Source organism: Chlorocebus sabaeus, chromosome 14, assembly GCF_047675955.1.
Source record: "Chlorocebus sabaeus isolate Y175 chromosome 14, mChlSab1.0.hap1, whole genome shotgun sequence".
In the NCBI taxonomy this organism is placed as follows: domain Eukaryota; kingdom Metazoa; phylum Chordata; class Mammalia; order Primates; family Cercopithecidae; genus Chlorocebus; species Chlorocebus sabaeus.
The window spans coordinates 20,302,460-20,590,817 of NC_132917.1; the positions used below are offsets into that span (position 1 = coordinate 20,302,460).

Below are 288,358 nucleotides of genomic sequence, written 5' to 3' on the forward strand. Positions count from 1 at the left end.
CAGTCCCCACCGCTCCTCCACCGGCCCCTGGGTCAGCTTCCCCAACTGCAAGGCCTTAGGGTGCTGAGCAAGGAATGGTTTGGAGCGATCAGAGTCAGCAGTGAGTGGGACCATGCACAGCTTGATGCCGGGAGTTCGGCTGCTTGAGGAGGCTCTGAGCATTGACCATGTTTGCTCTGGGCAGCTGTGAACCCACATGAAGCCAATAGCAGCAGGCAGGGCCACTATGTAGGGACATGCTGGTAGCTCTGTTGCCCTCTCTCTTTCCCAGGATTGGCTCAGTTGGGCAGCTGGTGAGCTAGAGAAATGGGAATGAGCCTCCACATCAGCCTGACACCAGGTATTAAATCACTGCACCGAGTACGTCAACACAACGCCAAGGTGGCTGCTGGACAGTAAGGTCACAAGGCCCCAGAGAGTGGCAGAGTGGCTGGACTTTGCTATCTGGTCTGTATCTTGTGTGAGAGCTTGAGACTCAGAGGAGTCCGTGGGGCACACGGAGGTGAACTTAGTCCCAGATACATTGTATGGACGCTGTCATGGGACACCAGTACCCAACAGGTAGGTGCTCTCCAGGGGAGCCCATGACACCGGCCTGGCCAGGGCAGGCCTGAGGGCCTTTCCAGAACTGGCCTGAGTTCCCGGCTTCCTAAGGAACAATGCTGGGAGGAAGGCAGCAGTGGGACCCCAGCCATAGACAGTACATCCTGTCCACAGGCTCACAACGGGCTTTGAAATAAACAAGTGTCGCTGTCCCGAATTAAACTTCTATTTTCCTTCCACAGGGAGCTCTCAGCTGCAGCCTCCTGGCCTGAGCAGACCTTCTCAGAATGGCCAAACTGCCTGTCCTCAGGAGCCAGGACGCCAGCTCAACCTTAGGTACAAGATTCCAACGAAAATCTTGTGGGGAATAGAGGCCACATTCTGTCCCTGCAGGAGGCCTCTGGGGTTCCCTGAGAACCTGTTTCTAGTTCTCTAGTGGATTTCAGTTTACAGAACTCTCTACTTCAGCATCCCTGGGTCCCAGGGCTGAAGTTGCATCTCAGAACCTGAGGCCTGAAGGCCAGGGCAGGTTTGACAGAGGGGCAGGGCCATCTGATGCCATCTGAAGGGCCCAGGGCCAGTCCGAGCCTAGACCAGCTCCACTGTGGGAGAATGGGGTGTAGGTCTGGAGACAGAAAGGGGTCGACCCTCTTTCTCTCTACATGGGTCTTGGCTGCACAGTTACTGGCTGGATGACACACACTGGGCCTGGGCCTGGGCCTCTAGCCCTCCTCTGCCTCAGTTGCATAGTGAGGAGTGACCAGAATCCTCTCCTTCCCCTACTCTAAGCAGCAGCCTGGGTGGCTGGGGCAGGGCAGCTTCCCTGGCTGAGTCCATTGTTTTAAAGGACAATCCTCTCCCCCTCTCCCCTCGTTGGTGGTCTGCCGTCAGCCTAGGCACAGAAAAGAACATCACAAACACAGGCTGGAATGGGTCACAGGCACAGGCTTTATCAGGCGACAAGGATCATCGATTGGCCATGAACCACAGTCCTGCGGGAGAAGAACAAGCCACAGCTGGAGCATCAATACCTGGGGATCTTTGTGATGGTGTCCAGAGAGTCCAGACCACTGAGGAGGTGGGGCCCACAGTGGATGAGTACTAATGGGCAGGCCAGGTTCTGCCAGTGACCCCAAGCAGAGCACCAGCCCCTGTGGCCACCCACCCCGTTGTATCCTCTGCTCCTATGTCACTCGACTCAAAGCAGGTGGGAAGCAGGAGGCAGGGAGCCGGCATCAGGGTGCAGAAAGGGCAGGGAGGGGACAAAGCCCAAGGGAGAGCTGGGGCCACCTCTCTGAGGAAGACCTGGCCCCATCCCCTCCCCACTCCTACTGAGACCGTCCTCTGCAGTCAGCAAGGGACACAGGGCCTGGGGCTGAGTGCTGGGAAGGAGGGACGGGTGTGAAGGGGGAAGGTAAATGGGTGGAGCCCGGGCTGGAGCTGTCCCAGAGCCTGCTCAGAGCCCTGGGGAGGGAGCTGACCCTCTGAGTCTGCGTTAAGACAGAAGAGGAAGTCAGCTCTCGACCCCAAAACCACCAGTTTCCTCTCACTCTCGCACTGGTGGAGTGGAAGCTGCTCAGGACAGGGCAGCACAGCTGGAGAGGGACGTGATCAGATGCAGGACACAGCAGACAGGTCCTAGCATGGGCCAGGAGCTGGAGACACTCCACACTGATGGCTGCAAACCACCCGCACCATCCGCTGGGGGATCCCTCAGGGCTGGCTTTGGTGTCTATCAGAAAAGGGTCTGGGGTCCTAGTTCCACCCGCCCAATGCTTCTGCCAGGCAGGACAGGGCCAAGGAACAATAGTGGTTGCATTTCATTTAAAACTACTGTTTCATTAAAAAGCAAAACAAAACAAAAGAAAAAACTAGTTCTGAACATGAAGAATTATAACCAAGAAAGACAGCTTGACATTTTTTGCTTTATTAAACATCATTCACTGAGAATTTCCAAAGCACTGTGTGGTGCCCAGACCTGTGTGCCAGGGCTCTGGGGGTCGGGAGAAGTCTAAGGCACGGGCCCTGCCCTGGCGCACGGCTTCTTCTCCCTGGGAAGGCAGCTCCACTGGTGAAAGGCCACTGACCAAGTCCAGACCCTGAGGATGGCGAAGGCCTCGGGACAGAAGCCTGAGAGCATCACGCCCCGCTGGCAGTGGGAGGCAGTGCAGGCTGGGAGCCCTGCCCAGGCTCCAGGCTGAGCTGTGGGGAATGCTATGACCCAGTTTGTGAGAGCTGCAATGACGAACGTTGGCTCTGTGCCCAGAGGCCCAAGAAGGCCATGGACTGGGCTGCCCTTTCCTGGGAAAGGAGGAGGGAGGAAGAACTGGGGCCTGGCAGGGCCGTTTGCACCCTGGAGAGGCAGGGCTGGGCCTGACTTCTCCCTTTAGAGCTCGTATCAAGAGGAGGCTCAGGAGAGACTTGCATCAGAACACTCCAGACAGCTGATCTCCCCCTCAGCATCCCTCTCCTGGGAGACCCACCCAGACCCTGCAGGCCCCTGGCAGCCACGAGGAGCAGAGACCCTGGAGTAATTTGGCTTGGGGACCCCCCCCCACCAGGCCCAAGACAGTGAGTCACCCAGGCTGCTGCTTAGGGTAGGGGAAGGGGAGGATGCTGATCACTCCTTCTTACTATGCAAACAGAGGCAGAGACGGGCTAGAGGCCCAGTCCCAGTTTGTGTCTGTGCTGGGACTGGCAGAACCCAAGGGCATGAAGCTCCCCTGCCCCACGTGACACCTCGCTGGGGCCCCACATGTCTTGCTTCATCCTTGGGGCTGGGCTCCTGGTTGGCAAGGCACACCCTCCCTCCCCTCCATGTCCACGGGGAGTAAGACAAGTTGGGCTCCGGTTCCTAGGGTGAGAGCCACTCCCACAGCCTGCAGGGTTCTACTTTGGTCCCACAGCCCAGGAGAAAATGGAACCATGCAGTTCTGGGTGCTGTGACTCAGGCTTCCACCCGGCCTCCCTCGGGGGTGCGGAGGTTCTGACCCTGCAGGGCACAGTCCCCTCCCTTCACACAGATGTCCCCACAGACAGGCCTGCTGGGCCAGGGGCCAGCACGGAAGCGTCAGAAGAGGCTGGGTGCTGCCTGGGCCGGCGTATCGTGGTCCCGGATGTACTGCAAGATGTCCATCTCGTCCATGGCTTGGATCTGCTCCTGCGGCTTCTGCTGCCCAGCCACAGCTTCAGCCAGGCCCGCTTTGTGGGGAACAGCTGGTTTTCTGGGTATCGCCGGCTTAGCTGCCACTGGTGGCTTGGGCTTAGGCTGGGGCTTGGGTTTGGGCTTAGCCCCCAGGTTCAGAATCTGGTCCAAGTCCTCTTCAACTCTAGGGAACCACAGGGAGGAACCCTGAGCATAACACTGCTACCCCGTGACAGGAACAAGACCCCAGGCAATGCCACTGCCCTCAGGGGGCTGGGCAGCTGCAGGGAGCCCAGCCTGGGCCAGGTCAAGGCCCCGCCCCGCCCCATTCCGCTCTGGCCCCTCCACCCATCCTGCCCAGAGGAGACACGAAGGCCAGGGCTCTCCTTCCCTCCCACCCACAGCAAAGCAGGCACAGGGCAGGCCCCACGCAGCCTCCTGGGAGCTGGTCTTCAGGTGATCCCACCTGACACATGCTGGCTTCTGTAGGGGGCTTTCCCGCCAATCCCTTCAGAAATAGCCACCAGCTACCATGTACAGAGTTCTCGCTCTGCTGAGCACTTCAGACATGTTATCATATTTCATCCTCAAAACACCACTCTGGGGAGGCACGACTGTGTTTCCATCCTGCAGATGAGGACGCTGGAGTCCCAGGAGGCCGAGTGGCCCTGAGGGGATGGTATGTGACAGTGCCTTTGTTGGGAGGAACAGGACATCGGCCCTCAGAAGCTGAGCCCTCATCCAAAACAAGTTCAACCAGAGAAAGAATAACCAGGGGCGCTGAGCCCCGGTGACGCAGGGTTGGCCCGCCCACAGTGGGCCTCTGTGGGCCACATGGGTGCTAGACAGAGCCCAGCGAGAGCTGAGGATGGCCTTGGCCAGGGCCCACCAAGACTCTGTCATGACCCCAGACCTCTGATCTCCCACTGGTGGGTGGGAAAAAAGCCCCAGCAGTGTTACAGTCACTCAGGACCATCCCTGGGTACTGAGGGCAAGAAATAGGCCAGGCCCCTGATTCTCCAGAACTTGATTTCTGGAGATGGATGCACAGTGGAAGACTCGTTCAACCCATTCCATCCACTCAGCCCTGTGCGGAACACCCGTGATGGCCAGACATTCCCACGTTCATCAACCCATTTAATAATCTCCACACGCTGTGTGTGCACAGAGATTAGCCCTGTTCTACAGATGAGAAAACTGAGGTGTAGAGAGGCAAAGGGCCTTGCCCTGAGACCCACAGCTAGTGTGAGGATGAACAGGACTTGGCCTGCCTGTGGCTGGTTCTCTGGGGTGTGTTCCCCTGCCGGGGGCACCTGGACTCCAGTGTCAGGGCGAGGTTTCCCCTTGTGCTAACAGGCATCTCTACATCTATCACTCAGTCATGCTGGAGTCCGGTGAGGGAAGGCACAGGTACTGAAGGCAGCAGACCTGGAGCACCCACTTGGTCTCTACAAGCTTCAGCTTCCTCATCTACAAGCAGGAGTAACAGTGTCACTGACACTGCTGCACAGAACTGCGCACAGAAGCACAGCACTGCGCGTGGAGAACTGGCTTCCGTTCCTCACCCTGCAACTCCTCCATCAAGTGGCCTCAGGCCACTCCTTCTCCCTGGTCCTCAGTCTCTTCTATAAAGTGGGATTGTACTTGCTCTACCACCCTCACAGGGATTCTTACAAGGATCAAATAAGACAACACAAGGAAAGTAGTTTCCAAATGTACAGGAAGGCTGTATGTACTGATGTCTACCGACAGCAGGGACTGAGCAAGTGGGCATAAGACACAGAAAAGCAGTGCCTCTATCTACAATGGGGACACCCTCAGCCCAGTCAGGCAGGGGCCACGCAATTGCAAAGGCCTGGAAAGAAGGTGTTGAAGTCCAGAGAAGGGAGTGAGCCCTTGGGCCAGAGCAGGCTGGGAAGGCCTCCTGGGAAGGTGGCCCTTTTCAGAAGGGTGAGCCTGGCATGAATAGGGGAGAGAGTCTGAAGAAGGGAGCAGAGAGCAGAGGTCTGGAGGTGGGAATGAGAATGAACAGGAAGAACCAGGCAGGCTCATGAGCAGCGGCTTCCTGCCCTGGGGCAAGGCCGGGCAGGGATGGGGACAGAGAGGAGATACCTTTGATCAGGACAACTCCTGGCACTACCAGAGAGCCTGTGTGAGTCTGGAGGTGCCCGGCACAGCACCCCCGGGGTGGATGCCTGCCTGCAGCCGGCTGTGGAAGGAGCTCCGGACACCCTGCCTGCTTCCTGGGTCAACCTCCTGTGATGGGGCACAAACCCCAGAGAGAGAATTCAGAGTCTGTTTGGTCAGCAGAGAAATGAATAAAAGGGGTCCTTCTTGAACAAACCCAGAGGGACTGGCCCAAGCCGGGCCTTCATAGAGAGATCAGTTGTCTTGGGGTAGAGGCGATTTCAGGAGGTACCACTCATGGCCAGGCTGCTCCTGGCCACCTCAGGTCAGACGTGCCGGGGCTCCCTCCAAGTGGCGGCCCTTCCTTGATTCCCCCGGGGCAGGTGCCAGCTCCACTGGCATGATGTGGCCTCCATGGAAGGCTGAGGGGACCTGGGAAAAGCTCAAAGGGACTGAATTATCCTCAAATAGGGGCCCTTTGGAAAACAAAGCCGCCGCTAGAAGCTTATGTCAGATTTCAGGATTATCCTGCTTGGCAAAGCAGTGACTCTTCGGAACTCACCAGCAGCCGGGTTTGCTCCCAGGTGGGAGGTGTACATGGCTGGGCAGCCACGGTGGGAGGCGGCGTAGCTGCTCTTGGGACACAGGTGGCTGCAAGGCACCCCTTTTCCTAGTACCCTATTTCTGAGTCATGACTAGGACTAGCTCTCACTAGCGCAAGGTCCAGCTCCTTTCTCTTCCAGGCCCAGCTGGTGTGAGGTCAACCAGAGAAGGGTAAGGAAGCTCTAAGACCCTGGCCCCATTGCGTCTCCCAGGGTCCCTGCGGAAGACAAGACTCACCTAAACATCTAGACTAGAGGCCCTGCCCTGGTGTGGCTGCACAGCCAGAAGGAACAAAGGCTTCTCAGTCTCAGCACGCTCAGTGTACACCCCACGCTGCCTCGTGGCTGTCACAGCTAAGGCTAGGGACAGAATGAACGAAGGGGTGAAAGCATGAAGGAATGAATGACTATCAGAACGTTCTTTATTATGAGGAAGCCCAACTATTCCCTGGATAGTCACAGGGCAGACACAAAGAATGAATGTGGTTCCTGCTCTCAAGAAGCTAATCCCAGTGTTACAGCTCTTTTTGAATTTGCCTGAATTTTAAAAGAAGAAAAGCAGCTAATCCTTTTATTAGCAGGTGTCTGCTAAAGTGAAGGTGGGGGTGCGGGACCCACATTTTTTGAGCAGGGATTCCCCAGGCGCTCTGTGGGACGCTAAGGGGCACCACAGAGGGAGGGCCCAGGGACGAATGAGAATGTGAAGTGCCGTGTGGTGCTGGCTCGCGCACTACCAGCCCTGCTTCATATGGCATTTCCCCAATTCATCAGGCCACAGAGCCCCTTTGAAGGTAGCCTTTGACCACCACACTGTACCATGTTCCGCAGAACACAGGTTGGGAAGTAACGGATTTAGAATCAACTAGGCCAGAAAGGTCCCACGAGAACCACCCCACTGGGACACGTGGACTCCTAGACACGCTCGGCCTGGCCCTGCCATTCCCCAGGCCGACTCTAGTATTCCATTTCCCTGTGCCTCAGTTTCCCTCTAATAAAATAACAATCCTAGTTTCTCCCAGCCTGCCGGGATGTCAGGAGTGAGGACACAGGATGAGAGTGAACAGATGCCAGGGGCCTTGGGGACATGTAAATACTAGAAGCCGTCACGGTGACTCAGGCTTGGCGGGCACTTGGAGGGCTGTCTAATAGCCCGAGGCTGCTAATGAGGGGCAGAGATGACAGTCTCCAGGGCCTGCATGCCTCGGTGTCACATAAGCCGTTCCTGGAAAGAGGCGGCCTGGCTTCCTGTGAACCCCAGGCACAGTCCTGTGTCCTGGAGCGCGGAGGAGAAGCTGGAGACGTGCACAACACTGAGCCTGCTGAGAACGTGGCCAGTGGAGGTAAAGGCCTGGGGAGAACTGGGGGGCTGGGTGGGGAGGCAGATCACCCAGCCGAGTGCTCAGACAGTCCCTAATGAAGTGGAGAGGGCAGGGCAGAGCAGGGGCCATAGCCAGGTGGCCTCCCACACTCGATTTCTTATAACATGGAGAAAATAGCATCTACTTTAGGAGGGCCGTCGTGAGGATTACATAGGAGAGTGCATAAGGAGTCTGGCTTACTGCATACACAGCAAGGACTCAGGAAATAGGAGCCATCTCAGGCACAGGTTCTGCCAGTTGACCTCCATGTGACAGATGAGGCCTCATTCTCCCTTCCTTCTGTAAAAGCTGCTGACCAGGCCCTCTGGCAGAGAGGCCATCGCCAGGACACCTGCACTTTGCCCCCTCTCTGGGTGGGCTGCATTCTGCCATGAGTCAGTTTGAGTTGTTCCCAAACCTGCTTGTGCCAGTTATACCTGCTCTTACAATTATATAATTTAATTATTCTTTACATAAATTGTTAAAATATGATTGTGAAAGAAAGACTGGTTGTGCACACAAAGTTCTCTCTTTCTGGAACTAGCTGAGCAGCCCTGGGCTGCAGATCCTCCCGCTGAACCCCCTTCACTGCCTCTCACCTAGTGTGCACCCACAGGTTTCCACTTTTCACAGGTCTGGGGTCCTCCCCTCAGAGGAGGCTGGGGCTGAGACCAGGCAATGCCCCCAGATAAGCCGGGCCCTTGGCTCTGTCCAGGACATTCTCAGAGCTGGCCAAGTGCCCCTGGGGACAAGCGGTACCTGAACAGTTCCTTGGAGGCATCCCTGTGGCTGAGGCTGGGCGTGGGCCCTCCACTCTCACAGGCTGCCGGCAGCAGGAGGGAGTCACCCAGGGGCACGGCCCCGCCGAGGTCAGGATCGTCAAACAGCTTCAGGGCTGTGGGAAGGCAGCAGCAGGGGTGTCAGAGGAAGCCCTGGCCTGTCCTCAGCTACCCAAGGTACAAGGTGGAGGAGGCCTGGCCCAGCCTCCTGGGGCACCCAGCAAGGGATAAGGCAGAAAATCAGAGAAGTGGACCAGGTAGGGGCAGGAGGAGGATGAGGACAAGAGCTCACAGAGGCCTGGGACAGCTGTCTGCCTTGGCCTCAGCCGCCTGGCACCTGTGCCAGAGTCAGCCGATGGCATCACTCCGGTTTCAGGTCCTCATGGGCTTCCTACTGCTCTTAGGAGGTTATAGCCTCTTGGGCTCACTGCGCCAGGCATCTCGCCATCCAGTCCAGCTGATCTCAGTGCAACCCCTCAACTGCACCTGGCCTTCAACAAGCATTTACTGAGTTCCACCCACCAGCATGGGCCGCTCTCTCTCTGCTGGGATGCCATGGCCGCTCTCTGCTGGAGTGACATGGCCACTCTCTCTCTGCCGGGATGCCATGGCTGCCCTCTCTCTGCCAGGGTGCCATGGCCACTCTCTCTCTGCCGGGATGCCATGGCCACTCTCTCTGCTGGGGTGCCATGGCCACTCTCTCTCTGCCGGGGTGCCATGGCCACTCTCTCTCTCTGCCGGGGTGCCATGACCACTCTCTCTCTCTGCTGGGGTGCCATGGCCACTCTCTCTCTCTGCCGGGGTGCCATGGCCACTCTCTCTCTCTGCCGGGGTGCCATGGCCACTCTCTCTCTCTGCCGGGGTGCCATGGCCACTCTCTCTCTCTGCCGGGGTGCCATGGCCACTCTCTCTCTCTGCCGGGGTGCCATGGCCGCTCTCTCTCTGCCGGGGTGCCATGGCCGCTCTCTCTCTGCTGGGGTGCCATGGCCACTCTCTCTCTCTGCTGGGGTTCCATGGCCACTCTCTCTCTGCCGGGGTGCCATGGCCACTCTCTCTCTGCCGGGGTGCCATGGCCGCTCTCTCTCTCTGCCGGGGTACCATGGCCACTCTCTCTCTCTGCCGGGGTGCCATGGCCGCTCTCTCTCTGCCGGGGTGCCATGGCCACTCTCTCTCTGCTGGGGTGCCATGGCCACTCTCTCTCTCTGCTGGGGTTCCATGGCCACTCTCTCTCTGCCGGGGTGCCATGGCCACTCTCTCTCTGCCGGAGTTCCATGGCCACTCTCTCTCTGCTGGGGTGCCATGGCCGCTCTCTCTCTCTGCCGGGGTGCCATGGCCGCTCTCTCTCTGCCAGGGTGCCATGGCCACTCTCTCTCTGCTGGGGTGCCATGGCCACTCTCTCTCTCTGCTGGGGTTCCATGGCCACTCTCTCTCTGCCGGGGTGCCATGGCCACTCTCTCTCTGCCGGGGTTCCATGGCCACTCTCTCTCTGCCGGGGTGCCATGGCCGCTCTGTCTCTGCCGGGGTGCCATGGCTGCTCTGTCTCTGCCGGGGTGCCATGGCCGCTCTCTCTCTCTGCCGGGGTGCCATGGCCACTCTCTCTCTGCTGGGGTGCCATGGCCACTCTCTCTCTCTGCTGGGGTGCCATGGCCACTCTCTCTCTGCTGGGGTGCCATGGCCACTCTCTCTCTCTGCTGGGGTGCCATGGCCACTCTCTCTCTGCCGGGGTGCCATGGCCACTCTCTCTCTGCCGGGGTTTCATGGCCACTCTCTCTCTGCCGGGGTGCCATGGCCACTCTCTCTCTGCCGGGGTTCCATGGCCACTCTCTCTCTGCCGGGGTGCCATGGCCGCTCTGTCTCTGCTGGGGTGCCATGGCATGTGGCTGCTGCCTTCAGGAAGCCTGGGTGTCCCCCGCGCACCCTCTCACGTGTGAACTGATTGGGGCTGCCCTGGGAGAATGCCGATCATGGCCGCTCTACCTGGAGTCCCCTGCTTCCACAAGGCCAGCAAACTCCACTGACCTTTCAGGATCCAGCTCAAGGAGGGTCCCCACCCCACCCCAGGAAGTCTTCCGGGGAGTCCTACAGGAATTGATGCCTCTGCTCAGCCTGTCATAACTGCTGCTGCTCTGTAACTGTCAGGTGATGACCTGCTTCCCCAGGGGCCCCCGAGGCCCTCAGGATAGGGACTAGGGAGAGGGACTAGGTCTCATTCCTCAGCATGTCCTTGGGCCTGGCCCGCAGTGGGGGCTCACCAAGTATGGGCTGACTTAGTGGGTGGCATCAACTCCCCTCACTGGAGGATGACCTGGGCATGTGAGGAAAGGGACCCAGGGATGAGTGGAGATGTCCCAAGGCTGCTCGGTTTTCCCTCTGCCAACTCGGCACAGAGCCCTCCAGGGGAGTCCATGCAGGCGACGCATTCCTATTAAATCCAAACCTACAGTCACACACGTGCCCCAGGCAGACCCTATCACTTTCTACACAAACGGTGCCTGGAAGCCCAGGGCCCATATCTGCCCACAGATGTCATGGAAGCGCTTCTCGAAGCAGCAAAGAAAACCACCCTCCTCTTCTGTGGGATGTTCACAGGAAGCACACGGCCCGGGAATGTTCCAGGCTGTGGGGAACCAGCTGTGAGGCTCAATTCCTCCAGCAGGAAAGCTCCTTCCAAAGCGGAGTCTATCTAACATCTAAATAGGACAGGGGAGATGAGTCCTGTTCACGCCGGGTGAGTCTAGACCCTGTCTGGTGACGGAGCTGGGCACCGAGAGGACACCAGGAGCAGACCCTGGGGCTCTACTTACGGTCCATGGATGACACATCCTCCGAGGGGCCCTGTGGGAACTGCTTCCTGCCCGGGCCAAAGAGCCCCTGGTCAGGGTCCACCTCCTCATCAAAGATGGTGAGCCGGGGCGTGGGCTTGGCTTTCATGGCCACTTTGGGATGTTTCTTGGGCTTCTTGGAGCTGGAGAATCACAGACAAAGCACAAGGTGAGGATTTCCCACAAGTGTCCAGGTGGCCCGGTCACACCCACACAAGTGCTGGGCCCTGCAGCAGGGGTGGCTGGATGCCATGGGCCAGAAAAGACCAGGCCAGAGGGACCAGGGAAGGCCTGGAGAGGGCCACCCAGAGCAGTCCAGGCAGGTGGAGCTGAAGTCTTTCTGAAATCTCTAACAGATGGTCACACGGCCAAGGGAAGGACAGGTCCTCCATCCCAGGGGAGAAAAGCAGGCCAGCGAAGGTGGTTGGGGAGCAGGTTTCCTCAATGACAGAGTGGTAAGGCCCCTGCTACTGTGGGCAGCTGTGCCCTGTGTTCAAGAAATGACCACTGTCAGGAGGAGCAGGTGGCTGCCAGGATTGGACACCGGCTGCCAGACAACCCTGGCTCTTAGATGTCTTCAGGCCCTGAGTCTGCCATGCGGTCACAGGCCAGAGATCGTGCTCCCATTCGGAAGGTGGAGATAGCTGCCTGGTCTCAGAGTCTCAGCACTTGGGAGCCAGGCTCAGAGAACCACACTCCACAGCCACTCAGAAATGAGGATGGACCTGCTCTGGAGCCACAAACCTCAGGGCTAGGACTCAGGAGGGCAGAAAGCAGCCTTGGTAAGTGCCTTATTGTTTCCTTTGCATGGTAAAACCACCATTGTTCTAGTTAACACTTGGGTTCTGCGGTGCAGCCCCCTTTCAGGAAGCCTCTCTGGGACTTGCCCACCTCCCCCACTCCGGCTCTGCCACCACAGGTCCCATTACAGTGCACTTGGCTCTGCCAACCCAGGTCCCACTACGGTGCACTTGTCGACTGGCTGAGGAGGTCCTGCTCTGGACCAGACCCTGCTGTGAGAAACCAGGACAGGGCAGGATGGAAGCTTCTGGGGTGTGGGAGTACTTTAGTTTTGATCCAGGTGGTGGTTCCGGGCTAGATAAGTAAACACGCCTGGAGCTGAATGCTCAGGATCTGTGTCCATCACTGTAAGTGATACTGCCAGGAAGGAAACACACCTGATTTTACTTTAATCACTTTAACAGGCATTCAACGCCTGCTGGTGATGCCTGTTAGCCATTTTAAGGTTCCTGAAAATTATGAGAATGTGCCCTTTACTGGAAACTGAAATTCCGTGTGCCTGTCTCTCTGGCAGGCAGTTCCACTGGACTGAGGTCACTATGTGAGGTCACCATCTGAGCTCATGTTGATAACACTCTGCGGCAAAACTGCACCAAGGCTAGCCTACACAATGATACAGATTAACCAACGGCGGATAAAAATAGCAGAATGGCCCTGGGTGCTGGAAGGGGCAGGGCCCTCCAAGGTGACCATTCCCACAGTCTGGAGGCTGAGGTCTAGCAGAATCCCAGTCACCCAGCAGAGGCGAGGAGAAACTATGAAGGCCAGGCACGCTCCCTGCCAAAAGGCTGCAGGACGGAGCAACCTCTGAGCTCAGGGCCCAGTTCCAGGGGAAGGATCTCTGCAGGACTCCTTTGTTGAATGAGGAAACAGTGGTCCAGAGAAGCGGAGTGTCTGCCCAAGGCCACACAGCAGGGATGGGACAGGCAGCCTGGGTCTAGAATGAGGATGCTCATACTTGTGGTCCTATCCTCGTCCGCTCCAAATGTCCCATGAGGAAGGTGATATGGGATGGGACAGGGACAACAGGATTGATCCTGCCGTTCTCTGGGGAGAAAGTGGCATGTTTCAAGGGTAGTGACGGGGAGCAGAGACACAGTGGCACGGACTGCTCCAGGAAGGCCTATCTGCCTGGTCCTGAGCTTTCTCCACCTAGCTCAGGCCATGAGGCACCTCCTCTGCTGTGCACCACCCTCAGGCCCTGCCTGTGGTGCTGGAGGTGAGGTGGAGGGAGCCTGGATTCTCCACCCTAAGGGCAAGTGCTTTCCAGAAAGTGCTTCTGCTCCTCTGAGACCTGGAGGAGCCAGGACTCGTCTGCTCAGATGTTCTCCCCTTTATTCTCACAAATCAGGCAGAGCCAGCTCGGCTTTCATGACTCCTAGGAAGTGGGTACCAGAGAGGGGCCATGGCCTCCTGGGGCAGACAACAAAGCCGACCCCAGTCAAGACCCACTGAGTCGGAAACCCCAAGCAGGCCCAGGAGGCTGTGTTCAGTCTCCTGAGGAATTGCACGGTCAGCCAGGCTTGCAGCTGCTGTTCTGCCCGATGCTTCTCTCCACTTCATTCCCCATATCCGCTGCCCTTTGTGTGGCTCTTACTCCTGGACCCAGCAGGCACTGCAGTGGGGAAGGGTAGAGAGCTGCCCCGGCCCCTACTCAGGTGGCAGCTCTCAAGGAGAGCAAGTCTGAGGCTGCTCTGCAGCCTCCCCCAGCAGCAGCTCCACACCACACCCCCGACTGTCCCCTCAGAAACAAGCAGGCCCTCCCTGGCTCCTGGGGATCACACTTGCATTGTACCCAGCCACGGGCCCCTCGGGGCAGGGGAGCAAGAGGCTTTGCATTGACCAGAAATCAGAGGGCGCACAGAGGAAGAGAGCCATCTGAAGAACAAAGGAAGCGAGAGAGAACAGGCGCAAGGAGGTCTCTCTGGAGAAGCTGTGGTGCCCCTGCCTACGCCTGCACCCTGTCCTGACAGCACACAGTAGGCCTAACTTCCCTTCCATGTGAGTTTTCTTCTCCAACTGGATTAAGTCCTTGTTTCTCTCCCTAGAGACATGTTTGCCCTTTTGTTATCTTAAACTGAAATGAAGTGGATCTACAGCACATGTGGGAGGCTCAGGCATGGTCTGTACTCTACCCCACCCGCCCCGTGCCGCCTGGGCTGCCTTCTTTACCTCCCCAGCTCTCCAGACCCATCTCCAGGGGAATTGAAGAAGCAGGAAATATGGAGTTTTATGCCTAAAAGCCCCAGGGTCCTGTCCTGAGCGGCCCAAAACTTTCAGGCTCTGGGGACTTAGTAATGCACCTGGTCCAGAACAGATGCCTTGATAAACTCTGGATGAGAGGATGGGTGATGGATGGAGGCGGGGAGGGATGGACAGGTGGAGGACAGGTGGAGGACAGGTAGGCAGGCAGCAGGCTGCTGGCACATCTCCATCTCAGGATTCTGTTAACCTATTCCCCAAGGCGGGAGGGCCAGGGAGGGAAGAGGGATAGGCTCCCAGCCCCAGTCTCAGACAGCGCCTATGTCGGAAGCCCCTCCTCCAAAGATCTCCTAACCGACTCCACTGGCCTTGCCACCAGGCCCTCAGCCGCTCTATGAGCAACTCATTCCTTCTCTTGGGAGCACCTTTGATGGCCAGCACTCACTGAGAACCTCCCACCTGCAAGAACTGTGCTGGGGACGAGGGAACAAAGATGAGGATGAGCTGCCGCTGTCCCCAGAAGCTCATGGCAGAGCAGGGTCACATAGAAACTTAGCAACAATAGTAAACATAGAGTTTACTATTGCTACCAAAGAGATCATTATGGTTGGACAAGGTGGCTCACACCTGTAATCCCAGTACTTTGGGAGGCTGAGGCGGGTGAATTTAAGAATAAAATATGAAAAGTGCTTTAGTTTAAAGCAAAAAGTTTGCAGGAGGCCAGGAGTTCGAGACCAGCCTGGCAAAGATGATGAAATCCCATCTTTACTAAAAATACAAAAATGAGCCCAGCATGGTGGTGCATGCCTGTAATCCCAACTACTTGGGAGGCTGAGGCATGAGAATCGCTTGAACCCAGGGGATGTGAGTTGCAGTGAGCTCAGATCATGCCACTGCACTCTAGCCTGGGTGACAAAGCAAGACTTTGTCTTGGCGGGGGGGGAGGGGGAAGGAAACTGTTCATTAGCACACAGGATGTTCTGCTCTGTCACGGCAGAGTATAGAGGACAGAACCAACCAAGCCTGAGGGCTCAGGGAGGACCTGATATGGAGATAGGAAGTGAACTTGGTGGAATGAGAGCTAAATAGCGTCTTGGGTACAGGACCTGCGAGTCACACTGTGAGGGTCTGCAGGGGGCACGACTAGGACATAACTGGGAACCTAGATTTCTCTTGGTGAAAAGGGACCCCTTAGGCTTGCAGCAGACGTAGTGCCGTGAGGGAACAGGCTGAGTCAGGTTTCTCCAGGCAAGCTTTGCTCATGGTCCACAGAAGAAACGACCGGAGCCCGGACTCAGGGAGCAGCGGTGGTGCGAGGGGAAGACAGGCCGGGCAGAACTTCAGAGCTTATAAATCTGGACAGCTAAGGTGATCAGCTGGCGGAAGGGAATTGCCACTGATCTCAGTGAGGGGGTCAGTAATTCCATAGGAGAGGTGTGTCACTCAGCCTCTGAGCCATTTCTTCACCCTTCTCCTAGCACAAACACCTCAGGGTTGTCATGAGCACGGAGTCGGGTCAGGTTGCACACATGTGCTATCACTCGGGGGCCCCCTCAGTCCTCTCCTCCCTGGTCCTCCTCCTCCTCCTCCTCCATTCCTATATCAGCATCCACCCAGCCGTCTGCAGGCACAGGGCCCAGCTCTGCAGTGCCTGCCCTCCAGCCCGCCCTCTGCGCTGACAGGAGACAAAGCCCCTCACTGACGTGGAGGAAGGGTGTCTTCTTCTCCCTTCACTGGAAGGACAGTTGGTTATGATTAGAATCTTGTCACCAGGGATGGGGCAACAGGGGCTATAAAGAGAGGTGTGCAGGGAATAGGACTGGAACTGCAGCTCCTGGCTTCCTGGTGAGCACGGGGGTCATCGGAACTAGCGCAGGCCATGAGGAACACTAAAACATGAGTTGGGCCCACAGAGGTTGCATGAGGTAGGTGCTGGTATGTTCTTGTTGCACACACATGTGTGCACAGACAGACACCCGCTTTCCTGCTGTGTGTTCCTGACAGCAGACAGACACGCAGACCAGGCCACGTTCTGCAGGCAGGCGTGCAGCATACGGGGTGAGAGGCGGCAGCTGCCATGGCTGACAGCTCCAACGCTCAGACAGGCTGAGCAGCAGCCCGGCTCCCTGTGGTTCAGGCAGTTCTGGTGACAGTGATTGACACATAAGAGCATCCACCACTGTGGCCACCCAGGGGGCCTGTGGCACCATTCCCGATGTGCCCACCCACACGGCAGACCACCAATGGACACCAACTGCCCAGAACCAGGGTGTACATGTGTGGCAGAGGCATCTCCTAGACAAAGCCAGCTCAACTGGCTCTGAACAGAAGACAGCTGATGCTTCCACAACCGAGACACATGGACAGCATGAGTCTTCAAAGCATTTGGTGCAGCTGAACCAAATATGGAAATCCACCCTTTCCAATGATGCAAACTGCCTGCTTTAAACTAATGCACTTTTCATACTTTATTCTTAAATTCAGCTGTTTGGTGTCTTTTTGCTTTTTGGGTTTTTGTTTGTTTGAGACAGGGTCTCTCTCTGTCACCTAGGCTGGGGTGCACTGGCACGATCACGGCTCACTGCAGCCTCGACTTCCCAGGCTCAAGTGATCCTCTCACGTCGGCCACCCCAGTGGCCACACCACCATACCTGGTTAATTAAAAAAAATTTTTTTTGTTGAGATGGAGTCTCGCTATGTTGCCCAGGCTGGTCTCAAGCTCCTGGGCTCAAGTGGTCCTCCCGCGTTGGCCTCTCATTATAGGCATATATGCCTGGGATTATAGGCATGAGCCACTGTGCCTGGCTGGTTTTATTTTTGCAATGAGAAAATTCTCAGAGTCCCAGTAAATGGACTTCTGAAACTCTTGACAGGACAATGTTATTTGCAACAGTAATGGGCTTCCATGGAGAAGAAATCACAGGAGTGAGAATCACCTGAGGACCGGCACTAACCCTGGGAGTCCAAGCCAGCCTCATTGGACAGGGGCTTCAGAGAAGTCCTGGATGGCAAAACGAGCAGAGTCACAAAAGCTGTGCTCTGGGCAGAGAGAAAAGCCCAGTGAAAACGGCAAGGTGTGCAGAGCCTGGCAGAATGAAAGTGCCCAATAGCTAGGCAGCAGGTAAATGGAGGATCTGTGGGGATGTTGGCCACCTCCAGCAGGGCATGGGGAGATTCTGGCCTTTGCTGAGAAACGAGCAGTGGAGGGGGATGTAGGAGAACTTGTATAGGATCTGGACCAGTCACTCAACTTCCCTAACCATGTTTCCTTACTGGGGGTCAATGGGAAGAAGGAGGCAACTGACACAGAAATGCTTTGCAAGCTGCCAAGTGGGTCCCGTTTGCAAGTCAGCACAGAGCCGTGGCAGAGGCCTGGGGTCCCAGGAGCTGCCTGGTGATGTCTAGGTTCACTTATGCCTTCTACTCAGCAGACTTATGCCTGTAATCCCAGGACTTTGGGAAGCTGAGGCAGGAGGATCACTTGAGCCCAGGAGTTCAAGACCACCCTGGGCAACATAGTGAAACCTCACCTCTACAAAAAAATAGACAAAAGTAGCCAGGCATGGTGGTGCAGGCCTGTAGTTCCAGCTATTTGAGGAGCTGAGGTGGGAGGATCACTTAAGTCTGGGAGGTTGAGGCTATAGTTAGCTGAGATCACACACCACTGTACTCCAGCCTAGGTAAAAGAGTGAGACCCTATCTCAAAAAAAAAAAAAAAAAAAAAAAAAAAGGGGGCCAGCCTGGGTGGTCACCATGAACGTTTATCATTTGCTATGGTCCCCAGAGTCACATTCCAAGGACCTGTTTCTCAACAGCCAGAGCCCATTTTCCAGGTCACTGAGCCCTATCTTGAGGGACCAGGACTCAGTGACAATCCCACCTGAGCTTGTGGGTAATGACATTTCTCCTTCTCTACAATGGGGCCAGAGACTGCCCCTCACCCATCCTTGCTCCAGCACCACCAGGGAACCACGTGGGTCCCACCTGCAGGTCTCTGCAGCCCACGTTCTACAGCAAGTGCCAGTCCCCCCAAGAGTCTGAATACACAAAGGGACAATGGCCAGGCCACATGTAAAGGTGGAACTCTGACCCACAGCCTGCAGTAACCTGCCCAGGAAGCCAGACCACAGCCTCTGCAGCAATCAGCCCCAAATGGCCAAGATTTGATCAAAAACCACCAACTTTCCTAAAATTTTCCCCATTTCCAGTTTAGTAGCACCATCCAAAGAAAGCCAAACAGGCCCCACTTCCCGCTCACAGAGGACAAAGGATGCCCCACTTCTCATTGGCTGCTTCTGGATTCCCCACGCCAACAACCTCCAATCAGCACGTATCTGAGCCTTCCCCTTCATCTGCTTCAAAGTGTCCCACTCTCCTGCCTCTTTGCATCTTTGCCAAATGCAGGTGATGGTGGCCGATACCTCCCTGGTCGCGGTAAGCTCTGAGCAAACAACCATTGTTGGTTCTCATGTGAGCACTCCTATGCCCCTGATCCACTCCAAATGGTGACACGACCAGCAGGCAGCTGCTGTCCTTGCAGTGGGGAATGCCCGTCACTCATGGCATCAAAAAACAAGAGCGAACAGGTGAGGGCTGAGAAGCACAGGTGTTGGACTGGGGACAAAGGGAAAAGTCCTGGGCCAGCAGTCAGGAGACCCCCAGCTCTTGCTCTCATGCCTTCCTGTGTGATCCTGGGAAGGTTCCTCAGTTGTAACAACAGAGCCTGGATCTGATCTGCAGTCCTCAGAGTGTAAAGACTCTGTCATCCTAAGAGTGTTGCTACTTGCCAGAACTTGCCACAATGGGTCCTGGGGGAGCCTGAGGCAGGAGAATCGCAAGTATGACCTCCCAGATTTCTCTCTCTCAAGGAACCAAGCAACCACTGAATCCCACTAAGGATTCAGATAAGCAGGCTCCTTCCACCAGGGCCAGGGGCTGCCCCACCTCCAGAATCGCCTGCTCTAGGAAGTGGTAACAGGTGGCAGGTGTACTGGTGCTCCTGGAGGGAGGTAAAGTTATAGTGTGCACATCACAGGGTCCTGATATTCGCATAACAACTATAGGAAGTGGAAAAGCTGCCTTTTCATATTTCAACTGTTGTTTAAATACACAAAGACCTCTTTAGAGCAAAGTAAATCTAGGATAGTGATAACATTTTACAAAGGAACTTTCCTGTAGTGCTTCATCTCATTTTATCCTTTCAGCCACTGGGCCTCTACTTTACCCCCACTCTACAAAGAAAGAGACAGGCTCAGAGAAGTACAGCAATGCATTCAGTGTCTACCAGCTAGTAAGTGGCAGAAAGGGGATTTAAACCTACCACACCCAGTTAATTTTTGTATTTTTAGTAGAGACAGGGTTTCACTGTGTTGGCCAAGCTGGTCTTGAACTCCTAATCTTAAGTAATCTGCCCACCTTGGCTGCTCAAAGTGCTGGGATTACCGGCATGAGCCACTGCGCCCTCAGGCAGTAATCTGGATGGGGAAATGCAGTTGGCATGCACACTGTGCTGCTGTGGTCACTGTGACAGCCTGGGTGGAGTGCCACCTGCGTGATGCTGCAGGGCAGCTGTGGCATCTGCCTCCTCCTTTCCTTATGGCTTTGGGTCCCCAGCCAGGCCAGGGCTAAGTGCTGCACAGGTGCAGGGTGAGGTCAGGCCCAGTCATCCCGGCTCATGGCCCCCACATGAACCCCAGGATGGCACCGCAGAGAACTCCTCCAGCAGGTGGACCAGCAGACGAGGGAAAGCCCAGCCCGAGCAGGCCGAGCTGGGGAGTAGTCAGTACCGGAAGTGCCTTCCGGACATGCCCTGCCCTCAGCCCGCTGTGGGCGGCGGATTGTGGTGATGGCTGACCTGCCGCTCTCCACACCTGTTTCCTTTCTGGCATTTCCAACACTTTACTGGAGTTTGGTTTCTGGGAATTCTCAAACAGGAGCTTGCAGAACCAACTCAAGAGCTTGTTAAAACACAGATTCTGGGGGCCCTACCCAGATCTGAGGGGGGCCTGGAATCTCTCTCTCCCAAGCTTTCAGTGGCCCAGAATCCCTAGGTGGTTTCTGCTGCGCTGGTGGCATCAGGGGAGCCCTGGGTGCCCAGGCTCAGGCTGGAATGAATAAAGAGGTGCCAGGCCCTTGTGCAGTGGTTGGGATACTTAGCAAGAGGCACCCTTGGGGGAGCAGCTCCAGGGCACCTCAGGAGGTGGGGCTGAGGCCCTGCTGTCCCCACAGAGCTCCCCTCCACGGTTCACCTTAGGGGACCATCTTGCTGCTAAATCTTGGGTGAGCAAATCTAGGAGCACCTGGCAATGTGCCAGCATTCAAAACCACAGAATCATCCCAGAGAAGTGATTTCATCCAAATATGGAGGGTAAGATATTATTTTTATACTAAAATACATGTGGTTGTTTTATGTAAGATGAAGCAAAATCCATATTAAAAAGTTACCATAAAACATGGCCTTCCAGAGAAACACTCAGCTTCACCATGGAGGCCACAGCATGGAGACCTGGGTGTGGGCTCCCCCTTCCAAGGGGTCTGGGAAGCCCAGCCTCGCAGGCAGGTGCATTTGTTCATACAGGAGCCAGCCTGTCCCACCAGACGCTGCGAGTCCTCAGGGACCCAGGGCCTGCAGGGGGTCTCTGTGTGCCAAAGAAGAGATGGGAGGAGTGGGCCCGGGGTGGGGGGGGGGCAGACAGGGCTTAGAAAAACAGAGGGGCACTCCCAACAGAGGGGCTTCAGCCCTTGGAGAACCCTTTACTGGAATGGTACCCCAAAGTCCCCAGAAGCAGCTTCAGGGGCCCTGCTCTGGGTGGGGCACATATATAGGGGAAGGCTCCATAGAATAAGAGCGTTGTATATGTAGAAGTTCCTCAAGTTATTGCCTATAATAGCAAAAACCTACAGAAAACCCCAGCATGTTCACAAGCAGGGGCCTGGCAATGCCACTTACAGCCCATCGAGCTGAGAAACCAGCAGAGGAAGGAGGGAGAGCACGACTATTGATCTGGAAGGACCTAGAACATGTAAACTGGAAAAAAGAAAATTCCAGAATGGCACATAAGACAATCTCATTTTGGCAGTAAGATGTGAATATTCAAAGATGCATTCAAAAATTCACAGGGAAAGGAATTTTATCTGTGTTTGCAATTTTTCTATACTAATTGTGTATTATTTGAGTCACAATGTAAAATGTTTCCCGCAGAGGATTTCCAGCATAAGGCAGAACTATTAGGGTAGAATGTCAATTTTCTCAGCACCGTGACATCTCTAAAATAGAAAGTTAAATACAAAACGGGGGCGACATGGAGCAGCAATCGGGACAGACCATAGGGTGAAAGAGCAGAGTATGAAAAGGCGCGTGCACTGTGCCTGCAGTTGCATGGATGGCGCTGGGACGGGGTCAGACGCGAGCCCCAGGAGAAGGGGAGAGCGGTGGTGTTGGGATGGGCCGAGGTGAGGGTTTTTTCTGTCTTTAAGCGCTCTCTAACGGTGTAATAACGCTCTCTTGTCCCTAACCAAAACCAGGTTTACAAGACAAAGAAAAGCCAGACTGGCCTGGGCTCTGGCTTTGTGCTGGCAACTCCCACCCTCCCAGCAGCCCTGCAGCGGAGCAGCCCTTCAGCAGAGCAGCAGCGCCTCGCCGCGGCCACGGTGGGGAAGGACCGAGGCTGGTTGCAGGGAAATGGTGGCTGCTCCAGGAGCGCCCAGAGCTAAGTCCACACGTGGGGCAGGGCAAGCTGGGAAACGGAGGCTGTTGCACCTGCACAGGAACCAAGGGCACGGGAGGGAGAGGGGTGCACAAATAGCCCCCTGAGAAGAACAGAAAATCCCCCACCAAAGGGCAGGTGGGTGGCACCAAGAGAGATCAACAAGCCCACCTGAGTGTCTGTGAAAGGCGGAGGTGGAAACCCAACTTCAAGGCACGGCTCTGCCACACACACGGCTCTGGCCAAGATCCTGAACTCCTTTCTCGATTTTCCCATCTGTGAAAGGGGGATAATCCTGGGGCCTTGCCCACCTCCCAGGCTGATAAAGACTGGACTGGAGATGGCGTGGGGTCCTGGCTCTGCTATCTGCAGGCTGCAGGAACGTGGACGAACCACCTGACCCTGAATCTGAGTTTCCCACCACACAGAAGAGGCTGATGGCAGTACAGGCCTCCAGGGCTCCGTTTCTTGACCTGTGCTCACAGTGGATCCTGAAAGCAGTTTTGTGAGTCATGACCTTTCCAAACATTGAAATAAAATAGAAAATATCCGAGTACGATACACTTAGTAAGGTTTTGTATGAGTTCTGGGAACTTTTGCTTCAGTTTTATGGGATGTTTATACATGTGTGTCCTGGGTCATAGCATATAATACAGTTTTTACTATGGGTTGTAGCAAGCAGTTTCAGAAATCCTGTCTTACAGATATAATGAGATCATGTAGGTAAATGCTAACTTAGTTCCCAGCATTTCATAAACTCTCAAAAAATGTTACTTCTTATTTCTGCCAGAGGTGATAACGCTGATTCACCAGCACCTTGTCACATGGGTCCTTAAAAAGCAAGCCCAGCAGAAGAGGGTCTAGAGCCAGCGGGATTACTCTTAGGTGCTAAGCCTTCCCAGGATTCAGGGGCGAGGACCCCAGAGTACAGAGCTGGGGAGGGGGCTGGGCGCCCCCCGACCAAGGGGTCCCAGGACAGCTGACACATCTCCCCTGACAGTCTGCTAATGAAGTAAGTAGGAAGTTCAAGGCAGCACTTGCCAGCCCCAAAGAGCATTTTCCTACCCAAAAAAGGAGCCGCTCTGCTAAGTGTGTTCTTCTGCCAAAGGCTGGCACAGACAACCAAAGTCCATCTTGGTTTGGCACTACGTGTGGTTACTCAGAACAACAGAGAATGTGAGTTCAAACAAAGCCTCAGCCTTACCAAAATAAAGCCCAAGAAAGGCCTGCAGGGTTGGGCCAGGCTGATAAGGAGTGACTATTACAGGCTTGTCCCCACATCACCCGCTACTCTGGCTGCCTCTCCCTCAGGGCCGCCGACCCCACTCAAGGACAAGGCCAGCCACCCAGGAGGGGTGACTGCAGGGCACTTACTGTGCCTAGGTGCTGCAGGACCCTGGCTCCGGGGCCTGTTTCTGCTGCAGCTCCCCGAGCGCTGTGCACCCTTTTCCAGTGTGAATCCTCACCCCTGGACGCTGGTCTCGTGGCCACCCTGCAGCCCACCCTTCCATAACCCTCCCCACGAAGAAGGCCTTTCCAGAGCGGGCTGTGATTTTAGGATAGAATTCTGCATGCTGATGGAGCTGAACTTGCCTCTGCCTAGTTTCTACTGGGCTCTAATTCCTTTCTGGGGCAGGACCTACAAGAAAGCGCTCACCCATCTGGCGTCTGAGGACTTCGGTAAACGGCGAAGAGACATTCGTTGTGGTAGAGAGCGGGGAGAACAGCACCCCTGGCCTGGTCTGATTCCATTGAAAGATGGGCCATGATGATAGCTGATTGCTAAATTTACATAACTCAGTTCATCTTCACAGGAGCCCTAAGAGGTTGGTACGACCATGAGCCCATTTTCACTGAAGAACACTGAAGAAAAGAGATTGTAAATGGCCAGAGATCCATGGCTGGTGAACGGCCCTGTGTGGAGGCAGGGCCAAGGTGAATGCTCCTGCTAGGCAGATGATGCAGGCCCAGAGCTGCAGCTACCTCTGCGAGTTCTGCAGCTGGAAGGAGCACCCAGTCCTCCCACACTAGCCGGACAGGTCCGCTGCCTGCACTACTGAGCTGTCACGGGGAGCCTCTGCCAAGCCTCAGTGCAGAGCCACAGGCGGAGGACATCCCATGACCCAGGCAGGGGGGCGATACCTAAGCCCAGCCCCAGAGACATGGACACCACCAAGGGCACACAGAGAGCTGGTTCCCCCAAGCACACCAGGCCAAGGCCTCGGGGCCCAGATCCTTGTGAGGGGGCGACCTGGGATGCTCAGGGCTTTTCTCAGATTCCAGGGAAGGGGGATGTCATCTCCAGAAAGCCTGGAATACACCAAAGGGACCCTCTCAACAATGGGAGACCAACCGCATAATGCCCAGAGGGTCCAGCGCCTCCTCCTCCTCCAAGGATTCCTCAGCATCTTCGCCCTTCAGGCCCTGGATAGGAGGACCCTCTTCCGCCACTTGGTCTTGCTGCTCAAAAAAGTCGAAAGCCTCTTCATCATTCCCGGTCTGGCTGTCTGTGCCATCCAGGACAGAGGAATCTCTGCTAGTGAGCCCTGCAGCTCCTGGGGATCTGGTACCTGTGGAAGAAGACAGAAAAAATGGGACTTGGTAACCACCCCAGAGCCAGGGGAGGCATCTTGCCACACTGCACCCTCCCATGCCAGGATCTGAGGTCAAGGGCTTCCTGCAGCCTCCTGGGACCAAACTTGTCCCTCCTGGGACCTGAGCAGGAGGGAGAGTCTGGGTGGATAGAAGGTGGCCTCCGTTTCGGGGGCAGCCAAGTGCCTGCTGCAGCCCCCCAAGGGCTGATGGGCACCAAGGAAGCCTGGAGTGAAGTGGTCACCAGTGAGAGCTTCAGAGCAAGACAGGGGCAGCGGTTCCTGAACCCAAGGCCCAGAGCCTGTGTGCACAAGGATGGCTCCACCCTCCTCCTGGGTGAGCCGTGGGATAAACCAGCCAGGGCACAGAGTGATTCAACAAGAACCAGTGCAGCCAGAACCATTTACAGTCGGAGGCGTGGCAAGGAGCTCTGCAGATGGAGACCTGCTCCAAGAGTCTGGGCACCTGGACGGTGGACTGGATGGGTGCTCAGCGTAAGCATGTGGAAGATTCCAGAACAAACGGTGACCACTCCATTACAAACTGGCTTAGATCAGCGCTTCTCAAAGTGTGGTCTTCAGACAGAGAATGCCCCCTGTGTGACCACAATGAGGTAAGTACAGAAAGCGAGAGTAAGCATCCAGAAACTTCCATAGCATCCTGCCACCATCACAATACCCAAGCATGCTTTTGTATTTGTGAAAGTATCCATCTGTGACAGGCTGGGAATAAAAGAGCTAGCCCTTGCCACAGAGAGTTAGAGAAGCGTGGGCTCAGACTATTTGTTCTTCTCTATCCAAGTGCTTACTGGGTAGTTTATCTTTAAAACAACTGACTTTTAATAAAATCACATTGTAGGTAAAGAACTTAAGTGTCTGGCATCCAGGATGCACTGAGTGATAATGATGATATTGTATTATGTGATGCTCTGTTATTTTACTCGGACAAATGTGAAAAGGCCATTCAAAATCTCCCAAACCTTCAATTTCATGTCATAAGCATCTTACATTTAAACATCACAAAAGCCCTATGAGAGAGATCCCAACTGTACGTCCATCTTGGAGATGAGCAAAGTGAGGCATAGAGCAGCTTGTTTCTATCCTGCCTCTCCACAAGAGAGGGCCTGGAACATCCTGAGCATCTCTCCCGGCTATGGCTGAACTGGAACCTCTCGGCACAGTCTACCCAGCCCCAGAGATAGGCAAGGAAGGAAGGGTTGTGACCTTGGAAGAAACAAGGGCAGAAGAGAACCCAGACCCGTGCGAGGGGCACCGACATGGCCACGGGACACCTGGGCTGTGCAGCTTGTCCAGTCCTAGGCCTGTGCATTCACCAGTTTTGCTTCTCTTCCCCACCTTTCACTTTTAAAAATTTGTTTTATTTATGGTCAACTTTCTTTTGAAAACTTCCCTTCTGTCTTGTGGAACTAGGAGATCCAGAGTAGCTGGGAAAGAGTTAAGTAGATGGATGTAAAGAGGGGAGAAGTCAAGGGGTGGGAGTCCAGCACCAGCAGTGGTGAGAACCTGCCCTGCCCCGGGAAGCATCTGTGAGACCAGGGCCTACTTCACGGGGGTTCTGGGTTGACAGGGCCAAACGAGGAGTGGGATAAAATGGTAGCCACCGTTTACTTTGTGGTTGTCTCTGTTCTAAGCACTTTGCATGTGTTAGTTCAGTAAATTCTCCTAACGACCTGTCAGCCCAGCTTCTCCCACCTTACAGATGAGAAAACTGTGGCAAGAAGAGAGGGCTGGGACATCCATGGGAAGGGCCTGACGTCTCCACCACTGGGGGCAAGGGTGCTGGATCAATTCCTCAGCCTGGAGCTGTCCCCATGACTCTTTCTGTGGGGGCACAGGTGAGAGGCACATGTCCCCAGGGGCTGGTGACCAGCCTGGCTGTGAGAACACAGCTTTCCCGGGATATTGAAAGTCCCTAGGGCTGGCTGGCAGGAGGCAGAGGGGTGTGTGCGGTGTCTGTCAGGGGGTTGTATGTTGTGCATGGTCGGTTGGGGGGCATCGGGCAAGCTCTAGGAATGGGGCTGGCCAGGAAGGCCATGGATGGGGGTCACACTATGGAGAATGCCCACTGTGTGAGCCCCCACCTGACACCCAGACGTTCAGGCCCTCAAGGGCAGGCCTCCTTCTGCCCACCATCCAGCCAAGGATGTCAGTGAGGCCACCTGCCTCACCAGCCTGGCTGAAGCCTCCAGGCTGCAGGGGCAGCTGCGGACATGCTCCCACCAGGGCAGGGCAGCGGGGCCTAGTTCTGGGCGGGGCAGACCTGAGGGACATGGGGCAGAGCCTCGGGTACCTAAGAACTCTAGCAGCTCTGGGCTGCCTGCCAGCTCGGCATCCTTGGAGACACAGCGCAGGATCTCATTGAACACGGCTCTCCTCTCCCGGATGTCAGACTCCCCAACAAACAGGACCTTCCTGGGGAGCGGGGGGAGGCTGGCTGCTGCATAACGACTGCTCAGTTTCTGGTAAAACTCCTCAATCTCGCTGTACTTTTTGGAGACCTGGAATGAGAGGAGCATGTGGTTTCTTGAGTGAAGAGTGGCGGGGAGTGCTCCTTTCTCACCCCGAACAGGGGGTCCCGAGGCCCGGCAGCCACAGGAAGCGTGCCAGGCACGCCCGTCTGCTGCCCCTCCGCCTGTCTCCCGGCCTCAGGCTCCAGTCCTTAACACTCCTGGCCGATAGCAGATTCAAACATCTTGGTGGCCCAGAGGAAACATGCAATAACGGTGCCATTCTGGGCACTGTCACAGGTCCAGGTAAAAAGATTCGATACAGGGAGCCCTGCCCGGCCTGCAGGTGATCAGGGCCACTGCGTTCACTCCCAGCTTTCTGCGTATCAGGAGGGTGATCTCACCGGCTGGCAGGTCATCTTCCTGCAACACCATGAATCACCTGTTCTCAGCACCGACCTCATTCTCCCGTGAACCAGCGCAGCCTTCAGCGGGCCAGCCCACACAAGCAGTGGAGACAGATATTTCCAAGGCTGATTCTCTGCCCCACGTCAGGACCTCTGCACGCAGGCACCCGAGTGAGACAGGCCAGGACTCTTGCTGTCGTCAGAAGGTGGCCTTGAACACCATCTGACTCAGAGAGGGCAGCACTCAGCTTCCCGTGGGGCCAGTGGGTGACTCCCGCCGCCTCCTCAGCCTCTCCCCACAGCTCCTGGGCAGCTAAGTCTTCGCTCCTCCACTCACGGAGCTCCTGCTGCATGTTTACTCTGTACAGGGACACCCCAGCAAGCTCTCGGTCTCACAGTGGTTTCAGTCCATCACTATGTCTGTAACCCTGTGGGTGCTCAGCAAAGTCACCTGCTGTATACACACACCATCGGTCTGGCACCTACCCTCACTCCTAGCTCCTCCGTACTTTCCCCATAGACTGGGCCTGTCTACCCCGACTGAAGTGTGAATCACTCATTCTTACGCTCCCAGGCCCGGGCTGTGCCCACCGTGTGCCACTGGAGTGCTGGCGTGCAGGGGCTGTGGGCATCTGACGCCCTCTGGCTCGGGGGGATCCCTTGGTGCAGGGTGTGTCTGGAGCACACCCCTTGGCTCCAGCAACACCACCCAGAATGCCCAGCCTGCAAAGGGTCCAGATACCAGGAGGCAGCTGAGGGGACTTCAGAACCTCCAGTGGGGAGTCATCTGGAACAGGTGCTGCTTGCTGTTATCAGCACAAGAGCCTGGCTCCAGACTTTCCTGAAAACAGCCCTCAGGGAAAGGCACGTGGACCCCTTCGCAGAGCGATTGCTATAACACAGGCTCCAACAGCAGCTGACTCCAGCCCCGCCCGCAGAGCAGGCCACAGTGGGGGCTGGGCGCCCCCTGCTGGCCCAACTGCTGCACTCAGGCTCAGACCACAGACCCAGCAAACCCAGGCTTCGGGAAACTTCATCTCCAGTGCACTGGCAGCGTGAGTATCCCGGAGCTGTAGGCCTGGGCTCCCACCCCACCCGGGGCCCACGTCCATCAGGGGTTCAGGCAGGGTTTCTCGGGTGGGCTCCTGCGCCAGCAACAACAGGAGGCCAAGTAAGAGGCCCTGAGCAGAGGAAGCTCAAGGTTGAGAACTCACATTTATCCGGTACCCCCGTGTGCCAGGCACTGCTGAGGATGGGGCAGACAGCCCTGTAACTTTAGTAAGCTTGTGGGTGTCTGCACTGCTAGCACACCCAAGAGCCTGCGCAACCTCCACTGCAGTGCCCCCTCCTGGGGCCACTTTTACTCCATGGTCAGCAAATCAGTACATGTTTATATTAAAACACATACGCCCTTTTAAGTAGATACAAAACGCTCATTAATTCTTTGAGTTAAATCATGAAACATCAAAGAGACTTCAGGCTTGGGGTATGTAACTTTGGGCTCCATCCTGAGATCCCATGGGGAATAAAGGAGTTCTTTGCCCTTGCAGGCACTTTCAAATGTTTGACAAGCCCCTGCACCCACACACTCCACAGGGAGTGGGCATCACTGACTAGGAAAAAGTGGCACTAGTGTGATGTATGGAGGTGTTAAAACATCCTCACGTACACCTCACATGTAAGGTCAGCCCTCTGCACAGAACCACGTGGGCTGGGTTGAAGCCCAAGGTTCCCAGAATGCTCCCTCTTTCATGTCCGGCAACATCAAGCTCAAATACTCTCCTCTTCTGCTCCTGTCCCTGAAAATGTGGGTGCATTGAGCCCCATCCTGGGTCAAGTCAAACTACCAGGAGCTGCAAAGCACCTTGCAAAGCAGAGCCACTCTCAGAGCAATGCAGGTCCAGAATCACCCCTGACATCACACGTTGCTTCTCACCAAGAGTTGGCCACAGAAGCAATCAAATGAAAAACAGCATTGCTATTCTAGGCGCTTCCTATGACATTGTTGAATGTCCCTTAAAATTGTGTGGCTGGGCATGGGGGTTCATACCTGTAATCCCAGCACTTTGGGAGGCTGAGGCAGGAGGATTGCTTGAGCCCAGTTTGAGGAGTTTGAGACCAGCCTGGACAACATAACAAGACACTATGTCTACCAAAAAAAAAAAAAAAACAGCTGGGCATGGTGGCATGTGCCTGTAGTCCTAGATACTTAGGAGGCTGAGACAGGAGGACTGCTTGAGCTCAGGAGTTCCAGGCTGCAGTGAGCTATGATCACACCACTACACTCCAGTCTGGGGAACAGAGTGAGATCCTATCTCTTAAAAAAACATTTGTGCTGTAAATTTCTCTTAAAATTTAGTGTCTCTTTCAGCAGGTCACCAGAAAGATGCAACTCGTTTCCCTTTTTATCTTGGCTGCTAGGAGACTCCACGCTAGCCCTGTGTCACTCCCCACTGTACTACGGGGTCTAGTTCATTTCACCTTTGTCCTAATAATCCTGTACCTGTCTCTCTTGGTCTCTAGCTGCAGCTCCTTTTCACAAGAGGCCAAATGGTAAATTATAAGTGAATGAGTGTGTGATCTCAACCCTCTTGAAATTCTCTCCTCCCTTAGCTCCTGTGACTCCGTAGACATCCAGTTCTCTCCTTTCTGCCTCAGCTACAGACTCCTCTTTCTCCCCAAGAGTCTTGAACTCCTGGCATCCTCAGGATTTCCTTCTCAGCCCTTCTCTCTGCTTTCCACATCTGTTCTCTGAACAACTTCATCCACTCCCAGATTTTTAATATCACCTGCAAGTTGATGACACCCTAGCCTGCATCTCAGGCCTGAGCCTGTACTGAGCTCCAGCCTCACGTATCCATTCACAGGGCGGACACTTCACACTCCACATGCCCCCTGGATCTGCTTCTCTATCATATTCTTTAGTTCAGTTGGTGGAAACAGTCAGCAAATGTGGTGCATGTTACTCCGTAAACATTTTCAACTCTCCCTGTCCCTTCCATACCAAGCGCAATGGCCTGCTCCAAGCCCTTGCTTTGGGAATGACCATATTGGCCATGTATCTGGGGTCGCTGACACCTGTTTTGTTCCTTCCAATCCAACGCCATGCTCACAGCAGATTGGCTGGTTAAAGGCAAAAGGGCCCATGTCACTCTCCTGCTTAAAACTCTCCTTGGCTGAAGGTTAAGTCCAGGCTCCCGCACACTCTCCACAATCTGGATCCTGCCTGTTGCTCACCTTCATCTTCCCCACTTCCTCCCAGGACTACACTCAACTGCGCAGAGTTCCCCACTCAACATCCTGCTTCCAGCCTCCGTGCCTTTGCTTAGGCTGCGTCATCTGCCAGGACTCCCTTCTCACCTCTTCTGCGGAGCCCCACCTGCTCCTCAAAACACAACTCAGCCACCACCTCTTCCAAGAAGTTTCCCCAGGGTGAGTTAGGTGCCCCTTGTCTATACCCCCAGAGCCCCCCATGTGCTCCTGTCCCCATCTGTATCTGTCTCTTTAGAGGTCTGCCTCTCCATGGACTGAGGGCGTCTGATTCACTCTGTGTCCCTTCTGTCTAGCACGGTCTGGTACTCCAGGCCCTGAGCAAGCAACAGACAGAGAAGCACCTGCTCTGGATGCTACTTGAACCCTGGTGGGCAGGTGTGTCTGCCCGCCCAGACCCCGGGCACCCTCGAAACATCCTGCCAGAGCCTCCGGCTCACCAAGAACTGGACGACATCCTCGGGCCTGTGCTTGGCCGACTTGAACGCAGCCAGGCGGGTCACCACCAGGATCTGGTACTCCACGTGTCCAGACATCATCTTGCCCCGCACCTCCTGGTGCTGGGGCACAGTCAGGTCGAGGCCAGTGTGGGCATTCTGAAGTCGCCTGCCAGAGGAAAATAAGGCAGGTGGGGTTCAGGGTCAAGGCAGCAGGCTTCCCGAGCAAAGTGTGGGTAGGGCCTCTGGGTGCCTGACAGGCCTGGGTGCCAGGCGACTGCTGGCTGTCCTCGGTGGTCACTGCTCCAGGCCACTCATCCCACCACACCAGCCCCTCATAAGACTGGCTTCCCAGGCCTCGGGCCTGGTCCTGCCTTTGGGTTGCTCAGGGACAAAGGTCTGCTCCCTGCAGGAAAATGGGAAAGGATGGGGCTTGTTGAAAGGGATCGACACAAACTCTGGGCAGACTGGGTGGGAGCAGCATCCCAGGGCCTGTACTCAGACCAAGGAACATGCCTGGGGCTGCAGAGACAACAAGGGACTGAAATCCCAGCTGGAGGCGGGCACCTCTCTTTGGCTAATGGGCAGGAGGGCTGCTACAGGCCCCCTGGGGTAGGGGACACGGGATGGGCACTGGAGGCAAGGCCCTTGTGACCCGCTGTGGCCCAGAGAGGCACTGACAGGCCTGTCCCTCATGTGGGCAGTCCATGCTGCCCCTCGAGGTGTAGAGAGGATGCATCGGCAAAACATCACCACTCCTGGAGACTTGTAAAATGCAATTCGAATATACTGAATTGTATGACGAGCAAAGAAATGATGAGATGTTTTCCTTGAAGTGGAAAAAGTTATTAAATACATCCCTTATCCTACGTAAGGTGAGACACAGACCTGTGCAGACTAACGTCCCTCATGCAAACGCCTCTGGCAGGACATGCCAGGCACCCTCTGAGCAGCTCTGACCATCAAGGTGAGACCTCCTGTGTGCCGGGCAGGACCCTGAAAACACAGGAGGGGCCTCTGGGGCTTAACCTGTGTCTGGGGCAAGGCCCCTCCCTCTCTGGAATTATACCCCAATCCATCAAATCCCCCTGCCTGAGCACTCCTCCCACACAGACCCCTCACATCCCACGTTAGGCCACGTGGCCACCAGCACGATGCTGCTGTCACCAGCTGCTGAGGCCTACAGTGATGCGCCTCCTATGCCGTGTGTGCCACCCAGTGACTGTGTGCTGTACACACAAGGAATATCCTTCCGCAGTGTAGGGTACCCCAGGAAACCTGCCTTCAGGTGGTGAAAAGTGGGCAAGGGCCGAATGGGCACTGGGAGGTACACATGTACAGCCAGCCCTCTGCCAATGGCACTGAGTTCACGCGGTGTGCACTCGTGGCCTGGTGTCGCCCACAGTGTCACTGTCACCAGTGTGGAGGAGGAAGGTGAGGCTGGATGCTGAGGGGAGATGCGCTGGGCTCTAGGGATGCACCTCTGTGAAGTCACTTCCGCTTCCTGCAGCCCTGCGAAGGAGCTCTGCTACTCAGACCCACTTAAAAGACAGGGAAACAGACCCTAACGGGAAAGTGGCTGCCCAGGTCTCACCCGGCATGAGATGGAGCTGCGTTCAATCCCAGACAGCTGCTCCAGAGCCCGGGTGGCCTCTCATGGGGCAGGCATGAGAAAGGGGGCAGGCATCATTTCTTTAGGATCATGATGAAAACGAGGCACACGGGGGTGAAAGTGACAAGAAGGGCGGTGCCTGAGCTGGCGGGAGGTCCTCTCAGGGGTAGGAAGGGGATGGAGCAGATCCAGATGGGCATCTCCCAGCTCCCTCACAGCACCCCACATCCAATGGTTCTCTGACCATGCCAGAACCCACAATCCATAACCCCACCCCTTTTCCAGGGTCCCATTCCATTGCTGGAATCCCTCTGCCTCAGGCCCAGCTCCCCTGACTTCTTACCCAGGGCTGAGCTGGTCTGGTCAAAGCCCACTTCTCCAGTTCTCTGCTTCCTTCACCTTGTGCCCAGGTAGCTCAACGTGACTGGGCACAGACATGGTGCAAACATGCATCCAGGTCCCATTGAAATTCACGGCTGCAGACTTGAAGGCACAGCACCGCACCAGGCTTGGCAACCCTACCTTGCCCTAGATGTGGGGTTCTCAAAGTGTGGTCCCTGGATCAGGATCAACATCGCCTGGGAACTTGTAAGAAAGGCATATTTGGGCCTAGGGTGGCCAGCAATCTTGTTTTCTCAGTAAGCCCTCCAGCGACTCTGATGCACCTGGGCCTACTCCGTCACCCTCCCACTTCCCTGAACCCACAGGAAAACTCCTTCTCTGCAGGGCCAGGTAGCAAATATTTCAGGCTATGCAGGGTATCTGGTCTCTGCTGCAGCTGCTACGGAGAGTACATAAAACAAATGGGGGTGTGGTGGGCAGGATGTACCCTACACCAAGCTTCTCCAACTGTAATGTGTGTGCAACCCCCTGAGGATCCTGTTAATATGCAGATTCTGGTTCTGCAGACCCGGGGTGGGCCTGAGAGTCATCATCTCTAGTAAATTCCCAAGTGATGTGGACACTGTTGTGTGCTGCTCCAGAGACCATCAGAGAACACCCTGGGCTTCACTGTCACATGTGCCCATCAGCCTGCAGCTGCTCCCTGATAGCTGCCCTCTCCTGGGACTGTAGACAAACTGGCTGGCTGCTCCTAAGGCCAATCTTCTATAAGGGCAGCGGCTCCGAGCCCCTCCCACCTACTCAAGGACATAGCTGCTGCAGCTCACCCTTCTTTTCCGCACCATCGATTTTCCTTCCTTACTGGCCCACTCGTTAGCATGCAACCACGCTCTGACCACTCATGTAACAAAAGCTGTGCTTTGACCTGACATTCCCCTTGCTCTGTTCCGCTCCTGCCCTTTCCAGCAGAACTTCTCAACAGAGGGCCCCATATTCATGGGTTCCTCTCCTCCTGTTTGATCTTGAACCTGTTCCAGCCAGACTTTGGTCCTCATCATGCAACAAACTGCCCACGTCCAGGTCACCTGTGACCTCCGTGTTGTTAAATCCAAAGGTGAGTCCTCATTTCTCCTCTGGTCTCACTTGTCAGCAGCAGCGGGCACAGTCAGCTGCTCCCTCCTTCAAGCTCTGCCTTCACTGGCGGCTGGAGCGCCCCTTCCCTCTTGCTTCTTCTCTGCCCGCCCTGGCCACTGTTGCTCAAACAGGAGAGGAACTGCTTTGGATGGTTTCCCTTGATGGCATCCAGAGCACCCTCCTTAGATCTTCTTCCTCTCACTGTACCCCTCCCCAGGTGATCTCATCCAGGCTCCAGGCTTTAAATACTGTTTCCGAGCCAACGGCTCCCCAACTCCCATCTTTAGCCCACTCTCCCCTCACGGCCAGCCCCCTTCCAGCTACCTGCCTGACATTCCCACTGGGCTGTCAACGAGCTTCTCAAACTCACCTGTCTACACCAATGCTGCTCCCACCTCTCCCCAAGCCTGCTAAGTGGCAGCCTCGATCTTTCAGCATCTTAGGCTGAGAGACTTGCTGTGAGTCTTGACTTCTCTTTCTTGTTCTCATATCCAAGCAACAGCAAACCTGAAAGCTCAATCTTCAAAATATATCCACAACCCGAACATTTCTCACCCTCATGGCCACCATCACCCTGGGCCAAGCTACCCCTGGCTCTACGTGGAATCCTACAAGCAATTCTGCTAGGCATAGCGGCCAAAGATCTCTATAAACCATAAGTTGGGTCCTATTGCACTTGAAATAAAACCCGATGGCCCCTCCACAGCCTTCAAGCCCTTTCCTGATGATCCCTCACTCCCAAGCCTGCCTCTTCACCCCATCACCTAACACTCTCCCTGGGCTCACTCCACTCCAGCCATACTAGCCTCGGGATCCTGTTGTCCTGTCCTCCGAGTACACACTTTTCCAAGATTTCTTTTTCATGGCTCTCTCCCTCAGGGAGCTTGCCCAGGGGCCACTCCATCAGAAAGACGGCCCTTGACCACACCACAGAAAATAGCATGCGTGCCTCCTACCACTCTGTTGCCCCCACTGTTTTGTTTTCCTTCATAACATGTATCGTCCCTGACATGTAGATTTGCCTACTGTGCCTGTGCCCCCATTAAAGCTCTGTGAGAGGGACTTGTTTGTCTCCTAGAACTTGGGCCAGTACCCAGTAGAGAGGAGGCTCTCAATAAACACCTGCTGGTTGAATTCAAGCTTGAGTGCATGTGGCAATGACAGGTGGAGGAGGCCGCACTGGAAAGAGGAGCTGGGGTGTGACTGGGAAGGGCCGGCCTTGCTGCTGGGCTAAGGCGTTTGAACTCACCCTGCAGGCAAGATCCTTGGGTGTGCTGGTGCCCTCAGCAAGAAATGAGCACGACTCATGTGGCCTTACCACTGCCAGCGCCCCCACGCCTGTTAACAAGCTACGTCCAGGCTGTGCAGCTGGGCAGGGAGGGAAGTCACCCACCCCTTCCCAGCACCCAACACCAAAGTCACACCCCATCCATCTGCATGTGGCCGGGGGGCATATACTACTGACGTTGCCCATGCCTGCCAATCTCAAACCTCCAATTCACAAAAAAGGAAACTGAGGCTTGGTGAGAGGAGGTGATGTAAGCAGCAGTAGGGCAACCTCTTCTGCCCATGAAGATACATCTGTAACCACACTTGATCATGCAAGACCAGGCAGGCTCCGACATCAGGGTTTACAAAAGGAATCATACCTTTCTAGACCTGAAGTCACGGGGAATTCCTGATTACAACTGGAAGATCAACAGTTGGCTGGGTAACACGTTCATTTATGTCATAAATTGGCATCTTAGCCTAAGACTTTGTGTAGGGAGAGCAAGGGTGAAGTGTATGAAAATATTTGAAGTAAGTCACTTTACAGCGTTTTAAAGGCGGAAAGAAGTAAAAGCACGTGCCTCCCAGCCTTGCCAGGATCCATCTTGGGCTGGGTCCTCCAGGCCTCGATCAGGACCGACTCACTCTGCATCCTCCGCCTGGACCCCTCCGAGGCCCTTGCTGTAACTTGCCCTCTCCTGAGCTGCCTCGCAAGCAGTGACCACTTCTCCCAGGTCTCTCATTAAAGTCATCCTCCCAGAAACCGGGTTCCTGCCCTGTACTGTGTTCCCATGGCAACCTGAGCTTACTACCCGCTGCTGGCATCACCCCCTCTCCACCGCAGCCCCCTGCCGGGCAAGCCTGTCTGATTCACCCCGGTCCCCGGTGCCCAGCACGGGGCCTGGGACGCAGGGAGCGCTGAAAGGATGGAGAAGTAGGTTTTCGGGCCCAAAAGAGAAGAACCCAAGCCGATAGGAAAGGAGAGCAGAGTCCCCACTGCGCCCGCCTGCACTGAGCCAGTCAGTCCCAGGCCTCCCGCAGTCTTTGGCGAGTTCTCTACCCTCTAGAGGGCCTCAGTTTCCTCATCCGTAAATCGGCGGCGCCACCTCTCCTGCAGGACGGTGCAGGGGCCCAGCCGGGATAAGCCACCGAGGGCGCTGGGGAGACCTGCTCCGGGTCCCGGGCCTGGGAGGCGACCGCCTCCCCCTGCCTCTCCGCCCGGGCGCCCCGGACTGCGAGCTGCGCGGCGTGGGGCACGGGGGTCTGGCTCACCTGGAGGTGACGAGCACCGCCGGGGAATGCATGACGGCCGCGGGGGCTGAGGGCGGGGAGCGCAGTCACGGGACCCGGCGGTGCCCGCGTCACCGCGTCCCCGCTCCGCCTCCCGCCGCCCTGGCCCGCCCCCTGGCGGCCGCGGCCGCGCAGTTCGCGCCTGTGGCCAGAGGCGGGGCGGGAGCGCGGCGGGGCGGGAGCGCGGCGGGGCGGGAGCGCGGCGGGGCGGGAGCGCGGCGGGGCGGGAGCGCGGCGGGGCGGGAGCGCGGCGGGGCGGGAGCGCGGCGGGGCGGGAGCGCGGCGGGGCGGGAGCGCGGCGGGGCGGGAGCGCGGCGGGGCGGGAGCGCGGGCGGGTCCTGCTCTGTCGCGGTCGGTCTGCGCAGTTCGGAGCTTCCGGAGTCCCCGGGCTGAGCCGCGCCCGTCGCAACCACCTAGAAGAAGCCCAGCCTGGCCCTGGCACGCGGTGAACCTTAATCGGTGTGTCTGTTTTGCGCTAAAGTTTAGCCGCTAGAGTGACGAGACTCTGCTGTTTCCGCCGCCGATCCCCATTACAAATGCACTCCCCCTCTCCCCAAAGAACATTTCATTCAACCGATCGGTCAACAAATATTTACCAAGCCGGGGCTCTGTCCAGGCCTCGTGGGGTCTTCTTCAAGCTGCACAGTGAACGCCACGCAGCAGCCCAGTACCCCTTGAGCTTGCTGCCTCCAGCTAGCTCTCCTGTCTCCTTCCTACTGCCTGCCGGCTCCATAACTGACGGGCACTCTCCCGACAGAGGATCTTCAGAGAGCCACCCTCTGCTGCTTGGCAGAGAGCCCTGGTGGAGGCCTCCCGGGGCCAGGCCTGCCTGGGATGGCTGCACTTGGGTTCCCAGCTGGAGCAGGGCAATGGGGTCCAGGAGCCAGTTCCCCTCAGAAGGGGAACATACAGACATGCAGACCCTAACAGACCCTCTCATTTTAGATTCACCTCTCCGTGGTGTGAGAAACAGAGATCGTATCACCTGCCACCGCAGCCCAGGGAAAGAAAAGCTGCGTCTGCAAACAGGGCCAGCAGAAGGTGCAAACTGCTGCCCCTATTCTGTTACTGTCTCCACCCAGAGCCCCAGTGACAAAAAGCAAGAGAAGCTGAGCTTAACCATACCCGAATTCACGGCAGGGCGACGTCAGCCCTGTTTCCTGAGCCTGTCGACCACCGCCACCAGCATCACCACCATCTACCTGTAGTTACGGATTTTAGTGAAGAGATCCTACAGTAAAAGATTGTGAAAAATGACTTTCCCCAATGTATCTCTTGAATAAATACAGATATTCCTGTGCCTTATTATTTGTCTCAAATTTGTTTATAGGCAAGATGAGCAATCATGAATGAAGTATGACAATGAATGAAAGTTCTGAGGGAGACCCTTGAAGGCTACAGCGAAGAGCTGGGATGATGGCGGGAACCCCTGTTTGCTCTGCTGCTCATCGGCCTGTCTGTCTGCAGGGCAGTGTTCAGGGCTGCAAACGGTCCTCCGTGTTGTGTTTACATTGGCATGCCCCGCTTTAGAGAAAGGGAGTTCAGAGTCTGGATGGAAAACAGTAAAGGCTTCAGCATTCTAGGAGTCTGAGTGTAGTGCCAGGCAGTTGAGCAGTCACCATTGCACTTCCGTTTATCCAGCAGACAGAAACACACTGAATAAGACACTAGCTGCCTTCAATGGACTTCCTTGCCTTTCTATGTGGGGAGCAGGTGGGCGTCTGGAAAGGCTTTCTGAAGGAGCCAAAGTCCAAGGTAAAACCTGAAGAAATATGGATAGAATAGAATAGAAGGAACGTCATAAGCAAAGCCCTAGAGACAGGATAGGAACACCAGGGAACGGGGGAAGAGGCCAGCAGGACCCAGGGTGTGGACAGCCTAGTGCACCACGGCCAGGGCTTTGCCTGATCCTGAGGCCAACCCAGCGCTATCAGAGGGTCAGGGACATAGGGGAGACCGGGCCAGCTAGGCTGTAGGCAGGGGTTCGGAGCATGTTGAAGGTATGAAGATGTGTTGGACTACAGAACAATCCAGACAGGAGACAATGGTCCCATGAACTAGGATGATGGCCACCCAGGTGGAGAAGAGGGGACAGGTGAGAGGACCTTAGCAGAAGGAGTTGGTCAAGACTCGGGAATCCAATGGTTGAGGGCGGGAACAGATAAGATGCCACCGTGGTTTGGCCCTTGTGAGTGGCTGGACGTCGGTATCATTCTCTGTGGCAGGGCACCTGGAGAAGGAGCATATTTTTGGTGGGATGATGGGTTTTGTTTCAGACAGGCAGTGTTTGAAGGGCTGGGCCTATTGATACGATTGGATCTATGGCCCTGGGCCTCAGGAAGCCGACCTGGGCTGGAGACTGACATAGGAGTCATGGGTAGAAAGGAGGCTGTTGAGCCTGAGAGTTGGGGTGAGCCCACCGAGGAGGGTCTACGATCCAGAGGTATGCAGCGGGGGGTGGGGTGGGTGCAGAGAAGGGGACTCCCTATCGTTGTGGGAGCTGGTAGCATGTCTGTCACCAATGCCTTGTAAGCAAATGAGAGGGCGTCACCCATGCCCCTGGGGTTGCTAAGTGTGCACCTCAGGAAGACTTGACCCACCTGTCAAGAATGCAACTGGTTTCCCATGAAAGAACGACCCCATCCCCGACTGCAATCCCATTTTCTGCCTCTGTGGGTCCCACGTGCTCCTCTATGGCTCCAGCACATAATTGTATACAATGCAAAGAATGTGGGATCTAAATCTGATATTTTCTGCTTCCTGTTTAATTCAAGGAGCCCCTTCCATGGCTGAAGCTGCGGTAACACAAACCACATTGCAAAGGATTTTCTATTTCCCTCTTTCCCACTGCCCTGGGAGGAACACTCCAGGCCTCAGTCTCCACCCAGGAAGTCGCTGGGCCTCGGGACACTGCGGTCAGGGAGAGACACTCACAGCCTGCAGGGGGCGCTCTGAACTCTGACTGAGCCACGCATCAACATTTCCCATGGTAGCTGGGGTCGTCTGGGACCTTATAATTTGTCTCTGTTCCCTAATGTGATACTTTAGAGCTTTAGGGTCTGGGCACCTCCACATGGAGCAGGGCCACCACCTTGCTTGTCACTTAGCAAACACTCATGGGTACACCTCTAGGCCTGTTACCTCCCCAGGCCTCAGGGCTGCAGAGTCTTATCCTGTGGGGCTCACAGACCACTGCAGGGGCTCACAGGCTACTCTAGGACAGCTGGAGATTTCAACAAGGATGCACGCCTAGGGTACTATGGTGCACAGAGGAGGGCATATAACTAACTCAGCCTGGGGTTGGGCATACAAAGAAGTCTACCAGGACGAGGTGATGGCAGACCTGGGTCGTAAAAAGTAGGTATTATTTTTTTGAGACTTGATTTTCTCACTGGTGAAATGGACATCACAGAAACTTTTAAATCATAACATTGCTTTGAATTACATGAGGTAAAATGAGACTGAAACAAGATGAAATGTATGGCAGGCATTGGAGATGAGCTAACCGGAAGCCATTCACAACCCCCTTCTTCCTGATTTTTATTACCATAGAGGTAATAAAATAGAGAAGTAAATAGAGAAAAAAATAATAGAGAAGTAAAACACACATGTCCCATTTCAGTTACAAGGGGCCATGTGACATAACTGACCACATATACTTAAGTTCCTGTGGAGGATTTATTTTGCTAGGAGAAAACTTTTTGCTCCTTCCTTGTCTTCTACCTGGGAAAGGGATACAGTGCTGGAGACACAGCAGCCATCATGGGAGCAGGAGGCACAGACATGAGTCTGGAGTCTACCATGTTAAGGATGAACGAGCCTGGGGAGCTGAGGGCATATGAACTTGCGTACCAGTCCTGGACTTTTTCTACAAAGTTCTCCTTGCACAAATGCCTAAACCACTCTAAGTGGGGGTTTTCTGCCGTGGATTTCCTGGTGGTATAGTTGTAAAGTACTTATATAATGCCTGATATATAAACTGCTCCATAGGAGATGCAGGGATGACTGAGGAGGAGGAAGAAAAGAGGTAAAGTGTGTACTAAGAAGCACAGTCAAAGGCAGCGTGTCTTTTTTTTTTTTTTTTTGAGACAAGGTCTCACTCTGTTGCAGTGGCATGATCACGGCTCACTGTAGCCTCAACCTCCTTGGGCTCAGGTGATCCTCCCACCTCAACCTTCCAAGTAGCTGGGATCACAGGCATGTGTCACCATGCCCAGCTAATTTTTGTGTTTTTTGTAGAAACGAGGTTTCCCTATGTTGCCCAGACTGTCCTTGAACTCCTGGGCTCAAGCAATCCACCCGCCTGAGCCTCCCAAAGTGCTGGGATTACAGGCGTGAGCCACTCTGCTCAGCCTAGTATGTCTTGATAGAACCAGAGCATATTTGAGGAGCTGGTGAGAAGAACATGTGGAGGGATTGCTGGGGGAAGAGGCAGCAGAGGCCAGGAGGAGCCTGTGTTCCCGCAGCATAGAGGGCCTTGTGTGCTATGCAAAGGAGCTCACGTCTTATCCTGAAGAAGGAGGGAGTGGGCTCATAGAACAAAAGGAAAAGAGTGTTTCAGGAAGAGACCGGGGTGTAATCAGCAATGCCAAACACTGCTGAACATCCAGGAAGATAAGGAGGTGTTCAAGAAAAACAAACAAAACCCCACAGAACTAAAGCAGATTCTATTTGGAACCACCGAAATAGCGGTAAGAGACCCCAGTATAGAACTGGGCTAAATTCCGAATGCAGCATGAGAAAGTAGGAATTTATAGCCAAGGAACAGGGTGGGAGTGGTGGCTGGAACATTACTAAGAGGAGGATGGGGGACTCTGGCTATGCCGACCTAACAGGATTCTTGTTGAAGATGGGCAGGATGGTCAGACATCACCTGGGGATGGTGGAGGAAGAGGAACCCAGTTGGATATCGAGGGTGATCAGATAGGCAGAGTGAGAGGATGTTGGTAACCTGACTTAACCACCAGGTTCTTCCTAAAAGTAGATTTTACAAGGAAGTGCGTGCATAGGTCTAAGAGAAAGTTCAGGAGCTTAAAGCTCAGTTTGGTCAAGAAGAGAATCTTTGTAGAGAGAAAAGTCTTCTCTGGCTTCGAGGAGGGCAGGGTCCCAGTGGGTGGGGAAGGGGACAGGAGGTGGGAAGGGGAGAAGGGAGTGGGGACCCCTCTTCCAGAGGGGGGCATGCAGATGATTTTTAGAAGCGTTCTATAGAAACAATTCATGCTCATGGTAGAAAAGCTGGAAAATAGGGATAGTAACATAAAAAAGTAAAAATCGCCTCTCATTCTATACCAGATATAACAATTGTGCTAATTTTTTGTTCCTTCTCTCCTGACATTTTTTTCTATGCCTATACTTGAGTCTTTTCTTTTAAATAATACAGAATCTTAATAGATATACTATTTTGTAACTTGCCTTTTCATTTACCATCCTGTAAACATCTTTCCATGTAAAATTACCTCCAAAACCATGATTTTAAATGGCTTCTTGGAACCGCATATGCGGATGGAGAATAACCGACTTCTCTGGTCCTTAAGCTCGGTACATGTGATGGAAAGCTGGTGCGTGGGAGGAGTACTGAGCCGGGTGGATGATCTTTGAAGTGCTGGCTGGTGTTTAGGCGCGATCCCTAGGAACAAGGCTTGGGAGAAAAGTGCTCACTTTTTTGGGAAACTTGTTTCTTGAGTCTTTCACTGTGCATTGTTATGTTGAACAGCAGAGGAGATTGGAAGATTGGGAGAAAGGAGACAGAGCTTCATTGCTTTGCATTATAAAGGAATTTGGGAGGCATTGTCTGCCTGCAATGCATCTCCTGAGCTCTCGGAGGTGGTTGGGCTAATGGAGGGCGCACAGGGCCCAGTCACCTGGAGGAGGCCCAGGGCAGGCCAGCTAAGGCTGCAGACCTTGGTGGGTGGCATTTCGTGGTTCCCCTGAGTCCTGCTCTACTCTGTCCAAGACGCCCCACCTCAAACCTTCAGGGCCTACTATGCACCCAGATCTCTGGGAAATGGTATCTAGTACTCAGTGCACCATAGTCCTGGAAGTGCCTAGTCCACAGGAGTCAGGAAGCTTGGACTGACTGTGCAAGCGAGGCTCTAGGGATCCTCAGGAATCTTTGCCTGAGGCACAGCAAATCCAGCTATTTTGTTTAGATACTCTAGAAAGCCCCAGAACTTGGAAGCACAGAGACCTGATGCAGTAGATGGGTTTACATCTGCACTCTACTAAACTGTGCTCAGGAAAGCTGAATCAGGCACATCTTCCCCAACCCTCGCCAGCCCCGATTCATTTTCTTACATCCTCTCATGTGTGAGAAGTGAAAATGCTCTTTCTTGTTTAAATACATTTATATGATTACAGGTGAGGTTGAGCATCTTTCACCTATTTGTTAGTCTTCTGTTTCTTTGTGACTGTCCTGTGTGTTTCCTTTGCACATGAGAAAAAAAATTGCTCCATTTGTCTTTCTCTTGTAGATTTGTAAGAATGCTTTACATATTAAAGATACTAACCCTTCGTGACAAACGGTGTCCTGTTTGTCTTTTAACTACTTTTCCCCTAAGTTCTTATTTTGAGAATGTTTCAAAGGCGCAGAAATGTTGAAGGGTTAATAACCACATCTGCGACCCCTTCCCCTAGTCTCACAGGTGGGATTCTGGCTCAGATGGAGACTGGCGATGGGCAGGAAGTTTTTTAGGCATTACCTGGGCGGAGAGTGCTGACTTGGGATGCAGTCTGCAATCATGGCAGAGGCCCCAGCCCTTTGCAGGGGGAGCTCTGGAGCTGGCATGGCCCTGCCAAGTCGTCCTGAATTGGCAGGAGGTGGGGGTGGGCCTTTTACACTCCACATTGGCCAGTCACTGGATGTAGGCTACCTGACCTTGGGGGCTGCACCTCCCTGTCTTCAGAGAGGGTAAGCAGGGCTGCAGGCTGCCAGCTTTCTCAGCAGCTGCAGAGTAAGTAAGCACTTAGTCCCCGAGCACCCCACCCTCAACCCCAGAGGGCAGCTGGGTTATACACCATAGATGCCCTGCACAGCTGTGAACATTCTGCCACCTTTGTTTTACCCTCTCTCTCGTTCTCTGTTTCTGTGTTTTTTCCTTGAAACATTTAAGAGTTAGTTGTAGATATCATGACCCTTCATTCTGAATACTTCAGCATGTACCTCCTTCGAATGAGAGCATTCCCCTACTGTATTAGTCCGTTTCACACTGCTATAAAGACGTGCCCAAGACTGAGTAATTTATAAAGGAAAGAGGTTTAATTGACTCACAGTTCAGCATGGCTGGGGAGGCCTCAGGGAACTTACAATCATGGCAGAAGGTGAAAGGGAAGCAAGGAACCTTTTTCACAAGGCAGCAGGAAGAAGTGCCAAGAGAAGGGGGAAAAGCCCCTTACAAAAACATCAGATCTCATGAGAACTCACTCATTATCACGAGAACAGCATGGGAAAAACTGTCTCATGATTCAGTTACCTCCACCTGGTGTCTCCCTTGACATGTGGGAATGATGAGGATTACAATTCAAGATGAGATTTGGGTGGGGACACAAAGCCTAACCATATCACCTCCATAACCATAATGCAATGATCATGCTCAGGAAAGTTGCCATTGATACAACAGTCTAATATACCATCTGTGTTCCAATTTCTCCATTCGTCCAAACAATGTCTTTGCTAACAACTGCTCCCCATACCTACCCATCCCTACATCCCACCCCCAATGAAGACTCTAACTGAAAATCCTGCACTGCATTTAATTATCACATTATTTTAGTCTCCTTTATACTAAAATGGGCTTTTTCATCTTTCCTGACATTGCCATCTTTGAAGAGTTTAGGTCAGTGGTTCAGAATATGCCTCTGTTTGGATTTGTCTAATTGTTTCTCACACAATTTTACGTAATTTTCTCTCACAAAGTTACGTACAGATGAACCTTTGGCAAAAGTGCCACACTGAGGAATCACTTTCAAGAGCACGTGATGCCAATTTCCCCCATGATTAGTGACGTTAAGTTTGATTATTTGGTTAAGGTCAATTCTGTTTTTAGAATTTTCTTACAAGCAGGTTTTAAGATTTTTATGAAGTTCCAACCATCGACATATTTTTTGCTGGTTTCTACAATGAACTCATACTTCGAAAAGTATCCCTTACACAGACCATATAAATATTTACATATTTTCTCCAAATATGCTTATAATAGTTTCATTTTCTACAATAAAATCTTTGATTCACTAGGAATTCATTTTGGTTTATGTCACAAGAGTCCATTCCCCTCTCTCAATACTTAATCGAACATCTAGTGTCATTCGCTGGTAAGTTTTATTAAACAATTCGTTCTTTTCCCTCACTGGAATTGTCACTATTTTTCTACATATTTTCAAACATTGCTATTTGTTTCTGGATTCTGTTCTGTTCCCATGATCTGTCAATCCTCCTTCCAGTGCTATATGGAAATTGGTTTATTTGGATATCTGATAATGAAGATCTCCAAGGAGGATTTATTGTTTTACAATGTGAAATGTGAGTAAAAGCAGAAAGAAGAAAGAGAGTCCCAAGGAGGTTTGAGGGCTGGGGTGGCAGGGCAGTGACAGGTAGACAGAAACACGTCCATGTGTCCATCCGCATGCCTTTGGCTTGGGTGTGAACGACTGAGAATCAGCCCTTTGCCCCACCTCTCTACTCTGCCTACCCCGTATTTCAGTGTATTTCAGTGTAATATACCATGGCATCTTTCCAAGTCATGCATGTGGATCTAACTCAGTCTCACACTGGGGGAATCATAATTCACCATAAGGGTGTGTTATAATTTTGTCCTTACTAGATTAGATATCATCTATTCCACTTTTCATTATTACCTCAGTTTTAAACTTTGTATGTTTATCTTCACGTGTGCAAGTATAGCTATAAATGAAACCAAATTTCTCCAAGTGAAAAGTGAAAGTGCTGAATCAAAGCATTTCCTTCTTTAAAATGTTGATGCTAACAGTTCTTGAAAAATCTTTTTTTTTTTTTAATTTATATAGCCTGTACTTCATGACCCATGTTCTTGAAAAATCTCTATGAACTTCCATTCCTGCAAAGGTATATGTAGGTGTGCCCACTTGCCCATCCTTTCGCCAATAACGGGTTTTATATTTTTCAGTTTTGCTAGCTTTAGAGAGGAGAAAAGTGCTATCTCATTATTCTTTTAATTTTGCAGTGATTTGCTAAAGACTTTTTGGATGTTGATTCTGTAACCCAATGTTTTTACTAACTTCTAGATTTGTGTCCCCAGCAAAGAGGAGAAGCATTTTGATTAGCGTCTTCTAGCTCCTCATTCAAGCCAGGAATGAAGTCTGGGAGGACAGAACCTGGCTGGGCTCTGTTTTAGTTGCCCTAAATTAACACATTATTAAGGATGGATCCGTTACCTAGTGAGGGTGAGAGAGCACATGGGGGAGTCATAGCCTAGGGCCAGGTCCCCAGTTTTGTAGGTGCCCCCTTCTTTGCAGGGCAGCCTCAGAGACTGCCTCCTGCAGACAAATCTCACAGACACCTTTGCTATGTGGACCAGAAGAGCTGAGATAGCCAGTCCCCAGACACCAGGATCCTGTCAGCCCTGTGATCCTCCTGGCCAACACTCTGTTTCAGGAACTGGGGGATCACTTGTTCCCAGTATTCTCATCCTCAGGGGTGGCTGCAAGCTCTCATGTCCTAGACCGTGGACACATCTTCTGGTTCCTCCAACTCTGTTCCTGTCAGCTCCTATCTTCCCAGGCTGCAGATAATTTGGTTCCCCTAATCATTGTGGGCCTAGAACAGAAATGCTGGGCTCTATCTAAGCAAGACTGGAGGGCTGGGCATTCCAAATTACTGCACAAAGAGTCAGCAGCTTTTATTCCAAAAGTAGTTTTTTGTTTGTTTGTTTTGTTTTTGTTGTTGTTGTTGTTTTTAATCTCATGCGTCCACAAAGGTCTCCAAGAAAACCTACTGGACACACAACTGCAGAGCATTCAGAATGCTAAAATCCATGGTGAGCAAGTCACAGAGGGGAAATGCTGCCAAGACAGTGGCCACACCCAGGAGACTGAAGGGACAAGCTAGATTAACCGGCCTTCCAACTGGTTAAACCAGGACTTACCCAGATAGCACAAAATGCCATTTTTTTTTTTTTTTTTAACTGAGGCAGCACTGGGGTAAGGACTTTCCCTACTTGATTTAATCTACTTTTGGCACACCCCTTATAAGTAGGCAACTCTGTCCCTGTTTAAAGACAAGGAGACAGAAGATGACAGAGATATCTGTCAAAGCTCAAACACAGCAAAAGTGGATTGCAAGCCAGGTCTTTACCATGACCCTATACTGTAGTCTTTTTCCTGAGTCAATGGAAGCGTATGGTCCTTGCCACTCGTCCCCCAGGTCACCTTACAGCCCCAGGCGAGCTTGTTCACCTGCAGAGGCCCAGAGCACTGGTTCCTGAGCCTCCTCCCATTAGGTAGGAAGTTCCTCAACACTGCACTGCTGTTACAACAAGTGACCAGCAGATGGCAGTGTCCACCAGCCCTCCCTCATTTGTCCCAAACCCGAAGGGCTCTGAGATGTCCCTTTTGGAAGGCTTCTGGGAAAGAAGCTACCTTTCTCCCTTCTTCTCTGTTGCCTCTCCTCCCCCTCCCCGTGGCCTGGGGCACAGGGGCAGGCCACGCCCAGCGGCCTGGGGCCAGAGCTGTGGCTGACCCCAGTGTGGATGCCAGAGCTGTTGCTCTGAGTAACCTGGGGCCGGGTAGCACCAGTTGAGCCTGGGAAATTCCTCTAGCTTTAGGAAGCCCAGCCCTGGGCATCCTACGGGGCTGAGCCAGAGCCTGTTGCAATCTTCCCACCTCGCTGTCCCAGGTCTTTTTATGGGAGACATTTGCAGCAGATCTCTGGACTGAGAGGAGTCCAGCATCACCAGACCCAGAGAGGGTAGATGGCTCTGCAGGCTGTTGTCATCAACTTCTGTCCTTTGTCTTCCCTGGGAGACCTAACCCAGGGCCCTATCTCCTCACCTCCAACCGTTTCTCCAGCCGTGAGTCAAAAGGCCCAGAGGCTATGGTGGGTCCAGACAGAGGACAGGCTCCTGGCTGGGTCCCAGGCAGTGGACCCATCTCACACTCTCCCTGTCTTTCACTGCAAATCCAGTGGACGTCTGATTGTCAGCCTCACTGCACATCTGGGGTCTAAAGCCAGGAAGGGCGAGGAACTTGCAGTCCAAGGTTATAGGCACGATTTGAATTGAGATCTCTTGACTCTCAGGATGATCAGTTTTATGTTCCAAATGAGTGCACCCAGCATCCCCAACAGAGGAGAGGGCAGGGGAGAGGCTGACCCTCATCATGCTGCACCCACAGGGTGCCCTAAGCAGAGGTGAGTCAAGACCCTCTGGGCTGCAATGGGGAACAAAGGCCCCTGATCACAGGATAGCAGATGGCTGTGATGCCAAATGAAGGCTACTGATCACGCCCCCTTGTTGGGGACTTGGCTTCTGCATGTGGACAATGTAGAGTAGGTCACCTCTAAGGGATCTTTCAGTTGTCTTGTCATCAGACATGGGGCCAGGTGTCTCGGTGTGGCAGGAGACCCTGGGCAAGGCTGAGTAGGTGACAGCTGGGGCTTGCCCAAGTTCCCAAACCTAACAGTCACCTCAATGTGGCTCTAGCTGGGGGATCCAAGACTAACTCCCTAAGTGATATCAGTGTTCCCAGATGACAGGCAAACTCCCCACAGCAAAGGTACCTTCGAGAGATGTGGCTCTCCTAGGAGTAGCAGAGAGGACTTCCTCACAGCCAGGTGCAGGAAAGCACAAATATAATCCCAGAACTTTGGGAGACCGAGCCTGGGCTCAAGAGGATCCTTTGAGGCCACCCTTGCCAACACAGCAAGACCCCGTCTCTACAAAATATTTTGTAAAATTAGCTGGGTGTGGTAGCATGTGCTTGTAGTCCCAGCTACTAGGGAGGCTGAGGTAGGAAGATCACTTGAGCCCAGGAATTTGAGTTACCATGAGCCATGATTCTGCCACTGCACTTCGGTCTGGGCCACAGAGGGAGACCCTATCTCTTAAAACAAAACAAAACAAAAAAAACTTCCTCCCATTCAGAGCTATCAGAGGCTGCCTTGGATAGGGAGTTCCCCACCTCTGCAGGCAAGCAAGCGCAGCCCAGGAAGCAGTTTGTTATGATTCAGGCATGCATGGCAAGTTGGCTTAAATAATAACCCAAAAGTTGTTTTCAGATCCTTGGGTTCTACGACTGAGTCAGGGATGTGGTGCTGAGAGAAAGTAAAAACAGCTTCTGCAAGAGGCGGAAGAGCAGCAAAGTGCTCTGGGGTAGGGATGTGGGAACTGGGGTGGGGATGTAGGAACTGCCCCTCCTTACCCCCCAAATTGTGAAACATCGCCCCAAGCAGGCTGTTTTTTCCCTCCTTCCTCTGTTGGAGTCAATCTCACCTTCTCTCTCTGAGGAGGACTCAGCTGGAGCCTGGAGGTCTGGGGTTTGGGGGTGATCAGATGGATGAAGAACTAAAGTTAGGGCTTTCAGACCCCAGTTTTCTCCCAACCTCCTCTGACCTTTGCTCCTGACATCTGCCTCTGGGTCTCAACCGCTCTCCAGTGATGGCTGGGGCAACACAGAGGAAGGAGATTTTCATTCTTAAGGCTCTTAGCGCAGTTAGCATGTGGCGCACAGCTTCAAGGGCTCCAGGCTGTGTGCACTAGCTCTCTCCTGCCCAGCCCATCGAGAGGAAGTCCCAACTGGGTGGGCACCTGGAGACCTGGGTCATGGGCAGGTCCTGCTGCTGGTATGACAGCCTATTTTCCATGGCAAGTGTTTTCCGTTTCCAGTTGCAAGCAGTGGCAGGCAAGAGGCCCCTGGGTAACACTTCCATAGTCTTCACCTGGACTGGAGAGGTCCTTTCTTTGCCAAGAATTTTCTAGAAAGCCAGAGAGGAAAGGCAGGCACACTCTGCCTCTCCACGGGGTCTGGGGAGCAGGGCGGCAGAACAAAGCCCCTCACATTCCCATCCCCCAGTCCCAAGCCAAGGGTTGAGCAAGGACAGTTGATGACTCCAGGCTCTGCCACTCCCCAGGTGCCACTACACAAGGTGTTGAATTCTTTAGCTCAACTTTCCTTTTCTATAGAATGGGAAGAATACCCATCTCACAGCATAGAGTAGTTGTGAGAATGAAATGGCATGAGGTGTGTGGAGCAGCAGGCAAGGTGCCTGCATTCAAGAGATAACGAATGGGCACTATCATTATTTACTGGGAGCAAGGGAGACAGGCATGGCCCACGCATCCTCTCTGCCTCCTCCTTCTGGGCCCTGCTCCAATGTGTCCTCCACTGATCACAGAGACCTCCAGCCCATCACTTTACTCGGAACCACTGGACAGCACACTGGGCATTTATGCGCTTCCTGTTGGCTGTCTCCTGCATCCATCCTAAAGTTCCATGTGCTTGCCCTGCGCATTGCTCAATACACAATGCACCGAAGGCTACCTGGCCATGAGTATTTACATCAAAGAAGAAATGAATGGAGGCACGGCTAAATAAATGAATGACTATGCCTTCACTATACAGAACAAGAAGCACAGGTGGGATAAGTGAAGTCTGGGTTGGAACACACGCAGCGGGAGGACAGTGGCTCCAGCAGCACCAGCCCACCCCGATTGTGTCCTCCAAAGCCCTCCAGGTGCATAGAAGCTGCTTCTCTCTCTGCCATGATCACCCCTGGCACTGAGAACACACTGGTGGTTGGGGGGCAAGGCTATGTCACCTCCTCTGTGCCAGCCTGTTATGCCAGCCACACACAGGATGAGTTGAGAATCCGCTCATTTTATAGATGAGGAAATTCGGTCTCCAAGAAGCTAAGTGGCCTACTCCCACAAGGACAGCAAGGTGCAGGGATTCCGACCCATCCCTCATTCCTAAGCCCCAACGTGGCAGGGGTGTCACGTAATCAACAAACGTTGATTTGTAACTGGTTGTGCCAAGAATGTGCTAGGACCCCTCCGCTCTCTGCCCTACACAGCCGGGTAAACTGAAGCCAAGACAAGGCAAGCAACTTGCTGTCACCCAGGACTCCCCGAGCCTTTGCACAAATCTTAGCCGCGGGCGCATGGCTGCAGGGGGAAAGGAGCCAAGTAACATAGTAGGACCCAGCATCGCGTCAGGGAGAGACGGGGGGCTGGCAGGGTGGGGGCGGCGGTGTTTGTCACCGACTCTCCAATCCCAGTCCCAAAGGCAGGGTGGACTATCCAAGCTCGGTCATCCCAGATCCCCCAGGTTCCTGCTACGAGAAGCCCCTCAGCGCCGGCAGCGCTGACCCTGGCCTGGGGGTCTGCCCTTCCCGGCAATGTCAGGCCTTTCTCCTTGGCATCCATCGACCTTGGGGTCTGCGAGGACTGAACCTCACTAGGCCTCTCTCTCCCACCCGCAAACGTTCTCTAGTGTTATGCGGCTCAAAGCCCCAAGCTGAGCAGGCGCCGCGTCTCTGCGGTGGCCGAGAGGGCGATGGCCGAGGAGTTCGTTTGGGACGAAGCAGCGGAGTAGGGGAACTGGGGAGCCTGGGCCGGAGTCAGCCCAGGAACTCCATAGGCCGGGCCTCTCTGTGGGTCCCAGCGCAGCGCAGCCAGGCGGGCGTCGGGACCCACGCGGCTTTGGATTCGGCGAGCGACCTTGCTTTGAAGCTGATCACCCGCTCAAGGTGATCGCAACGTGCCCACCCGGTCTAGATTCTGAGTTCTGCAGCAAATGCAATTTTAAAGGAAAAGGACCCGCCTGTCCTTCTCCGGCAGTTCTTTTGGCCCAGGCCTTCGATCTGCTGAAAGTTTCCGATCTAGGGGGATGTCCAGGCTGCCGGCGGAGCAGAGCCTATAACCCTCCCTTCCGGCGCGTTCCCCTGAGACTTGGCCTCCACAACCTGTCCTGCCGGCCGCGGAGCAAAGTGCTCTGCCGCCCGCGGGAGTGCGCCCCAGGGCCTCGCAGCTGCCGGGCGTCCCCGCCATCCACCCCGGGCCCCGCGCCATCACCACCGCGAGGGAAGAAGCTCGGAGGCACCATCCCGGGGCTCTGCGCCGTCCGCTCTCCGGGATCCTGGTCGCTCACGGACAAAGCCGGTAGCTGGTTTCCGTTAGCTGCTGCCCTCACCCCGAAGGCGGGCGGAAGGTCGCCAGTTGGACGCACAGCCAAACTCTCAGTGCACTCCCGCGCGAGATCCCCCATCACCCGGGGATGCCGCCCTCATTCCGAGCTCCTTCTAGAGCTCGGCTCCCGCTGAAGCGCAACTTCCGCGCCCAAACCTTGCTTTTCCGACGGGCCGTCCGCGTCCAGCCGTCTCTTTCCGGTCTGCCCTTTCAGCCCCTCGCCCCCCCTTCCTCCCCTACCGGCCCCCTCCCCTGTTCTGGCCGCCCGCTGCGATCCTTTGGGGGCTGTGGCTAAGCGGGGAACCGCCGACCCGCGATCCGAAACGCGCCTTTGCGGCCGCCGGGCGCATCCTGTGGCCTCTTGCGCGGCCACTGGGACTCGGCGCGAAGCGGTCTGGAGGGCGAGCCCTTCCGTGGTCCCACCTCTGCCGCCCCGTCCCTGACACTGGGAACCAGAGCGGGGAGGGGCGAGTGTTTCTCTGTGGGGGAGTAGGGAGGAAGCTAGGCGGGTGCGCGCGGTGCCCCAAGCCTGGAACCAAGGAGTGCGCGTTCGTCTTGGGCTCCGCGCGGGTGGAGGGGGGTCGCCCTGCCGCGGGGAGGGGAGGCGGGGCACCCGGGCGTGTCGGGAGGCTGGGGCCGGTGACACTCGCTTGGCGAGGGTGGGGGCGAAGCGCTGCGGTAGTGGGGGGAGGCTCCGGCCCTGGTCTCCACTATAGGCCCTGGTGGGGGGCGCATCGCGGTCGCCGGAGCTTTCAGCAGGGGGCGCTGCTCCGGGCGTTGGGCGGCGGTGGGGTGGGCCAGGAGGGGGGGCCGCGGCTGGCCGCGCACACTTCCCCCATTATTAAACACTATGTTCAAAAGGCGCCGGGGGACTTCCCGGAGCCACGGAGCCCGCGCCGCCCGCCCGCCCGGCCCACGGAGCCCATGGACCTGAGTGCCGCCGCCGCGCTGTGCCTCTGGCTGCTGAGCGCCTGCCGCCCCCGCGACGGGCTGGAAGCGGCCGCCGTGCTACGAGCGGCGGGGGCTGGGCCGGTCCCGAGCCCGGGGGGCGGCGGCGGCGGCGGGCGGACTCTTGCCCAGGCTGCGGGCGCCGCGGCTGTCCCGGCCGCCGCGGTTTCCCGGGCCCGCGCCCCGCGCCGCGCCGCGGGCTCCGGCTTCAGGAACGGCTCGGTGGTGCCGCACCACTTCATGATGTCGCTTTACCGGAGCCTGGCCGGGAGGGCTCCGGCCGGGGCAGTCGCTGTCTCCTCCTCGGGCCATGGTCGCGCGGACACGATCACCGGCTTCACAGACCAGGCGACCCAAGGTACTTTACACCTCTTGTGCCCGCCCATCCAGTCAGGTCCTGGGCTGAGACCAGCCCCGCAGCCGTGCCGCCGCTCCGTTACATTTGGGGCCGCGGCCCACCCTCAGGTGATAGAAACTTCGCCGAGGCCAACACTTTCCAGCCCGCTGCACCTGGACTGTGGCGAGAGTCGCGGCAGCTCCCGGGGCCCGGTCCCGGAGGGCTGACTGGTCCCTCTCCCAGGTTGCCCTGGCCTTGCAAGCCGGCGGGTCACCCTCGAGGCGGCAGGCAGAGGCTAAGATTCGCTTCTTGGGGAAGGGTCTGGAGTGGCCTCAGGCTTAGAGCCCTCGGAGAAGAAAGGAGGGCAAGAGTTGTGTTCCCTGGAGTCACACCGAGAGGAGACTGCACAGTGGTGAGGGTGATGGCTGCTTCCTTGCAGCAATTTCTGCAGCTTCCAGCCTCCTGGAGGCCACACAAATTGGGGGAAGCCCAGGGAAAACTAGGGCAGAGGCAGGTATCAGACTAAAGTAAATCACCCTGGAGAGGCTGGTGGCATCACCAGGTATGAGGAGTGCCCTGCTCAGCAGGTTGATTTGGGTGGTCATGGCTTGTATGTGTGTGACGTGTGTAGTTATGGGTGCCTGTATCTGGTGCTGGGCCCCTGGGAGAACCAGAGGTCAAGGATTCTGGTGGTGCGGGGAGGGGAGGCCTGCTGGGGACCCTGCAGGAATGCAGGCCTCTCTTAGACAAGCACCCCACCTTATTCTGCCCTGGGCCTTCCAAAGGTAGGATGTAGGTGAAGCTGTGGTGTGGCTGCTGTATGTCATCTGGATTTTATTAATCTCCATTGAAATCACTAAAGCAGATAGAGAAAATTTAACTAATTTCAGGCGGAAATGCAAGTAATTTCGGCTTTAATTTTATCCAGTCAGAGACCCAGCATGGAGGGCAGGAGGGAAAGAAAGGTGAATAGGGTTGGGAAGTGAGTGGGTGGGGCTGAGGCTCCCTGCTTGGGAGCCACTGAGTCAATACACCTCAGATCCTAGCCTGGGAAGGCAGGCAGAGGCCTTGCAGTGACCAGGTCATCCATCCCCACCAGCACATGCCCAGTGCCTAGCACAGACTGCTTTATTTTGGGTACCTGGACATCCTGGTACTCAATCTCCAAATGGCCCTATGGTTCGGTTAGAACTATCAAGGCTTCTCTGACGGCCTGGCCTGACGTGGTCCCTGGGCTGGATGCTGGGATACTTATAGGAAGCCCTAGTTCTGGTGCACAGGGACAGGGAATACTCTAGACTGAAGGGTGCCCTGTAGTCTCCCAGGCTGCAGAAGGGGGTGTGCTGGGCTCTAAGCGGGCACAGGCACCAGAGTCTTCTTAAGGTTGAGCTAGTTCTACCATGGTCTCAGATAGGAGATAAATCCTTTCTGGGGAGCTCAGCTTGGCTGGCTGAGCCTGAGAGGCCTCCTCTCCCTCCTCCCTCTTGGGGGAAATGGAGTGGCAGGGCTGGTGAACAGGGAGAGGCAGAGGATCTGCAGGGAATCTCAGATGCTCCTTGTGTGGCCCCAAGTGTGCTTCTCCAGCCTCCCTCTCCACCCTGAGTCTCAACTTGGAGCAGGGATGCTTGAGGTCCCCAGAAGCCATTGACAGGGACAGAACCAGGACCTCAGGGCCTGACATTCGTGGCTGGTGAGCAAATCCCCAGTGGTGGGGGGAGTCTGCACAGTCTCTCCGAGTTTAGGGGCAAAACGAAACCATATGACCTCCTTCAAAGGGAGCTCCTTATCTGCTGCGTGGTGGAATTTTAAATTTTTTTTTTCTGAGCCCAAAAAGGAAAAAAAAAAAAAGAGTGTCCACATTAGAAATAAAACCCCTAAGCCCGAGATAAGTCACTACGGAGGGAAGAATGAGCTCGCGAAGGGACAGACAGGCGGCTCCTGGAAGCGAGACCTCATTCGGGACGCTGCCCTCACTGCAGCAAGGTCATTCGGGGATGCCCTGCACCCCTCCGGGAGGTTCCTTTGCCGCCTTTCCCCCTCTTTCGGAGGCCGCGGGAGCACCAAGAGGAGGTGCGTTTGGGATTGCGGTCGCGAGCAGCAGCGCCCATTGCTGTAAGACCTGAGACCTTGGGCGAGTCTGGCCCCTACCTAGGCCTCGGTTCCCCTTCGGCAGAGAGAGGTTGGACTAGAGGGTTTTTGTGGCCGTGCAGACGAATTCTCCTGGACTAATCGCCGATCTCCAGCCTGCATGGGAGACCGTGGCCAGCGGGGATGTCCAGGCTGGGTTGGGGGAACAGTGGTAGCGGAAGAGTTTTCAGGAGACAAGAATTTTCCGTTTTCGCACAGCCGGGACTTTCGGCTCTCCTGGGGGATCAGCAGGGCAATAACGATAAGTCTCCTTAAGGCCCAGGACCTCAGGAGTGGGTGCACGACTTCTTTTCACCACCGGAACTCTGATCTCGGATTCTGGCCCCGCAAATCCATGGCTCTGGGTCAGGCCGCGGAACTGTAGCGACTTTCAGTCCTGGTCTTGGGTGTAGGAGTGCGCTCCTGGTCCCGCGGCTCAGGGGTATGCAGTGATGTGGGTTGTTGGGGTGATGGGACTTTTGGCTTCCTAAACAAAAGCCCGGTTCCGATAGCCCGGGCGAAGGCGTCTGCTGCTCTGGGCCAGGCTGGCAGCGTTCAGGCTGGGGCAGAGACGCGGGGTTGGGCGCTGGCTCCAACAGGCCTCGCTCCCATATCGAGGGCAGCTGGGCCATTTGCTGTTAGGAGGCCCCGCGCCGACAGTGTGCAGGATTCGCTCTTACTCAGCTCTTTCTCTCTGTCCCTGCCGGTCCCTCGCAGACGAATCTGCAGCCGAAACAGGCCAGAGCTTCCTGTTCGACGTGTCCAGCCTTAACGACGCAGACGAGGTGGTGGGTGCAGAGCTGCGCGTGCTGCGCCGGGGATCTCCAGAGCCGGTCCCAGGCAGCTCGACTTCCCCGCCGCTGCTGCTGCTGTCCACGTGCCCAGGTGCCGCCCGAGCGCCACGCCTGCTGTACTCGCGGGCAGCTGAGCCCCTGGTCGGTCAGCGATGGGAGGTGTTCGACGTGGTGGACGCCATGAGGCGCCACCGTCGTGAACCGCGTCCCCCCCGCGCGTTCTGCCTCTTGCTTCGCGCAGTGACAGGCCCTGTGCGGAGCCCTTTGGCACTGCGGCGTCTGGGCTTCGGCTGGCCGGGCGGAGGGGGCTCTGCGCCAGAGGAGCGCGCGCTGCTAGTCGTCTCCTCCCGCACGCAGAGGAAGGAGAGCTTGTTCCGGGAGATGCGCGCCCAGGCCCGCGCACTCGGGGCCGCTCTGGCGGCACAGCCGCCGCCAGACCCAGGAACCGGCACCGGGTCGCCAAGGGCAGTCACTGCCGGCCGCAGACGGAGGAGGACGGCCTTGGCCGGGACGCGGACAGCGCAAGGCAGCGGCGGGGGCGCGGGCCGGGGCCACGGACGCAGGGGCCGGAGCCGCTGCAGCCGTAAGCCGCTGCACGTGGACTTCAAGGAGCTCGGCTGGGACGACTGGATCATTGCGCCGCTAGACTACGAAGCGTACCACTGCGAGGGCGTTTGCGACTTCCCTCTGCGCTCGCACCTCGAGCCCACCAACCACGCAATCATTCAGACACTGCTCAACTCCATGGCGCCAGATGCGGCGCCGGCCTCCTGCTGTGTGCCCGCGCGCCTCAGCCCCATCAGCATCCTCTACATCGACGCCGCCAACAATGTTGTCTACAAGCAATACGAGGACATGGTGGTGGAGGCCTGCGGCTGCAGGTAGCGCGCGGGCCGGGGACGGGGCAGCCGCGCGGCCGAGGACCCCCAGCTGATGGGCAGCAGAGGGCCAGCCTGTCACCGAGCGTGGGTGCAAGTCCGATGTGACCCAGCGCCCTCTCGGAGGAGGGAGAGCACACGTTCACACTGACACACACTCGTGCAGTCACACACACATTTACTGGGGACAGCATGTGAAAGCCTTGGGAAGAGATGCCCTGCTGGTACCGAATGTCAGAGCCTTGTGTATTTTGCAAACAGATAACCGTGGCGCCCACTGCCTCCATTTGGGGAGGGGAAGGTGTTTGTGCTTATGTTGCAGTAACAGGCAGGAAAATCAGGTAGAAACGGGTTAGGAAATTGGAAGCTCCAGAATGGGAGAACTAAAGGGGTACTCGAGCATGTTTTATCTCACCCTTTCTTGTCTCTGGCCCGACGTGGGGGCATCGCTTCCCTGGGTGGCTGAGCGCTGCGTGGTGCACTCCGTGATCCACTGCAAGGCTGTAATGCCCTTTCCGAGAGTTTGTGTTGCATGGGGCCGTTTACTCTGGAACTGTTGCAAAAAGCATCTTTTTTTTTTCTTTTTTAACTTTTAAAATTTAACGTGCCCCTGCTTCATTTTTGAAAGGGAAGTTTTGTCTGAAAGAAGGTGTTGTGGAGCTTCCCAGATTTGTGCAAAGGTCGGTACCGCCCCCCCCCCCGCCTTTTTTTTTTTTTTTAAATCAATTCCAATTGGAAATGTTCTGGAAAGTGGAAAGGGTATTTTTCTTTTTGTGGGGAAGTGAAATGGGGGAGGGGTTTAAACGGCTGAGTCTGATCTAACAGGGTATTGGGGTGGGATAGGAAGCTCCCCAGCTGGTCAGGGGGAGATGGTACCCATGCTTTGGGTGGCTTAGGAGGAAGTTAGTGCAATGGCCGGGAATGGGGAAGGTGGGGATGGGGGAGGGGAGCTACTGCTTTTCCTAGAGACCTGCCAGGAGGTTTTCCTAAGAAGCCGGGGAAGAGGCTCTCCGGGCTTGAGAGGCAGGGAGGTGTCCTAGGTCCCACTCCAGCCGAGGACTCTGCCACGTAGGTGCAAGCTCCCAGGGGCCGACCCGGGCTTGTGCTAGTTATCAAGTACGTTGGCCTCTGCTTTTTACCTGCATTCACTATGTTGTTGCTGTAGTTTTTGGCAGTGTGATAGTAACGGGAAGTGAAGCCACACAAAAGTGCTTTTGTCAGACTTCAACTCACAACCCAGACCTTTAGAGCAGGGGGAAGGTTTGCCCCTTCCCCTCATCAGCTCCTTGGCTTGGCTGCTGTGCCCTTGGAAGGGCAGGGCCTTGGTGTGGGGGAGCAGAGGTGGAAGCCTATCCCCCAGTTGCCAGATTTTGCCCCGAAGAGTCTTATCGATGGGAGGGTTTTCTAGGCATGTAAAAGTGAGTTCGAACATTCAGCCTTCACTGTTTGGTTTGATTTGTTTATGCCTGGGAATCCTCTGTGGCTTTTTGTCAGTAGGCTGGGAGAGGGAAACTAGTTGGACTCCACCTGTCTGGGGTGAGGGCTTCTTAGAATAGCCCCGCGGCCCTCCCAGTGCATCTGTGTGATGTGCAGGACTTTCCCCTTCAGAGTCCTGGGGAGCATTAATTCCACCCTGTGTTGGATGCAGGACAATTCATACACATTTTGATTCTCAGTGATTACACTCTTGAGAGAGAGAAGACAGACTTAGGATTTAGATACAGCTAATTTACTTATGGGCCCCACCTGAAGCAATTGGTTTTCATCCTGTAAAATTCTCCCAAAAGAAAAAAAAAAAGCATGTGTTACTCTTAAAATTAAGATGTCCCCCCTCCTACTATGTGAATTTATATTCTGTGGCTGTATGAGTAGCTATAAATAACCAGAAAATGAACAGTGTCTTCAGGTTAAAAATTTTAAAAATGTCCCAAAGTGGCTGCGCTGGTACAATTCCACCTTACTTTAGTGACTGGGCAAAGATTGTCCCTAAATTTGTGGATTTTGCCAGAGACGCCTCACTCTCGTTTTCTAAACGAAGCTTGTCATAATGAAGAATTATATAAAAAATATAGCACTAAAGTGTTAAAAGTTGTAGTATTAGAAGGTTTAGAAAGGAAGTTAATGACAAAGTGCAGTTAAATGTTATTTTGAAGAAAGTCTAGGGTATTTAATATCTTTGGATAAAAGCAAACATTTTGATAGTTTTTTAGTGACTAGGAAAAACAATTTTTTGGGCAGAAATGTCTTTAGCCTGGCTTTTTTATGGTAGGGAAAAGAACTGTCAATTTCCCCTCATTCCTTCTGATGACCTCCTTCTAACGAGATGTGTTGTGAGTGGTGTGGGAAGTAGGTACCTTCCTGCATCTTGAGTTCAGGTGGCACCGGGGGGAGGGGTGTTGTCCTTGGACAATGACCGTTCCTTCCATGGCCCCATACCCTCAGTGTGCTCTTTGTTTACTGGATAAAAGGAATGCTTCCCAGATTTCTCTGGAGCAGGTGAAGCCCCCAGGGGCCACTCTGCCCAACCCCCTGGCATCTCAGTCCATTCACTAGGTGAATGCAGAGGATCCACTTCACTCTGTAAAAATGACAACAAAGGGCCAACACGTGGGACAGACGGCTTTTTGCTGCTAAGATGTGGTTTAACTAGCATTGCCAAGATGTGGAGAAAAGCGTTCTGCCAACACAGTTGGTAGTAGCACCCTGAGCTGTCTTCTAGGTAGTGGGGGACAGGCCTGGGTGACTGGCATGAACTCAGCTTCTCTGTTGCAACCCCCAGCTGGAGTCTCCAGTCACTATGGATGGGAGAACTGACAGGCAGAGAAAAAGCATGTCAAGACTGTGAGTAAAGGCTGTCCCCTCAACCCCAATCTGAGCTCACCAAAGTCTCCCTCCTAAAGTAAACAGAATTTTCCATTTCGTTGGGAGAATTGTGCACTACTAGTTGACATCATTTGAACCATGATTTCCAGGTAGTGAGTAGGATGTGGTATCCCTTAGGGAGCTCGGGGCAGGCCAGCTGGGGCCCAAGGGGGGCTGGTGCTGGGTCTGTCAAACACGAAGATAGTCTGGTCACTGCTGCTTGAAGCCAAGGCTTTCGTATTAAGGAGGATCACCCACACTGGCAGGCGGGCATTTCCACTGATGCCCAAACACACTTGCCTTGTTGAATCCTGACTTTCCAAGCAGCTGCGCTGGGTCTTCCAGAGAAGGTGGCAGGCTTTGCCGTCTTAGCTTGGGGAAGTCAGGCTTGAGCTGTGCTGTCATTGTATCCATGCTCCCCTTCACCGTACCCTCCTGGCAACAATACGAGTTGTGGATTTTGTGATAGGAGAATCCAGACTCCACGAAGCCCAGGGCAGTCTCTTCTCCCTGGCAGCTCTCATGATGTCGGCAGGAGTGGGCGCCTCACCTTGGCTACTGAAAGAGTACCGATAATCCCGTGGATGGAACAGGACGGAGTGTAATTCAATCCCTACACATTGTATATGCTGTCGGCAATTTCATTTAAACTCACAGCAGAAAACAACTAGGATTTGTAGACTGATTTTCTTCTTAGAGCAGGGAGAAAAATGACGTTCTTTCCAAAAGCAGCTAGTGCAGAGATAAGGTCAGGCTCTTCCTGTGCTTGAGTCTGGTCTCCAGGAAATCCAGTGGCAGGAAGAGAGTGTCCTGTGGCTGCCTCTGGGTGCACAGAATCAGTGGGCCTCGCTGATTCTCATAAGAACCTGTCGTCTCAGGGAGACAGACCTCCCCCTGGCCCTCAGTGGGCCATAGGCCAAGAGGCCTGAGTCAGATCGCGCAGTGAGCTGGAGGGAGCAAGGCTCTGAAAGCGGCAGTCTAGCAGAGGGAGCTTGGGCCTGCGCTTGCCCCTCAGAAAGTGTCTGGATTGGGAAGGGAAGAGAAGAGAGGAAGCTGCGGAGTGAACCCAGCAGCCAAACTTTGGGCAAGTGGAAAGTAACTAGATCCCTCTGGGGAATGGTATATCTGAGCTGCACCCGAGTCAGAGCCCACTGTGGGCTTCCGAGTGCCCAGAGGCAGCTGCTCCCACAGCATGGCCTGCGCCCACCTCAGGGGAAGCCACTTGGGCCAGGGCACCACAGGGCGTCTCCTGAGAGAGGTCTGAGGCTAGTTATGGGCAGTCACTTCCCTGCTGGAGCTTCATCTTCTGTCCTGTAAAATGATGCCCTCTCCAGTTCCAAGGTTCTAGGATTTTACCTTGCCCTAAAACCCACTCAGACAGCTTGAAGGCAAAGCAAATGTGATGGCTCCTGGAGAAGGTCTTCTCCCAATCCCAGTCCCAGAGCCATGTCTTACAGGTTTCGCAGCTCTTGCCTGTGCGTGTGCGTGTGTGTGTGTGTGTCCATTTTACTCCTGTCCTCAGTAGGTGCCTCATGGATGTGCTTTGAATTCCCCTGGGCTGAGGCAGGTGCGGGGTTCAGCTACCCAGAGCCAGGAGCTGGCTGAGGGCACTGCCCACCCAGCTGCAGTTCCTCCTGTGCTCAGTGGGGTGGGCACTGTCTGAGAGAGCTAGTGCTGGGAAGGGCTCTACCTGCTGCCGGGGCCTCTGCAGGCAGAAGAGGAAAGGCAAGACTCTGCCTGGTTGGTCACCCAGACAGGGACCTGGGACTGTCCCAGAAGCCCTGGACGAGGCAGGCAGGACTGTCCCAGAATGGACTCCTTGGGTCCCCACCCCCTCCTCACCACCATGCCCATGTCTGGCTCTGAGGTCCCCTTGCAGCTTCCCAGGAGAGTGACCCTGGGGTAGCATCAGACGAGCTTATCTCTCTCTTCCTTTTTATGATCTGGAAAATGGTGGGAGAGGTTAACATAAAGAAGCACCAGAAGGGAGGACCGAAAAAGATGTTTTCAGACAGCTTGGCATCTTGTACCTGGAACCTGCTGACCATATAGACTGGAGCAGAGCTGTCTTCCTCCCTCTGTGCTTTTATGGGCTTTAATCTGTGTGCACAGCTTAGTACATCACAAATAGTAACTCAGAGTGAGGCTGTAGTGAAAGAAGCCTATTTTTTTTTTTTCAGGAGGGCCACCGTCCTAGCCTGAGGAGACACCTGGTGGACACAGACTGCAGGGAGAGGGTTCAGAGTTGGCCTAGTGAATCAGAGGGGTGACTGAGGGCCCAGAAGTTGCCACATGAGCTCTGATCATCATTCATGGGTGCTGTCTGCCCATCACCTGCAGGTACCCACCTTAACCAGAGCTTGGCTTGTGGCCTGCAACTTGGCGACAGGCCTTTGGCTGGGCAGAGTTTGGGCTGGTGCTTCATAGTGGCAGGAGCAATTACAGCAGAGCAACCCAGGATGGGTGGTCATTGAAGAATGGGTGTGAAGTCACTGAAAAATCAGACCGAGTTTCAAGTTATGCTCACAGTTGCTGAAAAAGCAAAAGTGACGCCCTTAGAGCAGCAGAGCAGCGTGCGGCGGTCCACTTCCTCCTCCTGTGCAGAGCTTGCAGGCCTCTTCTAGCATCTGTGCATGGTGCGCATGTGTCTGTGACAACAGAAAGGGCTGGTTTCTCTCACACATTTCCCTGACCATGGCAGGGGGCTGCAGTGGTCACAGAAACTTCCGGAGAGACGAGTTTCTGTACAGTCAGGTGAATTAGTTGGCAGGACAGCTCGGTGACGATATAAGAAGTACCGTTTCACTCTTTTTGTCAGATGAACTTTCTTCTGCTAGTTTAGAAATGCTTTACTCCAGAGAGGGCCACCTGGTAGAAGCTGTATTACAGAAACTTTTAATCCCTTTTCTATGTCAGGGGATGCTGAGATAAACTGTCTAGAAAAACAAGGAGAAGCTTCTGACTGTCACACCCAGGCCACTTCCGGCAGAGTGGTACAGAGCTGCCAGGGCGTGGCCAGCTGCTTTGCATCTGCATTCCTGTTTCATGACCTTTTGCGTTGTGGGCCAACAGGAGTGCCACGTAGTGGGGGCTGGAGATTTGGCCCGGCAGGAGGTCGGCACGTAGCTGTCTTCTCTGCAGAATACCTGCACTGCTCCATCTGACCAGCAGTGGCAACAGCCACACCCAGTTCTGCATCTAGCTCCTGCCCAGACCTTTGGCTGCCAGAATCTAGAACCATGGCTGACCAAAGTGAGACTTCCGAGTAAGGTTAGTTCACAGGCATCCTGCTGAATTAGGAGACAGGAACTAATCCGAAGTACACGGGGCTAAACTTCCCTGGAGGACACTTCCTGAGCTGCAAGATGGGAACGGACAGCACCAAAGCTGGTGAGCTGGTGCAACTGCACACACCTTTTCTCTGTTTTTCAGTACTCACAGGTCATCCTGGGGAGATCTCTCATGGGCCATGGGCAGCCCATGCCTGGATTTTTTGGTGAATGAGTCCAAAAAGCAGTGACCAGGTGGGGTTGAGGGCCTCCCCTTACCTGCGCCTTTTTATCTCTGAGTGACTGAGGGCTGCCAAGGCTAGACAATACGCATGTGTCCTGCATCCTCCCCTGGCCTGGGGCAGCAGCATCTGGGCTTGGGGTGAGTAGGCTGGCTTGAGGAAGGAGATGCCCACAAGCAGGGCTCATTTCCTGGGTCAGGGCCTGTCAGACTCAAAGTCAGCCCTTTAGCATTCTGTTTAAAAAATGATGATGCAGTTCAGTGAGAAAGAAAGCTCAGGATAAAATGTGTTTTCTGGCGGGGAAATACTCACGTGTTCTAAGCCAGGAACACAGAGACTCTCAAGAGAGGCATTCTCTGGCATTCTCTGCCTTGGATAAATCATGGATTAAACATGAGCATCCTTAGAATAATTTTATTTTTGTATTTCACTTTACACTGTAATGCAAACAGCTTTTATGTTTTCTTTGACAAAGAATCATAATTGAGTCACTTTTGGTCTTTTAGCTAGAAGCATTTCACCCTAAATGAAAAGTTAATGCATTTTTTACAAGGATTAACATGCTAACTACAACTTGCCCTTTCAGCAGATGACAATAGGGGTTCTGAAAAGTTTGGACAAAGTCTTTTTCTTTTTGCATACAAATAAAGCAGCAGATCATTTCTCTGAAGGTTGTTGCAGAGCTCCTGTACCAGCTTACAAAATGATGCTGTTTAAGTAGGCCTCGGGTGAGCAGCAGAATTCTGCACATGACGAGTGGCCTGCAGCTTAAAAAGCAAATTTCATCTGATTCCAGTACTGTGATTTTAAGGAAATGGTAAAACTCAAAGTGTTAGTAATGCCATCAAGGCTCAACATGCCATTTCCTCAGCAGCTAAAGACAAAAATAATTATTTTGGTGAGGGGATAGAAGTCCTTTCGCTTTGCAGTGACACCCACTTTTTCTTCGCTTGGTTTGGGAGTAATGAGATTGGGGTGTGGGGGGACATTAAAAACTCATTTAAGGCAAACTGAAATCTCTTTCGTCAGCATTCTTCCTGCTGGTGTAGCCAGAGCAGAACTCCGAGGCTTGCAGGCTGGGCTGTCTCCTTGCTGCCTGGCCTGGGTGTTTATTTGGGCAACGCAAGCTGACATCGTGAGGTGTTGCCGATGCCCAGGCCAGCTAGCAGGGAGCCCTCCCAGGGCTGGTGGAAACCTATGTGTATATGTATTCTCAAATTTAAATAGATTGTACATAGTGAAATGTAAATGACATGTAAAACAGCAATCTCTATTTTTCTTATTATATAGCAGTATATATTTGTTAAACATGCTTGTATACTCTTCATTAACCATTTTAATATTTTGTACAGATAAGTTGATTAAATATTTGATTCATAAAACCACTCATGACTGGTCTCTAAAGGAAAACATTTTCAGCTTTTGTTACTCAGCCTTTCTGTGTTACTGTAGTCCTCAACTCATTAATAGAATAGCGGCCAGCTATTGAGGCATTAGGACTGACTGCATTTTAACAGTGGGAGTGACATAGCAGGCCTGGCTCCACTTGCCTTTGTGCTGATCATTCCCTGCGATCATTCTCCTGTGTTGTCAGATCAGGTGTGAGGCTGGGTCTTGGTGACTGGCACGAAACTGCATAGGATGCTGCTGCACACAGCCTCACGTGGCATGAAGTCACTGCACAGCAAGGTAAAAAACATCAAGCCTGGGTTCAGAAAAGGAGGCCGAAATGCAGTGGAAAACATTTTCTCTTTGGGAAATGAGCATGATAATGTGTAGAGTGAGCGCTGTCATTCCAAATGCAGTTTGGGTGGACAGGTTTTCTGTGTTTATACATCTCAGGCTGCTGCAGGACCTGTCTCACTCCAGAAAGCATGAGCCCTCCCCTCTTGGAGGCTGCACAGTTAAGTCTCCGAAATCCGAAGGCATAAAGTCCCATGGAAGTCGCTTCCTCTGCAAGGCCAATTACATACTTCACAGAACCCAATAAGGTCCTACAGCAAATCTGACAGGGCTTTTTTTGCCTAGTACTTTTTGAGACAAGTACAAAAGCCTGTGCTCGGTGACACCACGAAGGATGCAGCAGGACAGGATCAACCACACAGCGTCTGTTGCTATCCCAGCTCTTGCACCTGACTTTTGCCTACAGATGAAGGAGAAATCTATTTAATGTGTTCCTTAAATATTTCTGGGAGAAGACTAATGACAGAGCAGCAACTGTAGGAAGTTGACAGGGACTTGGCTTTATTAGTGACTTGTTACCAGGATTACCTCTTTTGGGATATGGAGCCTGCTGGAGTGACCCACCTTTTCGTCAGTGATGGCAGCCCATGTTCATGGTGAATCCAATAGCCCACAGTTTGTTAATGCAGATTCCTATGGTCATGTGACTTTCTGGTGAAAGATCAAGAAAGCCTGCTTTCTTTTCACTACTCCATTTCATATTACTAAATAAAGGAGTCTCTTTCTTTGGAAGAAAAATTGTGTTCCCCTTTCAACTAACTCATTTGGCAGGTAAAATAAATGTGTAAGTTCTACGACCGTGTCATTGAAAACTGGAAGGTCTTGTCATGCTTTGTTTATAAGCATCTTTGGTCCATTTTTCATTTTCTTATTTTTCAGTCTCCATTTGACCTACCACAGCATTCTGTGGTTAGAGTACACATTCAGTAGAGGAGTAGTCACAGAGAGAAAGGAAAGTCGGGGATGGCATTTAAAATTTTATCTAATTTCCCAGACACTGATAAGAGCAAATCTAAAAGGCCTGTCCATGACTAATGGTAAAGGCGGCTAAGACTGACTTCTCCACTCCTTCCCTGGTCCTGTCAGGTCCTGGATCTGCCTCTGATGCCTGCTCATTTCCAAGCAGGCCAAGGCAAAGATGCCTCCAACTGCTGTTCCATTGATGGTGGTGCCCAACGTGGTCATGGATGCATGTGTTCTTGTGCCCTAGGAACCCTGTGACTATCTGCTCAGAAGGGACAATGATCTGGGGAGAAACTTGTCCACTGCGATGTGCCACCAGTATGCAGCCCTATAGGCTGTGGGTGTCTGCCGAGTCCTAATCACATGCAGGTGCGCAGCCCTTCGCAGTGGCCAGTAGTAGGAGGAAGCCCAGATGTTCTGCAGAGCCTGAGCTGGGTGGATTTGCAGAGGCGGGATTCTAGTCCCTCTGTGAGGGAGGGAGACCCTGCAGGTGCACCGCGCCCCCTGACTGTAATGGGCGCCCAGTCACAGGGTCACATTCTCATCCCAGGGAAGAGGAATTTTCCCATAGACTTACGCAGCAAGGAAATCTGTCCCTGAGTGGGGAGGTCAGCACAGGCCCCTTTGCCAGAATGTTTGAGGAATGCAACACAAAATGAAAATGCTCGATTATCCCAGAGCACAGTCGTGTGTATTGTTGCTGTAATTCCCACTTGGGGTGCTGCGCGGGGTTAGTGCTCAACAAATAATAAACTACATATTTGGTAGTTGCTAATACCCAAACTCCAGAGGCTTTCTAATTGTAGAAGAATGGAAGTAACAGTTGCAGCCATATCAGACAAGATGAATGGGACACAAGGGATAGTGGCCTTGCTTCCTTGCAGTCCCCCAGTGCCAGACACAAACAGTCTGCAAGGATTCAGACATCCTTGAATCTATCTGACCCAGTTGTGCACAGCTCTGCTGGGGAAACACTTAAGGGATGAAAGAGCAAGTGTCCATGTCTGCACTCCCACTGATGTGTCAGTTTTAAGATGAAGAGGCCCTGAGATGTGATTTCCTGGTAGTCTGATCCAATGTGAGAATTGCACTTTTTCATAGCTTGCCTATTAGGCATGGTATAAACTTTTTATTAATTTAGATAACAAAATTTATAGACTACCCTGAATAGCAGGGTATGCCATTCAGGAGGGAAGTTCCCTCATTACTCAGACACTTCCCATTAGGACCCATATTCGATACGCCCTGACAGTACAGAGATGACTAAGACAGAAGGCCATCTTCTAGGACTCCCCTGAGGGAAGGGGTGTTGGTGGAAACAGGGAGGAACAGACTTCAGAGACACAGTTCCCGCAGCAATGATAAGTCATTCAGTAGACACAGGCCAGGCCAGGGGTCATGAAGGCTGGCAGGGCGTGGGAGGGTGGGAAGGACTTCTCTGGGAGGCAGGAACAGTTGGTATTTTGGGCCATGTCTCATGGGGTGGGGTAGAGGATGGGTGTTATCAAAGCTGGAGCAGCGATTCCTGTACAGGGAACCCCACAGGAAGCTCCCATGCCTGGCATGAGACCAGGTGGCTATGGAAGAGTTGCAGAGGTGCCAGCCATGTGACTGCAGCCACAGCACTGACTCCCAGTATGTGGGCTTGCTTTTTCTCAATCCACTGCCTTATGCATTTTTTTGCCCTTTGAAAACTGGTCTCTGTTATAGCTTTCATTCTTTTAAAACTACTCATTTATTACCAACTATCTACTCTTCACTTCCTCTGTCAATCGGGTCCTCACTTGCCCTTTGCGTGGCTCTCTTTCCCGGCTCTCTACTTTTGCTAGGCTTGCCCACTGTGGCCTCCAGGAGGCAGCATGATGCAGTGGAAAGAGGGGATGAAGTGGTGGCTCTGGAGTAGAGGCCTGAATTGGAATATGGCTTAGTTCATTTTCTGTGGCTATAATGGAATACCAGAGACTGGGTAATTTATAAAGAAGAGATTTATTTCTTACAGTTCTGGAGGCTGGAAAGTCCAAGATTGAGGGGCTGGCATCTGGTGAGGACCTTTGTGCTGCATCCTCCCTGGCAGAAGGTGGAAGGGCAAGAGAGCATGATAGAACAACAGATCATACTCGCAGCCTAATAGCGTGCCTTTTTATTACTGGCATTAAACCATTCGGGAGGGAAGGGCCCTCATGATTCAGATACTTCCCATTAGGACCCACCTCCCAGCAGTTGCCTTGGGGATTACGTTTCTAACACGTGAACTTTGGAGGACACATGCAACTACAGCAGAATCCCAGCTCTGTCATCTACTAGCTGTGAGGTCCTTAGCAAGGCACCTCAGTGGTGATCTGTATAATGGGCATAGTGAGAACATCACAGGATTGGGAGACCTAACTGAGACACTGTAAAGGTGTAGGGGTGAGCAGCAGGGGTGAGAGATAATCCTTATCTGGATTAGCTCTCATCCATTTCAAACCACCTATCCAAGTTCTACCTGTTCTAGGACTAGGGGCAACCTCATCCTCTTCTCTTTTCCAAGAGCTTTCTCTTTATAGAACCGTAGAACCACCCAGAGCTTTCTCTGTCTCTCACTCATGCTCTGAGGATGCTCACGCAGCATCACACTCAGTGACACCAGTCTTGCTATAGAGATGCCTTCAGCCTGGTGGGAAGGACCAGACCCATGTCCTACAGATACTCCTCACCTGGGCCAATATGATCACTTACCCACGTCTGTATGGGGCACAGGCAGAAATTTCAATCCTCTTAAGGAATTTCAATCCTCTTAAAAAGTGATTAGAAGAACACTCATATGAGCTTCGCTGTCCTCAGCATTCCTGCGGAAGAGCTTCATTCAAGGCCCTACAGATGCATTTGTTCACAGAGCACACTCAGTCCCAGCCTCCAACCTCTCCTTAAGGCCCAACCCCAAGGGAAGGAGCAGCCCAAATATATCCTTGCCTTTTCTCTTCTGCAAGATAAGGCCAGGGACAGAGATGTCTCATGCCACCTAAGAAATGCTTTGCTTCCCACATCTTTTCTAAATCGACGTTAGAACATCCTGGGCTGTGTGCAGGGAGGCCTACATGGGCTGAGGCCAGAAAGCTGAGCCAGGTGAGCAAGTGTTATCCCTGCGTAAGAGTCAAAATGCTGACTGCTGGAATCAAGTTACAAGCGTGGTGAAACAGTGCAGGGACTGAGATACCACAGGGTCCTCCGCTATACTAAAGAGAAGAGAAATGAAAGGAAAAAAGGAAAAACACGTTTGCTGTCCTCAGAGCATCTACCATATGCCAGGCAACATACTAAATGCTATATGCATGACCTCATTTTATCTCCCTTAAAAAAGAGGAGTAGGGAGGTGAAGTCTTATGTCACAAACCTAACAAATGACAGATCTGGGATTTGAACCCAGGTCTTCATTTACTGTGTACAAGAGGAAATAGCCTTTCTGGAAAAGAAGCAATGAGACAGAGATGCAGGAGATAGCATGGTGGGATTTTAAAGTAATTATTTTTACAAATTCCAAAACATCTCAAACTTCCAAAAAATCTGCAAGTACAAAGAACATTATTTTCCCCTCAACCATCTGACAGTAAACAGACATGATGCCCCTCACCCCCAGATACTTGCGTGTCTCCAGTACAAACAAGGACACTCTCTTACTTCTCCCCAGTGGTTGTCTCTTACTTCTCCCCAGTACAACCACTGAAATCAGAAAATTAACAGTGGCATCTTACTCCCAGCTAATCTTCAGACCTCATTCAAGTTGTGCAAATTGTCCCAATAATGTCTTTTATAACAAAAACATCCAATTCACAATCAGATGTTGTGTCCAATTGTCACGTCTCTTTAGTCTCCTTTAATCTGAATTTTTTTTTTTTTTTTTTTGCTCTTTTTTAAAAATTATTTTAGACACAGAAGTCTTGTTTTTTACACAGGCTGGTCTCAAACTCCTAGCCTCAAGTGATCTTCCCAGCTTGTCCTCCCAAAGTGCTGGGATCACAGGTGTGAGCTACGGCACCCAGCCTGGTTTTGTTTTAAATATAATGTAGGATGAAGAAAAATCAAGCCTTTGGTGGTCCCTGTCTCTCCAAAGGTTGAGTGGAGAAGCATATGGTGAGAGGCCCTTGGTGGCCATGGACATCAGGCCACACAAGCCACAGAGGGTTTGTGGAGATTCTGATGGCTCAGAACAGACTAGGAACAAACATGGGCATGGTCAAGGCTCAATCGCTGAGCACTAGGTAACTCTGCAGGAAGTTAAAACTTTCACAAAGATCATCCATGTGGTTGACTAGGACATACAGCCAGAGCTGCTTCTGGAAAATGGATTTCATCCACTGTCCATTTTAGTCTAATCCCTAATGAAATAGAATGAACTTCAGTCTCTTGAAATCTGATTCTTCCACCTATGAAAAAAGCAATGACAAAGGTGGTTTTTCATTTTAAAAGAGAGACTTTGAGCTGAGTCTAACTCAGGAGAACTGCTCAAATTGTACCCTCTCTTCCCAACCCAGAGATCAGGCCAGATGAGATCAGAAATGCTGGTAAAACATTTATTTCAAAAATTAATTTGGTGCTCAGATGATAAATACAAATTAAGAACCAGTATCTTTCTTAGGCTCTAAAAACCAGAAATAAGACACAATTTCATACATGCAGACTTTTGAAATATGGAGTAATGTTTAAAATAACAGCTAAAAGAAAAGCTCTGAATGTTACTCTTTATTCTGGTAGGTATGATTTACCCAGTATTGTTTATGTGCCTTGATTTAGTATTAGTGAGTATCTCCTGTATGCAAGGCACTCAGAGCCATGATTCCTAGTTTCTAATATCCAATTTCTAGGCCTCTCATGCAGATGCCAATAAAGGCTCTGTGTGCAGCCCTGTGCTTATGGCCTGTGTATCTATTAGCTCTTCACCTTGGGCTAATAGCACTCCTTGTCTAGAGCTTGGCTTTTCCCCTCTGAGAAGTTATTTGCTGTGATGTAGAAGCTATGCCAAAGCACAGTAACTCATTGAGCACTTAGCAGTAAGTTGGCAGCAAATCAGAGCTGAATCTTTCATCAGGGGGCTTTAGGTTTTGAGGGGAGGGACATCTCATTGTCCTTAGGGAATGATAATGCCATGAGGGATTTCCTCTAGGAGGAAAAGGAGTATTTCTGATACATCATCAACTGTCACTGCAGTATGTGTTTCTCAAGATTGGGTCAATTTAGGGGAGGCAGCAATATTGTCAGCCCACTCTAGGCCAGGGAACACGTGTCTTCTCTGCCAGACCTCAATGTGTCTAGAGAAGGTGAATTCACATAACTTAATGGCTGACTTTGGTTCATTAACAAAATTTCTTTCCAGCAAGTAAAGTTAATGCAGAAATGGAGAACTAATGTATGGTAATGCTTTACTCAGCAGTTTAAAAGATGCTTTTAAAAATTATTCACTAGAAGATTTCCAGAAGAAAAGAATCATTAAGTAGCTAAGAACTCTATCCTTGATGGCTAGCACACTATTTGGCTCATTGATGGTCTTTAATAGAGTTTTAGTACAAGAATTACAGAAGGAGCAACTGCATGTTGGCACATCCAGACCTGCTTCGGGACAGCCCAGTGCCTCACCATCCTGGCTCTAGAGAGGAGGAGCCTGCAGGGAGCTTACAACCTGGCAGGCTAAGGCTCACCATAGAACTTGCTGGTTGTCTTGTGGCAGGAGGCACAGTTGGGGTCCTTCAACAACTCTTTATCTGGTTAGCTGACCACAGTAATGTCTGGTGAACCTTATTCTCTGTCTAGTGCAGGTACATTAGATGTCACACTGATTATCTTAGCCAAGATCTATGCTAAGTTAGTCTGGGCTCATCTTCATCTTCTGTCTTAAAGGAGACCCAGGTTCACTTCCTGCTCCTGGAACGTGAGTGTATCCTTGTCATAATCACATACACTTCACATGTCTAACTATACTCTTAACATTCACTGATTTCTTTTACATTTTCTAGTAGGTATTTCATAATTTCCTCCAGAAGAGCCTATTCTACAATGTAATTCAATTAAAATCAAGTACATGTAGACTTTTTTTTCATCTGCAAAGATCCCGCCTACCAAAATAAACCATATGGTGCCACTGGGCATCTCGTGCAAACATGAGACTCTGTGTAGATCACTGTGTTCCCTGAGTCTTGGAAAATGTATGGTTAAACCTATGGAATGATTCATCAACTGTGTTTACTTCAGCCTGTAACATGGCGAGCTGAGAGAGGGTTTGTAAGACAAGGGTTCTCACTTTCTTCATTTCTAGTATCAGTCTTCAAAATTAAACATTTACCTACTAAGTCTAGTACACCGACTGCCTCCATGTACTGGCAGTGGGGGCTTGTTCCTCAGGCCAATTTACATTTTGGACAGGTCATCCTTTAGGGAGTCAGCAATCATGTTTGCCACTTCCTGGTTAAAATGGGTGATGAAAGCATGAGGTATGTTTTTCTCACAGAGTCGAATGTCTCCTTCTGGAAAATCCTTCTTAATATCTTCATAGTATTCTTTTGGACACCAAGGATCTATAGTACCATAATAAAATGTAAGCTGAAAGACAAGACAAAAACATTTTATTAGAAAACACATTCCCTTCCTGACACAGATATGACACCAGCAGCTGGCAGTGCTCTGAGGACAGCACCTATGCCTGGCCCTGGGAGCTAGTCCCTAAGCGCTCTCCAGAGTATGGCTCTCTCAAGGTAGCAAGGCTTCACAATGTACAGGAGTGCACGTAGAAGAATTTGGTGGGAAGATACCCATACTGGGAGACTCTTGTGTGATAGATCCCTCATAATTCACTGAAAGGACTTACCAGGAAAGTTTTGTGTACTGAGGTTGGGATGGACACTGGAATGAACGCCGGTGAGGATGACGAAGAGAGTTATTGAGACACAGTCACCAAATGACTAATGACCAGTTAATAAACTTAGTTGTTTCCAAATAGCCACATGGTAGTCATATGGGATATATTTGTTGAATGAATACAAACATGGATCAGATAGACTCAGGCTTTCCAATGTAGCTGATGAAATGTGATCAGAATCCTAAGAAAAGGTTCTATGCAGCCTGTATGTTGATTCAGTGGGGAAGTGCAATAATCATACTTTAGTTGACAGCAAGCAGTTGAATGGAGACAGAGCCTCCTCTGTGGCATTACTAAGACCCTGAATGGATATCTACCTAAACCTGCATGTGATATGTGTGCATACATTGCTCTAGGCTGCTGTGTTTCACTGAAAAACTGCTATGTTCTAGTTCTGTTAGTTCTAAAAATAAAGGCAAAAAAGCAATATCTTATATTCCGAAGGATAGATAGTGGCAATTTCTACAAAAACCAAGAAGTAAATCTTAAAGATCCTTTGACCTCTGTTATCACTGAAAGAAAGAGTTGTGCCCAGCTCCAGCTCCTAGCTGGCCAGCTGTAGTCACTTGCAGCTTCCCTAATATACCAAATGTGCTCCCTCACTCACTGAATTGCTTACTCATTCCTTGGATCAGCAAATACACATGGAACACCTACTTTGTATTAGGAGCCTGGAAAATAGAGATAAGACAGTCTTGGGGGAGGGGAGAAGGGGACCCCATGTACACAAAACAATTTGAGAGCTCAGGTGAGGTGCAGCTGGTCAGAAGTGGTGGGCAGGAAAGATTCCCCAGAGTTGATGCCAGAGTTGAGTCTTCAAGCTGGGGAAGCACACTGTGGGGAGAAGATCAAGCAAACCAAAGCCTGAAAGAGCATGGCATGTGTGGGAAACTGGAATTCCACATGGCTGGAATATAGGGTGGTGGGAGATAAGACTGGAGAGGCGGAGAGGGATGAGGTCATGGACAGCATTTTCTATGCATGCCAAGGAGGTTGCACTTTATCCTGAAGTCCACAAGCAAAAAAAGACTGTACAATGAGGTGACATGCTCAGGTCCCTATGTCAGGAAAACCGCTCTGGCCACAACAGCAAGAGGGATTGGAGGGGATCAAGTGGTGGGGGAGGAGGGTGCGGGGAAACAGGTGTTATTGCTTACTGGATAGTTTTAGTGTATCAATTATTAAATCCATGACCTGAATATGGGACAGATGAGACTGATCTTAGAAAAACAATGGCCTTTACTACAATAACATGATGCCTTAACCAATATTTAAAGAGAGAGTTCGTTAAAAACACTTTATAGAGGAAAAAATTTACTCCAGAGAGTAAATTATGAGCAAGTAAACCTCAAGTAGCAGACTTATTGTGAATTGCTTCATGGAGGTTTCCTTTTTTTTAAATTATATTTCAAATTCTGGGATACATGTGCAGAGCGTGCAGGTTTGTTGCATAGGTATACACGTGCCATGGTGGTTTGCTGTACCCATTAACCCGTCATCTACATTAGATATTTCACCTAATGGTATCCCTCCCCTAGCCCCCTACCCCCCGACAGGCCCTGGTATGTGATGTTCCCCTCCCTGTGTCCATGTGTTCTCATTGTTCAACTCCCACTTATGAGTGAGAACATGCCATGTTTGGTTTTCTGTTCCTGTGTTAGTTTGCTGAAAATGATAGTTTCCAGCTTCATCCATGTCCCTGCGAAGGCCATGAACTCATTCTTTTTTATGACTGCACAGTATTCCAGCTTCATGGAGGTTTTCTTGGTTGTTACCTGGGGTTCCAGTTTTGCACGCTGTGGAGGGCCTGCAACTTACAGATTTATCACTTAATTCATTCTTTACATTCTCCTACTTTTCCTTACTCCAACCATTTCCGGGCATTCCAAAGCCCCTAAAGCCAAAATTCATTTTGCCATGGTTCTTAGCAGAGTAAGAACTTCTTTTGTTTCCTGGAGAGTGTGAGAGCCTAGCAGTTGCCTGGTTCTTTCTCCCGGTCTCAGCTCTTTCTATAGCTCTAAAATGCTGCAACCTCACAAACAGTGGGAGACTATTCTGTCCAGTAGTAGAAAAACAAGTTTCCCAGGATCTCTCAGCAACTACCCTACTATAGCTTTGCCTTGAAATACTGTCAAGAGTACAAACTATTTGCAGGTATTAATTATCTACCAATAGTGCTGATAACATTAGGTTATCAGCTACTCCTAAGCTACTCCCTCTAAGCTACTCTCTAAGCTACTCCCTACACTTACCACCAGCAATCTTTTCTATTGTATTCAGGAAATAGGATAAGGAACAGTCGCTATGCAGTTACTCAGCACTTCCTCAGAACAGGGAACACTGCTGAGAAATCTGGAAAGTCAGACTTGGGTTCATTCCCATCAGGTCTGTTCCTCTGCTCCAGGGCATGCTCTCGCCTCAAAATCTCTGGACCTTGAGGCAGCTACTCTAGGACCCTCACTCCAGTACAAGCTACAGTGTGAAGTCCTATGATAATGGCAGTCAGCTTAAAGGAAAGCCAGATAGAAAAGACCTCATCTAATACAGTCTCCTCGACAAGAAGAGCGTCACTGTACGCACCACTGTTGCTTTCTGCCTGACATTTCAGACTGTTTCCATGAAGAACGTACCATTTACTTTTCTGTGATGCAATTACAACTTGAAATGCTTCCAATGAGAAGTCCAGTTTGATGAGCCCTCAGCACTGAGCAAACACCATCCCCGTGCACGCAGTTAAAGCAGTGATTTGAGCAGGGGTGATCAACATGGATTAAGGGACCTGACACCCAACTCAGGGTATCAAGAGACAAATATGTCCAAGTAATTATGGGGCACATGTCCAAGGCATGTGCTGGGAACCTCAACAAAGAGTGGCGTCAGTGTTCAAGACAGCAGAACACTGAGGAGTCTAGACCTCCCGTATGCTTATTTGATTTTATTTCTCAATTTTCTACAATTGTTAACTGTTTGAAGTGGGCCCCATTTGGTTAAACGCCCAACTGATGATGGTGGGCTCACATTTTTTAAAATTTTGTTTTCTCTTACTAGTTCTTTTTCAGGCTATATTCTCTAAAGGGCTTCCTATGAAAGTCTTGGCTTACAAGTAAAACACGTGGTTATCTAATGCCTTTACGTACACTGGCTTGAGATACTTCCTTTTCGCTATAAATTATAAATCACAGGCAATAGATCTGACCAGAGGACTCTGCACCTGCAGCCCTGAACAGGAAAATGAGAAAGTATGGAGTGTGTGGTGGCACTGGCGGGGGATGGGAGAGGAGGGGTGGAGTAGAAAGAAAGAGAAACAACTGGACACCAAAAACATAGTGGTTAACAGTGCATACTCTTATTTAATGGTATGTAAAAATGAATTGCAATGCAACATGATGAACCGATGGGCTGAGAGTAATGGCCAGGCTCTGTGCTAAGTAAGCACTTTATATGTATTATCTTGTTGTATCCTCACAACAATACTCTAAGGAAAGTATTGTATCCATATTTTACAGAAAAGGAAACTGAGGCTTAGCAAGATTAACCTGCTTATTTCAAGCAATTCTGCATTGAAGAGCTGGGGTACAAATCCACAGACAACATTCCTAACCTGCACCTTTTGCTACTATTTACAATTCCAGTAAATAGACCCACACTATAAAAACACAAAACCTGACAACTGACAGGTCTTAAACTGGATATGAAAACTAACAGAGTGTGAGAGTTGTCAACAGGAGCTAACCCAGCCATCTTTATTTTTATTTACTTATTTATTTTGAGGCAAAGTCTTACTCTGGGCCCAGCCTAGAGTGCAGTGGTGTGATCTCAGCTCACTGGAGCCTTGATCTCCTGAGCTCAAGTGACCCTCACACCTCAGCTTCCAGGGTAGCTGGAACCACAAGTGCATGCCACCATGCTCAGCTAATTTTTAAATTTTTTTTGTAAAGACGAGATCTCCCTGTGCTTCCCAGGCTGGTCTCCAACTCCTGGGCTCAAGTGATCCACCTACCTCAGCCTCACAAAGTACTTAAGTTACAGGCATGAGCCACAGCACCCAGCCTTCCCAACTACCTACCTTTATTGAAAGCCTTCTCACAGTCTATGTAGCTCTTCTGAGGCACTGTGTGTCATGGGGGTGATAACCGCTGTGAAAGTACTGGTATTGTTAACAAAGAATCACAGGCAATCAGCAGGATGTTTACATTCAAAGGTTTAGAAGAAAATAAATTATTTCCTGTAGTGTATTTCTCCTTAGCACTTGTTTTGGTACTCATGAGAGTTGATAAAAAGTATACATCATTGTGATAGAAACTTTTCTGTTTCCAAATTGTCATGTTAAGTAACCCATTGTTTTCTATTAAGCACAAAATGTAACTTTTTCAGTTCTAAATTTTGATTCCCCAGAACCAGGCTTTAGCTTTTCCTCCTGTGTTTTCTGCAGGAAAGTGGATTTATGGTTACTATGGTCTCTTTGCTCATAGATGAACTTCCCTTTAACTCTTTAGTGTGTGCCTAAGGAGACACGTCCCTCCTAAAATATCCCTGCAGGTTGCTGCAACTTGTCCCCATGTTTGTCCTTTCTCCTCCATGTTTTCTCTTTCTTCCACTTTTTGGGGGTCTACAAATGGGTACTTTTGGACAGTGAATTACTGAAGCTGATAGATTAAAATGAGTTGCACCAAAAATGACTCTGAATCTATCCCATATCTGGTACTGGGCTAAGTGGCTGACATTCAGAAGTGTGTAAGATGGTCTCTGCCCTGGAGCAGCTCACAGACTGGGTGAGAGAACAGGCCTGTAGAAACTGGCTCTCAAACACAACAGGCAGACAGAGGTATGGGCAAAGCCCTACAGGACCCCAAAGCATGAAAACCCAAATTCTGCCCTGAGGGAGTGAACGTGAACAAAGCTTTGTTTTAGTGTACATTTGGAGTTGTGAGCTTTTATGCATTACTAATAGAGGACTTATAGTACGAACAAATATTAGAAAGCATCTTATGATTTAGCTAATAATAACAAAACTCACTTTCAGTGACATAGCAACATCTTAAAATAATAAAAATTTTAAAAGCTACAAATAAAAATATCAATCTGAATTATTTCTGTCTATTCAATAGGACAGTAGGACTACAGGCATTACAGGAATAAAAGGGCTAATAAAATGAAAGTTTTACATATATATTTGCATATATATTTGTTTTGCATATATATTTATATATAGAAAAAAATATATATATAGTTGTTACTGTTAACCTCATGGATAAACTGAATTTTAGAAACTCTTTAAGTCAGAATTCATCACAAAGTCTAGTTTGGTACAAACGAGATCTCATCAATACAACTTGAAATGTTTCCAATGAGAAATTCCGTTTGATGAGCCCTTGGCACAGACTACTTCGGGTAGTCAATTTGTGGGCTGCCTGTTTTGTAATACAGTGCAGGCCTGAGCAGGGTGGTAAATGGCATTTCTGGGGGTGTCACGTTGAGAGTGAAAGGGCTTCTCATAATGTCTTTATATCACAGTGTGATAATTTTATTTATATTATTCTAAAGTAATTTATGAAACTACTCAAGCTCCTTGTGCAGCCAGAAGAGCGTAGTGCAGTGAGTGCAGTGTTAAGACTGTACGGGTCACTGAGCCATATCCACCTGGACTGGAATCTTGGTTCTGCCATTTATTGGTGCTGTGACCCTGGACCAGTTACTTAGCCTCCCTGTGCCTGTTTACTCATCTGTAAAGTAAGACAGAACTAGTTACCAGTGGGCTAGTTCTGAGGACTGGAAAACAAAGTATATCAAGTGCTTTACACATAGTGGGAACTCTTAAAGGCTGCTGCTTTATAGGTGAGGACAAAGGGAGCTCCTTGACACAGACTGGGCAATAGTGGGGTGGGCTGGCATGGGAGCTGTGCCCTGGTCAAGGAAAAAGAATCCACATGACCTTAAATCAGCCTTCGAGAAAAGATATTCTATTCTGGTAAGTTGCTTTTGACATAGTCAGGCTCAGAAAATACATAAGTATTAAACATTTTTTACAATCTAAAGCAAAGTTGTTTTATCATATACTTACTCATTTTCTAAAAAATGTATATGCCGTATTCCCCAGACATGATTGCAGAGAAAGACAGATGGGGTAGAAGGTAAGTCACCAACCAAATAAACAGTGAAGCACATCCCTATTGGCAAGCCACCACTAACAGTCAGCTCCTGGAGTGGATTCTCTGCTTCTACTTTTATAATAAAACCTACTTTTCCTCATAAAGGAGACCTAGAGCCTAAGCTATAGTGCCCTTTGGCTATCCTTGGTTGAGCATCTTCCAAATGAAGGAAGACACTGACATTCTGGGAGTTTCTTTTCTTCCTGGTGGGCTCACAGGGTGAGCCTGTGGGTTCCTGCAGCAGTGAAGGTAATGCCCACTGCTTTTCTGAGCAATGCAAGGCTTTCTGTTAGCACTTCATAAACAGCTGTAGCTCCCTGGCAGCTTACACTGCACGGCAGGGCAACCAGGAAGCCAGCACCAGAGACAGTGACCAAAGAGGAGTGACGCAGATGCTCAGAGAGATCTATCTTCTCGGCCTTTCTTCCAGAGGTCTAAGAAAAAGATGCCATTCCTGCTTTCTCCAGGTTTTCTTTCCTTCTTTGAAATAATTCCCACTAGAACGGGTTTTTTGCTTGTTTCATTGTTTGTGAAAAAAGCAAAAGGTCAGATATAAAGCAGTCGGTTGCATACCAAGGGATCAAATTAGTACCTACACATATAGGCCCCCTACTTCTCAGCTAGGGCCCCCTACCCACCTTTATCTTCTGTTTTCATCCCCTTGCAGCTTTCCCAGGCTCAGGATATAAACTGTTAGGTCCTCCAATGCATGCCCATTTCTGGGGAGAGTCCAGATAGTCTGGATGACAGCAGCAGGTTTCTACCTCTCCCCTCCCTTCAGAGTCAAAGACATGTAAGCCCCAATCTTGCAATGTTAAAGGAAACCAATTCTGTGATATAAGCATCTCCTTTCAGTTACTTAAAAATCTTATCCCTGTTGGGAACACAGGCAGTTGCAAAGTGTCAACATTTCACTGCAGTCTTTCTGAGCCCCTGTTTTTAGGAACTTGCAGAACTGCTAAAGAAAGGGAGATGGTTTAGGGACTTCATTTTTTCCAGTTACCTTGTTTCCTCTCTTCCGTTTATTCCTAACTGGCTCAATTACCATTCGTGAGAAAATGAGAACGGAAATCTCCAAAGATTTTTAAAAAGTGGCTGAGGATGGAGGTAAAAACACAAATGCTTCCGGCCCACGAACCCTGCTTCTCTCTGAGGGGAGCAGCAGGAATAGGAGCGCCAAAGGAGGAGTAGGTCCCATGGGTCACTGTGTGGCTCACTCTCCAATAGCTGGAACAACCATCTGTGTATACAGTGGTGTGCAGAGCAGCACTCTCCTTTCTGTGTGGCTAAGATGTAAAGGGCCAGGATCCTCTCCCTCCCACATACAAGCCACGAGGCCATTGAGTGACTGGCTTGTCTCTTTCTCATGTGAGACTGCAGTGAGACGCTAACCCAGGGCCTCTGCTTTCCTCTGGCGAGGCCCTCTGGCAAAGTAAGAGGCCCTGGGCGCCAGTCTCCTCCTGTGTTTCTGTCTTTCCCTGGATCTGTGCCCCAAGAAGGGGGCAGATATACTGGAATGGTTTTACTCAACTAACTGAGAGAAAGGCCAAGTCCAGTTCATCAGACTTCTCTGGACTAGAATAATGGGCCCCAGTCTTGGTAAAAATCAAGTACTATTGTGTTTTCCCTCATTATGGTTCCTATACAACAGCTCCTTGAGGCATCTTATGTGGAGTGGTGGCTGTTATTTAGAATGGCATTGGGCATTCTGGGGTCTCTTGGCCACATACTCAGCATCACTAACACCTTTCCTTAACACAATGAAAATATCTGAAAAGGGGATGTGAGAGGAGGAACAGTTAGGCAAATAATCTTTTTAAAGTACTCAGAAGCATAACTAGGCTATAATTAACTTTGTAATAGTAATAAAAACATTTATTTAATGCTTAGTACATTCCAGATACTCTTTTTTTTTTTTTTTTTTGAGACGGAGTCTTGCTCTGTCGCCCATGCAGTGGCATGATCTCGGCTCACTGCAACCTCTGCCTCCCAGGTTCAAGCAATTCTTCTGCCTCAGCCTCCCAAGTAGCTGGGACTACAAGCATGCACCACCATGCTCAGCTAATATTTGTATTTTTAGTAGAGATGGGGTTTCACCATGTTGGCCAGGCTGGTCTCGAACTCCTGACCTCATGATCCACCCACCTTGGCCTCCCAAAGTGCTGGGATTACAGGTGTGAGCCACTGTGCCCAGCATGGATACTCTTATAAGGTCTGAATTACAAGGTATGAATTATAGCATATTTTTGGAATAACTGTATGAGGCTAGATACTATTAGTAAACCATTGTATTGATGAACACAGGAGGCACAGGGAGGTCCAGTAACTTATGCAGGGTCATGAGCAAGGGTGGATTTGGTGTTTGAAGCTCGGCTGAGACTCTGGGAGCCCGGCTCTCCAGCACGTTTGCCTCCCCTCAGTCACCAGGCTCCACTGGAGAACCGCAGGGTGTGTTAACAGAATTGCCCAAATAAAGCTTTCAAGGTCAAAATACTGAGATAAAAACAAACCTATCTATTTTCAGGATGATTAGGACATTCTGGACAGGCTTCAAATTAAACAGGCAGAACTAACACAATCCGTTTCAGAACACCGAGGCTTGGCGGAAAGGCAGTCCTGGTGAGCCAGTCCAGGGAGCACTTCCTATGCTGTACCCGGCAGGACATGTGCATGTCAGAAGGATTTGCATGCCCCAATCTGCAAACAACTACACAAGGTTTGCTCCCAAAGGCAACACACACCTCTGGGCTAAGGCAGGCTACGAAGAATGGGGAGAGAGCAATAGCAGAGGAGTTCCTGTTCTTGAGGACACTTGCCCTTTTCCCAAGCCACACTGTAGGCCTAGCCTGGCCCTCTGGGGACAGGGGCAGCACCACCTTGCAGGCAGCCCCTCCACCACTGCCTAACGTCATCTGAAAGCTGCACTCCATGTGTTCTCTTTGGAACAATTTCAGATTCCTACTTACTGATAGTGATGCTCACATTCAGTCTGGCAGTAGCACACACCAGCTGTTTCCATAAGCCTGGGCCAAACGTGGTCATGGCAGTTTAGAATTTCCCCCCTAAGTGAGTTTGAAATGAAAACTTCAAGTTTATAAACCAAACATGAGTTCACTTTTCAATGAATGAGACATGCATCCCTTATGGCTTAGAACAGTGACAGAACAAGGGAGTGCTGACCTCTTACTTGCCTCCGACACACCAGGTGCCTCATAAAACAGAGAATACTCCAGAGGCTTCCAGACAAACTGGGACTGGGGTGGTGAAAACACACAGTTGATTCTCTTCCTTTGGTTTATTTCATCCTGGTTCTCATTCCCACCCTTGTTACCTCCCCTCCCATCCTATTCATTCATTGGCTCCTTGTCTTCCTCCCAACCCTTAAGCTGGGTTCCCCAACGATCAATCATTAGAAGTCCTCTCTCCTTATTCTGTATACTTCTTTAGGCTGCTATTACCCATGTTCCTGGCTTTAACTACAGCTTCATCACTCCCCAATCAAAAGTCAGCCCCAAATACCTTTCTAAGCTTTATACCCATACATCCACGGCCTGCCAGACACAGATCCACTTGCATGTCCCACTGGCATCTCAAATACAAGTACTAAAATGAACCACTTGTTCAGCCGTCTCCCATAACTTGCTGCTGCTTCTCCTCCATATTCCCTATCTTATTACCAAGTCCAGATACAGAGAAATAATCTTAGATTCCTCCTCTCCATTCCCTGATATCCTGTGAGTACTCAATACCTTTGATTCTATCTCCTAAATCTTTCCATCCTCAATTCCAATGCCTTAGTTCTTATAAAAGCCTTGTAAACAGGCTCCCCAACTCATATTTCATCCTTTTCCAGTATTATACCACACATTTTCCCTCAAAATAATCCCTCTCATTTGTTAGTCTCACTAGGGCTAACTGATATGAACTGGTGCCCCTGAACTGGCTGTTCATAGCTGGCATACATTCTGATTGGTCAATGCCTATATCACATGGTTGTCAAATGTTTTGACTGTCACCCTGTTACCCCCACGCTTAGATCCTTCTATAGCTCCCCAAAACAGTCTCTTTAGTGTGGCATATCATGACTTCTTGTTCTCAGGCCAGTGCCTAAGCCACAACATCATGCTACCTAACCCTTTCTAGTTTCTCTAATGCAGGGCTTCTTTGCTTGCGGTGTACAGGTGCAGGGGTTTGCAGGAGGGGTTATGTGAACTTGGGAAACATTTACATGTTTAGTTTTGTTAATCTCTAACCAAAATTTAGTATTTCTTTCAATTATGAATACAGGCAACAAGCCATAATATTAGTAATGCCTATATTTTGTCATCTATAAAAATGGTAAGTATTTTCAAATCACACTAACTTGCTCAAGGTAACTAAAAAATTATTTATACTTATCATTACAAATTTAAAAAAGTAATTCTGACTGCTATTATATCTCATTATCCAACAACTTCTTTCTTTTGTAATCTTGTATATTTTATGCACTTAAGAACATCATTGTGAGTAGAATCCAAAAACTTTATGAGAGAGCGAAAGAGATGCATGGCACAAAAAAGATTGAGAATCCACACTCTAATTAATGGCTTCCCCAACCAGCCATCTCTCGAGCACATATTTATTGACTGTTTACCAGGTATGAATTATGCTAGGCCCTAGGGGATGTAAAGATGAAGAAGACACAGTTCCTTACCTCAAAGTGGGGAAAGGTGAAGGTTGATCGTTTAAAAACTGTGTGATAAATGCAGTGTAACTTTACATAGGAAGTGACATCTAACCAAAACCAAGGACTGGGAAGGCCTCTTGGGGATGACACTGGACAAGCAGGATTTAGTTAAATGACAAAATAACCTATAGGCTGGGCTCAGTGGCTCATGTCCGTAATCCCAGCACCTTGGGAGCCCGAGGTGGGTGAATCACAAGGTCAGGAGTTTGAGACCAGCCTGAACAACATGGTGAAACCCTGTCTCTAGTAAAAATACAAAAAATTAGCTGGGTGTGGTGGTGGGCACCTGCAATCCCAGCTACTTGGGAGGCTGAGGCAAGAGAATTGCTTGAACCTGGTAAGTGGAGGTTGCAGTAAGCTGAGATCATGCCACTGTACTCTAGGCCGGGTGACAGTGTGAGACTCTGTCTCAAAAAAACAAAAAAAGGAAAAAGAAATAACCTATGATGCCATAAACCATGGTATACGCCTTTGGAAACAACTATGAGTCTGTTATATTTGCTCCAGGAAAGAAAAATTATTTTAATAAAATAAATTACTTTATGACCAATACTGTGTATAAAGTCACTGGACCTCAGAAGGAGGATAATCAGCCCAACAGATCTTTTAGAGCTAAAAATGCCGATTTTCCTCAAGCATATAAAAAGCTCTCTTCTTGTGTCAAATGGAAATCCAGTGGTAGAAAATTTGGATTTAGAACCAAAGCCTGCAGATTATGGTATGACAGTTCTCTTGGGGAGGAGAAAGAAGTAGAAAACTGTCTGCATGATACAGTAGAAAGTTTATTCTTAGACTAACTTTCCTATGACATTCTGACTGGATGGCACAAAGATGTACTTTTCAGAACTATTTTTAGTTGAATACTGAGATATAGGAAATGATTTTTCAACAAATGTGTGGCTCGACGACTATTCACACTGGACAGTCCTGGATGGTTCTGCAGTTTCTGAACGCCTTTGTTTGGGTGGAAATGGGAATGAATATCCTTGATTAAGACACCTAAATAGGAATATTTCTAATCCTGGACATTGGTTTTAGTTTGACTAGTTATTGGGGGTGTTTGGAAGGCAGGAGGCAATGCCCATTATCTTCCTAGAACTATGTGCACTTTTAAGTTTCCTTATTTTCTCAAGCAGATTGGGACATATGTTGATTCAACTTCTACCAATATTAAATTACAGCATGTTTCCTCTTTTTATTACAGAAACAAAAAGTTGCAATAAACTTCCTGTCTCTCTGTACCTAGTTTCACTTAGGAGCTGTAATTGTGTTATTCTAGTGGAGGGCTTGAATTTTGCTGGTGGAAAGGATAATGAATTAACTGCAAGGTAGTTTTGCGTGATTAAATGAAACAATGCTTTGTTTCCCCATATTCTACAAGTACATTTAACGCTATCTCAAAAACAAAACTATTGCCTGGAGTTGAAAAAGTTTAGTCCTTTGACTGTGTGTTAATACTAACCTTGAAATGTCTACCATCTACCATTATACCCCCATATTTCCCCCATAAAATTTCAGTAAACTTACAGTCCTGACATGATTACCATGAACAGTCCTCTATCTGGGAATGATTACACTTGCATATGGATTTCACTTAGGACGGGAATAAGTTAGCACCTTTCTTTGACCTTTTTCTGAGCACAACACACAAGCTGAATCCAGAAACGATGAGTATTTTATAGCAGCTGGCTTCCACAGGTGGTAAGGCGGGCTCTGACACATGATGGGTCTAGTCGTTCAGCAAGTGTGAATTTTGGAAGTGAGCATCTGCCAGTCTTATTATTAACTGAGAGTTGAGCTGTTTTTATGAACTCCCAACCTGGAAGAACTTAAATGCATTTTTGAAACAGATTCACTTATAGTTTAAATGAAAAATAAAATACTGTTTTTCTTGTATTTTCACATCGCTCAATGACTGGAAGTAGCTGAAAGCCCTGGAGAGAGGGCCCCCCTGAAGCCCCAGCACACTCCCTTCGGCTAGTGAGGGCTTCCTTCTGGTTTCCAAATTTCAATCTCTAGCCAATTGCTATTTTAGAAATATGATGACTACTATGGCCATGAGACAAAAACACACTGGCATTTTCAAAAGTCCTCTACGGGTGAATATTTTAAATATTCTAAAAAAAAATTTTAAGAACATATACATTTCTTGTTTTAAGATAATTGTATTGGGAGGTTATGGAATTAAGAATTAACAAGGTAGAAAAGTTTAAGTCAAATGTATCAAGGTTTATAAAGACATTCTAAGTCCAGTGGGTTATCTCATATTTCAGTTGTGGATTGCTCCTGAGTCCTGTGAGAGTTTGCCACTCAGCAGGGATCATTTCAGCAGGTATCATAGTTCAGCACCAATTGTAAAGTTCAAGGTTAGTGCTGTCCAACAGAAGTATAAAGAAAGGTACATATGCAATTTTAGAATTTCCTAGTTACAATGTTTAAAAAAGTATAAAGGAATGGGTGAAATTATTTTTAATAATATGTTTTACTTAACCCACTATATCTAAGGTAGTATCATTTCAGCAGGCAATCAATATAAAATTAATGAAATATTTTGCTTTTGGGGGAACTAAACTTTTGAAATCCAGTGTGTGTTTTACACTTATGGCACATCTCAATTAAGGCTAGCCACAAATAACCACATGTGGCTAGTGGCTATAGTATTAGTACAGCTCTGTCCTACTCAGAATGGACAGCCAGACAAATGATGCCACAGGAGTACCACAGTCATTCAAATTCTAGGGTGACCTTAGACATATATACTAAACCCTAGTCTTATAGTTTCAGAGACTGGTGCTTCCAAATGTGTGTGTATTTGCAGAATAACTCCCAAATGTTGAATATTTCACAAGACTGATCTTAGGGTCACAGCAGGACATTCCTACTCTAATACATTAGAGAATAAGAAAGGCTCACTAGTCATGAGGTCATATAACATATAATGTATTTTCTACTGTTTCATTTATATTCCAACATAATTCATTTATTCTATAAATATTATGGAGTTTTCTCAGTAGAAGGCCGAGAGAGGCTAAAATGTATTGACAAAATAGAGAAGTATTGATTCTAAAATTAATTCAACAAAAACAGGTGATAAAAAATATTTAAGTTACTATGCAATCAGCTTTACTACTCTCTACGCAACCTTCAAGGATAATTTCAATTTGAACTGGAAGTAGAACTCTGTGTCATTCTACAAACCCTTAAAGTCTTACAGATTCTAACTAGTTCTAGTCCTTTGCCCTCATAAATATATCTGCCCATCTACTTCTTATCTATCCCCTTACAGCACTAAAGTGATTACCTTACATAAATGCTCCTTTATGGTTTCGTCATCTCTCTTCACCACCTCCATCATTTCTTGGCCCCCAAGGTAGGCGGCATTAGCTACATTTAAAAAATAAAAAGTCAAACATTTAGAATATAGAGAACAAACACAAATTTCAAGTTAATTTTAGTAAATTCATGTTCCTCCTTTCTTTTGGCATGTGCTATCTGATGAGAGATACGGGTGAGGCCAACAGAGGAATGTGAGTCAGGCAATATGCACACAGTCTCTGGAAACAAGAGCATTTCATTTAAAAGAACCTTCTTCCAACCTCATCTAGCTTCTCCATAGCAAAAGTTTACCGGTTCCACAGCCCAATGTCAGATACCACAGCAGATGATGTGTGCAATTGTACCAGATCAATATGTGCTATTTCGATTTAAGGCTTAGAAGCACAAACTGTTACCAATAAATCATGTATGCCAAGAAAATGCAAACAGTTACTAACATGAAAATATCCTGGCTTTTTTTTTTTTTTTTAAAGGAAACAAAAGGATTATTTATTTTTAAAAATACGTTTAAAGATCTCTAGGAGTTTTCAATAAGGGTTAGTCCCATTATACTGCCTTCAAAATAAGCAAAGTGATGCTCACTTTCAAGATGTCAAATACCTAGGAAAGAGGAAGAAAGTCAGAGATAACATGAATGTATGTGGCTTTCTTGTACTGGTAAGAACATTTGCTTTCAATGCTTTGTACCTTCAATTCCATTTTGACTGGGATTATTATTGTTATCTTGCTTTCTTTTTTTGCCAGCATCTCTCCTTCCCTTCATTTTCAATCTTTTGTCATTTTGTTTCAAGTATGTCTCTTGAAATCATGTAAGCGAACTTCTTTAAAAATGCAATTTGAAAGTCTCTGTTTCTTAAATAGAGGGACTAAACATATTCACATATATTGAGATCAAAGCTATTTGGTCTGACTCCAGTCATCTTGCTTTATATATCCTATGCTTTCTTGTTATTTCTGACTCTTATCTTTAGTGTGAATGATGAATTTTCCTCCCCACCCAGGATTTAACAAATTTATTTTCATTAACAATCTGAAAGTATAAATTCCATTTTTATTTATCTAGTGGTAAGCCTTACCTAAGAACTGCAAACTTACTTTTTATTTTCTCTTGCTGTCTGGAATTACTCATCTAAACAAGGCATGACCTTAGCATACTTGCACTTTCCCCGTGCCTTCCTCCCATCCTGCTTCCATCCCTGTGGCTTCAACCATCTGTAATTTTAGTTCCAGATTATTATTTTTTTTTTTTGAGACAGAGTTTCGCTCTTTATTGCATGGGCTGGAGTGCAATGGCATGATCTTGGCTCACTGCAACCTCCACCTCCCGGGTTCAAGCAATTCTCCTGCCTCAGCCTCCAGAGTAGCTGGGATTACAGGCATGTGCCACCACGCTCAGCTAATTTTGTATTTTTAGTAGAGACAGGGTTTCGCCATGTTGGTCAGGCTGGTCTTGAACTCCTGACCTCAGATGATCTGCCCGCCTTGGCCTCTCAAAGTGCTAGGATTACAGATGTGAGCCACCATGCCCAATCCCCAGATTATTAATTTTTACATTTTGCCTCTACTTGTTTAAAGTTTTATCAAGGTAACACACACACATATATAGTTTCATATCAAATATCACAGAAATGGTTCTAGTGCAAAACCATGGTTTCCTTTTCCATCATTTCCCATTTCTAGACCTGTTTCCTAGAGGAAGCCTCTCTTAACTCTTTTAGCTGTCCTTCCACTAGTTATCTTCAAACATCTAAACACTTACGATCATCTTGCCATTTCTTGATAACTTATTTATTACCCTTGCTGAGTTGCTGTGAGAGATGAGGATTTAGCTCACTTTTACAGTCCTACCATTCCTTCCTGCCATCTTCTCAACATGTTTATATCTTATTTTGAATTATTCTATTCTTACTTAAATAATATACTTACACTTTTACTTCTAAATATTGTTCACTGCTGAGCCAAGTGGTATCTAGAATGACACTTCCATTTTTACAAGTCTCTGTCCTCCAATATTTGTTTTTGTTACAGTTACCTTTCTTTCCCCCTAACTCTACTCAATATTTTTCTGAGTCAATTATTCCTGGAGACCTCCTTTCCAGGACCCTTAGACCTTCTGCTCTAACCTGCACCACTGTCGACTTAGAATTTCCCTTCCCTGCCTTCTTGGGTTGTTCCCATTGTTTTCTAAGTCCCAGTTAATTAACTCATTCATTTGTTTGTTCATTCAAAGATGACTGAACACCTACTTACTTTATGCCAGGCATTATTTTAGGTGCCAGAGATGGAGCAACAAACAAGACAGAAAAGCTATTCTTGAGATACAGCTTTTGGGATGATAGATGATAGATGGTGAGAAAGTGCTATGGAGAAAAATAAAATCAGCTTAGGAGATAAGTCTGTGCAGTGACAGAGGTGGCCTATTTTATGTAAAGTTCACTGAAAAGACCTTCCTGATAAGGGCTTGTGTGAACAGAGAACTTGAATGAAATGAGAAATTGGACCATGCAGATACTTGGGTTAGCAGCACTCTAGACAGAGAATAGGGTAGGAGATGCTCCCTTAAATATAGCCATGATGTAATCCTAAAAAGTAGCACTTTAATCATTCTTGTCTGTCTGTGATATTAGCATGAATACATATAGGAGTAAATATTCTGCATTTTCTTGGCCTAATCTCCTAAATCAGGACAGGATATTTAGTCGCAGTTATACACTAAGAAGCTGAACTTTAAGACTCTAAGTCCTGGTTCCAAAACCAGAGCTGTCTTTGTTTTACTATATTTCGGGGAATTTATAAGGACCAACTAAATTAAAGCAACAGGGATTTGATTAATACATTATGGCCTATTAACTAAATTAATTATTCTATAACCTATTATCCTGCAGAATATATAATGTCAAATACATATTTAAAAATAATAGTAACTGACAAAAAGCAAACCATGAAATAGTACAGTATGATCCCACTATTGTAAAGATACATGTGTATGGTACAGATTTATTTGAAAAGATAAACAATAAAATAATAACACATTATCTCTGGTTCATGGAATCCCAGGTGATCTGCTTGTCCTTTCTTCCCTCTCACTTCCCTGCCTCCCTTTCAATAGGTTATAGTTTCTTTCTTTGTACATCATTTTGTCTCTCCTAGAATTATTTATTGCATTTGATTTTCTTTTTTCATGGGTAGACAATGAAAATTCTCTACTTTCTTCAAAAATGCATCAGATTTTATTCCCAAATTTGCAAACACATCCAATAATTCATTTATTCTGTCCCTCTCCCCACAGAACCTTCCATTGTTTTGATCCAATCTTGGACGGGTCGCTCTCCAGGCCTGCTGCATAGCTGTCATCCTTGGACTTCCCTTTGCCACTTCTCTGGACTGAATTCCCTGTTTTATGGATTCTGTTCATGACTTTCTCATTCTTGGTTTATTCCCTTACTTTACTGAAGCACATTTTCCAGTAACTAATAAAAAGATACACAGGAATTTTTATAAATGTTTACATGTCTAATTTTTGTTTCTTTTCCCACATGAATAGCATAGTTTGGCTCTATATAGAATTTTAAGCTGAAAGGGGCTTACCCTCCAATTTATTATCTTCCAGCATCCAAGGTTAATGATTTTAATTTTAGTTTCTTGGAATGTGACTACTTCCCTTTGCCCTGCCCCTATCCCATCTCCTTATCCTCAAACTCAGCTCCCTTAGCTCTGGAATCCTGAAGTTTCACAGGAATATGCCCTAATATAAGTCTTCTGTTTGGTAATTAGACTGGAAATCCAGTGGGCCTACTCACTGTTTGGACTTAGCAACTTTCTTTCTGGAAATTTTTCTTTTATTATTTCTTTGATAATTTCTTCCCCTGTTTTCTCCATCCCCTCTTTCTGGAACTCCTACTAGTAGGTTATTGGATCTCTTAGATTAATCCTCTAAGTCATTTTTCTTCTATAGCCCTTCTCTTTTTCAATAGGTATTACTTTCTAAGAGATTTCAACTTTCCCTTCTGTGTTGAATTCTCTATTGAATTTTTATTTTGGTTGTGAAAATTTCAATTTCCAAGAACATTTTCTTGTTCTCTTTCCTTTTTTACAGCATTCTGTTTTTTGTTTTACAGATGTTATATCATCTTTCTGAGATTACAGGGCTGTTTTATAAGAAAGATTTTTTTTTCTTTTTCCTGTCATTTTATTATTCATTTCCTGACCTCCCCTTCCCGCAGTCTGTTTTTCTGGTTTGGTCTCTCTCTTATGTTGAGGAAATGTCTGATACACTTGCATTGTATAAAGCCATGTGCTCTAAAAGTTATGTCTGATGACCTCATCTGTATTTGTTAGCTGTGAACTCATGAAGAAAGGCTGTCATGCCAATTTGAAAAGTTTTCATTTAAGATACTTGTCAGAGGAAGGGCCATGTTTTCCTATTAGGATATTTGTTTTCTATTTTATTTTTGACAAACTGGGCTTCTATATCCCATTATTTCCCCTACAAATATAAGAGCTATAAAGTTCAGGAAAATAATTTCTTCATGCTTCCTCCTTTAGCCTTGACTTTTCAGGATTCTTTGTCCCTGGACATGAGATACCCTGTTTGCTTATGGGTAGAAGAATATTTTTCCTTTTAGATGCAGTCAGAGTGACCTGCTTCTTTCCTGTTACAGCAGCCCCTGATAAATAGCCACACACTTACCAGCTTTCCTGTGTAATGTGGCTATTACTGAGTATAATGTGAACAAGCTAGCCCCAGCTAAGATTCTAATTTCTTGACACAGTGTTTCAAAGACACTTTATTTGCAGTGTAGCCAAGATTGGTGGACAAGATTTATTTTCCCACACTCCCTGCAGACAGAGCAGGTTTGAGTTCTCTCTTGTTGCCATGAGGCTGAGTACTATGCCCCAAGGAGTGAAAGCACAAGTGCCTTCTTGTACATGACAGAAGAACCCCAGGCAGCAGGCCTCATTATGTGCAAGAATGACTCATGTGGTCCATGTTGCCTTAGTTGGATCTTTCTCATTGTAATTCAGAGCACCTGAAATTCAACACACAACACTCTGATCATCAATAAAGCATTATTCTGTAATTGTAAAGAGTAGATTTACCTTTCCAGATTCCTTTACAGAGATTTCAGTTGTAAATTATGTTCATAATCAAGGTATCTCAATTTCTGTTTCTTTTCTATATATATTAATTATAATAGAAACACAAAATGTCCATAGAACAACACAATCCTACTTAGTCCTTCTATAAAAATGCCATTATATGGCCATACTGCCCAAGGTAATTTATAGATTCAATGCCATCCCCATTAAGCTACCAATGAGTTTCTTCACAGAATTGGAAAAAACTACTTTAAAGCTCATATGGAACCAAAAAAGAGCCCACATTCCCAAGACAATCCTAAGCAAAAAGAACAAAGCTGGAGGCATCACACTGACATCAAACTATACTACAAGGCTACAGTAACCAAAACAGCATGGTACTGGTACCAAAACAGATATATAGACCAATGGAACAGAACAGAGCCCTCAGAAATAATACCACACATCTACAATCATCTGATTTTTTACAAACCTGACAAAAACAAGAAATGGGGAAAGGATTCCCTATTTAATAAATGGTGCTGGGAAAACTGGCTAGCCATAAGTAGAAAGCTAAAACTGGATCCCTTCTTTACACCTTATACAAAAATTAATTCAAGATGGATTAGAGACTTAAATGTTAGACCTAAAACCATAAAAACCCTAGAAGAAAACCTAGGCAATACCATTCAGAACATAGGCATGGGCAAGGACTTCATGTCTAAAACAATAAAAGCAATGGCAACAAAAGTCAAAATTGACAAATGGGATCTAATTAAACTAAAGAGCTTCTGCACAGCAAAAGAAACTACCATCAGAGTGAACAGGCAACCTACAGAAGGGGAGAAAATTTTTGCAATCTACTCATCTGACAAAGGGCTCATATCCAGAACCTACAAAGAACTCAAACAAATTTACAAGAAAAAAACAACCCCATCAAAAAGTGCGCAAAGGATATGAACAGACACATCTCAAAAGAAGACATTTATGCAGCCAATAGACACATGAAAAAATGCTCATCATCACTGGCCATCAGAGAAATGCAAATCAAAACCACAGTGAGATACCGTTTCACACCAGTTAGAATGGTGATCATTAAAAAGTCAGGAAACAACAGGTTCTGGAGAGGATGTGGAGAAATAGGAATACTTTGGTGGGACTGTAAACTAGTTTAACCACTGTGGAAGACAGTGTGAATATTCCTCAAGGATCTAGAACTAGAAATACCATTTGACCCAGCCATCCCATTACTGGGTATATACCCAAAGGATTACAAATCATGCTGCTATAAAGACACATGCACACGTATGTTTGTTGTGGCACTATTCACAATAGCAAAGATAGCAAAGACTTGGAACAAACCCAAATGTCCATCAGTGATAGACTGGATTAAGAAAATGTGGCACATATACACCATGGAATACTATGCAGCCATGAAAAAGGATGAGTTCACGTCCTTTGTAGGGACATGGATGCAGCTGGAAACCATCATTCTCAGGAAACCATCGCAAGAGCAGAAAACCAAACACCTCATGTTCTCACTCATAGGTGGGAATTGAACAATGAGAACACTTGGACACAGGAAGGGGAACATCACACACTGGGGCCTGTTGTGGCGTCGGGGGAGGGAGGAGGGATAGCATTAGGAGATATACCTAACGTAAATGATGAGTTAATGGGTGCAGCACACCAACATGGCACATGTATACATATGTAACAAACCTGCACGTTGTGCACATGTACCCTAGAACATAAAGTATAATAAAAAAAAATGTCATTATAGACAGTCTAGAACTACAAAAGTTGCAGAAGTTCAACTCTAGACCACTTGTGTTGAATTCGTTACTTGTTTCACCATGGAAACAATACTGATGAGATGACAAACTTGCCTGGGTTCTTTAAAGGAACCTAGCTGAATGAATTTGGTATGCAGGAGTGTAAGATGCACAGGAATGATGTGGTGATGCCTGAGAATGAAATGGCAGGTTAGGACCAGATCATGAAGGACTGTGAATGTCAGAATCATGAGTCTGCTGCAAATTTTTCCTCGGGCACTGGTGACCTACTGAGAGTTTTTGAGTAGGAAAATGAAAACTAATCTGTGATTCAGGATATCGTTTTAGTAACAGATACCAAGATAACTACCAGCAGAGCAAGGCTAGAGGCAGATGACTAGTTAAAATAGTATTATATTGTCTAGTGGGGAGAGAATGAGGTTTAAAGTGCTTATAGTACGAACAAGAATAAATTACCGAAGACATAATTTTTCCTACTATAAACATGTGCTCTGTATACAAAACACAGAAATTATATGAATAGAAGAAATGATTAGCAAGACCTTAGTGAAAAATAATCAATATTGCTATTTTGATCACTTCCTTTAAATCTTTAAAATTTTATTGTTAAGTCTTAGTTTTCACATAGTTATACTGCATATGAAATTTAAAATTTTGCCTCTGAGCACATTCTAGAGTAGTGCTATGCAACCTATTTTTCTGTGATGGTGGAAATGTTCCTTGTGCTGTCCAACCAATACAACGGCCCTTGGACAGATGTGCCTCTTGAACACCTGAAATGTGGCCAGGACAATAAGGAACTGAAATTTCAATTTTATTTAATTCATTTACATTTAAATAGCCATATATGGCTAATGTCTGCCTTATTGAACAGTGAAGTTCTACAGCTACAAATAAGGTAGACCTTACAGAGCTAATGGATTAGATACTAGGAGAAAGTGAAGGAATGAAAAATGAATATTAGTGACGGCTTAGGAGAAAAAAAAGTTTGGGGAACACCATGAGGAAAATACAGATTTTATGGAAAGAGAAATTCTCGTTTTCTTTATACTTCCCATTAGCCTTCTCTACAAAATCTGATCCCAACCTATGCTGAAGCTTGGCTCCATTTAAAGACTGCATGCTTTCCAGTGAATGTGAGCTACTTATCCTCTAAACACACATAAAATTTGCATCCTCAACCATTAGGTTCATGGCATTCTGTCTACTTGAAGTCTTCCCACCCATCCTTTGTCTTAGCTTAGATGCTCTGTCTTCTCTCTACCTTGCTCTAATACTCCAATATGTTAATAAAGACTGCTAAATTATCAATATAGAAGCCAAACCTGTTTACTGTTATTGGTTCCCAAAAATCTCAACTGAATTTTAATTTCAAATGTAAATGATCTTCCACAGTTCTACTTCTGAACAAGATGGAGTAAGAGGGACTGGATTTATCCTCCTACCTAAAATCCCGAAACAACTGAAAAAAAAAAAAAAGACAAAATACATGAAGAAAAAAGTTTTCAAGACACTGGGTATTGGGCAACAAAAAGACAGCAATCCCTGAGAAACGAATGAGAGGAATCTTACGACTGTCTCAGCTTATAATCTGAAAAGTTGTCAGTCTACAGTGCAAGAAGGAGAAGTACAAGCAGAGCTTGGTAATCTCCCTGAGTTGATAAGTGCATTAATCGTATTTTATTTTCTTCATTTTATGATGCTTTGACATCTTGGAGGCCTTGCTTGTCGGGGAGAGGCTGCCCCTCCCATGACTAGCTAATTCTTAGAGATAGCAAATGATTCCCTGTGAACATTTCTTTCATATGCAAACAACCAATCCAAAGGCCATACCCACCAACCACCTCCTTTAGAAAACTCCCACACAACAAGCCAAATACTCTAAATCACTCTAAATCCTGCTGGAAATCATTTCAGGACCAGACACAAGACATCCAGGAACTACCCCTATAGCTCAAAGCCCACCAAAATTTTTCATACCAGTCAATCCTAACTAAACCTGCTCAGCTGCCTAACCTGCCTCATCCCTTCCTTTCCGTGGTGACCACAATGAAGGCTCTGGGCCATGCTCTCCTCTGCTCCTTCTGCCTCCTTCCCCAACCGGGTGCTTCCCATGAGGCCCTGCCTAGTGTGGAATGCCCTCTCCTCTCAAGAACTGTAAGTAACTCTTCTTTCAAAGGCAGTTGTCTCCATGCTTGTCATGTTAACATACCTGATTAAAAGAATGCATTTGTAATTAAGGAGATAGAGGTGATAGTTCGGGGAGGCTACTGCAGTGGTTTTTGGCAGGGCAGAGTTGTAGAAGGAGAAATCTGTAGTGAGTGAGAGAAAGCTCCAGAGATCTGCAGACGGGACTCCCTGAATTTCAGCTAGGTACTGATCAGCTCAATTGTATGAAAAACTTTGAGAAGCTGGGGGAAGGAATCATCTGAAAGAATTAGAGGGAATAATCCCTGAATGACAATAGTTACTGTCTCCACCAGTCCAACACAGAACCTCATAACTAACAATGCATCAACTAGAGCAGCACCAGTACTGGGCCACACAGCAGGAGGTGAGCAGCAGGCAAACAAGTGAGGCTTTATCTGTATTTACAGGCATTCCCCTTTGCTTACATTACTGCCTAAGCTCCGCCTCCTGTCAGATCACTGGCAGCATTAGATTCTCAGAGGAACGCGAACCATATTGTGAACTGCGCATGCAAGGGATCTAGGTTATGTGCTCCTGATGATAATCTAATACCTGGCAGTCTGTCACTGTCTCCCATCACCCTCAGATGGGATTGTCTAGCAGGAGGAAAAGAAGCTCTGGGCTCCCTCCCACTTTTCTACATTATGGTGAGTTGTATAATTACTTCATTATATATTAAAATTTAATAATAATGGAAATAAAGTACACAATAAATATAATGTGTTTGAATCATCCCCAAACCATTCCCCCAGCCTGGTCCAGGGAAAAAGTGTCTTCCACAAATCTGGTCCCTGGTTCCAAAAAGGTTGGGGACTGCTAACTAGAGAACTCAGAGAAGTTTTTGCCTTGGTGGTGGAGTAAAATTAGCCCTAAACCAAATGCCACTCTGGTACCATCTAACAGCTTAGAAGCAAGACCAGAAAGTATCAAACCGTCTCCAAATAACAAAACTGTGTCCCATAACAGAGCTCAATAATATTTATAGAAATACAAAAATATCCAGCATCCGACAAGGTAAAATTCAGAATGTAAGCTATCCAATAAAAAATTATCACGCATGCAATGCAAGAAAATATAACCCAAATGAGGAGAAAAACTGATCAGTCAAAACTGATGCAGAAATGACAAAGATAATAAAATTAATAAACATTCAACAACTGGAACTTGGACAAGTGGATATACATATGCAAAAGAAGGAAGCTGGATCACTACCTCACATGACATAGAAAATAAATTCAGAATGGATCATAGCCCTAAATGTAACAACTACATCTATAAAACTCTCAGTAGGAAAGAGAAATAAATCTTTGTGACCTTAGATTACAGAATGGTTTGTAACTATGACACCAAAAGCACAAGTGACAAAAATAAAATAAGTAAAATAAATTGGACTTCATCAAAACTAACACCTTTTGAGCTTTAAATGACACCATCAAGAAAGTAAAAAAGACAATCTACAGAATGGGAAAAGATCATACGTCTGATAAAGATCTCTAGCCATAATATATAAAGAACTCTTACAAATCAATAATAAAGACAATCTGATTGAGGATAGGCAAAGGATTGCAATGGACATTTCTAAATATATTCTAAAGAAGATATACAGATTGAGTATACCTAATATAAAAACACAAAATCTGAAATCTTCCAAAATTCAACTTTTTGAGTGCCAACATGACGCTACAAGTGGAAAATTTCACATGACTTTATGTAATGGGTTGCAGTCAAAACTTTTTTCATGCACAAAATTAAAAATATTGTGCAAAGTTACCTTCAGGCTATGTGTATGAGGTGTATATAAAATATAAGTAAATTCTGTGTTTAGACTTGGGTCTCATTCCCAAAATATCTCAGTATGTGTATGCAAATATTTCCAAATCCAAAAAAAATCCCAAATCCTAAACACTTCTGTTCCCAAGCATTTCAGATAGGGGATATTCAATCTGTACAAATGGCCAATAAGCTTGTGAAAAGATGTTCAACATCATTAGTCATCAAGGAAATATAATCAAAACCACAATGAGGTACTACTTCACTAGGATGGCTATAATAAAAAAAACAAACAATAACCAGTGTTAAGATGTGGAGAAACTGTAACTCTCGTATCTTGTTGGTGGAATTATAAATTGGTACAGGAACTTTGGAAAACTGTTTGGCAGTTCCCTAAAATGTTAAATATAGAGTTACCATATACCCAGCAATTCCACCTGTAGACAAGAGAATTAGAAACATACGCCAACAAAAAACTTGTACATGAATGTTTACAGCAATATTATTCATAATAGCCAAAGAGTGCAAACCATCTGAATGTCCATCAATTGATGAATGGAAAGACAAAACATGGTAAAGTCAGCAATGAAATATTATTCATCTATAAAAAGTAATGAAGCACTGACACATGCTAAAACATGAATAAACCCTGAAAATGTGCTAAGTGAAAGAAGGAAGTCACAACCCAACATATCAAACTTTGTGGGACAGGGCCAAAGCAGTAGTTAAAGAGAAATTTATAACACTAAAAACTTATATTACAAAATCAATTATTTCAGTTTCCATTGCAAGAAACTAGAAAGAGAAGAGCAATTAACTCTGAAGTAGGCAGGAAGTAAAGTTCACACTAGAAATTAATGAAATTGAAGTCAATAGAATAATCAAGAAAATAAATGGAACTAAAAGCTGGTTCTTCAATAAGACAATAAAATTGATAAGTCTTTAGCCAGACTGATCAGAGAAAAAAATGTGAGAAGACAAAAGATATTAAGATACCACCAGAGTGGGAGGAGGAAGGGGAGCAGAAGAACTATTGGGTACTAGGCTTTGCATCTGGGTGACTAAATAAGACATACAACAAACCCCTGTGACACAAGTTTACCTGTATAACAAACTTGCACATGTACCCCCAAACCTAAAATAAAAGTTAAACAAAAGTAAAATTATATGTTTTCTTCTCCTAAAAAAAAAAAGGTATTACCAATATCAGGAAAGAGACAGGTGACATCTCTACAGATTCCAGATATCAAAAGGATAATCACATAATTTTGTGAACAACTTTATGTCATGAATGTAGACACCTTGGACAAAATGGACAAAGTCTGCACAAAGACAAAAATGTTAAACTTACTCAAAAAGAAATAGATACCCTGAATAGTCTTACATATATTAAAGAAATGGAATTTGTAATTTAAAATCTCTTCACAAAGAAAACCCCAGGCCAAGATGATTTCATTGGTCAATTCAATGAACAATTAAGGAAGAAATATTGATTCTACATAAACTCTTTCCAGAAATGACTATATATATGACTATTTGGTTTTTGGTATAGGTAGCACTTCAAAACAGTGGTAAAAAGATGGTTTGTGGGAAGCAGAATTCTAAGATGTCTCTCAAATATTTGACCCTGTGAATATGAAGTATTACTTCTATGATTAGGTCATGTTATCTGGCAGAGTTGACTTTAAGAAGGGAGGATTATCCTGGTGGGCCCAGCCTAAGCTATTCACATGTGTGCTTTAAAATCTGAGTTTTCTCTGGCTGGTTGCAGAAAGGAAGTCAGAGATTTGGAGCACTAGAAGGATTAAATGCACCATAGTAGGTATGAAGACGGAGCTCACATGGAAAGGACCTGAGCGTGGCCTTTAAAGAGGGGAGAAGTGGTTCGTTCCAAGATGGCAGAATAGGAACAGCATCGGTCTGCAGCTCCCAGTGTGACTGATGCAGAAGACGGGTGATTTCTGCATTTCCAACTAAGGTACCTGGTTCATCTCATTGGGACTGGTTGGACAGTGGGTGCAGCCCATGGAGGGTGAGCCGAAGCAGGGCGGGACATTGCCTTACCCAGGAAGTGCAAAGGGGTTGGGGGATTTCCCTTTCCTAGCCAAGAGAAGCTGTGACAGACTGTACCTGGAAAAATGGGACATTCTCGCTCAAATACTGCACTTTTCCAATGGTCTCAGCAAACTGCACACCAGGAGATTATATCCTGTGCCTGGCTCAGCAGGATCGACACCCACAGAGCCTTTCTCACTGCTAGTACAGCAATCTGAGATTAAACTGCAAGGCAGCAGCCCAGCAGGGGGAGGGGCATGGGCCATTGCAGAGGCTTGAGTAGGTAAACAGAGCAGCTGGAAAGCTCGAACTGGGAGGAGCCCACCACAGCACCTCAAGACTTGCTGCCTCTATAGACTCCACCTTTGGGGGCAGGGCATAGCTGAACAAAAGGCAGCAGAAACTTCTGCAGACTTAAACGTCCTTGTCTGACAGCTCCAAAGAGAGCAGTGGTTCTCCCAGCATGGTGTTTGAGCTCTGAGAATGGACAAACTGCCTCCTCAAGTGGGTGCCTGACTCCCGTATGGCCTAACTGGGAGACACCTCCCAGTAGGGGCTGACAGACATCTCATACAGGCATGTGCCCCTCTGGAACAAAGCTTCCAGAGGAACGATCAGGCAGCAATATTTACTGTTCTGCAGCCTCCACTGGTGATACCCAGGCAAACAGGGTCTGGAGTGGACCTCCAACAAACTCCAACAGACCTGCAGCTGAGGGACCTGACTGTTAGAAGGAAAACTAACAAATAGAAAGGAATAGTATCAACATCAACCAAAAGGACATCCACACCAAAACCCCATCTGTAAGTCACCAACATCAAAGACCAAAGGTAGATAAAACCACAAAGATGGGAAGAAACCAGAGCAGAAAAGCTGAAAATTCTAAAAACCAGAGCACGTGTTCTACTCCAAAGGATCGCAGGTCCTCGCCAGCAATAGAACAAAGCTGGACAGAGAATGACTTTGATGAGTTGACAGAAGTAGGCTTCAGAAGGTCAGTGAAACAAACTTCTCCGAGCTAAAGAAGGATGTTTGAACCCATCGCAAGGAAGCTAAAAACCTTGAAAAAAGATTAGATGAATGGCTAACTAGAATAAACAGTGTAGAGAAGACCTTAAATGACCTGATGGAGCTGAAAACCATGGCACAAGAACTATGTGATGCATGCACAAGCTTCAACAGCCAATTCAATCAAGTGGAAGAAAGGGTATCGGTGACTGAAGATCAAATTAATGAAATAAAGTGAGAAGAGAAGTTTAGAGAAAAAGAGTAAAAAGAAACGAACAAAGCCTCCAAGAAATATGGGACTATGTGAAAAGACCAAATCTATGTTTGATTGGTGTACCTGAAAGAGACGGGGAGAATGAAAACAAGTTGGTAAACACTCTTCAGGATATTACCCAGGAGAACTTTCCCAACCTAGCAAGGCAGGCCAACATTCAAATTCAGGAAATACAGAGAACACCACAAAGATACTCCTTGAGAAGAGCAACCCCAAGTCACATAATTGTCAGATTCACCAAGGTTGAAATGAAGGGAAAAATGTTAAGGGCAGCCAGAGAGAAAGGTCGGGTTACCCACAAAGGGAAGCCCATCAGAGTAACGGTGGATCTCTCGGCAGAAACTCTACAAGCAGAAGAGAGTAGGGGCCAATATTCAACATTCTTAAAGAAAAGAATTTTTAACCCAGAATTTCATATCCAGCCAAACTAAGCTTCATAAGTGAAGGAGAAATAAATCCTTTACAGACAAGCAAATGCTGAGAGATGTTGTCCACCAGGCCTGCTTTACAAGACATCCTGAAGGAAGCAATAAACATGGAAAGAACAACCAGTAACAGCCACTGCAAAAACATGCCAAATTGTAAAGACCATCAATGCTAGGAAGAAACTGCATTAAGTAATGGGCAAAATAACCAGCTAACATAATAATGACAGGACCAATTCCAACATAACAATATTAACCTTAAATGTAAATGGACTAAATGCTCCAATTAAAAGACAAAGACAGGCAAATTGGATAGAGTCAAGACCCACAAGTGTGCTGTATTCAGGAGACCCATCTCCCGTGCAGAAACACACATAGGCTCAAAATAAAGGGATGGAGGAAGATCTACCAAGCAAATGGAAAGCAAAAAAAAAAAAAAAAGCAGGGGTTGCAATCCTAGTCTCTGATAAAACAGACTTTAAACCAACAAAGATCAAAAGAGACAAAGAAGGCCATTACAAAATGGTAAAGGGATCAATTCAACAAGAAGAGCTAACTATCCTAAATACATATGCACCCAATACAGGAGCACCCAGATTCATACAGCAAGTCCTTAGAGACCTGCAAAGAGACTTAGACTCCCACACAATAAAAATGGGAGTCTTTAACACCCCACTGTCAATATTAGACAAATCAATGAGCCAGAAAGTTAACAAGGATATCCAGTACTTGAACTCAGTTCTGCACCACACTGACCTAATAGACATCTACAGAACTCTCCACCCCAAATCAACAGAATATACAATCTTCTCAGCACTCCATGGCACTTATTCCAAAACTGACCACATAGTTGGAAGTAAAGCACTCCTCAGCAAATGTAAGAGAACAGAAATCACAACAAACTGTCTCTCAGACCACAGTGCAATCAAATTAGAACTCAGGATTAAGAAACTCACTCAAAATCACACAGGTGCATGGAAACTGAACAACCTGCTCCTGAATGACTACTCGGTAAATAACAAAATGAAGACAGAAATAAAGATGTTCTTTGAAACCAATGAGAACAAAGATAGAATGTACCAGGATCTCTGGGACACATTTAGAGTGGTGCGTAGAGGGAAATTTATAACACTAAATGTCCACAACAGAAAGTAGGAAGGATCTAAAATAGACACCCTAACATAACAATTAAAAGAACTAGAGAACCAAGAGCAAACACATTCAAAAGCCAGCAGAAGGCAAGAAATAACTACGATCAGAGCAGAACTGAAGAAGGTAGAGACACAAAAACCCTTCAAAAAATCAATGAATCCAGGAGCTGGATTTTAGAAAAGATAAACAAAATTGATAGACTGCTAGCAAGACTAGTAAAGAAGAAAAGAGAGAAGAATCAAATAGACGCAATAAAAAATGATAAAGGGGATATCGCCACCTATCCCACAGAAATACAAACTACCATCAGAGAATACTATAAACACCTCTACGCAAGTAAACTAGAAAATCTAGAAGAAATGGATAAATTCCTGGACACATACACCCTCCCAAGACTAAATCAGGAAGAAGAAGAATCTCTGAATAAACCAATAACAGGCTCTGAAATTGAGGCAATAATTAATAGCCTACCAAAAAAAGTCCAGGACCAGATGGATTCACTGCCAAATTCTACCAGAGGTAAAAAGAGGAGCTGCTACCATTCCTTCTGAAACTATTCCAATCAATAGAGAAAGAGGGAATCCTCCCTAACTCATTTTATAAGGCCAGCATCATCCTGATACTATAGCCTGGCAGAGACACAACAAAAAAAAATTTTAGAGCAATATCCCTGATGAACATCGATGCGAAAATCCTCAATAAAATACTGGCAAACCAAATCCAGCAGCACATGAAAAAGCTTATCCAACACAATCAAGTTGGCTTCATCCCTGGGATGCAAGGCTGGTTCAACATATGCAAATCAATAAACATAATCCATTGCATAAACAGAACCAATGACAAAACCACATGATTATCTGAATAGATGTAGAAAAGGCCTTTGACAAAATTCAACAGTCCTTCATGCTAAAAACTCTCAATAAAGTAGGTATTGATGGAACGTATCTCAAAATAATAAGAGCTACTTATGACAAACCCACAGTCAATATCACACTGAATGGGCAAAAACTGGAAGCATTCCCTTTGCAAACTGGCACAAGACAGGGATGCCCTCTCTCACCACTCCTATTCAACATAGTGTTGGAAGTTCTGGCCAGGGCAATAAGGCAGGATAAAGAAATAAAGTGTATTCAGTTAGGAAAAGAGGAAGTCAAATTGTCCCTGTTTAAAGATGACATGATTGTATATTTAGAAAACCCCATTTTCTCAGCCCAAAATCTCCATAAGTTGAGAAGCAACTTCAGCAAGGTTTCAGGATACAAAATCAATGTGCAAAAATCACATGCATTCCTATACACCAATAACAGACAGAGAGCCAAATCATGAGTGAACCCCCATTTCCAATTGCTACAAAAGAGAATAAAATACCTAGGAACCCAACTTAAAAGGGATGTGAACGACCTCTTCAACGAGAATTACAAACCATTGCTCAATGAAATAAAAGGACACAAACAAATGGAAGAACATTCCATGCTCGTGGATAGGAAGAATCAGTATCATGAAAATGGCCATACTGCACAAGGTAATTTATATATTCAATGCCATCCCCATTAAGCTACCAATGACTTTCTTCACAGAATTGGAAAAAACTACTTAGTTCATATGGAACCAAAAAAGAGCCCGCATTGCCAAAAAAATCCTAAGCAAGGAGAACAAAGCTGGAATCATCACACTACCTGACTTCAAACTATACTATAAGGCTACAGGAACCAAAACAGCATGGTACTGGTACCAAAACAGAGATATAGACCAATGGAACAGAACAGAGTCCTCAGAAATAATACTACACATCTACAATCATCTGATCTTTGACAAACCTGACAAAAACAAGAAATGGGGAAAGGATTCCCTATTTAATGAGTGGTGCTGGGAAAACTGGCTAGCCATAAGTAGAAAGCTGAAACTGGATCCCTTCCTTACACCTTATACAAAAATTAATTCAAGATGGATTAGAGACTTAAATGTTAGACATGAAACCATAAAAACCCTAGAAGAAAACTTAGGCAATACCATTCAGGACATAGACATGGGCAAGGACTTCATGACTAAAACACCAAAAGCAATGGCAACAAAAGCCAAAATTGACAAATAGGATCTAATTAAAGAGTTTCCACGCAGCAAAAGAGTGAACAGGCAACCTACAGAATGAGAGAAAATTTTTGCAATCTACCCATCTGACAAAGGGCTAATACCCAGAATCTACAAAGAACTTAAACAAATTTTCAAAAAAAAAAAACCAAAAAAAACCAAAAAAAAATGCCAGCAAAAAGTGGGCAAAGGATATAGACAGACACTTCTCAAAAGAAGACATTTATGCAGCCAACGGATACATGAAAAAATGTTCATCATCACTGGTCATCAGAGAAAAGGATATAAAAACCACAATGAGATACCATCTCACACTAGTTAGAATGACGATCATTAAAAAGTCAGGAAACAATAGATGCTGGAGAGTATGTAGAGAAACAGGAACGCTTTTACACTGTTGGTGGGAGTGTAAATTAATTCAACCATTGTGGAAGACAGTGTGGCGACTCCTCAAGGATCTAGAACTAGAAATACCATTTGATCCAACGATCCCATTACTGGGTATATACCCAAAGGATTATAAATCATGCTGCTACAAAGACACATGCAGATGTATGTTTATTGCGGCACTATTCACAGTAGCAAAGACTTGGAGCCAACCCAAATGTCCATCAATGATAGACTGGATTAAGAAAATGTGGCACATATACACCATAGAATACTATGTAGCCATAAAAAAGGATGAATTAATGTCCTTTGTAGGGACATGGATGAAGCTGGAAACCATCATTCTGAGCAAACTATCACAAGGAAAGAAAACCAAACACTACATGTTCTCACTCACAAGTGGGAACTGAACAATGAGAACACCTGCAACCAGGGAGGGAGAGGAACATCACACACTGGGGCCTGTCGTGGGGTGGGGGCTGGAGGAGGGACAGCATTAGGAGAAATTCCCAATGTAAATGACAAATTATTGGGTGCAGCAAACCAACATGACACATTTATACCTGTGTAACAAACCTGCATGTTGTAAAAACTTAAAGTATATATATAGTAGAGAAGCACCCTTGCTGACAGCCAGCAAGAAAACAGGGACCTCAGTCTAAAGCCACACCAAGTGGATGTCCTGCCAACAATGTGAGCAAGTTCAGAAGTGGATTTTTTTCCCAGAGCCTCCAGACAAGAACAGCCTGGCTGACAACTTGATTTCAGCATGAACTTCTTACCTACATACTGTGAGTTAATAAAAGGGTGTTGTTTTTAGATACTAAGCTTGTGTTGATTTTTTACACAGCAATAAAAAATTAATAAATGGTCTTTTCACTAAATGATGATGCATCAACTGGATATTCCTATGGAGAAGGAAACACAAACTTGATTTCTACCTTCACCTTTCCATAAAAATCAATTGTAGGTGGGCTGTAGATCACAACGTAAAAGGCGAAAGAATTAAATTTCTAGAAGATAATACAGGAGAATATTTCACGATTTTGGGGTAGGAAAAGATTCCTCTAGTGGGACACTACAACACTATCCACAAAAGATTGTTAAATTACATTAAAATTAGAATTTTTTTTCCGCAAAAAGACCATATTAAGAGAGTAAAGAGACAATCCACACAGTGGAAGAAGATATGTGCCATATGTCAAAGGTACTGGCATCTGGAATTTATCTTAAAACTTCTACAAACCAGTAAGAAAAAGGCTGGCAGTCAAACATCAAGATGGGCAATAGACAAGAGCAGAAATATCAGAGTTAGTCAAATTATGAAAGGGTACTCACCCTCATGGAAATGTAAATTTAAAAATCTGAAACTCTTCCAATATACATGCTGGAGTGCCAAATGGACTCACAGACAAATTGACTACCACGAGAACAGGCTAATCTTTGATTTATATGCTTTTCTGCCTCTATAAAATAAAACATTATCAAATTTAAAAGTAAATTATTTTATTATTTTTTGTGACATCAGAAATTCAAAATGTAGGGGGAGAAGGGAGTTAATGTGTACATTTTTCTAAATTTGTTTATTTTCTCTTGTTTTTGTGATCAAAGTTAGGTTGCTATCAGTGCGTGTGTGTGTGTATGTGTGTGTCTGTATGTGTGTTTGAGACAAGGTCTCACTCTCTCACCCAAGCTGGAGTGCAGTGGTGCAATCACAGATCACTGCAGCCTTGACCTGCTGGGCTCCAGCGATCTTCCCACCTTTGCCTTCAATTAGCTGGGACCACAGGAGTATTTACAAAAACATTAGATTAGCTGGCTAATCTCAGTTACAAATAACTTCTTATAACCATAAAATCTTTTTGTAAGCATCATAGTAACCCAAAGCAAAACCCTAAAATATAATAAAAATCAAAAGCAATGAATTAAATCACACTACCAGCGAAAATCACAACCATAAATGAAGAGACTAAGAAAGGAAGAGAGGCTTACAAAACCACAAGAAAACAAGTAAAATGATAGTACTAAGTCCTTACCTATCAATAATAACATTGAATGTAAATCAACTGAATTCTCCAATTAAGACATAGAATGGCTGAATGGATTAAAAAACAAGACCCAACTATATGCTGCCTACAAGAAACTTATCTCACCTATAAAGATACCCATAGAATAAAAGTGAAGAGATGGAAAAAGATACCAAATGGAACTTTAAAAAGAGTAGGAGTAGCTACATTTATAGCACATAAAATAGACTTTAAGTCAAAAACTATAAAAAGAGATGAAGAAGGCCATTATATAATGATAAAGGGATCAATTCAGCAAGAGGATATTACATTAATAAATATGTATGTACCTAACACAAGAACACCCAAATATACAAAACAAATATTAATAGACATAAAGGGAGACGTAGACTGCCATACAGTAATAGTAAGGGACTTCAACACCTCACTTTTGGCAATAGATAGATTATCCAGGCAGAAAATTAACAAAGAAACATTGCAGTTAAACTACACTCTAGACCAAATGGACCTAACAGACATTTACTAGCATTTCATCCAACTACTGCAGAACACACATTTTTCTCATCAGTGCATGGAACATTCTCCAGCATAGGGCATATGTTAGGTCACCAAAAAGTCTCAACAAATTTAAAAGAATAGAAATCATATTAAGTATCTTTTCTGACCACAATGGAATAAAACTAGAATATTTGCAGAGGAACTTTGAAAACTGTACAAATACACGGAAATTAAACAACATGCTCCCAAATGACCAATGGGTCAATGAAGAAATTATGAGAGAAAATTTTTTAAAACTCTTAAAACAAATGAAAATGGAAACACAACATACCAGAACCTATGGGATACAGCAAAAGTAGTACTAAGATGGAAGTTTATAGCAATGAATACCTATGTCAAAAAAATATGAAGACTTCAAATAAATAACCTAATGATACACTTCAAGGAACTAGAAAAGTAAGAACAAACCAAACCTAAAATTTGTAGAATAAAAGAAATAATAAAGATCAGAACAGAAATAAATAAAATGGAGACTAAAAAACCACAAAAGATCAATAAAATGAAAAGTCCATTTTTTTTTTTTTTAAAGATAGACAATACCAACACACTGGAAAACCCAAGTAAATAAAATCAAAGACAAAAAAGGAAACATTACAACTGGTACCACAAAAATAGAAAGGATCACTAGAGACTACTATGAACAGCTACATGCCAACGAATTGGAAAACCTATAAGTAATGGATAAATTCCTGGAAAAATACAATCTACTAAAATTGAAACATAAAGAAATAGAAAAACAGACAAATAATGAGTAAGAAGATCTAAGTAACAATAAGAAGTCTCCCAGGAAAGAAAAGCACAGGACCTGATGGAAACACTGCTGAATTCTACCAAACATCTGAGGAAGAACTAATACCAATTCTACTCAAACTACTTTAAGAAAATTGAAGAGGAGGGAATATTTCCAAACTCATTCTATGAGGCCAGCATTACCATGATACCAAGACCAGACAAGAACATAATGGAAAAATACAGGCCAATATACCTGATGAATATAAATGCAAAAACCCTCAACAAAATACTAGCAAACTGAATTAAATAACACATTAAAAAGATCACCATGATCATGTAGAATTCATACCATGGAGGCAAGGATGGTTCAGCATACACAAATCAATAAACATGATACATCACATCAATAGAATCAAGAACAGAAACCATATGATTGTTTCAATACGTGCTGGAAAAGTGTTTGATAAAATTCAACATCCCTCCATAATAAAAACTCTCAACAAACTGAGTATAGAAAGAACATACCTCAATACCATAAGGGCAATATATGACAGACTCACAGCTAATATCACACTGAACAGTGAACAAAGTATTTCCACTAACATCTAACAAGACAAGAATGCCCATTTTCACCACTTCAACTCAACATAGTATTAGAAATCCTAGATAGAGCAATTAGGCAAGAGAAAGAAACAAAGAGTATCCAACTTGGAAAGGAAGAAGTCAAATTAGCCTTGTTTGCAGATGACATGATCTTATATTTAGCAAAACCTAAAGACTCCATCAAAAAACTCTCAGAACTGATAAAGTCAGTAAAGTTGCAGGATACAAAATCAACATACAAAAATCAGCAGTGTTTATATATGTTTATAGTGATCAATCTAAAAAAGTAATCAAGAAGGCAATCCTATTTACAATAGCTACTAAAAAACACCTAGGAATAAACCTAACAAAATAAGTGAATTTAATAAAAGAAGTTTTTCTTTATAAGGAAAACTATAAAACACCGATGAAAGAAATTGAAAGGACACACACAAAAATGAAAAGATATCCCATGCTCATGGATTGGAAGGGTTAATATTGTTGAAATGTCTATATCACCCAAAGCAATCTACAGATTCAGTGCAATCTCTATCAAAATACTAATGGCATGCTTCACAGAAATGGAAAAAACAATCCTAAAATTTGTATGGAATCCCAAAAGGTGCCGAATTGCTAAGGAATCCCAAGGAGAAAAAACAAAACAAAACAAAACAAACAAACAAACAAACAAAAAAACAAAGCTGGAAGCATCACACTACCTGACTTTAAATCATGCTACAAAGCTACAGTAATTAAATCAACATGATACTGGCATAAAAGTAGACAAAAGACCAATGGAGTGGAATAGAGAACTCAGAAATAAATCCATATACTTAGAGCCAACTTGTTTTCAACAAAGGCACTAAGAACATACATTGGGGAAAGGATAGTCTCTCTAATAAACATTATTGAAACTACATATCCATATGCAGAAGAATGAAGCTAGATCGATCCTATCTTTTACGATATACAAAAATCAACTCAAATGGACTAAAGACTTAAATAAGACATGAAACTACTACAAGAAAACATTAGGGGGGATGCTACAGGACATTGGTCTGGGGAAAGATTTTTTTTCGGGTAAGACCTCAAAAACACAGGAAACAAAACCAAAAAATAGACAAATAGGATTACACCAAGCTAAAAAGCTGCACATAGAAAAGGAAACAATCAACAAGTGAAGAAACAGTCTACAGTATGGGAGAAAATATTTGCAAACTATCCATCTGACAAGGGATTAATAACCAGAATATTTAAGGAACTCAAACAACTCAATAGCATGATGACAAATAATCTGAATAAAACATGGACCAAAGACCTGAACAGACATTTCTCAAAGGAAGACATACAAATGGCCAACAAGTACATAACAAATGCCCAGCATCACTATCAGGAAAATGCAAATCAAAACCAAGACTACAAATTAAGTTTACGGGATACTCCTCAGGTGATGGGTGCACCACAATCTCACAAATCACCACTAAGGAACTTACTCATGTAACCAAATACCACCTGTTCCCCAAAACCTAGGGAAATAAAAAATTAAAAACAAACAAACAAAAAACCCACAATCAGGTATCATCTCAGCCCAGTTAGAGTGGCTATTAAGAAAATGACAAAAAAATAACAAACGTTGGTGAGGATACAGAGAAAGGGGCATACGTGTAAACTGCTGGGAATGAAAAGTAGTACAGCCATTATGGAAAACAGTATAGAGTTTCCTCAAAAAACTAAAACTAGAACTACCACATAGTTCAGCAATCCCACTGATGGGTATATATCGAAAAGAAAGGAAATCAGTGTATCAAAGAGATATCTGCATTTCCACATTTATTTCAGTGCTGTTCACAGTACCCAAGACACTAATGAATCTAAGTGCCCATCAACAGGTGAATGGATAAAGAAAATGTGGTATATACACATAATGGAATATTATTCAGCCATAAAAAGAATGAAATCCTGTCACATGCAGCAAAATGGATCGGATTGGAGGTTATTATGTTAAGTGAAAACCAGGCACAGAAAGACAAATATTGCATGTTTTCATTCCTATGTGGGAGCTAAAAAGTGAATGTTATGGCCAGTCATGGTGGCTCACGCCTGTAATCCCAGCACTTTGGGAGGCCAAGGTGGGCAGATCCCCTGAGGTCAGGAGTTCGAGACCAGTCTGGCCAACATGGTGAAATCCCGTCTCTACTAAAAATGCAAAAATTAGCTGAGCATGGTGGTGTGCACCTGCAATCCTGGCTACTGGTCGGGGAGAGGGCAGAGAGGAGAATTGCTTAAACCTGGGAGGCAAGGTATGCAGTGAGCCAAGACTGCACCACTACACTCCAGCCTAGGCAACAGAATGAGACTCAGTCTCAAAAAAAAAAAAAAAAAAAGAAGTGAATCTCACAGAGGTAGACAGTAGAATGGTCACTACCAGAGGCTTGGAAAAGAAGCGGGGTGGAACAGATGAAGAGAAATTGGTTAAGGGGTACAAAAATAGAATCAGATATAAGAAATAAGTTCCTGTATTTGATAATGCAGTGGGAAAATTATAGTTAACAATAATTTATTGTATATTTTAAAATAGCTAGAAGAGAAGAATTGTAATGTTCTGAAAACAAAGATAAATATTTGAAGTGATGGATACCCCATTTACCCTGATCTGATCATCACACAGTGTATACAGGTATTCAAATGTCACATGTACACTAAAATATGTACAACTATTATGTAATCAATGAAAAAGAACCATCTCAAAATATTTTTTGAAAAACCTTAATACAATCAGATGGCACTATATACCTATTAGATTGACCAAAATTACAAAACATAGCAAAAATGAAAAATACAGACAATACCAACTGTTGGTGAGCAAATGAAACAACATAAACTCATATATTGCTGGTGGGAGTACACATTGGTACAAACACTTTGGAAACCATTTGGTCTTCTGAAGCTAAACATATGCATACCATATGAACTCTGCATTTCCTCTCTGGATGGACCCAAGAGAAATATGTGCATAAGTTCACTGAAAGGAAAGCATAAAAATGCTCTTGACAGTACGATTTTTAGTAGTACCGCACTGGAAACAACTCAAGTATTCATCAATCATGATAACTGATTAAATAAATACACTGTAGTGCATTCATCCAGTGGAAAAGTATTTAGTAATACAAATGAAGTAATTAAAGCTGCATGCAACATCACATATACAATATTGACTGAGAGAAGTCAGACACAAACAAGTATACATTATATAATTTCAGTTATGTAAAGTCCAAAATCAGGTACATCTAGATGTTAGTAGTAGTGACATTTGGGAAAATGGAGTAAGTGAGATGGGCAGAAGCATAAGGGAGTCTTCTGAGACTCGGGCAATGGTGATTCTTTTTTTTTTTTTTGAGACAGAGTCTTGCTCTGTCGCCCAGGCTGGAGTGCAGTGAGTGCTGTGATCTCGGCTCAGTACAAGCTCCGCCTCCCAGGTTCATGCCATTCTCCTGCCTCAGTCTCCCAAGTAGCTGGTACTACAGGAGCCCGCCACCACGCCCAGCTAATTTTTTGTATTTTTAGTAGAGACGGGGTTTCACCGTGTTAGCCAAGATGGTCTCGATCTCCTGACTTCGTGATCCACCCGCCTCAGCCTCCCAAAGTGTTGGGATTACAGGCGTGAGCCACCGCACTCGGCTAGGCAATGGTGATTCTTGAGTGGATGGCAGTTAATAGAAGTTTGTTTTGTGATAATTCATGAAGGGATACATTTATGTTTTAAGTGCTTTTTTGTCATTCTTAAATTTAAATAAACTTAAAAATTCAAATAATTTGTAAGGAGTCCTATTTTCTGAAAGTAAATTTTTCATCAGGGAATGTACTCCATCCCACCTTTATTCCTACCCTTATTTATTTCTTGGTAATTTCCTATCTAAGTATACTTTTTAATTTTCTTTTTAATAGAACACCAGCTTCTTTTCCAGTAATTGCTCCAAGGAAGCCATCTTTGTCATTCCTCAGAAATGCTCATAATACAACATAGTGGTCAGAAATAATAATACCAAATAGAAGTGTAATTTCCTAAGTGGAAAACACATTTCTCTTGGCAATGACTGTCAACAGCATTCCTGGAAATCCAGCAGAACTCAGAATTTCAAGCACTACAGTGAAGGAAATGTCTAGTAGCACTAGTAATGGAAACAAAAACATGAAGGAAAGAGAATGATTTGGAAGAATGTTAATTCTTTACTTTTGCTCCATTATAAATCTAAATACAGGTATAAAAAAGACTCATCGAAGAGTCTAACGTTATTTACTAACATTATTTTCTAAGATTTGCTTAGTGTCCAAATATTACGACAGAACTTTAACTTAGGCTGGCTAAAAGGTTTGAAATAGCTGAGTGAGGGCTCAAGCTGGAAGACCAAGAGGGTATTCATCTCACAGGTCAAATGTCATCACCCAATTCTCCAAGTACACATAATCCATAACAGAAGACTGCCTTCTAATTGCCTATCCTGGTGCCATTTTGTCTGTCTGGAAAAATCCCAACTCATCTTCAAGTCCAAATTCATTCATCTTCTCCTCTATTACTTACCTAGGTATTAATAGAACTGATCTCCTTTCTCATTACCATCCATACCTTGTATCTGATTTATGATAGCCCTTACTATGACATATTAACAGCCTTCGTATTTTTTCTCTCCTACCCCACTGTAAGTAACTTAAGGGCAGGAACTATATTTCATTCATTATTCTCCCCAGTGCTTATCTGAACAGTTAGCTCATGGCAGGTATCAGTAAGGAAGGGTTGTTAAATGAAATAAATGGGAAGAGACTGAGAGAGAAGGTTACTTAGTAGTGTTTTGGAAAGCGGGGTAGGGAGGAAGTGGTCCAAAAGCTGACATCATGATGGAGGCCAGAACTAGAGGCTGAAGCACACTGACACTGGTAAGCCAAGTTGGCAGGTACTGGTATAAAAGTGAGATGAATAATTGAAGGCCAGAGTACAAGTCTAACAGCTCCTGTTGGGACTAGCCAGAAACTAGGCCACGTACACACTAGTCATAACAGCCAGAGACAAGGTAGAGGCGATTTAAACCACAACTAATGATAAAATGAAAGGTGATACATAAATAGTTTTCTAAGGTAGAACTGCAAGGTGGCAAGGCAAGTTGTCCTGCTGTTTGGGTGGTACGTGGCCTAGTATATGATTCACATTAGAATGCCCCAGTTTGTTTGGCTTTGCCATTATTGAGGAGAGAGACTTGCTGGTACTGAAGCAAGGGGAATTACAGGAGGCGGGCATGGTTTCATTAGGACAGGTGAATATGGGAGGTAGGAAATCAACCATTGTGGGTGTATATACTGCAATATATATGTGATTTTTACTCTTGGTCTATGGTGACTGAGATACTACTTCTAGTCACTTTGATCTTATTTAAAAGGTCTACAGATTCTACATGTCCAAAATATACCACCATATTTACAAGGAAAAATCAATTTCTTAAGAGTACTCATGAAAAGGTTTGACAGGTTAGGAAAAGGCTTTGATAGATTCACCTCTATGATGGGGGGTGGCTGAGAAGAATAGTCTTTAGTAAGCCCATTAACACTGGTGAAATGCCAAACATTTAAAAACTCCCTTTAAAATAAAAAATACAATAATCTTGGGAGCTGAGATGAGTTCTACTGTGGATGGGTACTTATTTAGACAAGATTTGAAGAAGACCTGTCACAATTAAGAAATAAACGGTAGACCTCAGTGTGAGCTTATCTTGCCAAGGGTTACAATGCCCGAAGGCATTCTGCAGGAACATGGCAACGATGGATTTTAGTTATGGTGGACTGACTGTCTTACCTCAATGTTTGGTAGGTGGCCTATTCTGTGATTAAGTCCATGGATGTTGAATCTCAAGACCATCTTGCAGTTGGGATGTAGTAGATACAATGTAACTACCTAAAAGCCAACAAAAAATTTCATTTCCCTTGATTGCCTCTACTGAGACATGGGGAAATCAAAATATATGGCTTTTCTCTATTCCTTATAGTAAGGGATATTTTGACTACTAATCTAAAAGTTCCTGGGGGGGATATTCTCTTTTTAAATAAGCCAAAGCCTAATCAGGAGTAGGCCTTTTGCCTTTCTTCCCTTTCCCTTTCTTTCTCGCTGAATGTTAGACATGAGTCCTAGAGATGCAGGAGCCATGATGTGACCATGAGATGATGGCCACAAGGATAAAGGTTTATGTGATATGCAAAGGACAACAAGAGTAGAAACATAGGATCCATGTCCCTGATGGCACTGTTGAGATGTTACTTACCTCTGGACTGCCTACGCCTGGATTTCTTGGCACATGAGAAAAACAGATCCCTATCTAGTTTAGGCCACTGTAATTTGGTTTTCTGTTATCTATAGTCAAACTCAATCCCAGATGATAAAAGTGAATAGAAATAGGGCCTTTAAATATTCTGGATGTTTTTGGTCACAGCACATGGGTTGATGTGCTTAACTGCCTATCAGGTTCTGGTACTTGAGTCGGGGAGAAAGTGGCATCTGCACATACCCAGGGCTTGCCTAAGAGGAGGCAGGGTAGGAGCTGAATGAAAAAGAGCCTTTCTCAGGAAAGCCCCTCCTAGCACATCTTCTGACCATTCCTGAGGCTGGCAAGATGTGCTGAGTGTAGGGAAGTTAGGAAGGTTCAAGCCAAGCAGGGCTGTGTGGGAGCAAAATTTAGGGTTGAGGACAGGCTGCGAGACTAGAAGATTCTGGAGACATGAGTAACCCCACATGCCAACAGAGCTGTAGGCAGAGAAAGGCTGGACACTCAGAAAGGCTACACCAGCAGGTTTGTCAAAAGGTTAAGTAGGACCTGATAGTCTCAGAAACCCAGATGAAGCCTTCTTACAAGGGAAAATTCTTCAGCAGTTATTTATTTCCAGGTTGTTTTCCACCTTTCCAACGGTGCCAAGTTGTAACAAAGTGAAAATCAGACCTAAAAAAATAATTCTCCCATCCTAAACTTTCTGCATAATTTGGAGAAATGTTTACTAGTCAACATAGTTAATTATTATGTGTTTCTCTGTAAGCCAGGACTGTGGTCATTATGATAATCAATTTAGTCTGCAAACAGATAATCTTTCCTAAGTGACACTGAGTTCACCAAAATGAAAAACAACTGGAGGTATTGTATGATTTTAAAAAATAATGCAACTTTTTAGACTGGCATTAATTTTTAAATATAAAATTTCTTTAGAAAAAATAATAAGATATTCATTGGGCTCTTTACTTCTAAACCAGAGATTATATCCTAATATCACACTAATCACCTCTTGTTCTAAATCCTAATACTGACCGAAAAACAAAAAACAAAAAAACAAAAACAAAAACAAACAAAAAAAACTTCCGTCATTCCTGAATTTTAGGTTACACTTGCATGAATCACTAAAAGCTACAGTTGGGGCCAGGCATGACGGCTCACCCTGTAATCTCAGCACTGTGGGAAGCCAAGGTGGGAGAACTGCTTAAGGCCTGGAGTTTGAGACTAGCTTGGCCAACATAGCAAGACTCTGTCTCTAATATAAATAAGTAAATAAATAAAAGCCCCAGTTGGGTTTTATAAATGGATTTTCATAAGCTGCTCAGAAAGAACAGGTAACATAAGAGTCTGGTTTTGTCTTATTCAAAAATTATTCTGGGCTGAGTTAAAAATCTAGAAGAAATTTGTGATTCTTTAGTGATGCATATGCTTATGTTGTCATCTTATTTAATAGTTCATTTTATATCTTAAAAGTTAATTCCATATTTAGGAAAGAAAAAACTGTGAAAATTTATTTTACAAGAATATATTCAACAAAGTAATATAATCTACCAGAAATTCCCTATGTCTCTGTGCTATGTTTTTCTAGTTAGGTAACTGAAAGGAATTAAAATATCAATTTGGCCTAACTAATGAAAAGACCCTAGAATATTTTTCAAAGTTAATTTTTTTGACCTGTTACACTGCTGAACTAAGACATATTTTCTTTTAGCTTTGATCAGAAAATCAATTTAGGTGTCTCAGTGAAAAGCCTATTTTTCATGAAGTGGAAGAACATCTAAAGAAAATACAGAGTAGCAAACATTCCAGAATTAAAACTGAAGAAAAAAATCCATATATGTTCTTTAAAAACAACATTTAATACAACCTAGTTAACAAAATGACATTGATGAACACGGTGGTAAAGTTTATAACGTATGCTAACTGATGTAGGGCTACTCTGCTCTGAATGCTAGAACGCTAATGCCACAGAACTCAAGCCTACAGGAAAGGATGTGCCATCTTTGCCAAAAGGGCAGCAGGATTTGAAATATTTGAATACTTTGGTTCCTAGAATTTTTCAGAGCTTACAAGAACAACAACAAAAATGTGTGTATAAACTAAAGGATACAGAAAACCAGTTTCTATCTAGATAGGGCAGGATTTATTATCCACTGCTTGGACTAGCAAACTTCCTCCATTTGTTTCCGTAAGATTTCTACTGAAGTACAGACATTACATAATGTGCAAACACTGCAAAGCCTCCTAAAAGGCATGCTGGCAGGTTAAAAGGTCGTCGTCTGGATGACAGTCAAGCCACAGAGAAACAGGTCTATGGGGGCCAGGGGGAAATATCCAGCTGGACCAGATTCTCAGCTGGGAATGATCTCTGACCTGATCTTCTTTTCCCTTGATAACCCCTCTTTTCATGTAACCACGAAAATTATGCCGATTCAAGTAGCTGGTATGAACATTAGTTATGTCCACTATTCATGCAGCGTAAACTCTAGCAGAGCCCACTAATCATCTCCCAAAGTTAGGGTCTTCTGTTGGGTGTTGCTCTCTCTCAGTTGGAACCTTCTGTTTGTGGGAAGCAAGGTACTAGGAATCACCAAAGTGATGGTGAGGGCAAGCCTGGGCGAAGGCAGTTTCTGTGAGGGTTATTGCAAGAGGAGGCAGGGGTGGCACTGCAGATCTAGAGGGAAGAGGCTGGCCAGGATATCTGAGATGCTTCCTTAATGATCAGCCTAGTCACTACTAGGAAGTGAACTATGAATTCAAGTAGGGAATGAACCAATAACCCAAAGAAGAAGGAAGACACGTAAACTATTGCCTCATTTTCCTTTACCTGAGGTTACACAGACGGGGTAGGTTATGGGGGAAAAAAAAATCAGAGACCATTGAAGTAGTGGTTATTTGGCTATCAGAAGGCCAGATTAGAGCCAAGGGATTAAAAGATCAGAAAAGGAAAGGATGTGAGAAATAGGAGGGCTGTGATCCAAAAGTTTGTTTGCTAGTTTGTTATTTAGAACAGAAATGAAGAAATGTAGCTGAATGTTCAGTCTGATTTTCAAAATGTATTTCATATATCAGGGTTGTGTGAGAAAGGAAGCCCAGGGTTCCTCAAGCAACAATGTAGTATAAAGCTCTGGTTGCCTTGGATTGAGGAGGGAAATACGGCTTATGCCTAAACTGTCCTGCTCCTTGCTGCCTAAACTTGGGTCTCCTGGAAGATGCAGCAGGCGGTCAGTTATTGCAACTAAAAGGAAGAGTCCTTTCTTCAAGTGCAGCTTTTGGAGCCTACTTTTCCTGAAGTATATATAACTCTGATGCAGAAAACGTGGAAAAATACCTTTACATAATGTCCTGTTTTAATTAAAAACATTAAACACTTGATTATATGTTTATATTATATATTCACTAAATATACCGTTAAGAATAATTTGTCATAGCTAGACTTTTCAAATATAAATTTACAAAATGTATAAAATTTATATCCCATGTCCTGATTTGGATTTAGAAAATATTTCTAAAGAGGCATAAGTACAGCTGCATATCTAATGATGTCCTCAGCCCTGGGGCTCTGGGTCCTCAACCTTCTCAATGTCTCAAGGACAAGCAGCTCCTAATTCACGCAGTCAGGAAGAGGGCAACACCTATCCCAGGGAGGAAAGTGGTATCCCTAGCTGGAGAATGCTTTTTGTTTTAAGATAGCTTTTATTTTAAGACAGTTGTAGATTTACACGCAGGTGTAAGAAATAATATAGAGAAATCCATGTATTTTTTACCCAGTTTCTCCCATGGTAATATCTTACAAAACTACAGCATAATATTACAGCCAGGATATGTATATATATTTTTTAAAGAGACAGGGTCTTCCTCTGTTGCCCAGGCTGAAGTGCAGTGGTGCAATCACAGCTCACTGTAACCTTGAACTCCTAGGCTCAAGCGATTCTCCTACCTCAACCTTCCAAGTTGCCAGGACTACAGGTGTGTGCCACCATGCCTAGCTAATTTTTTTTTTTTTTTTTTTGAGACGGAGTGTTGCTCTGTCGCCCAGGCTGGAGTGCAGTGGCACCATCTCGGCTCACTGCAACCTCCGCCTCCCGGGCTCATGCCATTCTCCTGCCTCAGCCTCCCAAGCAGCTGGGACTACAGGCGCCCGCCACCATGCCTGGCTAATTTTTTTGTATTTTTAGTAGAGACGGGGTTTCACTGTGTTCGCCAGGAATGGTCTTCATCTCCTGACCTCGTGATCCGCCCGCCTCGGCCTCCCAAAGTGCTGGGATTACAGGCGTGAGCCACCGCGCCTGGCCTGAATTTTTATCTTTAATTTTTAACCCCTGGCAACCACTAATCTGTTCTTCATTTCTATAATGTCATCATTTCAAGAATGCTAATATAAATGGAATCATACAGTATGTAATCCTTAAGGGTTGCTTTTTTTTCACTGAGCATTAATTCTCTGGAGATGGACACAGGTTGCCGTGTATATTAAAAGTCTGTTCCTTTTTATTATCAAGTAGAATTCCATGGTATGGGTTGATCACAGTTTGTTTAATAATTTACCTATGGAAACTACCTCTGGGTTGTTTCCAGTTTTTGGCGATTATGAATAAAACTACAATAAACATTCATATATTTAGGTTTTTCTGTGACACCAGTTTTCATATATCAGGGATGAATGCTGAGGAGTGTAACTGCTGGGTCATAGGGTAGTTGCATGTTTAGGTTTTTAACTGTCAAACTGCTTTTCAGAGTGGGTGCACCATTTTACATTGTCAGCAGCAATGTATGAGTGATCCAGTTTCTCTGCATCCTTACCAGCATTTGAGGTTGCTATTTTTTTTTTATTTTAGCCATTCTGATAGGTGTGTAATGATATCTCACTGTGATCACACTCAGCTAGTCTTTGCCTAGTCCCAGATCCTGATCCTGAATATTTTCTCCCTTTTTTCTAAAAGGATTGTAATTTTACAATTTATATTTAAATTCATGACTCATTTAGAGTAAACTTTTTTATAAGGTGTAAGGTTTAGAGTTTAGGTCAAGGTTCATTTCCTTTCCTTCCTTTGTTTCTTCTTCTTTTTTCTTTTCTTTTGGCCTAAGGAGAGCCAAGTGCTCCAGCAAAATTGTTGAAATGGCAATTCCTCTTTTATCAAATTGCTTTTGCCCCTTGTCAAAAACCAGTTGGGCACATTTGTGTGGGTCTATTTCTAGGTTCTCTTCTCTGTTCTATTGATCTATGTATTAATCCCTTTAGCAATATCACAAAGTTTGATTACTATAGCTACATAATAAATCTTGCAACCAGACAGACTCACTCCTTCCACTTTATTCTTTTACAAAACTGTTTTAGTAATTCTTATTCCTTTGCCTTTCCAAATATATTTTAGAATAATCATGTCAATAGCTACAAAAAAATCTTACTTGGATTTTGACAGCAACTATGTTTAATATGCGTATCAATTTAGGAAGAATTGATATCTGATATGGTTTGGATTTGTGTCCTCACCCAAATCTCATGTCCTCAATGTAATCCCCAATGTTGGAGGTGGGACCTGGTGAGAGGTAACTGAATCATGGGGATGGTTTCTCATGATTTAACACCATCCCCCTTGGTGATGTTATAGCAATAATGATTGAGTTATCTCAAGATCTGATTGTTTAAAGTGTGTAGAACCTCCCCCACCACTCTCTCTCAGTCCTGCTCCTGCCATGTTAGACACCTGCTCCCAGTTTGCCTTCTGCCATGAGTAAAAGCTACTTGAGGCCTCTGCAGAAGTGGATGCTGACATGCTTCCTGTACAGCCTGTGGAACTGTGAGCCAATTAAACCTCTTTTCTTTATAAATTACCCAGTGTGAGAGTACATTAATACATGTTTACTACATTGAGTCTTCCAATCCATGAACATGGTATGTCTCTCCATTTACTTAGGTCTGCTTTTGTTTCTTTATTAATAGGCTTCATTTTCAGCATATAATTCTGTATACGTTTTTCTAAATTTATGCTTAACCATTTAGTTTTTTTGACTGGCTATAAATGGTATTATATTTTAAATTTTGGTTTCTATCACTAGTGTATGCAAATAATATTGACTTTTGTGCTTATCTTGTATCCTGTGACATTGTTGAACTTGTAGTAATTCTCAAAGCTTGTTTTTGGTAGATTCCTTGGGATTGTCATTTTTTTTTCTTTTCTTTTCTTTTTTTTTAATCATTTGATAAATTTTTATTCCCTGGCAGAGCCACAGAACCATCCTTGGGATTTTCTCTACAGACAATCATGCCATCTACATACAAGGGATTAATTTCTTCTCTTCTGATCTGTATATCTTTTATTTCCTTGCCTGGCCTTACTGGACTGACTAGAACTTCCAGCACTATGTTGAATAAGAGTGCTGAGAGCAGACATCTTTGTCTTGTTTCTAGTCTTAGAAGAAAAGCATTCAAAATATTTTTTTTCTGCATCAGTTGATAGAATCATATGGTTTATCTTCTTTAGCCTGTTAATATGCTAGATTATATTAATGGATTTTTGAATACTATACTAGCCTTGCATCCCTGGAATAAATCACATTTGGTAATAGAATAGTATATAATTCTTTTTATATATTGCTGAATTCTATTTGCTAATATTTTATTAGAGATGTTTGTCTCTATACTCATAGGGGATACTGGCCTGTATTTTCTTCTTTCTTTGTATTATTTTTCTCTGGTTTTGATATTAGATAATACTAGCTTCAAAAAGTGAATTGGGATGTGTTTCCTCCTATTTTCTATTTAAAAAAATAGGTAGAATTGTGTTAATATTTCTTTAAACATTTGGTATAATTCTCCAGTGAAATCATCTGGGCCTCTAAATGTCTTTTCTGGAAGTTTTAAAATTACAAATTGAATTTCCTTCCAAGTTATAGGGCTCTTGAAATGATCTATTACATCTTGGATGAGTTGTGGTAGTGTGTCAAAATTTGAAGAATTGGTTTATTTCATCCCAGTTGTCAAATTTATATGTGTAGAGTTGTTCACAGTAGCCTTTACTACCCTTTTGATGTGTGCAGGCTCTATAGTGGATATTTTCTATTTCATTTCTGATATTGGTAATTTGTGTCTTCACCTGTTTTTTCTTTGTCAGTCTTGCTAGGGGTTTGTCAATTTTATTACTCTTTCAAAGTAGCTACTTTCTCGTTTCATTGATTTTCTCTATTGTTTTTGTTTTCAACTTTTTTGGTAGAGACAGGGTCTCACTATATTGCCTAGGCTGGTCTCGAACTCCTGGCCTTAAGCAAACCTCCTGCCTCAGCCTTCCAAAGTGCTGGCATTCTAGATGTGAGCAACTGCTCCTAACCCTAATTTCTATTCTTGCTATTTCTTTCCTTTTCATCCTTTTGGGATTACTTTGCTCTTCTTTTTCTAGGTTCTTGAGGTTGAACCTTAGGTTACTAGGACTTTTCTCCTTTTCTAATGTAGTCATTTCTCACAACAGCATACATTTTTGTCTCATCACTGTTTTAGCTGTGTCCCACAAATTTTAATATGCTGTATTTTCATTTTAATTCAGTTTTATTATTAATTATTACTAATTTTTTTTTTTTTTTTTTTTTTTTTTTTTTTTTTTTTTTTTTTTTTTTTTAAGCTGCTTTCACTCTGTTACCCAGGCTGGAGTTCAGTGGCATGATCATAGCTTACCGCAGCCGTGGTCTCCTGGGCTCAAGTGATCCTTCCATCTTAGCCTGCCCAAGAAGCTGAGATTACAGGCCTATACCTCCATGCCTGGCTAATTTTTCTTTTCTTTCTTTTTTTTTTCTGAGACAGGATCTCACTTGGTCACCCAAGCTGGAGTGCAGTGGCACGATCTTGGCTCACTGCAGCCTTGACTTCCCAGGCTCGAGGGATCCTCCTGCCTCAGCCCCCAAGTAGCTAGGACCTGTTACAGGTGTGTGCCACCATGCCCAGCTAATTTTTGCATTTTTAGTAGAGATGGGGTTTCATCATGTTGCCCAGGCTGGTCTTGAACTCCTGGACTCCAGTGATCTGCCCCCTTTGGCTTCTCAAAGTGTTGGGATTACATGCATGAGCCACAGTGACTGGCCAATTTTCAAATTTTTTATAGAGACAGGGTCTCACTGTGTTGCCCTGGCTGGTCTAGAACTCCTGGGCTCAAACGATCCTCCCACCTCAGACCCCCAAAGTGCTAGGATTACAATTGTAAGCCATAGTTTTATTATTTACATGTAGTATTATTTGAATTTCTTTGTAATTTCCATTTTTTGACTCATGAGTTGTTTAGAAGTATGTGGTTTACTTTCCAAGTATTTAAAGATCTAACTTTTGTTATTCTGTTGTTGATTTCTAGTTTGATTCCATTGTGGTCACTGAACATGCTCTGTATGGTTTCAATGATATTAACACGTTGATATCAATTCTGTTTTGGGTGGAGTGTTCTACAAATGCCTGTTAGGTAATTTTCTTTGCACTGAAATATACTTTATCTGATATTAGTAAAGCTATTACTGGTTTCCTTTGCTTATAAATGTTTGCATAATATATCTTTTCCCATCCTTTTGCTTTCAACCTACTTATATTGTTATATTTAAACTAAGAGTTTTGAGGACAGCATATAATTGAGTCATGTTTTCTAATCTACCCTGCCAATTTCTTTTAATTGTATATTTAGATCATTTACATTCAATATAATCATGGACATCATTTTATTATTTGTTTTCTGTTTGTTCTCTGTCATGTCTCTGAGTTCTTTTTCTGGCCTTCCAATCAATGTGTTTCTAAATATAGAATTCCATCTTGATCTATCCATGGTGATTCTGAGTATCTGTTTTGAATAGCATTTGAAACGGCTGTTCTAGGTACTACATTACATATATACATGACTTATTACCATCTACGTGTGGTTGCATCTCACAGTTCAAGTAAAGTGTAGAAACCTTACTTGCCATTATGTCCTTGTGCCCTCCCCCATATATAAAATCGTTGCCCTAAATATTTCCTGTGTACATTTAGAACCATAAGATATGGTGCTATAATTTTTGCTTTAACTGTTAAACATAATTTAGAAATCTCAAGAGAAGAAGAAAGTTGTATTTGTCCACATTTTAACTTATTCACTGTTCTTTCTTTTTGATGTTCCCAGATTCCTTCTTTTATCATTTCCTCTCTGTTGAGAGAACTTCCTGCAGTTACTCTTTTAGGATAGATCTAATGGTGACAAGTTCTTTTGGTTTTTCAACATTTGAGAATGCTAAATTTCCCCTTCTTTCCTGAAAGATACTTTTGCTAGATATAGAATTTTGGATTGATAGTTATTTTTGTTTTGCATTTTGTGATTTTCCTTTGGGTCTCCATGGATTCTGATGAAAAACTAGCTGTCCTTCAAACAGACTTTCTTCCATGAATAATGCATCACTTTGCTCTTCTGGCTGCTTTCAAGAGATTTTCTTTGTTTTAGTTTTCAAAAGCTTGGTTATGATGTGTTTTAGTGTAGATTTCTTTGGGTTTATTCTGTTTTAAGTTCATTCAGCTTCTTGAATCTGTAAATTCATATCTTTTGCAAAATTTAGGGGTTTTTAACCACTATTTGTTTGAATACTTTTTCAGACCTATTCTCTATTTCTAGGACTGGTGTTATCACAAATGTTAGATCTTTTTTTTTTTTTTTTTGAGACAGTCTTGCTCTGTTGCCCAGGCTGGAGTGCAGTGGCGTGATCTCAGCTCACTGCAAGCTCCACCTCCCAGGTTCACGCCATTCTCCTGCCTCAGCCTCCCAAGTAGCTGGGATTACAGGAACCCGCCACCATGCCCGGTTAATTTTTTTTTGTATTTTTAGTAGAGATGGGGTTTCATCATGTTAGCCAGGATGGTCTCGATCTCCTGACCTTGTGATCCACCTGCCTCAACCTCCCAAAGTGCTGGTATTACAGGCGTGAAAATGTTGGATCTTTCGTTGTAGTCCAACAGGTCCCTGAGGTTCTGTTCCTTTTTTTCCCCTTTTTAGTCTATTTTCTCTCTGTTGGGTAATTCCTATTGATCTAATCTCACATTCACTGATTCTTTCCTCTGTCCCCTCATTTTATTGTTGGGTCTAGCCATTGAGATTTTAAATTTGTTCTAAAATTTCCATTCAGTTTTTTTTTTTCAATCTTCTCTTTCCTAAGATTTTCTATCTTCTCATGAATTTCGAACATGTTTATTAATTGATCATTAAATAATTTTTATAATGGCCGCTTTAAAGTCATTGTCAGATAATTCCAGTATCTCTATCATTTTGGTGTTGGCATTGATTTTTTTTTTTCCCAGTCAAGTTGAGATTTTATTAGACAAGTGATTTTCAACTACAACATGGACAGTTTGAGTAGTATGTTATGAGATTCTGGATCTTATTTAAACGTTATGTTTTAGATGTTTTTTTCATTATGGCCAGGTAGGGTAGACTCTAAGTTACCCATCTGACTTCTGTTGATAAGGAAGGAGACCACCCCTTATATTGTCTTAGGCCCAATTTCTGCCTCCAAAGAAAGAAAAAGTAAAAATGAAAAGGCAGAAATGAAATCCACAAGCAGACAGCCTGGCGCCACACCCTGGGCCTGGTAGTTAAAGATCGACCCCTAACCTAATTGGTTATGTTATCTATAGATTACAGACATTGTATAGAAAAGCACTGTCCTGTTTTGTTCCGATCTAATTACTGGTGCATGCAGCCCCCAGTCATGTACCCACCCCCTGCTTGCTCAATCGATCACGACCCTCTCACGCACACCCCCTTAGAGTTGTGAGCCCTTAAAAGCGATGGGAATTGCTCACTCGGGGAGCTCAGCTCGTGAGACAGGAGTCTTGCAGATGGCCCTGGCCGAATAAACCCCTTCCTTCTTCAACTCAGTGTCTGAGGAGTTTTGTCTGTGGCTTGTCCTGCCACATTTCTTGGTTCCCTGACTGGGAAGCGAGGTGAATGACGGATGGTCGAGGCAGCTCCTTAGGTGGCTTAAGCCTGCCCTATGGAACATCCTTGCAGGGGACTCCAACCAGCCCAAGCAACATGGATCCTGAGAGCGCTCCCAGGTAGGCATTTGCCCTGGTGGGACGCCTCGCCAGAGCAGTGTGTGGCAGGCCCCCGTGGAGGATCAACACAGTGGCTGCACACCGGGAAGGAATGGGCACTTGGAGTCTGGACATCTAAAACTTGGTAAGACTAGTCTTTGAAACTTGCCCACTCTGTTTGAGTGGAAGCGTGGCCTGATCACCCATGGTGTGCCTTTATCGGCACTTTGGTTTTGGTTTTGATTTGGTTTGAATTGCTTGACAGGACCGGTCTTGGGAACTTGCCCACTCCATTTGAGTGGAAGCACGGCCTGATCACCCACGGTGTGCCTGTACTGGCACTTTGGTTTTTGTTTTTGACTTGACTTGGATTGCTTGATACTTTGGTTTTGTTTTTGACCTGGCTTAGATTTCTGGATATTCCGATTTTGGTTTGGTGCAAACGGCAAAAGTGTGTGTGTGCCCTTTTTACCTGTTCTTTGTTTTGTGGTGTGTGTGTGGTGTCAGCGTGGTGTTTCGTCTTGAAGAAGCAGAGGTCAGGCACAAATAAGCCCACCCTACTAGGAACTATGTTGAAAAAATTTCAAAAAAGAATTTAAAGGAGACTATGGAGTACTGTGACACTAGGAAAACTTAAAACTTTGTGTAAGATAGACTGGCCAGCATTAGAGGTAGGTTGGCCATTAGAAGGAATCCTGGACAGGTCCCTTGTTTCAAAGGTATGGCACAAGGGGGTAAGTCAGGGAACCCAGACCAGTTCCATATATAGACACTTGGTTACAGCTGGTTTTAGATCCCCGTCCCCAACACACAGTGGTTGAGATAACAACAGCATAAGTGGCTGGCAGAGGCAAGGAAAGACAAGCAGAGAGAGAGAAAGGAAAGAGAGAGAGAGGAAAAGAGACAGAGAGGAAAAGAGGCAAAGAGAGAGAGGAAGAGACAGACAAAGAGGGAGTCAAGGAGAGAGAGAAAGAGGCAGAGAGAGAAGAGACAGAGGTAAAAGGAAAGTTAAAGAGAGAGACAAAGTCAAAGAAAGAAAGAGATATACGAGTAGTTAAGAAAAAAAAAGTGTACCCTATTCCTTTAAAAGCCAAGGTAAATTTAAAACCTATAATTGATAATTGAAGGTATTCTCTGTAACCCTATAACACCCCAATATCACTTTGTTGTCAGTGTAAACAAGGGCGTATCCGAAAGCACTGAGGCCTTCCAATCAAACATTCTTAACCCAGTAACCCACGGATGGCCCAAATGCATTCAATCTGTAGTGGCAACTGCTTTGCTAACAACAACAACAACAAAGTAAAAAAAAAAAAAAAAAAACATTTAGAGGAAACCTCATTGTGAGCATACCTCATCAGTTCAGAAGTATCCTAAGGAAAAAAAGCCGGGGGGCAGAATTTAAATAAAAAGAGTATTATATGGTTAATTCTTGTCCTGAAGTAAATTAACTGGTTGTTTAAAGAAAGAAATATTTGTCGTAAGTCAGAAAGTTGAGGCATGTCGAAGAACTGTCTGCAAAAGTCATGAAACAGAAAAATGTTACAAAAAAGAATTTATGCAAAAAATATTGTATAATTTAAAAGTAACTAGGCCTCCTGAATGTAAAACTACTGAAAAAAAAAAAAAGTTTATGTGCAAGGTGTATAAGAAAAGTAAAATATACCTTTGGTGAAAGGATTATAAGGAGGCATAAGAATGTACATTTTTACTTACATTAAAAAGTTTAAAAAAATATTGTTTTGAAGGTTTAAGCAAGTTTTAAAATGTTAATTGTAAAGAAAATTCTGTGTGTAAACATATTAGCTAAAGTTAAAGAAGTATCATCCAGTTTTTCTGTGAACTGGACATTAAAGTAAAAGTATAACAGGTTTTTCTTAAAGCACCAACCTGCTCTTTAACAAAAATTATAAAAGTTTAAAAAGAGTCTATAAAATCTTACCTTATGGTCAAACATTAAAAATTAGATAAATATGTCTACAAGGTTTTATTAAAATTAGGTTTAACATTAATAACACAGTAATATAAAGATAAAATTTAGTTTATCTGGTATAAAAATCATGCGAGAAGCATTGTTAAATATAAAATAGTATTTGGCTTTCTTTAGTTTAAAAACTAATAAAAAGAGGTGCTAAAGGAAAATTCTCAGTAAAAAGGCACTAAGGACTACAAAGTCCACTGCCAAGGTCCCCACATTTAAAACAAAAGGTCAGTTTCTTAAAAATTATATACTTGGTTTATCTTCCACTTTCCTTTCTCAAAAACTAAAAGTCTTTTAGCACATGCACCATCCCTAGAATTTCCGGTAAACCAGCACCAGCCTGAAGATCATGTTCTCATCAAAGGGTGGAAAGAAGAAAAACTTGAGCCAGCCTGGGAAGGACCCTACCTTGTGCTGCTGACCACCAAGACTGCTGTTCGTACAGAAAAAAAAAAACAAAACAATGGACTCATCACACCCAAGTCAAGAAAGTGCCAACCCCTCCAGAGTCATGGGCCACAGTCCCGGGGAAAACCCTACCAAACTAAAGCTAAGAAAAATTTAACCCTTTTCATCTATTCTATTACTCTTTTTCCTTTCCTCGTTCTATTGCTGACCATCTAGTTATTAACATAACCAAGTCAATTTTGCCTCAAACTATTGCATTTAATGCTTGCCTTGTTAGTATTCATGAAGACTTGCCAAGTCAAAGACAGCTTTCTACTTCAGAAAAGTACTTCTGTCCCTTCTGACTCTCCTCAGACTGGGCATTAGTAAACTAGGACCATTTAATCCAGGGAGATTTCGATAAAGACCCCAGTGCCAACCAGGAGTCTTGCCCCCCAACGTAGAGCTTACATGCCATGGTTGGTCCAACGTTCTGTGGATCACTAAAAAGCAAGGATGGACTGCCCCAACTGGTTTCTGTAATTTCCTAAAACCATACATTCATTTTACTAGAAGATCATAGAAGTTAAAGGCTTAAAACAAACTTTAGCAATTAAGACAGGATACCAAGATGCAAATGCATGGTTAAAATAGATCAAATATTCCATCTGCATGTTAAACAAAAGCAATTGTTATGCTTGTGCACATGGCAGGCCAGAGGCCCAGACTGTCCCCTTTCCACTAAGGTGGTCCTCCAGTCGACCAGGTGTGGGCTGCATGGTGGCTCTTTTCCAGGATTCTACAGCCTGGAGTAATAAGTCGTGCCAAGCTCTCTCTGCCATATCCCAAAGTCTGGCACCCTGCAGGTCAGCCCCCAAGGGCCGTCCAGCTTCTGTCTCCCAACACTAAGTTCACTTCGTGTCTCTCATGACAAGGAGGAAACTTAGTATTCCTTGGAGACCTGAAAGGACGCAGTGAGCTTAAGAATTTTCAAGAGCTTATCAATCAGTCAGCCCTTCTTCATCCCTGAGCGGATGTGTGGTGGTATTATGGTGGACCTTTACTGGGCACCCTGCTGAATAAGTGGCGTGGCACTTGTACTCTAGTCCAATTGGCTATCCCTTTCACCCTGGCATTTCATCAACCAGAAGGAAAAAAAATAAGACATCGTAAAGCGAGAGAAGCCCCTTATAAGTCTTTCGACTCTCATGTCTATTTAGACGCAACTGGAGTCCCATGAGGAATACCAGATCAATTTAAAGCTTGAAATCAAATAGCTGCAGGATTTGAGTCAATATTTTAGTAGGTGACAGTTAATAAAAATGTAGATTAGATACACTACATCTATTACAACCAACAGAAATAAGCTTTTCATGAGTTAAAAACTCATGTCGGTCCCAGCCCTGAGGCTACCTGACCTGACAAAACTCTTTACACTCTATGTGTCAGAAAGAGAAAAAATGGCAGTTGGAGTTTTAACCCAGACTGTGGGGTCCTGGCCAAGGCCAGTGGCCTATCTCTCAAAACAACTAGATAGGATTTCCAAAGGCTGGCCCCCAGGTCTAACGGCCCTAGCAGCAACGGCCCTGTTAGCACCCGAAGCAAATAAACTAACCCTTAGACAAAACCTGAATATAAAGGGCCCCCATGCTGTGGTAACTTTAATGACTATCAAAGGACATCATCAGTTAACAAATGCTAAATTAACCAAGTACCAAAGCTTGCTATGTGAAAATCCCCACATAACCACTGAAGTTTGCAACACCCTAAACCCCACTACCCTGCTCCCGGTATCAGAGAGCCCAGTTAAACATAACTGTGTAGAGGTGTTGGACTCAGTTTATTCTAGCAGGCCCAATGTGCGAAACCATCCTGAAATATCAGTAGACTGTGAGCAGTACATGGACAGGAGCAGCTTCGCCAACCCCTGCAAAGTGACTCTGAAGAAGACGACAAACCCTGCTCCAGTCACACCCGGAAGCTGACTGGTCCATGCACAGCCGAAGCATGAGAAAACTCATCCCAGGACTCATTTTCCTTAAAATTTGGAATTTTATAGTAAGGACTTCAACTGACCTCAGACTGAGGACTGTTCCCAGTGTATATATCAAGTCACTGAGGTAGGACAAAAGTTTGCTATGGTCCTATTATTTTACGGTTATTTTAAGTGTACTGGAACTCTAAAAAGAACTTGTTTGTATAATGTTATTCTACACAAGGTATGTAGCCCATGAAATGACTAACCTGATGTGTGTTATGCCCCATCTGAGCCTCCCATGACCACAGTTTTTTAAAAATAAGATTAAGGACTGAGGACTGGTGGAGGCTCATAAATGATACGAGTAAAGTGTTAGCCGAAACAGAAGAAAAAGAGGTGCCCAAACAAGTCACCTTAAAATTTGATGCCTGTGCTGTCATTAATAGTAATAAGTTAGGAATAAGGTGTAGTTCTCTTAATTAGAAAAGAGGCTATATGGCAGAAAATAAGTACATCTGTCATAAATTAGGACTGTGTGGAAATAAATGTAAATACTGGTCTTGTGTCATTTAGGCCACTTAGATTAAAAAAAAATGAAAAGGATCCAGTCCACCTTCAGAAAGGAAAAAATGACCCTTCCTGTACTAAAGGACAATGTAACCCCTTAGAGCTAGTAATAACCAATCCCCTTGATCCTTGCTGGAAAAAAGAGGAGCGTGTGACCTTAGGAATCGATGGGGCTGGACTGAATCCTCAAGTACATATCTTGGTTCGAGGAGAAGTTTATAAACGCTTTCCTGAGCCAGTGTTTCAAACTTTCTATGATGAACTAAATGTGCCAGTACCAGAAATTCCAGGAAAAACAAGAAATTTGTTTTTGCAATTAGCTGAGCATGGAGCCCAGTCTCTCAATGTCACTTCATGTTATGTATGTGGAGGAACTGTAATAGGAGATCAACGGCCATGGGAAGCTCGATAATGAGTACCTACAGATCCAGTTCCTGATGAATTCCCAGCTCAAAAGAATCACCCTGATAATTTCTAGGTCCTAAAAGCCTCAATTATTGGACAATATTGCATAGCTAGAGAAAGAAAAGAATTCACTCACCCTGTAGGATGACTTAGTTGTCTGAAACAGAAACTGTATAATGGTACCACAAAAATAGTCACTTGGTGGAGTTCAAATCACACAGAGAGAAATCCATTTAGTAAATTCCCAAAGTTGCAAACTGTGTGGACCCACCCGGAGTCCCACCGGGACTGGACAGCCCCCACTAGATTATACTAGATATGCAGGCGTAGAGCTTATGTCAAATTACCTGACCAGTAGGCAGGTAGTTGTGTTATTGACACTATTAAACTATCTTTCTTCCTACTGCCCATAAAAACAGGCGAATTCCTAGGCTTCCCTGTCTATGCTTCCCGCGAAAAGAGAAGCATACCTATAGGAAATCGAAAAAATGATAAATGGCCCTCTGAGAGAATCATACAATATTATAGGCCTGCTACTTAGGCACAAGACGGCTCGTGAGGATACCAGACCCCCATTTACATGATCAACCAAATCATACAGTTACAAGCTGTCTTAAAAATAATCACTAATAAAACTGGCAGAGCCTTGACTATTCTGGCCCAGCAAGAATCTCAGATGAGAAATGCTATCTATCAAAATAGATTAGCTCTTGACTACTTGCTAGCAGCTGAAGGAGAGGTCTGTAGGAAATTTAACCTTACTAATTGCTGCCTACACATAGATAATCAAGGGCAAGTAGTTGAAGACATAGTTAGAGATATGACAAAATTGGCACATGTGCCCATGCAAGTGTGGCATGGATTTGATCCTGGGGTCATGTTTAGAAAATGGTTCCCAGTGCTAGGAGGATTTAAAACTCTTATAATAAGAGTTATAATAGTAATAGGAACCTGCTTACTGCTCCCTTATTTGCTATCTGTACTTCTTCAAATGATAAAAAGCTTCATCGCTACCTTAGTTCACCAAAATGCTTCAACACAAGTGTACTATATGAATCACTATCGATCTGTCTTGCAAGAAGACATACGTAGTAAAAATGAAAGTGAGAACTCCCACTATTGAGTGAGAGTCTCAAAGGTGGGGAGTAAAGGAGGAGACCATCCCTCATATTGTGTTACGCCCAATTTCTGCCTCCAAAGAAAGAAAAAGTAAAAACTAAAAGGCAGAAATGAAATCCACAAGCAGACAGCCCAGTCCCACACCCTAGGCCTGGTAGTTAAAGATCGACCCCTGACCTAATCGGTTATGTTATCTATAGATTACATTGTATAGAAAAGCACTGTGAAAATCCCTATCCTGTTTTGTTCCGATCTAATTACCGGTGCATGCAGCCCCCCGTCACGTACCCCCTGCTTGCTCAATCGATCACGACCCTCTCACGCTCACCCCCTTAGAGTTGTGAGCTCTTAAAATGGACAGGAATTGCCCACTCCGGGAGCTTGGCTCTTGAAACAGGAGTCTTGCCGATGTCGCTGGCCGAATAAACCCCTTCCTTCTTTAACTCAGTGTCTGAGGAGTTTTGTCTGAGGCTCGTCCTGCTACATTGACACCCAAGGGATGAAGGGGCTCCTTATAGCTGCTGGGTAGGGAAAGCAATTCTGACTCTGTACTAGGCTTCCACTGTTACCATCTTGGCTGGGACAAGTGGGAGTCCCTTGTTACTTCTCCCACATGACCTTTACTGATAACATGGGGGTAGTGGCGATGGTAGTCCCATTACTGCAGGGCAGTGATGAAAGTCTTCGCTCTCTACTCAGCCTCTTCTGGGACAGTACCCAAGAGCAGGGAAAGAGAGGGGGTGCTTCATTACTGCTGGGGAGAGGGTAAAGTCCACTCAATCTCTGCAAGCATGGCTGGAGATGGCTGGAGTAGAGTAGAGCAGTTACTGTCTAAAGGTTTCTTTTAGAAAGTATTAAAGACCAGAGGCCAGTTGCGGTGACTCGTGCCTATAATCCCAGCATTTTGGAAGGCCAAGGTGGGTGGATCACCTCAGGTTAGGAGTTTGAGACCAGCCTGGCCAATATGGTGAAACCCCCTCTCTACTAAAAATACAAAAATTTGCTGGGAGTTGTGGCGGGCACTTGTAGTTCCAGCTACTTGGGAGGCTGAGGCAGAAGAACTGCTTGAACCCAGGAGGCGGAGGTTGCAGTGAGCCGAGATTGAGCCACTGTACCCCAGCCTGGGTGGCAGAGTGAGACTCTGTCTCAAAAAATATATAATAATAATAAAGAAAGAAAGTATTGAAGATCAGAATATACTGCCGCAAAATGACTGTAGGGGACCCAAAATATACCATCCCTAAAGATGCCTCTTGGGCAAAAAGATTATTTTAAACTGAGTATTTTGAGAAACTGGAGACACAGGAGAAGCTCTAAAAATGGAGAAGTTCCCTTTTTAAAGGGAAATTCACATTTATAAAGGACATTTCCATTCGAATCGGTGTTTTCCTCTCTGTATCATGAAGGATAACTCTAAATCACCAGGGACTCTATTATCAATGCGAAGGGCACCAACCTAAATCTGCATAAGAAACTTTTGTCTTGCGTACAGTGCTTTTCTTGGTTACCTCCCATTACTGACTTCTTTTCTTTGTTTTAGTTGAAGTATTTAGTATTTAAGTCTGAACTCAGAAGCCACCTCTTTGAGATTTATTCATTTCTCTGGGTATCTCCCATGTACATATGAAATATAATGTTAATAAATTTATATATTTTTCTTGTTAATCTGTCTTTTGTAACAAAGATCTGCTCCAAGTAAGAACTATACAAGGTAGGGAGAAGACTAATTTTTCCTACTCTATGAAACATTGCTCCTTTCCTGGTCTTTGGGCCAGAGAGAGTAGGCTTTTGTTGGGGCCTTTAAAAGTCTCTACTCTTTGGTGTTTCTGGGTTGCTGGCTCCACACCTAGGATATATGTGATAAAAAGGAAACCTACGGAACTCACCACTGTGTTTGTTGCTTGGTTCCCAAAGTCCCTACATAGCCTGCTTTCTATTCTCTACCTTGTATAGTCTTCTTAATGTTGTTTTATAGATAATATCCAGGGTTTTTTGTACTTAGCAGGAGAAATAGTGGAAAGTCCATTTACTCTATCTTCCTGGAAGCAGAAATCCCAGGAGGAAAATGGAATCCATAACTGAAGAATGCTTTATAAAATCCATTCTACAAGGCAAAAAGAAAATGACAAAGAGCAACAAGGGGCTAGGAGGGACAAACAAACCTGTAAAGAGAAGTAAAATGATCTTATCAAAGTATATGTGGAGAATTTTACATATATTTGCCAGAATTTCAAATGCTGATTCCATTGGGTCTCAAGTAATTTCCAAAGGTAGACTGGCTCTAACTCTTGATTTAATCAACATCTGAAAATCAATGAGGGGAAGTAACTAAATGGAAGCCACAGAGTGACTCTAGGACAGAACCAAAATGAGAGTTGAGGGTTTCTGACTTCCTGTCAGTATCATTTTCACCAGTAGGCATCTGTTCCATAATATTGTCAGAGGCATTTGAACCAGAGAGACTTCATTTTGAGTGTGGGCTAGGAAAATGAGGCTGAAACTTGCTGGACTGTATTCTCAGAAAGTAAGGCATTCCGAGCCTCTAGATGTTTAAAGTTAAGGGAACAAATTAATAATGTTTACTAAAACAGACTCAGACTTGGGAGTGTCCAGATATCCTGATATCTGGAGAACAAAGGCATTCCTAATTTTGCTTCAAAGATAGTAATATCGATTCTTGGGCTGGGTGCGGTGGTTCACGCCTGTAATCCCAGCACTTTGGGAGGCTGAGATGGGTGGATCACGAGGTCAGGAGTTTGAGACCAGCCTGGCCAGCATGGTGAAACTCTGTCTCTAAAAAAAATACAAAAATTAGCTGGGCACAGTGGTGCTTGCCTGTAGTCCTAGCTACTCGGGAGGCTGAGGCAGGAGAATCACTTGAACCTGGGAAGCGGAGGTTGCAGTAAGCCAAGATCATGCCACTGCACTCCAGCCTGGGTGACAGAGTGAGACTCCATCTCAAAATAATAATAATAATAATAATAATAATAATATCGAATCTTGCAAAATATAGTAATTAAGAAAATTAATCCTTTATCACAAACTTGTAGCAGAACACATCCCCCTATATATACAAGCATTGTACCTGGGGTGGGTACATCCCTCCTCTTATTTTCAGGAATATCCTACTCTGTCTATGGAGGAGCTATTCTTTCACCACTTTACTCACTTAATAAACTTGCTTTTGCTTTGCACTGCAGACTCACCCTGAATTATTTCTTGCACGAGATCCAAGAACCCTCTTTCAGGGTGTGGATCGGGACTCCTTTTCTATAACAATATGGTGGAGAGATGAAGCATTGGACCAAATGGTCTTTAAGGGATATTTCCAACTTCAACCTCTGGCAATTTCCATGACTGTCCTTAGCCCTTGCTTCCCCTCTTCCTATCTCATCTTTTTTAACCACTATGCTAAGGCTATATTAAAGAATGGAAATTGCGGGGGAAATGGAATGGGGAACAATCTATCAATAGGATAAATATACTGAATTTTGTATTTGTGAGGACTGCTTCTTGTTACATATTTAGAAAAATACCTCCCATATGAACTGCAGCTGTACAATTGAACAGGCAGGGCTGTTCACTTGTTTCTAGTTCATTACGCATGTGACCTTATGGCATTCTTAATACAACTGAGCATGGAAAACTTTATTCAGGAGTCCTGCTGTTATCATTAACTAGGGCAACAGCAGCAGCTATGGTGAAAGGAAATGCAATACAGCAGCAGAATGCCTGGGCTTCAACACTACATACTAGTTGTATAACTCTGGGCAATCATGTAACCTCTTTGTACCTCAGTTGCTTCATTTAAAAGGGGGACAATAGCAATACTAAACCTTATTAGTTCTTTTGAGGATCACAGGTAAAAGCTTAGAAAGTGCCATTAGCTACTGCTGCAACTAATTGTTACATCATTCATTGGAGGTCTGTTATAAATAAAATACCAGATAGAAGCTTTGCATATTTTATCACATCTAACACAAGAATAACATTTGAAGTATGGGGTATTGTTATCCCCACCTTATAGATTAAGAAACTAGGATTACTTTATTATGAAAGTCATTTATAAATATAGTATAAAATAGTATGATCTAAAACGATAAATTACATTTTAAAACAACTTTTGAAGCCAAAAAGTCAAGTCACAAAAACATTTCCTAGCATATTCATAAAATACAATTAGCAAAGCACCCAGTATTAAAATACATTACCATGACAACTATTTATTACTTCTATGATTTAAATTCTCCCAAAACATTTAAAGAAGGAAAATAAAAACAACCTGTTAACTCTACAAGAGTATTAGGCTTTGTGTCCTTCTGCTGTTTTTTGTAAAGTACTCCCACTGAGCTGACAGGCATACCCAGAATTCCTGTAGGGACTTCGTATATACTATGTACTATGTGCAGAAGAAGTGTTTCTCACCATCCTGCAGCTAGAGTGAAGAATCGGAAACGTAAGATAAAATTAAAACTTGATGAGGCTTTTCTGTCTAATTTCTCATGTAAAAATTCCCTCATTCTATTTCTAATTTTATTTATTTCTAGTTTTAAACTTTTGGAAGAGAAAAATAAAAAACTAGTAAATAATTGCTTGCTTGATATTTGTCCACTGTCAGAGAGTATTGTGTAAACACTTTGCGATACAAGAATAAACATATACATTTTAAAATCTGTGCTTACCAAGGCAGAATGGTTCTAATACATTCAATGGCGAAAATTCATTCTCCAGGTTCATTAATTGAAGGCACCTTCTGATTAGCAAGGACTTGATTTTCTCAGGACACGGTTTCAATAATAAGTAGCCAGTAACATAGAGAACATATCGAAACCAGCACAAAAGTGGAGTGGCAATTCTGCCATTGGGTGACTCAGACATTCGTTCAATTGTTGGAAACAGCAGAAAGGCGCGAATTACCTACAATAAAGAAGCATACTTTGATGAGGGGTTTTCTTAAGGGATAGGTCGATTACTTATTGTTTCTTCTGTACAGTAATGACAAATGACTGGGTTTTAGGATGACTAGAGATCTGTTCAGACTGAGAAAAACCACCACTCACCACCCTCTCAGTCCATAACGAGGCAAAATCACAGCTCACTGCAGACTTGACATCCTGAGGGCAAGTGATCCTCCCACCTCGACCTCCCAAGTAACTGGGACTACAGGTGTGCCCCACCATGCCTGGTTCATTTTTTATATTTTTATAGAGACAGGGTCTCCCTATGTTGCCCAGGCTGGTCTTGAACTCCTGGGATCAAATGATCCTCCTGCCTTGGCCTCCCAAAGTGCTGGGATTACACACGTGACCCACCATGTCCAGGTCCCCTCATTTCTTTTCTTTTTAATGCTAAAAAATATTCTATCATCTGAATGTACCATAGTGTATTTATTCATTCACCTACTGAAGGAAATACTGGTTGCCTGTAAGTTTTGGCAATTATGAATAAAGCTGTGATAAATGTCCGTGTGCACTAAGTTTTCAACTTCTTTGGGTAGATATCTAAGAGCACAATTGCTGGAACACATGGTAAGAATATATTTAGTTTTGTATGAAATCACTAAATTGTCTTCCAGGTGGTTGGACTATTTGATTCCCACCAGTAATGAATGAGAGGTGCTCCATATCCTGCTGTTTCTATATCCTTTTCAGTATTTATTGTCAGTGTTCTGAATTTTGGCCATTCTAACAGGTATGGCGTTATCTCATTGTCTTTTTAATTTACATTTCCTTGATGCCATATGATGTGGAGCATCTTCTCATGTTTATTTGTCATCTGTATATCTTCTTTGGTGAGGTGTCTGTTAAGGTTTTTGACCCATTTTTAAATAGGTTTTATATTTTTCTTATTTTGAGTTTTCTGAGTTCCTTGTACATTTTGGATTTGTCTTTTATCAGATGTGTCTTTTCAAATATTTTCTCTCAGTCTATGACTTATCTTTTTAGTCTCTTGACCCTGCTTTCTGTAGAAGCTTTTAATTTTAATGAAGTTCAACTTATGTTATTTCTTTCATTGATTGTACCTTTGGTTTGTATCTAAAAAGTCATCATCATATCCAAGGTCATCTAGGTTTTCTCCTATGTTATCTTCTAGTCATTTTATAGTTGTTTCATATTTAGATCTATAATCCATTTTGAGTTAGTTTTTGTGATAAGTATAAGGTCTGTGTCTAGATTCATTTTCTTGCACGTGGATGTTCAGTTGTTCCAGTATCATTTGTTATAAAGACTGTTTTTGCTATACTTACTATGCTGTGCAATATATCCCAAAGGAAAAAACCGTATTCCTCCTAATTGAGGCTTTGTACCCTCTGACCATCCTCTCCTCCTTCTCCCACTGTCCACCACCCCAGACTCTAGTAACCACCATTCCACTCCCTGCTTTGTAAGTTATATTGTTTCAGATTCCACATATAAGTGAGGACATGTGGTATTTGTCTTCCTGTGTCTGGTTTATTTCACTTAACATAATATTCTCCAGCTCCATCTACATTGTTGCACATGACAAAACTTCTTTTTAAGGCTGAGCAGTATTCCACTGTGTACACACACATTTTCTTTATCCATTCATCTGCTGATGGACACTTAGGTTGATTCTGTTAACTTTGCTATTGTGAAGGGTGTTCCAATGGACATGGAGTACATACATCTCTAATATATTAATTTCATTTTATGGCATGATCCTGGCTCATTGCAGCATCTCATAAATTTTGATAAGTTCTGTTTTCATTTTCATTTAGTTCAAAATTATTTCTTAATTTATCTTGAAATTTCTTTTCTAATCCATGTTTAATCTCCATGTATTTTGGGACTTTCCAGTTATCTTTCCTTTATTGGTTTCTAAATTCCACTGTGGTCTGAGAGCAGGCATTATATAATTTCTATTCTAAATTTGTTAATGTATGCTTTACGGACCATAATGTGGTCTATCTTGGTGAATGTTCCATGTGATCTTGAGAAGAATGTGTATTCTGCTCTTGTTGGATGAAGTAGTCTATAGATGTCAATTATACAAGTTGACTGATGGTGTTGTTGGATTCAACTATGTCTTTACCCATTTACTGCCTGCTGGATCTGTCCATTTCTGATAAAGGGGTGTTAAAATCTCCAACTATGATAGTGGATGCATATATTTATGCTCGTAGTTCTATCAGTTTTTGCCTCACATAGTTTTATGCTTTGCTGCTAGGCACATGCATGTAAAGGACTGTTATGTCTTCTTGGAGGACTGACCTCTTTATCATTATGTAATGACCTTTTTTATCCTGGATAACTTTCTTTGCTTTGAAAGTCTGCCTTGTCTGAAATGTAGCTACTCCTGTTTTCTTTTGATTAGTGTTAGCTTGGTATATTTTTCTCCATCCATTTACTTTTCATCTACATGTATCTTTAAAGTAGGCTTCTTCTAAACAACATATAATTGAGTCTTGTTTTTTGATCCACTCTAACAATCTTTTAATTAGTGCTTTTCTTTTTCTTTTCTTTTCTTTTTTTTTTTGAGACAGGATCTCACTCTGTCATTGCAGCCTTGACCTCCCAGGCTCGAGGAGATCCTCCCACCTCAGCCTTCTGAGTAGCTGGGAATACAGGCATACACCACCATGCCTGGCTAATTTTTCAAATTTTTTGTAGAGATGGTCTCTCTCCCTATGTTGCACAGGCTGGTCTTGAACTCCTGGGCCCAAGTGATCTTCCTGCCTCAGCCTCCCAAAGTGCTGGGATTATAGGTGTGAGCCACCACGCCAGGTCTATTTGGTGCATTTAGACCACTGATGTTTAAAGTGATTATTGGTAGTTAAATTAATATCAACTATATTTGTCATTATTTTCTCTGTTGTTCTTATTCCTATTTTCATCTTCCACATATTTTCTGCCTTCTGTGGTTTTAACTGAGCATTTTATATGATTCAATTTTTTCTCCTTTCTTAGCATGTCAGTTATACTTAAAAAAAAAAAAAAAAAAAACTTCCAGTGATTGCCTTAGAGTTTGCAACATCCATTTACAACTAGTCCCAGTTCACTTTTAAATAACACTACACCACTTTACAAGTAGTATATCTTACAAAAACAAAATAATCCTAAGTCTTCCCTCCTGCTCTTTGAGTTGTTGCACTCATTTCACTTATATGTAAGCATACATATAATATATAAACATACATAATCGAAAGCACTGTTGCTATTATTATTTTGAACAAACTTATCAGTTAGATAAATTAAGAATAAGAAAAATAAACATTTTTGTTTTATCTTTATTTCCTCTTTGATGCTCTTCTTTTCTTTATGGAGATCAGAGTTTCAAGCCCCTATTATTTTCTTTCTGAGTCTCCTGGATCTGAAGTTTGATGTCTGACATTAATTTAAGAAATGTCTCTGTCATTATTGTTTGAAATGTTTCTTTCTCTCTTTCTTTTCCATCTAGTATTCCCCTTATGCATATGTTTCACCTTTTGTAGTTGTCCTGCAGTCCTTATTCTTTTTTTTTTTTTTTCTTTTCCCAGCCTTTTTCTTTGCTTTTCAGTTTTGGAGGTTTATGTTGAGATATTCTTAGGCTCAGAGACTCTTTCTTCAGCCACTTTCAATCTACTGATAAGCCCATCAAAGGCATTCTTTATTTTATAGTGTTTTTACTCTCTAGTATTTCTCTTTGCTTTTTCCTTAGGAATTCCATCTCTCTTCTTACATTGTCTACCTATTCTTGAATGATGCCTTCTTTATCTGTTATAGGCATTAGTATATTAATCATAGCGGATTTAAATTCCTCATCTGATAATTCCAGAATCCCTACCTGTCTGGGTCTGAAGCTTGCTTTATTCTCCTCAGATTGTTTTTCTTTTCTTTTCTTTTCTTTTTTTTTTCTTTTTGCCTTTTGGTATGCCTAGTAATTTTTTCTTGGTAGTTGGACATGATGTACCAGGTAAAATGAACTTCTGTAAATCAGGTTTTAGTAATGCAGTAGTTAGGTGGGGGAAAGGTGAGGAGAGACATTCTATCACCCTATGATTAAGTCTCAGTCTTTTAGTAAGCATATGCCTCTGGTCTACAAACTTCTAAGTGTTTCCTCAGTATTCTTCTCCCCTCTTTGGCAGGACAGGATGGCTAGAGTTGTCTGGAGTTTAGTATTTCCCTTCTCTGATGCAGAAGGTTAGAGCTGACAAGAGTTAGGTATTTCCCTTCCCTTGGGTCAGGCTCTAATAATACCCCAGCAGGTCAGGATTTAGCTAACTAATTTCTCCTGGGGGCAGACCTTGTTAAGAAGAGCACAGTGCTCTGGCATATTTCAAAATGGTTCATTTCATCCTCCCCCTGCCAGAAGCACATAGGGATTTTTCTGCAATATTTACTTGGAGAATCTAATTTAGCTCATGTAGGTAAATCTAACAAAATAGTAGGGTTTCCCCATGAGTGAGTCCCCTGGAGTTTTAAACTTTTAGAGTTGTTCATACTGAACCTCCTATAATTCATCAATTACAGCTCAGGTTTTTCTACCAAGGCACTGCTTTCTGTGGGGGTTTCTATTTGTGACTGTATGCTCTATAGTAACTTGTGGCTCTTGGTATTTGCCAGTCTGTCTCTCTAGTCTTTTGGGGACAGTGGGTTTCCCTGTGTCTTCCCCTATCCTGGGTCCAATAAGAGTTGATTTATCAGTTTGCTCACCTTTTTACTTGTTAGGGTTGGAATGGCAACTTCTAAGCTCCCTACATGTGGAACTGGAAACCAGAAGTCCTATTAACATTTTTGTATATGTCTTTTGGTGCATGTATGCATGTATTTCTGTTGGCTACATCACTTCAAAGTAGAAACACTGGGTCATATAGTAGGCATATATTCATCTTTAGTAGATAATTACAAAGAGTTTTCCAAAGTAGTTCTACCAATGCTCTTGCAACAGTGTACAAGGTGTACAAAGATTTCTATTTCTCTATATCCTTGTCAACACTTGTTATATTTTGTTTTTCTAATAGACATCCTTACAGGTGTTAGGTGCTATATCATTGTGGTTCTGATTTGCATTTCTCTGATAATTAGTGATGTTGAGCACATTTTCATATACCTGTTGGTCATTTGTATTTTTTTTTTTTTGAAGAAATGTCTATTCAAGTCCTTTGCCCATTTTTAAATTGCTAAGATAGTAGAATAGATTTTAAGTGTTCTTACCACAAAAAAAGATAAGCATGTAAGGTACTGCATAAGTCACTTAGCTTGATTTAGTCATTCCACAATATATGCTTATTTCCAAACACCATATTGTACCAGTCTATACACTTTCTATTTGTCAATTAAAAATATATAATAAAAATAAAATATAATTGAGGCTAACAACTAATCAAGTAAATGACTGAGCATAATATGTATATTAATTAGCCATAATAAGTGATTTAGAATGATTATAACAATTTAAGCAATAAATAATAATTGAATCAGATATGTATAATGGTAGTAAGTCACAAGTCCTATGAGGGAGCAGATAAAATAATAAAAGAGGACTAGAAACTGTGAGGGGTAGTGGGATAGCTTTAAATAGGGTGTTTAGTAAAGGCTTTGATGAAAGGTGACATTTGTGCAAAGGCAGTTAGGGAGTAAGCTAAGAGATGCTCGGAAAAATAAATTTTGTATGGAGGGAAGAGCATGTGTAGAGGCCATAGAAAGCTAATGTGGTGTGTTTGGGTAAGAGCCAGGTGAACCGTATTGCTGGAGCAGGGTACATGAAGAACAGAGCAGTTCAAGTGTTTATTAAAATGTCCTCGATGATTTAAAGGATATAAATGGCTAATTCAGTTAACACCCAACTAAAATGAGAATGTCCCACACAGATTCCATACTGGTTATGTAACTCATAGTACATAAGGAACTTTAGATTGATCAAATCAGCTGGCAGAAACAGGAAACAATCCATTACTTTTATAAATGATCCTTTACTGTGACCCACGTTAAGCAAAACTGCATGTAAGGGAAACTCTAAAAATATATAAGCAAACACAGGGTAATATTTGGTTGATCTATATCAATAACAAATTGAGAATTAAAATGCACTCCAAAATAATGGGAACAGACCAAAACAATAACGAAGTTCTAATATGTACACTGAATGCATCATTGCCTTGTAAAAATATAAGAAGACCAAAGACCTTATCACAACTAATACTTAGTTGATGAGACTGGTTTTCCTCTCTTGCCTTTGGAGAACAATTATTACCTGCTGGGTGAAACTTTTCCTAGATATTATAATGATAATTTCAATGAAATTTATAGTCAAAATTTGATAGGATAAGTCACAGTAATAAAAATTTTTCATTCTTCATATTGTTAAAAAAAAATCACCTAGGTCAAGGAAGTATGCCTAATTTGATAACACAGCTGTGTGGTGAAGGTTTCCAAATCTGTGTACATGACCAAACATTTTCTTATGTTACTATCTCATTAAAAAAAGAACTCCCATGTTAGCCAATTCATTCTATCCTAAGAAAACATTTTCGCATATTTCACATTCTCTTCTGCTATCTACCAGAATCAACTTTTGATAATGAAGCACAACCGTGTTTTCTTGAACAGTACAGGAAGGTAAATATGCACACTGGGACTTTTTATACTGGCTACATTTGCGGGGGTTAGAGGAAAGTATTTTGATGCTTATTTTTCTTGAATTTATTATTATTGTTGTTAATCATTTTTCAGAAAAAAGCTAAGAAACAATTTGAGGTATGGCCACAAGGTAAGAAGTATGGTGCTCAGGTGTGGATTGTGTGCAATCTGTTTCATTAAATAGACTTAAAAAAACAGTAAATCTTAAAAATCCTTAAAAGACTTCATCCGTTTATATAGCTTATTACAGATGCATCCATTTTTTTCTGGGAGAGCAGCAATGATGCCTATGTGTTATGACTAAGTGAAGCTGCAACAAATAGTACTTCAACATCTTCAAAAGAACATTATCACTGGCACTCTGCCTATTTATTTATTAGTTTAACCCACCTGATGTAGTTATGGCAGGGGGCTTCCCCACTGTACAAGCAGGAAACAAACAAACAAAAAACAGCACACAGTTTCTCTTTTTATATGACTGCAACATTTGTAAGGAATGTCTTAGCCAACATGCAATGTCAACCAGACAGCCTTCAAAGATAAACTTTCTAGCTGTCAAAACATAGGTCTAGAAGTAATCCTAGTTTTGTTTATCTCCTCTTAAGGCTATATGTTCCTCTCCTTAGGATCACACTGGAAACACAAGCCTAGTCAGCTTATTTAATAAGTATGCAGTTTATAAACTGCAAATGCCATTATATTTTAATCAAGAGCTTGCTTTTTGAGATTTTCTACTCTGTCTTAAAAACTCTGTATGTCAGAAAGATAAGAATATGCCTCGCAGGGAAGTAGTTGGATTAACAGTAGTAGAGTCAGCTTACTATTTTCCAGGTGCTACACTTATGCACTTTATATATTATTTCATTTAATATACATAAAAACCTTATGAAGTTCCCTCATTCCACTGAAGAGATAACTGAGGTTCAGCCAGAAAGTGACAGAGATATGAATTCAAGCAGGATAACTTCTGAATCCATGCCATTAATGTTTATATATACTATATATTTACATAGGAAATCAGTTATTTGTAATTGTTATTGTTTGGAGGCAATTTTCTTAGGGTTGAACCAATTACTACTATTATTGTCAGATATGGGCTAATCTTTACAAATGTCTCAAATCATTTAGCTCCAGAAAGAATTAAACCCATATCCTAAGAAGTAAAGCACGAGATCTTTCAACTACTGATTACTGAACCAAAATTATGCCATTTTAGTATGTTTCAGTTAAGATGCTACTCAAGAAACTAACCACTTTTGCCATTTTCCATTCATGTGAATTATATTCAGACCTTCTGGGGCAGAGATTTTTCTACACATTAATTACCTGACTGTGAAAAAAAAAAAAAAAAAGCAGCCATTTCATACATTTGATCTTCATGTCAGGGTTGTTAATTATAAGGAATGTTTGCATATTTGCAGAGGTCTTTACATAACTTATAACTACACAAACATCTGAAACTTAGCTTCAATATCTTCCTATAGCCCATTCTTCTCAAGCTTTTATCATTTTATATTCTCTGCACTTATTTTATTTTGAATGCAAAATGCTCTTCTCCTCAGCTTGAACTCATGGAAACCACTTCGTTTTGGGCTGTTCCGATTCAGAATCACTGAGAGCTCATTCAGAAAACAATGATGCTCACAGGCTCACTGCAAATTATTCTTTACCTGCTGCTCTACAGTACAACTGTCTCTTAGGGAACACCTGTTATTTTGAATTAAACACTGTTCTCCAGGTAGCCTCAGAATTCAGTGAATAGTGAATAGCAAACCTTAAGGTCTATAGCTACAAAATTCTCACATGACTATTATGGCCTTTGGCAATATCAGGCCTTTCTCATGGTTCCTGGAGGTAAAGCTACACAGAATGTGACAGGATGGTTCTGCTGATCAAGAAACTGCTACTTGGCATAAACTTGGAGCTGGAGTGCTATGTATTGGTCAGGAAGCACACCCATACCCAACCAATATGTTTGGCAGTGGCACTGGGACTGTTCTAAGTTAAAAACCCCAATATTGAAAAGTGCAGGTCTAGCATGACTGGGAGGGGGAGCCATTCATTAGATTTACTGGTTGTTCATTGGTTTGTTCATTTGTTCATTCATGAAGATATACTGAGTACCTACAGTATGCCTGGTGCTGTGCTGAGTGCTGGAGACACAGGGGTGACAAGACAAAGCCCCTGCCTTCAGAGAACATAAATTCTAGTGGGAGAGATACTTAGAGAGGTATCAGGACATGGGAAATGAAGAGTAAAATAGAAACATACAAAATGGGCACTCAAAATTTCTTCTCTTTAAGGGTCCAGGAACTCAGCAGCTCAGAAAGAAATTTTCTTGACAAACACTGAGTATCTACATAAGCAAAGTGCTGATGATAGAATACAGGGTTATTCAGTGAAACCGTAAAAAAATTATTCCCTATTTAACTTTACTGAAAGATATTGTGAAACATGTATACTTCAGTTCCATACACTAAAATGCCATTTTTATACCAGTACTAAGATGAGGCAAAGGTATCCGTGACAGGATTTCAGGCCAAGGATGAACAACACAATGCAAAGGGCCATAGCCAGAGGCATGTATAGGGCACACAGCACAGCTCCAGCCACAAGGGATTTCTGCCACAGAAGCTGCCCCAGGACACTCCCAGCTTCTAGGAAGTCAACTGGAAGGCAAAGAGGGCAGCTTTCTTGTTCAATTTTATGTGGTATGAAGCAAATCCATCAGTTAGGGCAGCTAAGACCCCATGAGATAGAGACTAAACCTTGGGAATATAAGCAGTTAACTCACAGAGAAAAGGTTAGGCCCAAATGGCTGAAGAAGTGTGTAAGTCCCCATATCAGCTTTGATAACGGAACAGGTTAGGATCTGTCCTGCTTAGTTCAGGAAAGAAGACATATCTGATATTTATTTCTTCCTCACAGGTCTCTGAAGGGGGTTTCCTCTTCCCGTTTACTCCCAGACGGAACAGGTTCATAAGGGTAGCATCCCTCCTGGTGGTACCATGGTATCTCCCAGATAACCGAAATTTAGTTACTGATTTCTACCTCTGCCTTACTAAACTTTTTTGTTTGTTTGTTTTTGGGACAAAATCTCATTCTGTTGCCCAGACTGGAGTGCCATGGTACAATGTCGGCTCACTGCAACCACCGCCTCCTGGGTTCAGGCAATTCTTCCACGCGTTCATTCTCCCTAATAGCTGGGATTGCAGGCACATCCCACCACACCCAGCTGACTTTTGTACTTTTAGTAGAGATGGGGTTTCACCACATAGGCTAGGCTGGTTTCGAACTCCTGACCTCAGGTGATCCACCCGCCTCAGCCTCCCAAAGTGCTGGGATTACAGGCGTGAGCCACTGCGCCCAGCCTGCCTTACTAAACTTCTGAGATCTCAGCTTCTGCAGAGCTTAGAGAAAGGACAACTGACTCTGGGGAGACTTAACTTCCCTAATGGGACTGAAGAGCATTGCTGATACCCTTTGTCCATCAAAAGCACCCCCACAATATCTGAAAATGCTCTATGATGAAACTGGGGATCATGTACTCTGTGTTAGTCAGTAACCAAGAAATTCACCTAACTCAATGGCTCTAGACAGTTGTTCAGTAAATACAACTAATATTTCCAATTGATAGAATTAACCGATGCTTTTCAAATGCACACAGCAAAAGTTTGCATTAAGTTATTAAGCATATTCGTCACCATTAAATCAAAGACTAATTTTGACATTCTACCAAAAAAACACATGCACTTATGTTCATTGTTGCACTATTCACAATAACAAAGGCATGGAAACAACCCACATGCCCACCAGTGGTAGACTGGATAAAGAAAATATGGTGCATATACTTCATGGACTACTATGCAGCCATAAAAAAGAATGAAATCATGTCCTCTGCAGCAACATGGATGGAGCTGGAGGCCATTATCCTAAGCAAATTAATGCAGGAACAGAAAACCAAATGCTGCATGTTCTCACTTGTAAAAGGAAGTTAAACATTGAGCACATATGGACATAAATATGGGAACAATAAACACTGTGGACTACTTGAGGATGGGGGGATTGAAAAACTACTATTGGGTACTATGCTCACTACCTGGGTCACAGGATCTGTACTGCAAACCTCAGCATCATGCAATATTCCCACTGGACAACCCTGCACATGTACCCCTGTATCTAAAATAAAAGTTGAAGTTTTTTTTAAAAAAAGCAGTTTGATTTTGAAATAATTCTATAATATTCTCAATTAAGTTTCACTCTTCTTTTTAAAGGTAAAAATCACAGCTTTTATTTTCAACATTGTAAAACCTTTATGTAAAGGAATATAGTTTCCACTAGTAAAGTATAATTACTACATGAAAGATGCACATTCTGTTAGGGACACTACCCTGTGAGTGCTTCCGTTAGTCCTCCTAGAGCTCACCATAAAATATGTGGTTTCAGACTTTTATTGTAAGGTAAAAATGTTTCCTTCCTTCTTTTGAAAAATTACTCCAAACCAATGAGGAGACTGCGAAACAAATGTAACCTCTATCTTCAATGAATCTAGGAGACAGTTGTAACAACAAGCCACAACACACTCTCCCTCAGTCTTAGGAGGGTAAATGCCCTGCAAACACATTTATTCTATTTACACATTTTTAACTTATTCTAATAAGTTAAAAATATAATTCCCATTCATCCATTGATTTCAGGGGGGAAAAACTTCCTTAATATAAATAAAAAACAACAGATTGACAGATATTAGGTAAAGCCTCTAACATGAAAGACAGCACAATAAATATAAAAGAAACTCAGAGGAAAAGACAGTGAAGAATCAGAAGACATTGTAATTTGCTTAGAGCTAAGAGAAAATACTGTATCAATGATGAGTGGGATATAAAAGAAACACTCAGTAAACAAGTGGCATCCTTTTTAAATTTTTTAATTTTTGTATTTTTCTTTTATTATTATACTTTAAGTTCTAGGGTACATGTGTGCAACAAGCAGGTTTGTTACATAGGTATACATGTGCCATTTTTGGTGTGCTGCACCCGTTAACTTGTCATTTACATTAGGTATATCTTCTAATGCTATCCCTCTCCTGGCACCACACCCCACGACAGACCCCGGTGTGTGATGTTCCTCACCCTGTGTCCAAGTGTTCTCATCGTTCAATTCTCACCTATGAGTGAGAACATGCAGTGTTTGGTTTTCTGTCCTTGTGACAGTTTGCTCATAATGATGGTTTCCAGCTTCATCCATGTCCCAACAAAGGACATGAATTCATCCTATTTTATGGCTGCACAGTATTCCATGGTATGTATGTGCCACATTTTCTTAATCCAGTCTATCACTGATGGACATTTGGGTTGGTTCCAACTCTTTGCTACTGTGAATAGTGCCGCAATAAACATACGTGTGCATCTGTCTTTATGGCAGCATGATTTATAATCCTTTGGGTAAATGCTCAGAAATGGGATGGCTGGGTCAAATGGTATTTCCAGTTCTAGATCCTTGAGGAATCACCACACTGTCTTCCACAACAGTTGAACTAGTTTACAGTCCCACCAACAGTGTAAAAGCATTCCTATTTCTCCATATCCTCTCCAGCACCTGTTGCTTCCTGACTTTTTAATGATCGCCATTCTAACTGGTGTGAGATGGTATCTCATTGTGGTTTTGATTTGCATTTCTCTGATGGCCAGTGATGATGAGCATTTTTTCAAGTGTCTGTTGGCTGCATAAATGTCTCCTTTTGAGAAGTGTCTGTTCATATATTTTGCCCACCTTTTGATGGGGTTGTTTGATTTTTTCTTGTAAATTTGTTTAAGTTCTTTGTAGATTCTGGATATTAGCCCTTTGTCAGACTGGTAGATTGTAAAAATTTTCTCCCATTCTGTAGGTTGCCTGTTCACTCTGATGGTAGTTGCTTCTGCTGTGCAGGAGCTCTTTAGTTTAATTTGATCCCATTTGTCAATTTTGGCTTTTGTTCCCATTGCTTTTTGGTGTTTTAGTCATGAAGTCCTAGCCCATGCCTATGTCCTGAATGGTACTGCCTACATTTTCTTCTAGGGTTTTTACGGTTTTAGGTCTAACATTTAAGTCTTTAATCCATCTTGAATTAATTTTTGTATAAGGTGTAAGGAAGGGATCCAGTTTCAGCTTTCTACGTATGGCTAGCCAATTTTCCCAGCACCATTTATTAAATAGGGAATCCTTTCCCCATTTCTTGTTTTTGTCAAGTTTGTCAAAGATCAGATGATTGTAGATGTGTGGTATTATTTCTGAGAGCTCTGTTCTGTTCCGTTGGTCTATATATCTGTTTTGGTACCAGTACCACGCTGTTTTGGTTACTGTAGCCTTGGAGTATAGTTTGAAGTCAGGTAGTGTGATGCCTCCAGCTTTGTTCTTTTTGCTTAGGATTATCTTGGCAATGCAGGCTCTTTTTGGGTTCCATATGAATTTTAAAGTAGTTTTTTCCAATTATGTGAAGAAAGTCATTGGTAGCTTGATGGGGATGGCCTTGAATCTATAAATTACCTTGGGCAGTATGGCCATGTTCACAATATTGATTCTTCCTATCCATGAGCATGGAATGTTCTTCCATTTGTTTGTGTCCTCTTTTATTTCGTTGAGCAGTGGTTTGTAGTTCTCCTTGAAGAGGTCCTTCACATCCTTTGTAAGTTGGATTCCTAGGTATTTTATTCTCTTTGAAGCTATGGTGAATGGGAGTTCACTCATGATTTGGTTCTCTGTTATTGGTGTATAGGAATGCATGTGATTTTTGCACACTGGTTTTGTATCTTGAGACTGCTGAAGTTGCTTATCAGCTTAAGGAGATTTGGGGCTGAGATGATGGGGTTTTCTAAATATACAATCATGTCATCTGCAAACAGGGACAATTTGACTTCCTCTTTTCCTAATTGAATACCTTTTATTTCTTTCTCTTGCCTGATTGCCCTGGTCAGAACTTCCAACACTATGTTGAATAGGAGTGGTGAGAGAGGGCATCCCTGTCCTGTGCCAGTTTTCAAAGGGAAGGCTTCCAGTTTTTGCTCATTCAGTATGATATTGACTGTGGGTTTGTCATAAATAGCTCTTATTATTTTGGGATACATCCCATCAATACCTAGTTTATTGAGAGTTTTTAGCATGAAGGACTGATGAATTTTGTCGAAGGCCTTTTCTGCATCTATTGAGATAATCATGTGGTTTTTGTACTTCGTTCTGTTTATAGGACGGATTATGTTTATTGATTTGCATATGTTGAACCAGCCTTGCATCCTAGGGATGAAGCCAACTTGATCGTGGTGGATAAGCTTTATGATGTGTTGCCAGATTGGGTTTGCCAGTATTTTATTGAGGATTTTTGCATTGATGTTCATCAGGGATATTGGTCTAAAATTCTCTTTTTTTGTTGTGTCTCTGCCAGGCTTTGGTATCAGGATGATGTTGGCCTCATAAAATGAGTTAGGGAAGATTCCCTCTTTTTCTGATTGGAATAGTTTCAGAAGAAATGGTATCAGTTCCTCTTCGTACCTCTGGTAGAATTCAGGTGTGAATCCATCTGGTCTTGGACTTTTTTTGGTTGGTAGGCTATTAATTATTGCCTCAATTTCAGAACCTGTTATTGCTCTATTCAGGGATTCAACTTCTTCCTGGTTTAGTCTTGGTAGGGTGTATTTCTTCTAGATTTTCTAGTTTATTTGTGTAGAGGTGTTTATAATATTCTCTGATGGTAGTTTGTATTTCTGTGGGATCGGTGGTGATATCCCCTTTATCATTTTTTATTGTGTCTATTTGATTCTTCTCTCTTTTCTTCTTTAGTAGTCTTGCTAGCGTTCTATCAATTTTGTTGATCTTTTCAAAAATCAGCTCCTGGATTCATTGATTTTTTGAAGGGTTTTTGTGTCTCTATCTCCTTCATTTCTGCTGTTATCTTAGTTATTTCTTGCCTTCTGCCAGCTTTTGAATGTGTTTGCTCTTGCTTCTCTAGTTCTTTTATTTTTATTTTTATTTTTTTTTATTATACTTTAAGTTCTAGGGTACATGTGCACAACGTGCATGTTTGTTACATATGTATACATGTGACATGTTGGTGTGCTGCACCCATTAACTCGTCTTTTTTTTTTTTTTTTTTGAGACGGAGTCTCGCTCTGTCGCCCAGGCTGGAGTGCAATGGCCGGATCTCAGCTCACTGCAAGCTCCGCCTCCCGGGTTCACGCCATTCGCCTGCCTCAGCCTCCTGAGTAGCTGGGACTACAGGTGCCCACCACCCCGCCCAGCTAGTTTTTTGTATTTTTTTTAGTAGAGACGGGGTTAGCCAGGATGGTCTCAATCTCCTGACCTCGTGATCCGCCCGTCTCGGCCTCCCAAAGTGCTGAGATTACAGGCTTGAGCCACTGTGCCCGGCCAACTCGTCATTTACATTAGGTATATCTCCTAATGCTATCCCTCCCTCCACCCCCTCCCCACAATAGGACCCAGTGTGTGATGCTCCCCTTCCTGTGTCCAAGTGATCTCATTGTTCAATTCCCACCTATGAGTGAGAACATGCGGTATTTGGTTTTCTGTTCTTGCGATAGTTTGCTGAGAATGATGGTTTCCAGCTGCATCCATGTCCCTACAAAGGACACAAACTCATCCCTTTTTATGGCTGCATAGTATTCCATGGTGTATATGTGACACATTTTCTTAATCCAGTCTGTCATTGATGGACATTTGGGTTGATTCCAAGTCTTTGCTATTGTGAATACTGCCATAATAAACATATGTGTGCATGTGTCTTTATAGCAGCATGACTTATAATCCTTTGGGTATATCCCCAGTAACGGGATGGCTGGCTCAAATGGTATTTCTAGTTCTAGATCCTTGAGGAATCGCCACACTGTTTTCCACAATAGTTGAACTAGTTTACAGTCCCAACAACAGTGTAAAAATGTTCCAATTTCTCCACATCCTCTCCAGCACCTGTTGTTTCCTGATTTTTTAATGATTGCCATTCTAACTGGTGTGAGATGGTATCTCATTGTGGTTTTGATGTGCATTTCTCTGATGGCGAGTGATGATGAGCATTTTTTCATGTGTCTGTTGGCTGTATGAATGTCTCCTTTTGAGAACTGTCTGTTCATATCCTTTGCTCACTTTTTGAAGGGGTTGTTTGTTTTTTTCTTGTACATTTGATTGAGTTCTTTTTCTTTTTTTTTTTTTTTTTTTGAGACGGAGTCTCGCTCTGTCGCCCAGGCTGGAGTGCAGTGGCCAGATCTCAGCTCACTGCAAGCTCTGCCTCCCAGGTTTACGCCATTCTCCTGCCTCAGCCTCCCGAGGAGCTGGGACTACAGGTGCCTACCACCTCGCCCGGCTAGTTTTTTGTATTTTTTTAGCAGAGACGGGGTTTCACCTTGTTAGCCAGGATGGTCTCGATCTCCTGACCTCGTGATCCACCTGTCTTGGCCTCCCAAAGTGCTGGGATTACAGGCTTGAGCCACCGCACCTGGCCGGATTGAGTTCTTTATAGGTTCTGGATATTAGCCCTTTGTCAGATGAGTAGGTTGCAAAACTTTTCTCCCATTCTGTACGTTGCCTGTTCACTCTGATGGTAGTTTCTTTTGCTGTGCAGAAGCTCTTTAGTTTAATTTGATCCCATTTGTCAATTTTGGCTTTTGTTGCCATTGCTTTTGGTGTTTTAGACATGAAGTCCTTGCCCATGCCTATGTCCTGAATGGTATGACCTAGGTTTTCTTCTAGGGTTTTTATGGTTTTAGGTCTAACATTTAAGTCTTTAATGCATGTTGAATTAATTTTCGTATAAGGAGTAGGGAAAGGATCCAGTTTCAGCTTTCTACTTATGGCTAGCCAATTTTCCCAGCACCATTTATTAAATAGGGAATCCTTTCCCCATTTCTTGTTTTTGTCAGGTTTGTCAAAGATCACATGGCTGTAGATGTGTGGTATTATTTCTGAGGGCTCTGTTCTGTTCCATTGGTCTATATCTCTGTTTTGGTACCAGTACCACGCTGTTTTGGTTACTGTAGCCTTGGAGTATAGTTTGAAGTCAGGTAGCGTGATGTCTTCAGCTTTGTTCTTTTTGCTTAGGATTGTCCTGGCAATGCGGGGTCTTTTTTGGTTCCATATGAACTTTAAAGTAGTTTTTTCCAATTCTGTGAAGAAAGTCATTGGTAGCTTAATGGGGATGGCCTTGAATCTATAAATTACCTTGGGCAGTATGGCCATGTTCACAATATTGATTCTTCCTATCCATGAGTATGGTATGTTCTTCCATTGGTTTGTGTCCTCTTTTATTTCACTGGGCAGTGGTTTGTAGTTCTCCTTGAAGAGGTCCTTTACATCCATTATAAGTTGGATTCCTAGGTATTTTATTCTCTTTGAAGCTATTGTGAATGGGAGTTCATTCATGATTTTGCTCTCTGTTTGTCTGTTACTGGTGTATAAGAATGCTTGTAATTTTTTGCACATTGATTTTGTATCCTGAGACTTTGCTGAAATTTCTTATCAGCTTAAGGAGATTCTGAGCTTAGACAATGGGGTTTTCTAAATATACAATCATGTCATCTGCAAACAGGGACAATTTGACTTCTTCTTTTCCTAACTGAATACCCTTTATTTCTTTCTCTTGCCTGATTGCCCTGGCCAGAACTTCCAACACTATTTTGAATAGGAGTGGTGAGAGAGGACATCCCTGTGCCAGTTTTCAAAGGGAATGATTGTGATGTTCAGGTGTCAATTTTAGATCTTTCCTGTCCTGCCTTCTCTTGTGGGCATTTAGTGCTATAAATTTCCCTCTACATACTGCTTTAAATGTGTCCCAGGGATTCTGGTATGTTGTTTCTTTGTTCTCACTGGTTTCAAAGAACATTTTTATTGCTGCTGCCTTCGTTTTGTTATGTACCTAGTAGTTATTCAGGAGAAGGTTGTTCCGTTTCCATGCAGTTGAGTGGTTTTGAGTGAGTTTCTTAATCCTGAGTTCTAGTTTGATTGTGGTCTGAGAGACAGTTTGTTATAATTTCTGTTCTTCTACATTTGCTGAGAAGTGCTTTACTTCAACTATGTGGTCAATTTTAGAATAAGTGTGATGTGGTGCTGAGAAGAATGTATATTCTGTTGATTTGGGGTGGAGAGTTCTGTAGATGTCTATTAGGTCAGCTTGGTGCAGAGCTGAGTTCAATTCCTGGATATCTTTGTTAACTTTCTGTCTCATTGATCTGTCTAATGTTGACAGTGGGGTGTCAAAGTCTCCCATTATTATTGTGTGGGAGTCTAAGTCTCTTTGTAGGTCTCTAAGGACTTGCTTTATCAATCTGGTTGCTCCTGTATTGGGTGCATATGTACGTAGGATAGTTAGCTCTTCTTGTTGAATTGATCCCTTTACCATTATGTAATGGCCTTCTTTGTCTCTTTTGATCTTTGTTGGTTTAAAGTCTGTTTTATCAGAGACTAGGATTGCAACCCCTGCTTTTTTTTGTTTTCCATTTGTTTTGTAGATCTTCCTCCATCTCTTTATTTTGGGCCTATGTATGTCTCTGCGTGTGAGATGGGTCTCCCGAATACAACACACTGATGGGTCTTGACTCTTTATCCAATTTGCCTGTCTATGTCTTTTAATTGGAGCATTTAGCCCATTTACATGTAAGGTTAATATTGTTATGTGTGAATTTGATCCTGTCATTATGATGTTAGCTGGTTATTTTGCTCTTTAGTTGATGTAGTTTCTTCCTAGCATCGATGGTCTTTATGATTTGGCATGTTTTTGCAGTGGCTGGTACCGGTTGTTCCTTTCCATGTTTAGTGCTTCCTTCAGGATCTCCTGTAAGGCAGGCCTGGTGGTGACAAATTCTCTCAGCAGTTGCTTGTCTGTGAAGGATTTTATTTCTCCTTCACTTATGAAGCTTAGTTTGACTGCATATGAAATTCTGGGTTAAAAATTCTTTTCTTTAAGAATGTTGAATATTGGCCCCCATTCTCTTCTGGCTTGTAGAGTTGCTGCTGAGAGATCTGCTGTTAGTCTGATGGGCTTCCCGTTGTGGGTAAGCTGACCTTTCTCTCTGGCTGCCCTTAACGTTTTTTACTTCATTTCAACTTTGGTGAATCTGACAATTATGTGTCTTGGGGTTGCTCTTCTCAAGGAGTATCTTTGTGGTGTTTTCTGTATTTCCTGAATTTGAACGTTGGCCTGCCTCACTATGTTGGGGAAGTTCTCCTGGACAATATCCTGAAGAGTGTTTTCCAACTGGCTTCCATTCTCCCCATGACTTTCAGGTACACCAATCACATGTAGATTTGGTCTTTTCACATAGTCCCGTATTTCTTGGAGGCTTTGTTCATTTCTTTTACTCTTTTTTCTCTAAACTTCTCTTCTGTCTTCATTTCATTCATTTGATCTTCAATCACTGATACCCTTTCTTTCACTCGATCAAATTGGCTACTGAAGCTTGTGCATGTGTCCCGTAGTTCTCTTGCCATGGTTTTCAGCTCCATCAGGTCATTTGAGGTCTTCTCCACGCTGTTTATTCTAGTTAGCCATTCGTCTATGTTTTTTAAGGTTTTTAGCTTCTTTGCATTTGGTTCAAACATCCTCCTTTAGCTCGGACAAGTTTGTTATTACTGATCGTCTGAAGCCTTATTCTCTCAATTCGTCAAAGTCATTCTCCTTCCAGCTTTGTTCCATTGCTGGCAAGGAGCTGCATTCCTTTGGAGGAGAAGAGGCGCTCTGAGTTTTAGAATTATCAGCTTTTCTGCTCTGGTTTCTCCCCATCTTTGTGGTTTTATCTACCTTTGGTCTTTGCTGATGGTGATGTACAGATGGGGTTTGGGTGTGGATGTCCTTTCTGTTAGTTAGTTTTCCCTCTCACAGTCAGGACCCTCAGATGCAGGTCTGCTGGAGTTTGTTGGAGGTCTACTCCAGACACCATTTGCCTGGGTATCACCAGCAGAAGCTGCAGAACAGCAAATATTGCAGAATGGCAAATGTTGAGCCTGATCCTTCCTCTGGAAGCTTCATCTTAGAGAGGCAACCAGCTGTATGAGGTGTCAGTTGGCCCCTACTGGGAGGTGTCTCCCAGTTAGTCTACTCAGGGGTTAGGGACCCACTTGAGGAGGCAGTCTGTCCATTCTCAGATCTCAAACTCTATGGTGGGAGAACTACTACTCTCTTCAGAGCTGTCAGACAGGGGCGTTTAAGTCTGCAGAAGTTTCTGCTGCCTTTTGTTCAGCTCTGCCCTGCCCCCAGAGGTGGAGTCTACAGAGGCAGGCTGACCTTCTTCAGTTGTGGTAGGCTCCACCCAGTTCGAGCTTCTAGGCTGCTTTGTTTACCTACTCAAGTCTCAGCAATGGCGGACACCCCTCCCCCCCGCCTTGCTGCCACCTTGCAGTTCGACCTCAGACTGCTGTGCTAGCAGTGAGCAAGGCTCTGTGGGCATGGGACCCTCTGAGCCAGGCATGGGATATAATCTCCTGGTGTGCCGTTTGCTAAGGCCATTGGAAAACATAGTATTAGGGTGGGAGTGTCCCGATTTTCCAGGTACCATCTGTCACGGCTTCCCTTGCTAGGAAAGGGAATTCCCTGACCCCTTGCGCTTCCCGGGTGAGGCGATGCCTCACCCTGCTCCATGGGCTTCACCCACTGTCTGACAAGCCCCAGTGAGATGAACCTGGTACCTCAGTTGGAAATGCAGAAATCACCCAACTTCTGCGTTGCTCACGACGGGAACTGCAGACTGGAGCTGTTCCTATTCAGCCATCTTCCTCCTTTTTTTTTTTTTTTTTTTTTTTTAATGTATTTAGTTTTATAGAGACAAGCTCTTGCTCTGTTGCCCAGGCTGGAGTGCAGTGGCATGATCATAGCTCATAGTATCTTCAGCTTCCTGGACTCAAGTGATTCTCCTGTCTCAGCCTCCTAAGTAGCTAGAACTACAGGCATGTGCCACCACACCAGGCTAATTTTTGTATTTTTTGTAGGGACAGGGTCTCATTATGTTGCCAAGGCTGGTCTTGAACTGTTGACTTCAAGAAATCTTCCACTTTGGCTTCCCAAAGTGCTGGAATTACAGGCTTGAGCCACTGTGCCTGGTAAAGACAGTAGTATTGAAAAAAAAATTTATACTTCAATTTAAAAAAATCAATGAAAATGTTAGAAGATTGAGTGGAAAGAAATTCCGATGAAAGCATAGAGATGAGCAGGTGGAAAGAAAATCAGACACCCAATCCAGGAAAACTAACGTCGTATTAAATGAGTTATAGAAAGAAAAGACAGGGAAGGAGGGAAGGAAACATGACAGAAATAATGCATGAAAGTTTCCCCCAAACTGAACAAGACAGATACACAGGTCTTCATACTGAAGTAGCTATCAAGTGTCAATGGCAATGTGTTAATTTCCAGCAGCTGCTGTAACAAATTGCTACAAATGAGTGGCTTCAGATAACAAAAATTTACTCTCTGGCAGTTTTGGAGGCCAAATCAGTATCACTGGGCTGAAACAAAGATGCCCTGGCTGCACTGTGTCAAGAAGCTCCAGGGGAGAATCCATTCCTAGATTCTTGCAGCTTCTCATGGCTGCTGATACTCCTTGACTTATGGCCTCATCATGCCCAAAGAGTCTCACTTTCTGATAACTCAGAAATTCACCAAGCTGATAGTTACAGCTACATGATTTGAACTTGGCCTCACTCATTCTAAGCTGTATTCTTTGTAGAGAAAACAACAACAACAACAACAACAACAACAACAACAACAAAAAACCAGGCACCTTCAATGTGAAACTCATAAACACTCACATGCATCAGGTCAATCTGGTTCTCCACCTTAAACTCTAGTTTCACTGTACAGTAATAGCCCATGTTTCCAGCATAATAATGTGAGAAGCTAATAAGTGCATGCCACTGTCTGCTACTTCTCTGTGTCTATTATTTCTCTGACACATGTATAAATTAATAAAAACTCCAATTTTATATTTTCTTATCTTTTTTTTAACAAAAGAAACATTTTCATCTTCACTTTATTTTTTTTAACCAATGATTTAAAATGTGAAATCCAAACTTGTAGTAGGTTGACTTGGCCCCTGTCTCCCTTTTCTAATTATTGTCAGCTCCTGTATAATTGTTCAAATACAAGTGACTGGAATAATCTCCATGGAAATATAACTATCACTGGCTGACGGGATACATTTTCAAAAAGTACACATCTATATGTAGCTATCTGGATTTTACAATATACAAAATAAATTCAAGAAGTTGACTTAATGGCAGGTTTTACTTCTTTATTTGTTGGTGGGTATAAGGGTGTATTTAATGTTTCTTCTGGACCACAGGATACAGAAGAAGATTGTGGGGAGGGCAAATGCAATGAAGGTTTCCCTGTCTTATTACTTCACACCTTAGTCACTTTACTTCAGTCACACTGGCCTTGCTGTTTCTCAAACAGGCATACTCGTGGCCTCAAAGCCTTTGTAATAACTATCCTGCTGTTTAGAACCCTTGTACCCTAGATAGCCATGTGGCTAACTCTACCTCCAGCAGGTCACTTCTATGATGCTTAATAAACATCTTGCTTAAAATTGCAGTTACAATAGGAGCCAGACTTAAGTGGCTCCCGGTGGCCAAAGATGGAACAATTTTATCACCAAAATCAATATAGTAATGAATCATATACCTTTAATACATCCAAAATTCATAAGTCCTTGCTGATAAATACATACGTGCATACATACATACAAATTATACATACATAAGAAGGAAGGTTCTTGCTTATAATAGAATATTGAGTTCTAATGGGTTTATGTGGAAAAAATACTACAGTTAGAAAATCTTCATAAAGATTGAATCAGGCAAGGATAAACAATCGATGTTGAATCTAGGAGAAAATTTTGTTAAAGAGCAGGATATTGACATGAAAAAAAAGTGCCTCCCCACAGACTGTTTATTCTTGGCTAAGAAAAAGTAAAGTATGCAGGCCAAGCGCGGTGGCTCACATCTGTAATCCTAGCACTCTGGGAGGCTGAGGCAGGCAGATGGCCTGAGCTCAGGAGTTTGAAACCAGCCTGGGCAACATGGTGAAACCCTGCCTCTACTAAAAAAGATACAAAAAAATTAGCCAGGCATGGCAGCGGGCGCCTGTAGTCCCAGATAATCGGGAGGCTGAGGCAGGAGAATTGCTTAAACCCGGGAGGTGGAGTTTGCAGTGAGCCGAGATCACGCTACTGCACTCCAGCCTGGGTGACAGAGCGAGATTCCATCTCCAAAAAAAAAAAAAAAAAAAAGAAAGGAAAGGAAAAGAAAAAGTAAAGTATGCAGTGGAGAAATTTTGGATAACATCTCAATTAGGTGATTGAAATTAATATCACCAATGAAGAACAGCTGGATGTCATGTGCCTACAGGTGACCTACTCTGAGAAGGACATAGCATCACCTATGAGGTATTATTTTATAGTTAAGAATGCAAAACCTCAATCTAGTCAAAAGAAAACGTGAGACAAACATAAATTAAGGATAATCTCTTTTTTAAAAGGAATTATATTCTTCAAAATGTCAGTTTTATGAAAAAACAAAGGAATACTTTTGAGATGTTTCATACTAAAGGAGAATAAAGAAACATGAGAATTCAAGGTAATACCTGATTCTCCAGACCATAGTGGAGAGGGGAAAATGCTATCAAGGACATTAGTGGGCCAAATGACAAAATGGGAATATGCAAGGTAGATTAAAGTATTACATCAATACTACATTTACTGACATTGATAACCATTCTGTGGTTGATTAAGAGAATATTCTTATTCTTAAGAACATCTTAAGGAGGTCTTTAGGGTTAAGGGGCAATAATATATTCAATTTACCCTCAAATGGTTCAAGAAGAAATACTGTGTGTTTGTGTGTGTGTGTGTGTATGTGTGTGTGTGTGTGTGTATAGGGAAGCAAATAAAGCAAATGAGGTAAAATATTAACAACAGGTAAATCTGGTAAAAGTGTATCTTGTGTTGTTGCACTATTCTTAGTCTTACAACTCTTCTGTAAGTTTGAAATTATTTCCAAATAAAAAGTTTTAAAAATCACTTGTAGTCTACCACTGCCCTCTATCCCCCAGTCATGGTGCTTCCAATCCCCTTTATCTTGCTCCACTCTTTATATCAAGGCAGTAGCACCGTTGAACATATTAATTTACTCATTTTTATGCTTATTACCATCTCTCCTTAGCAAACTGTAAATTCAGCATAAGCAGAGTTTGTTTTTTGTTTTTTTTTCCTATTTTGTTCACAGATGGATTCAAGACCATGACAGGTGCCAGTAAAACAGTGCAGGGCACAGAGCAGACTCGATGAATGAAAGGCTGGCTGAGAGGCAGCCAGTCCCCTGGGACACTTGCCTCATCCAATACCCTCAAGCAACTCCTCCACAACCCCATCATGGCCTGGAGGTTTATTCTGTGTAGAAATAGAAGAAAGAGGCTCGTGACTTGGAGACACAGGACATAAAAAAAGGCAGGGGAAAAGGAATATCATAAAAATGATATAAGTGAAAGCCAAAACACTAAATGCTAAGACATTATCACATGCAAACTCCAGCTCCTTGGGCTGATTGCTTCACAATGCTGTGTGTTAGATAAGTGGTTTGAAAATGTTTTTCTGAACAGACTTAATGGCTCCAGAAAAAATATGTACACTGGAGAATACCACACCAAAAGAGTTGCATACCTGGCCAGTTACCCTGTAGTACAGCTGACCGGCTGACCAAACCCACACCCATAAAAAACCTCCTGATAGTTTTGGTGCCTCATTCTTTTTTTCTTTTTTTTTTTTTTTGAGACGGAGTCTTACTCTGTCACCCAGGCTAGAGTGCAGTGGTGCAATCTTGGCTCCCTGCAGCCTCCTCTGCCTCCCAAGTTCAAGCAATTCTCCTGTCTCAGCCTCCCGAGCAGCTGGGACTACAGGTGCGTGCCACCATGCTCGGCTAATTTTTGTATTTTTAGTAGAGACAGGGTTTCACCATATTGGTCAGGCTGGTCTCAAACTCCTGACCTCAGGTGATCCACTCACGTCAGCCTTCCAATGTGCTGGGATTACAGGAGTGAGCTACCGCGCCCAGCCTGGTGCCTCATTCTTAAATACGAATGGATAATGAGTAAGCACCAGACATTTGAGGAAAGCTTCACTTACAACAGACAGATCAATATTTTTTAAAAAGCTTGAAGAAAGGAACTCAGAATAAATACAGACAATGGAAGAGCCCAAAAACTCTAAAAAATGTGTTTTCCTGAGAGAGACCCATGAAATAAAAATAAAAATATTACAAAAAGGAAGAAAAGAACAAGAAATTCCTTAGAAACTATTTGCATAGACGCCAAAATCAAAAGTTTAATTAGATGAATTGGAAGATAAAGTTGGGGAAATAACCCATATTTCTCATTGTAAAAAACTAAAAATCCAAAGAAATGCATAATGGAAAAGAAAATAAATCAAGAAAATCTTTTCTGAAAGTATAACACATGAATAATGAGAAAACAAGAAGAGAAAAAAAATACAAGTTTTCATTGTGTAAGTATGCCAGTTTCTGGATTAAAAAAGATAAATAGTCCAAGGAATATCATCATAAAATATAATACCGAGAATAAAGTGAATATTCTAAAACTTTCCAGAGGAAGAAAACAGTTCACAAAAATAATTAAAAACTTGAAATGACATATTTCTCAATAGCAGAGCTAGAAGATCTTAAAGCTCAGCACCAGCTGCTAATGGTGTTGATGGGAGGTGAAGATGGCAGGCTATCTTGCTGGAGAGCAATCTTCTTGCCAAGAACAATTAGAAACGGGGAAAATTTTTAAAGTCCCCTTGAAGGCATCACAGGCAGAGGAGATTTGAAGGCTAAAATGTTACGGAAAAAGGAACTTCAGAGAGGAGTGCTGAAGTAGCTTTTCTTTGCTATTTGCTGATTTGCAAGCAGTAGCTAAGAAGCCAAGAAGCTGAAGAGAGTTTCTGAAAAATCTTGTGGGCTTGAGAGAAAAACTTGGGAGTTCTGTGCCCATTAAAGAGAAGGCACTCTAGGCTTTCAGTGGAAACTATTAAAGGACTATACCTTAGAAGTAACAATGAACTGGAAATAGGCCAGCCCCTCCAAAGATAACTTTGATTCAGCCCAATTCCCAATGGCATCAAAGTGACCTACCCTAAGTATAACTGCAGAAACAAAGGTAAATCCACCCTGGAGGAAGAAAAGATTCTAATATTGTTTTAATAATTTTTCACATATAATGTCAGGCATTCAGTTTAAAAAGTACTTACCAAGCTGTGATGGTCAATTTTACAGGTCAGCTTGACTGGGCCACAGGGTGCCCAGATATTTGGTCAAACAATTTGGATGTGTGAGGGTGTTTCTGGCTGATTAACATTTGAACGGTACACTGAATAAAGCATATTGCCCTCCCTACTGTGAGTGAGCCTCATCCAATCAGCTGAAAGTCTGAATAGAACCAAAAGGTTTAATAAAAGAGAATTCCGTCTGCCTGACCACCTTCAAGCTGGGACTTTTTTTTTTTTTTTTTTTTTTTTTCCTGTCTTCAGACTCAAACTGAAACATCAGCTCTTCCTGGGTCTTAAGCCTGCCAGCCTTTGGATTGGAATTAAACCATCAGAAATTCTGGCTCTCAGACCTTTGGGCTGAAACTAGAATTACATCACTGGCTTTCCTAGGTCTGCAGTTTGCTGACTACAGATCTTGGGATTTGTCAACCCCCATAAACATGTGAGCCAATTCCTTATAATAAACCTTTTTCCATGTACATACATCCCATTGGTTCTGTTTCTCTGGTAAACCTGGACTAATATACAAGCATATGGATAGACAAGATAATATAACCAAAGCAAAGAAGAAAAAAGCAGAAGTAGGAATGCAACCACATGAGACTTAGATGTTGGAATTATCAGACACAATCTTTATTTTCATGTCAAATATATGATCTCTGAACTTTTATAAAGGTAATGATACTTTTAAAAATTGTTGATGGTGGAAAGGAGAATAAAGTCAGATAGGGAGTTTAAAATAACTATATGATCAAGATATTAAATGACAAGATGGAGATTTGCAGGAATTAGTAATTATAACAATAAAATGGAAATTTTATAGGCAAAAAAATAGATAACTAAAATTAAGGATATAACAGATGAGTTTAAAGGTGCTTATACATAGCTCAAGTGAGGATTAGTGAAGTAGAATGTTAAGTCAGAAGAAATATCTAGAATGAGGCAGGGAGACAAACAAAAGAATTACCGTATGTAGATTATGCTCTAGTTAAAAGGAAAGCTGAAAAAACTAACAGGAAAAATCAAAGACATATGCAATGCCTATAATACAGGGTGGAATATAGAAGAATTATGAGAAAAAGTGTCACCAAAGGAAGGACAGAGTAAAAATGGCTACGATCAGGAAAGAGTTCACACAGGAACTCATGTTTGAGATGATTTTCCAGAAGAACAGGAGGCATCAGTTAGATGGTGTAGGACAAAGCAGAAAGGGAGTTGCTCAACAAAGGTACACAGATAGGAAAATATATATCTAGACAATGAGAAATTATAAAGTCAGGATGGAGCCCTAAGTGCAGGGACTGTAAGGCAAACACAGAAACTATGAATGGAAGTAAACAAGGGCCTTAAGGAGAACCCTCCTAGTACCCAGATAACCAGAATATGTCCCTAAGTTTTTATGAAATGTCTTCGGAAAAAATGTCAATTGGCATTAATACAATATTACTGAAGCTCTCAGAGACTTTCTCCTTTGTAAGAGAGTATAAGAAGCTCCTTAGCGTCTTCCTGAGGGTAGTAGATTATGAAAGCAGAAAGGCTGAATCTCTAACACTCAATTTGGCTTTTTGCAGAAGCTCCCATAACAACACTAGTGAGGGGAGAAATTATTTGTTGAAATGGAATTTCTAGACTGTGTCTTCATTCATGCAGGCTCCCTCTGGTCTCCATATAACTGATCCTGGGAAATGATTTACTATCTGGTTTCCTAGGGAGAGGTTTGCTGTATGACGCTGGCTTCTGTCTTTTATGTATCGATACACCTTCCTGATACCTGACAATCTTACTTCTTCCCAAACAAACACAATTAGTCTGAAATGGCCTGGAATGTGAGATCTCAAAGCAAGCACATTTTATTCTTGTGAAGCATCTTTCATTTAGTGCCTAGCTTTCATTTAGTGCCTGCTAGGCTTTTTCCATTTCAGGAAATTTTTTGTGGCCTACATTGCATATTGTTCACAGATTTTCCATACAAGCAAGAAGTGAGCGTAAAACAACCTCATACATTCTGGTTAACCGTATTAGAGAGCTTTTTCCTTTCTTAAAGATCACAATCATACTTCTCATCTCCACAAACCTAGAAAGAAGCTTCTATCTGAACTAAACAAAAGCCAAAAAGAGGCATTTCACAGAATGTTGTTCATCTGTTTCCACTCCCTTCCCTGTTATGTCTTCTCTGATAGTTACAGTCTGTCTACTGAGGCTCTATGAATGTGCTCTTCTATGAACAAGGCTTCAGTGTGGCCAGGTACAAGCGACATTTTTCAGACCTATATCCACCCAAATGCAAGGGAATTCACAAAAGTGTCACCTCTGCCTTAGCATGGGCCACTCTCTCATACCGCAGGGCCTGGGGCTCTCAATATCCTACCACTATTAACCTCTTGGTCAGATGAGATTTGAATATGGCCATACTTTCAAATAAGATCTGCTTCAACCTAGAATAGGATGAATGATGCTAATCCCAACCTGTGATTTTGTTAATACATCAAATAATAGTCACCAGGCAAGCTATCAAAAGGCACACTTATCAACAACCCAAATTATTTTTTTTTGAGGTGGGGAGAGAAGTAACGTTAATAAAAGAATTGCAAGGAAGGCCAAAAGTCTAGGTAATTGAATGGAGTAGGAAGAGTGGGTAAGATAGCATAAAAGCAGGGAAAAGTGGCAGGGGAAAAAGCTAGGCTAGCTGCTACTGCTACAAGGCTGATACTAACTTTGGGCCACTACTGGTCTTAGAGGTGGGTTTTCCTGCAAAGAAAACAAGGAGTTGATATTACCCTTTTACTTTCCTCTTGATTTGTCATCTATTGCTATGTAATAAATTACTAAAACTTTGCAGCTTAAAACAATACAAACTTGATATTGCACAGTTTCTGCACACCAGGAGTCCAGGCCTAGCTTAGCTGGGTTCTCTGCTTAGCATCTTACCAGGCTGCAATCAAGGTGTCAGCTAGGGCTGCAGTCTCATCTGAAGCTTGACTGGGGAAGGATACAAATCACTAAGGTTGTGGACAGGATTCAATTCTTTGTAGTATAGGATCAAGGATTTCAGATTTTTTGTTGGATGTTGGCTGAAGGCTGCTTTCAGCTTCTAGTGGCCCCTTGCAACTCCTTGCCATAGAGGCCGCTCAACATAGACAACCCACAACATGGCAGTTTGCTTTTAAAGACAGCATGGGAGAGAGACTTCTGCAAGACAGGCCCTACAATCTTAGGTATGTAAATCACATATACATAATCATGTGCTTCCTGTCTGTCACCTTTATCATATTTTGTTGGTCAGATGCAAGTCATCAGTCATATCCACTTATGAAGGGGATTACGTGTAGGAACAAACATTAGGAGGTGAGGATCATGGGGCACCACCCACCCTAAAGTCTGTCCACCACACCCCTAAGCTCTTTCCTTTCACATACAGCAGTATTTTGCACAAACATTTGTGCTGTCCAATTTAAGAAATCTTCAACTATTCTGAGATAATAATATTCTTCAATTCTATCTTATAGAAGCTGATTTAGTATTGCTCCTTTGGATGCATATAGCTGCTACCTCTTGCTGCTGATCTGTACTCTCTTTCACTGTCAAACAAGACAATTGTGTCCTTAAGGTCAATGCAGTGGTTAATCTATATGAACAGAAGAAGTCAGTGGCACTTATGAACCAAGTGAGGATTTTGCCAGCAGAAGCTGCTGATGTAACTTTCATATAGTTTAATTTAATTAAATGAAAAAAAATGGATGTCTTCCTTTTGGGATGTGTAAAACCCTATGCTAGAACTTGCAAGGATACAAAGAAGAGAATGAGCCAGCTCTTGCTCTTGTGGCTATAAAAAAAATTACACTTAAGTTACAAGCCACAACAGAAAAGCTAATAGGAGACAATATGACTGGCCCAAAAGTAGTAGAAGTTATATTCTAACAGAGCAATCAGCAAAGTTTTCATGCAGGCAGTGACATTTGGCTAATGACTTATTTGTTTTTTCATCTATTTATAAACTATCTTGTACTCAGAAGGACTTAAGAAGGTTGCTATTTAATACGGGCCTTGTAGGATAATTTGACTGAGCCCTAAGAAGGACTGCACTGAACTTGACAATATACAAAGCAAACATAATTAATACCTATTGGGTACAATGTTCACTATTTGGGTAACTGGTACACTAGAAGCCCAACCCCCCACCCTGCACCATTACATAATATACTCATGTAATAAACATACACATGTACCCTATGAATCTGAAATTAAATTAAATTAAAAAGAAAGATCTCTCCTGGAACAACTTTCTGCTATAAAGTAACATGAACAAATCACCTTAAAAGAGAAAAAAGAGAAAAATGCATGACCATTAAATGACTATTGTAGTGAATAAATATGTGCTATTACAGAAAATTCAAAAAGAAAAAATAGAAAAAAAAAACCACCCAAACTCACCACTTAAATACAACCACTAAATTCATTTTATAATTTTATTATCAAGCTTTTCCATGTGTGATTTTTATACAGTTGTATTCACATATTCTGTATGTATTCTGACATCCTTAATATTTTATAATGAACTTTTATGTATTATAATGTCTTTTGCAAATATAATTTTAATGGCTGTACATTCCATACTCTACCTAACCTTGCCTTTAAGGTTAGACATTAGGATGTTTCCAATTTTTTTGTTATAATAGATCATATTTTTGCACATGATTTTTTTCTATCTTTGTCTGTTTTCTTAATATACATTCCAAAGAAAAGAATTAGTAGGTTCAAAGGGTATGAATACTTTTTTTAATGGAAATTATTTTTTTCTGAGAATACATGGTCATTACAAAGAAAAGCAGAAACAATGTAGAGTTTTCACTCCAATACAACCTTTACCCCTAACCAACACAAAAAACTACTATAAGCCACCTGGTATTTACCTGTTCAAACTTTCTAAAAATGTATATCGAAGTATATACATACACAACACAACTTTTCTTTTAGATTATGTAATAGTAATAGTTAATTTTGATAACTGTTGAGGTTCATTAATCAAATCAACATTAGCAAATACTACCATACTCAATATAAACATCATTAAGTATACTACTATATACTAATTCATAAAACACTGTATCACACATTGTGGTAGGCACACACTTTTTGATATATTAGCTAGTTCTTCGGTGAATTATCTGTTCACATACTTTGCATCTTTATTTGAGAACTTGCTGTCCTCTTTATGAATTTCTACAAATAATTTATAGTAAGAAATTAACCTAGGCTAAAAGGATTAGCTAAAGGCCCACATACTACAGACTAGTGACTTCCATCACCAGGGTAATATTTTCAACACTTGTTACAATGGCACATAAACAACTACTTCAGTGCCCGAAGACAAAAATATAGACCATGGATTTGCTGAAATGCAGAGGGCTACTGCAAAGCGTCAGATTGAGAACTTACACACCAAAGAGCAGAGCTTCAGTCAACTTCCACTGACAGATCTGATACCATCTTATAACTTAAAAGATTTCAAAGAAATAAGAAAGAAATTTATAGTCCCATTCCAGTTTTGACCCTAATAATTCAAGGAAATGAGAAAATACATCTTGGTAGTGCTGTTACCCTGAACAAGCTGATATCAGCACGTTTACTCAAGGGAGTCTCTGTGCTTATGGACAACATCATAGGTGGAAAGAGCTAGAGCACATTAATACAGAAGACCTTTCCTTCAGAGAATTTGATTCGTATTCCTCCTGCTTCCAAAGGATATGAGAAGATAGAGCTGACATCACAGAAAGACCAAGGACAGATTGAATTGTCCACAGCGTTTCAATGCGTTCTGTTCCAAGCTTTTGGAAAGCTTAGGTAGGTGGTTCTCAAACTTAAGCATGTATCAGAATTACCTGCAGTGCTAGTTAAATGCTGGTTGGTGAGCCCCACCCCTTGGGAGTGAAGAGGGGCAAGAATTTGCTTGTCTAATTTGCTTGTCACAGGTGCTGTTGATACTACTTTGAGACATATTGGCTTATTCAAATTAGTGCCATGTCATCTATTGTATTTTACTTACAACTACAGTACTCCTGGGCCAAGAAGAGGTAGTGATAAAATGTGTTGGGCAGTAAATATATGGCTTTCTCTGGCTAGCAGCCACTTAACTTCATTTGCCCTACCTGTCATTTTAAACACATCTCACTTATTCCGAAGCTATTGGACATCTAAGAGGATGGGGGAAAATTTTGATATCTGAAAATATATCATGGGCACACAAATATTAAAATGGCTCAATATTTAAATCTGAAAAGTGTTCAGAAATTCTCAGATGAAATGCATTAGATAAAGTACTAAGTATTAACATGCATGAAGAATGTTCTATTATAAACCCCTGTTTTCACTTTCTTGCAGCTTTCCAAAAAATTAGCCCTTTGTGGTGAAATTTTCCATGCTTGGTTTCAGCCCAAAGGTGATTTTTTTTTTTTTGCAAAGTTTGAGAAAAACATATTAAGTCGTTTTTGAGTTATGAAAAGATGAAAAAAGCCCACACAATTTTTCCACTTTGAAAGCAATTTCAGGATTTAAAAAAATACGCAGATAACTAAAAATGGCTGAAGTTGAAAAGTTGAAACTGTCCATGTGTCTAGTTTTTAGCAAAGTATTCTGGGTAATTCAGAAAAGATAATGTGTGTGTGCGCACAGATATGCAGATACATATATATTTAAATGAATGCATAAGTGATTGAAAAATAGTATTTTGTCATCTACAATACAAACTTAGAGTAAGAGGCTTACTGTTTTCTGAAATGGAAAATCTTTCACAAATCAGAGTAATTAGGTGCTGATTGTCTAAGCCTGTGTTTGTCACACAGCAGGATTTATTAATGGGTCACACAGAGGTAATTGTCAAACTACTATGCACTATGTTTGCAGAATCCTCTAATTTCCTTCATACTCCTTCTGTTCCCAGCTCAATTCTAGGACTCTGATTTACTATCTTTTTGGTTGAATTTCTGCCCTTGGCCCAGGCCTCAACAGTCTCTTTATCTCCTATGCTCCAGAGCACTCACACATGCTGTCATCTCTCTCAGTTCTCTACGAACTCCTCCCAATGCATTCACCTGCTTCCTACTCACTCACTCACTCACTGTGTATTTGAAGAACTCAAATATTAAAAAAGCAAAAATAGAAATCTTAAGTTTAGGCCAAATAGTTTGGTCATCTGTGAAAGCAACTTAGTCTAACCATCTGTAATCATCACCTTTCTAATTAACTCACCTAGAAAACAGATAATGGGAAAGTTAGAAAACAGAATACAGAGTCCCAGCTCTGCTACTTTCTACTAGTTGACATATGGGTTGGATACATGACTCCTTGGCACTTCAGTCTCATCTTTAAGATGGGAAAAATCAGACTGTTAAAATACCTTGTTACATGTGAACATGTTTTATAAATTTCAAATGAATGTTAGGTATAATCACTGTTAGTAATGACAATAACATCTATTTTAAAAATTGAGCTAGACTTTTTCTAGACAGAAAAGGAGAATTAAATATGTAATATATGTTCCCCCTACACCCCAGAGAAGGGGGAAACCACTTTTGCAAAGACACAAATATTAAGAAAAATTCCATTTTCCAAGTTTTCAAGTATGGAGACTAAAAGACAAATGGAAGGAAACCTGTTTCAACAAAAGTTCCTATTTGTCTTTCACTTTCGACATCTTTCTGTGATTGGGCTGTTCCCTTCAGCATATGTTAAATTCTCCCCCACTTACAGGAAAAGAAGTTCCCTTGACCGGCTTCTTCCTTAAATTATCGTGTGTTCTTCTCCTTCACTGGCCAGTGGAATCACTATCCATTTCTCACTTAACTTCCTGCAACCACCTTGTCCATTATTTCACTAAAAAGTCTGTCTTCAAGGACATCAAGAACCTTTTACTCTAGAAGCCTGAAGCCTTCAACATTTGTTACATTCAACCCTGTTACCTTGTTTAAATTATCTACTGCTATATAACACAGCATCTCTAGACTTATGGTTTAAAATCACAATGATTTTGCTATCTCACAATTCTGTGGGTCAGGAATTCAAATAGGGCTCAGTTGGATGGTTCTTTTGCTCCATGTGGTGTGGGCTGGGGTCACTCATTTGGCTGCACTCAACGGTGGATGGGCTGGGCTGAGATGGGCTGGAAGGCCCTAGAAGGTTTCACTCAGGCCTGGTGCCTCATGATCCTCCTAGTTAGCTTGGGCTTTCTCTCAGCCTCGTGGTCTCAGGGCAGTCGACCTTCTTACACAGCAGCTGGCTTCTGAGAGGGAGGAAACAGAAGCTCCCAGTCCTCTTAAGGCCTGGACTTGAAGGTACCAGAAGTACATTACTTCCACCATATCTTATTGGTGAAAGTAAGTCACATGCTCGGCCTAAATTTAAAGGGGAAGGGAAACAGGTTTCATTTCTTGAAAGGAATGACAAAAAAATCTGTGGCCATCCGTAATCCTCCATGTATCTACCCCTTTCTTGACATTCTTGCTGTGTTCTTAGCTACTATGGTGTACTCTAGTCCAGATGAATGGTTTTCAAACTTTTTTTTTTTTTTTTTACCTTAACTCACAGTAAGATATACATTTGACATTGTAATCTATGTTATCAACACACATACAAAGTGAAACAAAAGTTTCATAATACATGCCTTTACTGCAATACATTTTTATTCTATTCTATTTTACTCTATTTTATTATACATTGTTTAAAAACACTGTTTTTTTTTTAAATTAATTTATTATTATTAAACTTCAAGTTGTAGGGTACATGTGCACAACGTGCAGGTTTGCTACATATGTATACTTGTGCCATGTTGGTGTGCTGCACCCATCAACTCGTCATTTACATCAGGTATAACTCCCAATGCAATCCCTCCCCCCTCCCCCCTCCCCATGATAGGCCCCGGTGTGTGATGTTCCCCTTCCCGAGTCCAAGTGATCTCATTGTTCAGTTCCCGCCTATGAGTGAGAACATGCGGTGTTTGGTTTTCTGTTCTTGTGATAGTTTGCTGAGAATGATGGTTTCCAGCTGCATCCATGTCCCTACAAAGGACACAAACTCATCCTTTTTTATGGCTGCATAGTATTCCATGGTACTGGATCCTTTCCTTACTCCTTATACGAAAATTAATTCAAGATGGATTAGAGACTTAAATGTTAGACCTAATACCATAAAAATCCTAGAGGAAAACCTAGGTAGTACCATTCAGGACATAGGCATGGGCAAAGACTTCATGTCTAAAACACCAAAAGCAACAGCAGCAAAAGCCAAAATTGACAAATGGGATCTCATTAAACTAAAGAGCTTCTGCACAGCAAAAGAAACTACCATCAGAGTGAACAGGCAACCTACAGAATGGGAGAAAATTTTTGCAATCTACTCATCTGACAAAGGGCTAATATCCAGAACCTACAAAGAACTCAAACAAATTTACAAGAAAAAAACAAACAACCCCATCCAAAAGTGGGCAAAGGATATGAACAGACATTTCTCAAAAGAAGACATTCATACAGCCAACAGACACATGAAAAAATGCTCATCATCACTGGCCATCAGAGAAATGCAAATCAAAACCACAATGAGATACCATCTCACACCAGTTAGAATGGCGATCATTCAAAAGTCAGGAAACAACAGGTGCTGGAGAGGATGTGGAGAAATAGGAACACTTTTACACTGTTGGTGGCATTGTAAACTAGTTCAACCATTATGGAAAACAGTATGGCGATTCCTCAAGGATCTAGAATTAGATGTACCATATGACCCAGCCATCCCATTACTAGGTATATACCCAAAGGATTATAAATTATGCTGCTATAAAGACACATGCACACGTATGTTTATTGCAGCACTATTCACAATAGCAAAGACTTGGAATCAACCCAAATGTCCATCAGTGACAGATTGGATTAAGAAAATGTGGCACAAAAACACTGTTTTATCGGTCACAAACATATGTTTCCATTCTCTGGGGAGGACTGTACTTCACAGCCTTATTGATGGCTGACTTGGTCATATGATTTGCTCTGTCCAATAAAATCTGAGGAGTGAAAATATTCACTTCCAGGCAGAGGTTTTAAAATGTAGGTATGGTTCACTATTCACTTTATATCCTCTGCCATGGGACTTGAATATTCCAGATAGAGGCTACTCTATCAATCTGGATTCTGGAGAAAGCTTGCATAGACAGATCTTCATAGGGGCAGCCTACTCTCAAAGGATTTGTATCATGAACAAGAAACAAACCTTTGTTGTTAAAAGCCACTGACATTGTGTTATTGTAGCACAGTCTACTCTCTCTTGACTGATCCACTGGTTGCAACCCACTGAAGTGATTTTGGGATCCATTAATGGATTGCAGCCAATAGTTTGGAAAATTATTATATCTTCTGCCTCTTTCTGTGACTTCCACCTCTTCCTCCTCCTGATGGCAGCAGCGGGCTGTCCACAGTGGGGAGGCATGGGCGGTGGCAGCAGGAGTGGCTACAGGAGCAGCAATGGCAGTGGTGGGTCCCCTGTGCTCCATGTCCCTGAGGCAGCTGACTGTGACGCCTGCTTTGGGGACTGGCCAGCAGCGCAGGGTTCCTGCGCCTCACGAGGGGGCTCTGCACAGGGCCGCCCAGGGTTCTGTCACCGGGGTCTGCCCTGCATCAGGGTGACCATCAGGCCTGACACTCCTGGTAGCCAGGCCAGGGCCTGCAATTCACTCCTGGAGGTGCGCACTGGGCAGGGCCACAATCTGGGCAAGGGGGAGCTCCTGACTGCCCCTGAATACCAGGGTCACTGGGGGACCTCATGGAGATGTTGCCCCTACCCTGACACCGGCCTAGGCCCAGCAAGTACCTAGAGCCCCTGCCCCAAGCTGTGTGGGGGTGCAGCTGGGCTTCATGCTTCACGGAGTCACGAGAGCCAGAAGCAGGCAGCAGCCCAAGTAAGAGCTGTGGATCCATGCCTCTCTGTGCCCTTGGGGGCCTGGGAAGGCCCCCTTCCTGGCCCTTGAAGGCTTGGAGAGGCCTGCTCCCATGCCCTGGCCTCTCCCTGCTCCTGGCGCCCGCTCTGATCTTGGAGTAGGGTTGGGGCCAAGCCTGGGCACTGTCACAGCCCAGCTGGGTGTGCGCACACTTGAGGCAGCACTGACATGCCAGCTCCCTGCCACCTCAGCCCCCTCTGGATTTTGGGTGCTGACAAGCATGAGGGGAAATTGAGGAGGGGTGTTGAGGGTGGCTCAGCACTGGCCTGCAGGTGCCCCTTGGCACAAGAAACTTGGGTGCCATAGATGCTGGCAGGAGGCAGATGGGCCACTGGGCAGAAGGGGGAGGGTCTCTGGTAAGGCCCCACCTGCAGGTCAGGGAGGGTCTGAAGGCTAGAGGCCAGGCTGCCAGTCCCATGGACCAGAGTAGGGGACTTGTGGTGCCCTTTCTGGGCCTACCCATGGCTGCCCATGGACCAATCAGTGGGCACTTCCTCCTCTCTGAGGCCTGTAAAAGCCCTGGGCTCAGCCAGAGCAGAGGACAGAGAGACAATGGGACGACCTGCTGCAGAATGGAGCTACTATCTCTACCAAGAGATTCAGACAAAGGGATGACCTACCTGCACAGAGGAGCCACCTACTATGGGGCCTCTTCTCTGCTCAGAGCTGCAGGATGGGATGACCAGCTGCAGAGAGGAGCTACCCTTTCTGCTGATAGCTAAACACTTGTCAGGACGACCAGCTGCAGAGAGGAGCTACCCTCTCTGCTAGGAGCTGAACGCTCATTGGGCTACATAGAAGAGCTGTCCACTGTGGGTCTTCTCTGAGCTGTTTTATTGCTCAATAAAGCTCCTCTCTGTCTTGCTCACCCTCTGCTTGTCTGCACACCTCATTCTTCCTTGTTGCAGGACAAGAACTCGGGACCTGAAGAGTGGCGAGGCTAAAAGAGCTGCTGTAACACAAACAGAGCCGAAACATGCCCCCTGCTCTCCATGTTGCGAGTGAAGAGGAGAGAAAATCTGCAGCACTTCAGGGAGCCCAGACCTGCGAGCTCCCTGAGCCAGAGCTGTGACTCCCTCTTTGGGGCCCTGTGGTTCCTGGCATCTCTAAGCTTCTGGGTGCCACTGCATTCCCTGGTGCCACCGGGGAAGCTGCTTACAGTGTGCCTGGTCCAGCTGTGGTCTCACAGAGAGCTGGCACCCATGCTGGCACCTGAAGCTGCCTGCCCCATGGCAGCAGCCAGCATAACTGACTGTGCAGTGGCCAGACCCCACACTCGCTCACACACCCCTCATCACTCCACGCCTGACTCTATTCTCCCTTGGAGGCATAGGATCCAGGCCGGCAGCATGAGCTGAGCATAGCCTGTCAGGCAGAGTGGGTGGAACGAGCCCAGTGAGCCCGAGCAAAACTCAGGCAAAGGTGCCACCAACCACAAGTTTCTAGCCAGAACAGCAACACCCCAAAAATCCTGTAACACTCCTTTATGGCAAATGAAGTCATTCCGCCAATATACATCTATGACCTCTCTCTTTTCTCAGCAATCTCCCTGAGCGATTTTATCTCTTACACTCTCTTTATTATTTCTTACTTGGACTAGTAAACTTTCCTGTCACCTGGATGTTCACTTTTTATACTGCACTTTTTCTCTCTCCATCTCATTTTCCTTTTCCCTGAGAGATTGTTTACCTGATGCATGACTGCTATCATCAGAGATCCTTCAGTGGCTTTCTGCCGTCCAGAAAATGAGTCCACACTCCCTAGCCCAGCTTTTTGTCCACCTCTATCAATCTCATGTCTGACTGATCCCTCCAGGCACACTCTGCTGCAACCCAGTCACACCACCCACTGCCCTCTCCCTGTGCCCAGTGATGAAAACCATTTCTCTTCATGCTGTCTCCCTTGCCTAGAATGCACAGTACCCCCTAGTCACCATATCAAATCCTCTACTTCCAGATACAACTCATCCTTCAGTGGCCCTGAAGCTCGTCCAGGAAGCTTTTTCTGAGCTTCCCAGGTAGAAGACACCTCTCTCCACAAAACATTCAGAGCCTTACAGTACTGCCTCATTTTGCCTTCCATGTCTTGTCACTTGAATCTAGGGACAGGATTCTGACAAAATTTACTATGACAAATGAGTTATTTCTTATTCTTCTCCCTCCCTCCCGATTATCTCAACTGTTAAACACAGCTGACTGACATTATATGAATGCGTCTTACAAGCATGTCTTACTTTGACAGCAGACATGAAAGCTCAGCAGAATAGTGTAAGTAAACCACAGTTTCAATAATCTCATTGTTGGAGAATACTGAAGCTATTTTTTCCTTAGTATGGATGAGGTATATTCCTGAATCAAAACATACATGATCTAACAAGCTATTCTAATTCTCCTAGTAAACTTTTGCAAGTTTCTCAGCTATAATTATATGTTGAGTCTCTAAAAGTTTGAGTATTTAAAATGCCCCAAAACATTCTTTTTGAGGATCTCAAAAGAAGAGAAAAAACAGCTGAGTGATAACAATGCCCACACATTTAATGCTGTCAGTTTTACTCCTTTATCTATTTAGGACCTGTTCATTCCTACTGAAAAAAAATGATAATGTAGTTATTGGTTTTCTCTGCCTATAGCAAATTAGTAGCAATAAATTAGAAGTAGGGAAGAGAAGAGGTACTTAACACTGAGCGAGGAGACAGAAAAACTAACATAGACATACATGAAACATTTTTTTTTTAATGAAAAAGCACTATCACCTAAGAAATTTCAGGACACAGGCACATTCTTTTTGATTACATTTTATTCTAGTATAACACTATCAAAATAATAGTGTTATTACCACTGCCCTTAAATCACTAAGAAAAAAATTCCTCTATACTCAATATGCATTGCTGAAGAAGGCAGATAAGTAAGTAATATACTTTAGACAAATTTTTATCCTGTTGGATAAAATAGTCTGGTACTTAAGAGAATGAGTTCAAGTAATCTGGAAATTTCATTCAGAGAGAAGACAGTTTTGCCAACTAGACAGACAAAGGAAACTCTATGTTATTGTGCACAGGAAGGCCAAATAATATAAAAAATTAAGTTTGTGAAGGATCTGATATCCCTGGAAGAGGAGAACATGTTATCATTAAAGGTTATATAAATTCTTAGAGGAAAATTAAAGTTATATTAATTGATGTTCACCCCAAGACTCAGTGAAGAATCAAGGGCTTTCAACTCAACTCCCAAACTTGAACTTTATGAAAAAGATTTACTGGCAAAATCAGGTGACACATTTTTAACATATAGACGGTTGATAAGAGAAAGAAGATTCTAGATAGTGGAGATAAAATTACTACTTTTTTGCTTCTGATTATTCTCCCCCTACGGCAACACACAATCCTGAAATTGCTAGAGCATGTATGGGGTTTCCTACTCCTGGAGCACCAACACAATGAGTCACACAAACCTAGCAGTTGTGTACAGTGCAGGGCACACTGTAATAGCTATAGTCTCTGCTATCATCCATAGGTTGGAGGAGCCATCAATACCTTCTTGGATTCTTTTTATACTCACAGCTAATATCAGTATGCTCCACCCCAGATTCAGGCAGAGCCAAGGCTGAATCCTGGCAAGGGACCTTTCTCTCACTTCCCATTGATAAAATGAAAGATGGGGCCAGATTGTCTCTAAAGCCTATCTCAGTTCTAAGATCCTATGAACCTAAAAACAATTATTGTTTATTATTTTAAGTCATGATAGCTACGATTTAACAGTCTTCCAATTACCTATTTGCTCAAATTTCTCTTTAAATTCCCTATACTGAGCATTACTTTAAAAATATATGAAGAATATCTCTAATTCTATGCGTGGAATTTGTTTAAACAAATAATTTTAAACACCAGATTTTTTTAAAGCGGCAACTTTTTTTTAGTATATTAAAATACAGGTCAGACAATGTATCTGACATATACAATAAGTCTCTTAAAATGATTTAAGACCAAGTTGCCTATAATTAGTTACGAAAATATTGCAAAGAGCTGAACCAAAATAAAACTAAATAAGCCAGCTAGCTACTAAACTACACATATGTCCTCAAAATCTTACGAGAGTCAAATATTCCAGTAAAAAATAACAGAAGAGATGGAAACACAAGTTTCTTATTATCACACTTCATATGTTATAAAACATAATAGCTAACTTATTTTTGGCAAAATGATTAAGGATTGTAACATTCTGGCTTACACAAACATATTTGTCAAATGCATCTCAAATGGAGCATGTCATGCTAACTTCAGGCATGCAGCACTGCAGTGTCTTAGAGTAGCCCAGAGACACTGAAATTTCAACACTTTGGCAGGGATCACACCACCAATATTCACTGACCCAGGTGTTTAATGGGGGCTGGGGATGGGGTAGGGAATTTCAACAATGTAGTTAATTGAAACCAGATAAAGCTTCTGAATAATAATTTAAAAATCATACAGATGTTCACTGCCCCTCCCACCCCACAAAAGAGGTGACCTTTTGGACAATTTATTGCACACATTATTTTCTAGCCTACGCCCTTTTTAAGAAGATAAAACACTGCTTCACATGTCTTTCTGAAAACTCTATAATCAGTTTGAGTTATGTCTCCACAAATAAAGTAGGTTAAGCTCACGTTTCATCTTTGTTTCCCCTTTTCACCACTATTCCTGCAAAAGCAAGGACACCTGAAGGCAGGACAATAATTAGAAAGTTACGACGCTGAACAAGCTATAAGAAAGCGCACTAAATTTGAGATGCATTCTACTTCTTTCCCAACAGACATTGTGAATACGAGCCCAAAAAGAGAGAAGGGTTCAAGACAACGTGATGAACAATCGTTCTCAAATACACAAAAGAGAAACGACACATCACATGCAGAATAGATCCGGAGAAAACACAAAAACCATAACAGATATGTGATTAAGTTAATAATAGCCTGTGATGAGCTCTGAAATGAATATTTTCTTGCCTATGTTTACAGAACAGTAATGCTATTATTTCAAATATGCAAGTATCCCTTTTAATGTTTTTAAAGTGTTTAAGACACCCGGAACAACTAACAACAAATAATTATATTTCATGTCAGTTTGCTACATTTTATTTGACAGGTCCAAGTCACTGCCTATACTAGTAAATAAATGCAGTAATTTAATTTATGTACATCCTATGTCCATGTGCTTGACTGCACAACACACAAGTGAAATCCTAATTTTAGAGTGGTGGGGTATGCAGCTCTGACACAGCTCCCAATGACCTTCACCTCCTAGTATTCATGCCCTTGTGTAATTATCTCCCCTTGAGTGTGGGCTAGATGTAGTAACTTGATTCTAACAAGAATACAGGAAACGTGATGGGATGTCACTTTGTAACTGGGTTACAGCCTGTGACTTTCATCTGCTAGCAGCCTGTCTCCCTGGCTCTTCTTCCAGGCATGCTCTAATGAAGTAAGCTAGACAGGCCGACATGTTAGAGAAGGTGGCCTCTACCCAACTGCCACCACTGAATGAAGGCCCTCTGTCTAACAACACTCAAGGAAAGGGATCCTGTCAAAAACTATATGAGTGAGCCTGGATGCAGATCCATCTCAACTAAAGCCTTCAGATAAGACTGCAGCCCTGGAAGACATGTTGGTTAAAATCTTGGCAGAGACCCTGAAGCAGAGAACCCAGCTAAGCTGTGGCCAGACTTCTGACCAGAAACTATGAGTGAAGAAATGTATATTGTTTTACACTGCTAAGTTTTGGGGCAATTTGATACACAGCAGTAGACACCTAATACAATAGTTAACCTAATGACTGAGACAATGACTAGAGTTATTTCCCTAATAATAATAATAGCTAATACTTATTTGGAACTTTAAAGTTCCAGATATCATTCTTGATGCTTTATATAATTCCTCACAAAAATCCTTTGAAGAACATATTATTATACCCATTTTATAAATGAGGAAACTGAGGTTGAGACTCAAAACTGAAGCAGAGACTTAATAACTTGTCTAAGATCAGACAGACTAAAAAAAAAAATGACAATAAATATTGGAACCTAGGTGTCCTGGTTCTAGAGCCAGAACTCACAGCAACTGAACAAGCAGAACCACTAAGAGGCAGGGCTGGACACCATAAAGATGGCAACCACATGAGACAGTATGAGAGGAGACTTCAAAGGCACAAAAGACGTTAGAAGCTGTGCAAAATGCTAAAAGCAAGAATAAAGTCTGCATTCTGATTAAGACACCTTATTTAGGGGAAAAAGAAACCAACACAGTAGACAGTAATACAGAGAACAGAGTACAATCTTGAATTTATTGAATTCACACTTAGAAATGAAAAACACATTTTCTTATACCCAATAATAATTTAAAACCTCCATTTATTATTAAAAACCATAGCAAGGGAGGCTATAGTTGTACATTTCCCAAGGGCAATTATGAGTAAGAAGTAAGCAGGTGAAGCTGGTGAGAAAAGGAGCGAGTGCTTAGTGAGCTCTGAGACCCCACTGAAGATATTTTATCCCATGGAGTGAGAAACAGTCAAAATCCTAGCACAAAGTGGCCATGAAGCGATCATGTCCTATCTTGGCTTCAGATTACTAGGTTTATCAGCACTCCATGCTCCCACACCCCCTGAACTTAAACAAGACAGCAGGTATCACATCTATTGGTTAGACTGTCTCCTCAAGCAGACTCCAGGCTCTCCTACTTCAAAGACTGTCTTACTCACTGGGATGTCCTCAAAACATAGCACAGGATCTGACACATGGAAAGGGCTTAATATATGTTTGTTGAATAAAGAAGAAATGAATTATCTTGTGAATTGCATCCATTCAGTGAGTTATTTCAATGGTATATGTCAGTGGAAGTACAATGTTTTGTTTGGTTTTATATCTGTTATAGTTCACTTGCTTTCCTGGGCACTTTAAATAGGTCTTTATGTCTCTAGCACCTCACTTAATATCTGGCACATAGTGGTACCCAATAAATATTTGCGAGTATTTGTGAGTATGTGTCTCAAAAAGGCCACCAAGATACAGAACAGGTAAGGATCTGGACTTATGACTTAATAAAGATGTAGTGCTCCATAAAGACAGCGTCTGCCTATCAGTGATGATGATGACACATTTCTTCCTTCTGAAAAAGGCAAGAATATTTACAAAATACCTTCCCACAAAAGACAGATTCTTGTCTAGGTCTTACCTAGTGACTACTCTTAAATATTTCTTTATAAAAAACAGCAAATAATGTGTAACATAAGAACTCCAGATAACCCTAGATTCAAAGGCATTCTTTCAGAAACTTCCTATCTCCCTCAGCATTATTCTTTGAAACATTATGAACACACATTCACATAAGTCCATCATAATATGGAGATAAGGATAAAGGCAGCAAGCACATATCCCTCTCTCTGTTCTATTTATCAACCGAACAAGAGACAAAAGAACATAGGAAACGTGAGGAGGATTTGTGCAGGCCCACAGTCCAGCACCCACAGTCACCTCTGGAGATGTACTTACCAGGAGCTCAGGGACTCGCTTCAGCATCTGAAGAGTGAAATAGCTGCCTATCGAATGGCCAATGAGCACAAGTTTCATGTCCTTTGGCACATGAGTTCTCAGGAAAGCTAGTTTGTGCTCTATTTGTCCATTAAGTCCATAGATGTCCTTAATTTCTTGAGTATTTGAATCTAAAAGCAAATTATGAGCATGTTTTCATTCAGTAAGTAAAAGTAATCACTGAAAAATGATCAAGAAAAAGATAACAATCATGATAAAAAGCAGTTACCATTTATCAAAGCCTACAGTGTGCCAGTGATAATATTAGGCATTCATTATATTAACCAATTTTCACAACAATTTTGGGAAAGAAACATTATAACCTTCACCTGATAGGTGAAAATCCCAGTGCTCATAGATATTAGGTGACAGATTAACAGTCACAGACTTATTAAGTGGGAGAGGTGAGATTCAAATTCAGGTCTCCAAATCCTCAGAGCCCATGAACTTTCAATAATTCCGTGTATTACTGTTAGCTTAGGCCAGTGGTTCTCAAACTTGAGCATACATCAGAATCCCCTTGAAGTCTTGTTAAAACATATGGCTGGGCTCCACACCCCAGGGTTTCTGTTTCAGCAGGTCTAGGCTGGGGCCTGAGAAGCTGCATTTCCAAGTTTCCAGAGGATGTTGATGCACTAGGTCCCAGCACCACACATTGAGTACCAGCTGCTTAGGCTAATTTATATTACTAACAGACAACTAAGAAAGTCCATGATATGACTTAATTATTTTAGATAATCTTTATTTATTTAAGGAATCCAGATGGAAAAACTTAAGTAGAAATGTTAAAAACTGTCCCCCTTTTTTTTTCTTTTATGCTTTAAGTTCTAGGGTACATGTGCACAACGTGCAGGTTTGTTACATATGTACACATGTGCCATGTTGGTGTGCTGCACCCATTAACTCATCATTTACATTAGGTATATCTCCTAATGCTATCCCTACCCCGTCCCCCCTCCCCACAATAGGACCCAGTGTGTGATGATCCCCTTCCTGTGTCCAAGTGATCTCATTGTTCAATTCCCACCTATGAGTGAGAACATGCGGTATTTGGTGTTCTGTTCTGGCAATAGTTTGCTGAGAATGATGGTTTCCAGCTGCATCCATGTCCCTACAAAGGACACGAACTCATCCTTTTTTATGGCTGCATAGTATTCCACGGTGTATATGTGCCACATTTTCTTAATCCAGTCTGTCACTGATGGACATTTGGGTTGATTCCAAGTCTTTGCTACTGTGAATAGTGCCGCAATAAACATACGTGTGCATGTGTCTTTATAGCAGCATGACTTATAATCCTTTGGGTATATCCCCAGTAATGGGATGGCTGGGTCAAATGGAAAACTGTCCCTTTTAAATAACCAGCACAGTCCTGACCTGAAATATACTCCCTCTCTGTCACAAATGAACTACTTTTCTAGGTTCTTCAAGACCTAATTAAAACTTTACCTAGCTAATCCTCAAGAAAAATTAATGAGCTCTCTTCTGTGCTTAATCAGTACCTCTTTTATTATAGCACTTTATCAAACTTGCATATTGTCTGTTTGTATGTTTATTTCCTCTCTTAGGCTGTGAGTTCCTTGAAGGCAAGGTCCATCTTTTCATCTGTGTCCTGTGACTAGTACACAGCAAATGTTATTGTTGAATGAAAATTGGAACTGACTAGATGATCTCTGAGGATGCTGGCCGCTCTAATATTCTATGAGTAGAATAGGTTTTCCCTATGAACATATATGTAACCCAATGACAGGGTGTAATATTTCAAAATATCATAAGACAGTCAACTGCTTCCTAAAATTTGAATGACTGAACACTGAATTTCTTGCTCTTATGACTTGCAAGGCATTGCGGGGAATTATAATCGGTATGGTTCATTCAAAAGGCACCCCAAACTCAGAAAAACTACTCTTCTGTTTTGTTTGTACAGGTTTTTGTTTGTTTGTTTTTAGTGCTTATCTCCCCTTTTAGTCTAAGTCCTGTTTATCCTACAAACCTGAAACAAGCATTATCTCCTCTGAGAGACCTTTTTATGATTCATTATGTGAGGAGTAAAGTGGCTGTCTTTTCAGTTTCCAGAACATCCCTGTTTATTTATCTCCCTATACTACTCCTAATTCACTCTTAGTTTACAATTCAGGTCTTGCTTAGCACTGCTCCCCAAAGTCCAGCATACAGTTATTGAAAAGCTTTTTCTTGACTCAATGAGGCTTACTTCCCTATTTCCATAGTACTATTAATCTCCCAGGTAAAACATGTTATGCTCTCACTCTTTTCCCCAGGTCAGCTTACAATTCATTCTCTACTTAACAAGAAAGTTAAGCATGAAACAGAACTGGGAAGACAGAGAATCTGGAACCTGACTTTGGTAGGACTTCTAATGGCTCCAAATCCACCTTTTTATGCATGAAATATTATATTTAGGTTTGAATAGTTCATACCCTGCTTCTCTAATCACTCTACCCAAAAGTGATCATATCATTCTTTCATATGAAAACACCACAATAATATTAATATTTGCATCCCAAGTTCTTTTTCAAAATATGCAGCATTTGGAAATATCCAAGTTTTCCTTTTGTTGGGACAGTAGGTGCAGTACAAAGATAAACAGGCTCCGGAGATGAGATAAATCTGGGTTTAAATATCAGCTCAGCATCTCCCTAACTGTGTGACTTGAGCAAATCCTTTAACCTAGGCTTCAGTTTCCTCATACACAAAATAGAGATAATAATGCTAGCTTCCAATGGCTGTTGTTTAAGTGCCTGGCATAAACAGATAAATAAAAGCTATGACTGCCATCATTTCAATTCCTGTTATTTAAGTCCTCCTTCAAATAATACCAAGAACATTTACATGGTTAGAGTAAAGAGAAAGAAAATGAATTAAATATTCTAAAATTTCATTGACATCATAAATAAGGTCCTAAAACATTGTATTTCAGATAAACTTTAAAGGACATTATTAATCAGAATATTTCAGAGGTAGATCTGGCTTTACCTCTGGGAACTACTCAGTAGATTTTCAAGAAGAACACACTACGAGTTAGTGTTTACCGAAGTGGTAAGATTAATGGGGAAAGTACTTTCTAAAAATGAACAATGATTGAAAATTTAAACGTGCTATCTTTTAAAATTTATTTTTATTTTATTTATTTATTTTTGAGATGGAGTCTCACTCTGTTGCCCAGGCTGGAATGCAGTGGCACAATCTCAGCTCATTGCAACCTCTGCCTCCCGGGTTCAAACAATTCTCATGACTCCCAAGTAGCTCGGATTACAGACGCGCACCACCAGGCCCGGTGAATTTTTGTAGAGATGAGGTTTCACCATGTTGGCCAGGCTGGTCTCAAACTTCTGACCTTAGGTGATCCACCCACCTTGGCCTCCCAAAGTGCTAAGCATTACAGGTGTAAGCCACTACTCCCAGCCTATCTTTTTTCATGTTACTAATAAATAAAATTCTAGATATTATTTTACTAGCAGAAAATGAAAGGTTAAAAGACTATATACTTGATTACATATTTTCATTCCTATTATTTTAATAGTAATATATTCTGAGAAAATGCTAGTAATTATTAACTTACTCTCCAAAAAATGCAGAAAAAATTACATTCAGTTGTATCGAAACCAGAAGAATGCTAATATGGAAATCATTTATACCATTCTTTCTATGAGGAAACTGTACTCCAAGTTATAATCAACGAAGCACACTTGGAACATAATCTGTTTCTAAATTGAGAACTGCCTGAGTTGGTGGATGACAATACAATCCACCATATTGTTACTAATAAATGGTCCTAAGTATCATATTGATAATTTTCTCTTAGAACCTAAGCCTATTTCTTAGACCCATCTCTATTAGATATCACTTCACAGCTCACCTATCGGCTCTACAGTTTATTTCAAAAGGTATACACAACTTGTTCTGAAATAGTTAGTAGAGAAATTAAATAAAATCAGTACTTCACATTAACTTTTTGTCTAATCGCTCAAATTTGCTGGTCCAGTCATTAAAGTTATTAAGCAGTCATTAAAAGTGCTTTCAATTTTAAATTCCCTTACAGCCTCAGAACACAGATAAATCTCATGATTATTATTTTCTTCATTTTACATGAACTGAATTGACTACTCTGACAGAAAACAGTGACTAATTGGCCCTTGGTATTATTGAAAGTACAGACATAAATAAAATATACTACCTTTGCCTTTCAGGAGATCATAATCTACTAAGAGGAAACAGACATAGATAAAAACGCAATTATTAAATGCCAAAGTTAAGTATCTCAAGCATTTGCTTGAGAAAAGAACAGGGTTTATTGGATCACAATAGAAGGGTAATGGCCCTTTGAATCATAAAAAGTACTGTACCTTTTCCCATTCTACCCAAGATAAATAACTAGAAGATATTCTTTATTACATGTATGTTACTATAAACGTGTGCATTTAACTATGTATCTGAATCCAAGCAAAACAGTTTAAATTTAACTGTCATTCATATATATGGCTATATATTGAATAAAAATGTGTAAGTTCAACTATTTATTTTCATGCAAACAGCATTTATAGGTCATCTCTGACCATAGAACAGACAAGACTGGAGATTAGCACTACCCATGCCTTTGGTAGGACTGAGTCTGCATACTGTAACTACATCTCACACCAGAACTTGCTCAGCTACTAAACTCTTCCATCTTGCCCCCAATCATTACTCCAAAGCTGTATCTTAATAACTTTAATTAAACAACTTACATGTAAAAATTCAAAGGCTAAAAATAGTATTTCATATTTTAAATAATTCTTTGATCAAGATGAAAATACAGTTTCCTTGTGATGCATGTTCTCACCCATAAGTGGAAGTTGAACATTGAGAACACACGGTCACAGAGAGGGGAACAACACATACTAGGGCCGTTGTGGGGTACGGGGTGAGGGGAGGGAACTTAGAGGACAGGTCAATAGGTAGAGCAAACCACCATGGCACATGTATAACTATGTAGTTAGAAGAAATTAAAAAAAAAAAAAACCAGTTTCCTCCTTAGGTAATTTTTTCAAACATATAAAAAATCATATGTTGTTCACCATGCTATACAAATATATATATATAAACTAAAAATATAAAAAGATACATGAAGTATTTACTCTGAATTCATGATAGAACTAGAGATGGGATACAAAGAACAAAACTTTTTCTGTATTGTTTTATTTCACTTATTTTGTTAACAAAAATATTTATGTAATTATGGCAATGTTAACTGTCAATTGTGAGTAATAGAATCTTTGATTGTTATATAACTGTGTTTTTCTATGTTTTCAAAAATTTCTCAAAATAAATTAAAAAAAAAAAAGAATGCATTGACGTGCTGTTGTTCCTAGGTATCTTACTCTCATTTTGTAGGGAAAATCACCATTCATTCCTTTCTCACACGGAATACAGAAGCCCCCAAGGATTTTATGGGTTCGTACTGATTATCAGTGAACTGGCTCAATGAGAACAGTAGTCCCTAATTCTGTATGCTTACCGAGTTCATCGATCCATAAGGCCTTCCTTTCAAAACTGTCCTGAGGTTACTAGGCTGAAGTGAGAGTACCCTCTCATCAATCCCCAGCTCCCTCCCGAAGTATTCTGTAAGCTCCTTATATCTAAACACTGATATAACTCTGTTGGCTCTTAAAGTATGCATCACAGTGAGGGGGTGGGAGATGATTATTCTATTTAACACTGCTATCTTATTTAGAAAACAAATTTTAAGATTTGTAAACCCCAAGCATATGTTTTATAAAATAATTTTTAATTATTATTCTCCAAACAGAAGGTGAAAACCACAGTCATCAAATTATGCTTTCTACTTGGACTAAAACCAATTATCTGCTAAGGACTTCAACAGTCCTTAGCAGGAAACAGAAGAGAGATTCAGTAAGGAGAACATAATGTTATAGACTTAGCAAACAATAAAAGCAAAACGCATAAAAAGTGTGTTACTTTTTATTGTAAAGTGCTATTTTGGAAACAGCCATGTTTCCATGGCTGTTACTTGGAAAAAGCTATGAGTTCTGTGGCTATATGTGGTTATAGGGAAAGGTGAAGCATAAGGTTAAAAAGGAAAGTTGGGTCTAGATGAAGTAGGAAACTGAACTTCACACCAAGGAGTTTGGACTCGGTTCTGTGATCAATGAGAAGATACTTATAGATTGCCAAGAGAGGAGCGCACAATCTAGTCTGTGTTATGGATATTAACTGCAGTGCTCACTCTCCCTACTTCTTCTGTCTGTCCTGGGACTCTAACAATTTGCTTGATTCCTAACTTCTTTCTCCTGCTCTGCACTTTGGCTTTTTGCTCTTCTGACCCACAGATTTACCTGCTTTCATTTCTAGGGATCGTGAGCCCTGAGAGTTGATTGATTGGTTGTTCCTGCCTTGAGCTCATCTAGTCATTCCATCTCACCTCCTTGTTGCCCTGCCACTCCCAGTCCTGGCAAGAGAGAAAGCTCCACTGGGTTTTCTCTCTTTCTTCCTAGTTGGGGGACTGCAGTGAGAGTAGTTTATTGTTTCTTTGGATAAGCATGACTCAAATTCATCGTTAGCTGCAAGACTGTGTAATGTTTTTAGGTAATGTTTTTATCTGCTAAAACGAAACCAGCATGATTTCCAGCTTTCTTTTCATACTTTCTAAACAATGACTTGAAATAGTTGATAATGAATTTCCCATCATGTATGCTGACTCTATAGCAAATCAAATCCAGAAAACAGTTTATACTCCTAACTCCTCAAATTTTCTTTTCACACTTTTTTTCCCCCTCGAATCATCCCCTTCTGACATTGGTGAACATCTGTTCTTCCAATTGTGTTCAACTTATGATTGTGCTAATGTGGTCCACTAGAATATTATTTCCAACTGTTCATAATTTCAACATGTGCTAATATGAAGCAAGACATACTTTCAACATTTGATGTGTGGTTATAGCTTATGCCCTTTTTCTCAATGATTACATATTTTTCACACTATATTTTGCATGCCAGAAAACCAGTACCTTAGGACAATCTTGGACAGCAAATAATGTATCTGTGCTGCCTATCCAAAGCAACTATAGCATACATTTGCAAACATAACCTCCAATGTGTACAACAGATGAGAGCAGACCTGTTCTAGCTGAATGGGGGGCTGGTAAGGCCCAGAGCCCTACTTAGCCTTCACAGAACTTTTGAGTTACTCAGAATATAGAAAGTCACGAACCTAAAAGGTGGAGACTGGCAAGCAATTCTAACTCTTTGTATACCCCTGTAGCATGACAGTTAATAACCCAGTAGGTTGTCAATAAGTGCTTAATGATAGTGAGTTGCCCTTTTACCCTCTCCAGAAACCACAGCTTCCTTTGGCCCTACGGTGGCCCTTTGGGCTAATGCCTCTAGATGGCACTGTTCTCATTAGGTAGCAAAGAACCCAGGCTCTAATTACTAAGTTATTAACTCAATAGTACACAAGCAGGCCAAACAGAGATAAACATATTCAAAGTAAAGTTATAAATAATAAGATGTCAATTTACAATAAGAATTAAAGCTGTTTCCTAAAAATTCAGACACATGACAGATATTTTCTACTGGTTTTCCTCATCAGTGTTTATTGGTGAACATCTAGGGCAGTGGTTCTGAAAATGTGGTCCCAGGACCAGCAGCATCAATATTACCTGGGAACTTGTTAGAAATGCAAATTCTCAGGTCCCACCCCAGATCTACTGAATCAACAACTCAGAGGGTAGCACCTGTGTTTTAATAAACCCTCCAGGTGATTTTGATGCATGCCGAAGTTTGAGAACACTTGATCAAGGGTGATCCTTTGAATCTGTTTTCAACTTTCAAAGTTGCCATTCATGTTCTCTTCAAATGTTTGCTTCTGTCTTTAGTATGACTTAAGATAGCTCACTTGATCATGACCATATCCTTTTAATGTGATGTTGAATTCAGTTTGCTGGTATTCTGTTGAGAATTTTTGCATGTATGTCCCTCAAGGATATTGATCTATACTTTTCTTGTTTTGTCCTTATTCAGCTTTGGTGAATTTGTTTAATTTATTTAACAGATATAGCCTATTCAGATTATCTATTTTTCCTTGTGTGAGTTTTGGGAGCTTATATCTTTCAATAAATTCGTCCATTTTATCTAAGTTAAGTTTATTGTCCTTTTATTATCTAAGGGATCAGCAGCAATGAATCTTTTCTTTCTGAATACTCGTAATTTGTGTCTTCTCTTTTCCCCCTCTTGTTTAGCCTGGCTACAGGTTTGTTAATTTTATTAGTCTTTTAAATAACTAGCTCTTGGTTTGTTGATTTTTTCTAATAATTTCTTGTTTTCAACTTCATTGATTTGTTTTCCCATTTTTATCATCTTTTCTTCTCTTTGCTTTAGGCTTAAATTGTCCTTTCTCTAGTGTCCTAAGGCAGAAACTTAGGTAATTGACTTTAGATCTTCCTTCTTTTCTAATATATGAGTCAATGCTATAAATTTCCTTCTAAGCACTAGTTTTGCTATATCCTACACATTTTTATAAGTTGTATTGCCACTTTTATTTAGTTCAAAGTATTTTTATGTTCCTCTTGAGCTTCACTGACTCATGTGTTATTTAAAAGTGTGTTGTTTGACTTCTAAATATATTGAGATTTCCTAGCTATGTTTCTGTTGTTGATTTCTAGTTTAATTCCACTGTGGTCTAAGAGCATACCTTGTATAATTTATACTCTTTTAAGTTTGTTAAGGTATGTTTTATCTTGGTGAATGCTCCATGAATGCTTGAAAAAAGTATGTTGTTAGATGAAATAGTCTATAAATGTCAATTAAATAAAGTTGACTGAAGGTGCAATTCAGTTCAACTATATCTTTACTACCTTTCTGTTTGCTGGATCTATTAATTACAGAAAAAGGATTGCTGATGTTTGCACTTATAATAGTGCGGTCTATCAGTTTTGCCTCCTGCATTCTGACCTTTGTTGTTAGGTACATATTTGTTAAGGATTGTTATGTTTCCTTGAAGAACTGGTGCTATTATCATTATGCAATGCCCCTCTTTATCCCTGACATTTTCCTTGTTCTGAAGCCTGCTTTGTCTAAAATTAAAATAGCTACTCCAGTTTTCTTTTGACTAGTGCTACCATGGTATATCTCTGTATATCCCTTTACTTGCAACATATCTGTGTCTTTATATTTAAAATTTTTGTTGGTTTGCTTTAAAATGTTTGTTTGTTTTAAAGACAGGGTCTCACTCTGTCACCCAGACTGGAGTGCAGTGGCATGATTCAGCTCACTGCAGCCTCAACCTCTCGAGTTCAAGTGATCTGCCCACCTCAGCCTCCTCAGTAGGCTGGACCACAGGTGCATGCCAGCATGCCTAAGTTTTGTATTTTTCTGCAGAGATGGAGTCTCACCATGTTGCCCACGCTGGTCTCAGACTCCCCTGGGCTCAAGCAATCTGTTCACCTCATCCTCCCAAAGTGCTGGAATTACAGGTGTGTATAACTGTGCCTGGTCCTAAAGTGGTTTCTTGTAGACAACATATAGTTGGATCTCCTCCCACCACTCCAACAATCTGTGTATTTTAATTGGCATATTTAGACCATTCACATTTAAAGTGATTACTGAGGCTGGGCATGGTGGCTCATGCCTATAATCCCAGCACTTTAGGAGGCTAGGACAGGTAGATCACTTGAGCTCAGGAGTTCAAGACCAGCCCAGGCAACATGGCAAAACCCTGTCCCTATAAAAAAATACAAAAATTAGCCAGGCATGCTGGCACACACTTGTGGTCTCAGTTACTTGGGAGGCTGAGGTGGGATGATCACTTGAGCCCGGGAGTTTCAGGCTACAGTTAGTCTCTATGGCACCACTGCACTCCAGCCTGGATGACTGCACTCCACCCTGTCTCCAGGGGTTGCCCTAGAATTTGCCATATATACTAAATCTAAGTTCATCTGAAGTAACACTATACCACTATACCACTTCACCTTTAGTCCAGGTATGTTACAACTGAGTATTCCCAATTCCTCTCTTCCATCCCTTATAACATTACTGACATTCATTTCATTTATCAATGTTGTAATCACCCAACGTACTGTTACTTTTATTACTTTGAATTAACAGCTATCTACCAGATCAGTTTAGAATAAGAAAAACTTTTTAAACTTTTATTCCTTCTTCTATGCTCTTCTTTATACAGATTTGAGTTTCTGATCTCTATCACTTTCCTTTCCCCTAAAGAACTTCTTTTAATATTTCTTGCATAGCATGTCTCCAGCAACTAAATTCCTCAGCTGCTATTGGTCTGAAAAAGGCTTTATTTCTCCTTTACTTTTGAAGGATGATTTCACTAGATAGATAAAGTGCTATTTTTCATTCGACACTAAATATTTCACTCCATTCTCCTCTTTGTTGAATGGTTTCTGACAAGAAGTTCCCTGTAATTCTCATCTTTGTTCTTCTACAGGTAAGGCGCTTTTTCCTCTGCCTATTTTCAAGATTTTGTCTTTGGTTTTCCGCAACTTAAGTATGACATATGTAGGTGTAGATCCTAAGTATTGACCCTGCTTAGTGTGCTCTGAGATTCCTAGACCTGTGTTTTGTCATCTGGCATTAAGTACTTCAACTCTTACCTTCTCCATTTTCTCTTCCTTCTTGATCTGGTATTCCAATTATGCATATGTTACACCTTTTGAAATTGTCCCACAACTCTTGGATGTGCTGTACTTTCATAAGTTATTGTTTTTTCTCTTTGCATTTCAGTTAGGAAAGTTTCTATTAACTTATTTTTCCAGCCCACTGATTCCTTCCTCAGCTGCATCCAGCCTGCTGGCGAGTCCATCAAAGGCATTTTTCATTTTTGTTACAGTGTTTTCTAATATTTCCTTTTGATTCTTTCTTAAGAGTTCCCTACTGTCTGCTTGCATTACCCATCTGTTCTTGCATGCTACCTCTTCCATTGGAGTCCTCAACGTAGTAATCATGATTACTTTAAATTCCTGATCTGATATTTCTAAAACTGGAAAAAGTGTATATCTGACTCTGGTTCTGATGCTTGCTTTGTCTCTTCGGACTGTTTTTTTCTTGCCTTTTACAATGCCTTCTAATTTTATTTTTTGCTTAAAGCTGGACATGATATATTGAGTAATAGGAATGAGGTAAATAGATCTTTTATGTGAGGCTATATGTTAATGTGGCTAGAAGCTGGGCTATGCTTTTTTTGTTTTTTAAGACAGGGTCTCACTCTGTTGTCCTGGCTGGAGTGCAGTGGCACTATCTTGGCTCACTGCAACCTCTGCCTCCTGGGTTCAAGCAATTCTCCTGCCTCAACCTCCCGAGTAGCTAGGAGTACAGGCTTGTACCACCATGCCTAGCTAATTTTTGTATTTTTAGTAGAGACAGGGTTTCACCGTGTTGGCCAGGTTGGTCAAGCACTCCTCACCTCAAGTGATCTGTCTGCCTTAGCCTCCCAAAGTGCTGGGATTACAGGCATGAGCCACCGCGCCTGGGCAGGGCTATGCTTACTGTTTTCTGTAGCTACAGGTATTAGAAACTTCAGTTTCCTTTAATGTTCTTGCTTTTTTTTTCTCCGTTGTCTTTGGTTTTCCCTAAGAACTCCTTCTTAAATAGAGTTTGTATCTTGTAGCTCCTATAGTTATAATGTACTATTATTAAGGTAGAGGCCTATAGACATGGTAGTAAAATGAGGAGGGAAGCATCCTTTAATGTAAAGATTAAACCTCAGTCTTTCAGTGGGCCTGAATGCCTGTGCTGTGATCTTCAAAAGTGTTTGTCATCTTTTTTTCTTCTCCTGCATGTGAGACAGGAAGCCTAGGGGAAGATGGAGTTGGCTAACTGCCTTTCCCCCAGGTTGGATAAAGTTCTGGAACTCTTTTTCCCTTGGAAAGTAAGCCATGTTATTGAGAATACTCTGGACATACTGCAAAATGCTTACTTCTTTTCTACCCTTAACAAAAACCATAGGGGACATTTCTCAAATTTTCACAAAAGAACCTGATAAGTTTCCTAGAGGTAATACCCATGAAAGTGAGGAAGTCCCCCAAGAATAGGCTTGCAGAAGTTTGTTACTCTTAAAATAGTCTGTACTTTACCCCCAGCAATTCATCAAAATCACCACTTATGTATTCTACATCAATGGCACTAGTGTCTTCTGCTTCACATAAGCTGATCTTCATTGTATTTCCTTGTCTCTCTAGATTTCAGGTGACAATTTGTCCTGTGACCTCAATTCTCTAAAAGGTCTAAGAAAAATGAGTTTTAGTTTTGTTCAGCTTTTTTCTTTTCTTTTTTTCTTTCTTTTTCAGACAGAGTCTCACTCTGTCACCTAGGCTGGAGTGTAGTGGCACAGTCTTGGCTCACTGCAACCTCTGCCTCCCAGGTTCAAGCAATTCTCATGTCTCAGTCTCCTGAGTAGCTGGGATTACAGGCGAGCACCACCACGTCTGGCAATTTTTGTACTTTTAGTAGAAGTGCAGTTTTGCCATGTTGGCCAAGCTGGTCTCAAATTCCTGGCCTCACTTGATCCACCTGCCTTGGCCTCCCAAAGTGTTGGGATTATAGGCATGAGCCACCACACTCAGCCTCAGCTTTTTTCTTATTGCAATGAGAGAAGTGACAAATTCCAAGTTCTACATGTCAGAGCTGAAACTGGAAGTCCACTATTTATTTAAAAAACATTCTATGCTAAATATTTTCTTAATGTATAACATATGCCACCTACAAGTTTTAAACAAGTAATAAGTAAATAAATGTTGAAAAAAATACCCTAAAAACCTAAATGTAACTATTTCACTAACATTTAAGATACACACTTCATCATGATATTGTCATAGGTGAAAAAGCACTAAAAATATGGTCCCTGGTGCTGCTATTTCTAGATGCTTACTTCAGCCTAGAAAATATCTGAGCTATTACACAAAGTATTATTCATTGAAAAATCTCATCTCTTAGTGCCAAGGTGCTAATGTCTGTTAGGCTTTAGGTTGAAAATGTTTAAGCATAATTAAAACAAAACATTATGAAGTTTTAGTATTTCTTTTCAACCTTTAACTTATAGGATGCTGATTTTTTATTTTCTTATTCAGTTTTCCATACTAAATTTTTTAATAAGCACATATAACTTTTTAATCTAAAAATACAATAAAGGAAGGAAATCTATTTTGAAAATAAATAGAAAATTATACAACATGCTCCCTGCCGCTAAACGGTCAGCTGCAAAATACAAGGTTTTTTGCAGACTCCACAGAGTCTCTCCTAACCCATACTGTGGTTTCTCCTTTGTTTACTCCTTAGGTGTCTACATGATTAGCAGGCCACGGTTTATCACTTAATTATTCTCTAAATATGAGAGAAAAAGCTTCTTTAAAGTAAAGAACACGGTTTATAAAAGGGGTTCCCAGTCCCTATCTGTGGCCTGTTAGGAACCTGGCCACACAGATAAAGGTGTGCGATGGGCGAGTGAGCATTATCGCCTGAGCTCCGCCTCCTGTCAGATCAGCGACAGCATTAGATTCTCATAGGAGTACCCTGCTGTGAACTGTGCATGTGAGATCCAGGTTGCACACCTGATAATCTGAGGTGGAACAGTTTCATTCCAAAACCACTCACCCTCCCCAGTCTGTGGAAAAACTGTCTTCCCCAAAACTGGTTCCCAGGTGCCAAAAAGGTTGGAGACTGCTTTTTCCCCACCATTCCTCCTAGTACAACCCTGGGAAAATAATACATGATCAAAAAACATACAATTGATTACTAATTGGTAAATAAAGAAGGCAAGTCATAGATTGTTTTATCTACCCATATTCTTACAGAAAACTACCTAAAGAGTTAAAACATCTCTAAAGATCCTAAGTTTCCAAAATATGGAACCACAGGCCTAACGCCACAAGCAGGTTTCCACTGGTGTAACTCTTACCCTTAGCAGGCTTGCTAGAAACATGACCCTCCACTCACTGTAAAGGAAAGTAGATATTAACAAGGACATACCCTCTGATGTTGTAAGAATCTTCTTGTCTTTGGGAGCCAACGCATGCCCAGCATGACTGATAGTCCAAACTGGAAAGCGTCTGTTTGTCAAAGAGTATAAAGCCTTTGCAAATGGCACATAAAAGGCAGAAAAACCTGGGTTACCTAAGAAAAGAAACACAGACCTTAGATTAATCAAAGTCATAAATATGTATAAGATGACACGCAGACTAGAAAAGATGTGTCTGTTTCTTTTCACACTTTCCTCTGAATTCTTCAGAGTACCCAAGAGAGATTATCTTCAAACTTCCATTAAAATCACAGCAGTACCCTATTTAAACACCCTTCAGGGTCTTCCAGATAAAGTCATCTGGAAAAAGTCTAAAATTAGTAATACTGCATATAAGGCACTTCAAGATTTGGTCATGCTCAGTTAACAAGGTGCACGAAAACCAGAGAAACAAGCCAGCCAAAATAGTGTAAGAAGCATGCACAGGGAGAGCTTTAAGGAGTCTGCTGTTTCCTTGTCACTTATCCCTAATAGTACAATTATCAACAGGTGTACAGCTTGATCTTTTGGGGAAACAAACGTCCACAAGTACATGTAGATTTTTCTTATGTGTGTGCAGAAGGTATTTTTGACAAGAGTTTGCTATAAAGAAACAGAATAAATAAATGATCTTTTTAAAAACATTCAATCTGATATATCTGTAGGGGGAAATCACAACGAAATGGGATTTTCATCTTGTAATCATCATCTATATAAAGTCTTCACAGCTACTAGTCCAATTCCATCAATATCTACTTCTCTGATCAGTTTATCTATTTCTTCATGTTGTTAGGCTTTCTGGTCTCTGCAATTACATGACATGGTTCTGGAGCACTGATGTAAATAACCACTGTCATCCTTGTCAAATTTCACTGATTTCTACTGAATTGTTTATGTCTTTCAGTTTGCTACATAAGCAGTGTAATAAAGTGATTAAGAGCATAGACTCTGGAGCCAGACTACCTGGGTTGGAATCTTGGCTTTGCCACTTACCAACTGTGTGAGCTTTGACCAAGCTATTTAACCTCTCTGTGCCTTGGTTTCGTCATCCACAAAATGTGCAATAATGGTACTACCTCATTTGAAGAATAAGTGAATCAATATATGTAAAGCATTGTAACACTGCCTGAAACATAGTAAGTATTATATAAATGTTAGGTATTCAAACTTGTACAACAATGTCTAGCTTTAATGGTATTATACAATGGCCCTAGCATCCACATTATTTTGCTTCTGTTGCATTCTGACCTAGTGACCCAAGTTCCAAATTCCTTTTTGTGATGGTGCTTTTAGCTTCTTTGTCAAATAGGATGAAAACTTCCTCAAATGCAGAAATATGTTCTTTGGTCAGTTTATTGGCCACTGCATAGCTAAGGAAGAAAGAAGGGAGGAAGGGCATAACAGCACTGGGGCTGTAACATCTATGGAAGCTGTGGGTGGCACTGTTTCATGTTTTATGCATTTAAGTCTTCAGTAAGTTTAGAATATTTTTTAGTATAAAATACTAAGTAGCAATCCAACTCTTTTCCAAGTGACTGGCCAATTGTTCCAAGACCATTTATTATATAATCCATTCTTTCTGCACTGATTTGAAATATCTTCTGACCCAATACTACCTTTTTACATTCGCTTGCTAATTCCTATACCAAATAATTCAGTTTATTTTTCCTTTTCTCCTCTGCCAGGCCATACTGTCTTAATTACATTTTTTTTTTTTTTTTGATATGTTAACTGGTAGGGCAAATTCCTTCCCTTTATTTTTCTTTTTCTAAATTTTCTAAGCTGGTCTCATAAACTTTAGGGTTATTTTCAGTAGTTGCAATTTTTAAAAATCTCTTTGAGATTGTGACTAAAATTTCATCTCATTAATATATTAATTTATAAAAATTGTATATTTTTATATTACTGAGTATAACCTTCTAGGAATGTGTTATACCTCATATTCACATGTTTTATGTTGCTCATAGATTTCTTCATATGGCTAGAAAATAATAATAGCTAATATTTTTAGGTACTATAATTTACTACATGCCAGGCAGTGTTTAGGTGCTTTACATGTATTGTTTAATTATCATATGAGGTAGCACTATCATTACTTCCATTTTATGGATGAGGAAACTAAGTACAGTGAGGTTAAATAACCTAGCCAACATCACATATATGGCAAGTGATAAATAAATGACTGGAAGTATATACAAAAGAAAATTATAATACTGAATTTTTAAAAAATATCAGTAATCTGGTATAGGATCTTCTGCATTCCTTGTTTTAGTTAGTCTTACAATATCTCTATAAAGTAGTTAGCATTTTTCATTAGAAATAACGAATGGATAGCCACTAGAACAAAACTTGGTATATGGTAGGGGCTGCATAAATGGCAGCTATTAATACTACAGCTATTATAACAACTAAAAACTGGTGTAACATTAAGGAGACATCAAAGATAACCCCATGATTTAGATGTAAGTTACAATGACAGGATATACAAAAAACAGTGAGTACTAGACAATGGATACTTAATGCATGAGGGCATTAAAACCTAGATGATGGGTTGATTGGTGCAGCAAACCACCATGGCACATGTATACCTATGTAACAAACCTGCACATTCTGCACATGTATCCCAGAACTTAACGTATTTTTTTTAATGAGGAAGAATAAATAAATGAATAAAACAAAGTTTTCTCCCTATCTCTGGGTTTAAGTCTGAGTTCTTAAGCTTTCTGATCCACAATTTTATCATCTTCAAGTAAATGATGATGCCAATTACTTATGTTCATTCATTCTATTCAGAATTACAGCTTCTTTTAGCCCTCAATTATTTATTGAGCACTTACTGTATGAAAGTCACTATGTCAGGCAAAAGACAGATGAGGGCCTTTTTGGAATTTATGTACTAATGGGAGAATATACAGCACATAACTAAATAGGTGAGATAATTAAAGAGTGTGAGAACTCCTATAAAAGGAATAAATAGGGTCACATGATAGAGAAGGGAAGAGAATAGAGTGAAAAAAAGGTCTGAGGAGGTGACATTTACCCAAGACCCCAAAATGGCAAGAAATAACCCTTGTGAAAATTTGAGGGAAGAGAATAAATACTAAGGAGGGAGAAGGTCCTCAAGAAATAAAGATCTTAGCTCTTGAAGAAATGGGAGAGAGTCCATAACCCTTGGTTCCTCCTTTTGCATCTAATCTATCAGTGTGGCTAAAGCATAATGAGAGATATCAAATCTTGTATGAGATCAGGTTGAAGAGAAAGAAAAATACAATCATTTGATACCTTCTGGGCTATGATAAGTAATTTGGCTTTTAATCTAATTAACATTAAAAGAGATTGAGCAGGGTTAAAGTATAATTAGATTTAAATTAAAAAAAATTTCTATCTTAAAAGAGTAGGAAAAATATGAAAATTTTCATAGCAATACATTTAGCAACTTATATAAAATAGACAAACTTCTAGAAAGACAGAAACTATCAAAGTTCACTCAAGAGAAACAGATAACCCAAGTAGCCCTAAATTGATTAGATTAATTGGAATTTAAGTTAAAAATCTTCCCACAAAGAAAATCCAGGCCCACACAGCTTCGCTGGTGAATTCTATCAAACATTTAAGGAAGAAAAATGCCCAATCTATACAAACTCTTTCAGAAAATAGAAGAGAAATGTATTAGTCTGTTTTCATGCTGCTGATAAAGACATACCCGAAACTGGGCAATTCACACACAAAAGAGGTTTGATGGACTCACAGTTCCACATGACTGAAGACGCCTCACAATCATGGTGGAAGGCAAGGAGTAAGTAGCAAGTCACGTCTTACATGGATGGCAGCAGGCAAAAAGAAAGAGTGTGTGCAGGGGAACTCCTCTTTATAAAACCATCAGATTTCATAAGACTTATTCACTATCACAAGAACAGCATGAGAAAGACCTGCCCCCGTGATTCAATCACCTCCCACTGAGCCCCTCCCACAACACGTGGAAATTGTGGGAGTTACAATTCAAGATGAGATTTGAGTGGGAACACAGCCAAACCATATCAAGAAAGAAATATATTCTAACTCATTCTATGAGGCCAGCATCACCCTCATACCAAAACCACATAAAGACACTGCAAAAAGTAAAAGAAAAAAAGAAAACTACAGACCACTATCCCTTGTGAACAAAGATGGAAAAATTCTAAACAAAATTTTAGCAACCTTAGTCCATCAAAATGTTGAAAGTATAATATATCATGACCAAGTGGGATTTATCACAGGAATGCTGGATTAGTTTAACATTAAAAAATTAACATTATCCACCACATTAACCAACTGTAAAAGAAAAATCATATGATCCTCAACAGATGCAGAAAAAATGGAAGTTTTATCCTGTCAGAAATATACTTAATATTGTAGCATGTATGACATACCAAACTTGTAAGTTTAACTTCTTTAAAAGTAGCCATCATTTGCTATAGTTCCCTGTATCCAGTGGCACCAAGCAGCACTAGATTGGGCACATGGCACTCACATACAATAAATCCTTTCAATCTGAATGCATAGCAAGTAACGTAAAGGTCTAACTCATAACAGAGACAGAAGTGGAAAATGCAATGCAAAATGCTTAAATACTATTGCATACAGTACTTCATACTTCACCACTTAAACCTCCTTGTTAAAAAACCACAAAGAAAATTAAAAGGTCCATGTTTATGCAACTAAACAAGACACACACATGGAGGGGTACAGGGGAGATCCAGGTGTAAGGATGTTGGAAAACATTCCAGTGCAGACATGCAAGTAAAATATTTAATCAAAAGTTTACATCAAAATGTGTTATAAACACACACTTGAACATGCTCGTAACAGTCAAATCAGTCAAATACCCATGCAATGTATAACAGAAGTTGTAGGGATCATCTCTAGGCCCTGACTGCTAATAAACTCCAACTATACAACACTGCAAGTATAGACTTATGCCTTCTAGTTAATTTTGTAGGGAAGGGAATGAAAACTGCCACATATCAAGTTAATATGACACAGTATCTATATAATAGATTGCCATGTAGACAGACCTATTGGACTCATTCATGGAGCCTTATCTGCTGGATCTCCAACCACTGTACTCACAGCACTCGATACTTCACATGATTCTTTTATCTCCACATGACCTCCTAAGAATTATGATTCAATGTACTCTATGGTGAGTTCTCAATTTAATTCCCTTTGTTCATTTCACTACTTAAAGGAAGTCCAAGGACAATGTTACTTTACAGAAATCCAAGATCTAAAATTCATTGGAAAAAATGAAACTAAATTAAAAGTTCTTCAATCTGATCACTCACTCACCATTATCATTACTAACTTAGAAGTGAAGAATTAATTTTGCTAGCTGCAAAAGCAATGTGATTTAAAATGAAATGTTATATCAATCTATCAGAGATGGACATAACATGGTGTGATAATGGCTTCACAATCCTTGAAATACTGTTATCCTGATTATTCCCACAGTGTAAATAGATTAGCTCCCCAAAAACCTGCCAAAAAAGAAAATACAATTCTAAATCCCACAAACTAATGAGCAGGGCAAACATAAAAGAACACTAGGAAATGAAATGTGATCTGGAAATGTCAAAGCACTATAAACAATGAGACTGTCAAACTACAAATGTTTTATGCTTCCCTCCATCCTCAGTGTCTTCACTGAATGCTCCCTTTATCTCCTGACCTATCTGAAATCTGACTCTCCCCTGTAAATGGGCTGTTTTCCTTTCAATCCTCTTCATCAGAGACCTCAGTCACTCTTCTCTAACACCACATATAACTCAATCACAGAAAAGACTTAATGCAACACAGCATTCCTAGCACCTGGGATAAAAGAGTGAGTGAATAAATACTATCCCCAAGTGGGGAAGTGGGTGGGTTGTCTGTCCCACTTACTATTTCACCTCACTATTAGAACAACCTCTTCTCCTTTAAGACTCAAGCCATCCATTTCCATCTATCAACTTTTTAGTCACTCACACATTGCCTGAAAGCCTTGACCCTTAAATGACAGTTTCACTTGTCATGTCACGTCAGGACATTTCAAAATCCAGTTAGACTGACTGAGTCAAAAACTTTGTCCCATGATCACTATTATGATCAAATCCAAAGAACTTCACCTACATTAAACTTAAGCAACTCATTCCCATGACTCCACCCTGGATCAGGTATGCATATCACAGTCCCCTGGAGGGCTTGTTAAAACACTGATTGCCCAACCCCCAGACTTTCTGGTTCAGAAAGTCAGGGATAGGGCCCAGGAACTGCATTTTTAAAGTTCTCAAGCAATACTTCTGATCCTGACACCAACTTTAAGAACAACAGGCCTAGATCTTTTCATGAGCTAGAAATGATTAGCATTCAAAACACGATCTTAACTGTCAACAGAGAAAACAGTGGTCAGGAAGCAGGAGACTTCATTTCCCTCTGATTTGCCTTTACACTTCTTCATTTTAGTAACCAATTTCACCTCCTTCTTTCTAGCCTTAGAAGGATATCCCCTTGCGAGTTGAAGATAATGTTTCTACTTATTTTCTCTATCCTATGCTATATGCTAGTCCAATCTCTGCTCCATCAAACCAGCACTTGCCATGCCTATAATTTCAAACTCTCCTTCACTACTGGAAAAGTACGTGTATTTTTATTTAATAGGTGCTGCTGGACTGACTTCCAGAAAGACTGTTACATCCCGGCAGAAGAACAGTTTATTCCCAGAAGTGGTTAAAACAAAGAGAAATTCTGGATCAGGAATCTTAGTCCAGCTGAGAATGGAAGTACCATACTGAGAAGAGGTTGGACTAGACATAATCAAACACTGAAACTCCCAACACCTCCTTTCCCCTGTTCCTTTCTGAACATTAACAGACAGGTTTCCATTCCTCAAACAGGAGCCTGAAAGACTCCTCCCCAGGAAAACTGAACAATAAAAGAAAGAGCTTTCAGACACTCAAAGTTGGAAATCCCTTAATGAAATGCTGGGTCCTTACTCGATCACCTTAGAATGAGGCCCACCTAGGGTGACCAACCCCTCTGTTTTGCCTGAGACTGCCATGGTTTTAGTACTGAAAGTCTTATGTCCTAGAAAACCTCTTGGTCCTCGGCAAGCTAGGATGACAAATTACCCTAGACACACCTCTGGATAAGCCCCAGCTCTGAGTACAAAGCTTCCATTTTATTTTTTGTCTTCCTCTTAAACATGAATGGATAGTCAAGGATTGCCAGGCATTTGAGGAAAACTAAGGACTAATGCAAACAAACAAAAAAAAGGAACACGGTGAAAATTCTTTTTTTTTTTTTTTTTTTTTTTTTTTTGAGACGGAGTCTCGCTCTGTCGCCCAGGCTGGAGTGCAGTGGCCGGATCTCGGCTCACTGCAAGCTCCGCCTCCCGGGTTCACACCATTCTCCTGCCTCAGCCTCCCGAGTAGCTGGGACTACAGGCGCCCGCCACCTCGCCCGGCTAGTTTTTTGTATTTTTTTTAGTAGAGACGGGGTTTCACCGGGTTAGCCAGGATGGTCTCGATCTCCTGACCTCGTGATCCGCCCGTCTCGGCCTCCCAAAGTGCTGGGATTACAGGCTTGAGCCACCGCGCCCGGCCGAAAATTCTTAAAATGCAAAAAAAAAGAAAAGAAAAGAAAAGAAAATGATATTTCATCCGTTAAACATGAGACTACAAAAAAGAAAAGAAAAACAAAGAGCTATAAGAATGAAATGAGTTTCTGGCTTAAAAGGGCCCACCAAAACCCAAGTACATTGTATGAAAAAACACTCACACCAATGTGCTTCACTGATAAATTTCAGAATCTCAGAACAAAGAAAAGGTCTCCAAAATGTGGGTAGAGAAGCTTCACATACAAAAGGTGAAAATCAGAAAATGGTACCAATACTTCTTATAAGCAACTCTGAGTGTTGGAAAACAATGATTAATGCCCTCTATTTAACGCCCTCCATTTTCCTCCTATAGAAAAAATAATTTTCCAACCTAGAGTCTAAGACACTTTCCAGCATGCCGTGTTACTTCTCTTGTACCTCTTCTAAGGAAGCTACTAGAAGATGCACGCTCTACCAAAAACAAGAGAATAAACTAAGAAAGATAAAAATGTGGGATTTGAGAAACGGGAGATCCAAGCCAGGAGAAAGTGACAGAAGTTCCCAGGATGGCAACTGTACAGCAGGCCTGGGGAGCAATCAGTCCAGACAGGAGCCAAAGGACAGAGCATTCCGAAAACTGACTGATGACTCAAATGGATTGAAAGGAATTTTTTTTCACTTCTAGAGAATAGTTCTAGGATAAATGAGTGATTAAAGCACAAAAAACTAAGCAAAAAAAACAGAACATCATTAACCCAGGGAAAACAAACAAAAATATATAAGAAAGGAAAAGCATGCATAATTCCCTATAGGCTTAGCTATGTATAATATGATACAATACAATATACATAATATAATACATAGTCATAATAATAAAAACACTGAATATTGACCTAACAAAAACTGCAATATTCCCATACTAGGAAGATAGAGAAGGAGGGGTATATGACTGTGTATGGAGAAGGGAAAGTATAAGAAAGCTAACCTTTTTCTTTCATGGAAGAAGATAACAGACAATATCTAATATTAAAAACTCAGGGAAATTGCTTGAACCCAGGAGGTGGAGGTTGCAGTGAGCTGAGATCACACCACTGCACTCCAACCTAAACGACAGAGAGAGACTCCATCTCAAAACAAAACAAAAAACAACTCAAGAAGAAGAAATACAAGTATTTCATTTAGAAATGAGTAAAGGCCAGGCACGATGGCTCACGCCTATAATCCCAGCACTTTGGGAGGCTGGTGCAGACAGATCACTTGAGACCAGGAGTTCGAGACATGGCTGGCCATCATGGTAAAGCCCTGTCTCTACTAAAACTACAAAAATTAGCCAGGCATGGTGGCAGGCACCTGTAATCCCAGCTACTCATGAGGCTGATACAGGAGAATCGCTTGAACCCAGGAGGTAGAGGGTTGCAGTGAGCTAAGATCGTACCACTGTACTCCAGTCTGGGCAAAAGAGTGAGACTCTGTCTCAAAAAATAAATAAATAAATAAATAAAACATAAAACATAAAGGAATGCGGAGTAAATATCACAGGAATATACCAGTGTTAAAAGTGATTGCCTCTGAGAACATCTGTTGTAACTAGAAAAGCTGATTTTTTTGGTTATTATTTATTTTTTAAATATATTGATATTTGTTATATATTCATAGGGTACATGTGATATTTTATTACCTGTAAAGAACATGTAACAATCATGTCTGGGTGTTTTAGTACATTCACTTTGAGTATATATCATTTCTATGTGTTGAGAAAAATCCAAGGCCTCTCTTCTAGCTACTTTATACCAATACAAGACACTACTGTTAACTATAGTCAGTCTACTCTGCTGACTATGCCAATTCTGTTGGTATAAATAAGTTCCAACAATAGAACTTATACATTTCATCTAACTTGTATGTTTGTACCTGTTTACCTACCTCTTCATCCCTCCTCCCAGCCCTGCACCCTTCCCAGTCTTTAGTATCTATCATTCTACTCTGTCTTTATGAGATCAATTTTAGGAAAGTTGACTTTAAAGATCATTTAAGCTTTTTTTTTTTTCCTCCTAATGAAGCCAAAAAATATATTCTGCAGCCAAAAGAAAAGAAGCTAAAGAATATTCTGGAAAAGAATAAAAATGAACAAGTTCCAAAACATAGGTAAAAGTATCATAAAACTGCAGCTACTAAAAAACATGAAGAACACATGAAGAGGCAAAAAACATGGAAAGAGACTCCCAGCCACAGGATAACCTACTTTACGACACAGCATTGTAAGCCAGTAGGAGAAAGGCAGATTATATAATAAATGGTTGTGGACCATGCAATAAGCCATCAAAGGAGAGGGAGAAGAAAACTAGATCCCTTCCTCAGTCCCTGCCCTTAAAATCTAGATGCATCAATTTCTTTTTTTTTTTTTTTTTTTTTTTTTGAGACGGAGTCTTGCTCTGTCGCCCAGGCTGGAGTGCAGTGGCCAGATCTCGGCTCACTGCAAGCTCCGCCTCCCGGGTTCACGCCATTCTCCTGCCTCAGCCTCCCGAGTAGCTGGGACTACAGGCACCCGCCACCTCGCCCGGCTAGTTTTTTGTAATATTTAGTAGAGACGGGGTTTCACCGTGTTAGCCAGGATGGTCTCGATCTCCTGACCTCGTGATCCACCCGTCTCCGCCTCCCAAAGTGCTGGGATTACAGGCTTGAGCCACCGCGCCCGGCTAGATGCATCAATTTCAAGATCACAAATGAAACTGTAAAAACACTAGAAGATATGGCAGAATTGTTTTATAATCTTGGAGTAGGAAAGCCAACTTTCCTTCTTAGAGAGGAAAGTTCCTCTCTAAGAAACTCATAAAACCCTGAAGTCTTAAAGAAAGAGACTTAGCATTTTGGCCACATAACAATGATACTTTATATACAACCAAATAAACATTGTAAATGATGTCAAAAGACAAACCAGGAAAGATTCTTGTCACGTATGACAGATATAACACAATTTTACAGTTGTGTAAGAATCAACTGAAAATCAATAAGGAAAACATTGAAAACACAATTGAAAAATGGGCAAGGGTTTCAAACTGACAATTCACAGAACAAGAATAAACATGTATGTTCAAACTCACAATTAAAAATGCATTTCGAATACCTGCCATTGCTCAAGCATCTGTCCCTAACATTCTATTGACAGTGATCTAGCAAAAGTTACGAGTGACTCAGCTGCCAAACATCAGAATAAATATTCTAATTTTTAATTTTTACTTTTTTTAAATTTTTATTTTTTTAAATGTTTTTTTGAGACGGAGTCTCGCCCTGTTGCCCAGGCTGGAGTATGGTGGCGTGATCTCGGCTCACTGCAACCTCTGCCTCCCAGGTTCAATCAATTCTCCTGCCTCAGCCTCCCAAGTAGCTGGGACTACAGGCGTGTGTCACCAGGCCCAGCTAATTTTTTGTTTTTTAGTAGAGACAGGGTTTCACCACATTGGCCAGGATGGTCTCTCCTGACCTCGTCATCTGCCCATCTTGGCCTCCCAAAGTGCTGGGATTACAGGCGTGAGCCACCGCACCCAGCCAAATATTCTATAATAAACATATAATCATGTTGAAATGAGGCAGAAAAAGTTTAGAAAACTGGCAAAAATATTGATGAAGTTTTAAATATTAAGAAATGCTTTAAAAACCACATTGCAAAACTGCATATCTTGTATATACTTCCAACTGTGACACAAACACACACACAAATACACACACACATAACAGACAACATAATGTAAATACATAGAAGAAAAACACAAAGTCCAGCCATCAAAATATTAAGGGTGGTTGTTAACAATGGGCCGAGCGATTTTAATTCCTTCTCCAAGGTTTTCTATATTTACCAAATTCTCTATACTTTAAAATCAGACATAGTTATGAGTATCTACAAAATGTCTCCTCATCCAGACTTTTATACTCACCAGGAATAATGAAAATAAGCAGCTTAGGCCTTTTGACACTTTGATCATTAAAGAGGTCAGTCCAGGGCCCACATTTTAGAACCTGGGTTTCGACTCCACCACACAAAATGAATTCCTCATGCACAGGAATTTCTTCCTTGAGTTCTGAGTCCATTTCTAAATAAGGGGAGAAAAGTAGTATGAAGAGTCAGTAAAATGTAAAACCTTGAGCCAAGGACAAAATTCAAGAATAAAAAAGGGCAAATTTCAATATACCTAGAAGGAAATGCCACAAGGACATCTGGGAAACTTTAAGACCATTCAGTGATGCTGGATTATAAGATTGCAAGACAAGCAAAACAAACCACAAGAGTATTTAGAAAGGAGGAGACATATCCTTGGCAAAATAAAAGACTATAGAGGCGTTTGAGTTAAAACCGTAACTTCCACTTTCCCTCTGCTGGAATTCTCTTTTAGCTCTGTGCATTACCATGAGACATGTTCCCCTACTTTCACCCGGTGAGAAAGTGCAGAGGTTCTGGCTTGCCCTTGCATTCTCCCCATAGAAGAGTAAGAGGGACAATGAACTCCCTATATATTCTCTTATTTCCTCGTATTACTCTTCTCTTGTCCCAAATTCTGTGTGTGTGTGATGTGTGTGTGTATGTGTGTATATATATGTATATATACATATCCGTGTGTGTGTGTGTGTGTATATATATATATATATATTTTTTTTTTTTTTTTTTTTTTGAGACGGAGTCTCCCTCTGTCGCCCAGGCTGGAGTTCAGTGGCATGATCTTGGCTCACTGCAAACTCTGCCTCCCAGGTTCAAGCAATTCTCCTGTCTCAGCCTCCTGGGTAGCTGGGACTACAGGCATGTACCACCATGCCTGGCTAATTTTTGTATTTTCAGTAGAGATGGGGTTTTGCCACGTTGGCCAGGTCAGTCTCGAATTCCCGATCTCAGGTAATCCACCCGCCTCGGCCTCCCAAAGTGCTGGGATTACAGGCATGAGCCATCACATCTGGCCCCAATAAGCATATTTTATGTATTAAAGCACTACATTAAATTATGAAATGGATAGGTGGAAAAAAAACCCAGGATATACTATCACGAACCATTTCCTGAGTAATCTGTTATGTGCAAAAATGTAGGCCCCAATTATTTCTGTCACTCCTCTACCGCTGCCTCTGCCTTCCTCCTCTATTGACAGCACCAAATCTCAAACCTTCATTGGTCTTTGTCTTTCTCTTCCCCTCTCCTCCACTCACTCAAAGCACTACAGAGTTAAGATTCAAAGGGCCCTTCTAGCTTATTCTACTCTTACCACTTTACATCAGCCTTGTACTTTAGTCTTCTTGTCCTTGAATTTCCCTAGTGCCCCTATGCTTTTCTGCTTCTACAACTTTGCTCATATTTAATTCTCCAACCATATTTAATTCCATAACTGCACTTTGTACAGTTGTCAGTTTATTGCCTCTCTACTCCAAATTCATTCTTCATTGTCTTATCTGGAAAAGTGGATCTGGGCCTTTAAAATATTTTTCCTTTGCCAGTTGACATGATGCTAAGCTCTGTCAATAGAGTGTACTGGAGAGGCTTTGCAGAAGGAAAAAGTTTTCTCAGCAGGTTTCTGGAGAGCTTATATTTTACCCCTCCACTGTTCCACTGCTGTGAGATTTCTCTATTGCAGTGGTTCACAACTAGAGACAATTTGCCCTCAGAGAACATATGGCAATATTTGGAGCTATTTTCCATTGTCACAACTTGGGGAACTACTGGGATACAGTGAATATAGGCCAAGGATACTGCTAAATATCCTACAATACACAGGACAGCTCCCCACAACAAATAATTATCCAGCCCTGAAGGTCAATAATGCCAAGGCTGAAAAACAACACTGCTGTAGTACTAGGTGCCTACAGGGGAAAGCTTTCTCCAGCATCTGGCTAGCTGCTGTGTGCTTGCTTTCTCCAGCTCTCTACTCAGGCAGCAGCAGCACTATATCCAGGAGCCCCAGACCAGGTGGCTACTCCCCATCCCCTCTCCTCAGCCCACATGCACCGGCTTGGCCAGTCAGCCACCTGACCTTTGTTCCACACAGCAGCTTGGTATATTGCCCTGCCCCGAGCTGTACACAGCAGTGCTCTAGATTGCTACACAGGGAGGCCTCTCCAATTTGCAATTCCAGTGGTATCTAAAGTGGTGCTCCAACTCCTTCTACTCACTAGCCAACCTCAACTCACTTGCACCCCAAGGGTTGTTACTGTGGCCCTGCTGCACTGCCCTGATTCCCTCTGCATGCTCTCCTACCAGTCTTAACTCACCTGCTGACACTGTGTGCACCAGCTTTGGCTCAGACAACCCAGCAAACTTCTCTACCATCCAATGGGCTATAGCCACACTTTCAATGAGGTCTGAACCTCATTTCAATTCCGTCCTTCATTGCGTACTTTTCCTCAGCCCTAGGGTACCTTTTGGAGTTCTCTTTATAGAGTGACTTCATAGTTTTTCTCCTATCATACCCTAATAATTCTTTAAGTTAAACTAACAATTTTAGTTACTATGTGTCTTCTGTCTTCTGGTTTGATCCAGACTGATACACCTCTCATGTGTCTGTGCAAATTTTTCTTTATAAATCTTTCCCTCATTATACACAGCACAAATTCTACTTGTTACATGAAACCTTCCTTGAGCACCCCAGGTAAATAAGGGAAATCACCTCTTCCTCTAAACTCACAGCATCTGTCTTTATTATAAGGTGACAGTGGTAAAGGCACATAGCTAAGCTCCACTTGGTAAAATCTGTCATGTCATGTCATGCCACACTTTCCCACAGCACCACAGACAAGCAATTGATGCAAGGGCTATATGTCCCTTCCCAGATTGAACATCCTAAGGCAAATGCAATGCTGGCTAGGAAGTAGTGAAATAGGAAATTCCACACATTGATGGTAATAATAAAAATGGCTTTGCAAAGCAATCTAGCAGCATGGATCAATACACATAAAAAGTATAAACTTTGATTCAGTCATTCCATTCTGAAAAAAACCCAAAATATTTCAAGACTGATACATGGAATGCTAATTGTAACAGTGAAAAGCTGAAAAAACTAAATAGTAATTGATAGATGAATGGTTAATTATGATAACCCATTATCAGACACTAAAAACATAATATATATGACTCAATATTAAGGAATAATTAAATAAATTGAAACTCAATATAATGATCGAATATTAAGTTCCATCAAAACTGCTCTAAGTTGGTTATAATTTATGCATTTCTTTTCTAACATTTCTAAAATTTCACTTCTCTAGCCTGATGTTATATTGCCTCTTCCATTCTCTTTATTCCTTTATTGTTTATTCTGTCAATTTAGTGAATTTAGGAAGAAATAAACATTTTTATTCTAACCTCTATGTTTAACCAAAAGTCCAAAACTGATTCTCTTAAGAATACTTAGAAAAATGAAAAATCTTCGCTTAGAAAGTGGAGACCACTGTCCATTAAAAATATATGGACTAAATAAAGTATCACTTCATATTTTCTTATGGACTGACCTTTTACTTCACTAATAAATGCCACTGTAGCCCAGTCTCCAAAACTATCACAAACTACAGTATATTTATATAAGTTCTGACCTTTATAATGTGTTAGAAACAACATTAGATTTAGCAGTAAACACTGTATTAAATTAGAGCACTGACTGAGAAGACACTGGCCAAACTGAATACTTTCACTAGAAGAGAATTTAAAGTTATTAACTATAAAGTTGTTAAATATATTCGAATCATAAATATCAATACTTAACTTCAAGTAAATGACATCTTGGGAGATTGATTAGCCACAAAATCAATGAGAATTCAAGTAGATATGAAAATCAAGCTCAGTCTATAAACATTGGAAAACAAAAAAGTACAACTCTAACACCTCAAATAAAATACAGCTGAGAAACATGGAATTAAAATGCTGGCTAGCTGCTGTGTAGCTTCCCCTGCAGGCACCTAATTCCATGTATTTATAAAGCATCTTTCATTTTACTTTACTCTCATATTTCTGAATCTCACACACCCATGTAAAAGCAGCAATGGGAAATCTGAGGCATGAGAATTAAAATTCTTTCTTACCTAAGAATCCAAGGTAGTTCAGTTCTTCAAATAAGTGTCAGATTAACAAAGGACAGTATGTTGTAATTATATATTGGTAAAGGATAATGGCACGCCTTCAGCCTCAGCCTATAAGCAATCTTTAATAAAATCAATTTTGGTAAGCAGCAAGACTTGTGCTGGATAAAAACCAAGCGTGGATACAATTTATGCATCTTAGGCAAGACTATTTTCCTAAATATAGGTTTTAATTTGCTTAATGGGTTTCTAGGGTTTTTTCCCAATTAAATCTCATACAACTCTAGATAATTTGACTAGTATAAATTTTAGAGGTTCAAATTTATAATATTTGTTATAGTATTTATAATATAAACATATAAAGTCGTGGGCTGATTTATTTATATTTATATGTTTAAATATATACTTAATATACACTAAGTGATTCTATGTAGTTAAATACTTACAATATTTATTATAAAGTTAGCCATTGAGAACAGTAAGACTGTACTAATAAAATATTTAAAAGTGGAGTTATAAATAATACATCTTAATCAGCTTCAGCATACAGTAAAATGTCTGCATTTTACTTTGGCTACTTGGAAAGAATACTGCTTTATTCATGTAAGAACTGTAGATGATAACAATTTTTTTAAAGTTTGTGTTGCAATGTCCAAATAGTTTTCAATTAAATGTCCAGTCTTTCAATAAAACTTGAAAAAGAGGTAATAAGATGGTTTTCTTTCAAAGTTAAAGTACCAACAATATCTAATCATAACTTACATTATTTATTACATATGTAAGATGAACAGGAAGCTTCTAAAACTTCCTCAAATGCCAAAAACTTTATATCTAATATTATCAAATGTGCACAACTTTGTGTACTGTTACTGTCCCACAATGCCACACAGCAGAACTTCCTCAAATGCCAAAAACTTTAAACATAATAATATCAAATGTGGACAATTTTGTGGACTCTGTTATTGTGCCACAATGACATAGAGCAGAGCATGCACTTTGCATGTGTCTGAACCTTCATTAGTGCTATTCCTAGGCACTAGTATTAAACCTACTTGGAAAATATAAGGTGACTGGTCAAGTGCAGGTTTGACTTTTAAAGGCCTAGAGCAGAAATACAAAATTTTTAATTGGTATCAGAAGTTTTATTTGGTCATTTTAAAAAATTGGCCTACAAGCCAACAGAAACATGCTGGTGATCTGTATATCCCAAATAATCTTCCATTGAGAACAATTAGAAAAGCCAGAAAAACTTTTTAAAAATCTGTTAAAAAAATCCGTAACCACTGAAAGAATTTACAAGATTGTGAAACAAACTAATAAAATATAGAAAATAATTAATATAGAAATAAGCAGAAAGCAGAGAAGCAATAGAGAATAGAAAATATGACACAAAATGTATGAAATGCAGATAAAGATATGAATGCAGGAAAATTCAAAGTTTTGAAATGCATATATTAGAAAACAAGGCTGCAAATAAAAGAACCATTTGGCTTAAGGAATTAGAAAAAAAATAAATGAATCCAAATAAAGAAAATAGAAAAAAGATAATAATGTAGATATTAATGAAATAGGAAAAAAAGTTTAGAGAGGATTAGCAAACCCAAAAGTTTTTACTTTGAAAACACCTATAAATAAGCAAACCCTTGACTTCTCAAGAAAAGAGATGGCACAATCAATCAATATCAGAAGTGAAAAAAGGATATCACTCCAGATTCTACAGACATCAAAAAATAATAAACAAATATTATGAAGAAACGTATGCCAATAAACTTGACATAGACAAATTCCAAAACAAACAAACAAATAAAAAAACCGAACCCAGCAGATACAAAAAGAAAAAAGACTAGAAGACTCTTAATAGACTTATACCTTAAGACAAAATTCTTGGTCCAGATGAAATTAACACTTAGGGAAGGAATAATACCAATTTTACATAGAGTTGTCCAGAGAATAGAAAACGAGGGACAACTCCCAACTCTTTTTATGAAATCAGCAATTCTTTGTAATTTTTAGTTTAAAATGTACATTATAATTAAGGTTGAGATAGATGCAAAAACTATTCAGAATATTAGCAGACCAAATCTAGCGCTATATAAAAGGGTAATAGATGACAACCAAATTGTGTATATACCAGAAATGAAAAGTTGTTTAAATATTCAAAATTTAATCAGTTTAAGTTACCACATTAACAGGGTAAAGAAAACTTATATAATCATCTCAACTGACAGAAAAAATATTTTATAAAATCCAAGAGTCATGAAAAAATTCTTAACAAGTGAGAAATAAATCTTTCATAAAATATAAACATGAAATACATATTTTTTCATATAATACAAGTATTAAAAATCTTCAGTAAATGTTTTACTACGGGTAAAATATTGAAACCCTCTCTGAGTTTGGGATCAAGCTATGGAGGTCTGCTATCAACACTTCTATACTTGAAGTCTTAGCCAATGCAATAAGAAACCAAAAAAAGATATAAATGTATTTAGATTGGATAGGAAATGTGATTATTCACAAACATGATGATATACATAGAAAATGCAAAAAATTCCTTACATATACTAATCGAATTAATAAGTGAATGCAACATGGTCATTAGCTAAAAGGTCAATATATGAAAATCAAATATATTTCTATATACTAGCAACAAACAATTTGGAAATAAAATTTTTTAAAAAGAGACCACTTATAACAGCATCAAAAAAATCAAATACTTAGGAATAAATCTAACAAATGATGGGCAAGACCTCTACACAGAAAGCTAAATGGTTTGCTGGATATTACTGAGAGAAATTAAATAATGAGGGGACAAACCATATTCATGAACTGGAAGACTCACTAGTATAAACTCCAAATTAATTCTTAGATTTCTAAAATTCTAATCCAAATCAGGTTTTTCTCCCTTTCCTTTTTTTAAAAATGGAAATTGGAAAGCTAATTCTAATATGTATGTGGAAGTGTAAAAAGTCAAGAATTGCCAAGACAAGGCCAGGTGTGGTGGCTCATGCCTGTAATCCCAGCACTTTGGGAGGCTGAGGCAGGTGGATCATGAGGTCAGGAGATCGAGACCATCCTGGCTAACACAGTGAAACCCTGTCTCCAATAAAAAGACAAAAAGTTAGCTGGGCATGGGGGTGGGCACCTGAGGTCCCAGTTACTCAGGAGGCTGAAGCAGGAGAATCACTTGAACCCAGGAGGCAGAGCTTGCAGTGAGCAGAGATCGTGCTACCGCACTCCAGCCTGGGCGACAGAGCGAGATTCCATCTCAAAATAATAATAATAATAATAATAATAATAATAATAATAGCCAAGACAAGTTTGAAGAATAACCACAAAGTTGGAGGACTTTACCCTATATCCAGGTTTAATAAAAACATACCATTATTAAATACAAAGTCAGACAAAATAGACAAAACAGTGGACAAGAACAGGGAATCCAGAAACAAATCCAAACATGTATCTTCATGATTTATGACAATGGTGTTCTTGCAGAGGAGTAAGGAAAAGAAGGTCCTTCAAATAAATCATGCTGGTTCAACTGGATGTGGAAAATAAATGAATCTTGACTCCTTTCTCACATCATAGACAAAATATAGTACTAGGTATATTATAGATCTAAATGTGAAAGGTGAATAATAAAGCTTCCAAAAGATAACATTGGAACATACCTTTATGAGCCTAGGGTGGCCAAAGGTTTCTTAAACAAGGTAATAGTAAACATTAGCCATAAAGGAAAAGACTGCCGGGCGTGGTGGCTCACACCTGTAATCCCAGCACTTCAGGAGGCTGAGGAGGGTGGATCACAAGATCAGGAGATGGAGACCATCCTAGCCAATACCATGAAACCCCATCTCTACTAAAAATACAACAACAACAAAAAAATTAGCTGGGCTTGGTGGCACGTGCCTGTAATCCCAGCTTCTCAGGAAGCTGAGGCAGAAGAATTACTTGAACCAGGGAGTTGGAGGTTGCAGTGAGCCAAGATCGCACCACTGCACTCTGCCACCAAGACTTAAGACTTCATCTTAAAAAAAAAAAAAAAAAAGGGAAATACTTTCAAATTCCATCCTCCACTAGAATTAAGAACTTGTATTTAGCAAAAGACACTATTAAGAGAGTCAGAAGGCAAGTCACAGAGTGGGAGAACATTATACATATACACACACACATATATACACATATGTATAGTATTCTGAATACGAGCCTGTTGTTGGGAAATATATATATACACATAGGATATAAAATATAGATTTTTCTCCCAACATGCACATATCCAGAATTTACAAAGAACTTCTACAAATCAGTAAGAGACAACTCAATAGTAAAATGGGCAAAATACCTGAACAGGCACTTTACAAAAGAGACTATCAGATATCAACTAAACATAAGGGCTTTCTAGAAGAGTAAAAGAATACTGATACAGAAACTATAAATAAAATACCATTCAGGGAGGAGACTGATTTGCTGGATATGCACAGGCCAATACTGAAGCTGTCCTACTGTTCACTATGAAGGCCTTGAATGGCAAGCTAAAAAATTAGAAAACCAGTAATTCCACAAACAGTTTTTCCAAGGAACATGTATCACTAGCTATTAGTTACCACACTTAAGAAAATAAACTATTCTCAGTAAACACTGGGTGTTCCAGTTACTCTCGCTACCTAAAATATTACTCTAAAACTTGGTGGCTTAAGACAACCATTTACTATGCTTACGGATTCTGTGGGTCAGGAATTCAGAAAGGGCACAACAAAGATAGCCTATCTCTGATCCAAAGTCTCGGGCCTTAGTTGAGAAAACTCAGCAACTGGGTGTGACCTGATCACTGGGGGCAGGAGTCATCTGGAAGTATCTTTATTCATATGCCTGGTGACTGATGCTGTTGTCACATAGGCTGTTGGCCTGGAACACCTGCATGTGCCTTCTCCATTTGGTCTGCCAATATGGGCTGCTTTAGGCTTCTTCAGAAAATGGTGGCTGGGTTCCAAGAGCAAATGTCTCAAGAGTACCAGATTGAAGTTGTATCACCTTTTATGACCTACCCTCAAAAGTCACATAGCATCACTTCCATGTTAGACAGAAGCCCATCAATATTCAAAGACAGCATGTTCTTTGTACAATATGACTTTGACATTTCTACTGCGAGGGGTCAGAAGAAGTGTTAAAGTCATATTGTAAAAAGAACATGTGGTATGGGAGTTACTATTGTGGCCTTCTTTGGAAAACACAATCTGCAAAGTTAAGTTAAACACAAAGGCACGTAAGCTTTACTTCTGAGGAACTTTTTCAAAGCACACCGATAGGAACTGTGAATGCTGAAGTTGGGGACATAGTATACAACAGGGGTCCACAATTCCCGGGCCATGGACTGGAACTGGTTAGGAACTGGGCCACATAGCAGGAGATAAGCGGCAAGTAAGCATTACTGCCTGAGCTCCGCCTCATGTTAGATCAATGGAGGCATTAAATTCTCACAGGAACACAAACCCTATTGTGAACTGTGCATGCAAAGGATCTAGGTTGTGTGCTCCTTATGAGAATCTAATGCCCGATGATCTGAGATGGAACAGTTTCATCCCAAAACCATCACCCTCACTACCCACCATTTGTGGAAAAATTGTCTTCCACAAAAGTGGTCCCTGATGCCAAAAAGGTATACGACCTTCTAAAATCTGATTTGACTATATTTCATTAATGGTGATCCTACTAATCTCTCTCATTAATACCTCATCTCCTTCCTCAGAACAGTTTGGGAAAATGTTGTAGGAAAGAGAATCTGGTGGATTTAAAAGGGAGAGGGACTGGATTAAACTAGTTTTTTTTAAGAGGACTATGAAAGACAGAAAAAAACAGAAGATTACACTAGAGTTTGGAAGCTATCAAAATAATCTGTAGATTATTTCAAAAGAATCTTCTTTAGATTATTTCAAAAGAATCTTCTTTAGATTATTTTGATAATAATCAGTCAAATGTAGGCAAGAGTGGGAATGAAAAAGGAGTGAATGGGAGTCTAAAGTCTTGGTAATGATATGGAGAACCAGGGACGGGAAAGGGGCAGGGATGACAGATTTTGATGCCAACGATGAGAGGAATGAAAGCGCTACTCACATACATATAGGGGAAATACAAAAGAAGGGAAATTAGTGGGAGGAAAGGAAGCTGGGATTAGTTTAAAATGTAGTTTAAGTTTCAAGAAAATAAGGAACAAGGCCAGAAGACAATGTGAGCCACAGAACTAAAGCTCAAGAGAGAACAAAGTAGACATACAGTTTCTCCAGCTGCTTCTTAAAGAACTTCTCTATCTTGGCTTCTATGCCACCTCCCAGTCCTCATTGAGAACCTTTTCCTCCCCTATTCCCTGTTCCCAAAGTTTCTGCCCTGGGTTCACTTCTCTATATGCTCTCCCTTGGAGATTACATCCACTTCGAGAATTAGCCATGTGGGAGAATCCTTTATATCTACTCCTTAAGTTCCTGTCAAGTTTTTCCAGCTATTGAACATTTTCATCTGGATGCCTCATTGATGCATAAAAAATGGCAAATATCAAAATCATCTTGTTTTAAAAATCAACCCTATAAACCCTACATCATGACTTCTCTGCTGCCATATATAGAACCACTATTCTCCCAGTCACCCTAATTCAAAAGCTTCTTTGGCAACTCCTGCTATATTTTGGGAGCAATATCCATAGGTAAGGAAAAAAGGCATCAACAAAATAAAAAAGGAACAACTAGAAATATGTATTAACTAAGACATGTAAAGTAATGTAAGCCAGTGAGGAGTGTCTCAAGAAAGTTGCAGGATGGTGATAAAGTTTTAAAAATAGATATTAACAAATGTCCAAGAGCGTAAGAACCAAGGCAACAGTAAGAATAACTGAGAGTGCTTTCTGTAAGCCAGGTACTGTGCTAAGCACTTCACAGATGCTATCTAAATTTAATCCTGATGACAACCCTATGAGATGGGTATTATTATTTCATCCTCCCACCCCAAGAAAATATGTGAGAAAATTGATTGAAAGACATTAAGCAATTTGCCTGGGTCACACAGCTAGTAAGCTGTAAAGTGGCAGAGTCAGAATTTGAACCCATAAATGTCTGAAAGATCCAGAGCTCATGTTATTTTTAAAATTTTACTTATACGCATATATATAATTTCACTTATACGGATAAATGAGATACAATGCATGCTGAGATTTTTCTAAACAATTTTTTAACCTTTTGCATCATGCCTCCATTCTACCTCTCCTCCTTACCATCCATCTCTCTCCCAAACCCATGTTACTTAGTATAGTCCTCCACATTCTTCTATAATTATACACAAATATATGTTAAGCATTTATGCATTTTTTCATGAATGAGTTGCCAGTGTTTGACAAATAGTAGCATATTATATACACTTCTATGCATTTTGCTTTCATACTTAATAACATATGGATATCCTGCCAAGTCAAAGTTTATATAAGTAATTCATTTTTAATGGTTCTATAATGTGGATATACCACAATTTACATGACCGTCTCCCTGTTGCCAAGCACTCAATTAGTTCCCAGTTTTTTCAGAACAATGCTGCAATAAGTACCCTTAAATACCTATGTTCTTACATATATTCATACCTACCAGTGCTTTTGTTTTTATAGGCCAGATTGCCAAGTGTGAAATTGCTGGTTGAATTTTAATAGATGTTGCCAGATTATTCTCAAAAAAAGAATGTAATTCTTTTAGTGATGTAGAAAGTTATCTTTCCCTCTACAACCCTATCATCACTAAGCGATACCACTGTTTGTAAGTCTTATAGTCTTTGGATATAAAATACCTTATTCTTTAATTTGCATTTTACTGACTACAAGCATGTTTAAGCATTTTTTCATGTTTGTTAGCTTTTTAGACTATCTTTTCCATAAATTGTCTCTTCATATCATTTGCCTAGGTTCCAAGAGAGTTATTTATCTTTTTCTTATCAGTCTGTAACAAAACTTTGTATAATGCAGATGCTAATGCTTTTCTGGGCTTCCATATTTTACATATGGTTTCCCAGATGTTTAATTTTTATTAATCATTAATCTCTACTTCTAAACCTTTAATACACTATAAAAGGATCCAATTTTATTTTCTTTCAGATGGGAAGCTACTTGTGCTAATACCACTGTAATACAGAAACCATCTTTTCCCCCACTAAATTAACATATACTCTTTTTCATGCAGTAACTTTTCATACTTACTGAGAAAGAGCTTTTTAATCACAATGTTATACTGTCAGTGAGCCTGACAATGGGGGGGTCCATGGTTTATTTTTAATTATATCGTAGGGATAGGAATCAAACTGATAAACCTCAGCAGTCAATATAACCTAAATCTCAAGTATGGCCACTGAAAGTTACCCATTCTACTTAATTTTTGTTTTTTCTTAGATTTACCTCATTTGTCAACTATGTAAAATCTTCAGTATTCTTCAAGGGAAAAGAAGGAAAGGAGAAAGAATTTTTTGTTTTTTTATTTATTTTTATTATTTCTTTTGAGATAGGATCTCACTTTGTCACCCAGGCTGAATACAGGGGCACAATCTTGGCTCACTGCAGCCTCAACCTTCTGGGCTCAAGCAATCCTCCAGCCTCCACCCCACAAGTAGCTGAGACTATAGGCACACACCACCATGCCTGGCTCACTTTTTGTATTTGTGGTAGAGAAGGGGTTTCACCATGTTGCCTAGGCTGGAAGAAAGAGCTTTTTAAATCTGAAACTATATGACAACTTTAAAAGTTTTAATGAAGTAAATATAAATGTTTCATTCCATCTTCATTCCTGGTTCCTTTTCTCTAGTTTCAAATTTCCTACTTTACCTGTCAGCAAGATACTACAGACGATTTTCAATTTGCCAATGCCTAAATTCTCTTCTCCATTTCCTTCCCCATTTCCCTTTTATTAGGGCCTCTAACAAGGAATTACCTGAGACAGAGAGAAAAAAATTATATACATTCATGCTTCATCTGCTAATTACAGAGGTAACTTTGCAAAGAAGGTTTAAAATCTTGAGTAACATTAGTTCATATATACAAATAACCTAAAACTGTTATTAGTTTTTCCAATAAATTCCATGTATATTGAAAGTAGCTCTCCTTGAAAGATGAAATGTTTTAAAAAGTAAGAACCAAAAATAATTATAAAATTGAAAAAATACTAATTAAAATTAAAAACTTGCTGGATGGGCTCAATAGTAGAGTGGAATTGACAGAGAACAGGATCAGTGAACTTGAAAACAGATCAACAGAATTTACTCAGTCTGATCAGAGAAAAACAGACAAAGAAACAAGAAGGGCATCAGGGACTTGTAGGACAATAACAAATGACCTAAAATTCATCCAATCAGAGTTTTAGAGGAAGAAAAGAAAGTATGGCGCTGAAAAAAATAATCAAAGATATGATAGCTGAAAACTTCTCAATGTGACAAAAGACATAAATCTACAGAGTCAAGAAGCTGAGAAAACCTTAAGTAGGAAAAAATAAAAATACAAAATACATCATAAGTCAAAGTTTAGAAAACTAAAAACAAAGAAAAAAATCTCCAAAGCAGCCAGAGAGAAATGGCACATTACCTTTAAGGGGAACAATAATTTGAATACCATCAGATTTCTCATCATAAATCATGGAAAACAGAAAGAAATGGCACATTTTTCAAATATTAAAGTAAAAGAACTGTCAAGGCCAAATTCCATATAGGTCAAAACCACCTTTCAGGAACAAAGGGGAACAACATTCTCAGATGATGGAAACTAATTTGTCACTAACAGACATATCTTTAGGAAGTTCTCCTAAAAGAAGTTCCTCAAACAAAAAGGAAATGATGTATCAATAAGGTTTAATTTGAGTAAAGGAAGAACACTGGAATGGGTAATAGTCATGGTAAATATAAAATTAACTATTCTTCATCTCATGAGTTTCTTAAATCATATTTGATAGTTGAAGTAAATGTTATAACAACATTTGATGTGGTGTTCAAGGTGTATAGAGAAAATACAACTATTAAATTTTAAAAAGGGAAAAGGAAAAAGGACCTTAATGGAAGTAAGGTCTCTACACTTCAACTGGCAAAAGGCAATAAAAGTATCCCTTGTGATAAGTTGTTACATCTATTGTTATACCTAAAGCACAATAAAAAAAGGTTAACTTAGCCAGATACTCAAAAACACTATAAACACGTCAAATAGAATTCTGAAAATATTCAAGAAACCTACAGAAAGAGAAGAGGAACAAATACGAAAAACAGGAAATAAACAGAAAACAAGTAACAAAATGGCTGGCTTAAGCCCTACCATATCAATTACTTTTAAGTGTAAATGATATAACTATACTAGCTAAAAGACAGAGTTTGGCAGAGTAGTTTCTTTTTTTAAATGACCCAAGCATATAGCGTCTACAAGAAATTCACTAAAACATAATGACATTGGTAGGTTGAAAATAGAAGTATGGAAAAGATACGCCATGCTAACTACTCTTTTTTAAGTAGTGATGGCTACACTACCATCAGATAAAGTAGACTTCAGAGCAAAGAAAATTATTGTACAAAGATACGACGATTAATTCATCAAGAAAACATCTTAAATGTATATGCACCAAACAACGGATATTTAAAATACATGAAGCCAAAACCAACAGAGCTAAAAGGCAAAACAGAGACATTTGTAATTACAGTTGGGATCTTCAGCAACAAAAATAACTATTAGACAATCAAGAAGACACAGAAGAACAGAACACCACCATCAATGAACAGGACATAACTGACATGTGTAGAACACTGCAACCAACAATAGCAGAATACACATGCTTTTCAAGCACACACGGAACATCCACCAAGATACACCATACCCTCAGTCATAAAACAAACTTAAAAATTAAAAATTACACAGCTTATGTTTTCTGATCATTGTGGAAAAAACTAGAAATTAACAACAGAAAAACAACAGGTAAATCACTAAAAACTTGGAAACTAAACGACACACTCCCAAATATTTTCATGGGTCAAGCAAACTTCTAAGGAAAAATTTTAAATATATGGAACTGGATGGAAATGAAAATACAAGACAGCAAAATTTGTGAGATGCAACTAAAGCAATGCCAAGAGGGAAATTATAGCAATAAATGCTTACATTAGAAACAAAGAAAGATCTTAAACTAATAATCACAGCACTAGACAAGGAGAAGCAAAATCATCCTAAAGTGAGAAGGAAGAAAATAATAAAAGTAAGAGCAGAAATCAATGACATTAAAAATAGAAAAATAGACAAAGATGAAATAAAGAGCTAGTTCTTTGAAAAAGGTCACTGTAATCAGCAAATCACCACTGAAAAAGATAAAACTACACAAATTACTAATACAGCAGCAATAATGAAACAAGGGTTATCACTAAAAACCAGGTAGAATACTATTACTCTACCAAAGCCTGGCAAAGGCAGTACAAAACAAACAAGCAAAAACTACAACACATCTCTCATACCTACACCTTGACCTCTCATACCTCTCTACCTATACCTTAACAAAATATTAGCAAATAGAATATGGAAATATACAATTATATACTATAACCAAGTGAGATTTATACCAGTTATGTTCAACATTTTAAAATCAATGTAACTCACATCAACAAGCTAAAGAAGTATTAATTCACTAAACATACACTTACCATATGATTTAGTAATTGTACTCTTGGGCATTTATCCCAGAAGGGGAAAAATGTATGTTCACTCAAAAACCTTCACACAAAAGTTCATAGAGGCTCTATTTATAATAGCGTGACCCAAATGTCCTTCAATGAATGAATGGTTAAACAAACTGCAGCATAGCCATCCCATGGACTACTACTCAGCAATAAAGGAATGCATGATACACACAATTTGGATGGATCTCAAAAAGTTACATATGGTATGAGTCCATCTACACAATATCCTTGAAATAACAAAATTATAGAGATAGAGCAGTGGTTGCCACAGGTTAGGGATAGAGCTGGGACAAGATAGTTTGACTATAAGGAGGGAGCATCAGGGGGCCTTGTGGTGATGGAATAATTCTTTATCTTGATTATGGTAGTTATAAGAAGCTACACATAGACCGGTGTACACACACAAATGAGTCCTTATAAAGTTAGTGAAATGGAAATACACTCTGTGAATTGTATCAATGCCAATTTCCCAGTTTTAACATTGTGCCACAGTTATCCAAGATGTTACCATCGAGGGAGGCAGGCTTAAGGGTACACAGCGACTTTCCCCGTAAAGTTTTTTGCAACTTCCTGTGACTATGTAATTATCTCAAACTAAAAAGGTTTTTTAAAAAGTTATTAATAATTATATATGTATTTAATTGCAATTGGTATAATAAGTGGTATGAAAGGGGAAAATTGGGAATCTTAGCACACAGCCCTATATAAACTTGAAAACATACAGGTGAAAGTCAACATATAAACAGATCATGCATAAACAGAATTTTTTTTACAGTCTGCTGTAACTATGGGTATCCATCTCATCTTTCTCCAGAATAACATGTAAGAACAAATAATTGTTTTCTATATTCTGACTTGATCACCATCTAGCCCCTTGCAATAAAACCACTTTTTTTTTAACTTCTTTTCATTTGCAAATTATATTCTCTTCCTTTCTCATCAGAACTTAAGGAGACCTAAAAAGCAGGCAATTAATAGAACAAGAAATTAAAGGTCAAAGATGTTTACATTTTTTGTTCAAGGACATAAGCATTTAAATGGCAAAACAAATTCTACAGTCCTCTGATACCTATTCCAATATTTCCCAGCCACATATAACTTTGAAATATTATATAACACTAAAGAATCCAAAAAACAAACTGCAAAATATTGTAGGAGAAAGTCCAAGTGGTAATGACTACATGTTATACCAAGATTCTGTGTAGTTGTCTTTGCTCCTGCTTGATGTGGTTGCGACATGAGCAATTTCACAATTCTTTTTTTAATGACTTTTACATTTCACCTACTTTTGCTATATTTGCTATCTGAATGACTGCACACTAACCCCAGTGAGAATCTTCTTAAATTTGTGCAAGTGGGCCAGAAAATCAAGCTTAAATGAAGATAAAATCCATGACTACTGCTGAGGACATATTAAAAACTAAAGCACACATTACACTCAAGATGAACGTGCTGAATTATCTTTACTGGAAAAAGGCAATTTGTTTTACACAACTCCTTTGCTATGTCTAAGGTGGCAACTATGACATCAAACTTTCTTGTAATCACACACACACACACTTTTTAAATGTGCCAGAGAGCAGCTTTCAGCTTCTGGACATCAATTAATGCCAAGAATTTCATAAGTGTACAAACTACTTACCTATATTAAATACACTCATTAGAAATAATATACTAATTTCCCTTTGGTTGAAGTATACTTAAAGTGACTTCAGAATTAAGTGCTTAATCTTAAATATATCATGGTAATACTACAAGGGAGAAAATGCTGAAAGTAGAGCAACATTTTAACAAAGAAAAAGTCCTCCAGTCTGAAGGCATTAAGTTATCACAAAGCAAAATATTAAAATGCAAAATTTTAGATGGGCACCATTGTGTTGCCTTGATTGTGCCCTAGAATGCTACATGCTGAAAAGACGGGCCTTAGCAGGTTTCCAAGCCTTTCACCTTTAGGTGGAAAAATGGGAAAACACACAACAGAGACACTCCTACTTATAGTTTCAGAAAGAAGTTTAATTAAAAAACAGCTTTTGAGAATAAACATTCTGGAGATGCTTCTAAATCTTCTGGGTTTCTTTTGGTTGTATATCTTTCTCCAAACAGATTTGTTCTTTCAAGTAAAGGACTATCAACTCTTTTTTTTTTTTTTTTTTTTTGAGACAGAGTCTCACTCTGTCGCCCAGGCTAAAGTGCAGTGGCGCGATCTCGGCTCACTGCAAGCTCCACCTCCCGGGTTCACGCCCTTCTCCTGCCTCAGCCTCCCTAGAAGCTGGGACTACAGGCGCCCGCCACCACGCCCGGCTATTTTTATTTTTTATTTTTATTTTTATTTTTAGTAGAGATGGGGTTTCACGGTGTTAGCCAGGATGGTCTCGATCTCCTGACCTCGTGATCCGCCCGCCTTGGGGTCCCAAAGTGCTGGGATTACAGGCGTGAGAGCCACCGCGCCCGGCCAGGACTATCAACGTCTTGTGTTTGGTACACAGGACACAAAGCAGTTGTCCGGTAATTACTTGCGACGGAAGACACGAATTAATTAATCAAGGAATAAAGTGCTCCAATCTGCATCCTGTCTTGCGTGGGGAAGAAAACCAAACTAAGACCCAAGGGTGAGAGTTTACGGTAAAGGTCTTTACCGTGAATAAAAGGTGGCGTGAGCACTAAACGCTGGGGACAAAGAACACTCACGGCCCAGAGTTTGACCCCTCCTAGCCACTTCTTCCCGGCCGGTTGCTCAACCTTTTGGCCTCTACTCCTCCACGGGGGAGCCGTAAGATTCCCTCACAGGTGGGCTGCACTTAGGGGTTCAAATGCTGCATTCCCGCGCTCGGGTGAGCGACTGCCCGGCCTGCAGCTCAAGGGACTCCCAGGCCAAGTGGCTCCTAACTAGCGAGCTGTCGGAACAGTATTACTTTCGCTGCTACGGGCCATCTGGCCCAGGGCAACAGGGGCTCTGCGAGGAACCATAGAGAAGAGGCGCCAGATCCCGCGTGCCTGCCCACCCGTCCTTCCTTTGGGCAGTCACCCTGAGCTCGGGAAGCTGTACCTCACCTGTCCGCCTGGAAGGCGGCCGGCTCTCCCTGAGGGTCCTGGGAAGGCAGCACAAGACCGGAAGTGCTCCCTTCAGGTGACGTCACAGTACCGCGCCGCGAGCTGATCCTGGTAGCCGATGTCAGCCGGACGCGCGGCGCACAAGCTGTCTGGGAGATTTCAGTTTGTGGCTTGGAGCCGGTGGTCCAGCTTCAGAGAGACCTCTTGGAGGGTGTTGGGGTTTTCCTTTCTTTTTCGTTTGAATTTTATCCGCCTTTTATTTTCTGTCATCCTTGATATACTTATGGCTTCCCTTTCCCTCTCTCTCATTTGTTCCATGTCTGCCCCTCTTTTCTCCCTTTTCCCATTTCCCTCTTTCTGCATTACTAGTTGCATATCTTCCCCACATACACAGGAAAGTTGATTCTCATTTGATCATGGTCATAAGCATGATCAATAAAGTATTTTTTAATTAAGGTGTTGCCAACTTTAAGAAAATTCAGAAAATAATATTAAGTATAGAGTTGATTTGGGCTCAGTGCTTGAGAATGGCCACTCAGGAGCTTAGATTCAAGTTGCCTTGAATATACACTCCAATTAGCAAGCAGTCAGAGTAGGTTTTTAAGGAGAGGAGAGGAGGTAGATCTTAACTTGTTTACCAAGAATTTATATTTTAAAAACTTAAGCTATTGACTGGCTATGCTTTCTTCCGTGTATCACAAATTCCAGGAACATAAAGATAATGGGTGACGCAGCTGGTAAAGAACAAAATGCCTTTAACAATTACCCTTAGACGTGGGAAGGCGTGATGGAAGCCAGTATTCACGTCTGTCCGGGCCTAATAAATTTTGCATACCTCACATAGCTCAGACAGCTCTGAGCTATTTTTCTTAGTATGTACATTTTTTTAGACATAATACTGTTGTACACAATAATCTACAGTACAGTGTAAGCATAACTTTTATATGCACTGGGAAACCAAAAACATTGTGTGAACTGCTTTATTGTGATGTTTGCTTTATTGTGGTAGTATGGAACTGAAGCCCCAATATCTTCAAGGTATGCTTGGATTTAAAAAAGAGGTTTATTTAGCTCATGGTTCTGCACGTTGGAAAGCTCAAGGAGCATGGAGTGAGCATCTGCTCAAGTTCTGATTAGAGTTTTTTGTGCAGTGTCACAACATGGTAGAAGGTCAAAGGGGAAGCTGATACATGTGAAAAGGGACCAAACAGGAGGTGGAAGCTCACTGTATAACAACCCACTCTCTCAGGGACTCTCTCTTTTCCAAGCTCTCAAGAGCTGTTATCAAACCAAATGGGTTCAATCGCCCTGTGCAGCAAGACCAAACACTGACATCAGGATTATAGTGAAAGAAAGTGAGGCATTTATTGTAGGGTCCCAAGCAAGGAGAATTGGTCAGGTAGTGCTTAAGACTTGAACTCCCCAATTGTTTATAGGTAAGGGTTTTTAAAGGCAGGGGTGTCAGAGATTATAAGCAAAGTCATAAATCAATATATGGAGGTTATATATTGGCTTAACCTAAAAATGCAGTGAGTAGGATGCAGGACTTGGACACCAGACCAAATTGAGGACTAGCTACAACAGGGCCAGGGAGGAAGCAGCTTTCCATATTAATGCCCCTTTCCATGGCAACAACCTGACAACCCAGAGGTTACCACCATTTTCCTAGAAATTTCTGCATAATCCACCCCTTAATTTGCCTGTAATTAAAAGTGACTATAAATATGACAGAAGAACAGCCTTTGAGATGCTACTCTGGACACACTGCCTATGGGGTGGCCCTGCTCTGCAAGGAGCAGTATCTCTGCTGCTTCTGGACACTACTACTTCAATAAAAGTTGCTATTTAACACCACCAGCTCACCCTTGAATTCTTTCTTGGCGAAGCCAAGAACTCTACTGGGCAAATCCCCAATTTGGGGCTTCCCTGCCATGCATTGGCAGGGCATCTCAAAGAGGGGGGCCTACAGGTGATAGTTGAAATTTAAAGATTTTCTGACTTGTGATTTGTTAAGAAGGTGAAACTGTCTAAAAATTTGACATCAGCAGAAAAGGATGTTAACTTGGGCTCATGGGCATGGCCTCCTTTAGGCTCATCAAGAAGAAATTTAGAGCGAAGAATAGTAGTCAGAGTTTAGTCTTCAGTTCTCCCTTATTTGAGGCCTATGTGCCAGTGGGTCCATTTAGTGGGGATCTGGGTTTCTGAAAAACAACTTGGGACATATGTTAAGATGTTACCTTTAGTTTTTACAGGGAATAAAATATCCTATAACATTAATTTTTTGGCTATTGTTTTAAGCTATTATTATCTTCTTGCTTTTAAGTTTTTTGTTTTGTTTTTGTTTTTGTTTTTTAGGACTAGCTAGATGTCTGGAATTTTCTTTAAGGAAGTCAAGCTTTTTTTTATTTTAATCTTTTGGTGGAGGGTGCCCCACAAGACCTTAAGAGGGGTCTCTGCTCTGTGTCAGAACAAGAACTGACTTTGGCGAGAACAGCAACGATCTCTTCATGAGGGATCCACCCCATGACCCAAACACCTCCCTCTAGGCCCCACTTCTCAACATCACCACATTGGGGATCAAATTTCAGCATGAGATTTCTTGGGGACAAACTATATCCAAACCACAGCAACACATATTGTGATAAGAAATAAACCTTTGTTGCTTAAGGCTCTGGAGGTTGTTGCTGTTGTTTCTTAACACAGTGCAACACAGCTTGTCCAGATTGATGCAGAGGGACAGCCACACAGAGATTCTTTTTTCTCCCTCTGTTGATTTTAATTCCTAATACTCAGGGGAGAATTTCTGATTGGCTCAGTTCAGGTCTTGTCCTAGTCCATTTTCTATTGCTTATAGTAGAATACCAGAAACTGGCTAATTTATACAGAAAAGAAAGTATTTCTTACAGTTATGGAGGCTAGGAAGTCCCAGGTCGAGGGGCTATACCTGGTGAAAGCAGGCGGAGACTCTCAAGAGTCTTGAGGCAGCACAGGGCCTCACTTGTCCATGGGGCTGAGTGTGCTAGCTCAGGTTTCTCTTTCTCTTCTTGTAAAGCCACCAGTTCCCCTCACAGGATACCCCTTAATCTAATTCAGTAACCTATTGATCCATTAATCTATGAATGAATTAATCTATCCATGAGGGCGAGCCCTCATGATTTAATCACACATAAAGGTCCCATCTTTTAATATTCTCCATTGGGGATTAAATTTTAACATGACCTCATAAATATATACACCTACTATGTACCCACAAAAATAAAAAACAAAACAAGTATTGAAAACAAGAAGAAATAAATTTCAACATGAATGCTATGGTTTGGATATGGTTTCTTTGGCCCCCACCAAGTCTCAGATTCAAATGTGGTCGCCAGTGTTGGAGATGGGGCCTGGTGGGTAGTGTCTGGGTTGTGGGTTGTGGGTGTGGATCCCTCATAATGGCTTGGTGCCATGCTCCCAGGAGTGAATGAGTTCTTACTCTGTTAGTTCCAATGAGAGCTGGCTGTTAAAAAGAGCCTGGCATCTCCTCCCTTCTCTCTCTTGCTTTCTACTGCTGTGCGGTCTCTACATACCAGTTTTCCTTCATTTTCCACCATAAGTAGAAGCAGTCTGAGGTCCTCACCAGATGCAGATGCCAGCACCATGCTTCTGGTACAGCTTACAGAGGTATGAGCCAAACAAACCTCTTTTCTTTATAAATTGCATAACCTCGGGTATTCCTTTATAGCAACACAAACAGACTACAATAATGAGTTTTGGGGGGGACAAATATTCAGACCCAGTACCAATTTTCTGTCTTAGCCCCTTTTCTGTTGCTTGTAATAGAATACCTAAAACTGGGAAATTTATACGTTTTATTTCATTTTCATTTTTCACTGTAACCTTGAACTCCTGGGCTCAAGCTACCTTCCTGCCTCAGCCTCCTGAAGAGCTGGGACTATAGGCATATGCCATTATGCCTGGATAATTTTTATATATTTGTATCAGTCTGCAGTGGTGTGTGTATATATATATTTATACACACACACACACACACACACGGATATATTTAGAGATGAGGTCTTGCCATGTTGCCTAGGTGTGAGTTACTGTATCTGGCCTGAAACTGGGTAATGTATTTTAAAAACAAATTTATTGGGCCAGGCATATTGACTCACGCTTGTAATCCCAGTTATTTGGGAGGCCGAGGTAGGTGGATCGCGAGGTCAGGAGACCGAGACAATCCTGGCTAACACGGTGAAACCCCATCTCTACTAAAAATACAAAAACAAAGTTAGCCGGGCATGGTGGGTCGCACCTGTAGTCCCAGCTACTGGGGAGGCTGAGGCAGGAGAATGGCGTGAGCCCAGGAGGTGGAGCTTGCAGTAAGCAGAGATGGTGCCACTGCACTCCAGCCTGGGTGACACAGCGAGACTCCATCTCAAAAATAAATACATACATAAATAAATAAATATAAAAACAAATTTATTTCTTATAGTTCCAGAGGCTGAGAAGACAAAGGTCAAGAGACTGAATCTGGTGAGAGCCTTCTCGCCAGTCCCACTCCTATGATAACCCATTAATCTATTAGCCCATTAATCTCTTAGTCCATGAATGGATTAATCCATTCATAACGGCAGATCCCTCATGATCCAGTCACCAACATAGCAGGTGTGGTGTCCAGCAATCATCCAATAGTCAATGGCAAGTGCTTGCAGTCATACTGACTTTTTGCCATAAGTAAGAGGATCATAGTGAATGGGGCAGACATTCCACAAAGATGTCTACTATAATCACAAATAGCCATAAAGTCAGACCACTATACACTGATTTAAAAATAGTAAATGAAAAGCTATCATCTCTTGCATAAAAATTTTAGACTCTCATTACTTATCCATTTTTTATTGACTGTCTGTTACATTCCAAACACACTTCCAGGCTGGGAATACAAAGGCAACTCGAAGAGAAATGTCTTTGTTCTCACAGACACAATAAACAAACTAAATAAATTAACATTCAACGACAGTACGAGGGGAATTAAAAGGCAGGGTTAGAAACATAGAGCAAGGAGTGCATTAGTTATCTCTTTATCCAATTGCACCAAAATATATCAGCTTAAAACATAAAACATTTATTATCTTACCCAATTTCAAAGGGTCAGGACACAAGTAGCAGCCTAGCTGAGAGGTTCTAGTCAAGTCTTTCATGAGGTTCCTGTTAAGCCAGTTGCTCAGGGTTACAGCATCTCAAGCCTTAACTGGGGCTGAAGAAGCAAGACTAGCTTATTTGGTTGTTGGCAGGTCACACTTCCTCACTGGCTCTATGCCACAGTTCTTCACCGCGTGAGGACCTCTCCACAGTGCTGTTTGAAATATGGCAGCTTTCTTCCATCAGAGGAAGAGAGAGAGAATACAGAGAGAGCCCCCAAGATGAAAGCCATAGTCTTTTATAACCTAATCTCAGAATTGGCATACTGCATCATTCCCTCAGTGAAATGAATCACTTATCACTTCTATATGCTATTTATGTAGATATGTGAATTCTAAAAGGCTGGGGCCATTGGGGGCCATTTTGGAGACGTGCTGCCACAGTGGTGCATTACTTTATACTGTGCAGGGAGGAAAAATTCTGTCTTAGGTAATGTTGAGAAGAGAGCTGCATGAAACTAGGAAATAAATGTGGGATAAGGAGAGAGGGAGAATCCTTAAATACTCTAATCTCGCATGCCTCTTGCTTTCATTCTGAACTCAAGGCTCATATTTTCTAAATTATCATAAGATAATCATATGCTCCCTTGATAGTCTCTCTATAGTATTATTTTGAATTGTTATTTAATACCTACATGGAATTTTAAAGTATTTTATTCATTTATTTATTTTTGTTTTTTATTTTTGAGGCAGAGTCTGACTCCTGTTTCCCAGGCTGGAGAACAGTAGTGCGATCACAGCTGACTGCAGCTTTGACTTCCTAGGCTCAAGTGATCCTCCCACCTCAGCTTCTCAAGTAGCTGGGACTACAGGCACACACCACTACACCCAGATAATTTGTTCTATCTTTAGTATAGATAGGGTTTTGCACTGTGGCCCAGGTTGGTCTCAAACTCCTGGGCTCAACTTGTCCGCCACCTCAGCCGCCCAAAGTGCTGGGATTACAGGTATGAACCACCACACCTGGCTGGAATTTTTAAGCATTTTAAAGTTTTCTCTAAAACTGTAAATTTTAGGAAATGCTGCTAATTTTAGGAGTAAAAACCATGCAGTTAAATTAGTTGCTCTAATTCATTATTGATTTATATTCAACTCAAAATACTGGTTAATTATTATAATTGTTATTCCTAATACTAAATAAATCTAATGAAATCTAATATAGATCTTAGTGTAAGGCACTGATAGCATTTGGCTCTGACTTCCCACCCAAATCTCATTTTGAATTCTAATCTCCACGTGTCGAGGGAGGGACGTGGTGGGAGGTGATTGGATCATGGGGTGGCTTCCCCCACGCTGTTCTCCTGATAGTGAGTGAGTGAGTTCTTACAAGATCTGATGCTTTCCAGGGGTTTGGCAGTTTCCCCCGTCCTCTCTCTGTCTCTCATTCCTGCCACGTAAGATGTGCCTTGCTTCCTCTTCACCCTCCACTGTGATTGTAAGTTTCCTGAGGCCTCCACAGCCATGTGAAACTGTGAGTCAATTAAACCCCTTTCCTTCATAAATTACCCAGTCTCTGGTAGTATTTTTATAGCAGTGTGAGAATGGACTAATACAGGCACATAAAGAAATGTGTAATCCTGTATGGTGTATTTGGTTGGATAGCAAAGCTGAGCATAGTTCCAGCTAAGAAATGGAATAGAAAGTGACATTTTGGCTGATAGTGTGGCATTTGAATAAACAAAACTGAAGCAATGGGTGACATGGTGGACTTTTTTTTTTCTGTTGTTTAGTTATCTATTCCCACCCTACCTCTCCTTTTTTTTTGAGACAATGTCTCTTTCTGTCATCCAGGCTGGAGTGCAGTGGCATAATCATGGCTCACTGAAGCCTCCAATTCTTGGGCTCAAGGAATCCTCCCACCTCAGCCTTCTGAATAACTAGGACTACAGGTGCAAGCAACTGAGGCTGGATAATTTTTTTTCTCTTCGAGATAAGGTCTCACTGTGTTTCCCAGGTTGATCTCAAACTCTTGGGCTCAAACAGTCCTCCTGTCTTGACCTCCCAAAGTGTTGGGATTACAGGTGTGAGCCACTGTGCCTGGCCCTCTTATTCCTTTCTAATAATACTTATTTTTTCTCCCAAGAAGCTCATGTGTTTAGCTCTGGGACAGCCCTTGATTGGCTTAATCAGTTATCATATTCCCCTTCCCTGGACTTACTCACTAGTTCCTGGTTTGATCTATAACCTAAGCCCATTCTGTCAGGGTGAAGTGTGGGATGTCAGGAAAGTTGTGTTCTTTGTCTTTCCAGATAATGTGCTGTATGAATATGATGCCTAAAATTGCTGCAGACATTTTGTCTCCATAATGCAAAGTTAAAATAGGGAGAAGTAAGACATGGAGAGAATCACAGAGAAGTGGAGGCGGGATTCTGATCATCATGCATGAAGTCTGCTACTCTCTGGACATTCCAGTTGTGTGAGCCAGGAAAGCCCTATTTTTAAGTCAGTTTCAGTTGTGTTGTGTTATTTCCAGCAGAGAGCCTCCAGATACATCCTTACCTACTCCAGTGGTATCTGAGGACTCATTATAAAAGCTATGAAGGGCTGACTGCCCATTTCATTTGGTTTAGCAGTGTCCACAAAAAGATGCAATGAAGGGTTTCCTGATTATTTAACTTCATAACTGGGTGATAGGAAATAAGTTATGGAAAGGAAGCTCCACAGTGTAAATTGAGACATATAAAATAGGCTAATTATGAAATGTTAAGGAATGTGCAAATGACCAGGAGAGACTTCTGTCAAATAATAATATCTGCTGCATATCAAGTTCTGTGACTTAACAGAGAAATGGCAAAATGGTTTACATGGGTCTAGAAGGGGCAAAGAAGTTTGAGGGAAAGTTGAGGATGATGGTCTCAGACATAAACGGCCCCTCTTTGCCCAATCCATATGGACTCATGTCTGAGTCGTGTGGAGAGAAAGCTCTAGCAGCAAGAAGAAAGAAACAATTTTTCCTCAAAGTCTAGGAGAGATTTTGGAATCCCAAGGCAATCCTCTGTGACAGGAACCACTGTGACAGGTTTTGGTACCAAGGAATATAGCAGAAGGGAGAAAGCTGCCTCTTGTAGAACAGAGAAATCCAGTAAAGTGTCCCGCAAACATGAAATGATTTCAGAGGTTTATCAACCACCAACCACGTGCAGCACTTACAGGGAGGGAGTTACGGTGGAGATAGTACAGAATCTTTTGGCATTTCATGAGCAATTTCATTGAGAAGAAAGAGAGGAAAAATGCTGCATTCCTCATATGTCTGAGGTCAACTATGCCGAGACCCTTGAAGGAAACTCCTAGGAACTGCCACAATTGCTAGAGAACATTATTGGGGGTGAGGGGATTAGTCAGGGACACTTCATAGCAAGGCTGATGATGTCACAATAACAGCAATCCAGAGAAATGGGTAATATTCAGATCTTCATGGTAGGAGAGAATAATCTGGTGGATATTAGAATGCTAGAAGGACCTGTGCTCATTAATCAAAAATGTTCCCCTCTTACTTATTATTCCATTCCACAGAAAGTGGAGACTCCTGGTTTAGACATCTGTTGAATTAGTATGTGTGGTTGATGATTATATGAAAGGAAGAAAGAGGAAGAAAAAGGAAAGAAAGAACAAAGAGATGGGAGAAAAAAATAAAGATCTTTTTTCAAAGTATAGAAGACAAAGATTTCTCTTCAATGTGTACTCTAGAGATCAGACCATGAGTCATAAATGTTAGTGAATTTTGAATTATGGTTTCCCACTGGCTCTAATATGAATTTTCTTATTTATAAATAGGGATAATTATAAATGCTTTAAAACATACGATTATTTAATGCAGCCCTCCACAAAATGGTACTGGTATACCCTGAGATCCACATTAATTCTTTTTTCAAACACTTTGGGTCAGAAAACAGATCACGTAATGATTCATCTTAAGCATAAATTAAAAATCAAGATCCATTCTTTTTTAAATTTATAAACGTGTATTATTTTAGTCTTTAAAAATCTGCACAGAATAGAGATAATAGCTAAAAATTGACAAAGCCATATTTAACTCCCATATTATAGCTAAGCCGTTTCTCCTGGTATTTAATTATGCTAAGACTCAAAGAGATAGATGGTCCTGAAAGCCAGCACACTTGAGCTGTGAGACTTGGAGATTCTTGTTGGCAGACTATTCACAGATAGTACTGCCTTCATACATGCACTTGGCTTGTAAAATGAATAAGAAAACCTGGCAAACACCAACATTTAGATGTTCCTGCCATCAAAAATTATACACCATATATGTATATACTCACATACATTTGTATATATGTGTTTATATATATATTATAGAGAGAAACTAAAGTCATATTTTTAAGACTTTCAAGGTAATTCACCATTTAGTATAACTGCAACACCAAATGTTTTGTATTAATCCATGATATGACCCATTAGCCCTCCTCAATGAAACCGCATCATAAAGAAGCTTTTAGTGGCAGGACAGGGTAGGGTGAGGATAAGAAAAATATGGGAGATGTAGTTCAACTATCTCTATAAATTAAAAACAAAGTAGAGATTTGTAGGACTAGATGCAGATGAATATCCCTTTAGAGTACAGTATGTTCCCATTTTATTGGATTCCTTGGGAACTTATTGTCAATTCAACAAAGCTTTTGTGGGTTAATAATACTGTTATAGGACTTTCACAAATCATTCCTTTTTATTTTTTAATGGAGACTTTATATTCCCCAGTAAAATAAGAATGGAATTTTTCATAGACAAAACACCTTTCCATACCATCCACCTATCTAACTGTGGTAGACTGAGTAATGACACCCCAAAGATGTCCATGTTCTAATCCCTAGAACCTGTGATGCTACCTTATGTGACAAAAAAGATTCTGCAGATGTGATTAAGAAGTGTTAAGGATCTTGAAAAGGAGAGGTTATCCAAGATTTTCTAAGTTGGCCTAATATAACTAGAAGGGTTTGTGAAAGAGGGACACAGGAGAGTCAGAATCAGAGATGATACAGTGATGTGGGAAGCACGGTGAGAGAAGGAGATGTGGTGGTGGAGGCAGCTGTCAGTCAAAGAGAGGGATTGGAAGATGCTATGTTGCTGGCTGGAAGGTGGAGGAAGGGGTCACAGACCAAGGAATGCAGGCAGCCAATTGCTGGAAAAAGCAAGGAGTGAATGTTCCTCTAGAACTTCCGGAAGGAACACAGGCCCATCAACATCTTGATTTTAGCCCATTAAAACCATTTTTGAAGTTCTGACCTCCAGAGCTGTCTGTAAGATCATACATTAGTGTTGTTTTAAGGGCTAAATTTGTGATAATTTGTTGCAGCAACCATAGGAAACTAATAAATCAACTAAATGAAGGCTCAGACCATTTCTGTTTTGAAAACAAGTGAATGATATTAGTTAGAGAATCCCAAGCTTCAGAGCACTAGCCGTTGCCAAAATACTATTATGGTTTCTCTGTTACACTTTTGCTTTCTTGAATTTAGATACCTTTAAAGTGGTCTCATGTTTGCCTGCCTTTTCACAGTCAGTTTATAGGCACACTGTAGCACAGGGTTCAAATCCATTCTTAGATTCCATTTTCATTCATGGTTTGCTTTAGAATTCTTAGCTGAAATTCACAGAGTTAAACTAAAATCTTTTTAAAATGTGAATTTCTAATATTATTAAAATTTTGGAGTTATTCCTTTTGTGTAACATTTCAGGGAAATGGGGAAGCACATTCATTCCCTTCCCTCCCTCTCCCCCTCCCCTGCCCTTCCCCTCCTCCTCCCCTCCCCTTCCCCTCCCCTTCCTCTTCCCCTCCCCATCTCCCTCCTTCCCTCCCTCCCTCCCTCCCTCCCTTTCCTCCCTTCTTTTCCTCCCTCCCTCCCTCTCTCTCCCTCCCTCCCTCCCTCCCTCCTTTCCTTCCTTCCTTCCTTCCTTCCTTCCTTCCTTCCTTCCTTCCTTCCTTCCTTCCTTCCTTCCTTCCATTTCTTTCTTTTCCCAAGATGGTGAGGTTGATATATCAGCTTCAAAGAGTGTCTGTGGCAATTGAGTAGGTACATTAACTTTTTGGCGGCCCATGTGTGGATATAGCTCTCTTCCTGTTTGGAGAATGCCCCCATGTGATGAGTCCTATAACATCCTAAGCATTGTGCTAGGCTTTGTTTGAGAAAACTCCTTCTAGTCAAGAAGGTATTAGCCCATGTAAAACTGTATTCATTCTATTGACCAGCTCATCACAAAGAACTATATTGAAGAGCACACTTGTAAAAGTCAGAAGAATGAGAGTCCAGCGAACTATAAATGGCTAAGAAGGGCTTTTGACTGGGGCCAGGCATGGTGGCTCACGCCTGTGATCCCAGTACTTTAGGAGGCCGAGGTGGGCGGATCACAAGGTCAAGAGATCGAAACCATCCTGAATAACACGGTGAAATCCTGTCTCTACTAAAATACAAAAAATTAGCCAGGCGTGGTGGCGGGCACCTGTAGTTCCAGCTACTTGGGAGGCTGAGGCAGGAGAATGTGGGAACCCAGGAGGCGGAGCTTGCAATGAGCAGAGATCATGCCACTGCACTCCAGCCTGGGCGACAGAGCGAGACTCTGGCTCAAAAAAAAAAAAAAAAAAAAAAAAAAAAGAGGGGCTTTTGACTGAAGAACATTCTTGAACTCTGCCTTGAAAGACAGTATTTGCATAAAGGAGAGAAAATTGCATTTTAGATGAAGAGATTAATTTAACGAATACATAACATAGTCTGAAAAAGCATGAGCCAGTGAAGAAAACTGGACTTGTCCCAACTCTGTACGATCACGACTAATAACACTTTTATCTCAAATGTTTTTATTAGAGTCGTGCACAGTTTCTGCCACAGAATTGCCCTGAGCTCTGTTTTGTCTGTTTCAATATTCTTTTCCAAACCTCTGTACCCTTACATAACCTATGCTGTCTGCCTAGAGTACTATTCTTTTCCATGATTACCCTACCCCTTTTAGCCCAGAAAGTTCCTACACGTATTTTAATCCTCAAATATCACTGTCCTAAGTTTCCTTAGCAGACTTAGGCTCTTGGAATCTCAAGATAATTTACTTATTACATCTGCAGTATGTTCACATTACTATTTTTTGTTTGTTTGCTGGAATATTTAAAAGCAAAATTCAGATACTGTATTATTGTAACTTTAGATACATCAGTATGAATCTTAAACAGATAAGGACTTTAAAAAGTAGGACAACAATACCATTGTCACACTTCACAAAATTAACAATAACTCTGATACCTTCTAATATCCAGTAGATATTCAACCTCTTAAAAATGGATTTGGCTGACTGCATCCTCATGGTTCCAATCTGAAGTTTCCAGGGCACAATAAGTGTTTACATTTTACTAAGGGAGTACCTTGACGTTGTCATTTAATCTCATTACAGAAGCTCTGATAGGTTATTTGAGACAACACAGCAAGGACAAAATTTAAAATGGACAACAAAATGGGGAATAAAATTCCAGTCTTGAGTACAGGATGACCTTGGATTTATCAAATATGTGTTCTGAGTCAATTCATAGCCTTTAGAGGGCAATAGCCATCTTGCCCATCAGCAGTTCCTGAAGGACACCCACAGGACAGTTCTTGGTGTGGAGTCTGCGGAGGGTAGGGGCAGGACTCTCCTGAGGAGTCTGTCTCTTGACAGATATAGACCATAGGGTAATGGTTAAACCAAGTGAGCTTTTTAAAAAGAAAGAAAGAAAAAAAAACTAACAAACTGGACTGTATTTTCCATTCTCAGTGTTTCTTTTTTTGTTTTCTGGAGACTGATTATCACTCTAGCCCAGGCTGGAGTGCAGTGGCATGATCATATCTCACTGTATAGCCTCTAACTCCTGTACTCAAAAGATCCTCCCACCTCAGCCCCTTAAGTTGCTGAGACTACAGGTATGCACCAATACACCCAGATAATTTCTAACTTTTTTGTAGAGACAGGATCTCGCTGTTTTCTGGGCTGGTTTCAAACTCCTGCCTCAGCCTCCCAAGATGCTGGGATTACAGGTGTGAAACAGTACACCTGATCTCCAATGTTTCTTTCTATGATGAGTGACTTCAGTTAGTGGAACAATCTTGGCTTCAATCCCTTCCTTACCCTGCCCCAGGGAAAATGGAGTGACTTGTCTGATATCTAAAGTTTGGAAGAATAACTGCGAGTGCTTAAATAATCTCTTGTTTTCTTGGAGCTAGCTTCCCCCAGGGAGTGGGAGGTCTTCGTTTACCCAGGATCTGAGAATAACCTGGGAAAGTCTCCAACCCAGGAGAACATTGTCTGTGACTGCCTAGGTAAGTCTGTCTAATTCTGAGGTTTTCTTTGCAGGCCCTTTTGACTCTCATTCTAGCTATGGACCGTAATATAGCCTTTATCAGAAATAAAGGGACATTTTGGTCTCCAGATGCTTTATTCCTAGGCTGATGATTCAGTTTTTTTTTTTTTTTTTTCGGAACTCAGGAATGAAGGGTACTTATTTTGGGGGCCCCTAAAAAAATATTAAAATCATAAAATGTTATTTTAATATGGCTCTATATTCTATTTGCTAATATTTTATATAGGCTTTTATACTGATATTTTAAAGTAAGATATATTTGTGGCTTTCTTTTAGGATTTTTGTTACCAATATTATACTAGCTTCATATAAATAATTTAGAAGTTTCCCTTCTTTTATATTCTATGCTTTGGAAAAATTTAAATAATATTGGAATTATTGGCAGTTTATATTTTCTTAAAAATCACCCTTTTAGTTCAGGTTCTCAAATTTATTTGCTTAGAGTTGAACAAAATAGTTGTTTTTGAATCTTTCAATTTTTAAATATATTTGTGGTTACTCCATTAGCATTTCCAACTTCTGTGCTTTTGTGATGTCACCTATTTCCCCACTTGATAAGATTAAATAATGATTTATGTTTGTATACATTTTTATTTTAAAAACTTTTTTTAATTTTTTTGAGACGAAGTCTCACTCTGTCACTAGGCTGGAGTACAGTGGTGTGATCTTGGCTCACTGCAAACTCCGCCTCCTGGGTTCAAGCAATTCTCCTGCCTCAGCCTCCCAAGTAGCTGGGATTACAGGCATGCACCACCATACCCAGCTAAGTTTTGTGTTTTTAGTAGAGACAGGGTTTTACCATGTTGTCCAGGATGGTCTCAATCTCTTGACCTCATGATCTGCCCACTTTGGCCTCCCAAAGTGCTGGGATTACAGGCATGTGCCTGGCCATGTTTGTATATTTTTAAGATTTTCAGTAGAAACAGTTTTTGAATTTACGTATTAGTTCTATAAGCTTCTCTTATTAAATTTAATACTGATTTTTAAAAAAATGTTTGATTCTTCTCTTCACCTTTCCTTGGGATTCTTTTTTACTAACCTAGGTCCTATTTGTAAATATAAATCTTCCAGCGGTGAATGTTCCTTTAAGCTCTGCTTTGATTATATCCCATTTTCTGATGTACTGACGAGTAAACAGTTATTTGATAAGCAAGCACATTTGTTCAGTTGAGTGACCGTTGTCCTGTGGAGATAATTGGGTGATCTGTCCTTTGGATAACTATGTTTTCAGCAAGTCTCTTAAACAATAAAATTACTCGCAGTAATTTTCTGCCCTTCCCAGTGAGACATTGTATTTTGTGCACTATTGACATCAAGCTTGGCCTTGTGGCTTGTTATAGACAATGGAATGTTAACAGATGGTCCATTGTGGGATTCTGCCATTGTGAAATTCTGCCATTCCTCTTTTCTCTCTGCCTCAAGATCAGCATGTCCCAGATTGGGGTGTTCCTTTGTCTTGAGTCCCAGAATGAAGAAGATGCAGAATAGAGGTGCAGCCAACCTGGGAAGGACATGTAATGGGAGCAAGAAATGAATCTTTGTTGTTGTAAATTGTTGAGATTTTGGGATTTTTTTTTTATTGCAGCAAAAGCTAGCAAAAGTGCCTAATACAGGACATATCAAATATATAGGTATATATCCTTTGTATGTACCTTTAAATATTGTATTATATATAGCATACAACATATAATAAATAATGTACATCTAAATATGATATAGTAACATCTTTTGAACAAATAATGTGTAAGTACATTTTATGCAACTGGAAACACAATTTTTGTTATTTAAATTATTATTGTAAAGATTTATAGCTGTGCCTTTGCTATATGCAAAATCTGCTATATGTTATATGACAAATTTTGCAGACAGTCATGATTCATTTGATGTCAAGTCTTTGGTCAAAAAAATTTCTCTATTACAGCTCTGTTTCTTTGAGGAAATCCCATTGCTGTATACCCATCAGCTTTGGGACATAGTTCTAGAAATTCATTAATATAAAAAAAGACTTTTTTTTTTCTGGTTTGACATTTTCAAATTCTAATTTTATCAGTCCTTAAAACAGATAAAGATAACTGGTAAGGAGAATGACATCATATATCTTTATAAATATCTCTCAAAAACAATAAATATTTTGAGGATGTGGAGAAAAGGAAAGGCTAATACACTGTTCATGGGAATAAAAATTAGTACAGCCTCTATGGAAAATAGTATGGAGATTTCTCAAAGAACTAAAAATAGAACTACCATTCAACCCAGCAATCTCACTACTGGGCATCTACCCAAAAGAAAAGAAGTCAATATATCAAAAAGATATCTGCACTCATGTGTTTATTGATACACTGCAAAATAGCAAAGATATGGAATCAACCTAAGTTACATCAACAGATGAATGGATAAAGAAAATGTGGTGTATATACACAATGGAATACTATGCAGGCATAAAAACGAAATCATGTCATTTGCAGCAACGCTGATGAAATTGGATTTCATTAGCATAAGTGAAACAAGACAGACATAGAAAGACAAATACTGCATATTATCACTCATAATTGGGTGCTAAAAATTTGTTCACATTGTTGTAAATAGTGGAATGACAGATAATAGAGACTTGGAAGAGTCCGAAGGTGAGAAAAGGGAGGATGATGAAGAGTTGGTTAATGGATATAATGTATGTTATTTGAGTGATGGATACCCTAAAAGTGCTGACTTGACCACTACACAATCTATGCACATAACAAACTTAAACATATACCCCATACATTTGTACAAATAAAAAAGAAAAGAAAAATAAGTGTTGTTTCAGTGTCACTGATCATTACATAAATGCAAATGAAAACTACCATGATTTACTTCTACCTGAGCTAGTTGTTTTATGTAAAAAACTACAATGAGATAGCATCTCAACCCAATTAAAATGAATCTTATCCAAAAGATAGGCAATAACAAATGCTGGCAAGGATGTGGAGAAAAGGAAACCCTCATACAATCTTGGTGGGAATGTAAATAAATTAGTGCAAACACTACAGAGAATAGTTTGGAGGTTCCTCAAAAAACTAAAAATAGAAGTACCATGTAATCCAGCAATCCCAATGCTAGGTATATACTCAAAAGGAAGGAAATCGGTATATTGAAGAGATCTCTGCCCTCCTATGTTTATTTCTGTACTATTCACAATAGCCAATATTTGGAAGCAACCTAAGTGTCCATCTACAGACAATTGAATAAAGAAAATGTGGTACCATATACACAATGGGGTACTATTCCGCCATACAAAGAATGAGATCCTGTCATTTGCAACATTATGGATGGAACTGGAGGTCATTATGTTAAGTGAAATTAGCCAGGCACAGGAAGGCAAACTTTGCATGTTCTCACTTCCTTGTGGGAGCTAAAAATTAAAACAATTGACCTTACGGAGATAGAGAGTAAAAGGATGGTTACCAGAGTCTGAGAAAGGTAGTAGGTGGTCGATGGGGGAGGGAGGAAGAAGGTTGGTAAATGAGTACAAAAATATAAATAGATAGAATAAATAAGTTCTAGTATTTAATAGCACAACAGGATGTCTACAGTCAACAATAATGTATTGTACACTTAAAAATGACTGAAAGAGTATAATTGGATTGCTTGTAACAAAGAAATAATGAATGTTTGTGATGATGGACCCCACTTACCATGATATGATTATTACACATTATATGCCTGTATCAAAATAGCTCATGTACCCCATAAATATATACACCTACTATATGCCCACGAAAGTCAAAGATAAATAATTTTTTAAAATAAAATAAGATAACTTTTAAAAATAAAAATTTCTCCCAAGCTTTTTTTTTTAAGTGTTTCTTACAGAGGAGAAAGATAGTGTCCAAGACCTAATAGATATACAAAGAGTATGAGATATAAGTATAATTTTTAAAATTCTTCTAAATAGGGAAAAAACCTAACTTTTTCTTGAAAACATAGTTAAGAAGTTAAAGATTCCAAAGTGAGCATTATATTTTTTACATCAAAGATTGAGTTGTGCCTTTGATTTAACAAGTGCTCATGTAATGTTATAATTGTTTTCACATTTCTTATAGATAGATCTAAGCAAAAACATATCAAATGCCAAAACTATCTGAAAAGAGTGTTTTTTGTTTAATGCCACCTGCATTACATTGCCATTATTTTACATGGGGAAACTGGCATAAGTGAAAATTCGGTGAATGCTCTAATTTTGTTCTTTTAAACCCCAATTCTCTATCTGTTAGTACAAATCTGAGATTTGTTTCTAATCTCAGAGGAATCAAATATGCCTAGAAAAAAAAAATCTATAGGGGAACTGCAACTATGGATCATATGATTTACATTATTAGTACTTTCTGTGTAATAATTCTACACATTGTTACCATTAGCAACACGATTTCAATCATGAATATCACCAAGTTCAGAAGAAATAATTTCTGAATTGTCTCTATTAGACCATGATCAAGAGGAAAAAATACAAGACTGAGGTTTTCTTTAGTGTTGTATCTGACATTTTTAAATAGACTCATTTTCTGTGGTTTCATGTGACCTATTACATTTGTCACTGGATGGCAAGGAGGCCTGTCTCTCATTAGCACTTCCGGTAGTACTTGAGAAAAATATCCCACAAGAAAAAAGATTCCATTTCCTTCCCCCCTGGATTTGGAGGCACTTGATTTTTTGCGAATTTCAGTGAATATCATCTCTAATTTTAGTTGAATACTCCTCACCATATGATGTTACAAGATATAACTAATATACTACCCGCCTAGAAATATGTTTCTCTTTGATCCTAAAAATTGCTTTTGATTAAAAAATTGGCTCTCCATTATGTTAAGGGTGAGATAGGATTTAAGTGTGTGTGGGCGGGCAGGGGTAGAAGACTGATCTACAAAAGACAGAACAAAAGAATAGATCAGAGTTAAATTGTTACTTTTTAAAATCCGTCTCTTAATCTTTTCCCTTTTTTAGTTTATTCAAGCCCCAATGTTTACCGTTAGACCTCTGAAGATTTGGAGTGTGTCTAAACTGAGTTTGTTTGGTGTGCGTGCGTGTGTGTGTGTGTGTGTGTGTGTTCTATTTCCAAGGGAGTCCCAGTTATTTGCCTTGCTCCTCTTTCCTTTTTCTGTCACCACCAGAGATGTTCTTAGCATCTATTAGTGGCCCTCTATTGGGGTGATCCATTTGAGATGAGACAGAATTCCCCTTGCATCTCTCACTGATAGATGCATCCTAGAGTAGGTGGTGAAAGATCTTTTAGTTGTAAAAATCAGACAGTGTCAGTCTCCTGCTGAAAACTGCTATTCAGCTCCCTCTTATCTGCAAGATGAAACCCATGCTTCTCTCTCCAGCTTATGAGATCTTCATCATCTGGTCCTAATCTCCCCTTCTGGTCTTATCTCCCTCCTCCAAGAGTCTAAACTACCTAGAGTTTCCCTACAAGCTACATTCTGACCTCTCTGTCTTTACCACACTCTATTTGTGTGGCCAGGGATGTTCTTTGTGAACTGAGGAGGCTAATTAGGTCTTTTTGTTTTAGCTCAAATGCTTCCTTTTCAGTGAGTCCTTTTCTGCCTGTCCCAGGCACCCTCTTGTGTTCTCACTGTACTTTGTATACACTTGCTGAGGCAGAGACGGCAAATTGACAGACAATCCAACATCCATTCTCCCCTCTTTCCCCACTAAAATATTCCTGCTACTATCCGGAGTGCCAGTGTGCCCAATTTCCAACCTTCTTGTGTCTAAGCATCTAAGTTCTGACCAACAAAATCCAAATAGATGCTGAACAGGACTTCTGAGAAATCTCAAAAGGAGGACAGATATCTGGCTCTGACTCTTTTTGTCTTTCTGCCTCCCCTTTTTTCACACTGCCTGGAATGTGGATATGTTGGCTGGAGCTCTACCATCCAAATTAGTTACTATTTGTAGCTATGAATAATAGATGCCCTTGTAAATTTGATCTGCATTACAGGTGGCGGGGCAGAAAGAACAATCCCAAGACTGACACTATGAGGCTGCCATACCAGCTTTGGACTATGTACTTTGGAGCTTCTTTTACTTGAGGGATAGAGGTTTATTAATTTTGTTTATCCTACCCTTATTTTGGTTTTCTCTTACATGTACCAACTCTAATCTTGGCTAATACATCTCAATTAGAGCAATTACCCCAGTGTATAAGTTGGTCCATTTCTGTTTTTTGAGGGAGGGTCTGGCTCTGCTGCCCAGGCTGGAGTGCAGTGGCAAGATCTTGGCTCACTGCAACCTCTACCCCCTGGGCTAAAGCCATCCTCCCACCTTAGCCTCCCAGGTAGCTGGGACTACAGGCACACACCACCATGCCCAGTTAATTTTTGTGTTTGTTTGTGGGGCAGTAGAGACAGGGTTTTGATAGGTTGCCCAAGCTGTTCTCAAAATCCTGAGTTCAACTGATCTGCCTGCCTCAGCCTCTCAAAGTGCTGAGATTACAGGTGTGAGCCACCATGCCCATAGGTCCATTTTCTTATATATATTTCTTGCTGTATTATTTCATTACAAGAGTGCTGGGGTTGCTGTGTTTTCTTCTAATATAATATGGCTATCATGCTGAGTCCTCCTAGGGCATGACTCTTGAACTGGTGGTTTGGGAGTGGGTAAGTGAGGATAGGGTCTTCCAAATGGCTGTTCCTGCTATCTTTCATCTCAAGAAGAGGCAAAGTCTTCAGATAGGACCAGAACACTATAAGGTGGGCCTAACTTGATTGGGCGTTTCTTACTCTCTCTGAGCCTGAGTTTTGAGGATTCTGTGTTTCCCTAAGGACACTTTTAGGTGAGACATGCTCAAGACGGCCTTTTTATCCCTAGAGGCAGATAGAGGCCTAATCTGAGTGGGATCAGTGTGGTGAATCACAAAGTAAGAATAAGTCATAGCTTATAAGCCAGTTTATTCTACATGTGTGCAACCTACTCTGTGTATTTCCATTTTAAATATTTCAGCTTTATCGAACTGTTGTTTGGGAGAGCCAAGGCAAGGGCTTGTGTTCACCTTGGGTGTGAGAGTATTCAGAATCCTTCTGAAGTCAGCATGATGGTAGCAGTGGGAATCAACCAGGGGCCACAAGAGTAAGGGAAACTCAAGAGGAAAAGATAAGTCGAAGGCCAGTAATCCCTTGTACCAAGAGTGCTTGTGTCCAGCACAAGATCCTCCATTAATGAATGCTGACTTTCCCTTCAATCATGAACATATGTGATCATTCTGAAAGAACATGTAGAAATCATTTAGTCCAATCCTCCCATTTTACAGATGAGGAACCAAGATCCATTGAGTTTACATGACCTTTTCTGTATCAGTAGCAGAACAAAATTAATTTTCAATGAAATAAAATAAATTTTAAAAATTATGCATTTGTGCATTTTTAAGGAGAAGACATTGTTTGTTGTTTTAAAATCAAATTTACAAGGACATCCATTATTCATAGCTACAAATAGTAACTATGGCTGAGATCGACAGTTTTCATCACAACTTCACCTGTTTTTCCAAGCCCTTGAGGATGAAATTCAAACAAGAAAGCCCCCAGTTCCACCTACCAACCAGTTTTCTACTGAAGAAAAGTACCTTTTGTTCTCCTTTCTTCTTTGATGTTCCCCTTGCTTGTACTTAAGGCTCTGAAGGAAAAATGCCTTTACAAAAGTAGATACTTAGTTCAGAGGCATATGCCTCTGATCCAACCTGCATAAAGATGAAAGTTTGTTTGCATCACGATTGCTTGCTTTGAAAGACCTAGTGTTCTTTCGTCGGTTCTGATATTTTTGTTTGTTCTTCACAAGTATTTGCTCAATTCAAACTAACAATTGAACTTGGATACTAGCTCATCCACTATGATTTCTGACCTATGTGGACTCTGAATATTATGTTTGTTTCCACAGTGATTTTCTAAAGTTTGTTATTTGATATTTTATGCATAACATTTTCTTCATTCAAAGTAATTAACCAACGAATACAATTTCAAAATGCCGACATCATTGGTGAGGGACTGAATGAGTAAATGAATGAATGAACAGCATCTTAAAAAAGAAGCATTTGTCCTAAATGTAGCTGCAGATGGAGGCCACTAAGTTGCCAGTCATCTTGACTGTGTTAGTGGTGTCTCACAGCTGCTCCATGCTTTTGACATCACATATGAAGCATAATGTTTCTGGTGTGTTCTTATGGCCCTTCTCCTCCCAGTGAAGTAGGCATTCCACATTCCCTGCAGCAAAGGAGGAAACAGAACAAAACAGAAAGAAGGCAATCCTTGCTTTTGTGTCTGAAAACTCTAAGCCTCAGTGAAAGGGGAGGAAATAAAATGACTAGGTTATGGATTTAGAAGACTATATGGGTAAGAGAGAAGCTTAGGAAAGTTTCTTGGGCTGGGAGGGCTGACAGAGAATGGGAGAAGATCCAGCTAACTAGGAAGGAGTGTGATGGAACCGGGAGAGATCATGGGGAAAGAAAAAGAGATGGCATTGGAGAGCATTTGGTGTCCCACTTGAGTAAAGGGCCAAGAATATTCACTCCACATGAGTCATAAAGGAGTTAAGCCAGTGCACCCAGGTGTCTGGTCTCCCTTGGAATATTCCCTGGGTTAAAGAGCTATGCTACTTTTCTTGGGTTTAGCTGCCTAATGAGAAGTTTCCTGGGCAGTGATCAGCATGCCATCTATGTTCCTCAGCAGGAGTACTGCTGACATTCCTCAGAGCTTTTGGCTTCTACTGAACCTACTCTGTGTGGGACAACCTCTCACTTGATATCTTAAGACAGCCATAATCCCTCCAAAGTGGAAACAGCATCCTAATCTGGAAGTCTGGTGGTGAGTGTGAGTCAAAGTCTTATGACCTTAGGTTTAGTTGAATGGAACACAATGAGCTCAAAAATCTCCACCACATCTCGGGCTGTGGTAAAGCATGTCTTGGTGGTCTGATTGTGTTGGGAAGTTCTTATGGAGTTGCAAATAGGAATCAGGGTTATTGTTTGCAGTGACAGAAAGGTCCTAGAATCAAGGGGTTGAACATGAAGCTGCCATAAGTTGGTGGGGGTTCACCTGTGCCCATCCATGGCACATTAGTTGGGCATCAGTTTTTTCAGCTTTAACTCTGCCCCTTTTTCCCCATTCTGTAGCCATAGCCCATCCAACTAGAGACCACTCCTGCTTACTTTTCCCCCATAAGTAATGTTCCCCATTGGGATCATCAGTAAAAATCATCCAAGACATGGAAATGAGCAAAAGAGATTAATGTATCTCCTATCAGTGGAGGCCTGGGTTTTATCACTTATACACTAGGGGAATTGTCTGATTGTAAACAGGTGTGCTCCCTTGACTGCCTTTTCATCAACTTTCTGTGGGAGTAGAAGTTAACCTGTAATGCATATGATCACTGTCCATAGCAATGCAAATTAATTTTGTTTTGTAGAGATAAAATTGATTTCTGTATTGTAGAAAAGAGGAGAATACCTCACTGAGCTTTAGAAGAGTAATCAGTTTTATATCTATTAGCAAATTGATTTAAGCATTCTAAAGGTATTTCAGCCATATGAATTCCATGTATACTTACATATATGGAAAATTTTGTAAAAATTTTTTATCGCTCTAAATAGCCATAATATTAGATGTAAATGGAAAGGAATTTGTGCTGCATGTACCAATTTTTTAAAATCATAGGATATTTATGTTCAAATGGCTTTTATCCTTTTTGGCTTAGTATTATGGAACAAGGTATACTTATAAATCTAACTAAGTAATTTGCCTAGATTCATGTGTACAGAGAGGTTGGACATTACCGAATGTTGATGAAACTAGCATTATTATGAGAACAGACTAAATATCTCTTCCTTTTTCTAATGATTCTGCCTGAGATGAGCCCTATAAATCACATTAAACGTTTTTATTAGTGTAGAATAAGGCAAGGGCCATCCAGGATTTAAAAAAAAAATAGTATAAGAAAAGTATTGGAGGTTATGAGCATTGGAATGATCAAAAGTGAAGAAACACTATTGCTTGGTCAGAAAATTCTAAGGGGGAGAGGTGGAAGATAAGGCTGGATAAGTTGAATGAAGGCCTTTGAAATTTGTCCTACAGGAAATCGAGGAGATATTGGTAATTCTGAAGGAATTTAAACATACATGGCTTAGGAAGAGCACTATGACAGTAATGTGTCAGAAAGATTGGATTTGGAGGTGGTTGGCCAGGGAAGGGGGCCAAATTAAAGACAATCTTGGAAAGTGGAAAAAGGATAAGGAAGTTTTGAAAGGTTTAGTGACCTCTCTGGGCTCTTGGTTCTGCTGTCCGAGCCACTTTTCCTTTTCCATAAGAAATGGCTCCTACTTAAAACTGAGTAGTTTTCTTTTCTTTTTTCTCCCTTCTCCCCACAAGCTGATTAGTTTTCTAAGATTGTTAGCTGCCCATTGTAGTTTGGGAATTCAAAAAAAGGCCTCTTTTCGTTTTGTGCCATCCCTTGTTTTCAGCGTAAATTGATAAAATTCCTTTGAAAATGTTGTGAGCTTTTTGTGTTTCAATGTATAATCCTCTCCATTAGGCAAACGTCACACTCAAAAATCTCTAGATAAGCCTCTCTCTTTCGTAGGCTTTGGAAGACTACACTGGGACAATGCTTGCAAGATTCTTAGAAGCCCTGTGTTGCATTTGCGTTGTTTGCTTTTACACTCTTTTAAAAACGTTTTATTTGGAAATAACTTTCAAACTTACAAAAAGTTTCAAAAAATAAAAATAGTACAAGGTACACCCTGTGTAAACTTCACTCACTCAGACTTGCCTTTTATATTAATTTCCTAGGGTTGCTATAACAAATTACCACAAATTGGGGAGCTTAAAACAACATAAATTTATTCTCTCACAATTGTCTAGGCTAGATGTCCAAAATCAAGGTGCTGTTGGGGCCATGCTGTTTCTGAAGACTCCAAAGGAAAATCTGCTCTGTGCTCTCTTAGTTTCTGATGTTGCCAGCAATTCTTGGAATTCCTTGGCTTGTGGTCATCTCTCTGATCTCTACCTCCTTCATCACATGTTCTTGTATGTCTTTTCACATTATCTTCCCTCTGTGTATGTCTGTCTCCGTGTCTCCTCTTCGTTCCTTATAAGGATACCAGTCATATTGCATTAAGAGTCCACTCTAACCGGGTGTGGTCACTCACACGTGTAATCCTAGCACTCTTTGGAGGCCAAGGTGGGAGGATCTCTTGAGCCAGGAGTTTTTTTCCCTAATTCTGTGAAGAATGCAATTGGTAGCTTGATAGGAATAGCATTTAATCTGTAAATTGCTTTGGGCAGTATGGTCATTGTGACAATGTTGATTTTTCCTATCCATGAGTATGGAATGTTTTTCCATTTGTTTGTGTTATCTCTGAGGTAGTGTTTTGTAATTCTTATTATAGAGGTCTTTCACCTTCTTGGTTAACTGTATTCCCAGGTATTTTATTCTTTTTGTGGTTATTAGGAATGGGATTGCATTCTTGATTTGTTTCTCAACTTGGATGTTGTTGGTTTACAGGAATGCTACTGATTTTTGTATGTTAATTTTGCATCCTGAAACTTTGCTGAATTTGTGTATCAGATCAAGGAGCTTACGGGCAGAGACTATTGAGTTTTCTAGCTATAGAACTATATCATCTACACACAGAGATACTTTGACTTCCTCTTTTCCAATTTGGATGCCTCTTATTTCTTTCACTTGCCTGATTCCTCTGTCTAGGATTCCTAGTACTGTGTTGAATAGGAGTGGTGAAAGAGGGCATCCTTGTCTTGTTCCAGTTTTCAAGAGGAAGGCTTCCAGCTTTTGTCCATTCAGTATGATGTTGGCTGCTCCATTCGTATTCTTATTAACTTAATTTTATTCTTATATTTGAAGAATGATGACATGCTTTCAAAAGTCAAGGAAGTTTCATTCCCTTTCTTCCCATTTACACTCCATTTTTCCTACCTCTAACTGGTTACTATTTTCTGGTTAATCCATCTTGTATTTCTTTTTTGTAATGATAAGTAGTTATATGTACCTTTTCTTATTTTCCTTTCATCCTTTCACCAAACTATATAGCATACTACATATAGTCTTATATATATCTACTCCAGATATAAGTATATGCTGGTATAATCTAGGCATACTATATGTACTCCTTAGCACTTTGCTTTTTTAAGTTATTGTTTCCTAAAAGTCGCTCCATAACATTTCATAGATATCATCCTTATTCCTTTTTCATAGCTACACAGTACTGTGTTGTGTGTATGCAACTAATCTCCTATGCTTCTACATGTAGGTAGTTTCCAACAGTTTTCAATTATAAATGATGTTACCAAGGGTAGCATTGTGCATATAAATTTCTGTATCATTGGAGATATGTCCCCTAGGTAAATTTCTAGCAAAGGTATTTCTGAGTTGAAGAATAAGTACATATGCAGTTTTTTTAGAACTTGCCAAATTCCCCTCCATATGGGATCTATCCCATTTTGCAGATCCACCAGCAAATTACAAAACGTCCTGTTTCCCACAGTCTTACCAACAGAGTGTATTGTCACACTTTTGAATGTTTGCCAATCTATTGAGTAAGAAACGGTATCTCGGTATAGTTTTAATTTGCATTTCTCTTACTATGAGTGAGGGTAAACATCCTTTCTTATGGTTTAAGGTCATTTTCATAGCTCTGTGAATTGTCTGTGTTTTGCTCATTTTTCTAAGACTTTTTGGTCTTTTTTTTCTCTCAACTTTTGAATTTTTTTTAAAGCTAGAGATATTAGTCCTTTATCTCTGATACTTTTTACAAATATTTTCTCCTACTTTTATTGCCTTTGAATTTCAGGTCATAGTTAGAAAAGCTTTCCTTACACTGAAGTTAAAGTGAAAGTCACCCATGTTTTCTTCTTGTACTTATGTGATTTTCTTTAGCCAACTTTGGTATTCACTTAATTCCCAAGGTGTTTTTGTTTTTGTTTTCCTCTGAAGATCTCTGGCTTTTTTGTTAGTTCAGCTATTCATTTTGAAAAAGTCATGGGTGTTGATAAATGTATTAATTAATTTGATTGTGGTAATTATTACACAATGTATACATATATCAAATCATTATGTTGTACACCTTGGAAAGATTCAATCTTTGTCAATTAAATATTTTTAAATAAAAATTATGTGAAATAAAATAAAATGAGCTTGGAAACAAATAAAGTATTTTGTCTAGCTGTTTCAGTGGTATTTATAGGGAGAATCACTCAGGGTGTTGAGTCTGTCTTGCTGCTGGAAATATAAACAAGCTAATCTTTTCTCTGTAGCCCTACAAGAAGATCATATAGTTTAGCCATCCAATTCTTAAACCCATATTCTTACAACAACATGCTAATCCTTTTAGAAATGTGCTTTTGGATCATCATACTATTTTACTTTAAAGCTATTGAAAATAAAAATGACCATTACACTGTAATAGGTAAACTACACTTAACTCACTAGCGTTGCTAAAACCAGGTCCATAAAGTGGTAAGGATTATTCTTGAAGAGGTATGGATTAGCTGCCTTACAAATTTACTTATAACACCATCAGGTTGCTTTTCTCTCCCATCTTTTATTTTTCTTGTTGATTTTTTGAGTGAACCATTATATGTAAAATCGGATTTATCAAAGAAAAAAATTAATTTTATGTTGTGGAATGGTGCATGATAACTTTTCTAAAAGATGCTTTCTGTATTTGCTTGAAATAAAATATAGATTTAGATTAAATACCTAAATATAGATTACTTAGCTGAATACATACGTTTTAGAGGAAAGACTTTAAGCAAAAGCAAAGTTAATTTGAAAATATGGTACTTGAATTCTTTATGTGACTAGCAAAATATTAAGGCAATTCAAAGTTTTCTCAAGATGAGAACCCAAGCACAAGCATACTATTCAGGAACAGTGATATTAGTTTAACAGAGAAATGAAATTCAAATAATCTTAATAATTAATTAGAAATTTTAAATAGTCCTTATCAATGCACAAATGTACTTTATTAGGAGGGTATTAACTATTATAAGGTACCCACATGGCTTTCTCTGTTCTTTAGACTTGATAAAGCATGATAGCTCATACTGTACACATGGCTTTTTTATAGCTAAAAAAGTGCCAGAGTTTCACATAGTAGCATTTCCATTTGTCAACATTATTATAGATAAAAATGAAACTCAGATCTTTAGAAAATCCCTCTTTCTAGTCCCAATATCTGTTCCTGGACTCGATCTAGGGCAGTTGTTATTTCTGGCACTTGGAGCTTTTGAAGTCAGTTCCACAGATATTGCTCTGAGCAGGTCTATACGTAAGTGCAGAGATTTTATGCAGGCTCTATCCAAGGAAACTTTAGTTTTCTCTCAGTTGGTTTTGGGTTCCCTACCCTCCAAACTTCACTGTAAATTCTCGTATCATCTGGATTTGGCAAAATGTTTTAGATGAACTGTTGGTTAAAGGAAAAAGCTGATGGTTTACCAGACAAAACATAATCTCCACTGCCAAAGATACATTTTGAAAATCATTGTAATTTTTAATAATTAAGTGTGAAACTCTGAAAACATATCTTGCTTAACATTTTTTTCCCACAAAATCTTCCTAGAATTCACATTGTATAAGACGTACTCCTTCTTGATTTCCTAGTTTCTAGCTACTGCCAAGTGTCTCTGTAGCTGGAACCTTGCAGAGTGTTTGCTTAATAAATATTTGTGGACTGAAAGAAAAATCAGATTATAATAGACAGTGTATGAGGACATGGCAAATCTCTTAGATCTAAAATGTTTCACATGATGGTCTGATACTATATAATTTATAATTTAAGTAGATTATAATATGGAGCTATAGCCATGTAAGTCTTTAGTTCTCAGGTGAGAAAGTTATTGTCTTCATAGTTGGCTGTGGATATGGTAGCACACATAGGCAGCAGCGCCAGGTTATTATTAAATTATTCTAAGAATGTGAAATATTTGAGGGCCAAGGCTATGGATAATATCAAAGGAAATTAAGTATACTGAAACTACATGATGTCTGATATGAAATATCTATAGAAAATTGGAAACTTCCTTCCTTTGCTCTGGCTCATGGTGGCTTTTAGGCCGCATTCACCGACCTGATTCCTGTCTGAAACTCACAACAATCTTATGGGGCAGGAGGCTCAGAATGTCCCTGTCTTTTTGAGGGGTGAAGAATTTTAACCTCAGGAGGGTTTGTTGACCTTCTAAAGTTTTCCAGCATTATTGGCAGGTTTTGGACTGAAACACAGACTTCTAGACTCTTCATCAAGTGCCCTTTCTCATTCTAACATCAAGAGAAAAGAAAACAAAGCATACGAAGAAAGAAAAAGAAAAAAAGTTTAATTTCACAGGTTGTTACAAATGACAGCCTTATGTTAAAAAGTATTTTAAAATGTAATAAACATGGTGAACTTTGTAATAGATTTCCTGGGAAACGTTGCTAATGGTTCAATGCATTTACACATGTCAGTCTTCAAGATCCAGCCCTTCTCAGGTCTTGGGAGGCAGAAGAGGATAAAGAGAAGGCACCTGGGCCTAAAGCTCCCTGTTCAGGCATATTTCCATGTTTGATTCCAATGTCTGCACTAGCAGCCAGAACAGTCTTCCCAAAACACAAATCCAATCATGCCACAATCATTTAAAACCCTTCTGGTGTTCTGCCCCAGCTTCATCTCCCACCTTTCAAACAGTCCACACTGAGGCTCTTTTATGTTTCTTCATCTTTGCTTATGTGGCCCCTTCTACCTGGAAAAACAAAGAAGCAAAGAAACAAACCTATTTAGCCTTCAAGGCTTTGTTTTCATATCTTTTCTTCTATGAAGACTTCCATGATCTTCCACTCTTACCTGTGCTTCTAAGACAGAATTAGGCCCACTCTTCTGAGTGTATCCACAGAACACAGTGTTTACTTGCAGATTACATCGCAATTGTGATGCAGGTCTATACATAAGTGCAGAAATTTTATGCAGGCTCTATCCAAGGAAACCTTAGTTTTCTATCAGTTGATCTTGAGTTCCCAAAATGTGGGCACACACACATTTGAACTATATTTTGAGCTTCTCGCTGGCTGAGCCTTGTCTTCTTTCCACATGTTGCACAGTGCCAGCTCTTAGAAAATGATGAATTAATAAACTAAAGAAACAATTGCAACTGTTCCAGACAAACCACAAGGTTTCTGGTTATATGGGAGTTCTCTTTATGGAAGAGAATGTGAAGAGTGTCCCAAGTTCAGAGGAGTTTCATTTTGCTCTGACTTCTTATGCGGTGATTAAACACAAAAACGTTGAGGGCAGGGAAGAGTCCAAAGGAAGGCATGAGAGTTGCAGACATTGCAAAAGCTGAGGTCACTATAAACCTGGACTTTAAAGTTTTGTAAAGCTTTGGGTGACATTATTTCATTCTCTTAAAGGAGAAACCACAAGTAAAGTGAGTACCTGGCAGATAATTGATGCTCAACATAAGTAAGGTCCCATCTCTGCGTACTTGTCTGATGAAATGCAAACTACATTCTCCTTAAACTTATTAATTCCATTACTCAGCACATGTTTATTGAGTATATGCTCTCTGCCAGGCCTGTGCTAGGCTCTTTTGCAAGAAGAATGTATGGAAGAGAACAAAGACAAGAGCAAATCCTTGGGAGATGTTCGCTGTCTAGTTCTGTTGTCTTCTATACATTATTCTTGGAAGATCTCATTTATTTTGGGGGTTTCATCTATATGTTAAACACTGACCATTTTATCTCTCTCCCAGATCTCTCACTTGATTTGTATATCCAATGCCAATTGGCCATCTCTACCCACAAATCCAACATGCCGATGGCTGACCCTGTTGTCTTCCTCACAATGCCTGATATTTTCCTCTTATCCCAGGAAATAACATCACCAGTCACTTATGCTCCAAACCCTGGAATCACAAACTTCAAGGAATATTTGTTAAGTGTCTCCCTTGGACCTTGCACTAGGAGAATATTTTGATAAACATTGCCTGATCTTTGTTTTTTTTCTTCTTTATACCAGTCCTTCACTCCCACTTTCCCATATCCAGCCTACTTGAATTTGATTTGTTTGATTCCTACAAAGTTTCTTTTCCCTCCTCTTCTTCTCCATAGCCAGTGTCCTGATTAAAGTTTACAAAACCTCTCACTTTTACAATTGGAATATCTTCCTCTCCTCAATGCTTCTAGAGTATTTTCTGAAGTCTCTGATGGCTCCTCTTTCTTATAGAATGAAGTCTACCCTCAGTTTGCCATCCAGAATCCTAAATGATCTGCTGATGACCCACCTACCTAGCCTTATCCTTCTGTACCTTTCTCCACCCCAGAACCTTGATCTCCAGCAACATGATTAACTTATTTTTTTAAAAAAATAGGCCCCAATACTTTCAACTATAGCATCTTGCTTGAGATGTTGATCTCCTTAGAGGGCCTTTTCTCCCTTTGAAATCTTACCTAGCTTTAAAATTTCAGCTTCATCTCCTGTCTTTCCTGTTTTTCAATATCTCCTTAGACTATAGTAATGTTTCCTTCCCTCCTACTTCCAGAGGGCTTCCTTTGTATCATGGTAGTCAGTCACCCAGGAGAGCTCAGTGTGAGTGCTAGAGAAGACAGGCTCTATCTACAGTTCATCCATCTGGTTCCACTTCTAATTTCAAATGGGACATTATATAACTGATCATAATCCTTATGATCTTAGGTTATTATGTTCTGAATTTGTGAAGAGAGAACATCCCAAACCAATGACTCTCCAGGTGCTTTGCTGCTTGATTTAGTTAAAAAGGAAAAAGTTATTTGGAACACATAAATGTCCTGTGAAAAAAAAAACAAAGCCAAACCTTGTATGAAGTATGGTAGAATCATCGTGGGAGTTTAAAGGAAAAGGGCAGGGAGTGGCTAACTAGGTTAGGGAGGTTTAGCTGAAGAGAATAATAAAATGAAATGACTAGAGCAGTGATAACATCAAGGCAGGTTCTTAAGCAATTTTCATGCCGTTTGTTGGGGTACATTAGGTAACTGTCCTACTTTGTCCCAGCTGGTGTGAAGCGAAATAACTTGGCAATGATTATTGCACAAAAACATGATGACATAAAGGCAATAGAGGCTGTAGGTAGTGTTAGAACTTCATCTGGAGTTACAGGAGGTTTGATCCAGGGTAAAAATCAACAGACTGAAAAAATATAGGACATAGAGGATAATTTGATTCTCTCTATAGAATCTATTATTTTCCATATATAGAAAATAGGGCAAAACAATAACAAAAACTTTGTTTTCTCATTTATAGTTTACCTCTTGGAATACATAGAAAATCACTTCAAAACTTTGGTTTTCTAGTAAAGCAGCGCACACTAAAGTAACTGACACTTGAAGTCATTCAGACAGTGGAAAATTAAACCATCCACTGAAAACTTGTGGTGCCATTGAAACAAGCAAATATGTTTCACCTGAAGATGATATTGAGTTATGAAGCTAGGTAATATCCGCTCTGTATAGCTGCTTCTGTCCTGTGTCCCCTGCCACCCTACCCAGGTAGTCTCTTTCTTCTCTGGCCTCTCACAGTCTCACGGGCATATATCAATTACAACATTTTCCAGACTGCCTTTAATTGTGTTGTTTCTTCTCTAGACTGAGTATTCCTCAGGGATCTTAGGGCCATTTCTCAAATGTTTTCGCATTTCCTCCAACAATGAAATTCCAAGTTTTGTTTTGCCTTTTTATAATTACCTTTACTTAATGAGGAAAGAGGGCAGAACAAGAACTTGGAGGAAAAATGTGAGCTGTTTCAACTGGAGTCCTCCCATGCCAGAAAGGAATGAGATGAAATATAAACATCAAACAAATACAGCTTGATGGTCCATTATAAAGGGATGAGCATCTGCTGAGGATCTTTCTTAGGAAGGAAGAAGCTGACTGTATCATTATAAGTCAGGATTTAATGAGGAGGAGCTGTTCAGGACTCAGAACTGCAGCAAATAATACAGCTCCAAAGGCCAGGAGACCGGAGGGGAAATAGAACAATGCCTTCCCCCAAATGGGGTACAGGGTTCCTCTTCTGGGTCACTGGCTGCCTTTTTGTGAAAACAGAAGAGGGCTGTGCATGTGAGGAGGAGACGGAGGTACACTGCAAGAGTCTGCATTCCCCCAGCAGACAGGACCTCTTTACTGAGGAGACGGGGCTTGGCATCTGAAGCCCAGTTTTACATACAGGTACCACCAGCAACCAACCGGGTAACCTGGAGCTCTGAGCCTGTTTCACCACCATTCTAAGGTGGCATGGAAATCTCCTGTGCCTCAGTCTTAGAGGGAAGCTCTGAAAGCTAATGAAGTAAAGGATGGAAAAGTGCTTTGTATTATCATGTCTTACGCTCCACAGGAGCTTGTTATAGGCAGCTTTGCCTGAAAGGGGTCTAAACTTATTATCAGTCGTTAACTTTTTGAGTTGTTCCTGAGTGACTCTCTCTGGCAATGGGATTTAAAGGGAAGATGAAAAGAAGTGAGTCTTGAGGTCCAGTGGTCTGAAGGAGGAGTGAGGGAGGAGAGAAGAGGGAAACACTGCGAAGCACGGTATGAGAAAGACCGATGGAAGGGGATGGAACACCCTCCCTCAGTTGGCTCCTAAGCTAGCCTTGGCCTGGAGAACCAGGAGATTGAGCCAGAGACACAGCCTGCTAGGCCTGACATGGGGGCCTCACCCAGGCACTGGGTCTGGGAGCAAGGACACAACCTGAGGCAACCATGGCCTTTCTCTTCACTGAGGGCTGGAGTCAAGTTCATAAAGAGAGTTGGTGGATGGACTGTGCCAGAGAAAACAGGTGAACAAAACAGAGCCTCACCCGAGACTTCAGGCAGGGAAAAGGAACATAGGAGCATAGATTTCTTTCTGAAACAGGTGTGTGTGTATACATGGCAAAACATGCAGGTGCCCTATTTGGGAAAGACAGTGTATGAAGAAGACCAGTCCTTTCAAGGTCAGTGTTTGTCTTGGAAGCACACTCTATTTGTACCTCTTCAAACAAGGGGCCCTGCCAGGTGCAGCGGCGAGCACTTGCAATCCCACAGCTACTTGGGAGGTTGAGGTGGGAGGATCTCTTGAACTCAGGAGAGTTTGAGACTAGCCTAGACAACATAGGAAGACTCCATCTCAAAACAAAAAAAGAAAAACAAGCTGCCCTTAAAACAGGATTTCTCAATCTCAGCATTATCAACATTTTTGGGCCAGAAAGTTCTTTCTTGTGGGGTTGTCCTATGCATTGTACAATGTTTAGCAGGACCCCTGGCCTCTACCTATGAGCACCCTCTCCCCACTTGTGACACCCAAAAATGTGTCCGTGTTCAGTGGGAGTGTAAAATTGTCCCCAGCTGAGACCTACTGGCTTAAATGTTCTAAAGGAGGAGGTTTCTTTGTTGGTATGTTCAACTATTTTCTTATCTCAGGTTTTCCTTTTTTCCTCACTGGAATAAGTTGTTAAATCCTGCTTTACATAATTAATTAATTTGCTCATTCATTTAACCAAGTTTCCTCCTCATTAAGGTGATAATGGTAATAAGAAATGATATTTTGGAGGTTAAAATGAGACACTGTTTGAGCAAATGGTGGATAAACCGTGTCTTATTTAACTAATTAGAAAGTATAATTAGCACATTTGCAAAATTATTGAGGGAAGCAGTGTAGAGCTCTTAATTGGAACACCGAATTTGGAGTCAGAAACCCTGTTGTCAAGTCTCTGCCCACATGTGTAGGCTATGGCAACTCAAGCCTAGAGCCTTAAGATCCCAATGAGTTTAATGTGGTCACATGGTACATTACTATGGTAATACCATTTCATTTTTCTACTTTCATGAATCTAAGAGCAAAAAGCTGTCAGTAGGAAGTTTTCTGTAGTTGTTTGCCTTTGCCAAAATAGTAATCTTATGAATTGCATCAAACACGAGTATCCCGGCCCGCGGGATTGTCGAAGCAGGCCCTGGAGGAGGGAGTGGGAATTTGGGGAACAAGAGACACGAGAAATGGAGACAAGACAGTGCTCTGATCAAGTCTCGTTTAATGGCGGTAATGCAGTGCCTTATATACACTTGGAGAGGAAGGGGTTGGGCCAAGGCGGAAATGATCTCATTTCAGAGGGCGCGGCCAGGCAGGTTTCGGTTTCAACGGGTAGTCATGTTGCGCCTGCACTAGGAAGTAACCATTTTGCTACGAAGTAACAATTTGCCAATTTGCACGCGCGGGAAAGATGGGTGAAGAAGAAGCAGGAAGAGCGCCATCTTGTGTGAGGTATTTAATACAGGGAAAAGACAAATCTGGGAAGGAGGTGAGAGGTGGAAATGAATAGAGCTCAGGCATCTAATCGTCAATAATTACTCGCTATGGCCGGGGCGCACAGCTCCGGACAGGTCCCCCTTTTTATTGTTTTATGACAAGAAAACGACCCCCCGGGAACTGCGCCTGTCTTAGGTTGGGTCAACTCATCCCCACCTTCTAGGCCCGTCATGGGATAAGGCAGCAGCAAAGGCGGCCCTCCTGTCTTAGGCTCCGGTGGAGATAGTGTCCTCTTACCCGTCATTGACTGTCCAGTTCAGCACACAGGGGAGGTGGTCTTATTGAGGTAAATAAGACTCACCATTTTCAGTCATCTCAAGGCGATGATAATGGACCTGTATAGGTTTGGCCTGGAAGGCCTCGATTTGTTTTCTGACGAATGCCATAAGCTTATTAAGGATTATAGGCCCGAGAGTGAGGAAGAGTAGAAGAGTAAGTAAAGGACCAAGAAATGGCAGGAGATAGGGGAGAAGTCCATCGAGTCCCGTCCACAATGGATTGGTGGCCAGGCCCTTTCTGCGCTTTTCTAGTTCTTCTTGTAAAGTCTTTATCTTATCTCTGACAATTCCGGATTTGTTGGCGTAAAAACAGCACTTTTCCTGTAAAGCCAAACAGATCCCTCCCTGTTCTGCTGTTAATAAATCTAGACCTCTTCTATTTTGGAGAACTACTTCAGCTAATGAGTCTACTTGGTCTTGTAAATCTTGTATAGTACTGGATAAGGTCTGTACATCTGAAATTAATTGGTTGGATAATTTAGTATATTGGGTTAGTGAGACCCCTAGGCCTGTGGCTCCTGTGTCTATTAGTCCAGTGAATGCCTTCCCGTCTAACCATAAGGTTAGAGAGTGTTTTTGATTTGTAATTGGTTGCACCCAATATATGTCTGATGATCCGAAACCTTTTATATTTCTATTAGAGTGTTGAATATTATTATTTGTTTTGACCAAAGGTAGCAGGATTAGCTGAGCTATTCTAACTCCTTGAGGGACAGTAATAATACTATCAATAGCTCTGGCCATAATTTTAATTTCTCCTTCATAATCATTATCGATAACTCCAGGGAGGACTTGTAAGCCTCTCATGGTGACACTACTTCTTCCCAAAAGCAGCCCAAGAGTGTTAGGTGGTAAAGGTCCATATATTCCAGTATTTAAGGTCTGTGGTCCCATTTCAGGTGTTAGTACTGTGTGGGAGGTGGAACTGAGGTCCACTCCTGCACTTCCTGGGGTTGCTCTACTAAGTTTTGAAATGGATTGCTGCTGCTGGCTGGAACAAAGCTGACTGCCCCATATGCTTGTTTCGGGGCCTGAGGCTGGCCCCTCATCCCGTTTCCCTGCCTAGGGGATAAAGGATTTCCTTGACTGTCAGTTTTAGATTTACATTCGTTTGCCCAGTGCCTTCCTCTTTTACACCTTGGGCAAAGGCCTGGAATTTTTGCTTCTGGATTTTTATTTTGGTTTTCATGGCAATCTTTTGCAAAGTGTCCCCTTTTACCGCATCTAAAACATCCCCCTTTTGGAACATGTTGTCCAGGCTGCTGAGGTGGGCGCAAGGAACCCTCCATAGCGTCTGAGTTGGGTATTTTTTCATTTCCTGTCTTTAGCTTTTGGAGCCTAATTATCAATGATTGATGTAACTCTTCAAGTTTAATTTGTTCCTCTAGTTGAGCAATTTTTTGTTTTAATTCTTCTTTGGGATCTATTGCTGCCATAACAATGGGCGCAGAAGCCTCATTACGTGTCCCATTATATGGGGGTGGGCGTGAAGTAAAGGGAGGCAAATCAGGGTTGTGATATTTAGCCGCCTCTTCCTCTAAATCATCCCAATTTATGTCTGATTGATTAGGCTTATTAATTTCCTCCTCTTTTTGAAGCATCTGTAAAATTGGGTATTTTTTTGGTTTGTTTTCGTGTGGCATTTCTTTATCTGTTACAGAAGGAGACTTGATTTCCTCATGATCACTTTCGAGGGAAATGAGATCCTCCTCAGTATCTTGCGGAGGCTTTGTAAGGTTAGAGCGGGAGCTAACCTTTAAAATATGCTCTGTCTGAGCGACCGCAGCCATGACTTGCGGATCGGCCTCCTTCTTATCTATTAAATCTCTAATGAGGTTCCAATAAGAGAAGGCGGTCACAGGAATTTTTTCTGGCCCAAAAGTATTATAATAGTCCTGAAGACAATCCCCTACTCTACGCCATCTTTTAATATCAATAGTTCCTTCCTGTGGGAACCAAGGGCAAGTGTCTTTTACAAAATCAAAAAATTTAAACAAATCATTACCTTTAACCTTTACTCCTCGTATCTTTAAAGCCTCTTTTAATTGTCCTACATAGATCTGATGTTGGCTTAATTCTTGTCCCATTTCGGACGCGTCACTTACCTTCGATTCTGACACGGCAGGTTCCCGCGGTGATCGGAAGAGTTCACTTTCTTTTGTCTTCGTTAGCGGTCGACCGTCCTTTGGCGTCCTCTTCCTCACGGAGTCCCTCGTTTCCAGGTCCCTGTTCGGGCGCCACGTATCCCGGCCCGCGGGATTGTCGAAGCAGGCCCTGGAGGAGGGAGTGGGAATTTGGGGAACAAGAGACACGAGAAATGGAGACAAGACAGTGCTCTGATCAAGTCTCGTTTAATGGCGGTAATGCAGTGCCTTATATACACTTGGAGAGGAAGGGGTTGGGCCAAGGCGGAAATGATCTCATTTCAGAGGGCGCGGCCAGGCAGGTTTCGGTTTCAACGGGTAGTCATGTTGCGCCTGCGCTAGGAAGTAACCATTTTGCTACGAAGTAACAATTTGCCAATTTGCACGCGCGGGAAAGATGGGTGAAGAAGAAGCAGGAAGAGCGCCATCTTGTGTGAGGTATTTAATACAGGGAAAAGACAAATCTGGGAAGGAGGTGAGAGGTGGAAATGAATAGAGCTCAGGCATCTAATCGTCAATAATTACTCGCTATGGCCGGGGCGCACAGCTCCGGACACACGAGTGGGACTAATTTGTATTGATGAACCCATAGAGATATGTAGGTATGGAAAAAACAAATAAAATAGTAAAAGAGAGGTAAGAAATCTCCAAAGGAACCAACTTGATGAATTAAATTGATCAGTGAATCTGTAACCATTGAATCAATATATGAAAACTGCATAAATTCTTAATAAAAATAGGAAAATAAAACAGAAATACTTTAAACAAGGGACTGAATCAGAAAAACACACGAGAGGCTGAAACTGATCTGCTTCATAGGAGATGTTTTGAAGGTGAAACTTTAAGAGAAAGGTAAGTGAAAGCAGCTTATGGCAAATAGACCATGAGCAAGTTGGCTATATGCAAATTGATTTTAAAGGCATTAATTTTAGGCCCATTGGCTTTAGTTAAGCTGCTTTCTTAGAAAACTGCACTGCTCTGTTGATTCTGAGGTTAGAAGGTCAGTTTTTGGAGTATAAAGAAAAAAAAAAAGTATAGGCAGATACAGGAAAAGTGAAATAAGGCAGACTGAAAGCACAGATTTCTGTCAAGAGACTACATCCTGTAGTTCTGGCACCAGATGAAATGGAGACATGGTTGAGGCTTACCCCCAGCTAAGGTCCCCTTAGCTGAGATACCTTCCCACCTTCCCAACCAATCTCTCCACCTGTCTCTCACCAGCTCCTCATCCCGCCTTATTTGTTTCTCACAGTATTTGTCATGTCCTGAGTTACAGATTTATTTGTCTATTTGCTTATTATCAATCTCCTGTACCACCTCAACCGCCTGCAGACATACACACACACACACTTGTGCACACATACATGCACACGCATGTGCAGGAATGTAAAGTCTTTAGTTACTACTGTCTTCTGCAGGGCTTTTCCTTATTTGTCAGGATACTTAGGCATTAAAATTATTATTAATTAATATGAATTATAAGTATTTCTTAATGTAAAAACTATTAAATTATAATAAATATTTGTTTATTTAGCCACTGGCTGCTGGGCCTCTTATGCCCTGATCCCCGATCCTCACAATAGCTTTGCGAAGTGTGGATCGTGTCACATCTTCAAGAAACTCACAGGTCTAGCTGGGCAGGTTAAATGTATTCACAGTAAATATTTGTTTGTTTGTTCAGAAAGGTTTAGAAACAAACCTAAGATCACACAGGTAGTAATTAGCTTAGCTAGTATTTAGAGTTGGGTTAACTAAAGTCTTTCCAAAATGCCATAGTGCCCCAAAAGAGCAATGAGCATCAGACAAAGAAAGGCCTTTCTTTCTGTTCTAAAGTATCCTTAAAATTCCACCAGTTTATCTTGTGATCTTTTGGTCTGTTCCATGCTCAGGTGCAGATCAGAGTGCTGGAAGACGCTTGGAAGGTCACTTGGTTCAAGTGACTGACCTGGCCCAGGTGAGAGACACCTATGCAAGGCCACCAGCTCGAAACTCCAGAACCTTTTAGAGATGATGCTAAAGTAGCACTTTCCAGTAGAAATACAATGTGAGTCACAAATCATTAAAAGTATTCTGACAGTCACATTAAAAAAGGCCAAATTAATTTTAATAATATATTTTGTCTAACACTATATATCTAAAATATTATCATGTCACTATCCACTCCATATAAAAATGAGTGACGATGTATTTTACAGTAATTCTAACATTAGATGAATTAAAATAAGCCAACATGTAAAATTCTCTTTCTCCGTTGCTCCAGCCACATTTCCAGTGCTTGACAGCCCCATGTGGCTGGTGATGGCTTTCATGACAAGCGAGATGTCAGAGAAACACTTGGTGCTGGCCAATCGGATGGACGAGCTTCCTCACGGGTCCTTTGTGTAATATCTTCCTGAGGATTTTGGAGTCTCTCCAGCACGGCCGCTCTGGGTGAACAGCCTGCTTACCCAATGGCTCTGTGTTCCAACAAACAAGGCAGAAGCTTCACACCTTTCACAATCCTCAAAAATCACGGTGTGCCACTTCTTCTGTACCCTGGTGTTTAAAGCAGATGCAAAGTCACCCAGATTCATAGGGAGAGGCCATAGATCCCCTCCCACTTTGATGGAAAGAACTATCAGATAATTTGGGGCCATGTTTTAAAACTACCACTTCTCTTTAGTGGGTTGATTTGCGTCCTGTAAAATATGTCCAAGTCTTAAATTCTAGTACTATCAATGTGACCTTATTTGGAAATAGGGTCTTTGCAGATCTAATTAAGTTAAAGATCTCAATATGAGATCATCCTGGATTTAGGGTAGGTACTGAATCTGATAACTGGTGGGTTTTTGGAGGGGACAGAGTCTCTATTGCCCAGGCTGGAGTGCAGTGGCGCTATCTTGGCTCATTGCCAACCTCCCGGGTTCAAGAGATTCTCATGCCTCAGCTCCTGAGTAGCTGGGACTACAGGCATTACAGGCATGCACCATCACAAGTAGTGTTTTTTTTTTTTTTTTTTTTAGTAGAGATAGGGTTTGGTCATGTTGCCCAGGCTGGTCTCAAACTCCTGACTTCAGGTGATCTACCATGTTGCCCTCCTAAAATACTGGGATTACAGTATTTCTTGATGAGATATACATCTCATCAAGAAATGCTCTTTGGAAACATTATTTGTTTAATCAGAGTCCCAGATGGTCTCAGTTTATCTAAGTGGCTGACCAAATTATAAGAGAAAATTATATTCGGCCTGTTTTAAATCTCTTTGGATATTCCCTCTTACTCTCTGCTTTTTACCTTCTCAGAGATACATGTGCCCAAAGAGAATGAAAATGGCTGGTTTCTCTTTTACTCTTCATGAGTTAAATTTAGTCTTCCAACCACCTTAACTTCAACTAAAACTACTGCTTTCTGTATCATCAAGAGGGCATCATGTGGATTGTATAACCAGCGATGTCTTGTCAGCTGAATTGTACTTACTATTCTAATGCCTACGAAATGCATAGCATCACCAGTTATACATACCATTATGGTTAGTTTTTCTTCCCAGATATAAACTTTGTGTTTCTGTTATTTTTCATCTTTTGCTCTTCGGGGATTATAAGTGTGGACCATAAAGCACAGAAATTGTGTGCCTGTATGTAGGGGTGTGTGTGTGTGTGTGTGTGTGTGTGTATGCGTGCATTCAGGAGAAAGCATTTTAACTTTGTAGATGCAGGTGGATTTTCCAAGTAACCCAGATACAAAAAGACATCTTTCTCCTTTCTGGACTTAAAATACAATTTCTTGCCAAGACTAGGAAGCAAAAGCATACACCTAGAGTACATCCAAACACCTATGAAAAGATCTGCGGACCAATTCCAAGTACTCTTCCTTTCAAAGTAGATTTAAAGCTGGTGGAAACTGCCAGTCTAGTGACTTAATCAATATAAAAGTTAAAAGGCAAACTTGATAATGATCCTCATGATTTCACTACATTCATATTCCTACACAAGTGACATCAACGTGGAAGAAATGGTCTGAAAGAGCAGAGTTGGGAAAATATTTAAATAAGTCATCAGTCCTGCCACCTCAACACTGTGGCATCTTGACTGAATATTTGGAAGGACAAGAAACAAGTCATAAACCTCTGTACCCTGGGCATGAATGACAGCTGACATAAGAAGATACAGGGCAGCCTCACCAAGCCACCACAGCTGCTTCTAAGGGTGTGTTTCCAGCCTTTCTGGGAGGGGGATATATGGAGCCTGAGGAGCCTGTGCAGACATTTATCAACAGGAAGGAACAGCAAATGGGAAAAGATGGGTACAGGAGTAAAATGCTGCCAACCACAGCTTTGTTCAAGGTGGGATCTGGTGAAGAAAGAGAAAGAAGGAAGAATAGTGCTTTTCTTTCTAGAGTCACCAAACTAAAAATGAATGTGGATGTAAGTAATTGGAGTGGGAGAACTCACAAATTCTGCTCTATACCTCTTCAGTTTTACATGTGTTTAGGAATATACTGGGGGTTTTGTTAATATGCGGATTCTGACAAAGTTAATCTGGGATGAGATTGAGATGCTGCATTACTAACAAGTTCCCAGGTGATACAATGCTGTCAAACCCCACTTTAGGCATTAAGGCTATAAATGGAAGATTGGGTAGTAAAAGAATGAAGGAGGAAATGAGGGTGTGTGGAGGGTTGTAAACCCCAGTACCCTCCGTGCCTTTCATGCCCTGGGCCCACTTCCATGGAGGGATACTTTGGATTCTTCTACAACTAAATCTTTTTAAGTGGGATCCATGACAGAATTCCCTCTTATAAGAATGTTAGTGGGGAGGTTCCAAGATGGCCGAATAGGAACAGCTCTAGTCTACAGCTCCCAGTGTGAGCAACGCAGAAGACAGGTGATTTCTGCATTTCCAACTGAACTTTGAAGAGAGTAATGGTTCTCCCAGCACAGAGTTTGAGATCTGAGAACAGACAGACTGCCTCCTCAAGTGGGTCCCTGACCCCCGAGTAGCCTTAATGGGAGCCACCTCCCAGTAGGGGCTGACTGACACCTCATACGGCTGGGTGCCCTTCTGAGATGAAACTTCCAGAGGAAGGATCAGGTAGTAACATTTGCCATTCTGCAATATTGGCTGTTCTGCAGGCTCTGCTGGTGATACCCAGGCAAACAGGGTTGGGAGTGGACCTCCAGCAAACTCCAACAGACCTGCAGCTGAGGGTCCTGATAGTTAGAAGGAAAACTAACAAACAGAAAGGACATCCACACCAAAACCCCATCTGTACGTTACCATCATCAAAGACCAAAAGTAGATAAAACCACAAAGATGGGGAGAAACCAGAGCAGAAAAGCTGAAAATTCTAAAACTCAGAGTGCCTCTTCTCCTCCAAAGGAATGCAGCTCCTCACCAGTAACAGAACAAAGCTGAACAGAGAATGACTTTGACGAGTTGAGAGAGTAAGGCTTCAGACGATCTGTAATAACAAACTTCTCCAAGCTAAAGGAGGATGTTCGAACCCATCGCAAAGAAGCTAAAAACCTTGAAAAAAGATTAGATGAATGGCTAACTAGAATAAAGAGCATAGAGGAGACCTTAAATGACCTGATGGAGCTGAAAACCATGGCATGAAAACTATGTGACACATGCACAAGCTTCAGTAGTCGATTCAATCAAGTGGAAGAAAGAGTATTAGTGATTGAAATGAAATGAAGTGAGAAGAGAAGTTTAGAGAAAAAAGAGTAAAAAGAAATGAACAAAGCCTCCAAGAAATATGGGACTATGTGAAAAGACCAAATCTACGTCTGATTGGTGTGCCTGAAAATGACAGGGAGAATGGAACCAAGTTGGAAAACACTCTTCAGGGTATTATCCAGGAGAACTTCTCCAACCTAGCAAGGCAGGCCAACATTCAAATTCAGGAAATACAGAGAATGCCACAAAGATACTCCTCGAGAAGAGCAACTCCAAGACACAAAATTGTCAGATTCACTGAAGTTGAAATGAGGGAAAAAATGTTAAGGGCAGCCAGAGAGAAAGGTTGGGTTACCCACAAAGGGAAGCCCATCAGACTAACAGCAGATCTCTCAGCAGAAACTCTACAAGCCAGAAGAGGGTGGAGGCCAATATTCAACATTCTTAAAGAAAAGAATTTTTAACCCAGAATTTCATATCCAGCCAAACTAAGCTTCATAAGAGAAGGAGAAATAAAATCCTTTACAGACAAACAAATGCTGAGAGATTTTGTCACCATCAGGCCTGCCTTACAAGAGCTCCTGAAGGAAGCACTAAACATGGAAAGGAACAGCTAGTACCAGCCACTGCAAAAACATGCCAAAAATCTTAAAGACCATCGATGCTAGGAAGAAACTGCATCAACTAATGAGCAAAATAACCGGCTAACATCATAATGACAGGATCAACTTAGCACATAATAATATTAACCTTAAAAGTAAATGGGCTAAATGCTTCAATTAAAAGACACAGACTGGCAAATTGGATAAAGAGTCAAGACCCATCAGTATGCTGTATTCAGGAGACCCATCTCATGTGCAGAGACACATATAGGCTCAAAATAAAGGGATGGAGGAAGATCTACTAAGCAAAAGGAAAACAAAAAAAAGCAGGGGTTGCAATCTTAATCTCTGATAAAACAGACTTTAAACCAACAAAGATCAAAAGAGACAAAGAAGGCCATTACATAATGGTAAAGGGATCAATTCAACAAGAAGACCTGATTATCCTAAATATATATGCACCCAATACAGGAGCACCCAGATTCATAAAGCAAGTCCTTAGAGACCAACAAAGAGACTTAGATTCCCACACAATAATAATGGGAGACTTTAACACCCTACTGTCAACATTAGACAGATCAATAAGATAGAAAGTAAACAAAGATATCCAGGAATTGAACTCAGCTCTGCATCAAGCAGACCTAATAGACATATACAGAATTCTCTATCCCAAATCAACAGAATATACATTCTCAGCACCACATCACACTTATTCCAAAATTGACCACATAGTTGGAAGTAAAGCACTCCTCAGCAAATGTAAAAGAACAGAAATTATAACAAACTGTCTCTCAGACCACAGGGCAATCAAACTACAACTCAGGATTAAGAAACTCACTCAAAACTGCTCAACTACATGGAAATGGAACAACCTGCTCCTAAATGACTACCGGGTGCATAACGAAATGAAGTCAGCAATAAAAATGTTCTTTGAAACCAACGAGAACAAAGAAACAACATACCAGAATCTCTGGGACACATATAAAGCAGTGTGTAGAGGGAAATTTATAGCACTAAATGCCCACAAGAGAAAGCAGGAAAGATCTAAAACTGACACCTTAACATCACAATTAAAAGAACCAGAGAAACAAGAGCAAACACATTCAAAAGCTAGCAGAAGGCAAAAAATAACTAAGATCAGAGCAGAACTGAAGGCGATAGAGACATTAAAAAAAACCCTTCCAAAAATCAATGAATCCAGAAGCTGATTTTTTGAAAAGAAAAACAAAATTGTTAGACCGCTAGCAAGACTAATAAAGAAGAAAAGAGAGAAAAATCAAATAGACACAATAAAAAATGATAAACGGGATCTCACTACCAATCCCACAAAAATACAGACTACCCTCAGGGAATACTGTAAACACCTCTACACAAATAAACCAGAAAATCTAGAAGAAATGGATAAATTCCTGGACACATACACCCTCCCAAGACTGAACCAGGAAGAAGTTGAATCCCTGAATAGACCAATAACAGGCTCTGAAATTGAGGCAATAATTAATGGCCTACCAAGCAAAAAAAGTCCAGGGCCAGATGATTCACAGCCAAATTCTACCAGAGGTACAAAGAGGAGTTGGGAGCATTCCTTCGAAAACTATTCCAATCAATAGAAAAGTAGGGAAACCTCCCTAACTCATTTTATGAGGCCAGCATCATCCTGATAACAAAGCCTGGCAGAGACACAACAAAAAAAGAGAATTTTAGACCAATATCCCTGATTAACATCAATGCAAAAATCCTCAGTAAAATACTGACAAACTGAATCCCGCAGCACATAGAAAAGCTTATCCACCATGATCAAGTTGGTTTCATCCCTGGGATGCAAGGCTGGTTCAACATACACAAATCAATAAACGTAATCCATCATATAAACAGAACCAAAAACAAAAACCACATGATTATCTCAATAGATGCAGAAAAGGCTTTTGACAAAATTCAACAGCCCTTCATGCTAAAAACTCTCAATAAACTAGGTATTGATGGGATGTATCGCAAAGTAATAAGAGCTATTTATTACAAATCCACAGCCAATATCATCCTGAATGCACGAAAACTGGAAGCATTCCCTTTGAAAACTCTCACAAGACAGAGATGCCCTCTCTCACCACTCCTATTCGACATAGTGTTGGAAGTTCTGGCCAGGGCAATCAGCCAGGAGAAAGAAATAAAGGGTATTCAGTTAGGAAAAGAGGAAGTCAAATTGTCCCTGTTTGCAGATGACATGATTGTATATTCAGAAAACCCCATCATCTCAGCCCCAAATCTCCTTAAGCTGATAAGCAACTTCAGCAAAGTCTCAGGACACAAAATCAATGTGCAAAAATCACAAACATTCTTCTACACCAATAACAGACACACAAAGAGCCAAATCATGAGTGAACTCCCATTCACCATAGCTTCAAAGAGAATAAAATACCTAGGAATTCAACTTACAAGGGATGTGAAGGACCTCTTCAAGGAGAGCTACAAACCACTTCTCAATGAAATAAAAGAGGACACAAACAAATGGAAGAACATTCCATGCTCGTGGATAGGAAGAATGAATATCGTGAAAATGGCCATACTGGCCAAGGTAATTTATAGATTCAATGCCATTCCCACCAAGCTACCAATGCCTTTCTTCACAGAATTGGAAAAAACTGCTTTAAAGTTCATATAGAACCAAAAAAGAGCCCGCATTGCCAAGACAATCCTAAGCCAAAAGAACAAAGCTGGAGGCATCACACTACCTGACTTCAAACTATACGACAAGGCTACAGTAACCAAAAGAGGATGGTACTGGTACCAAAACAGAGATATAGACCAATGGAACAGAACAGAACCCTCAGAAATAATACCACACATCTACAATCATCTGATCTTTGACAAACCTGACAAAAACAAGAAATGGAGAAAAGATTCCCTGTTTAATAAATGGTGCTGGGAAAACTGGCTGAAACTGTATAAAACTGTATAAAGCTGAAACTGGATCCTTTCCTTACTCCTTATACAAACATTAATTCAAGATGGATTAAAGACTTAAATATTAGACCTAAAACCATAAAAACCCTAGAAGAAAACCTTGGCAGTGCCATTCAGGACATAGGAATGGTCAAGGACTTCATGACTAAAACACCAAAATCTATGGCAAAAAAAGTCAAAATTGACAAATGGGATCTAATCAAACTAAAGAGCTTCTGCACAGCAAAATAAACTACCATCAGAGTGAACAGGCAATCTACAGAATGGGAGAAAATTTTTACAATCCACCCATCTGACAAAGGGCTAATATCCAGAATCTACAAAGAACTTAAACAGATTTACAAGAAAAAAATCAAACAACCCCATCAAAAAGTGGGCAAAGGATATGAACAGACACTTCTTAAAAGAAGACATTTATGCAGCCCACAGACACATGAAAAAATGCTCCTTATCACTGGCCATCAGAGAAATGCAAATCAAAACCACAATGAGATACCATCTCACACCAGTTAGAATGGCAATCATTAAAAAGTCAGGAAACAACAGGTTCTGGAGAGGATGTGGAGAAATAGGAACACTTTTACACTGTTGATGGGACTGTAAACTAGTTCTACCATTGTGGAAGACAGTGTGGCAATTCCTCAAGGATCTAGAACTAGAAATACCATTTGACCCAGTCATCCCATTACTGGGTATATATCCAAATGATTATAAATCATGTTGCTATAAAGGTACATGCACACGTATTTTTATTGTGGTGCTAGTCACAATAGCAAAGACTTGAAACCAACCCAAATGTCCATCAGTGATAGACTGGATTAATAAAATGTGGCACATATACACCATGGAATACTATGCAGCCATAAAAAAGGATGAATTCATGTCCTCTGTAGGAACATGGATGAAGCTGGAAACCATTATTCTCAGGGAACTATCACAAGGACCAAAATCCGAACACTGCATGTTCCCACTTAGGTGGGAATTGAACAATGAGAACCCTTGGACACAGGGTGGGGAACATCATACACTGGGGCCTGTCGTGGGGTGCAGGGAGGGGGAAGGGATAGCGTTAGGAGATACACCTAATGTAAATGACGAGTTAATGGGTGCAGCACACCAACATGGCACATGTATAAATATGTAACAAACCTGCACGTTGTGCACATGTACCCTAGAACTTAAAGTATAATATAAAAAAAGAAAAAAAAAGAATGTTAGAGATTTACTTTTCTCAAATCTGTGTGACAAACAGTGACACAGAGTGTTGGAGTCATTCATTCTCCCCATTTTGTGGAGGGAAACACCACGGCTTCATGGTTGTAAAACTCTCGCATCAGAGATAAGCATTTCTGTTTCAAAGGCCGGAAACAGGAGAGGCTGCATGAAATCTAAGTGGATAACATCATAGATGAGATATCCCTGGGAATGCCTAGAAATGTCTATATTTTTGGTGAAACTGACAGGAGTTAGAGAAATATGTGGCCCTTCCAGGAACCACATGTGTACTGCTTAGGAGAGCCAGCATTGCGTCTCTTGCCTGCTCCAACAACCCGCAGAGGGAGGTGCCGCATGACTCCTCCTTTTCCTCCCTCTCCAGCCACCCCGCTGCTGGAGAAGCCAAAAGAGGGCAGCTGTGTGAAAACCAGACTATCCCCTTGCTCCCTTTCTCTTCCTTTACTCTTACACATTCACTGCTTTTAAAACATGTTTTAATGCATATTTTTCTTTTACTGTGAGCTTGTATGTTCACAACTTTTGTCAAGTTTTTCTACTGTTCTGTGTTTTATTATTGATTTATAAGAGCTCTTTATATATGTACATTAATAGAATTATGATATATGCTATGTACTATAATACATAAACTAGAGACACATGGCCTTCAAAGATGCAGATACTACTTCTTCTCTTTGGGCAGTGGTTCTGCAGAGTGTGAGTGTCCTATGGGTCACAATGTCCCCCCAATACTATTGCTGCAAAACAAAGCACTCCAAATTAAGTGGCGGGTTGAGAAAAAGTGGAGGTTAAATGGGTACCATCACCAGGTGGCTATTCAAATATCTCATCAATGTTTAGAGCCTCATGAAAATTCAATGCATCACATGCCCCATGAATAGTGAGTTCCTCCTTGGTCCTTCCGTCTATTCCAGTCCATGTTTTGCACACATAGGCTCTACTTTCTTGTCTAATATATCCCCCATGATACCTACCTCTATGCTTAGTTTCATCTGTCCTTATTTATTTGTTTCTCTAATATTTTATTGTAGAATTGAATAATCTTAAAAAAAATCTCAAGCATTCATTACCTTTTCCAAGGCAGTTTGCAAAACTTTTGAGATGCAACCTCGGAGGCACACTAGGTGCAACCAAAAGGCTCTTTTCTTACTGAGGCTTCTTTCCCAATCTTACTGCATCATGGTTTTGGGCCTCAGAGAGCATGGCAGGAAAAACCAGCAGCTTTCTTTCCTGTCAAGGCTGGGTAAAGTCCACATGTTGGACTGTCAGGAGAGTTTGCACACTCTGGCGGCAAGATGGGGGTCATTCTGGTGCAAGCCTCACTGGAAAGCATAATTGCTCAGATATTGGAGCACAGCTGTGAAGGACACCAGATTCTTACTGAACACACCTGTACTCTGGAGGATGACAGAGGGGTGGATGGTGCACCCCTTAGTTATGTGCTAATTCTGTACAAAGCTGTAACTGCAATTGAGATCAAAATTGGAAATAAATCCCATCTTCCAACATTTGCAACATTCCCATATAATTAATGGACAAAAGTGAAAACTTTAAATTGACCTCATAAAATGAAAGTAGTTGCTGGAGTAAACTTTATTCCCTCCGTTTAATGAGAATCATTAGGCTTTTATTTTACATGGAAAATGGGATCAAAGGCATTAAAGAGCAATTATTTAAAATCAAAACAATGTTTTATTGGGTTTTCATGAATTAAAATAGGTCAAGAACTTTTCAAAGTTCAGAAACAAAGTGAATAAATTTAAGAAGAGAATGTAGCATGGAAGGGAAGAAAGTTAAAATACCAGAAGTTCTATACCTAAATAATAATCTTTTTTCTCTTCCAACTCTGATAGAAAAATAGAGATGAATCATTTTCATTAGCTTAGCATATTCTAACATTCTATTAGCTAAATGAAAATCTTACTATAGTCCCTGGTGGAATAATTTAAGCTAGTATTCTTTATGTGGCTCTACATATAATTATCTAACTTCAGAGATTCAACCAAGGTCCAAATCAAACAAAATTTGTTAATTTCATCTTTCAGTAAGACATTGTTCAACTAACATGCAGGTGTACTCTTTGGAAAGAAGCCAACCAGAAAATACTTGAAACTGAGTACAGATAAATTGTCAGAATTTACTAAAGACCATAGGTTATAGTTTTAATTACTTAAAGAGCAATGTATTCGAATATCCAGGAGGGGTTTTAATCTTAGGCAAAATGTTTGAGTAGGTTCCAGTTTACTTTCTCCTTATTCTAGAATTTAAATCATTTTGGGTTTTATTTTCTCCCCAAAGTACCATACTGCTTTTTGAGCCATGCCAATAAATACAAAGTTCTTATTAGTTGAAATATGGGCAAACAAGAAATATTCACTCAATGTCTCGGTATCCTTGATTCATGTCTAAAGTACTGAGGATAAATTATACCCATGCCTCTTTGTTCTGCAGATAGAGTCAAAAATCTCCAAAGATTAGATTTTCTTGCAGAGTTTCCAATAATAATACTTGATTACACAAGGAATTGATGTAGTAATAGTTTCAGATACTAATAATGCTTAGTACTTAAGCATTTGTTGTCTTCAAAGTGCTTAACTGTTTAATCTTCATAAAACCTCTGTGGAGTTGAGAAAGTCAGCAAGCAGTACATTATTCTCACTGCATAATCTTGAACTCTAACCACAGACATGTGTTTGTCTCCTCCTTGGAACCAGCTGGGTTGGACGAATTGTGAAACATTCTTCCTTCACCATGTTGTCTCATATAAATCATGAAGCTGGCAGAGAGATGCTCTGTTTTTTAAATTGTTATCAGTATTTTATATTATAAATATTAGCTCAATTACCTTAACTTTACAAAATTACCTTAACTTTACAAAAATATCTGGTGAATTCCTTCTGTAACACAAATGAAACACAACTCCAAATCTTCTGCCTTCTAATTCTGGAACACTATATTTGGGATGTCCTTATTAGTTATTACAGAAAGTCCCATTGCTTGAAGGATAGTCTAAAAATAAGTGGAACTTTGAAGACTTAAAAGCATTTCAAGAGAGTAGAAGGATGGTTACGACAGGCTGGGAAGGGTAATGGCAGGGTGAGGAGGAGGTGGGGATGGTTAATGGGTACAAAAAAAATAGTTGAAATGAGTGAATAAGACATGGTATTTGATAGCACAACAGGATGGCATTGGTTGATGATAATTTTATTGTACATTTTTAAATAACTGGGGGAGTATAATGGGATTGTTTGTGGCCCAGAGGATAAATGCTTGATGGGTTGGTACCCCATCTTCCATGATATGATTATTATACATTGCATGACTTTATCAAAACATCTCATGTATCCCCATAAAAAAATATATATATATATGCTATATACCCACAAAAATTAAAAATTAAAAGAATTCCAGAAGGAAATGAAAACTAAACAAGAAATGGTAAAAAAAAAAAAAAAAAAAAAAAAAAAAAAGAAAGAAAAGCATATCACCCACGTACAGATTCAAGAGTTTGGAATTACATGAAAAGAACTTTTTTTTTTTTTTTTTTTTTAGATTTAAGAGAGTAATTGAAAGTTATTAGCTGATTTTTAAAAATCCATTTGAGAAAATAATAATAGAATATGAAATTACTGCTCCTAAAACCTGCAACTCTTGACTCTGATCTTAAAGCTCTAGTCAAGGTTTGGTTTAGATAGTTCCAAGGAATAGTTACTACATCAGTCAGGATTAGATAAGTTTTGCTGTAATAACAAATTAATTATGATATCCAGTGGCTTAGCACAGCAAAGGTGTAGCCCTTATGCTACTGTCACATGACCCTTAGGTTGTCACTTTTCCAGCCAAAAATCTCTGTGACTGGTGCAGCCTTTGCCTGAGTTTTGCTCAGGCCCACTGGGCTCATTCTGCCCACTTGGCCTGGCGGGCTGAGCTCGGCTAGCACTACCAGACTGGATCCCATGCCTGCCACGGGCAAGCCAGGCACAGAGTGGCAAGAGGTGTGTGAGCAAGTGAGCATGGGGTCTGGCCACTGTGCACAGCCAAGCATGCCAGTTGTGTCAGGCTGGGCAGCTCCAGACACTGGTACAAGCACCAGCTGCATGCAAGACTGTGGCTGAACCAGGCCTACCACAAGCAGCTTCCATTGTGGGCACTGGGGAACATGGTGGCCCCCAGAAGCTTGGAGACACCAGGAATCACAGCACCCCAAAAAGGGTGTCACAGCCCTGGCTTTGGAAGCCCCTAAGTCTGGGGTTCCCAAAGGGCCACGTCTGTTCTCTCCTTGTCAAAACACCCACAATGTGGTGAGCAGGGGGTGTGTTTCAGCTCTGTTTGTGCTACAGCTCTTTCAGTCCCACCATTCGGCAGGTCCCAAGTTCTTGTCCCACATCCAGGAAGAATAAAGTAGGCAGACAACTGGAAGGTGAGCAAGGTGGAGAGCTTCATTGAGCGACAGACCAGCTCTCAGGAGACCCAAAGAGGATTGCTCCTTTCAGCAGCTGGTAGTCATGACCTCTGTGAGTTTGGCTGAGTTCTGGATTTTAATAGGCTCGTAAGGGAGGAAGTATGTGCTGATTGGTCCATGGGTGGCCATGGGTGGGCCTGGAAAAAGGACCATCTTATTGGCTGAACCGTCAGTAATGTAGTCCTTTCTTCACGCCCGACTTCACCTGGAACTGGCAGCCCAACCCCCAGGCTTCAGGCCGTTCCTGACTTGAAGGTGGGGTTTCAGTAGGGACCCACCCCTTTCCATCCAGGAACCTGTCTGCCTCCTGTCATCAATATGCCCTCCACGGTGCCCAGGCTGTTCCTGCCGAGGGGCGCCTGCAGGCCCATGCGGAACTGCCCTCGGCTCCCCCAACTCCCACCTTTCTCCTGTGCTTATCAGTGTCCAAAGTCTGGAGGGGGCTGAGGTGACAGGGGTCTGGCATGTCAGTGCAGCTGGGAGCATGTGCACACATGGCCAGGTCAGGACAGCATCTGGGCTTGGCCACAACTGTCCTCCACAGTGGAGCGGGCACTGGGAGTAGGGAGAAGTTTGGAGTGGGAGCAGGCACTTCTGAGTGTGCAGGGCCAGAGGGCGCTTCCTGGGCCCCCAGAGCTCAGGGATTCCCAGAGCCCTGACTGGGCGACTGCAGCTGTGCCCAGGAGCACAGGGCTCCTGCCCTGCCAACTTGGTAGGGGGCAGGGCTCCTGCCAGTTCCCGCCCCACTGGTTTGCAAAGCATGCAGCCCCAGCTCCACCTCCCTGGCTGCAGCCAGCGTCTTGGCAGTGGCTGCTCCAGACGGGCCACCACTGCCATCACTACCTGTCCCTTGTGGGTCAGCAAAGGGATGGCGTGGGAGAAGGGCTTTTGCTCCAGAGATCCAGTTGATGGATGTTCCACTATCGTGTGTAGCTACATCCACTTAGAACACTCCACATTCACTGAGGCAGAAGAAAGGGGCATAGAGAAATTAGAGCTGCCCTTCTATGGTTGGGTCTGAAAGCAACAATATCATTTTTGACTAGAGTCCACTGGGCAGAAGTTAGCAAGAATAAGAGCAAATGGATCCTATGGTGAGCACTGCTACCACAATTACTATGTGATCTTTGTAATATTTTATACACACATAATATTTTATGTATAATATATAACATATTTTTATATAAATTACATTATGTAACATGTGGTATTTTATATACACATAGTACACATTACATGTATATTGACCTTATTCTACATATATTTCTTTTAAAAAATTGAATGCAGCATAAAAATGTGCATTTCCCATTTAATTTCCATGTTCATCACAATGGAAAAATCCCACTGGGAAGTGATTTGCTCTACAAAAAATACGAAGAACAGTAAAGAACTGAGTTTAATGTTTGCTCTGTAGAACCCTTTGTCCTCATCACTGTAAGCCTATTGAATGAAGAACTTATCACATATTATTTTCATGCTCAACCAAAACCCATACTGCGCACTACACCACTGAGGTAATTCTAACTATGGAGCTTAAGTGATAGTGATGCTGGAGCACAGAGGGGAATGGCCATGTTCCAGCTGTTCACTGTGTTCAATGGAGAGACAAACCCAGATTCACTCACACTCTGGCTTCAGCATGCCATTTCACAGGCTCAGAGTCCCACCTCAAGGGGGCTGAACACTAAAGCAATAAACTAAACGTTATGTAATGGTGATGGGGGCTGGGGGAATTGGGATGTATTTTCAGGCCATTTTAGGGTTTGCCAAACCACCGTATGGAAGCTAAGCTGGACCTCTAGAAATGTTAACTGGCCTTTGCCTAGTTTTTAAATTCACTCTAACTTTTGAGTGTCTTTGACATTTTGCTTCAGGAAACATAATTAAATGCAAAACATCAAAATGAGTAAGTAGGATGATCACATTTTTGAGGATCTATGATATGTTAGGTATATTATTAATAGTATGTGTTTATCACATCATCTTATTTAATGCAGATTTCTCAACAAATATATGAGGTAATAGTAAATCTATTTTATTGAAGAAGAAACTAAGATCCAGATAGTTTAGATAAACTTGACCAAAGTCACAAGGCTGTAAGTTGCAGAAATATGACATGAACCCACATACACTTATTAACCAAATGGATGGAATGGTCTAATACGGTGGACTCCAGTTAGATTTGACTCCATCCTTACCACTCAGTGTCACAAAACTTCCTCAAGTGCACGTGCTTGGGGAATCCTGTTGCCTCTCCTCACTCATGACCTGTCAAATAGGCTTGGATCTCAGAGAAACCCTCAGAGTATTTCTTTTTTTTTTTTCTTTTTTTTCCTTTTTAAGTGGAGACGGAATCTCACTATGTTGCCAGGGTTGGTCTTGAACTTGGCTCACGCGATCCTCCCACCTCGGCCTCCCAAAATACTGGGATTGCAACACCTGGCCATAATTATTTCTTTATTCTTGAAGGAAATGCAAATTAGAGGCTAGATATTCTCCAAAGACATAGCTCATTGTTCTTAGCATCTTCATGTAATTTCTCTTCATTTTAAATATCTTGCTTGTATTTTTTATTCTTTTGCCACTTCTTCCTTCTGATCTTACATTTCTATACCGTTCATATAGAAGTCTATTCTTCTCTTTCCTAAGTCAATTTTTCCCTTAAGAAATCAATTTCTATTCCTTTTTGGGATATCAGAATGACATTTATCTACTTCCAGGATGGGACTAGGGTCTCTTCTCCAGCTTCCCCAGCCTTGTCCACTTCTCCTCTCACAGCATCAGTAAGAGCTCCCAGGAGATCAAGAGCTTCTCTGAAAACATGGTGTCCTGACCCTTGGTTTTTGCCTGGATCCTTCCTCTATGAAAGATGAGCATAAACTGGGTTAGAAGGGCAAGGATCTGTGCAACAACAGGCTTGATTTCCTCTCTTTTCATTTCTGCAGACTTGGTGATTTCAATCCATCCTCTTAAGTACAGACAATGGGAACACCCAACTCCTAAGACAACCAGGGATTGCGGCTGTCCTAGGAGCCATCCTGGAGGAGCATGTTAAAGAGAATTGCAGAATGAAGCAAAGCTGGAAGAACATATACTTTCTAACCAGGGCTCTCTGGGTTGGAATCCAGATTCTAAGAGACACTCGTCACAGCCTCTGGAAATTTAGAGTTGAAAGTGGTCTTTAAACGCCTTCTGGAGATCGTTATGAAGTCCAAGGAATGTTGCCTATGAGCAGTGTCAAGGCCTTTATCCTGTCTGAGTTCCCAATCCACCACTCTGCCACCACATACCCCCAGTTCTCTTCCTGCTGTGATCTGAATGTTTGTGTCTCCTCAGTATTCCTATGTTGAAACCTAGCTTCCAAGGTGATTGCTTTAGGAGATGGGGACTTTGGGAGGTGATTAGGTCACATGCACAAAGCTCTCATGAATGGGATCGGTACCTTTAGGAAAGAGACCTCAGAGAGCTTAGGTAACCCCTGCCATTTTCTGAGAACACAGCAAGAAGGCACCATCTGTGAACTAGAAAATGGATCCTCACCAGACGCTGAATCTGCCAGCACCTTGATCTTGGACTTCAGCTTCCAGAACTGTAAGAAATAAATTTTTGTTGCTTATAAGCTGCCCAGTTTACAGTGTTTTATTATAGCAGCCCAATGGGATGAAGACACTGCCTATCAGAGAACTGAAACTCATTCATAGTGTGAATACCATTTCTAATAGAGTAAAATTTTACTCAGAATAAAATCCTTCAGAGGCCTTGTGTTGTAAGCAGGTGCATGTGAGAATTTGATAAATGTGTTTTCTCAAAGAAATGAATGTTTCCAACAGGGAATTATTCCATAAAGAGAGACTTTCAGCACAGCAGGCCTTGTTGGGGTGAGGTGGGTTTGGAGTAGAGTGTCTTTGTTGTCTTGGACTTCCAGCTTCAGAACTCCAGCCATGAAGTGCATCAGTTCTGCCAGAAGCCCCAGGGATACCGCCGTAATTCCAAAGACAAATGTGGGGAGTAGGGTGGGGGCATATAGTGTTCATTTTCCCAGGGGCTAATTTCTGCTGGTCAAACCCAGACCATGATGATGGGTTTTGCTCTTTGATTTCTTCCCCCTTTGCACCTCTCTTAGGCTAGCACAAATGCCTGTAGCCTGCAAATGATGGTGAGGTTCACCTTAAGCCAGGCCTGGCCCACTTCCCAACACTAGCCCCTACTTCCTCCATCGGTGCAGGGCCCTTATCCTTCCCTTTTCTCTTGCCTCTTGGGTTTTCTTGTCCCTCAGAGTCTTGCCTGAGGTCTGGGATTTGAGCAATGTTGATGCTGAGCAGCGGAGTTTAGGATCCCATGGCTGCAGGCCTGAGAAGCTATGAGAGGCTTCTGCAACCACCTGCCTGACAGTCTTTCCAATCCTCTGCCATCTGCATCCCAGAAGCGTCTTCTCCACTGTGGGTGGCAAACCACACAGGGTGCCTGAAGGTAGTCAAGTGGGCCTGAGGAAGCCCTCAGACCTCAGCTGGTTTTAATCCTATAAAGCTGAAACTTAATATACGAGGCAGGCTAGATAAAAATGCTTTTATGCTGCATCTATGTTCTGTATTGGACTCCACATCCCATGGGGTTGAATTCAACTACAGTGATAATGGTGATGATAACAGTAATAATAGCAATCATGACAACCGTGTGATAATAAAAGAGGAAAAGCAGAAATCAAAGGGAGAATCCTGACACTGGGTCTTGCCCAGCCTGATGTGTGTATATTGTCTTTGTTGATTAAACAGGAAGCCCCAGTTATGGGACCCAGTGACTGCAAGCCTCCTGGTCTCAGCAGCTCTGCTGGATGTGCCACCAAGGTTGCTCCTGGGATTGTCCTCGCACCTGTGTCTGGTGGCCCAGAGCTTAACCTGGGAGTCCAGTCTGAATTTTGTTGATGACTCTAGCTAAGTCAGCCTGGAGGCTCCTGGAGACTCCGGCCTAGCGGGTGGAGGATCATTTGTCCAGGTTTTCTGCGGAGGAGACTCTGGCAGCTGGAATCAGGACAATTAATTCACAGCTAAGAGCAAGCGACCAAGAAAAGACAGACTCACCAGAAAAAACTCACCAGAAGAAGCATTTCCTCATTGCCCTTTGCTACTTAATAAACTCAGTACAAAAAAATCAGGGCCTTTTACATATTGATGAGTGATCACCTTATCCAGCCCCACAGTGGTGGTTTCAGCCTTGTCCACCCCACCAACCCCCTTACTGCCACAGCCCACTAAGCTCAGAAGCCCAGCCTTCCTTCTCCCCTCTCCTTCACGCCTCAGTGTCTGCATCTCTCCTGCTCCACATCCTCCCCGCTTCCCCTCTGATTTTGGAAGATGACACAAATACAGTTCCTTTCTAAGATCAGTCACTCTCCTTTGTCCTTGGTTCATTTTCCCCATTTCCCTCTTTTGGACCTCTGTCATGTGTGTTTAGCAACTCCCCCCGCCTTGGCCTATGAACTTGCTCAAGTTGCTCCCTCCCTAAAGCAAAATAGAAATTTATGACCAAATCGCTTCCATCTTCTTTCTTTCTAGCTCTCTTCTTTCCCTATGTCCCATCAGTCTCTCTCTGTCTCTCTTTTGACCACTTTCTAGTCTTTTGTGTGTGTGTGTGTGGTTAAATGTATATAGCATGAAATTTACTATTTTAACCATTTTAGGTGTACATTTCAGCAGCATTAAGAAAATTCCATTGTTGTGCAACCATCACCCCCGCCATTCACTCTCTGTGTTATTCCCTGCAACCAGGCTGCCACTTCCACCACTTCACTAGAACTGCTCTTGTGGAGCTCATCAGCAGCCTCCCAATTTCTCAAGGATTCAGGTCTTGCTTAACTGACTTTTTTGTGGCATCTGACACTTGGTGCCGCTGCTCCCTTGTGGAGAGACTGCCTTGTCACCCTTCACTCCTTTAATTCCCCCGCAACCATCTGGCTACATCCACTCTCCACTGTGGGATCCTTTTCCTCTGCCTTAGATATCACAGCTCCTTGGGAATCTATCTGCATATCCCTGTTCTTCAGTCCACCTGCCAATTATCCCCTGGTGATTTGGCCAGGCGTCTGTAGGAAAGGGTATAACAAGACACCCATGTCCTGAGAGTGAATGTCCTGAGCTAGAGGCCTATTGCAGTTGACAGGAACTCCAGAAAACATTATGCAACCAGCTTCCCCTCTAAGGAGCGTCTCAAGTATTTGTATCCAACAGCTACAGGTAAATGAAGTGTCTGTTGGTAAAGGACCTTAGCAAGTTGGAAGATTTGGTGACTGACAGCACAGATTAGAGATAAATTAATTTTGAAGTTCTTATGAAGCAAAGAAGGAATACCCAACCAACTATGGGCAAAACAGATGGCCTCCCCCATATGTGGGAAAATATATTGTTATCCCATCTTTGCACCATCCTCAAAATGTTCATTCCTATAAGCTGGAGGAGCCTTGGTCTTCTAGCCGTCAGCCTCATAATTTACTATATTAGAAAACAAGGTGTGGGGTGAGGGGAGACACTGTGTCCAGGGAAATTCAGTGTGAGAGTGAGGGCTTTCACCACCTGATATGATTTGGCTGTGTCCCCTCTCAAATTTCATCTTGAATTGTAATCCCCATGATACGGTTTGACTGTGTCCCCATCCAAGTCTCATCTTGAATTCCCACATGTTGTGAGAGGGACCCGGTGGGAGGTTGAGTCATGGAGGCAGGTCTTTCCCATGCTGTTCTTGTGGAAGTGAATAAGTCTCACGAGATCTTATGGCTTTATAGGCAGAGTTTCCCTGCATAAGCTCGCTCTCTCTGCCTGCTACCATCCATGTATGATGTGACTTGCTCCTCCTTGCTTTCAATGTGATTGTGAGGCCTCCCCAGCCACTTGTAACTGTAAGCCCATTAAACCTCTTCCTTTTGTAAATTGCCCAGTCTTGGGTATGTCTTTACCAGCATGTGAAAAACAGACTAATACACCACATAATCCCCACGTGTCATGGCAGGGACCTGGTGGGAGGTAATTGAATGATGGGGGTGGTTTTCCCAAGCTGGTCTCATGATAATGACTTCTCATGAGATCTAATGGTTTTATAAGCATCTGGCATTTCCTTTGCTTGCACTTATTCTCCCTCCTGCTGCCCTGTGAAGAGGTGCCTTCTGCCATAATTGTAATTTTCCTGAGACCTCCCTAGCCATGCAGAACTATGAGTCAATTAAACCTCTTTTCTTTATAACTTACCCATTCTTGGTATTTCTTCATAGCAGCATGAGAATGGACTAACATACCACCCTGGAGGGGAAAGAAAAGAGGCCTAAGGACAGGCATGGGCAAGTATAGGTGCTGGTGAAAGGCCCCTAGAGACCCACTTGCTTCTTTTCTAAATTGAACAATAAGTGAGATTAACACAGCCATATAGTAACTGAGAATACACAGGCCCTGTCTCACACTGAGTGCTCAGAGATCTTTCTAGAATGAGATGAGCCTGGGGAATGAGATGGAATCTCCTGGGGTTGACTGACTCAGGGTCTGGTACTTACAGAACAAGCAACAGCCACCCAATGCCAGAGCATTGTAGCTACAAGCAGCCAACCCTGGTGGTAACTCTCAGCCTCTTAGGGAAACTTGAGGGCTTAATATAGTTAATTATAAACTGGTGTATGGTCAGGTTCCACAAAGAATAGAAAAATCAAAACTCTGAAAACGGTTAATGATCCTCACAAGAGAACACCCTTTAAATTCTCTCTCTCAGCAATTCCTATCCATTTTTTAAGACACAGCTTAAGTGCTTTGACCTCTGTGAGGTCTTCCCATCCCTGGAAGACTGAATTTCACAGCCCTTCCTCTGTGCTCCCTGTGTCTGACCTTTGGTCAAATAATATTTCTGTTTCATCTACTGGACTGCACACTCCCTGAGGGCAGCACACCTATTTCTGATGTTTATCGTCATGCCTGGCATACAGAAAGCGCTTAGGAAATTTTGGATAAATTAATCCATGAGTGATGGATGGATGAATGAATGAATGGATGGATGAATAAATGAAGATGTGAAGTAACCGGTTCTCAGAGCCGGATTGGGAAGTCACTTTCTAATAATGGAAACACATTGCTCTGTGTGTGTGTGTGTGTGTGTGTGTGTGTGTGTGTGTGATGCCTTAGAGGCTTAGGAGCATCAGACAGGTGCCAACCAAGAGACATATAGGGGATTGTGTAGTTGAGACCTCCCAGAATGAGCACACATTATATCAAGATAAAATATTGGGCACTCCATGGTGAGAGTCTTTCCGATGAACGGGCTCAGAAACACCTAACAATTGAGCTGGACGGGGTGACTTGTGCTTATTTCTTCCCCAAATAGACTGATGGCCTTAAGGAGAACATCTCTGGTAAAAGCATCCTTATAACCCGCTGAACACTACAAAACATTGAGAAATGAAGTATAAGTCTTTGTCAATGATGTGGCCAATATAAGTTCATTTGTCCTGGTGAAGACCATTACCCTGTCTGAGGCTGGGCCCAGAATTGCCCCTGTAATATCCCCGTAGTACCAGAGGGTCAGAGTGTTGGCCTATGGATTTGAACAAACGCTAGGCCTTTCCATTATTAAACTTGTTTTGTACTTAAAAAGATAAAACCCTTTCTCATAACCCTTTCAGTGACAGGGAAGTTGGACACTTTTCTGTATAAAAGAAGGAGGCCCCAGCAGAGAAAAGAAGGCATTCATGTTCTGTATGTGTTGGGGAAGAATGAGAAACACATTGGTGGAGAAAAAGGCAAAGTCTCCACTGAAGTGAATTCCTATCATCCTGACTCTGAGGGTTGAAGGTTTGTCCCAGAGCAGTAGAAAGAAATAGATTCTGGATCTCTCAAGCCTGGTGGGCTGCTTAGCACCCTGAGTTGGCAGATCTAGGGCTGGGACATCGTCAACACTTTTGTATTATTTTATTAGGTTGCTGACAAACACATGGAAACAATTCACAGTTGGGCACTGATTACATTTTCCTTCAAAGGCATGCCAGGCCCTGTGTCTCCTATGAAAAATTATCTTAACTCTTCATTGACATTTAATTCACCCGCATAGTTTCCAAAATTTCTTAATCACGCTTTTCAGGGTTTTTTTTCCCCCAACT

General features: G+C 42.6%; 3 protein-coding genes and 3 long non-coding RNA genes across 8 annotated transcripts; 4 read left to right on the plus strand and 2 right to left on the minus strand.

Moving 5' to 3' along the window:
- Positions 1-2,448: 2,448 nt before the first annotated feature.
- On the minus strand, positions 2,449-37,008 carry HS1BP3 (HCLS1 binding protein 3). 3 transcript variants are annotated; one of them, XM_007971357.3, is made up of 7 exons: positions 36,888-37,008; positions 31,262-31,427; positions 26,988-27,195; positions 24,439-24,655; positions 11,359-11,519; positions 8,535-8,670; positions 2,449-3,872 (listed from the first exon to the last, which is right to left on the minus strand). In XM_007971357.3, the coding sequence occupies exons 1-7, from the start codon at positions 36,917-36,919 to the stop codon at positions 3,614-3,616; spliced, it is 1,179 nt and encodes a 392-aa protein (XP_007969548.2). In that variant the 5' UTR covers positions 36,920-37,008; the 3' UTR covers positions 2,449-3,613. The 3 variants fall into 3 exon arrangements, with proteins under 3 accessions (XP_007969548.2, XP_037862543.2, XP_007969550.2); XM_038006615.2 differs by lacking the exon at positions 36,888-37,008 and adding an exon at positions 33,214-33,585; XM_007971359.3 differs by lacking the exons at positions 26,988-27,195; positions 31,262-31,427; positions 36,888-37,008 and adding an exon at positions 24,801-25,446.
- On the plus strand, positions 14,026-22,010 carry LOC140713296 (uncharacterized). The gene is made up of 3 exons (XR_012095227.1): positions 14,026-14,178; positions 17,253-17,500; positions 21,904-22,010. It is a non-coding gene; the product is annotated as an uncharacterized lncRNA (long non-coding RNA).
- Positions 28,508-31,253, plus strand: LOC140713295 (uncharacterized). Its single transcript, XR_012095226.1, has 3 exons — positions 28,508-28,606; positions 30,814-30,983; positions 31,118-31,253. It is a non-coding gene; the product is annotated as an uncharacterized lncRNA (long non-coding RNA).
- A 232-nt stretch (positions 37,009-37,240) lies between the features above and the next one.
- On the plus strand, positions 37,241-38,210 carry LOC140713418 (uncharacterized). The gene is made up of 2 exons (XR_012095495.1): positions 37,241-37,364; positions 37,851-38,210. It is a non-coding gene; the product is annotated as an uncharacterized lncRNA (long non-coding RNA).
- Positions 38,211-52,797: 14,587 nt separating this feature from the next.
- Positions 52,798-64,524, plus strand: GDF7 (growth differentiation factor 7). The gene is made up of 2 exons (XM_038006616.2): positions 52,798-53,363; positions 56,187-64,524. Exons 1-2 carry the CDS (start codon positions 52,982-52,984, stop codon positions 57,146-57,148), a joined length of 1,344 nt encoding a protein of 447 aa, XP_037862544.1. The 5' UTR covers positions 52,798-52,981; the 3' UTR covers positions 57,149-64,524.
- A 6,232-nt stretch (positions 64,525-70,756) lies between these two features.
- LDAH (lipid droplet associated hydrolase) lies at positions 70,757-227,141 on the minus strand. Its single transcript, XM_007971353.3, has 7 exons — positions 227,061-227,141; positions 208,184-208,339; positions 196,612-196,755; positions 182,572-182,741; positions 137,891-138,125; positions 87,283-87,365; positions 70,757-72,790 (listed from the first exon to the last, which is right to left on the minus strand). Exons 2-7 carry the CDS (start codon positions 208,335-208,337, stop codon positions 72,599-72,601), a joined length of 978 nt encoding a protein of 325 aa, XP_007969544.1. The 5' UTR covers positions 208,338-208,339; positions 227,061-227,141; the 3' UTR covers positions 70,757-72,598.
- Positions 227,142-288,358: the final 61,217 nt, after the last annotated feature.

Coding starts and splice junctions, on each gene's coding strand:
- HS1BP3 (XM_007971357.3), bottom strand. CDS start 36,919: ATGCATTCCCCGGCGGTGCTCGTCACCTCCAG. Junction 27,196..31,261: donor AGGATGTCGTCCAGTTCTTG/GTGAGCCGGAGG, acceptor CTCTCATTCCAG/GTCTCCAAAAAGTACAGCGA. Junction 24,656..26,987: donor AGAGCTGCTAGAGTTCTTAG/GTACCCGAGGCT, acceptor CTTCTTCCACAG/GTACCAGATCCCCAGGAGCT.
- GDF7 (XM_038006616.2), top strand. CDS start 52,982: ATGGACCTGAGTGCCGCCGCCGCGCTGTGCCTCTGGCTGCTGAGCGCC. Junction 53,364..56,186: donor CACAGACCAGGCGACCCAAG/GTACTTTACACC, acceptor GGTCCCTCGCAG/ACGAATCTGCAGCCGAAACA.
- LDAH (XM_007971353.3), bottom strand. CDS start 208,337: ATGGACTCAGAACTCAAGGAAGAAATTCCTGTGCATGAGGAATTCATT. Junction 182,742..196,611: donor GATTCTTACAACATCAGAGG/GTATGTCCTTGT, acceptor ATTTGCTTTTAG/ATTCAAATACTCAAGAAATT. Junction 72,791..87,282: donor TAAAGGAGCATTTATGTAAG/GTAATCACTTTA, acceptor CTTGTCTTTCAG/CTTACATTTTATTATGGTAC.